This window comes from Halictus rubicundus, chromosome 9, assembly GCF_050948215.1.
Source record: "Halictus rubicundus isolate RS-2024b chromosome 9, iyHalRubi1_principal, whole genome shotgun sequence".
Lineage (NCBI taxonomy): Eukaryota > Metazoa > Arthropoda > Insecta > Hymenoptera > Halictidae > Halictus > Halictus rubicundus.
The window spans coordinates 17,924,194-18,150,797 of record NC_135157.1 but is presented as its reverse complement, the minus strand read 5'-3'; the positions used below and the strand labels follow the sequence as shown (position 1 = coordinate 18,150,797).

Here is a 226,604-nt window from a genome sequence, read left to right as displayed (position 1 = left end):
TATCGTGCGGCACCGGGAAGTTGAATCTTTTCGGGAAAATAAGAAGTGTTGCGGCAGCGTTGACCGAGTTCGGTGCTGCCGCATTGGCCGCATGGGAGCCAGCAGAAGGTAGGCGACAGGGCTGCAACAGCAACGTCAATTGGCAATGGCAATGGCAATGGCAATGTCAATGTCAACAACAACATCAAGCGACAAGAAGCGGTAGTCGACTACATTATTTGATCACTGATCGAAGACGAGGACAAAACCGAACACAAAGGCAAAGGCGAAGACGAAGACGAAGACGAAGACGAAGACGAAGACGAAGACGAAGACACACGCTTGCGTGGAGGAGCTGAGCCACGAGCTGCGAACTGCGAGTCGCGAGCCGCGCCGGTCGTCGGTTGACCGTGTCGCCACCTGGTGGCCAGCGTTCGTACCAGTATAAGGCAAGATGGCCGAGTGGTGGTGACGGGTCGTGGAATGTACGGCTGGAGAATTGGTGATCTCGGCGCACCGCGGATGGCCTAGCCATGGCCGAGTTCAACATCGACGTCGGCAAGCTCCCGGAGGACGTGCGGGAGAAGCTTGCTGAGCTGGATCTCGAATTGTCCGAAGGTGAGTGAAGGAAACACAAAGGTTTTCGCGATACGGTCGCCTATACGCGAACCCGTACCCTTTCTGACTCACCCCGTAACTGCGCTCGTCAGAGAAAGAATCCCCTAGCCCCCGTAGTTGATAAAATCGATAATACCGTCGCCGTTTCGCTACCCAGGTAAACCGACCAGAGCTTCACGCTCCGCGATACGCGATATCCACCGACCTCCGAAAAAGACCCGAGATCGTTCTCGCCCCTGTCAAACGTTCGTTATTACACGAACATTGGGAATTGTTCGGAAACTAGTTTGCTCGGTACGGGACACTCTCTCGAGTGTTTCTATCGACCGCGCCTCGCTCTGTACGCATCTCTCGTTGGCTGTCCCCATTGGACCACCACCAATCACGACCGATTCGTCGTTTGATTTTTTCACACTCTATTTCGAATCCGTCAACTATCGTTGCGTTTGCGTTCGATCCTCCCGTCTGCTCGCGTCTCCTCCCGATTCTGACGATCCTGCGACGGCGACGGCGACAACGACGACGACGACGACGACGACAACGACGACGACGACGACGACGACGACGACGATTCCTGAAACGAATCTCGCGAAACCTGTTCGTACACAACGTCCTTTGCAAACCGGTGTCCAGCTTATCGGATCGAATTACTCGATAAAACGAGATCTCCGTGTCATTGTCCGGACGGTCCCTTTGCTTACGATGATACATATATTGTTTAAGCGTCGGAACGAAATGGTTGTGTTTGTTCGTCACCGAGGAAATTCGAGGAACTTTTTGGTATGACGTACGTCCCGGTGACAAATCGAGCGTGTAGATGGTCTCGGAATGTCCTTGCGAGTTTACGGTTTCGTCCGATCGATGAGAAAAGCTTCGACATACATATTTCCGAATCGATTGGAAAATACAGGATACACGAACGATTGAGACGCTACTCGTCGGAGAGACGGTTAACCCTTCGTGTCCTCGAGGTATACATACATACGAAGGTACATAATTGCGAATTTGATTTTCTGGAAAATATTGTCTCGAACCAAATATTTGGCTTGACTCGACAGTAATCGTCGAATGCGGCTTAAAGCGTCGTTGTATGTATTTATGATTCAACGATTGCAAACGATCGATTAAACATTCGGTATGTGCGTCGATTGAGTAGAACGAAGGAGATCTAGATACGAGATGTCGGCAAAAGATAAGAATGACATAATTGGGAACGCGAACGGTTATTCCGTTGACGGACGATAAGCCAACGACTCGGCTTGTATTATCCGTGTTATGCGAATCCAGTCGAAATGTCACATAAAGTGCTCTGTCCCAACCTGTAACATCTTAATATTTAATATTTAATAATCCGCGTTCAAAAGAATTCTGAAACGCGAAATAATGCTGGTTTTGCTAAGCGCGCGTCGCGTCGCGTCGCGTCGCGTCGCGTTACGTAAAAAGCAAATAGCCTACTGTGAAAGTTGACATCCTGCCGCATATGAAACTACGTTGGTCGCGAGGGTGCGCGTATCCGAGGGTCCGCCGTTGATCAAACGAAATATTTCGAGGAAACGCACGGTAACGTATGCCAAGTTGCCATAGTAATGTACGGTAAAGTCGCGCATCTTTCGATCGATCGATCGCTCACCTCGTAGTAACCGAATGATTCTTTGATCTATCGGAATCGCGGAAACACCGGTCAACGATACCGCGAAACAAACGAGCCAAGTCTATCGGGGCACGAGTTTTATGGAGACGTTCCAACAACGTTTTAGTCGAGATTGGTATCACAGTTTGAAACGTTCGCTGTTTAGATAATGAAAAAAGTCGATAAACACCCGGTAGACGAACGCGAGCGATACCATTGAAATCGGGTGGATGGCCCTTGTTCGGTGATTACGGACGATCACCGGTTATCTCTCTGAGCAAGTATTTCTATTTCTATTTCTATTTCTATTTGTATTTTCTAGTCCCATCTTTCGTAACAAGCTACCCTATCGACCGACTTCTCGCGTGTCATTCCCGAATGCTTGGCACAGTTTGGTCTGTGAAAAACGCTGAAAACGCCGAAGAATATCTCGTCCTCCACCGCCCTCCGTCCTTCGCCCTCGTCCCAGTGATTCGCGATTCACCGGTCCATTCTATCCACGGGTCTAGCTTTCGACCGGAAACTGTAAACTGTCGTCGAGGGCCCGTGTTAGCGATCCCTGTCGACACCGGCTCCGCGTATATGTAGAAATTAACGACGTCGCGATGCGACGTGTTCGTGGCACTCGCATACCGGTTGTCTTTCTCTCTGTACGGACGGCTACGTATCGGTATGCATAATATTGTACAATAAGCATAGAAACGCGTACATGTCGTTACTGTTCGGGAATTGTTCGCAATGCTGAAAAGATACATAGGTACTCCATTTGGAAAAGAGGTTGGACGAATTTGGAGGATGTTAAACAATCTCCCGATATATTATCAACTATTGCAGGGCGACGAGTTGACAGAATATTTTCAAACGTAAAAGCTGCTCTTGGAAATATCATGCCTGTTTCCAGACGAGCTGGTGCCGTTTCAGCAAGAATCGAGTCTCGCGGTGTCTCGTGACAGAATCTCGTTGTTACAGGTGCAAAGTTTCGAGTCGACTTTCCCGCGCGACCTCTGTATCCTCGTTCCACGGAGGATCCGCTTATTCGCGTTCGCAGTTAGAAATATCGCATAGTCGAATAGAGTCGAGTCGGAACCGAGGCCGGAGCTGGTTCCGAGGCCGAGCCCGAACACCACGAGTAGAGGCAGTAGAGCTCGACCGGTTTTCTCGACCGCTGTCGCAGCCGCATGCTTGGAACGGTTTGTCGTCCGCTCGCGATTTAAAGGGATCCTAGTTTTCACGGCCGTTCACTTTCCGCACGGTTGACCGTGTTCCATCTGGAAAAATACAGAATTAGCGTGGTTTAACGGGTTCGACGGGTGTCGACCGGCGCGCGATTCGCCTCTCGTCGCCGGTCCGTGCCCGTGAACAAACTTTTCGAGCTCGACAAAAAATTAATTAGCCTCTAATCTGGGGACGATAACGTGGCCAATAAATTTGGACCGAGGCCTGACCTGGAGCCGCGCGAGATTAAGCGACCATAGCTAAATATAGCTAACGGGTGATCGATGCGTTTTCAATGAGCCGGAGCATCGTGTGCCGTAACCCCCTCTTTCCGTCCCCTTCCGAAAATTCGGCAGAGTCACCAAGGTTCGATTCCAACGTCCCCTTTGTATTCGCCTTCGCTATCGACTTTGTCGTCGTCTTCTTCTTCTTTTTCTTCTTCTTCTTCTTCTTCTTCTTCTTCTTTTTCTTCGCTTTCGCACGATATCCTCTACTGACGTCAACCGGACGGGTCATCTTCTCCGAGGAGCCTTATTTGCATGTGAGGTAATTGCGCAGATTACACGCTCGCGTGTACTTCAATTGAGACGAACACGATCTCGCGCGCGTCTTCTTTGGAGCAATTCTGGACAGTCTCGTATACGACGAAACGGTCTAGAAATCGCGACGGAAGGATGCGAATACGATTGCTGCTCGAAATAGAAAATGCAACGTTTGGTTTATATAAGAATGAAAGGGTTTCGTTGACAGGTACCGATGGAAACGAGCATAGATCTTTCCCTCTTTTTTCTCTTCTTTGCTTCGATTCGAAAACGGGATCGCTCCGAATCTTTTTCTTTTCTTCTTTTTTTTTAAATAAAATAAACTCGCAACGCAGCACTTGGCCGCTACAGTGCATAATGCCTTGGGTAATACGTTTCGAAACACGTGACGGACATTTTCCTGTATTTGGTCTGGTCAACGTTACCGTCACTTTTTTATGAGCATTCGAACATCTGCTTTCACTCGGATCGTTCCGTGCGACTTTCCCGTAGCAGCGAATAGCAACGGGCAAGGGCACATTCAACGAATTCAATATAAAACTGGTTGAAGACGCGGGAGAACAGCCTCGTTGTTCTATTTCGGTTCTCGTCTATCGATCGCACTTTACTTTCTTCCATTTGAGCCTGTATCGATAAGAGAACAAACCCCGAGTATCGTGAGTACAGTGCGAGAACGGGATACGATATACATAATATGTAGTACATATTACATAGTCGATGATTAACTTGACAAGGCGCTTTGGCTACACCACGCCGCACAGTGGGGTATTTGGCCCGAAAAGCCGGAAAAAATTATTTAAGCGTTATATATAGGCTCAATGCCATAATGTAGTAGGTCGTTGAATTCGTCTGAACATCAGCTATAACATTATGAAATCAAAAATATATCTTAACAGTTAAAAAATTAAATTGATCCTCACTTTTTATAAAAAAAAAAATTTTTTCCGAAATTTTATGTATTGAAATTTGTAGACATCCGAATACTGTTAATCTTTTGTTCGAACCTTTTTTTCCTGAGATTATCGGAAACCCTTGAAAAATCGTGGCGATTGTGGAGTACGTACACCGAAAAGCTGGAAAAAGTATTTTTACACGTATGATAAATTATGTTAAAACGATGTAAATTATTATTTTAATACAAAATATGTAGATCATGAAATGTTTTAATAAGTAGATATATGTATTTTAAGAATATTTTGAAATTATTACCATTAATTTGCGTACGTAAAACACTTCTAAACGCTAATACTAAATTAGCTATAAAACGTCAATCTGGACAAATCTCGAACCAAACTTTATTAGCTTGGAATCACAAATCTCTACCGAATATAATGAGACCAAAGAGACCATCGGGACTCGCTCAGAACCATGATAAAATCGTTAATGAAGTCTTATAATTGTAAAAATAATTTCTGAATTATTGATCATATACAAATATTAATAACTTTATAAATAAGTATAATAAAAAAATGAAAACAGTCTGAGAGTGTAGTCCATACTTACCTAAAAGATATCCATAATGCAAACAATTACACAGCTTTTTTAAAGCATGTAAAAATCACTCATAAATGTACGATACGTTATAGCATGATTGGAAAGGCAATACAAGTCATAGAATCTCTTGACTTTCGATTAAGTTTAGAGATTCATAAATTTACAAATGAATAAAAAAAATTTAGTACATTGTTCTCCACACATTCAACAACTTTGAGCAATAAAAAAATTACAGTTTATGTTAATTTTTGGAAATTGACTTTTTTCCGGCTTTTCGGGCCAAATACCCCACTGTGCGCCGGTACGCCGCGCCGCGCCGATACGCGTGTCCGGCATTGGGTAGCAAGTCGAGCGGAGAGGGAAAAAGAATACATAGAAGCCGATTCGAACCGACGCGCGACGCGCGACGGTTGTGCAATCACCGTGTCATTGGTCGAGCGTGGTTAAAAACAAGGTGGACCTTTACCCGCGCACAATTTCCACGCTGGCACCACGGATCGTTGCGTTCGCGGTTGCTCGACGTGTCGTTGGTTAAGGGCTTCCTTCTGCTGGTTGAAACCGCGAAATGTTCTCGACGACGGTCGAGTCTGGAAAACACTGGGACGGGAAAGCAGGAAACCCATAGAAACCTATACTTGTACTTATTCCTATAAAAAGGTCTGTTTTCCGAATCGAGAGAAAATTTCATGTTGTTCGTGCGATTGCTCTCGCAAACCATCGTGTCGCGGGGCGGCGCGGCGCGGCGCGGCGCGGCGTGGCACGGTGCAGTCAAGAAAAGAAAACTCGTGGCCCGTTGACGCTCGAGAACAGAGATTATTCACCGACTCGTGATTCATCGTTTCGGTGCCCCAGCACCGACCAGTTTGGTCGTCCTATTTCACTCCAGAATTGAATTTTATTTCGAGCTCTGAGCGACCTCGAGGTTCGCCAAGCCCGTTCCTCGACCCCTGTGGAAACGATGTGGAAACGACGTGGAAACGATGATGTGGAAACGATCCAGAGTTCTTCTTCGAGCCTGATCCTGTTTTATCACCGCGATTTCGGCAGTTTTCGGTAGCGACGATCCAACGATTGTGCTCGACGGCACAACTCTACCGCTGTACGGTTCTCAAGAGTGGCGAGGCGTACATATTCCTTTCTTTCTGTATTTTAAGAAATTATAGTTCAAAGCGGCCGATCAAAACGATTACTTTATTCGATCTAAAAGCAACTTTGGCAAAACGAAAGAACTACGAAACGGACTTGAGAATGGCAGAATCGAAAAGACATTCTGACCTGGCACAGACTCTACGTCTACATGGTACAGTAAATGTAGTGGTACGCGTAGCTGGCCGCGACCTTTCGCGCGGACCGATCTAATATGTATAATGGGACGCGCTCTGGTCTCTTTGTAAATACATACACCATGTGTGCGTGTATCTTTGAATCTTCTCTCGGGCATCGTTGGCCGGGGTCCGATGAAGCGCAGTGGGGCGCGGCAGGCACGGTATCCACTCGACGAGATACGATCCGATCCGATCCGATCCGATTCGTTTTCACTTTTCTCGCGTTATCTGGTCGCGTTGCATAGACGATTCGAAAATTTTTCTCTGCAAACGGCACTGTTAAGAAGTACGTAGTCGAAAGTAGCTGCATCGCCGAATTTCCTTTCCTTTCCAAACCGTTCGAATAGCAAGAAAACTTAAATAAAACACGGCGGGTCCAGGGTTTGTTTGACCTTGGTTGCCCTTGAACTCAAGTTTCTCGACCCGTTCGTGGGTGGAGATAGGCACCAGACGTAGGTGTTCGAAACGGCGCGTGCATCGAACACAGGGCTTCGTCTTGAAATGTCTAAAGAATCGTCCTAGTCGTATCGTAATATTTTTCGTTCTGTATAATCTTGGAACCTTTCTATCGCGGGAAACATTAGTTTTAAGAGAATTTTTCTTTGTCCGATCGAACGGGATCCCGCATCGATTTCGACGCCGGAGAAACCGAGAAACGATCGTTTGCTCGGACATCGGGCGCCAAGCAACGTAACCTTCGTGCGGCTTTTATGCGGGATTGGTCGCGGCAGCGATTGCGATCGCTCGGATCTCGATTACAACTGGTCGACGCGAACCTTATCGAGTTATCGAGTACGGCGAGAATTCAGTGAAGCGACTCTGCGCTTGGAAATCGGCAGGCCGGGACTCGGCGATCCTTTCGTTGACGTCGCTTCTCGATTACGCAGTGGTTACGGCCGATTTACGTTGCCGAGTTCGAGTCGCGTTCGAGCCGAGTTCGCGCGTCGCCGCGATTTCCTCCTCGCCTGTTGTTCAGCCCACTGTGATTCGAAAACGATTTTCGGCCGATATACATTGATTCGCGCCGAAGACGGTCGAAAGGTTTCGGAAGGGTGAAAGAGCTTGTCGACGGGAAACCACAAGGGGATGGGAGCGGGGCCAGAGACGGTAATGCACGCATCCGATGAAAAAGGTTTTCGATAGATGAGTCGAGTGCGTGCGTACCGGTGTGATTGCATTAGGTCGGAACGAATCCATCGAGGCGAAGTCGACGTCGACGTCGGCGTCGGCGTCGGCGTCGGCGTCGGCGGTTGGTGCAGCTGCAGTCGCGACTCGCTCGTGAACCGTTTGTAAGATCAAGGTCGCTGGTTTCGTGGGTAAACGTCCTCGAGTCGCCTTGAGTTGCACGTTGCAACGACGCGCGCGCGCGTTGCGTGCACGCGTCGGCGAAGCTTATCGGCTATTATGTTCCTCCTCCGCACCTTCTGACTGTATCTACCGATGCACGATAGAAACCTTCGCGTTCGAACCGCGTCGCCTTTTATCGATCGATAACTCGGCTGGTAGGCCGGTTATCGATTCCATGCGACATTTTTCGAGTTTCGCGGCACCTCGAGGCTCGAGCTTCAAACCGAGCTTTCAAAAATTATCGATCTTGGATGAAACGAACCAGCGGGAGACACGACGATACGTATCTCTATTGCTCCCAGTTGGAATTTCTAACGCCAATTCCGATTTTTCCCACCAGTCGAAAAGTTATGGAAGCAGAGGCGAGCTGCGAGCATAGCGCTCGGTACTTTCGCTGAACCGTGTTCCGTGGTTCGGTGTATCGGAAATAATTGTAGGTTGCGTTGGCGTAGGCACGCGACGCTAATGGAAAGCGAATCGTTTGCCGCTGTTCGGTCAAGTGCTCGGACGAAAGAGCATCCGCGAGGAGGATTCGTTGCATCCCATTTCGAAGGCGACCCGAATCCAAGGTCGGGGATTTTTGGCGCGAATTCGATTTCCCTCGAACGGCGCGGTGCAAAGCGGCAACAGACGATTGCTCACCGATCTCCACGATAGCCGGTTTCCAACGAGCGTCGATTTCTTGGCTAGATTCGTGCTACCTTGCGCGAGGTCGATCGCGATCGAGCGTAGGCGTTTCAAGTTGTATTCGTGGAAAATGTTGCATAGGAGGGAGTGGCAAGTCGGAGAGCACCGAGCAATCGACCCTTCGATTTCACTCTTTTTTCTACATCGTAAAATGAAAATCGTTACGCGCGACCCTGCCCATGTCGCGTTACGGTCGTCGATCGCGGTCCGTGACGACCACTTTTCGACTGGAATTCGAAAAGGTATCGCGTCGTGGTGCGTAGAGTATCGCCACGGAGAATCTGCCTTCGACTCGCGTTTCCGTTCGACGACTTTGCGTTATCGGGTGATTCTTTTATGGTGCGAATATGGTATACGGTGCACGCATTATCACCGCGAACCTTTCCACAAGTCAAATTTCGGAGTTTGCATTGATTTGTTCGCAATGTCGATACGCGACGTATGTGGTACATACCACGTGTATATCTTACCGGAAATGCAATTTTGCGAATGGTTCGATCCTTATTTCCGCGGAGGTTGTGGTTCTCGTAAGGGGTTCCACGCAGCAGTAGAGTTTACGATGTCGATCGTGGCATCCCGGTATGCACCTCGTTGGAACGGCGCGGCGTGGCATCTTCTTATTTTTTTACGGCCTCCGTGAGGAGGAAGAAGTCGGCATGGCGCAGCGCGGAGCAGCGCGGAGCAGCGCGGCGCGGCGCGGCCCGGCCCAGCGTTGCGATCGCCTATATATGTATGTACCTACTGTACATGTACATATATCGAACGTTTACTCGGCAGCCGTGTTTGCTCGCATCAAACTAATAATAATAAGCAACTCTCGGTCGGTCCATCGAACGTCCTGATTACGCGGTAAAACGTTTTGCCGCGTTGCAGCTTGCGGCCGTAAAAACACGGCTTAAAGTCAAGTTCAATGAGAATTCAGTTGTCGCGCTAAGCGAGGTTAGTCGCGTCGGACGTAATACTGGTAAAAGGGTGGTGATAAAACCAAAAATTCGAAATGTACTCGGTTCACCGAATTGCTTTACAATTGGAATTTCCCACAAACCTTTACAGAACCATTATCGTTGGTTTCTGGGAGTCTACGAGTGTTTGCGAGTGCACGCGAGGGCATCACACCCATCGCTGGACGATTCCCCGTCCGATTCACGGATCTTCGAGAAAAGGCAAGCCGAGCCAAGGCAAGGCAAAGCGTGGCGAGTCGCGGCGCGGCGAGGCGAGGCGAGGCGAGGCGAGGCGAGCGCATGGGTGGAGGCAGCGTGGCACGGTGGTCCCGCGATCGACCACGACGGAGATGGTGCCATAGAATCGTGGTTCGAGAGCGAGAGATAGAACGAGAACGAGAGAAAAAGAGATGACCCGAGAGGAGTCTGTTCGGCTCGTGGACAATCCGAACAAACCTAACCCGAAACCGACAGAACGAGCGAGTGAGACAAGCGAATGGAAGAGTAAGGGGCAGCGGGAAACGAGAAGAAGAATCGGTGGAGGCGGTCGAACAGCGCGGTAGGAGGGAGAAACATGGTGATGCGAGGAGAGCGAGAGAGACTCGATGCCTCGTGGCAGTCGTGGCAAAGGTAGAAGAGAACGAGAGAAAGGCTAGAGAACGTTCGAAAGAAGGGAGCGCGGAGCTGAAAGGAACGGCGAGGAGAGGAGAGGAGAGCAAGAGAGGATAAGTCAAGGGGAAAGGGGGAAGGAGCGAAGGAGAATGGGATGCTGCGAGAGAAGCGGAGTACGTCTGAGATCGTTGTGTGCGCAGGCGAGAGTGGACGGACGACATACCACCATCACCACCACCACCACCACCACCACCACCACCACCACCACCACCAACCGCCACCACCACCACCATCAGCACTCTCCGCCCTCTCTCCTCGAACCGCGATTCGTTCCGTCCTCGTCTCGTGGCGTGACTTTTATTCGCGGGGGCCCGCTTCCCAGGCCTTTGCCGCGTCTCCTCTCTCTCTTTCTATTTCTCTCTCTCTCTCTCTCTCTCTCTCTCTCTCGCTCCCTCTCTCTCTCGCTCTCTCTCGCTCCCTCTCTTCGATGCTCGGCTCGGTCGGCGTGTTTGGTCGGAGTCCGTGGTGGTTCTCGTCTCGTGAGTCAGGGAGAGGTGCAGCGTCGAGAGCTCGCGAAATGCCAGTGATTCGACGCGACTTCAGCTACGCGCACTACGAGAGTTTTTCTCTTCGAGAGGGACGAGGGGATCGCCCGGCTGGCTGCTCGTTGCCGCTCGTTGCTGCTGGCAGACCACGAGCTTCTTGCCAGCCGTCTACCGTCTATCGCCTCGACCCTCCAGCCCGGTCCGAAAGGGTGGACCCGCGACGATCCGGACCTCGAGTACGCGCCGCGCCGACGACGCGACCCACCGCCATAGCCTCCACCACCGTCACCGACTTTCGCCTTATCTCGGAAGGATAGCTTCCTCTGTTTGCCCTGTTTCCCCCCTCGCCTATCCCCTCTAACCTTCGAGAAGACGCTGGGGTCCAGTTTTCCACCGAATCTTTCGATGTTGCAAAGACTGCAACCGTTCGTGGTGTTTCTCGATTTTTGTGTTCAACGCTGTTACGATTCGACTCGCTGTGGCCGATCCTGATGCTCGTGGCTGAGATACGAATTGGTGGATCGAACGATCGCTGCGATCTTCATAGAACTCGAGGACCTCGGAGTCGCGAGCACGCGTTCGAAGCTGCTCGAGCGAAAGAGGAGACCCTGTTTGTTGCAACCGGTGCGACTCTCTCGACCGGGAATCACGCGAGATAGAGGGGTTACCGTGGAACGCGGCAGGTAGCTGGAGAACCCAGCGAGGTTGGACCCGTGTTTCGATGCGATTTAGAACCCAGTGTTTCGCGAACTTTCATTCGAATCGTTTCGATCGGTTAAATCGCAAAAGTTTTGCGTTCGCATCGAGGATACGATTACACGGAATATACGATCGAGTAAAAAGTGTACCTTTGCTGTCGGTATCGCGCGTACTCGAACGTCGATACCGATCGTTTGTATCGTGCTCTGCTCGTTTAAATGCTGCAATTTTATCGTTCCTCTACAGAAACGTTGTACCAACAAGCACAACATTGGCTGCCAATTGTCTTTCGTAAATTGATTACGAGAACGAGAACAACGGTGCGCGTCGTTGGTCCAACGATGCAGAATTCTCTGACCATGTTACACGGCAAATGTCGCTGCAGTCAACGTGACGCGGTGCTACACACGACCTACGTCTCTGCCACCGTGAACAAAACGGAGAACGAAACAAACGCGAGGTAGAAGCAAGCCGGTCGACAAAAACGTTTCGTTTGTCCTACGTCGCGTCGATACATTTTCCGCGATTCCGAAGGGTCCGGACCCAAATCTAGTACACTCGTTTAGTCGGCATGTCTGGCTCAGGCGAGCACGAGTACGAGCATGAGCACGAGCGCCACGAATCGGACCCACACCGGAGGAACTGGTACTATCGTCGCAGGGCATAAATTTTCAAGGCGGTTCGATTATTCAATTTTGCTCGAGCGTCTGCGCGGAATTGTTTTGGGTTTTCAATTGCGACGTCGTCGATATCGTTTAGAGTCTAGGCCACAGACCGCATTCTACCTGATAATCCCTTGCGATTCCTCGACAAAAATCATCCGTGAAACGACTGTTGTTGGTACCTCGTGAACGCGGTCGTATATTTCTGCTAAATTCTGCTAAATTCAAAAATGGGATAGCGTCGGAATGGGAGGGGTCGCTCGACTTACGCCTCTCGCGAGAGAGAAAGAAAAGCAGCATAGGGTAACGATAACGGTGCGCGAACTAGGTATAACACTCGTTCGCGGTCGGTGGAAGAATAAAACTGGAAAATCCGACGTGCTCTTTCCCAAAAGTGGCGGTGCGTCGCGCTTCCTCTTCCCGCTACTCCTCCTCCCCGTGGCATCTTGACGCGACGCGTGGTTTTTCGTGTTTCCAGTGAAACCCTAGTGTCTTAGGAATACAGCGTACGGTCGGAGATTAGAGTGCCAGGAAATATCGCCGCGGTAGCGAGTCGTGTGAAAAATGAAAAGGTGCAACCGCTCGTAGCGCGATTCGGCGTTGCGTTCCGATGGTTTTGCGGTGGTGCAACCAGTGGAAACGCGCATCGTGCAGTTTCACGGCAAATTTTCGATTGGCTGGTTCCGGTGTGTCGTGTCCGATAAGAAGAATACGTGGCCGGCAGCGTCGAGTTTCCCGCAATTTCGCGCCGGCGCAAAATAATAAGCGCGCGGCGGTGTCTTCGGTGGGACGAGGAGAGGGTGAAATCGGTGTCGTAATCGTTCGAGGGCGGAGAAAGTATCGTCCAAGATCTTCTCAGCGATTCGAGATAGTTTCGTAGGAGGCGCGTGCACGGAGAACGGTATCGCGTTGCTCTTCGAGAAAGTTAACTACAACCGGTCGTTGGAACTACCGGAACGGACCTTCTTCGATTCTTCTGGCTTTGGAACACCTGCAATTTGCAAAATCACGAACCTAATCCAGACCCAACACCCCACGGAACCAAGAAGATAACTATCCTGGAGTTGAATCGGGAACGACACGGTCTCTGCGCGAATCCTATCGCTTTAAACGTGGAAAACGTGGAACAAGGAAGATATTCTACGGTGAAGCGGTTCAAACGGCTTCGCGGATTAAGCTTGGTCACGGCTTAATATTATTTTCCATGCGGCAGCAGCAACAGCAACAGCAGCAACGTCGGCGTACGAGCGCCGAATCGGTTTTTGCCGAAGAAGGATCTTGGTCGGTCGCAGTCTCAGGACAGAGAAAAGGGAGAAGAAGGGCGATGGGGAGAAAGGAGGAGGGACGACGACGCGGCCACGGCACGTCGAAAAAGGAAAGCCACGCTGATTCGCGACTCGAAGGTCTCGGTGTTGCACCTTAAGATCTCAGAAACGCGCAAGCGTGCTCGCTCGCCGAGATCGAGAGCCCCCGAGGAGAGGAAGGAGCGTCGATACCGATGTACAGGAGAGAGACGGTCCTCGGAGAACCAGTGCGAGGACCGGGCTAGCTGTATCTTGTTTCTTTCTCCCTTTCTCTCTCTCTCTCTCTCTCTCTCTCTCTCTCTCTCTCACTCTCACTCTCTCTCTCCTTGGAAGGTCTCCTCGATCGTGGAGAACGCGTGGCTCGCTCGAAGGACCCTCGAATCGACCCTTGATTCTCGAGGTATTCTCGAAGAATTCTCTGGTAAGGTACGCGTTCGGTAGCTCTCGAAAGCCGTCGAGTCGAGTCGAGTCAAAAAAACGAAGGGCGTTTTCGGTAAAGGAGGCTGGCACACATGAGGCTCCTCTACTCGAAGAAAAAATCTCGGACACGCGTGGAAGGACGAAGGGTGCCCGCGAGGATGCGGGAGAAACTCGTTTGGTGAACGCAGGGCCGAATCCATGAGGCCACTGTCCTTCGAGAACTTGAGGAGGCTCGTTGGCCGCAAGAAGGACCGTAACGAGCCGTCCTTCAAGCGCAGCGAGTCCTTCAAGCGAATATCGATCAGGAAGAGCTACCTGGATCGGGGCAAGCGACGCAACAAGCTTCAGAAGAGCGCCGAGCCGACGATTCCGCTCGGCGTCGACCCGAACTCGAACGAGAAATTTTTGGGAAAGGACACGATCGTCAAGGAGAAGATCGTCGAGAAGGAGACGGCGAGCATCGCGATCAAGGAGCAGAAATCGAACAAGTTACAGGGGGGCGACACGCTGAGTCGCGAGTCGATCAGCTACGACGAGTGGTTGCAGGGTGTCAGCTCGTCCTCGAGGGAGAAACTGGCGGAGGATCTGCAGCCGAGCAAGCAACAGCCACAGCCGCAGCCGCAGCCGCAGCATCAAGCTCACGGGAAGAACAAGATCGGCGGGAAGGTTCGAAAGCCGAGCGTGGCGACCGATCGCGTGACCGAGGACCTGAAGGTGCTCGAATTGGAGGCCTCGCCCGTGCTGTCCTCGAAACCGCTCCGCCGGAGCAGCCCGCTCCGAGGATCCATCGAGAAAATCGACGAGAGGAGCAACCACGCCGAGCAGGAGATTCTGCAAGCGCAAGAACACGTCTCCGTCGAGGGACCGCCCAGCGTCAGCATCAGTCTGGGCAGAATCTGGAGGGACGCGGTGCCGATCTCGATCGCGGTCCCCTATCCTCCCTCGGGTCTGTCGGTCCACCATTCGCTCGACAGCGCTCTCAAGGAGAGGAAACCTCAGCCCACGGTCGCCAGGACCGTTTCCGCTCCGGAAAAGACTTCGACCACCGACAAGGATGCCTCGTCCGGCTTTGGTTTTTCCCTCAGGATTGCCAAGTTGGCGGACTTTCGCGCAGCCAGGTTACTATCCGTCAATTTTTCAGGATTTTTCGGATTGCTCGTCGACGATGAAATTGATTCTATGGGCCGCCGAATCGAGTCGCGGTCTGCATCAACGGAGAGTGTTTTCCAAGTAAAAGGATTCGGATAGTTTGCGATCGAATGAGAAATGTAGTAGCGTATGGGTGCACGAGTGCGTGTGCGTGTGCGTCTGCGTCTGCATGTTTTCGAGTGCGTCTATGTGTATATGTGAGCAATTGCGCGCCAGGATATGCGGATGAATTTCTGTTGAAGAGTGCGAGAGACATTGAATTTTCAACGCGATCAAATTCTCTGTTTCACAATCGTTGAAAGTACCGTGGCCCAGAGTTGTCAATTTCATCGATCGGCTGGTTTCGCGAAGAAGCAAATACGAATGTGTCGCGTGCCAACAGGGGCACGAGAAACGGGTTGTTCAACCGTCGAGCGCAGAAGCCGGCGCCGAGCGTCAGCCCGGACGGTTACTTCAAACGGACGAATGCCTCCAGGCGTTCCAGTACTCGCCGGCGAGGTAAGAGAGCCTCGCAGAGATCCAAGAAGAAAACGCATCAACAGCAACAGCAGCAGCAGCAGCGACAACACCACCACCACCACCAACAACAACAACAACAACAACAGAAGCAGCAGCAGCAACAACAACAACAGCACCAATCACCGCGATCGAATAGCCCGGTATGGTTTGTACCACCGGAAAGGCGACGCTCGCGACGTCAGCGTCGAGTTTGGCGGGAGATTAGGTACCTTCCGGATGCGGAGGATTCGGCGATCGAGAGAATCGACGACTGGTCGTCGAATCTCTCCGACGATCAGTTCGACGACCTGAAGCTCTTGTTATCGGGGGATTTCAACGACAGGCGAGACGATGGAGCGCTAAACTCTCTGATCTCGTCGTCGCTCGGTTCGTTCTCGGTGACTTCCTCGTCGTCGTCGACGACGGTGACGGGTACGAGCACGGGAACGAGCACGAGCACGAGCAGGGCGTGTCCCGCGCCACCCAAGATCAGCGACTTCAACGAGGACAAGCTGTTTTCGGCGGAGCTGCGCACCAGCGGTCTGCTGGCCCGTAGAACCACTTGGCAGCCAGCAACCTCCAACTACTTTGCCAGCAACCAGTTTCTCAGCTTTGTGTCCAAAGGACAGAAGAATCTCATCGGCAAAGAGAACTCGAGGGCGGAGGCGACCAGCTACTACAGGTGTCTCTCGTCCACCGATACCGATACCAATACCAATACCAACACCGATACCGATAACGATAACGATAACGATATCGATACCGATGCCGACACCGATACCGAAACGGAGGACGAACCTGGTTGTCGCGTCGGCCTGGAACGGCGGAAGAGCTCGCATCCGGCTCAGAGGCAGCATCAGTTGAAGAGACAGAGATCCGGACTCAGACGGAGGCCGCTCCGCAGAAAGTCCCAGCTGAGGAAGACTTCCGGCCAGCCCGTTTTCCTCGTGCGGAAGTGCTCGTCTCTGAGGAAGAGACCTAGTAAGGGTCGACGCAGAAACAAATACAATATCGATTCGAGAAACGCTATCTAGCTGGCCAGCGCAACCGTGCGAACATCTTGCGTAGCTACCCTGCGTAAGAGCACAGGTTCCGAGTAAAAAGTTCAGAAAAGTCGAAAAACGCTAATGGTTTGCTGGCCAATTAGTTGCGCAACCTCTCTTCGCCTCTCGAGCTACTCGGAGCAATTGCGTCGCGATCGCCGCTACGTTCGCGGACGTTTCCAGATTAAAGGTCCACCTTCCTGAAGGTTTTAGCGTTCCAGCGAGCCAGCGTAACCGTCTTCTTCGTATCGGTTTGCGAACAACAAAATTTCCCGAGAAACTTTATTGTCAATCGCGAGGCTGTCTCTGTCTTCGTTTCGTTCCGAGATCTCTGTTGATCGTTCGTTGTAAGGGTGACCCGTGATCGACGTTGATTACGTAACGTGCCGATTTGCCCGATTTGGCTCGATCGGGGTTTTTGCTCGCGGTGAACTCGATTCGACGCCACGCGCGCGTTCCTTCTACTCGCATTATACTAATCGGCAACGTTCTTCGACTTCTTTCGTCTTGTCTCCCGTTGAAGCTCCATACCGTTCGCATACTACTCGCATAGTACGCGCATACTGTTCCCGCGCGACAGCGATCTCCTTCGACTCTGGAATTTCGAAGGTTGTCGGGCGTTTCGTCCGTTAGCTTGGCTTCGTTTTCGCGAGTCTGCTATCTTGTCTTGGAACGATTGAACCATTGCTAATTGTTCGATGACCGGATGGATGTTGCGATAACGCTTCACTAACATTCCCGACCTCTCGAGGTTCGATGTTATCGATCGCTGCTTTTATTTAGCAATTTTTCTAGATATATTCCGAAACTTCTTTCTCGAAATATCAGCAGATATAGCGACCGACACGGACCGAGATTTCGTCTTTACTCGATTCTTGATTCAATGTTAAGTTTTCCGCCACGCCACGTCACGCGACTCGACACGGTGGAAACGCTTGGTTTAACACTTTGGCAGTGGCAAATAACATTACGATGTATATCATGCAAATATTCGAATTGCAGGAAAAGGAACGTAAGAAGAATTAAAAATCAATTGGACCGTGCAAGACGGGATCTATTCTTCCGTCAGGAATTTGATTAGCCGGCTTCAAGTTGGTTCTGCGCTTTGCGAATCGCTGAGAAGCGCGCGATTCGTTTAAACGAATCGAGCGATAATACCTTGTGGCCCAGTTCCGGTCCATGCCGGTGCTCGCACCTGGAAAAATCGTGTCTCGGCCGTTAGCCGATCGATCCTGGGCATTTTCTCGAGTTACGAGGCGTGACGCCGCGTCGGCATGCCGACTCGACTGGTTTCGCGGCAACCAAGACACGTGGGCAAGCTCGTTGCTCGTTGCTCGTAGCTGGTTGCCGGTTGCCGGTTGCCGGTTGCCCGTTGCTGGTGGCTGATTGCTCCGCAGTCTAGTCCAGAGAGCCCACATCTAACCCAGAGAGCTCAGCCGAGTAGCAGAAAATTTACAATACCTACGAACTCGATAGAATTTCACGAACGAGAAACCCGTTTGTTTCTTTCGTGCGAAATTAGTCGTCGTTCCTCGAATCGCGGCGCGATTGCTCGCAGCTGTGTAGCGCGAGCGAAAATTCCTCGTCGTAAACGGATTGCAAATCTTTATAAACGATGCGTGTTTTTTTTTTCTTTTCTTTTCTTTTAACGGCCGCTCCGCGGTAATGTGATGCATCAATTTCGAATGTTTGAAAGTTAATTGGTAACCAGCTGCTCCAACACCGGAGCAGGGTGCGGTTTGGTCTCGAATCCGTGAAACCAGCTATCGGTCGAATCGTTGAAAGCGAGTCGGTTCGGACGATACTAATCGTTGCAGGTCCATTAGAGAACGCGTCGATCGATACGGTAAGCGAATCCATGATTGTTCGCGCGTTTCCGCAGCCAACGGCATCGAGAAACGATTCCGCTTCCATGGCGAAACAATATCGGTAGAACGTTACGAAAGAACGAGAACGTAATCTCGATTCGTCGGTCCACCGGCAAATCGATTCGCTTTATTTTCGTTATTAGGATATGTACCTGTATTTTGAACGCGAGATCAACGCGATTGGAACGGTTCGGTCAGAGAGCCCGTTTCCCGTGACTTTCGTTGATCCCGATCGACCGGCGCGACGACCGGTCTACGGTTATCTCCTTTTTCGAGCCGTGCCCGCGAATCATGGAAACCGGCAACAACTTCCAGCTCGCAGATGGTGTCGCGTTCACCGATCGTCCTCGAGATTCTTTGGTTCGTGCCGACAAATTACCTGCACGGAGCCATCGAGTTCTCGAGGGGAAGCGAGAGAAAGAAAGAGAGAGAGAGAGAGAGAGGGGGGAGGGGGGGACGCGCGTCCTTTTTCGGTACCGATGGAAATCAACACGGTGGTTGAGAAATTTCCAAGTGTACTTAACCGGCGGGTCGAGGGCGAGATAATTCAGTTCGCGGCGGTCCTCTCGCGTTTTCGCGTCGATCCTACATAAAAGCGATCGTGCTCGTGGATCTATTATGGAGCGCGGTTCGTTCGTTTCGTACGTACCGTCGATCAATGGTTGGTAGTTGACCCACGATCGATGGGTTCTCAAACTTTCGAATCCTTTTCCATGGAACGTCGCGCTTCGAGGAGAATTCGTTGACTCGATAGCTATCGGGATCCGATAAATTTTCGAATAAATCTTAGGTGGTTGGCGAACGATCGGCGGAAAGAGAAATTCACGGTGACTAACTCGATTCTCTGATTTCAGGGGACATAACGCAAAAGGGCTACGAAAAGAAAAGGACACGTCTACTTCAGCAATATGCCTCGAAGCAACTGGGTGAGTAAAAGCATTCCATAGATCGAGCAGCGTAGCCTAACCTATTTCAATCGTCGTAATTCATCCTCGTCGCGTTCGAAGAAAAGCTGCGCGAGTACGCGCGCATGGACGAGGGATGGTCGACTAAAAAAAAAATCGTTCCACGTTGATCGAACGTTCCCGTGGTTCAAATTTCACGGTACAATGCTAATATTGAATTTCGTTTTCTATTCGAACAGCTCCGCGAGAGTCTCGTCCTCGTCCTCGTCCTCGTCCTGGCGCGCGTCCTCGCGCGTGTCTATTGCGCCACGTCGAAACGCAACAACCAGTCTTTCTCGACGTCGTTGCCAGTAATATTAATCGCGTTCCGATTCTCAAGAGACACGGTCTCGCTTTCCGCGGCACACAATACCGGCAGATGCAATCGTAATGGGAACAAGCAAAGGAACGAGCGGACACGGCCGCGTAATCCTTCGCTTGGAAGCGCCAAGCCGCGCCCCGCGCCATTTTCCATCCGTCGCTCGCTTGCTTGCTCACTCGCTCGGTCGCTCGCTCGCTCGCCAGCGCCGGTTTTTCTCCGTGTTGTGTTTTGTTGCACAACCGGCGAGGCTTATCGCGCAGCCGTGTCGAGGCCCTCTCTGTTTTCTTGTCGCCAGCCGTCCTTTCAAAGATTTTTCCGTCGACTCGACTACGGTAGTCGAGCGACGCATCCTCTATCCTATTTGACCGTACTCTATTCTACTTCCGTTGTGCAATTCGGAAGCGATCGTTTCGATCTCGACCACGGTACTGCCACCTTGGCGGACAGAATTCTATTCGAAGAAGCACCCGTTCGTGTGCTAGATCTGGATTAGACCGTAGACGAATTAGGCTACGTCGGTGAAACTCCCGAATTACCAGCCATTCGAAAGCCTCGTCGAAGTACACGCGTCTTCTCTTTCCCCGCGGTAATGACCGTACTTTCGTACCAGACAATTTCACCGAGGATTTCCAATGCGCTATCTGTACGATGTCTTTCGCTACTTTGCTCCATCATCGATAACCGCGAAGTTTGTTGTCGACCGAATTGCGTCGCGCTTGCCTCCTGTTTACGCAGGGATAAGCAAGGCGTTGTTCAACATGCCGTTTTCTCGGAAATCTGCGCTAGTTGGTACAGGATCGAAGAAGAAAGCCTCGTCGTCTCGTCGTTAAATTTAAACGGTACGAAATACTACGGCCTTTTTTTTTTTAATTTTAATTCCAACTTGTTTTCAAAATTTGTTCGAGTTTCCGTTGAACGATCGATCGCATCGATCGCTTCGAATCTTCGGAATGACTCGTAAGAGCGGCTGTTAGCCACGTTATCGGTTGCAGTTGGCGCATCGTTTAACCTGTACCTGCACGCGGAAGAGCCACTTCCGCGTTATCTGCTCGTTATGTTATTGTTATAGGTACGAGGCGCGACACAGCGCAACGTACCTACATGCGTATACGTATCTGGCATTGTCGTGTACGCTGCACGACACCAAACGGAACGGTGCTCCCTTTTTCCAGGGGTCTGGTTACGTTTCGAAAATTTTTCACGAATCTTGGATACATAGTTGGCTTCTTTCGTCGATATCTTTGCGTTGTGCACAGACTATCGCAAACTCTGCGAAGCACACCGGTGCTTCGGACCCTCTTTTCGTCCCGTTTCGCGTTTCTTTTATCGCGATTCTTCGAACCGTATCGATTCCATCGTAGCAACGGTGCTCCCCCGATCGTTGCAGCTCGCTGGCTAGTCTTATTCGACTATCATGCATTGTTCGCAACGATTCGAGAACCAATTCGATTATCGTTTTTAAAGGTCGCGAGCCGCGACGAGCCACGAGCGGATCGAGCCGGCCAATACCTCCGATTCCGATACCGATACCGATACCGATACCAATACCAATATCCTCGACACCGCACACCATCAACCAACTCGAATAAGTGTCTCTTCTACGCGCCTTGGTTCCTTCCTAACGTCGTGAAAGAATGAATTTTTCAAATATCGCTACGAGCGTCAACGTTTTCCAGCTACTTTTGACGCGTGACAAGATGATTTGTTGTTTCGAGTTGCGATCGACGACGTTGCGCTGACGCGATGTCGCGTAAGAAGAAGTCGCGGTCGGAGATCACTACTTACATATAGAACAAGAAACACCGTACAAACGACGCCAACGGCGTTACTAAAACTAAACTTGCGTATTCAACGGTAAATTAAACGGCACAGAAAAAAAAAGTATAACCTCGCGTCGAAGATAACACCGAAGATGGCACGGGCTAAGGCAGATATAACTTGTGAAAAGTGCGTCGGATAACGAGTACGAAATTTCTCAACGATCTAGAATCTAGGCGGGTTGATCTATAGGTGAACACCATTCGTATACGGTATACGGTATATGGTATACGGTATACGGCATAACACAAGAGAAAAGAAAAGAAAAGAAAATAAAGGAGCTGGCTGCTTGCCCCTGCTGGTTCCTGCTAACGGTGTAAAACATTAGGCGTACATTTGTATAGCAAGCAACAGGATTCGCGTTGTTAGCCGAGGAGTAGTCGTCACGCGTGCTTCTCGCGAAATAGGAGTATATCGAGAAGCGATTTTTTTCCGAAAAACTGAACAGCTGCGAGATGCGACCTTCCCGTCCTGTTACACACAGTCGACAATCTTCCCTATCGAGCTCCCGGAATTACTATTCGATGACCCGTGATGTTCGTACACGTTCGAGCTAACCGTTGCGGTTCGCGGTCTACGGTCCACGGTCCACGCAGGGCAATTTCCGCGTTATTCCGTTTCGGTAGAACAACATCTATCCTTTCGAATTAACCAACGATATATTATTTATTTCGATTAGGCGATATTTCGAGTCAAGCGATAACGCCGCTTTTCATTCGTACTTGTTTTGCGCCATCTCTTCTCCGTAGCCATAGGAATTCTCGTTCGATTCGCGACCGTTCCAAGACGACCACGTAATCGCGAACAAAAGGTGGTTTCCACCTGACGACGCATCGCGTTTCGTCCGGTCTCGTCTCGTTCAACCGATGATTATACTGCCGCGTCATTGTGCTCGGTCGATCGGTTACCGCAGCCGGAACTTTTTCAATGGGTTCCGTGAAACGGGCCGGTTCAAAAGTTCACGGATTCCCGCGCGTTTTACGAATCACGCAACCGAATCGCGTTCCTCTTCTCTCGATCTCGGTGCCAGGCGGTTGCGTAAAAAGGAAAAGGTTGGAATCGTTTCTTCCGTGTGCACGCCAACAAAAACAATAAGACAAACGGAGAGGATAGGAGAGAAAAGAAAAGAAAAGAAAAAAAGAGGAGAGAAGAGATGCGAACGAACGGGTCGGGAAACGCTCGATAACTTGTTATCGCGCTTTCGCGATCGATGGAGCGTGCGTACAGTGCCGCTAAAAAGTATGTCGACGCTTCGTTGCGACAACCGAGCTTGTGTAAATCTAGTAAACACCTGCGAACTCGTTGATTGATTTCGATAAATTTTCTATACTCTGTGGTTCGCGTAGCAGACGATATGTCCTAAAAATTGCAAAGGTGTGAACAGTTTTGAACAGAAACGAATGTGCGCGATCAAATGGACCGAGTTCGATTTGCATCGGTGGTCACGATATTGTCACGATCCGACCGCAACCGACTCGAACGTTATTAAATTCCGTAGAGCGTGACTTACGCGTGAACATTAGCCTATTCTAATAGCGTTGAATCAGATTCGAGCGGACCGTGACCGCAACCGTGTTACGGGTACGGGTACGGGTGCGGGTACGGGTACTACGGGGGTACCGGCACGGGCACGGGCACGGGCACAGGCACGGACATTCCACGATACGTTATTCTACATATACCGGCGACCGACAACGGTCTGAAAAACGCCGAAGCACCTCTAAAATATCGTTTTCCAATATTACTTCCCCTTTCGCTTCTAATTACATCGGATAATCTCTTGTCGACTCGTTGCTCGCCGAGAGTAGGCTTCCCGTGTAAACCAAACTCCCCGTATTCCTCTATCCTTGCGAATCGATATTTTTTCCCCGTGAGTCTTTACACCGCGTAATTAGTCTCTTCGGCTACTCGCGAAATCCCTAGATTCGATCGGTACAGAAAAATCCTATCGCGATATCGTCGGATTGTCTCGATATTCAACGTTAAAATTTGCATCTGTCGGCGACTCTGATCTTTCTCTTGGAGACACGGTTATACCGAAGCGTCGCAAACGCGGCAATTAGCCGAACACTTTTCCACGATTAATTATTAAACCTCTAAATATGTATAATCGGTGGCTGGCAAAGACGAAGGCGAAAGCGAAGGCGAAGGAGAAGGCGCGGCGGGTGGAAAGCGACGCGTTTCCCCTTTTGCTCGAGAATCGGAACGGGAATACATACTTGGAGGGTGAAAGGCCGAGCACACGATGGAGAAAGACAGGGTCGGAGCGAGAATAAGTGTACGTGCGCGAGAGTACGAGGGAGAGAAGAAGAGAGTCTGGAGAGGGTGGCTTTTGCATATGCACACGTGTGTGGCGCACAGGGGCTGGAAACGATGGAGGAGGTGTCGGCGTCCTCGGTATCGAAAGGGTCGAGAGAACCGGGTATGGAAGCGGTGGCGGTAGCGGTGGCGGTGGTGGTGTCGGTGTCGGTGGTGTCGGTGGTGTCGGTGTCGGCGCCGGTGTCGGCGTCGGCGTCGGTGTTGGCGTCGGTGGACGACCACAGCCACGTGCACGCCGCACGCAACGCCGTGTCACGCACAACGAGAAGCGCTATCATTCAGGTAGCGCACTGACGACGCATTGCACGAATCACCGTGTAGTTTCTACTTTTTCTTTCGTTTCTCTCCATTTTCTGTTTTCTCGTACATTTTATCATTGTTCTTCTTTGTTTTATCGTTGCCTCGTAACAGTCGTAACCACACCTAGAGAGTTAGAGCGTTTATTAGAATCGAAGCCGAGACTCGCAAGGGGGAAACATCCATCGTCTACATCGCCGAACATCGTCTATCATTCCAGACACGATATCACCGCTGTACAGTGCGTTTTCCGTTTTCAGTTTTCTGTTTTCTGCTTTCAGTTTTCTATATTCCGTTAACTCTGTTTGTTGGTTCTTTGTTAACGCGAGTCCTTTACTCTGCCCCGTAGCTTACGCTAGAACGTGTGTCGTTTTTTTCCCCGTTTAGGGATGCGTTCCACCCACGTTCACCGACCAGTGTGCATTTTTGACTGTGCGAACTCATCGTCCATGTAGATGTCTGTTTCTCCGTTTTTCCACCTTTTTCGTTTCTGTTGTACGAACGGTGATCGACCAGCGGATTTTCTTGGTTCTGCTCCCTCTCCCTTCCTACATTTTAGGAATTTTGTTCGTCCCGGGCCGCGGGACTCCTTTCACTCTGTCGATCGCGAAAGATTCGTTCGCAGAGGATCGCGGAATCACGGGATCGGGACGATCCTAGCTCGACCCACCATCGTCACGCGTTTCACGATTCATCCCTGTAATTAATCTCGGTAATCCATAATCCGTACGTCATTTTCATCCGTAGCGCACGCTCGATTCAACCTCTTCGCGTCTTGTGACGATATGGAATTGGGGGGAGAGAGAGAGAGAGAGAGAGAGAGAGAGAGAGAGAGAGAGAAAGAAAGAAAGAAAGAAAGAGAGCGAGCATGGAATTTCGGTGCGGCACAGAATTCGAAGAGGTTGACGCGTGCTTATCGATCGTAGTTCGCTTGCTTGCTATCCTCGACTCGGCGCGTACCGGCTCGAGAGCGGAGACGCTTTTATACCTCGAATGTCCTCGAATACTCTTATAATTGGACTTTGTCGGGACCGATTGTTCCACCTTCGGCTGACTCGAAATAGCAGCCGACATTTCGCGGCCATTCACGATTCGATCCTCCGGTCTAATCCACGTGACTCGAGAGCGAAGACTCCAGCCAAGACTCCCTCCCTCGCGGCTCGATCGTCGATCGAGATCGAGGTATTGTAGATACCGACCGGTGTGACGTCGGCGACGTCGGACGACCATCTCGAGATTCGCGATATCGTTCCGAGGATGGCTTACATCTTATCCGTCCAACGCCTTTCTTTCATTTATTATTTTTGTTTTTTTTTTTTCTCGTTTGTTCGACAACGATTTTATCGAGCGGTCTTAAAAATGCACAGGACACGAATTATTCGTCGATATTCCTTGAACCGGTATAGAATCCTCCGAACGAAATAGCAAAAGGCTACGCGAAAATCGGAGATATTTAAACAAAATAGGACATTTAAAAATTGGCCGTTGATCGCGATACAACGTAAAAGACTTGGTCGCCGACCACGCGCGAACACGAAATTTTTCTAATAAAATTAGTTTACCGGTTCACACGAAAACGACCGAAGATAACTGGAAAGCGACGAGCAAACTGATCGTAGAAATGTTCAACTCTGAAATTTGTACGAATTCCTAGCTTGAAAAAGATGAAAGAATAGAATAGAAAGGAAAAAGAAATAAAGTAGCTGGTCGGTGAGGGGAAGATAGAATCGCGAATCGCTTCTCACGGATCCACCTCCTCGTCCAATCTCTGTCCGTGCCGCAGAGAACGGGACTGCGAGCAATCGATAAAACTGAAATCGTGATAGTCGTCGCAGCTTCCGAAGGTGGAACGACCGATCGCCGTTTTGCGTCGTTTGCTATGACGTTCGAACCGCGCCTAAAGAAACGATCCTACTGAAATTCGTTGCGGCCAGCCGGGCTAGGGTGCGATTCGTTAGACTGCGCACCGTTGCATCGCGATCGTCTGTCTATACTCCGTCGATTCGGCGAATCGACCAACACACCCTTCGAAACGATTCGAGACAAGTGGACCAACGGTGAGAAGAAAAGTATAGGCGTGAACGGAGGTGAAGGGAGTGTGTTTGCGTGTGTGTTTGCGCGAGCGAGTGTCTGTCTCTCTTCTAATCTGTTGTCTAGCAAGTTTTGCGTCTTTCTGTTAGTTTCTTCGATCCGGAAGAGAGAATCGGTTTCCGATCGAGCGTGGCTGAATCTTCTCGGTTGTACAGCTGCATAGATCGAAAGCCCGTCGTAGTCCCGAAATATCGTTTCTCAAGGCCCGGCTCGTTAGTAGGATAAAAGCGTCGACGGTATAAAGTACAGAGGATACAACGACTGTAGAAAGTATTCGTGTATAGAGTATAGAAAACAGAAAATAGAAAATAGAAAATAGAAAATAGAAAATAGAAAATAGAAAATAGAATATAGAATATAGAATATAGCATATAGAATATAGAATATAGAATATGCATAGAATAAAGAGTATAGAGTATAAAGAGGACCGAGACCGAGTAACCTGCCGATCCTCGTAGAGCTCCTTTCTCTGTCTATGTGGCGTTGTTGTTGTTGTTGTGTTGCATGCAGGAGGCCGGCTAGTACCTGGCGGGATCGCTAGTCCCCCGGGATCTGGCGGCTCGACCGGAAACACCGGGAACTCGAACTCGGCGGCTGCGAGACGCGGCAATCGCAGACTCACGCGCAATGAGAGCCGCTATCATTCCGGTGAGTACATCACAGCTGGACGATCAAACGGTCCGAGAGCGAGAGCGAGTGCGAGAGCGAGAGCGCGAACGCGAGCCCGAGTGCGACCGCGACCGCGCGACGATAAATAAGCTACGGAAAAGAAAACAGAAAGAACCGTTTAACGGGTCCTTAACCCTCGGACGACGCCGGCTATGCACGTATGCACGCTTTTAACGTCTACTTATTCAAACTATAGAGAGCCTCGACGTTTACCCGTTACCATGCAGCGCATCGCAGGGCCGGCTTCGTCCTGCGAACTGCCAAAGTAGTTTTCCTTCTTTCCCTTTCTTTCGTTTCCACCGGTCGTCGCGTCGACGGACTCGTTTTTGTCGGACGCAATTACCCCCGATCACGCGTTCGTCCATACGGTCACCGAGTTTCTTTTTGTTTCGTGTCATTGTCCGTACGGTGGCGCCCTTGCGAATCGTCGTCCTTTTTTCGCAGTAACGACAACGATGTTCGATTATGTACGATTCCAATCAGAACGTGTCTTAATTTTTTAAATCGATTATTTCGAATATCGCTTCGGCTCGCAAAAACCCGTCGTTTGATGTACAAATTTTAGAGCATTCGCTCGATTCTACTTCGGTGTGGATCATTTTAAAAGATGTGCCTCGTCTCGCCTCGCCTTGCCTCGCCCACCCTCGCCTCGCCTCGCCTCGCCTCGCCTATACCTCTGCTTTCCTATCCTCTTTTCGTCTTGCTGGAGCGAGGACGCTTCAAGATATTCAAATTTCATGGAAGAATCGATAAAGAGGCCGTTGGTATTGAAGAGTTAACTCGGCAACCCTGAATCCAGACGCGACGGATTCTCGATCGATGAAACACAACGCTGTCATTTTCTATGATCTTGTAACGCAGCTTCTCTAGACAGTGAGAGGAGAAACGATTAAAAGCGCGCGTTGGCTCGTCGCTATGATCGGGAAATAATTCGAATATTTTGAGAATCGGAAAACGAACAAGATTTTCATTTCTCGGGAAAAAGACAAAGAAATATTGAATAGATGTGTCTGAATTCGCCCGATAGCTACTGCGGTATTCTAATCAATCGACTCGATCGAGAGTCCGTCGTCGGTTAATTAAATCATATTTTAAGGAGTACCTTGACCAGAGCGATCGGCAAAAATGAATGTCAAATCGTGATCGGTTCGCTCGGACTCGCTCGGACTTGCTCGGAAATGACGACTCGCGGTCGGAGTAGTCGGCATTGAGCTCGATTAGCTCGCCCCGCGGAAATATGGTCCGCGAGTGCAGAGAACGCGCTTTCGGCGCGCGAGTGCTTTCTGCTCTGATAAAACGTTTCCTTCTCTGCGCGACATTTGCGCTCCTCGATTCCACGATTCCACGATTCCACGACTCCTCACCGACTCCTCGACTTTTCGAGTCTCGAAAGCAGCTGGTCGCGCAGCGATTGCCGCGGGACAAACAAGCAAACGAACGAACCAGCCGCTTTTCCCGGGAATAATGCATCGATCACCGTAAGAAATCGTAAATTCGGAATGCTGCCTGTAATTGCACGATCACCCCACCTTCCACCTGCCGGCTCAACTTCCCGAACCATTTGTAAACACTTGCAGCACAAAATTTATTTCCATCCGTGTTGTACCCCTCGATAGCTCGATCGGTGTTCCAATGTTTCTCCCGCGGAACGTTTTCCAAACAATTGTTCCCACGGAATCGATGTAAAATTTTCGTGGAAAGTTAAAAAACTGGCTGCTTCCTCAATCCTTTTTTCCTCGTTGTTTTTCTCCGATACTCTTACATGTTTTTATTTGTATTTTTATTTTTACTTTTTTCGTTCATGTTAACGTCGAGTCAACGATTCTTAAGATACGATTGATTCAACGATGAAATCCCGATCGGGAAGCGGTCTCTTGCAACACTTTGATCGTCAAAGTGAACTTCCGTTTTTTCGCTTTCGAAAGCTTACGGAACGTCGGCGTCAGCATTGGCGTCGACGTCGGAAACCTCGGTAACAAATGAAATTCGGCGTCGACGGTGGAACTCTTGCTCGATTCGAACCCGGTACATATCTACTCTCGCGCTCTCGGTGCTCGCCAGAACGGAACGAAAACCGAACGGTTCTCCGTTCGGCGCGTAAAAATCCGCGCGTGGAAACTTGGTGTATTTAGAGTCCCGAGTCTAAACTTCTAGAGGCCTGGTACACCGTTACCGGTCGAAGAGGACGACGGTTGCTCGCGAAATACGAGTCGTCGTCCGCTCAGGAAACATCCTTGCGCGCGCCATTACGTTCGCGAGTCCTATTTTCAAGTAACCGGGATGGATACATATTATAGCCACAGGGAGCAAATCAATGTTTTATCGCAAACATATGATTGGAAAGATTGTACGTTCTCGCGTCCAATATCTTGGATCGTGTATTCTTGCACCCTGCTGAAATTCCTCGAGCAACATATGTATATGTATTCGAATACCATTCTCGGGAGTCTAAAACGAAAATGACCAAAGTAGCGATTGTACGTTTCGTCTCGCTTCGTTTCGTTTCGTTTCGTTTCGTTTCGTTTCGTTTCGCGTTATAACCACAAACTCACCGTTTCCGCGGAGATTTTCACAGTTCGGGAAATAAAATGAAAGTATTTCGGTCCGATGGTACGCTGCATACCGTATGCGGTACGCTGTACACTGTACTTACGTCATACGTCTCAGCGTGGCGTGGCGTGGCGTGGCGTGGCGTGGCGTGGCGAGGCGCGGCGCGGCAGGGTCGACGGGGCAATAGTTGCCAGTTCGGATGATCAATCGTGTCCATAGTCAGCCCCGTTCCTCGCTTGCTCCGATAGTTTACATCTGTACGAGGATAATTTAAGAAAGTGATGTCGCGCAACGTCCACGCCTATACAGACGGCGTAAACTGTACGAAATCGCTGCTTGCTTCTTATTCGAGGTATCGCTACGTATAGCGTGCGCTACAAATTCAATTATCTTTTTACCTTGAATTTCCGAACGAATCGAGAATAGCTAAAAAGAAAAGAAAATAGGCAAGACCCGTACACGTGTAACGATTCGAAACAGAGAAGAAAGCCACGTCGATAGAAAATATACAAAGTTAAACGCGATAAGAGCCGTGCGTTGGGTTCGGTCAGCGAATCGCGGCATTTCCGGTCGCCACCGCGCTTTTTCGTATCGTTGTTACGACATCGGGCAAGATCGAGACGCGCCGCAGTTTCTGGCGGGAGGCACTCGCGCGATCACGCATGGTCCGTGCTGCGCAGCCGCGTGCAGCCACGGGGATAAGATAATTCGACGCGCCGCTTTCCTGAAAAATTCCAGAATAAATTGTTCCTGGATGCGCGCGGCGAGCCTCGATTTACGGGACCGTTGAGCATCCGAACGCGTCCGCTGCTGCGTCGCCGTCCAGATCCGAACATCTTACCGAACGTTAATTTCCGTTCCCCGGGGGAGCGTCGATCGCGTCCACGGTTTCATCTTTATTCGTTTCATTCTCTGACGACCAGCAAAGTTCCACTAAGAACTTTTAGAAAAATCAGCAATTCCTTTTAGCCGATCGTTTAAGAGACTCTCTCGACCTCTCTTACCTTACGACCTCTGGTTGAAATCACGCTCGCCAAATTTACCTTATCGTACGATCGTACGAAAATCGTCGCGTTGCTCGACACATTGTACGATGACGGCAGCAATTGTCGGAGCAGCAAACGCGTTCGAGATTCCTCGGCCAGCAAGCTACTATGTACATACTTGAAAAATTCTGAAATCGAATGAACCAACGGTGCGGACCGAGTAGTCGAGTAGTCGAGTAGTCGAGTAGCCGAGTAGCCAGGGTTTGCTTCGAGTAGGGAACGTAACTGGCGTGCTCTGGACTCGATGTCCAAGGTGCGATCCGAGCGTATACCAGGGAATACGATTTCGCGTGGGATGCGTGGTTTGTGCGGGGTCGCTCTGACGCTCGAAAGCTCGGAAAGCTCGGAAAGCTCGGAAAGCTCGGAAAGCTGAAAAGCACTAGAGGCGCGTTCTCGACGTTGCGATTTGCTGACGGTTGGGCATTGATTGCACAGAGGTGCGGCAGGAGGCGGTACAACAGGCTTTGGCAGCGATGCAGGGTCGACCGAAGCCGTCGCTGCCGATGCCGTCGAAGAGGACCTCCGTGATGGCCAGGAGCCCGGATAGGGAGCGTCGCGACAGCGGCGAGTCCAGCAGCGACGAGGACAGCGTGGTCACCGAGGAGAGCCCCGGCGCCGGTGGTCCGACGGGTATAACTTTCGAATCTCATTCTATCCGTGCTTACCTTGATCCGCGACCGCTTGTCCGTCGTAAATTCAGAACGCGACGCTACGTGCCTGGTCGCGCCTTTGACCGCGTCCCCGCGACCGTTCCATCCAATCGGAGTTCCGCTCCGCGCCGCGCCACTCCAATCGTTTTCGGTTTATCGCCTGTCGTTAATGCGGATTTACTGTTGAGATACAGCGGCCGGAACGGACGAACAATCGCCGGAGACGTTCGCCGCTGTCAAAGATTTTTCTTTGGCTACCGCTTTGGCTTCCGGGTAGCGCGCGGATCGCGACTATGCCGTTATTCTTTAAATTCGCAGTCGGAGCCGGATTCGTAGACGCGTATCCGTTTTTTCGCAGCTTACCCTCGGACGCTTTGCAGAGCGTTGTCGCTGGTGTTATCGGTGAACGGTATATACGATACACGGTAGACGGTAGACGGTAGACGGTAGACGGTAGACGGTAGACGGTAGACGGTACACGGTACACGATATCCGGTATACACGTACCGTGTACGGTAAATGGCAAACTGCAAACGGATGTACGTCTCCTCGATCGAAACGCAGAGACGACGGAGCCGGTCCCGATTGGTTTCGGAGGCGCAGCTCGTCGCTGATCGATCCTCGGTCCAAAGCTCGAGCATGGGTGTTTCAGGCACAGGATTGTCGGACACGAGCAGCACCGGTTCGGCGCGGGATACGCCTCCGCCTCCGAGACCACCGGCCAGGAGACCTCCTGGCGCGGACATCACGGACATCGCGGAGTACACGCCCCATGCCTACTGCAACATCCAACCACCGGATGTGACGCACACGAGCAACACGCCGGCCGCGCAACAGTCGACTAGGCGGCCGGGCGCCGACCGCGTGAATCGGTATCACGGGGTCGAGGATCAAAACAACACCGGGACCACCGGCCGATGGAAAGTGTCCGCAAAGATCCAGCAGCTGCTCAACACACTGAAACGGCCGAAGCGCCGGCCACTGCCCGAGTTCTACGAGGACGACGACATCGAGCTGGAAATCGCAGCCAATCCGAAGGACCCGAACGCCCCGAAGCCCGAGGGCGGATCCATGACCTCCGCGGTCGGCGAGACAACCTCGGTGGCTGCCGGACTTCCAAGGTCGCTCGAGGCCGCTATTCAAAGGTGAGAGCTACCTGCTGCCTACCTATCCGCGTCTTTGCTCGCACGTTCTTCGTTCGAGCGTCTACGGAAGAAACGAAATCGCGTTTGTTCGGTTGAAAACCGGCGATCGAACTGTTCGACTCGGCAACACGATACGATATACGATTGTTTGCGTTCAGGTACGGCTCGTCGACGTGCAAAGCGCCGGTCGCCACGGTTCTCGATCCAAACGGCAAGTTTTGCGTGACGCTCACTTACGGGAAGCTGTTGAGTCGCTCCCACAAGATAGCTTACACGTTGCTGAACAAGGCTCTGAGTCGCGGAGGCGATTGCTGTCTGAAGCCCGGCGACAGGATCGCCCTGGTTTATCCGAACAACGATCCTATCAGTTTCATGTGCGCCTTTTACGGTTGCCTTCAAGCCGGAATCGTACCTGTGCCGATAGAGGTACCCCTGACGCGCCGAGACGCGGGCTCGCAACAGATCGGTTTCCTTCTGGGAAGCTGCGGCATTCAGGTGAGACGATCGTTCCTTCGAAGCGCATCCGCGTTTCTCCTGATCTCGCTTTTCACTAAATACGTATTCGAACACGTTCGACACCGACCGCGACCTCCAGGTAGCGTTGACCAGCGAAGCCTGTCTGAAAGGCCTGCCAAAGACCGCAGCCGGCGAAGTGGTGGCGTTCAAAGGCTGGCCGAAACTTCACTGGTTCGTCACCGGACACTTGGGCAAGACACCGAAAGATTGGCTACCTCCGGCGCGGTTGACCGACGACACCCCGGCGTACATCGAGTACACCACCGACAAGGATGGTTCGGTGATGGGAGTGACGGTAACCAGGTATCCGTTCGCTCTACTTTTTACGTCGATTCGTTTCACCGGATGAGCATTATCGCTGAATATTTTCCTCTATTCGTAAGCGCACAGAGCCGTTTCCTGTCGCGCGCGCGCGCGCGCGCGCTAACCGCATCGGCCGGATCGTCGAATCAACTAACTCGACCCGTCGTCGTATCGTCGATTTCAGGTCGGCGATGTTGACGCATTGTCGGGCCTTGACGCAGGCCTGCGGCTACACGGAAGGCGAGAACGCGGTTTGCGTTTTGGACTTTAAGCGGGAGGTCGGTCTCTGGCACAGCACCCTGACCAGCGTTCTAAACGGGATGCACGTCATCTTCATCCCGTACGCTCTGATGAAAGTGAATCCCGCCAGTTGGATGCAGATGATCACGAAACATCGGGCCAGCGTGGCCGTGGTCAAGTCGCGAGATCTTCACTGGGGTCTCCTCGCCACGAAGGACCACAAGGACATCTCGTTGTCGTCGCTGAGGTTACTGCTGGTAGCCGACGGGGCGAATCCGTGGTCTCTGTCCTCGTGCGACCAGTTCCTCTCGGTATTCCAGTCGAAAGGATTGCGACCGGACGCCGTGTGCCCGTGCGCGTCCTCCAGCGAGGCCCTAACCGTGTCCGTCAGGAGACCGGGCCGGGCCGGCGTGAACGCCACCGGTCGAGGCGTGCTGTCCATGTCCGGGCTGAGCTACGGGGTCGTCAGAGTCGATCAAGAAAATTCGCTGACGTCGCTAACGCTTCAGGACTGCGGTCAAGTCATGCCAGGAAGTAAGTTTGCCTCCGTTTCGCTGTGTTATCTCGTTCCGTCGCTCTACGACACCGTGTGCATGCATTTTCTCGCAAAGGTATCGTTGTCGTGATCAAAATGGAAGGACAACCGTTCATCTGCAAGACCGACGAAGTGGGCGAGATTTGCGTGCACAGTTCGGCCACCGGGAACCAGTACTGGGGACTGCAAGGGCTAACCAACAACACGTTCAAGGTGTCTCCGTTGCAAGCCGACGGCACTCCGCTCGGCGACGCGGAGTACACGCGATCCGGTTTGCTGGGTTTTCTCGGTCCCGGCGGCTTGGTGTTTGTCTGCGGCTCGCGCGACGGACTCATGACCGTCACCGGCAGAAAGCACAACGCCGACGATATCATCGCTACGGTTCTGGCCGTCGAGCCCATGAAGTTTATTTACCGCGGTAGAATCGCGGTATTTAGCGTACGAGTTCTCAGAGACGAGAGAATATGCGTGGTCGCGGAACAACGACCGGATTGCAGCGAAGAAGAGGTAAGCGTTTTCGCTAATCTAATCTTTTCGGTGCGGGGAGACACTTACAGGGACTCGTTCTACCGTTGCAGAGTTTCCAATGGATGTCGCGAGTTCTCCAAGCGGTGGATTCGATCCACGCCGTTGGGATCTACTGTCTGGCGCTGGTGCCACCCAACTATTTGCCAAAGACGCCGCTCGGTGGTATACACCTATCCGAAACGAAACGACGTTTTCTAGAGGGTACCCTACACCCGGCTAATGTTCTGCTTTGTCCGCACACTTGCGTTACCAATCTACCGAAACCACGCGAAGTCCATTCAGGTAAGCGGTCGCGCGTTCACCCGCGAGTACTATGCCCCCGAACCGAACACCGCACAGGTATACCGATCGATATTCACCGACCAATCGATCGTCAATGAATTTACATGAATGTCAGCAAGTACAAGGATTTATATACGCTTTCACGTTTGTTTCTTCTGTTTTCTTTTCTATTTTTTTTTTCTATTTTTTTTTTTCTATTTTTTTTCCTACGCAAGCCGACCGAAGCGGGGATCCAAGGAATCGGCGAAAGATGGCGGTCGTCGGTCGGTCGGTCGCGGGAACATTCCTCGAGAAAAATGGAACGGTAATCCTGCTCTTTCGCATCGGTTCCTTGGATCGCGTCGCTCGACCATTTTATTATGGGTATGATCAATGAGAGAATGAATGGAAGCGATCGTTCGAATTCGATTCGATTCGAATCGGGAGTCGCGACTCCCCGACTAACGCGAAGGAACGTAACACTGCGCTTCTCTACCGGAGTTATAGTCGTCGGTAGGCTTTTCTAGCAACTTGGCACAAATGTACAAAGTATATAACCGTCTCTTGCTACATATCATGTATCCCAGGTTAACCCACCATACTACTCTATCACCGAGTACATACTTCTCGACACTATAACGCTGCCGAGGTCCGGGTCCGGGACCGGGGCCGATTCGATTTGGCTCTCGTAACCCAAAACGAGCGCGGCGAGATCGATACGCGATTGAAACCACGAAATCGTCGTGGTCTGGTCCTCTGCGGCGTAAGGTCGACGCTTCGCATGTATTCTTTATTATCTATTATCTATTATTTTCTATTCGCCCTTCTTTCTTTTGGCTGAGCTCCGAACACCCCGTAGTGGTCCCAGTGGCTGTAGGTAGACGATACGAATAGAGCGTGTTCGGCGACGCGAGATCGTTCGATGATCGATCGGCGATACGTATCTCTCTCTCTCTCTCTCTCTCTCTCTCTCTCTCTCTCTGTCTCTCGTCAACGGTGCGACGGCGCTCTCTGCCCGTTCACGATCGCGAAACCGTTTCGGCGATCGATTTCGCGTCGCCTAACCGAGACGCATCCGAGCGTAACCAGTATGTAACCACCAGTAACCTCTCGAACAGCACAGAACAACACTATGTTTATTTTCTACCCCTTGTATCGGTTGTTGGTTATTATTCTTTGTATCGTTCTTTTGGTTGAATCTCGAGTACGTACGATCCACGGAATGCTCCGAGCACGCCTGTAACAAGGACGTGACTTGACCGCCATCCGACGATAACGACCAACCATCTCTCACGAACCTGTATAGCTTTGATATTCCGGCCTCAGTCAGGGGAGAGTGTGTGAGCTACTCATTATTGGGTTGAGTGTTTGTGTTGGTTTACTAACGGAAAGGTGCGGGGGCGTGTAGCGGGGGATTCTGTTGCAGACGTTGGTCCGGCCAGTGTGATGGTGGGCAACATTGTTCAGGGTAACAGACTGGCCTCCGCGCAAGGACGGGATATGGGTGTCTTGGACGAGGACAGCGACAACGCTAAAAAGGTTTGATTCGAAATCTTTGATACGTTTGATCTTTACTTTTTTGTTTCCTTTTTCTTTTTTAAGCGAAAAAGAGCTCGCGGTCGTAATCGATTCATCGAATTTCAGTATCAGTTCATCTCGGAGATTCTACGGTGGCGAGCTGTGAGCACTTCCGACCACGTGATATTCACGTCGTTGAACGCGAAGGGAGCGGTCGCGACATCCCTGTCCTGCTCGCAGCTGCACAAGAAGGCCGAACGAATCGGAAATCTGTTGTTGGACCGCGGACGAATCAATACCGGAGATCACGTGGCGTTGATATTTCCTCCTGGTACAGACTTGATATGCGCGTTCTACGGCTGCCTGTACGTTGGAGCTGTGCCAGTTACCATCAGGCCGCCGCATCCGCAAAATCTCCAGACCACTCTGCCAACCGTTCGCATGATCGTGGACGTTAGTAAGTCGGTGCTCGTGCTCACCAATCAGAATATCCTGAAACTCTTGAAAACGAAGGTACGTAGCGTCTCATTCTTTTTCTTTTCCTTTTCCTTTTCCTTTTCCTTTTCCTTTTCCTTTTCCTTTTCCTTTTCCTTGTCCTTCTCCTTCTCCTTCTCCTTCTCCTTCTTCCTATCGCCGTCGTCGTCGTTGTCATTGTTGTTGTTATCCTAATTATCGTTATTCGGTGGATACGCGGCAACGAATTTGTCTGATTCGTCAACCGAACGCAGGAGGCGAACAACGTGATCGAGGTAAAGAGCTGGCCGACGATTCTCGATATGGACGACATGCCAAAGAAGAAGCTACCTGTTATGTATCGAGCTCCGACAGCGGAAATGTTGGCTTACCTGGACTTTAGCGTCTCGACGACCGGCATGCTGGCGGGAATAAAGATGTCGCACGCGGCGGTGACGTCCCTGTGCCGTGCCATGAAACTTGCCTGCGAGCTGTACCCGTCCAGGCATATCGCCCTATGCTTAGACCCGTACTCCGGACTAGGATTCGCTCTGTGGTGTTTGAGCAGTATATACAGCGGGCATCATTCCATTCTGATTCCGCCATCCGAGGTCAGTTTCCTCTGGTTTCGTTACGATCGGTCATACGTACTCGTCGATATATTTCTCGACTACGACGAGATAGATGCGCGTAGATACGACCGATCCTCCGTGTTTCGCAGGTGGAAGCTAATCCGGCGCTCTGGCTGTCCGCCGTTAGCCAGTCCAGAGTGAGAGACACGTTTTGCTCGTACGGCGTGATGGAGCTGTGCACGAAGGGTCTCGGATCATCCGTTCACGCTCTGAAGGCGCGTGGCGTCAGTTTAGCCTGCGTGAGAACGTGCGTGGTCGTGGCCGAGGAGAGACCGCGAATCGCCCTGACAACGAGCTTCAGCAAGCTCTTCTCCGCTCTGGGTCTCAGTCCTCGCGCGGTGTCCACCTCGTTCGGTTGTAGAGTGAACACGGCCATCTGTTTACAGGTACGGAAACCAACGCGAAAACCGAGAATCAAATGTTTACCGCGACGTTGTTCCTCTTGTTCCGAAACAGGGTGCATCCAGTCCGGAACCGTCCACGGTGTACGTGGACCTCAGAGCGTTGCGAAACGATCGGGTCTCGTTGGTCGAACGGGGTAGCCCGCACTCCCTGTGCCTGATGGAATCGGGAAAGCTGCTACCCGGAGTAAAAGTGATCATCGCCAATCCAGAGACGAAAGGACAATGCGGAGATTCTCACTTGGGCGAGATCTGGGTGCAGTCGGCCCACAACGCCAGCGGTTACTTCACGATCTACGGCGACGAGAGCGATTACGCGGATCACTTCAACGCTCGCCTGGTCACGGGGAACACGAACGAGGTGTACGCGAGGACCGGTTATCTGGGTTTCTTGAGACGCACCGAGAGCGTTCAGCAATCGGTGATCAGCGACGTTCCCGGCGACACGTCTGCCGCGGAAGCGGAGCTTGTACCCGGCGACGCCGAGTTGCACGACGCCGTCTTCGTCGTCGGCGCTTTGGACGAGGCTATTCTGCTGAGGGGCATGCGGTACCATCCGATCGACATCGAGAACAGCGTGATGAGGTGTCACAAGAAAATCGCGGAATGGTGAGTAAGAGATCTCCGATAGATCGATCGATTCGACGCTGTTTCTACGAGGATCGATAAAGAGCTAACGACGCGTCCCCGTACCGTTTTACAGCGCCGTGTTCACGTGGACCAACCTGCTGGTGGTCGTGGTGGAGCTCGACGGTAGCGAGAGCGAGGCTCTGGACCTCGTGGCCCTGGTGACGAGCGCCGTTCTCGAGGAGCACCATCTGGTGGTGGGCGTGGTGGTGGTGGTGGATCCCGGTGTGGTCCCGATAAACTCGCGCGGCGAGAAGCAACGAATGCACCTGCGGGACGGTTTCCTGGCGGACCAACTCGATCCCATTTACGTCGCGTACAACATGTGAGCAGCGACAGGATGCCTGGCTGGTACCACCGTACAGTCCGGTCGCGTTATCTCCGCTTCCAGCAGCTACCTTCTTCGACCGAAGATCGCGAGTCGAACTCGCGACTCGAACCTCCACTGTTCCTCGAAGAGAACGGTTTCCCGTGGCAGGAGAAAAATCATCGGAAAGATATCGCGAGGGATCCGCTCCCGTATTTTTCGAAAGAATATCGTTCCCGAACGAACGTTTCGCTTCTCCTTCGAGATAGCTACGCGCGTACTCGGATTCTGATTCGAGAAGCGCGACCAGCGAGGAGGTCGTCCTCCCGACCAAGGCCGAAGGGCCTCGGGGCGCATCGAACGCCCGGAACGCGCAAACCGGTTACCGGACGTTTGTCGCAGCGTGTACTCCTATTTCGTGGTACACCTTCGACGACGACCAATAGGATTGCGAGAAGCAGTTATCGGCAGGCGGATAACTCGTCGATTCCGCGATGGCAGCTAGCAAAGAAGGGAGGGAGACCGAGGAAGGAAACGTTGTTTAACGATATACGCACAGTGCATCGTCGGACGATCGAAGAATCGAAGATACCAACTCGACTCGCTTCCATCTTGTCGTCGTAACGCTTCTCGCCAGTCGGCGGCGGAGAACACCTCTACAGCGCTCGAACTGCCACGACAAACACATCGCGCAGCTTGAACGATCGACCATGCTTTTTCACCTCGAATCAGCAGAATCGAGCAGAGTCGAGACGACGACAGGGGCTGATTAGACCATTGGTTGTTCTATCGACGATATCCGGAACGGTAGTGAGATTTTTTACCAGTAGGAGAAACAAACGGGAAACCGAACCAGAGTTATTTTAACGGGCAAAACGAGGCGTCGACGGCCGCCCGCTCGCCCTAATCGAACGGTCGTGGCCCGTGAATACTACACGTCTCTGGTGTCTATTAGAGAAAGAGTGAAAGAAACAGGAAGAGAGAGAGAGAGAGAGAGAGAGAGAGAGAGAGAGAGAGAGAGAGAAAGGGACGGACGAAAACGAGATGAAAGAATTTGATACACTTTTGTCGTAGACCCGTGTAGTTTAACGGATTTTTTACTACGTAAAGAGTAACGATTAGCCAACATAATCTATATTCTATCGTAACATGAAAAGTTTTAACTGTCGACAGTTTTTTCTAATGTATCGCCGCTGAACGACACACGAACACGCACTCGCGCGTACATACATTGCGATTCGTGACGCAGGACGCGCGGACACGCTCGACGGTGACGGCGAGCAGAGATCTGGATCGAACGGCAAAATTACCTGACATACCTTTGTTGAACTCGCCGAAAACATTTTTGCCGACAGTCCTCTTTGTCTCTTGGTCGGCAAATATTCCACGAGTTTCAACGACGAGGCGACAACCAAGATCAGCGCCTTTGGACCAAGATCATTTTGCTGCGTCGTTGCCTTCGAGAGTACGCGCACGGTTCGCTGTCGCTCCGATTGTATTCGATTTAATAGGATTTCGTTCCGAGGCAGTTTCTACGTTGTCGATATCGTAGAACGATTTTGACGCGAATCGGTTCGGAAACGAGACACCGTGTGTAGATCGAAGAAGAAACGACAGAAAGGAGGGTAGAATGGAAGGGCCTGCTGGCCCGAGGCGGTCAAAGGTCTTACGATATATGTAGCTGCGTCGCGCACAACACCGCACCGGTTTCTACCGTAGACTCGTATTTATTCTATTATTCGCATTGGCACGCAATCGAATCGACGCGATCGGCGTGTCTGTTTTACTCTACGATGAAGTCAACTTTCTTTCTTACACGAAACGTTTTGCTTGCTCGAGAGCTCGGCGAACGCCACGTAGCTCGCGATTTATTGCGTGCCGAGAGAAGAGGGTACACTTTTTAGGAAACCACCCGGAAACCCTATCGCGTTCTCGACACACTTTCTGGGAAGAAGACCAAGGATCGCGCGCGTATTTGCATCTCTCAGGGTTTTAGCTCGTTTCTAACGAACTGTGATACGCCGCGGAAGACTGTTTAGATCGCGCGATATCTTTTCGACGATATTTTAACGACAGATCAAACCTAAGAAAACGAATCGCAGTGTTTTTTCATTACGACTTTCTCGATTGATTGCGAAGCGGATTCGAGACCCCTACGAGAGAAAACGACTGCCAACGTACATTTACAACTTATCGCGAAGCGGGTCGTAACGAATGAAACTTTCGGTCGGAAAACTCGAGTCACATTGTACGAACAACGGAATCGGAAACGAAAGCTAAAATAGTCGAGATAGCTATGCTCGAAGCGTGGATGCGCCGCGTACGCGCGGTTTCCGGCACTGGAGTCGGTCTACGGGGAAAAGTTACCCTCGGTGGAAACGCGAGCATCGGTGACAGAGAAGCGTGCGCCAAAAATTCCCACGCCGACTTTCTCTTTCTCCTTTTCTTTGCTACTTTTCTAAGCACAAACGCGTTGGACAGGCTCCTTCGTCGACCAAAGCTCAAACCACGCGAATCGCACGGATCGGCGTCGTCGCGCAACCAACGTCGACTTTCGGCTGGGAACTGGAACGTCCGCTCGTCGATCCTCCCCGCTGCTAGACAAATCCGCGGAAAACTTTTCCACCTCTCCTCTTTCCTTTTTTGCCGCGAAACGGAAATCGTACGATCGAAGGTGTACCAGAGTTGTGTTCGTGTTGTTTCGAATTATCGATTCTTGCGAGAGTTTGAAAAGTTTTTTTCATCCTGCTGTGGAACGTTATGCGTTTGCAGCGCATAAAATACCAATTTCATTCGATTTCGAATCTTTCGAATCCTTCGAAAGGTGCGACAAGTGAAAAGTCCTTTGAATCCTGGTCGGTTCAATCTGTTCGCGACCGCGTAAACGCGCGTAAGCTTCAGCAGTCCATTTATTATTATTTAACGATACATTTTCTTGAACCGATACGCGTTGCGACTGCTCGATGGCTTTCGCGCCTAACAATTATCGGTACGTTGTATATTTTATGTTATCGATAAGCATTATTATTTTATTCGCTAACGAAGCTCGTTGCGCGGAGCGAGACTAGGCAACTTTTACGTTTATCGAAGTCGGTTCTCCCAGACGAGAGGAGTTGCTTGCGCGTGTAAAACGTTTTTTTTTTTTTTTCGTCGTTTCCGAGGGAAGGCTAGCAACAAGATTCGAACGCGAGGAGCGAGCAATAGTCTGTCTCGGATGTCGGACGAAAAGTCTCGAAAGCCGAGACGAAGAAAACGACCCAGACCCGAAAGTCGATCGCGTCTCTTCTCGTTACCTTGGAGTTTTATTGTTCCCGAGACTTTTTCTACGGATATGTACATTTGTTGATAGTTTTATAATTTTTATATTCTTATTTGAATAAAGTGACACACGAGTGTGCGGCGCGCTCGCAATACCGAGACACGCGACACGCGACGCGCGGAAGCTACGAGGACGAACAGATTTCGTCGATTCTCTTGTATTCGACGTCTTCGTTCGTTTAAACGTCCCAATTTCCTTCGTTCAGCCTATCGACGAACAACATGGTTCAAGACGAACGTATCTGTCAAAGATGACGAATTCGATACCGCGCGTGCCATACTTTGCAAACAACGCCGATAACACGGCTGTATAGCTTATTAGGATTAGACATAGAGTAAAGAAAATTTCATGAACATTTCTACCTTTTTCTTTGGTGAAGATCTTTAGAAATTGTAAGGCCGTACCGATTCACGGTTTATCGATAAGCGAGGCGATCAAATGTCGCGAGTTACCGGGCTGACGAAACGAATGTTTTTTCGCGAACGAAATTTCTGTGATTATAAAGAAAAACGACGCTTGTTGTCCCCCGCGAGGGATAAGGACAAATCGACTACGAAAGAACAAGTCGATTCGCTCTATAACCACAGATTTGTTCGCGCGATAACTGGAAAAAGCGAAAACCTCGGAGCGTAGAAAATTCCATTCCAGGTTCGTCGATTGTTCTCTGGCAAGATATATCGTCGGACTTTTCTTAAACGCGGCAAAACGTGGTCGACGAATAAAGGCCAAGCCCCGAAATTTCAGAACGCTACCGGGACAAGCCGAGCAGCCGACTTTGCTCGGCGCTTACGGTGGGTCTCTCGTGGTCGATCGAATATCAGCCACCGAGAACCGAGACCTTCGCAGACGGCTAAGAGTATTAGAAGGGAGGTGATGCGTGTTGCTCTCGTGCTCGTTGATCCGTGTTGCGTAATGTTCTTCCCGGTGACAGTGAACGCCCGCGCGTTTCAAAACCGGTTTCGTTATCAGTTTCGGAAACAAAGCTGTCGCCTTCTTCTTCTTCTTCTTTTGTTCGTTGACACGGAAAAGCGAACGACTCTTGCCTCGAAGAACAAGAAACGTTGAGAGTTTCGAAGAATCGCGGTATCGATCAACGTGCGTCGTTGCGTGGTTGCGTCTATTTCCGTTATTGCGTTGCGCGTCGCGCGTCGCGCGTCGCGCGTATTCTACCGATCGATGGTCCCAGACACCGGACGTCCGTTTACAGGCGTCTTGTAAATATACGTATATCGGTACCAAGCAGATTAGAATCCTTTTCACCGTTACTTCCTTACAGCTCCCAAAACCTTTTGCACTCGCCTCTTTGGGGCTACTGTTGTTCCGTAACTGGCGAATAGACCTCGATTGGCTCGCGAGCTACGGTCACGGTTACGAACCTGCTCCTGGTTAAAACGGAATCGAATTGTTCGAGATACATGGCTCCCGACTCCGATCGGTCGATGCTGTTCCTAATTAGACGCGCGCGCGCGCGCGCGATGGGTTTTGAACACGGCTTCGTCGAACCGTTCCCTCTCTCGGTTTCTAACCATTAAGGTCTCGTGCCATGCTACCTTGTGTCCTTTCGCGTAATCGCGCAGGAAGAAACGGCCGTGCTCGAAATAACTGACTATCTGCTGAAATCTGTACGCGAGACGAGCTAGGAATCGTTTCTTCTGGCGCGAAACCTTCAAAATCATTGCGCCCCGTGTACTCGATGCGCTCGGTGCACACCGATCACGATAGAAATGCGCGGCGTTATCGTGTACACGTGTTCTATGTATAAGCGACGAGCGTGCTTCTGTACAAGAATGAAACCCTGTTTCCCTGTTTCTTTGTTTCTGTTGAAAATAGACGCATATAAGATATTTTATCTTCCGTTTCGACGATCTTTACATAATCGAAATTGCATTTGAAAGCACGTCGAACGCCTTTGGTTTCTTTGTTACGAAATGTTTCTTTACCGCGTATACGCGGTCATTCTGTTTAATAGTTGTCCTGCATCGATACGTTTCATTGTAACGCGTAAAACTTTCGAAAGGGCATCGTGCTGATTTTTGGTCGTTCAACTTGTCCTCGGTTGCGCGTCGCTTGTTAACTGTCTATTTAAAATGATCGCGAGACCATTTCAGGTGGATAGGTGGGAGCGTGGATCAGGACGAACGGCGGAAACAACGAACACCATGGAAAGGGGAGAGTGCGAACATTGCGCAAACCTACTCGTACGCACAAACTGGATGCGCGCGCGCAAGGAACTTGGTTGTATTATGTATAAATGTTGATAAATAGTTGATAGAAATGTCGCGTTCGAGCCAGGACGAAGGCAAGACAGCCGATGGATCCATGGATCCACGTATATCTTTGAAAGGGTACCGAGCGTGATCCTGGACAATGGGAAATGATCTCGAGTCGTGTACATAATTGCTCTGCACCCATCTCCGGGTGTTAGAAATTGCTAAGGTATGATATAGTTTGTACGTGGATGTATACATGTACATATATTACATGTGTGTGTGTATATGTACATTGTATACGGACATATACATATACATATACGTATAAATATTACCACGGAGCAATATAAACGGTCACTGTCCTTTACCAAGCCGTAGCGTTTTGCCTGTAACAATCGGACGAGACTAACATGGTTGATACCTTTCGCGTGTCCGTTCCTAACCCTGAGACCGCGTCCTTTGTCGTTTCATGCGTCGTCCCAGGAGGACGACGAAGGTCACGCCGCGCCGCGCCGCGCCGCGCCGCGCCGATCCGAAACAGCGCGGAGGCGATAGGAACGCGACAGCAGCGTATCAATTTAGTACAGTCCGTAGCGGACTCTCTTCTGTTTTGGTTTATTTTTTTCTTTTTCTCGTTACAAGCAGAGGGAAATGGAGAAACGGTGAACGAAAGGAAGAGGAAACGCGTACGAGACCGGTGTTCCTTATGGACGCCTTGCGGTCGAACGCGGGCGCGAGCGCGAGCGCGAGCACACACGCCCTGATCGTACTACATACGGTACCGTGTGTTGCGACGCGACCTAACAATTGCACACACCACCCAGGATCCCTTTAAAACCGAGCGCCTCTTTGTAATCCATACGATATTTCACGAGGAGCTTCGCGAGCTGACATCAATAAACGTAATGTACATTTTTGCAACGAGCCGTTCGACTCTTTTTATGCACCTGCATCCATCCTCGCATCCCTGTTGGTTCGTTCGTTTGTCGCGTCGCATATATGTACCTTCTTTCCCGCAATAAGCACAGATTTTTTTGTTCGAGATAGACGACTGAACGATAGAAAGTGGTGCGTGTACCGTATACGCATCGAATACGAAGGAATCAACGGCTATAAGGCGGATGAAAATGTCTATTACACGTGTGTCATAGTTTCGATCGTTTGACCGTTTGACTATTCGAACGCTGTCGGTTGTATTTATATGTACAGGCCGCGTTCCACGGTTCGTTCGACCCGTATGTACATACTTGGTATTTGGACGCTCGGAGGATGACGAGTTCGCGAGACAGGAATCGCTCCGACCGAGACTACTTATGCGACCGTGCGAATCAAGAGATCAAAATCACGACGTCGTCTCGTCTCTCGCTACGCGCCAGAAGAAAGTTCGGCAAATATATGTATGTATTGCCCGGTAAATTGAATCGACGCGCGCGACCAGTTCGAAACGATTCGCGTACACTGTGCAACCGTCTTTGTTTATTTAGGTGCGTAAACAGCTAGACGATCGACCTAAAGTTTCGCGTTTCGTAAGAAAGCCAAAGGCGCGTCCCTCGTGTGTGGCTTCGGTGTTTAGCGACCGTTTCATAACACGCGCCACAACCGCTCGAAGAAACGAGATTCCCTTAACCTTAGAAAAAATCGAGCGGTTGTTGCAACGTTCCCACGAAATCGGCGAATCGATCGTTTGCAACGATAAGAGTTCTGTTTCGATTTGGGAACACTGACCTTTTGATCTTTTTAAAACACGCGGGACGACCAAAGCTCGTTGAGAATTGGAATCGGATCGAAGTACGGTAAGTCTCTACGGGAAGATCCGTCGTTACGAAATGTTTTCGATACCTTCCGCTGCAGGCTACGGTCCGTCGCGGCTCGAAGCTTGCGCACCGAAATTCGAAGAGCGCCGGTCGAAACGATTAAAACGAGTTCCCGGACACGAGGCGAGCGCTTTCAGAGTACGAAGCACGAAACACGGAACACGAAACAGGAAGCACAAAGCACGAAACACGCCGCAAGAGACACGAAACACGTTGGCGGCGCGTTGGTTCGGTGGTTTTCGCACGATAGACATCGGAACGCCGGGATTGGCTGACGCGGAAATTTCATTCTGTTCCGTACGTTCCTTTTCTCTTTCCCTTGGTTTGGTCTGTCGGGTCGCGTCGCGTCGCGTCGCGTCGCGCCGCCCCGTGCCACGCCGGTTGGCTTGCTCCCTCTCCCCTACCCGTCGATCTGCCACCGTCCGACCCGACACGACCGCGCCGCGCGTTCAAGAAAGAGATCGAGCAACGTGTATCCCCAGTCCCCCGGGAAGTCGTGCGGTAAACGGCATTCGAAGACGTTCGTGCCCGTGCCCGTGCCCGTGCCCATGCCCGCGTCCGCGCCGAACAGTACCTCGTGTCGGTGACAGTGCGTTCGCGAACACGGATATCTGCAAGGACAAAGATCCTGTGGCGCGTGTTTACCCGGCTCGGCCCGGTCCGAATCGGTTCTGTTGGTCGCGCTATCCGTTGGAAGAAGAAGGAGCGCGTTGTTGGTATTAGCGACACACGCGGATAGAACCGAGAACGCCGAGAACCAGTGTACGCATAGGAGAGCTCGCCCTCCTGGCAACGCGGTGTTGTCGCTCTCGGAACGATGATCGTGCGTTCGAGCGGTTAGACGCAATCGGAACGGAATACAACCAGCAAATCGTCGAAAACAGTTGCCTCCCGATCCCGATCGACCGAGACCGAGGTCCGGTTCGGACGGCCACGCTGCAAACAGGAACGGCTCGCCACGCATCGTTTATACGCGAGGGTACGTAAACCGTTTCGATTTTTCTTCCTCCCTCGATCGATCTGTCTCGACAACCACCACTAGAATCTTTACACTCGTCGACCAGGGCGCTTCTGCTCTGCTCTCCCATCGTCCCGTTCTCTCATTCCTCCATTCTCTTATTCTCTTTTTCTTTTATTCTCCCGTTTTTCCGAGCCATGTACATGCACAGGTATACATCTATAGTACTACTACTACTCTCTCTCTCTCCCTACCTTTCTCTTCCTCCATGCGACTATGTAATGTATCTCGAAGGTTCGACCGACGCTTCGATCTCTCCGTCGCGTTTTCAACGCGTGCGACTCGATGTCGCGTTCCACCGAATTCTTGTCTACGAACGGTACGACAAGGTTTCGCACGATTACATAGACGTCGCTGACTAATCGCGTGGCCATTTTAGTTGCTGTCAACGGTATACATACCGCTCGGCGTTGGTCCGTCCAGTAATTCCGATACGATACTATATCTTTCTGAGAAATTTCTTCCCTTACTTCGAAGAATTGTTGTTTCCGCGCGACCGTCTTTGCTTTTAATCGATTATCCGGTGACATAGTGCACCGCTTAAAGTCTAGAGTATTTATCGAACGAATTACCGAGGATCGGTCCGTTTCGGTTCCGGTTTCGGTTTCAGTTTCAGTTTCAGTTTCGATGTCTCGTGAGAGAGAGAGAGAGAGAGAGAGAGATAGGGTTGCGAAACGTATTTTTTTATGTCGAGAAACCGTCTACATTGTTGTTGCGTGACATGTGCCATTCGAACGAGATGCGATGCGAGTATTTACACGTAGGTTCCACATGAAAAGCGCGAAACGCGACCCGCTCGAACACGAGTGACAGAAATAATTTAGCACGGGTGTGGGTGAAAATGTGTCGCGTTTGTGCGGAAGAGAATATATAGGAAAACTCGGAAGATATTGGTGACGGAAGCGGTAGAATACGCCACCGCGCCGCGTCGATCTATTTTTGAATAGTCTCGCGAAAGGGCAACCGTCCGCGGGCGCGAGCGCGAGCGCGCGCGTGTTCTTACAGGTCTACGTAGGGTATTTGACGATTCCGTCGCGTCGATTCGCAAACGGGTACGTTTCGCCTTATCATCCGTCTCGAATATCGTTTGTTATTTCGGAGACCGCTCGTGGGGATGTCGCTCGCCACGATGGATTACCGTTTACGACACGATTGCGTCGAACGAGATGCGCTTATAGATACGAGTAACGATGAAACGGCAACGAAACGAAAAGAAAGTTGCGCTTTTAGCTCTCTGAAACTCGCTTCTGCCATCTACCCACTTACCTTGTCACGGTGCGATCGTTTGAATTCGTTCGCGTTTCCGAGAGAAAGTAAAAGTAAAAAGTTGTCTCGCGACGTTTCACATTTCGTTAGCGTCTTGCTGTACCGCCATATCGTTCTACCAGTGTTTGATCGTCAACTTGAAATTCGCTCGAATCGATCGAAGAAAGACTCGATTCTAAAAACGGTTTCATCGAACGGAAGTATAATACGTTCTAAAAACGTTTTAATTACGCGAAAAGGTTTCGACTCGAATCCGTTAACGCGTAGCCGCGAGCGTGACGTTAAATCGATAGTCCTTGCTCATCGGATAATCTAATATCTATCCTCGTTCGGTTGTTCGGAGGTCTCGGCCGAGTGTTGTTTGACGATTGCTCGTTGAGAGCCCGGGACGAACGAGTTCCCGCTACAACTTTCCCAATAAAAATGGCCACACGAATGAAAAACCCGCCAGTTGGAATTTACTAGAGGTTTCCCTGAACGCGACTCGACGTATGTACATAAATACGTATCGCGATAAACCTTTTATCGTGAAAGTACGCGCGCGCAGAACTATTCTTTTTGACCGACCGAACGGGCTCTCTGTTAGGGGCGTTTCGGGAACGTTTGGCAGTTGGCCTTATCCGAGTTGCCGAGCAACCATCGGTTATCGTTGAACGTTCTTCCAGTCGCCAGCCGTAATAACTATCAAACGTGTTCCGCGTCCTGCGGTTATTCTTAATTGCTTTTCGCTCCGGCCGAGCCGTTAACCCGTTAACACTTTGATACTTTAATGCGTTCGCGTACTCGTCTTTCCGTTCGCTGTTGCAGCGTTGCGCGTATCTACATATTTGCACCGTTGTATCGCTGCAACGTAATCTTCCGCCAGAAAGTTTTGCTCAAGAAAGTTCGAGTTTTATTTTTCTATTGTAGTTTTGTCCTTCCGATAGAATAATCTTATTCGAGTGTTTCAAGATAATACGTAAATTCGTCTATGGTCTATTATTAGCCGGTATCGTTTGAAGCTTTTTAAGGGAAATCGAGGATCGATGGCATGTCGCCACCTGGCTTTCGAAGGATTCACTACAGGCTCTTGGCCTGTAGACGATCTCAAAAGAGGGCGAACGAGGCTAACAATGGCAAGACTGTAGCCGGGCCGTGGCCGGGTTGAATGGATGCATTCGTTCGTTTATCATATAATGTACCTAATATAATCTATATAATGTACCTATATGTATACACATATATTATATATATATATATATAATATTTTAATCGGATGAACAGTCCGGTAGTGTTGTTGGACATACGCGAATGTAAATTGCCAATTACATACGTGTAGGACGACAAGGAGGTTTTGGAAGTATCCGACGCTACAAAGCGAGGATGCCAAGGAATCCTGCTGGTAAGAGGACCGACGCTTGTGCCGCTTACCCTCGAGCTACGAAAAAACCTGTAAAGAAACTGCGTCGGTAATAAGCCACCGACCATTCGATCACGTACAAAAACATTATGAAATGTATTAGACGCGCGTTGCTTTTATAAAAAGAAAAATCGATAAAAGATGAAACATTTGTAGGATTCGTTGGTGATTCGCAGAGCGGTGTGGCGCGTAGTGCCCGCGTAGTCCGCGTGTCAGATTGATTGCGACAAATCATTCGGTATTCCTGGAACGCGCGTCAAGGCAGATTTAGATCGCCGGTGAAATTGGCCACGTAGCGGCTCTCTCGACAGCCTTGGCGAAAAATTCGGAGTCAAAGAACGACGCTTTCGAAAAAATCAGCGCGCGTCTCAGCCCGTAACCGTAACCGTAACCGATGGAGTCGAACCGAGCGATCCGTTTCTTTTATCCAGCGACGAAATACTAGAAACAGACGTTTCCATGGTCCCCGAGTATAAACAGAAATTGACAAGCGGTGTCGGTCAAAAGCGACCAGTCGGACCGCGCTACAAGAGTTGTCGCTGTCTTGCAACGTGGAACCCGGGACCCGGGACCCGCGACACGGCACAAGGGCAACGGGAGCGAAGCTCGGTGTTACGCGATGCGATATACTTGAAGTAGTAGTGGTAATCTTGCGCCTGATCAATCGGACAGTTTCTTTCCGAATTATTTTCGCATTCCTTCCGGTTACCACCTTTTCAGACAGCGACGATACATATGGCGTGGTACATATCGCCTATTGTTCGGATTCGTTAATGTTTCTATCGGTAATCTAAGAACGAATGCCTGTCTGTTGTCTCTTGCAATCCTAATGTATCGTCGTAAGTAAGTTTTCCATTTAAATTTTGTTGTTCCGAAGCGAAAGACTCGGTTGGCATTTCGACGAACGAATTCTCATTAGGTCAATATGGACCGGTGTATTACAGTTTCGAGTAAGATTCGTCGAGAGGTACCATCTATCTCCCGGTGCGTCGTTTTATTTTCGTAGCGCGAATTGTTGATGTTTTTCGAAGACGCGCACCTCGCACGAACAAGCGCGCGCGTCATTCTCTCCTTGTATTATTCTTTTAGCCAAGCACTCCGGTCGTGTTTGACACGCATCTGCTCGTTTGTTCCTTTGAATCGCTAGAGCACGAGCATGAGCATGAGCATGAGCGAGTGCGAGAGCGAGAGCGAAAGCGAGAGTAATAGAAACCATCTGAAAGTTTTGTGCCGGTTATGTAAACGTCCACGGAGGAATCTGATCGCTGTTGCGTCGGTTCTCGCGAGAGTTCGATCGAATCGCTCGAGTAGAAAAACATTTTCAGCGAAAAAGTTAAGAATCGACGGTAATATCCAACTGGAAAACGGCGCAGCGTCGCTTATCTTACCTCGCGTAGAACATTTCGAACAATTCTTTAACTTCCCGTTTGGAAAAAATGATTCGTCGAAAGAGCATCGAAACGATGTTGTTGTTTGAGACCAAGGCTTCATTTTTCTATGGCCGAGTCAATAATAGAAGAGACAAGAAAATTGGTCTCTGCGAATGCTCGATTAGCATATTTAATGACTCTTCGCGGCTAATTACCGCGTTTATCGCTAAAACAATAATTACCGCTAGACCACGGATGCTTACGTAAATTCACCTTTTCATCGACTCGCGTTCTGGAAACGGTTGACGATACGAGGACAATAATACCTGTGCGTACATGTGTGCGTTTATGGTACGCTGCTATTTCCTCGCGTTTCGACCAGTTGCATCCGTACCGATAAATACGTAAAGAGTAAATGTTTATAGATTTTGAGCAAAAGACTATCGTTTGGCCGCTAATCCGATAGCTGTGCCCACGCGACGTTAAAAGCATAAATGGCCCATAATCTTGTCTCGTCGTGCTTGTAATCCTGCGCGCCACGGTCGTGTATACACCTTTCGTATCTTGATCGTATACGTTTATACGATACATACGCGAATCGTGAATTGCGAAAACGTTAATTACAATTGTTTGGTGGTGGTGGTGGTGGTGGTGGTGGTCGTGGTCGAAGCAATGGTAAAAGCTTTGTTTGTCCACGTTTATTTATCTCGGTGCGCTCGATGGAACGATTTATCGAGGCACGAACCGAGTGTCGACGCGCGCGATATAGAAACCATTATCGGTTAATTCGTTTGATTCGCGTTTTATATGTTTGCTCGGCCGGTCGGCCGGTCGGCCCGCGCACCAATCACCAGTCACCAGTCACGAGTTACGAGTTACGATCTCGTTTTCAATGAGCTTAATCGAGTCGACCGCAGCACGCGACACGTCCTACACAATTACAACGGCCCCAACTACATATCGCGAAGCTCGTCGCATCGCATTTTCCACGGTTCCCTAAATTTCCGTTCCTCGCGAATTTCCGGTAATCTTGTTTCGCGAGATTTATGCGCACGCCAACGACTATCGTTTTGGTCGTACCCCCTTGCACCGATACGTACCGCGTAAAATCTGTTTTTACCGTAGCTACGTTTCTCCCGCCTCTGGTTTTACGGTTGCGCGCTCGCAACATGTACAGATTCCGATCGTTCGATGTTGCATTACCGGTTTTCATTTTCGTCGTGCGAAAGGAGATTTCAAAGTTTCGTCGACGAGTCTCGAACGTTCGAGTCCGGCGTCTCTGTTGAAATTTTGATATCGCGCTCCTTTCCGACTTGTACCGTGTACGAACAACGCAACGAACTATCGAAGGCGGTCCAAAATTTGATAACGACCGAGCAAGGCAAGAGTATCTACGCGTCGAAGGTGCTGTCGTCGCGACTCGTCGCGCGTCGCGCGTCGGCCTGATTCGAGTCGAGGGCAACTTTACGATTGCCGAGAAGTAAAAGTCGGCTCGGCTCAGCTCGGGGGCCTGTTCGGCCACGGTTCTTCGAAAAGTTCCATCGAGACGGTTGCCTTCAAGGCCTAAGAAAGGTAAACGTCTGAATTACGAGCGATCCTCAGCGTCTTTGACATCGTTTGTCGTAGCCTTCGCGACGAACCGATATCAACGAGGACGCCAGAAGAGCCTTCCTTGTTTCGTCATTCTCAAGGATCGTCGTTACATCGAATCGGATAATCGGTAAGTATTGGTATCGTACGAGCGTAATTAGAAAATACGCGATCAACGGGCATGCACAGTTTTCGAAGGTTTGGTTGGTATGTACTGGGAACGGTAGACTCGGCAATTACGAGAGCAAACAGGTAGAATCGAAAAATTTGAAAGTCCGTTCACAGGACCGATCGCAAGAATCGTAGAATAGGCAATCGTTGATGTCGGGACTGTAATCGTTGCTCTTATATCACCCGTAAGCACCGAGTTTATGACAGTGCTGCCTGTTGAAATCCTCGACTGTCGTCGTACCTCGACGGAACTAATTCCTGATGGATCTACGTTGGCCCGTTCACCGGTTTCCCCGTTTCCCCGTTTCTCAAGCAAATATTCAATTACGATTTTCATTCGACAAACATTCAACCGCAGCTTTATTTCAAGAAAATCAGATAATGTACTCGAGCCGAGAGTACCTATTGTGCTGGACATTGCAAATGTTTCCCAAAATATTCGATGTAAATACGTGCTATGCGCCGATCAATCGAGAACGTCGCATTCGAGTCGAATCTCTGCTCGACTTCTGGTTACCTGAAACACGTTTCCGAGGGCAGGAGCCGGCTCTCGATCCACCGCACGAAACGGAAATAATAGGTACACGAACGTGTACTCGATTATGTAACATCGAAATCCGTTTGCAAATTTTCGCGAGCCTCGATCGAAGAAAACGACGCGGCGCGGTCGTTCGATTCGCAATGGAGGGCTCGAATCTCTCGTCGAGCCTCTACCATTCTACGAAATCGCGTGACGTAATAGGAAAGTTACCTGCGATGAAATTGTTGCGGTTCCGAATGCCGAATATCGAACACCGAACTTTCCTCCCCACGCGGCTGTCGCTCGCGAACTTTGGTATTTAACTCTTGCTAATGCGAATGCGAATAATAATCTGTTTGAAAATTATACGTGCCGAGCACAACCGATCTTCCTCTATAATCGGGTCCCTTTCGAATAACGAAAACGACAGGTATGTACATATTTCGAACTGAAAGAAGTTTAGAGTGCGTCCGTTTACCAGTCGTGTCTTCGAGCCGGTTTGTTTACTTCTTTCTTTATTCAATTTCTATAATTTCGCAACGACGTTGGATCTAACTTACTCGTGAAAAAATATGTAGTGCCGACACGGATGGACGAAAATCGAAACACGTAAAACCGTAGCGAGAAGCTCGGGTCGATAGAACTGGACGACGCGACAGGACAACAGGAGTCTCCACGATCCAACTGCACACGAGTCGCGTAAGACGGAATCTACGACGGCTACGATCCGATCGTGCGTTCGCGCGATACAGCTCGATACCGACCGTGCGACTCGGCCCCGTTTAATAACTTTTCAACAGCCATGTATTCGAATTTTCTTCGTGCTCGTTTGCCGCAGTACATAGTGTTTCGAAAGTATAGCATGTATGCCGAAATCGAGTATTCGTACAGCTCGACTTTCAGCTTACGAATAACGTTATCGAGCAACTTTAAGAATCACCAAATTCAGCACAGGAGGGTGTAGAAAAAAGTTGCTCTATTTCGTATCGCCGAAATAGAGTTTATTTATAATTTTTCGTTTTAGCGTTCTCTATCTCGACGGTGGAATATTTTTAGTAGAATCGGTAGCACGGCGATCAATATATGTATATGTATATGTATATGTAGTCGGCGCGTGCATGGAGCAGCGCGTGGGGAGTTCGTTCGCGAAATGTCTGAAAAAGGCCAGGCGCTCGGACGTTTTCCGGTCGCACGCGAAACAGAAAAAGAGAAGCGGAAAGCGAGCTCAGCGTTCGTTTGTTGTCACGGTAACTTTTCAGGCAGACACGTATGATTTATTAGATGACCCGAGGTCGTCGGACTCTCTCCCGCTTTGGCACTCGTGTCCTATCCGAGTCCCGTACACGGGACAAGTGCAAATATATTTCGCTTATGCAATCCCGTCGATCCCGTCTGGTAAACGACTTCCAACGAACCGTTATTAAGAATCGAGATTTATTGCTCGGATGGTGTTTCGATTCGTCGATCGTTCGTCCAACGATGTATTTGTTGCCGTTCAATGCTGTACCGAGAGCGAGCGAGAGACAGACAGAGACAGAGAGAGAGAGAGAGAGAGAGAGAGAGAGAGAGAGAGAGAGAGAGAGAGAGAGAATGGATGGATGAATGAACGAGAGTGTATTTTAGATTTGTTTACTGACGATTGAGCATCGCGACCAAATCCGGTGGGATTATTCGACACGAAATCCGAACAGCGCGATGGCGCTGCGTGGCGCTAAAACGGTGAAGATGGAACGCCTTGTTTATCGCTACCGCAAATAGCGCGTAATAAATTGTTCGTAGAAGTCGTCCGATCTCATACGATTCCATACGTTTCTACACGATTTCGAAAAATCCAAGTCCGCATCTTTATTTAAATGCGCGAACCATCGAAGCGTTGCAGAAGGGAAAGACCCCGGTTTGTTCTATGCGCTCGTTCAAGTCCGATTCGATTACGGTAACCAGAATATAGAATTGTCGATCGATCCCGAATTTTCGATGCTCGAGCGGTTATCGTGTTCGAGCTCGGCTGCTTTCGTGGCTCGTGGTTCGCTGTATCCGTTCCAGTGTATTTTTACCAAATATACGTTTGCTTTTTTCATAGATGCTCTTTTCTCTGGTATCAGTTTCTTCATTTGTCTTCCTCCTGCTACCGTTACGACACGACGATACGATTCTCGGCCAAATGTCGTTGTTCTTCGATCGAGTGTCCGTATCGCTGTCAACGTTTATTACTATGGAAACGTTGACTATAGAACGTACGAAGATTCGCAAGATCGTTGTTTCTCGTTGACTTTTTCCTTAGAGTTAACGGGAGATGATCGGGTCCTAAAGTTCGTGACCAGCGAAAAAAATTAATGAAAATTATCTGAACTATAGGCGTTCGGTTTTGTTCGCTTCGGCACGGCTCGGCACGGCTCGGCTCGGCTCGGCTCGGTGGCGAACGCGTCGATGTTCGAGCAGCGACAGGTGGAAATAAAGGTGTTTGCACATCGCGCGATCGATGATAGCCTTAGCATTGTCCGGTCGGTGGCATGCACGATCAACCGATTAACCGTGACCTAGACGGCTCGATGTTATATTTACATTTACCCCGGCGCTACGAACCCTTCGCAAGTTTAACTCGTCTCGTGCCGTATCCCGTGTCCTGCATCCTGTTAATTCTTGCGGTAAATATAATTTCCTTTTAAAGAAAATGGGACTTGTGGTCGATGAAGCCAACTTGGGTCGGCGCAGTAGTTTCGGCGACGAAGTAATTTGGCCTCGCAGGCCCGATAATGAAACTTTAGAGTCGTTTTCGGAACAAAAGTGGCGAGTCAGTGCGTCGCGTCGCGTCGGGTCGCGTCGCGTCGGCGGACTGACGAAGAACGAAGAGCAGAGGACGATAAGGCGCGTGGGAGTTTGTCGCTCGAACGAGCGTGAAATCGTTCGGCGCCACGCTACGCCACGGCAATAACGCGGTAAACGAGCCGCGAGAACTAGAATGCGTCGCGTTTAACCACGGAATATGGGTCGCGATCGCTTCGCCAGCCGCGGGGAGAGAATACGATTCGAGATCACGGAGAAAAAGTGAGCGTAAGGTTGGACACTTGCGTGCACGCGACAAGTACGAGCCTCCATCCACGATATTTTTATCCCAAGATGCATTTAGGCTAACTGGGAGCCTCGCGGAAAAGTTGACGATCGCTGAAAAATGTTCGGATGCACTCGTCTTTTGCATTGAACAAGACCCGACCAAACGTCTGTATTTTTTCGACCAAAAAATAGGCGATAAAACTTTAAACCTTGAAATCCTTAAATTGTTTGTTAACCTTACGATATCTTGCGCGGTGGTGCAGGTGTGAGCATAGATGCAAGTACGAGCACGGGATCGGGAACGGACGCGGGAAGCGGGAAGCGGGAAGCGGGAACGGGAACGAGCCGACGCGACGCGACGCGACGATACTTGCGCGCGCGAGGCCGTTTCTTTGAATTAAAAAGGAAGGCCAAGGCTAAGGAAGGCAAGATCGCGAAGCCTGTTACTCTCTGACCCGTGTTTCGAAAGATCGTTTGCGGGTTTGTTAACCGTTTGTTCGTCGGCATGCCGTCTGCCTCGAAATTGCGAATGCTTCCGATTTTCTGACTTGATCGTTCCAGTAATCGTAGAACGTAAGAAAATGTCGGGATTTTGTTCGTAGCGCCGCGTAACGATCACGAGTGAACGGAAGCGGAGGAAATAGACGGAGAGAAAAAGGTCAAGTACCCTAACGTCGACTGGTTTCTTCGAAGAGGAATCGTTTTCTACCGTTTTTTGCTTTACGAGTGCAACGACGCGGCCACGCCATCAACCGCGTAAATCGGTTTAATAGAAGTGTAGATCCATCCGCCGCGCAACGATTCAATTATAGATCGTGGACTACGCGGAAATTGTTCACTTTCCGACGATCGTAACCTCGATACGGGCGATAACGCGGCACATCGGTGAAGAGTGCGCACGACCGTTCGATTCGATTCGATCCGTGGCTCTGGCGATCGATCGAAATCGTAACTTTAGCGTATCCGTTGCTACGTCGAGTTACGGAATCGAAGTCGCAGACTAGTTTTCGCGTATGATCGACCGAAATTGTTAACGATTGCAAGTTGCGCCGTTCAGAAACGAAAGAAACGAGGTTCGACGAGCGGAGAAGAATCGTCCGAAATTCGATCCTCGAAAATTACTTGTTAACCACAGAGTCGGCTGCGGGAGCGCTAAATAATACCGTGACGCGTCTAATTGAAGCGTTTCGAGCGTCCGAGAAACGATCAACGATCGTTTACGAGCGAGCGTCACGTGGAACCGTTCAAACCGTTCAGACGCGGCATGGCGCAGGCAGCAGAAGCGACAGAAACGAACCCAACTGTTTTCAATGCGAGCCGCGTGTTTGCTCTCGGTGTCATCGTTTGCCGTCATGTGACATAATTAAACGGGATCGGTAACGAAGTTAAGAGCCGCGCTCGGTCGCGACGATCAAGGGTGGAAAGCGCGAAAGACGCGATCAAACGAAACGAGATACGCGGTGCTTAATAATCCTCTTGATCGCACCCGAGATGCTGGTTTAATTCTTCCAATTAAACTCTGTCGATTCGTCGCTCGAGCTGATTGCGTTCTTTGTTTTGTAATTGTGCAATTTTCTCCGACACGTTCGTACGATTCGTTTCAATCAGAAATGCGTGAATAAATCGTCGAAACGAAGTCATCCGAGAACGACCCTAACCCTGTCTGTCTCGTTCCCGGTCCCGGTCCGGAGAGAAAGGCGCGGGAGCGCGGCGTTGGTTCTTCTCTCTCTCTCTCTCTCTCTCTCTCTCTCTCTCTCTCTCTCTCTCTCTCTCTCGCTCTCTCAATGCCTTTTCTGGCACAAGGTTATGCAAGCAGGGGGGGCCCGAGGTTTTCGACCTGATTTTAGAAATCTTCCACACTGCGTCTTCTCGTAAACTTCGGCTGAAATTTTTCGTTTTCCGTTCATAATTTCGATCCGTCGAGTCCAGGGTTAGAATCTACGAGGATTTCGGAACCTTCGAATGCATTTTTTCTTGAAATACTTACGGATGACGCGGTACGATTCGCTTGGTCCGCGTCGCGTCGCTTGGTGGCTCGGCGCGGCGCGGCGCGGCGGCGTTTGAATATTTCAAACCTGAGGTAGACCATAAAAAGTTGACGTAACAGGGTACACGGAACGAACGTACGCCTGTCACTACGTAATACGGATTTACTTATTCATCGGCTCTTACCGGGTCATATTCGTCTGCGTACTATATTATACATGTCGTGAAACATTTACGAATATGTATTATGTTTCTGTGTGGCCGTACAGATTGTTAGCTATACGCGTATGCACTTGTACTTACGTGTATAACGCGTATCTCGCCGTCGATATCTGCTTGTTCTCCGTTTAAATGGAAATCGAGTTCCTCGATACGCGTCCACTGTTTCCACCGCTTCTGACCTCGCTACCCCTATCGCACCTATCGCACCCATCGCATCGCTTCAAAACTTCCAACGGATCTTTACTTCGATTCGTCTATCGTTCTTCGAGATCTTGGAATCACCGAGAGAAGGACAAAAGTACCGTCGCATCTAGATCGTCTATCTTCCTTTTGACGACGAGTAATCGTAAATCGATCGATCAAACATGACAATTGAGAATTTTAATGTCTATCCGCGAAGCGACCGAGAATCGTTTTAAAAATTTTGCGATGGAACGCGCAACGATTACTCGAATAGTCTCTCCAACAAAAGAATCCATCTGCGTCGGTAGCTCTCGTTTCTCGCATCGCGTCGCGTCGATTCGACGCGTGTTCTCGTGTTCTGGTATCTATTCAAATGCAAAATTTGCTTTATGCATGCACGCACGATCGATAACGCGCGATATCGGTTACTATGAAGTACCTAACCGGAGTTATTGGCATTTAAAGTTCACAGCTGAACGTCTCGGAGCATATTGGTAAGACTTTTTTCCACTTATTTTTACACCTATCGCCTAACGGTTGAATTACTCGCGATAGTTTGGTTATTCGTGTTGCAAGAACACTAGGAAAAGGTAGTTTTTCTCCTGGTTACGCCTTCGTTTTAATAAAAAAAAAAGATGTATATATATATATATATTTTTATCCATTGTTCGACAACTGTTTGAAAACGTAACAAATTGTGTCTTTGCTTCCCGCATTTTCATAGATTAATATTCGAGAAAGAGATTCATCAACGACTGCGACCGCGTTGATCGGTTTGTACGGGACCTGTACGTTCGTTGTTCATTTAGGGTCTCGGGTATGGAACCTCGTGCCAATACGGGGTGTATATGGGAGGGGGGGGGCGGGCGGGGCTGGTTTCGTACAGGGAGAAGATTTCGTGCGACACGTAAACAAGGTTGAGTTATGTCACTGTTGTTGTACCGGCGAGAGTGTCTTATTGCTAGTCGGTTCGCGAACCTGGCGGCGAACGATGCGCAAGTGTAAATCTTATTCGATTCTTGCGAACCTGGTTGCTCTTCGTAGCGCGCGTTCCATTCGTCGACTTTCTTTTTTTTCATTGCTTGCACCAACGAATCGAACAGTCTATTTGGCGGCTACACCTACACCTACATCCTCGTTCGTTTCCGTTTATCGAAACGCGATGCAAGGACACGCCGCCTTGGCGACAAAGAAAGAAGAGACAGAAGAACGAATACGTAGCTGGTGAAAAACAGAATTTGACGTAACACACATCGGCGGACAGATGGCGCGGGAACAAAAGAAGGTTCCAGTTGCTTCAGACTTTATGCGGGCACAAAAGGCCGGTTGTCTCTCGCGAGATCTTTTCATCGGGACGGCTGGTGAAACCTTGTTCGTTCGTCTTGGTTCGCCTTGGTTCGCCTTCGTTCGCCTGCGTCGAGCTCTCGTCCCAGCATCGGAATCGGAATCGGAATCAGAATCGGACCAGTCCGCGAACGAGTCTCCGCGCGAACGCCGCAAACACGAATGCGTCTGCCGTGGCACAATTTCCGGTAATTACGATCGTTCGTTTGAAACGATGCGAAACTCGACAAAGTATCGAAAGTGGGTGAATCGAGTGTTTGCGTCTCGTTGAAAAAAATCGAGAGAGTGATTGGTTAGATGGTCGGTACGTTACACGCCGAAAACCAACGAAAATCGAATCCACGAGTTTCACAGAATTCTTCTCTCGATTCGCGTCGAGTATACAGTTTTTAAATCGATGCTGACAAGTCGTTGGGTACGCCGTGTTTATGTTTGGATCGCGAAAAGTAAGCAAGTAAACGGAGAATCGAACGTGCAGCAAACAAGCGAAAAATGGGATCGATTATAGGAAACAAACGTAATAACAACGATTGTCGATACTACGATGCCACGTATCGAATTCGGATCGCGTAGAAAATGTTGAAAATGTCGAACAACGTACCAACGGCGACCTCTTGCAAATAGCTTTTTAGTAGAGCAAAATACAACACGATAAAACAAGCGAGCAAGATGGGTCTTGTTCTCCATATTGTTTCGTTTACCCGTAACAAGAACAAGGCGCGTACGTATTTAATATATTAATAACGAATAACAACTGGTCGTCGTTGTCGTTATTCGTCGATGCGTTATTCGATCCCTACCGTAGAGCTTGGTATTTCGGTTTGGAATGAAAGTCGTGCTCGCAGCGAACGTTACACGCGAGATTCTACCTTATTCGAAGATATTCCGTCGATGATTCACAGGGCCGATTCCGTTGGTAATCGGTCGCCGAGTGCCAACAGAATACACTGGCGAATCGCGAACGTAATCGACTGTTTATTTTGCGTTCGTAACGTTACGGCGCGGCGTTTTTGTTTGTTCAAAGAAATCGCGCGAGGCCATTGCGAAACGTTTCAGAAATGATCTGCGGATTTTCGATTTCCTAAACAACACCGATTGACCGACGCGACGCGTGAAAACGTTTAGGAATCCTTTGAAATTCTTGGTCGTTTCTCCTCATCGTCTGTACAATACGTAGACATACTCGGAAGCTGTTGACCAAGTCGCGAGGAAGACCACCCGTTCCGTTCAGCAGTTTTCCAGCACGCGCCTCGTAGCGAGTAGTTGTACATACATATTGCCCCGTCGACCATTTATCCGTTCCCGAATAGCAGAGAATGTGTCGCAGAGGTAGCAACCACTTACCTACCACCGTGACCGTGAACAAGAATAATCGAATTGTCGCGTCGTTTCATCGAGGGGGGTCGTAAATCAGGCGATGCCACGCCGCGCGGTAAACCAAGTAGCGACCAATAAAATGCGTTAAGAGATAAAGAGCCCGCCACTGACGGTTTAACCGTTTCTCCCTCTCTTTATTCTCTTGTCGCGTTTCGTTTCTTTTTCGACGACGAAGCACGATCTACAGATACGCGAAGAAATTGAAATCACGTAGACCGCGCTACCACCGCCAGCATGCGATTAAATTTCGGGCAATCGGATTCCCGTTCCGTGACAGTTCTCATCAGAGTTTCCGTCCGCGTTAGCCGCGTGTCGCGAGATGTCAATCGTACGGTGACGGTGAAAGGTCGCGCATCGTTAAATAGGAAGCTACGTAAGTTTTTTAAAGATCGTTTTTGCATAGAGATCGAACATTTATTCGACTCGTAAAAATTGAATGTTACATGTTGCTATGGTTATGCAGCTACGACTACGATACCGAATCGTAGCGTTACTATACGTCGCGTCGCGAGCGCCTAAAGTCTGTAATCTAATTATTAGTTGCTTCGAGAAACTCGAAGAATCGCCGGTGTGTCGCGTCGACGCGATAAAAGGGCTAATTAAAAAGGGGTCGTGCGTCACGGTGACAAATGGTACGAGAGTATGAGAATAGCGCTTCGTTCTATTTTAGCTCCCGGACAAGTTAATAGACTCGGCGTTAATTTTCTTTTTCAATTACTCGCTCGCGGACCTCGTCGACCGAAGACGGTTTTCGAAGAGGGTTGCGGCGTTTGCCTTTGAAAGAACGCCTTTCGGACACGCGACCGACCGCGCGTGCACGATACATCGAATCGAACAATTTCCTGTAGTCCGGGTAGAAAATATTCAAAAATAATCATCTTCCGTTTCGATGCGATTCGATTCGATTCGATTCGATTCGACGCGGTGAATGAATGGATACCGATACGGACGGTTGACTTTTCCTGCCGAGGCGAGGCGAGGCGAGGCGAGGCGAGGCGAGGCGAGGCGAGGCGAGGCGAGGCGGGACTGTCAGCATCTGCGTACCATCAGACCGCATCGGGACAAACAAAGCCGGAATCGCTTTCCCTCGACACAGTCTCTTTCCTTCTTTCTTCGGGGCGCGAACGGCGCGCGGTTCGACGACATGAGACGACACGAACACGAACGCGAACACGAACACGACCACGACGCGACGCGACGCGACGCGTCGCGCGCCGGCCAGGCATTTCGTTGCGTCACGCCACGCCGATCGGATCCCAACATGTAATTAGAGATGAGTGAGAAGACCAACGATGCTAAGCCTCGTGTTTCAACGCCGCGCGATCCAACCAAAGTATGTATTGGGTTCGAGTATACGGAATTGCCGTTTCACGGGCGATGCCCCGATCGGAAATATTCCCTGCCTCCTGCCGTTGTTCTTTCGAGATCATTTTCATCGGAGTAACAATTCGGAATTCATATATTTGAGTAACTCGTGCAACGTGGTCGACTACTGTCTCTATTCGCCTGGAAACGTGCAGGAATCTAACCCATCGACAAATACCGTATACTCGACCCGGTATTTGCTTGCTGGTCGATCGCTTTCGAGATTGTTTGAACCTTTTCGAGACGGCGTAGACGAGTCGATTCGTTCGTCACTCGAGTTGATCGGCGATGCGACTACAGCGATGTAACGCGATAGGTAAACGCATCGAATACAAGGTACGATGCCTTAGGGCTTAGGGCATACGAAAAATTGTTCGTCTGCTTCGAAGCGACCGTCGCGCGGTCGACGAAGCAAGGACTGTAATGTATCGCGAAATTGTTTCGTTGGCTCAAGTAGCCAGAGTGATTGGCAATAACTTGTACCGAGTTGCGAGTTACGCGCGAATCGCGGAAGTCGTTGAAAATGTTCATTTTTCTTGTCGTAAGTACTCGCGGTAATTGAAAATGAGGAAATATCGAACGAAACGAAGGACAGATATACGCGTATACAAATGATGTTCGGCCGAGGCGACGCGACGCGACGCGACGCGACGCTTGCAGGAGCAAAAAACGAACCGAAGCTGTTATCTCACGAATCGCGAGCTTGCAAAATTCTAGGGTCGAGAAACTTGGAAGGTACGCGAAATAATCATCATCCGGAATGCTCCGAAAGAAGATATCCGATAAAACGGAGCGTCGTTTTATATTACGCGACAAGAGTACGCAGCACGCGTATCGAACTACCGATCGAGATACGTACCTAGGGAGTCGAAAGTTTCGAATCGCGACGCGGGACCGATGGATTCGACAAAATCTCTTGGGGCGCGTACAAATCCGTTTTCAAATAATTTTTGACTCCGTGGTCCGAGCCGGACGATGTATTTTCCGAGAAACGTCGGAGAAGGTTGTATCGCTTTTGTTACGCTGCTTGTACTTGGTACGTATACCGCGAACGTTACGCCATTGCACGAGCGCGTTAAAGGCGCGCCGCTCGTCGCCGGGCCGGGCCGGGCCGGGCCGCGCCGCGCCGCGCCGCGCCGCGCCGCGCCGCGCCGCGCCGACACGGTATTCGTCGAGTTCCAGTGGAAACGGTCCCTCTGGATGGACGCGTGCCGCTTTGCCGTTACTACTTACTACTTGCTACTGGCAAGTCAGTCGGTCGGTTACTGTCGCGTAGTTCTAGCGTCGCCTCTCCATATCGTCGCGATCATATTGTTAGCGGCGACCCGGAGACCCCCTCGATCTTTTGGAAATCTCGAAAACGACGGAAATTAACGTTTTGAACGATCGTCGCGTTGATTGTTGCAGCTAGCAGAACGGAGCTGCCATCTCAGCGACTCCTCCACATGTGGACATCGCCGTCCCGTCTCAGGATCGGCCGAGCACCCAGGAAAAAGACGACACCCTAAAGCCGATAGCTGCCCCAGCAGCTACCGCGTTCGGTGAACGATGGAGAACACCAGAAGGAAGCTATCGTTCCTCGGGTTTGGTAAAAGGGTATCGGTGAGTCTTCCTCTTCGAATCTCTTTCTCGCGTTGTGTCTCGTCGCCGCTTTTTCAGCTCGATGGAAAATCATTGGAATCGATGCATAGTTAATGCGACGATTCAAAGGGATTTTGCAACGAATTTGTTGGCTGCAACGAGGTGCTCGTACAATGCTAATCGTGGATCGCGCTGGTATACGCTATGCCTTAAGCGTCTCGAGCACAAGTCTTGAGCGGCAATAGCGCTCCGGCTTGTCATGGAAGGGGAGGAGCTCGGCACGCGCGCTTCGCACACCCTCCGCTAGCTGCTCGAACAGTTTGCACGCGTTGCGATCTCTATCGTACCTGGACAACGACAATAATAAATTACGAATTACGAATTACGAATTACAAATTACAAATATATGTGTTCCAAGGAACAAGCTCGGTTGCCCATCTACGTACCACGTTTTCGCGTCTCGCGTTAACTGGTTATTGACCTACGACCGTCGGCAATCGGGCCAATCAGCCGGCACGAGCTCGTCCCGCTTTTCGAATTCATGCCGCGTTTAGCGTTTAGCTTTCAGTGTTTCGTGTAAACGCGGTGTAACTTTGATTCGTGCACGCGGCTCACTCGAATCGCGTGCTCGCTTCAGCTATCGTGTTCTTCTGTTCTTCCATTTTGCTCCATACTGTTTCGGACCCAGGTTAAAACCACAATCAAGATTTCGATGCGTCAACGGAAATTGACCAGTCTGATACGAGTACGCGTCTAATAACAACAAGAACAACGCACCGGTATAAAGCCATTTACAGAGTCCTATAGTATTCTTACCAGTTGTGTCCGCGACGCCGAGCGCCGCGCGCCCCGCCGCGCCGCCGAACCCGATTGGAATTCGTTCGGGACGACAAAGCGAGCGATATTTGTTGAGCGCGGTTGCATAAGTTCGCGGTATTGAATCGAAACGCGTGTCGATTATATTCCGAACGATTAAATATAAGGTCGCACGGTTGCGGGGTTGGCGGTTTAATAACGTCGTTGCGCGGCGTTCACGCGTACATACGTATCGTAATACACGCGTCACCCTCTTTTGTACCGCACGTACGCGAGATAGCACCGTCCCGATATCCGATATCGAATCGAAACGTCTTTGATCCTTTCGATGAAACCATGTCACCGTCGAGATTCGAATTTCTGTCAGAATTCCATCCTCGATACGGGATCGATATTCGCAAGCGGTTTGCGCGTCGTGTTTGGTGTCTCGTGTCCGGCGTCTGCACGCCTCGACGATGCTCGACGAAACATTTCGGGTAAGATTCTTCCGAGATTACTTGTTTCTCGACTCCGTTCCGAATCGAGCCCTTTCCGTTTCCGTTTCCGTTTCTGTTTTCCGACGAAAAAATTGGATTTACAGGCGTCCGTTTCCTATCGAACTCGCTTGCGATCGAAAGCAGATAGAACGGCCAATTGGATTATCGTTCTGGAACAACGCTCGCGCTTCTCCTCTTTTTTTAGGACGAATCGCCGAAATCGCCACTCGTAATAACGTCGCTTCCGATCAAAATCAAAATTGAATCCGCTAGCCTGAGCGAGCTTTCGCGTTGTTTAGCCATCTCGTATTCTCGTGCGCGCATAGATTGCCCCGAGAAGCACCGTCTTTCTATCGCGGTGTCCGAACGGATTTGCTCGGGTTTCGGCAAGTTTGGGAACGTTCGCGCGAGTCCAGGCGAGCCTTGTCAGGGTTCGAATAGCTGGCCCCCGACGTCCTCGACGCAAAGCGTCGCAAGCCGTGGTTGAGCACTTACGCAAGGCCGGAAGCCGTAAATTCGATTACAAGACGACCGGTGTCAATCGCGGCCGCAGTATCATAAAGGTTGATTGCGCGCGGCGACGTTCAACGTAAAGCTGCTGGTCTAGCTTTTATGGGAGAATGCTGCTGCGCGTTGGTCTGCCGGAGGAAGATCCGTTCCATGGTGACGTCCGAACCCGTCAAGGTGATTATTCTTTCCATTGCCGGTTGCCCACAGTTTCTCCTGTCCTGTCCGTGTTCCGTTCTTCGTTCACAGTTGTTTCGGGATCCACGTCCCTTTCACCCCGCACTAGCATTAAACGATTCGTCGAGCTTCTTCGGAGCTTATCGCGCGCTTGAAACGTTTTTTCAAACGTATATCCCGCAACGATTTTAGATCGTTGGTTCTCGTACCGTACCTACCCTACTCCGCTCTAGACAGCTCTAGATAGCTCGAGCTTTAAACCATCGAAAGGGCAGAAGCGTAGCTGAAGAAGGTCGCGGCTCGATAATGGGAGCACGGATCATCGGAGAGAGTTTATTTTTATCACTCGGCCGAACAAGCACAATCCCTTTCCCCTTTCTCTTTCTCTTTTGTCTTTGTATCCGTTAATCGGTTACCACTGGCAATATCGTTGTCGCGGAGAGCTGGGAACAGTGTCTCGAAGGGAATAACGCTGCCTTTCGCGCCTTCAAATTGATTTCTGTATCTCCCAGAATCTACGGAATCTCTCCCTTTCCCTTTATCGTTTTTTTTTCTCTCTCTCTCTCTCTCGTTTTGACACGCACAGGAACAATGGCAGACGTTAAGTAATGGTTTCCAACGTTCCATTAATGTCGTCGATGATCGATTGATCGTCGCAGAGAACGCGTCAACGGTGCTGACCTATCAGCGCGCGGTAATGGCGTTCTATCGAGTCTCACCATATTTCGATGCAAGGTGAGAGAGAGAGAGAGAGAGAGAGAGAGAGAGAGAGAGAGATTTGATTCGCGTTGATCGAACTATGATTATCAGAGTCGATTAAGCCTCTCCTCGGCCAAACATAATAGCGCGTCGATAATTACCGGCTCGAACGCAACGTTGGATTCGCGTACATCGTTTTCGTGCGTCTCGTCTCGTCGCGTCGCGTCGCGTCGGATGACTCTGCAAGTAATAGTTTTCGAACGAGTCTCGCTTTTTCTTTCTTTTAGAATATCAATCGAATCTCCGACATCGTGTTTCGAAGATCGCAACACAATGTCGCGAATCGAGGACAACGTTCGTTGGAAAATTGCCAAGGGAGCAATCGATTACCAAACCGGATAACCTTCCGTGTTCTCCTTTGAGGATCTTTAGGAACCCTGTTCGTCCAAAAATCACGTTGCTTTTAACTTTAGCGAAACGTTAGGAGAACATTTGGCTCGAATATTCAAGTAGGCGGTGGGAAATAGGAAAGAAGAAATAAAAAATAAGAGAATACCGAGAATACGGAAAAGGTCGAGACACGAGCGAACGCACGCCTTTAGTCCGGACCGGAAAGAAAACGCGAATGGAAGAACCACGGAATGACAAACGGCACATCGATTTTCATCCACCTTTTCATCCAGTGGCGGAAAGGTCGAGAGAGGAGGGACGTCGAGAGCAGAGAGGCTGTGTGGTTCAGGTTCAAGGTCGCTGCAGCAGGAAGCAGGGTGTGCCTATGTGTGCGCGCGAACCTATACATACACGTTGCAGCTTGCAGCTTGCCGCGCGAGTCGACGTTGCGCGCCCGCGCCCGCGCCCGCGCCCGATCGATTCGGAAAGAGCTATCATCTCTTCTCTCTCCGCCTCTCTTGCTCCTGATTCTGGTGCATCGTTTCTCGATCTTGTTGCTTTTGCGGTGACCGTGCTTGGCGCACTTCCGTTAGGTGACGTGATCGACGCGAAAAGATGGGTCCAAAATAAACTTTCATTTTTCATCCATTTTCGATCAACTCCGCGTTAGAAGTTTTATTCCCAACTAATTATTTATTTACTTATTTACTTATTTATTTATTATACATATATATATATATAACCGGCAGATAGTTCCGGAAGGTCGTATCGCCGTGTTTCGCGGCCACGACCGATGCATTATGCAACGCGAATAGAAATTCGTGTACGAAACCGCTTCCGATTCACGGTTTGCGACGGAAGTCGAGTCCGTGTCACTTAAATTTCGTGGCATCGCGACATCGACTCGTTCCGAAAATAAAGTTCACCTTTGCCTGGCGGTCTATGGGAACAGTTATTCCTCCGATCGGACAGAATTCGTATCGCGATGTCGATCAACTTCATAATTCACCAGCCCACCGCAGCTGCGCGCTCGATGCGGTCGATTAATAATGCATTCGCAGAGTTTTGATTAACCGTCGCTAGGACTCTCGCGTTTATTCGTTTCCGGTGGTCGACAGCGACGCGCTTCGAAGACGCGACGCGTCGAACCGATTCGATCGAACACGGACCAACTCGGATTTTGCGAACCTCGAACCCTTTTCAACGGATCGGCGGGTATACCCGTAAACGCGTCGAAACTTCTGGAACAATCGAAACTGGCGACCGATCTATAGAATTCTGGCCTATTCCTATTTTCGGATCGCTAAGAGTTCTCTCTGTACGATGCGTGCTCGCGTGCAGTGAAACGCGTCGTCGGTTAAGATCGTGCAGAATCTACTAGGTACACATTTATCTACCTATTTTAGTAGTAGTCGATAAACGATCGAGTACCCTAGCGATTGATTAGAAATTGGAGAGAATTCGACGATTCGCTACCGATAAGGTCTCGAAAGTGACGAGGTCGTGCGATTACTCGTCGCTATCGGTCGATAAACCAGTATCGCGAGCTAGGCCTAGGTCGGCTCGAGGCTCGAGCCTCGAACCTGGAACTGGTCCGGCCCAGGTCGGTCGGAGCTATCAGCCGAGAGCTTTCTCTACCCTAGCTCTCCCTCCCTTTCCCTTTCCCTTTCCCCTTCCCCTCCCCTTTTCCTTCCTCTTCCCCTTCCTCTTTCGCGTTCTCGGCGGTTCTTTCTCCGTTTCGCCTGGTTTTCTCCTTCCTGTGGACATTGAGCGACGCGCGGAGAGACCCTCCGGGGCCAGATTTCACGGCCGACCGACACTTGTTGCGTCCCTCGACGTCGACCAATGGCCAGCCGTCTTTCGATACACCCGCTTCCGAACCGAGCGACAGCTCTTTTTCACGAAATTGCTATTTTTGGCGGATGCAAACGGTCGCGACCGGCCGGGCCGCACCTCTTCCGAATCGAACGATGCTCGTCGCCGCACCGGTTCTTCGGCTTCGACCTCGAGCCACCTGTCCCACCTGCTGTGCCCTCTCGTCCAGATCAGAATCGCGTTCAAGTTAAGATTCGGAAAATTTTCAACTGTTTCGCGAGCTCGATAGCGCGGAAAAGGGTTCGCGGATGTTTCGGACAGTCACTTCTACGTTGGTCGTTCGATCGAGCGATTTTCGTCGGTACGCCGAGCATGAATTCTCAAACGGAAGAACATTTGGAAATTCGAAGCAGCTTCGGGGGTAAAATCAATTTCGAGTGAACCAAGTCGGATTGCATCGTATTCGACGTGTCCGAGAAGGAATTCTGAACTCGGGGGAAACAATGCACGCGCCGTTTGAGACTTTGCTTCTGGAAAAAGGTCAAGAGGAGCGAGAAATCGCGAGATTCGACAAGTACAGTGTCAGGGGTCCTGACAAAGTTTCATTACCCTGTTTTTGTATCTAGCCTACTGCTACTAGTACCTACTACTACTTCTACTACTACTACTACTACTACTACTACTACTACTACTACTACTACTACTACCACTACCACCACCACTACTACTACTATTACTACGGGATGGTCGGCCACTCGAAGTATAGAACTTGCCCGACTCGATTTTGGCGCGAAGGGATCTTCCAAAAGAAAAACCTGTTGTTCGTGTCGTCCCATTCCCCGTGCCCGTATCATATCCGCTAGGACGATTCGACGGTTTCGACGGTGTCGGCGATGCGCCAGGTCCGAGTTAGGTGGTATTTCTCGCGCGCAGGCGAGAATCACCAGTTTCAGTTCCAATTGCAGTTGCAGTTGCAGTTGCGATTCCGGTTTTCGGAAGAAGGTTGATCGTTGGCGTGTAACTGAGAAAAGGGGTAAGCTTTCGGTGGTGCGTCGACGAGGCCACGGCAACGCTAACATTAAGGCTAGCGGTAGTAGCGGTTGCGTTAGCGCGTATGGGGTTGGTATCGACCGAGGGTAGCCGGGAGGTCTGCATCCCCCTCGCTTCGCTCCCTCCCTGGCTCATCCCCATCGGTGGTGTCGGTGGTATTGGAGGGGACTCGGAGGGTCTCTGTCTGTCGGCCGGTGGCGGCGCTATCCTCTCCGTTAGTTGGAGTTCCCTGGCAGCGAGCACGGGCACGGGAACAGGCACGGGAACAGGAACGGGAACGGGAACGGGAACAGGCACGAGCGCAGGAACAGGCACACGCACGAGCACGAGCAGGAGCAGGAGCACGAACACCAGCCGACCGGCGCAGCGCGGCGGCCGGGCACTGGTTCGGCCCGGGATGACATGCTCGAGGCTGCCGTGAACTCCTCCGGGTAGTCGTTGTTGCAGCGAGCGTCGCGAAAGGTTCTCCGCTGGCTGCGCCGCTCTTCGCGGACGAGCCCCCAGGTGACGTCGAGCACCATCTCTCCCGATCTCTTAATCTCTTGTCCGTCTCGCGATCCCGTCGCGTCTCTACGCCTCTACGCCTCTCGCATACAGTTCCCGGAAATGTTCTCCAACGTTTAGCCAACGACCGCCAGCTCCTTCCGCCGTTTCCGTTTCGTCGGCATCTCCCGCTCGGCGGACGCTAGCCGATCGACGAGAGCGAGGACGACGGGACGAGCCTCTCCGGTCCGAAGAGATTTTCTCATCGAGCTGTTTTACCGGCGCAAACAGTGAAAGTGTCGGAGAAAATCGGTTCAAAATACGGTGGTGTTTGATCGGTGGTGGAGCTCCCCGAAACTTGATCGAACACGGAGAAATGCGTTTGCACGTTGCCTCGTCGTTCCGGAACCGTCGTCCAAGTTCGCGTGGCCCAGATGCCGTGTCGGCGAGGTGAACGTCGAGGCGGTTGGGGGTGGACTCTGTGCCGTTGGATACCAGGAACCATCGTTCGAGACCTTCCTCGACAACCCCCCGACTCGGCGTTCGGAATTCGCGTTTCGCCAAAAGATCGTTCGTCGACAACCGGTGAAAACGCGCCAGTTCGATACGGTGACCCACCCACCCGTTTCGCCAAGTTCGCACGAATCGTGTTCGCGCGCTTTCGATTGCTCTTCCGGAACCCAGTCACCTCGGCCTTGCTCGCGTTCGGAAAACAACCTCGATAGCATTCGCCGTGAATTCTCGCCCTCGCTGACCCGTTGTTTCGATATTCTTTTAATCTCCGATCTTTGTCGTCTTCGTTGTTCAAACCGAATCGTGACTCGAAGAAGGAATAGCAAAGAAATGGACAGGTTGAACGTCTTCTAGAGCAAAAGGTCTTAAAGATATCGAATCCCGCGACTCGAGGTTTTACCGCATGACGTTGTGGACGTTCGACTCATCCACGCGACCATCGAAAGAGAAACGAAAAATAAGAATCGAAATGTCTCTCGACGATTGACCCGAGAATGCCAAAGAGATACCGCTACAATTTGATTCGCCGCGTCGACAACCTTCGTATCTCTCGTATCGTTTCGAATTAGACGACGTCCATAAAATACCTCGAGCTTTCGGCTATGTCGTCCGCTAGGAAAAAACTAGGACACCGAGAACTCCATCAGAGGTGGACGAACAGGAAAAGCTGCAGTCGCCTTCCTGTCGACTTGTTTGGTTTTCTTTCGACCAGAGATCGCCTAGAGCGCCTAGAGATCGTTTTCGACTAAATTGTCGGAAACTGTCGAGGCAAAGCTGTCGGCTCTCTGATAGTTTTGAATAAATTTTTGTTTGTTCGCGTATCGAATCGAGCCGAGGGACGATTCGCTGTTCCCGCTCGTTACCGTGACGTAATTCGCGGCGCACCGCGACTGGTCGAACAGAGATGCGGCCCGAACTCGGGAATTTACGCGGTGAGCGGAAAACGGAAAGACAAAAGCGGAAACGCATGCCTCCAACCCGACTGTACGACGAGACGAGACGAGACGAGACGAGACGCGACGCGAGGGTTGTTCGTCGCTCGCTGATCGACGTCCCGGGGGTTGTTAACGATACGAGAGACCCTTCCCTACCGATTTCTTCTCGAAATTTGTCGGCGTTTCCCGTACGATCGAGGGACCGACCGATCGTTGCCGACGAATCTTCCAGCCGCGCAAACGACGCCGCTCTCTTCGAGCAATCCTAAACGTAGCTGACTACGTGCTAGCGGAGCCAGCGGTTCTCTAGATTTCTCTTAGAAATTGTTTTAGAAGCGATTCTTTCATCGGCTATCGACGGAGGAAGATCGCGGACGTACATTTACCGAAGGAACCAGTCAGCGAAGTAGAATATTATAATAGAAATGTTAACCCCGATAGCGTTGAATTATTCGTTTATTAAAAAAAGATATTCCTTTGGTTAGCGGTGCACCGGCAACGTGGATTGTACAAAGTCGGTTGACAAAGTGGACTCGTCCTCCCTGTATAACGGACCGAATACATATGTGTACCACGAACACGCGAAATTTTCAAGCAGGTCAAGCAACCACCAGACTCGATCACCACTTGAACGATTCGAACGTTTGCATGCGATAGGTCGACGGTCATGGCACGGAAACGGGACCGGAACTCGACGAGGAGATGGAGAAGGTTTTCGCGATGGACGCCGGAGAGAAGTTCGACGTAGCTCGGCTCGGATCGCTCTCCGAATCTGCTGGATCCGATCGAGATCGAGACCGAGATCGAGATCGCGACCGAGGACCACCACCGCGATATAGCGACCGCGACTTCAATCGTATGTACTCGGATAAGTTGTTATTTAAAAAAAATCGATTCGAAGGTAAAATTACGATTGCGCGAGTCGATTTTGCTTGCGCTTCGACGTCGAAGCGATTCCAGTTGGTTCGATTCCGCAGGGCTTTCCCATAATATCTGGATCCCGTTCTTTGAATCCGATTTGGTCGAATGCGGAATCGCGCCCGCTGCACGCTGGACGCTGACGCGAGTCGATCGTTAATCTTTGGCGTGTTTTCTTTCTAGAACATCGAAAAAGAAGTTACCCTCATCCGTACATACCCCTGAAAAGCCTCCATTCGAGATCCATGCGACGGCATCTGTCACCGTAAGTGGTTAAAGGCAATGAACGCAAGTCGTAGTACGAAAAGCGTCGATCCGGCGTACGAGGGAGCAACGAAAGACTTTATCGAGCTCGTCGATCGGTATTTTCTCGATACGAGAGACGGCCGTTGCTTCCTCGTGTGACCGATAGGTGGTCGTTAAAAAATAAGGGAAACAGAAACAGAAACAGAAACAGAAAGAGAGAGCAGCGGGAGAGAGAGAGAGAGATAGAATAGGAATGGACGTGTTTTACAGCGAAGGATCCACAGCGGAAGTCGGCCAAGAAGAGGAGAACGGTCAGCAGCAGGTACAGGGTGGCAATGGCAGCGGTCGGGAAGGGGACGCGATGGACAACGGGCTGTCGTCGAGCAGCGTGCCCGACGTCGACGAGGAGACCGCCGAGGAGACCGCCGAAGAGACGGAGAACGTGCTCAGCAGCGAGAGCGAGGCACCGATCTCCGAGAGGGCCGCTTCCGGTTTCAGCGACAGCAGCCCTCCCGTCGGTAGTCCGCGGGTACAGTTTCAGAATATCAAGGAGGAGGATGTGCCCTCCCACCCGTCGAAGCGGGACGAGCCACCCGGTTCGCCGGAAACAGCACCCGTGCCCGCCGCCGGGGCTCACGACGAAGACCGGAAGTGTCGGAGGCACCAGAAACACGAGCACAAGTAAGTATGTAGAACGCGTGTAGCGTCGCGGCTCACCGCGCTCTTCGGTCGCTATCTCGAGAGCGCGATCTTGATATAGGTGCCCCTCCTGCAATCGCGTACCCGGGAAACCGAGTTGTTAGACTGGTGTCCAATTACCCGGATAACCATCGGGCAGTTTAAACCCTGCTATCGCCGGATTAGCAGCTGTTCCGAATCGAGAATTTACGCCCCCACCAAAAACGGAAATGCGAGAAGACCGGCTCGAAGAAGAATGCGAGAAATTGGGGAAAATCGTAAATCGTTGCGGAGCAGAAAGTCGTTTCCGTTCGAAAAGAAAACCGAGACAGGGATCGCTATCGTTGCGCTCGAAAAGGGATGCGCGCACGCGCCAGATCTGGGTTTAGGTATTTTCGTGCGATTAAATCGTACCTGTGGTGTAAGCAACCTCCGTTCCTCTCCCGAGGCGCGATATGCCAAGCGACCGTCACCCACTATAATGGTCGGGATGCCAACAACGTGAACGCGAACGCGGTACTTGCCTATATCGAAACAATGGTGTTGTTACGCTCGGTTACGCCGTCTTAAAGGTTCGTCGTTTGTAACGACGAATTACGAATAGTCGCCCAACCGAGCTCGGAAAAACATAGAGCTCGTTTATAAATAGTATCGCAGCCTTGCGTCACGGTTATTAGAACTGCGGTAACAATGTCTGGTGACGAACAAACGTTGAGATTCGCGAGTACGACCCCGCTTTCGTTGCCGTTTCTCGAGACGAAGCAGCGCATGCAGTTGCGGTTCTTCGTATCGGAAAATCAAAATAGTTTCGTGTGGTTTGTTCGATGAAAATCCATGGTTAAAACCTACAATCGTAAAGCGTGAGGCGTTCGTTTCGAAATAACTTTGAGTCGAATTTGTCGTAGACGCGAACTGTAGACGAATAGCTGACATATCGGGCCCGATTGACATTGAACCGACAATGATTACGCGATCGAATGGAAGAATGATTGCTCGATCGGTTAATGGTAGCGGTATTCGGAAATCGAAACGGCTTTCGAACGTTGTCCAATTTCCCCGTTGCTTCGTTAAAGAGAGTTCGCGTCGACCAGTCGTTACGACCTTGCCCGTAATAAACGATCGAAGCATCGTCGACTAATTTCTGTGCAGCGTGGATCGAGGTTTGCGGTGTAACGCCGCGCGCGCCGCCACCTTATACACGTGGTATGTACGCATCGCGAGAGCATCGATCGGTGGCAAATCACGATATCGGCCCGATCAATCCGGTAGCGTGACTTAACCGCGGTGATTTCAATATCGGTCGCAAACCCCGGATCGAAACAAATCGAGGCCCGTTTGATTATCGCTTCCGGTACGTCGCGTCGGGGGGTTTGTTCGCGTTTCCGCGTTTCCGCGTTTCGCGAAGAAATCTCGCTTCCCGCGGTGGCGAAGCAACGAGAGACCCTTTCCTCCGCTTTCGCAATCGAATTTCACGCAAAACTGTTTTTTCTACGTAGGTACTGTCGCTGTTACATCCGGTAACGATAAATTACCTAGCTACTACGTATCCGGGTTTCTCGAGTTGTTTGCACGGAGTCCCGCCCGAGTAGGCTTAGTTTCGTTGGTTTCGACGCGAGCCGAGTTAGAACAGCGCCCAGGGGACCGATTCGTGGGCTCGCGTGCTCCGCGGTGTCCCTTCCTTTACCGATCGTGTCGATGTTAGGTCTACGAGATATCGATCGAACGAACGTATAAAACTTGTTGAGCAGAGAGATCGCAGCGCGCGCAAGCTAGAGTAACAACCACAGCACCGCACCGGTAACTATCGGCACCGATAAAAGCGTCGAAAGAGGTGGGTACCGTCCCGAAAATGCTCCGGGCAGTTTCACTTCACGCGCGTAACACCGGTATTAGATAATTGCACGATGTTTAGCGGGAGGGCCGCGAAACAGTTCGCAATTGCTGTCTAATGTCATGGCCTTCGGCCAGAGATTCGCCTTGTCTCTGCGAGCGTACCAGGCAGTCTGATGGACGAGGCCACTGGCTCCGTATTCTTCTAATTAGTCTCGACGCGGCTCGGTCTCCCGCGGGTTGTTTCGACTCTCGCGAACGAATGAGATTGTCGTCGCTCTCTCTCTCTCTCTCTCTCTCTCTCTCTCTCTCTCTCTCTCTCTCTCGTAACCCTCGACAACCATGTTCCCGCATTACGATGGCCGGCCCGACCGCTACACCATGGACATCGGTCGCATCAGGCTGCTGAAAAAGTATCTCTTTCCATTTACGCCATCCGGTAAACCACCGCTCGGACCGAACAGAAATTCGGACCATCCACGGCCCGACGACGCTCCTCGCTTCCTTCCGGCTACTCGCTTCCGTCTACTCGAACCCGTCCAACGGCGTGAGTCGCGTGCCCTTTTCGAAGAAACGTCGCAACTTTGCGCAAATCGTTCGATCGTCGAAGAAGCTTTCGATGCCTCCGCGCGAACCTTGGATTCGAACGTTTTCTTCCGTAAGCGTACAGCTTACGATCGCGAATACCCGACGTCCGCGAACGACACGATTCAGAGTCGATTTGATCTCGTGCCGTGACCCGTGAGCCGTGACCCGTGACAGATTCGTTCCGAGTTTGGGAATTTCACGGCATGAACAGGGGACAAAAAGTCGTCGAACGTTATCGTTTCACCGATCGGGCGAAGAGCGAAAGATTTCCGAACGGGACTATCGGTGGTTGGACTATCCGTCGCGTCGCATCGCGTCACGTGCCGTCCCGTCGTTTCGACTCGGTCAGGCAAAGACCTGTGCGACGACGATCCGTCCGATCTTCGTCGATGGCAAGATCACAGCCGGCGCGGCCGCGACTGTCAGGGTCATGCGCAAAAACAGTTCTGGCACTCGGTCCGGCGTGCCTCGTGTCAACGGGTATGCTATTGTTTATAGCTTTTCGCTGCGCCGCTGGCAAACGAACCCGCATTGCATCCTCGTGCATCGTGCATTCGTGTGCGGCGGTTCCCCACGAATCTTTTTTTAACTCTCGATAAGAAACTAAGATTCCGCTTTGCGAACGATATCGGACCCAAGTTCGGTTCGTTCTTAACGTTTCAAGTTCAAAGATCAAAGTTAGCTGTCTATCGGATAGGATAGGATAGGATAGGATAGGATAGGATAGGATAGGATAATAGGATGGTGGTTTCACGATTGGTACGTTCGATTGCAGGAGACACCATCACAAGTCGCGAAAGTATTCGCTGCAAGAGGACCCACAATGGAGAAAGAGATCGGGAGCGGGTCTCCCGGACGGGTCGAGCGTGCTCGCACGGCGGGTCAGCGTGCAACCGGAGGAGGCGAGCACGCTGCAGGAGCTGGACATCGACGATTTGGAGTCACACAGGAGCGACGATCCGCGGGGAATGAGGCGTCACAAAGCAGCCTACTCGACGGTGCAGATCGGCCGGAAGAAAGAGGGTGGCATACCGCACGACACCTTCAAGAAGATGTACGACCACTCGCCGCACGAGGTGTTTGTCCAGCTCGACGAGTTGCACGGTGTCGGTGAGGAAAGGGAATGGCGAGAGACGGCCAGGTGGATCAAATACGAGGAGGATGTCGAGGAGGGCGCGGACCGATGGGGCAGGCCCCACGTCGCCTCTTTGAGCTTCCACTCGCTGCTGAACCTCCGCAGATGCCTCGAAACCGGCGTGGTCCTGCTCGACCTGGAGGGCAAGGACCTCCCGGGTCTGGCTCATCGAGTGGTCGAGCAGATGGTGATCGAGGAGCTGATCCTTCCCGAGGACGAGGCCGTGGTCAAGAGGGCTCTGCTTCTCAGGCACAAACACGTGCACGATCACGATCGCGGCTTCCGATTCGGCGGAAAGAGAACCTACTCCAGCTACAACAGCCTCCAGGTAGCTATCCTCTTTCGACGTCGGCCGCTCGGGTATCCCGGTCTACGCTGCCCTACTTTACCAACGAGACCTTCTATTCGTCTGTTTTTTGTCTTTTTGTCTTTTCGTCTCTTCGTCTTTTTGCCAGTTTCGCGCGTATTCTTTCCGAAACAGTTTTCTTGTCGAACGTTATAAATTTCTTGGACAGAGTTCGATCCAGTTGTTCGGTAAAACGAGTTGGACGTCGGCGGTATCCGATGATCGCGTCGAACGTAACCGAGTACGAGAGAGTCCGATCCGAGTCCGCGTAACACGAGTAACCCAGTGATTAACGTTTGTTCCGCGCCTCGATAGATAACGCCCGTCCAACACCGTTGCCGCGCATAAGGCGTACACACGGTACACGGCGTAGCATGTTCGACCACGTTCTACCACGTTCTACCACGTTCTACCACGTTCGGCCACGTGAAATAATCGATAGAAATCCGTAGAAGAGACGGGAGAGGCCTGACTGACTGACGGTGTGTCCTAATGTTATTTTCGCAGTCCGTCGGTCTGGAGGAAGAAGACGCTGCGCGGGAACCCTCTGAGAACCATGTAACCGAACATGTAAATCTCTCTCGTTTCCCGAATCTCGATCGCAGTATTTTCAACCTTATTTCGCTAGAGCGTAGCCTCGCCCCATCGCCAGATCACCACACCGAACGCACATTTAACGTCTTACCGCATGAACTTACAGGGCAACCGTTTTCCTCGTTCTTTCGACCGACAAATTCTTCGTCGCGTATCCTCGCTTTCCCGTCTGTGCAAGATTCGCCCCTAACCGGGGAACGAACGAACCGACCGATCGTAACATCTCCGCGAAACACCTCTATCCTCTACGCGTACTCGACTGCCAACTGTTCGCAAACGTTTTTGCGAGAACTACAAGGACTTGTTTCGTTCAACGTCGCAACCCAAATCGAGAGCTCTGAAAATACAAAAAAAAAAAAGAAGAAAGAAAGTCCGATTAAAAAAGAAGGGTTGGCGAACGGTTCTTGCTTCGAGACGTTCGCAATCTCCGTCAAAGAGACGCGCCAAGCAAACGAGAGGCATCGTGCGTAGAGCAATCGAGTAGCTCTTGGAAAAATAGTCTTTCTAGGATTCGCTTGTCGAACGCGACACCTGTAAGTCCATGTCACTCCTGGATCTGTATGTCGCTCCTGTATATGGCTTGCGAATCGTTTTACACTCTTTCTCTCTCTCTCTCTCTCTCTCTCTCTCTCTCTCTCTCTTACTGTTCTATTCTATTCCATTATTTACGTTCTGTTATGTTCCGTTTCGTTCCGTTCCCGTTCTCTTCAGTTCTGTTTTGCGCTTACTTTTTCGTTGATCACGATCTTCCATGTACGAATGTTGTCTTCACCGTTGTGTCGCATACCGTTCGTTGGTTCGGCGATCAATTCCGACTGCACTATTCCATTCGTCGAACCCTCGTTTTTTAGTTTTTCTCAGCGATATCAACGATATACCATTTTCTTCAATTTTCTCTTTAGTTGGTAGTAAACCGCTTGCGAGTTTCATTTTCTGTGGGGTTGACAGGTATATATTGCCATTCGCCTCTGCGCGTATAAAATCGCGGACGTCTCTGATAACGTTGTTGGTTCGCGAACGAGAAAATTTCTGTTTCGAACATTTTTTCGTTCGTTCGCCGAAGCCGAAGCCGAAGCCGAAGCCAAAGCCGAAGCCGAAGCCAAAGCCGAAGCCAAAGTGAAAATTATCCTATCCGGCTGATCAATTGTCCGCCCCTACCGGCGAGCGAAATTTCTCTTTCTCTCTGTTCGCGTGTCTATTTCTCCATCTGTCTGTCTTGCCCCGAATTCGAGAATCATTGTGCATCGCGCAACCGTTCGCATACCATTGACGAACCATCGCGAATACCGCGAGACGCTCGTTTTAAAAAGAGTTTGATTTGTTCGTTTCTCGACCGTAGAATCTAAACGACTCGAAACCGAAGATCGTCTCGTCGAAGCTGATTTCGGACGGCAATCACACCGTGGTGGACATAAAGGAAGAGATGACCTACACCAGCAGCAACGAGGACCTGAAGAGGGGTGGTCAGAACGAGTACATCTTGAAGAGAATCCCGGCGGGCGCCGAGGCGACGGTCGTGCTAGTCGGCGCGGTCGACTTTCTCGACCAGCCGACGATAGCGTTCGTCAGGCTGGCAAAGGGCGTGATCATGTCCTCGATCACGGAGGTGAACATACCGGTGAGATTTATGTTCACGTTGCTGGGACCGAGAAACGGCGACCTCGACTACCACGAGATCGGTAGGTCGATCGCCACGCTGATGGCCAACACGTCCTTCCACAAAATCGCGTACAAAGCGAACGAGAGACGCGAGCTTTTGTCAGCCATCAACGAGTTTCTCGACGATTCGATCGTGTTGCCGCCCGGCGATTGGGAGAGGCAGGCCCTGTTGCCGTTCAGCGAGCTGAAAGCCAAGAGCGAGGCCATCAGAAATCGCAAGGCCAAGGCCCTCGAGGAGAAGAGCAAGCCGGTGCAGAGCGAGGCTGCGGTTAAAAAGGGTGCGTAGCCTACACAGACCACGAGAGTAGATGCCAGAGCGGCGTAACCTGCGCTCGTCGCGCACCTATGTATACGCGCATACACCTATGTAGATATATGTACATACACCTTGTACCCCTACACCTGTACCACAACCTACGGGCGTACGTACAGTATATGTTGAATTATTTCTTCGATTTTAGCTCTTCTCGCTGGCGAGGAAGAAAAGAAACCGCCCGGCGACGACGATCCCCTTCGCAGAACGAAACGTCCGTTCGGCGGTCTGATCAACGACATCAAGAGACGCTATCCCTTCTATTTGTCCGACTTTACGGACGGTCTGAGTTCCTCCTGTCTGGCAGCCGCGATCTTCATGTACTTTGCGGCTCTGTGCACCGCGATCACGTTCGGAGGGCTGATGAGCGACAAGACGAACGACGTGATCGGCATATCGGAAACGTTGGTCTCCGGCTCGTGGACCGGGATCGTGATGGCTCTGTTCTCCACCCAGCCTCTGGTAATCATTGGCACGACCGGACCCCTGCTGCTCTTCGACGAGAGTCTCTACAACTTTTGCCGGGCGAACGACCTCGAGTTTCTCACGGTCAGAGTGTACGTGGGCGCGTGGATGGGAATCATCGCGCTGGCCATCGCCAGCGTTGAGGGATCCGTGCTGGTCAGACTATTCACCCGTTTCACCGAGGAGATCTTCACGGGTCTGATCTCGCTGTTGTACATCGTCGAGACGTTCATCAAGCTGTACAATTATTTCGCGAAGAATCCGCTGCTGGACGAGTACAGCTTCGTCCCGGAGACCAACCAGACCTTGGGCTTTGTCACGGAGGTGAACGTCACCGAGATGAAGGTCGTCTCGCCGATAACCGGCGATATCGAGACCTTGTCGATGGAACAGCCACGAGTCTTGATACCTGGTCGCAACCTTACCGGTTTGCTGATCAATCAACCCAACACCGCTCTGATGTGCACAATCCTGTGTCTCGGCACTTTCCTAGGCGCCTACTACCTACGTATTTTCCGTAACAGTCATTACCTCGGCCGAAGCGCCAGGAGAGCCTTCGGCGATTTCGGTGTGCCGATCAGCATCATCGTGTTCGCGTTGATGGATTACCTGGCCAAGGTCAAGACCGAGAAGCTGCTGGTCCCCGAAGGCTTGTCCCCGACGATAGCCGACAGGAGCTGGATCGTCTCGCCGGGCGGACTAAAAAAGCCGATTCCCCTCTGGATGGCCATGGCGTGCATCGTACCCGCGTTGCTCGTCTACATTCTCGTCTTCATGGAAACTCAAATCTCCGAGTAAGCTTTTCTCGATCTTTTTTGAACGTTCGGTCGTTGATGTAGTCGTGTAGCTTCGCGTACGAAGAACGAGAGGTGTTCGCGAAAAACCCGTGTACGAGAACTGATCGGATCAATCGATTTTTAGTTGTTTCTTATTCCTACCGCGTTCGAGCCACGCGCGATACTTACCTACCCCGTCAGTTATAAAAAAAAAAAAAGAAAAAAGAAACCTCGTACCTGCCCGCCGTGAGATCGTCCACGCGCGCAGTCGATAGGCAGCAACACACACACACACACGCGCGCGCGCGCGCGGTTAGACCTCGTCACTGCCTACGTAACGAAATTTTATTTATAAAATACTTTGTACGCGACAACGTTCGCTCGCGTCATAACGATATATCCTCGAGACGAAACGTCGATGATTCTTTTATCGCTGAACGCGTCCGCGATGTTATTTTAATCGAAAAACCGATGACGATTCCGTTAGGAAATTTAACGCATGCGAATGGACGTGTCGCGCGCCGCTCCGTATCGAATCGAATGTATTCAGCAATATGAAATTTCGTTGATAGCGCGAACCACACGGTTCGTCGTAAAGCTTGACTTGAAGTAGAATCGACCGGATGTATCGTCGACGCGACAAAAAATTGTCTGCCGAAAAACGTTACCTAGGAGAAAAGGCCGACCTAGAGAGCCGATTGGTTCTGTTTCAACTATTTCAATGGAAACGCGAACGCGTACTCGCGACTCGAACAGAGGATGAATCGAGCATACTCGAATGGAAAAACGAGTGGCAACTACTGTAATGAGTGTGCATATAGTAAAAGGAAGAGTAAGGTGAACAAGCGAAGGAAGGTAATAACGGCCGTTTCACGTTGGATTGTTCCAGGCTAATCATCGACAAGAAGGAGCGGAAGCTGCGCAAGGGTAACGGTTATCACATGGACATAGTTGTGGTGTGCCTGATGAACGTCGGTTGTGGGCTGATGGGCGCGCCGTGGTGCTGCGCGGCGTCGGTCCGATCGCTGACGCACGTGTCCGCGGTGACGGTGATGTCGCGGACCCACGCGCCCGGCGACAAACCGCACATCGTCGAGGTCAAGGAGCAGAGGGTCAGCGCTCTGCTGGTCGCCATATTGATCGGCGTGAGCGTGCTGATGGCGCCGCTGCTGCGGCGCGTACCAATGTCCGTCTTACTCGGTGTGTTCCTCTACATGGGCATATCGTCGACGAACGGCGTCCAGCTGTTCGACCGCGTCAAGCTGTTCTTCATGCCGGTGAAGCACCACGGTACCGCCAACTATGTTCGCCGTGTGCAGACCTACAAGATGCACATCTTCACCCTGATACAAATTCTGTGCCTGACCGTGCTGTGGATCGTGAAGAGCACCAGAGCGGCACTGGCTCTCCCGTTCTTCCTGATTCTGATGATACCGCTCAGGGCTCAGATGAGCCACTTTTTCACCGCCGCCGAGCTTAGGGCACTCGACAGCAAAGGCTCCGATCACGAGAGTTTCGAGGAAGAGCCAGACTTTTACGAGGAAGCTCCGTTACCTGGTTAGATAGTGCCTTATTCGACTTGCTCCAAACATACCTCTGTACCAACCCACGTCTTTCTCGTCCCCTTTTTCCACTTTGCTCCCTTTTTGCTCCCATTGCTCCCATTTCTTCCCTTTGAATTTTCTTCGCGCGATGGCCCGTTTCGCTTAAATTCTTAGATTATTCCGTAATCGTTGTATCCTTTCGAAATTTCCGCATTGCCCGTCGAAGGAGCGCCAGTTCGTCGAGTAGACAGAGTCTATTTTCGTGGGAGACCCATCAATCGAAAACGAGAGCGTAGATAACGGGGTAGGTAAACAGGGATTGTTCCGTTGATGCCTCGCAAACAGCTGTTGGTTAAATTCGTAAATAACTCGTTAAATTCGTAAAGATTATTTTGTACTGTGAAACTTGTACATAATCGATACACCGTGTAAAGGTGAAACAACGGAGTCTCTTTTTACGTGTATCTTGGATGTGTATGGGTACTCGGGACAGAAGTTGCCGGACACTTTGTCGAGTTGTATCGTCCGAATCTAAAACACGGTATCAAAACGTTGTCTACGCAATATATATATATATCCAGGACGAGGAGGAAGGTGCATTAGACTATAATAAATTCATTATTTTTGCTAGAATATTTGAAATTACGTATGTATGTATATCGTATACAGGTATAATATATTCTGTAAACACTTCACATTTTTCCAGTATCGAGCGCAAAAATTACGACGTCGGATAATAATCATCGAATAACGAGGGAAAACGGTGGTATACATGAAACTGACAGATTTATGCTCCTGTTTACAGAGATTGCAATGAAACGCGAATTCGTTTCTAGATCCCATATGTAAAAACGCGTAAAATGTAGTTGGATTCGAAAGAATCGTACCTACGATATCCGCTACGTCCGTGGCGACAAAAGAAATGATTGTTCGGTTCGGTTCGGTTCGGTTCGGTTCTCGTTGGCATTGACGCGGCGCGGCATCGGCGTTGTAATTTTCTTGGCTCGGAAGAGCGTGCAACTCCAAGCATGCGGAGGAGTACCTATACGCTATCTAATATATCGTTAATCGAAGTTTGCGATCCGTTTCACCGTTGTTGTGAAAGGGAGGAGGGTGCCTCGTGCCTCTATAAAGCGCGGTGACGAACGACGCGTTGCTCAGGAAAATTGGTCTGCGCGAACGGCACGGGATTAGGAGGAGAGTGCCAAATCGCAAGATCGCGGATGATTAAATAATGGTGCTGGTCCGTCCGCGTAGTCCTCGCGTGGTCGAATGCTAACGAATCTTTTTACAGAGAGATGTCCGGGTAGCGATTTCTCGTTAGTTGTTCCCATGTCGATCGATCTTGGGAATATTTCGAGTTTCTTTGGGACCGTGGCACACTCGTTAGCACCGCGTGCAAACGATTACAATCATTTAGCAATACATCCGTTGAATACGCTCTAAAGACGTCATCGTTACTTTTCCTAGATAGAAATCGGTCATTTTCCAAACGATTTCAAACTTAATACACTCATTTACTTAACCGTTGCGTTAATCGATGAATCGCGTGCGTCCGAAAGAGAAAGAATTTTTGGTACAAACTGATACAAGTCGTACTCTCGTAAGCGTATAGCCACTTAGTCACCGAGAACGCGATTCGCTTTCGTTTTTATCGACGTTACATTGCATGAATCACAAATTACAAATTACAAATTACAAATTACAAATTAGAATACAGTCGGATCGGATTATCGTATTATCGTATCGGATACGTATGCATACGGTACGCGCTGCGGCAAACAAAAATCTATTCAGAGACGTATCTGACGATATATCATTATGCCCGGAGTAACGAATTGCCTCCGAGCAGCCGAGTTTCCGCGTCGACTTTCGAGTTCGCGCTCGAACTGATGCTCGAAGGACGTCCGACACGAATCGATCGTGTACTTATTTAATTAAAAACAAGGTAGAATATAAGCAAACTTAGATAGAGAAGACCGAATAACCGCGCGACTACATACATCTATTCAAATCCTAGACATCTCCCCTGTGTATTTTAATTTCAGCGTAAGAAATGATCAGTATTGGTAGACGCATCGCCTCGGTAACTATTAATTTTATGGTAGACGTTAGTTTTTTCGAGTGTATAGTTTCGACACTTTTTAAAGAGACCAAGCTGTAATATTAATATTAAATAATAGATATGTATATATGTGTGCGCGTGTGTGCGCGCGTGTGTGTGTGTGCGTGCGTGCGTGCGTGCGTGCGTGCGTGCATATACACGCATGTACAAACTATACGCATATATCGAGATACGTGCAACAAAGAAAGAGCTACTAAAAGTAAAAAGATGAATATTTTGAGCGTGAAATAGTTTCAAAGAGAAAAGACATTCTATTTTAATTCGAGTTGAAGATATTTTACTAATACTTGTCGAGCTAAAAGTACCTTGTCGAACGATAAACGAATTCTAATCTTACCTGTTGTATTCCCGTGAAAATTGATCTATCGTCCCATTAATTACTACTATTCATTTAAATACGCGAAAACATCAATTTCGAATCGAAGAACACTGTGCTATGTAATTGTGATAGAGATCCAGAGTCACTTTAAGAAATACTGGCGGTACTTACGAGCATACATACGTAGTATTAGCGTCCACTGTTTAACACGGAATTTCATTAGATGCGATTATGTCTAGTACATTAACATGTTATTATATGCATACTATAGATATTATCTATATTGAGAGATTATTGAAATAAGTATCGATTGTTATGAGTTCGTTTAAAAGAAAACGTGTAAATAATCTAGTTATCGTGCAGTATTACAGAGTAATAATTAGTAATAGTCTCCTGGTACATGGTGCATGCCTTGTATTAGAACACAGAGAAATAAAACATTTCAATGGTCCCCCTCTATACCTTAAGGTTTTTCAGCGTCGCACCGTCTCAAAAGTTGTTTTTGTTTACCTTTATCCTATCGTTTACATTACACATGTTTGACCGTGACGTTACCGATCAAAGAGAAACCGGTCGTACGTAACGTTGTTGTACCGACAAAATGGCCTCGCCTCAAAGACTAGCCAGAAAGTTGTGCAGCGTATCGCCACGTGCACTGAAAACTGTGGAAAGAAGGTAATGTTGTGCACGTTCAAACCGCGATTTCGATCGTGTAAAACCGCTTGACCCGTATCGTTATAGACAATTCCCAAGTCCAAAAACGCCAGTTAAAACTTGCCAACGAATCGTCGAAAATAGCAATCGATTGTCTCCTTTTAATCTTGACACCCCCAACAGAAGAAGGATACTGGAAGATGGTCTTCCGAGAACACATGCTACGGTGCTTGGCTGCGGAGCGTTCGGCACTGTATACAAAGCTTCCTACAAAGGTAAAATATACGGACGGACGGACGGACGGACGATTCGAATTAAAGGGTCACCGAAATTCGTGGATGAAAAATCCTCGATATACACTACGATTTCAAAGATTTTTCGAGATCCTTTGACAATGATCGTTTGCGTATATGTATACAACTGTTCGTGAAAAAACCCCCGTTACTCGTACACCAAATGTTCGATAGGTGATCAGGTAGCAGCTAAAGTAATGCAAACTGGAAGGTGTACAGATGCATTGAATTCCGAGAAGCACGCTATCTTTCTAAAACATTCAAACATAGTGAAAGTCCTGATGATAGAGCAAGGTGCTTCTCTATCTTTGATAACGATGGAGCTGTGTGGTACTACTTTGCAAGATCGTTTGGACAAGGACAGGTTGACCAAAAATAAAAGAGTCTCGATACTAAAGGATGTCACGTGTGCGCTGCAATTTTGTCACAACGCCGGTATCGTGCACGCGGACGTAAAACCCAAGAATATTCTAATGTCTAGAGATGATCAGCCGAAACTCACCGATTTCGGCAGCTCCGTATCGATAAGGGACTCGAACAACGAATCCTTTGAATTTCACGTACGTTTACCGAGCTCAACTTGATCAACTTGATCACTTCCACCCTTTTCTTGCTTTTCTTTGTTGTTTTATTCAAAACGATCTTTCCACAGGGCACTCCGGGTTACACAGCACCGGAGGTGTTGAATGGGTGTAGGCCAACGCCTGCTGCGGACATCTACTCTCTTGGTATCGTGGCGTGGCAAATGTTATCCAGGAAAGTACCATTCGCAGGCTTGCATAGCCACACGACCATTTACTTATCCGCTAAAGGAAATCGTCCAAACGACATCCGTATCGACGACGAATTTAAAGGCGCTTATAACCATTTATACGTAAAGATGTGGTCGCAACGTGTCGAGGACAGGCCCACCACCGCCAGAGTCATCGAAGAAATCGATGCGATGATGTAGTGCATTCGATATAATATTGATTGTTTTATATAGAAGATATCTTAAATCTTTTATTGTACATACGGTCAACTTAATGTTTATATTTTTATCATACAAAATATAAAGACAGAATATTGGTTCACGTATCAGGCATTTCTCCCCCAGGTACAAGCTAGAACAAAAATGCGAGGTGCAAATGTACGGATCTTAATAGTAATTTCATCGAAAAGTCTTTAGCACAAATTGGCAAAATAGCATGAAACGTACGAAGAAATCCTGTAAATACACTTATTGACTACTTACCATCGTGATATGGCTACCGTTGAGCAAAATCTGATCGAGCTTCGTCACTCTCCGTCCTTCGGGGGTTGCTTCGCTTTCCGTCACGTCTTCGAGCAGCATATTTACAAAATCGTCGAAACCCAACAAAGTGCCAACGATTTCCTTGTCATTTTTCATAATAATATGTATCCGAGAACCGATGCACTTGTCAACCAACTCTACGAATTAACAGAACAGGTCAGGGTAACGTAGAATTCGAACAAAGTCAGGTTAGAAACTTGTCGGCAGAATGTAATCGCTTACCTAAAGGCAATAAAGTCGACGGATTTGTACTGACAGAACTCGTCATAGTCGCAAAATAGTACCAAGCTGCGGAATAACTTAAAAGAAAAATTACAAACCAATGAAACTTTGTTTCGCCGCTATCATCGAGAAAAGGCGGGAATGTCACCGGCTTGAAGATTCTATGTATGTAAATAATGTTCGTGCCGGTCAGCGTCATGTACGATTGCGATGCAACTGCCAACTGCAACGGCAGCACCATTCGTTGAAACTTGGAGCATGGAGTGGAGCACGATGTATGTATTCTACTTACACTGTGATCTGTGATTTTTACCAAAGAGGAATCGAGAGCGTTTCACGCCCGGGGTTTCGGTGCCACTGGTATAGTCGGATACAAGTTGGGTATAGTGCTGCACCTCAGCGAACCAGAATCCGACTGATTTCTGATTTCTACGAATTCTACGAGCTGTAGCTATATATACATAGCTGCTTATTGATAGATTCAACATTTGCTTGATTCTATCTGATTCTATCGGAGAGGATATGTGATGAGAGCGCTCACGCCCGGGGTTTCGGTGTTCTATAGGGAGTTTAACGCTAGTGTCGGCATTCCCCTAGGCCGCGCCTAGAGAGAGCACAGACGGGGAGTTGGCAGTTCTCCTCCCTGTCTGTGTACAATATCCATGTTTGAAACTTGAAACAGGAAACAGTTGCTGCTATATCAGAGAGGAAATGAGAGTGCTCACGCTCGGGGTCCCCACTTTTCTGCATCATCTTTTAGGCTGGATCAGAGCCTACATAGGAGTAGCATCCACTCTGGCATTATTTGGAATCCGCTGCTAATGATGCAGGTTCTGGTCCAGGCTAAAAAGATGATGCAGGTTCTGGTCCAGGCTAAAAATTAGAGTAGGGGGCAGCACTATACCAGGGACACTAAAATCCCGGGCGTGAGAACTCTCGTTTCCTCTCTGGCTATATACACTGATGTACGCACAGTTCAGCACAGTTGTAAGCACGTGTATTAAGATTGCACGTAGGATAGTAAACAAACCGTGAAAATGGATGCTTATGAACTTTTTCAAAAACTTTCTACTGGTGTAAAGTTTGATAAAAAACGTTTTCTCGCTGATGCACAAAGATTTCAGGTATTTATCAGAAATGATTTATAAGCATAAGTAGTCGTTCGAACTATACTATGAATCAATTTTATGCATGTTTTGTTTTCGACAGCTTGTCAAGAAAAAATCCGAAAGTCTAACTAAACCCGAAGAAACGCGTATCGAAGTACCTAATGGCAGTAATGATTTATCGGCATCAACAAAAAGGAAGCGTGACATTGCTGACGAAGAAATAGAGAACACTAATCAGTTGACATTACTCGATGGGATTACTGTCTGTGAAAATGGGAATAAAATAAGATCTAAAAAATACAAAGAAGCTTTGTCCATGGAAAAACAATTAAAGCTAGAGCAGGAGAAGGTTTGAAACGTTCTGTTATTATTTCTAACTTAGTTCTTTTTTTTTTTTTTTTTTTTTTGTTATATAAGTACGCTCGGTGAAGTTATTTTACTTTGTGTAGGTTAATCAATTTCGAAATCAACATCGTATAAGAGTTACAGGAAGTCGTGTACCTAAACCCATCTCGACGTTTATGAACTTGTCCAATGATTATGGTATAGCCGAGCATTTGATAAATAATGTTGTGAAGTGTGGTTATACCCATCCTACGCCGATTCAGATGCAAGCTTTGCCCATTATGTTGCAAGTAAAGTAAATGTAATGTAGATGTCGATTAACATGATTCTAATGGTAAACAGAATATTTCTCACCTTCTGTAATCCTATTGTAAACAGGGCAGGCAAATATTAGCTTGTGCGCCAACAGGATCTGGTAAAACAGCCGCATTTTTATTGCCTGTAATCCATTGTTTAGGTGGACCACAAAAAAAGGGGTTCAGAGCAATCATTTTAAGTCCTACAAGAGAATTAGCTAAACAGACATACAGGGAATGTTTACGTCTCGGCGAAGGTTACAACTTTAAAGTACACATTATAAGTAAAGTTAGTCAAGCATTAAACAAATATGGACCCAAAAGTTCACAGAAATTTGGTTAGTACAAAGTATAGAAAGCATTAATTCTAGCAAACGTTGTTTGTCAACTAAATACCATGGTAATGTCATCTTACAGATATATTAATTACTACCCCGAAAAGAGTAATATTTCTCTTAAATCAGGATCCACCAGCCATTTCCTTAAACAAGTAAGCGATAGAAATACAATTTGTGTGCATTATAAATTTTAGATTCATTTAAATGTTATTCTCGTGAACTATATTAAACAATGAAATTAAATTTGGATATAGCGTCGAATGGCTAATAGTGGACGAAGCGGACAAACTTTTCGAAGACGGAACACGGTGCTTCAGAGATCAATTAGAAGAAATATCAAAAGCATGTACGAATAAAAATTTACGTACCGCGATGTTTAGCGCGACCAATACTCCGGTCGTGACAAAATGGTGTCGGCATAATTTGAAAGGTTTTGTAACGGTTACTGTTGGTCACAGGTCTGTAATAACTTTGTTTGTATTCATTATTATCATCGGTTCTAACATGTAATCGATTTATCAATGTCTTTTATACGGTACAGAAACGCCGCTACCGATTTAGTGGAACAGGAACTTTTGTTCGTTGGAACGGAAAGAGGAAAACTTGTAGCACTTCGAAATATCATTCAAAAGGTAATGTTGCATAGGCTGATTTTACGTTTTTCTTAAATCATTGTTTTCTATATACATATGTTCGAAAGAAATATATTGTTTCCATTCTGTGAAGGGAGTACTACCACCTGTACTAGTATTTGTACAGAGTAAAGAGAGAGCACAAGAATTATTTAACGAACTTATATACGATGGCATTAATGTAGATGTTATACATGCTGACAGAACGCAAACACAGGTATTTATTTTCCACGTTTTATTGTACGACTTCTGAACAAGATCGCATTTTTTCGTAGTCTGTAATCTGTACCTTTCTTGTTCCTATTCTTGTTGTCGGTTTAGAGGGATAACGTTGTTCGTTGTTTTCGAGAAGGGAAAATCTGGATATTAATATGTACCGAGTTAATGGCAAGAGGTATTGATTTTAAAGGTGTAAATCTAGTCGTTAACTATGATTTTCCACCATCTGTTATTTCTTACGTTCATAGGATTGGTATGTACTGCAAAATAGAATATAAACTCATATATCTAAAATGTTAATCTAGATTAGCTTTGATTAACACATCTATTGAAATATGTTAATAACAGGTCGTACTGGTAGAGCCGGCCATAGGGGGAAGGCGGTTACGTTTTTCACTGAACAGGATACTCCGAATTTAAGAAGGTAAACAACACGCATCTGCCTAATTAATGGAATCCTTGCCAACCGAGTCGCATTGATATTGCAGTATAGCCGCTGTAATGAGAGAGTCGGGCTGCAATGTTCCCGACTATATGTTAGCTATGAAAAAGCATACTAAGAAAGAAAGACGAAAACTTGAACGAGAAGCTCCGACCAGAGAGAAAATATCTACCCTACCAAGATTCAAACGTAAGCATAACAATAGAACGTTGAGGTAAGTACAGTGCTTTCGCGTTTAAATTCCAATGCGTGTGAATACATTTGACTAAAATACGATAGAATTAAATTTTCTCTTTTTGATTACAGAAAATCTGTTACAAATAATTGTGAAGAGAAAGATGACGGTATGAAATAGTGTTTGAAGAAAGACGAATAAAAGAAGAAAAACAAGAATAATGAACAGAAAACTATTATTTGTGGTAAGAATAAAATGAATACTAAAATTAAATTTTTACAAATGTTAACGTTATTTATTATAAATATTAACCATACTAGTTACAACAGTTGAAATACGTTTCTAAAATGACAATTTAAAGGACAAATTACTACGTATGATTTATATACTATATACAAATCGTGAATCATCGTAACCGCGTTTTACGCTCTTACATGTACATTTCGAAATTGAAAGGAAGCATTAGTAAGAAGAAAGTCTAACCGAGAAAATGAATTATAGCACTACTCGAATTCTTGAAATAAACTATCAATTTATTTAGATTATGAAGTAACAATTTATATTAAAAGCAAACAGCCATTTTCTCTAAGAAAATAGTGATTTGATCACATCTTTATTATACATATGAACAATGTAGGCACTAAATTTATCCGATGCGCATTGTCGTCGTGTATTCGAGTAATAGATAAAAAGACTGTGGTTCAGCCCAGTTTAATGAACGAACGATCAAAATGTATAAAAAGCGATCGCGACATCCTACATATTTAAATGTATATGACGAATTGATGAGCTTATACATATAAAGTAGAAAAACTATTTGTGTAATATACATATAACTGTTTTCCTATTAATTTGAACCTTGTGGACTTCTCGATTGCGTTTTACAAGAATTGTAAATTTACGCCGATTGATCTAGTTTTTTCTTCGGATGTAAAATTGTCTAGCCGAGCCTAGTTTAATCTAAGTGTCGTTATAAAGATTTCCCAAACGAATTCGATGAAATGAATCTTCTAAACCTACTCGATTGACACGTGATAACGTGGAGTTTCACCGAAATCTATCGGAAGACTAAATGAAAGCGAAAATGATAAATGACAGGAACTCAAGTTTCGCATAGCCAGTCACAAGGTAATTTCGGCATTTTGTTTGCTGGCCATGGAAGATAACCTGCTGTTTTAAAAACCCAATAATCGTACGATACTTTCGCAATCAGACTTATTAAGAGAACAACCTCTGTAGCGATAATATAGTAAATGTAATCTGTCCAATCGCCTGGGTACACACACATTTTTGAAGGTTCTAAGTCAACAACCTTTTCTTTAACGTTTTCGCACAATACTTCATCCGAATCCAATATACGAGTCTGCAACCATACCTGAAAAGAAAATTAATTAATTTTTCGAAGTTTTAAAAATCTGTTCGTTTTCACATATTCGTATAATGTCCTACCTTTACATTTTTTGCTGTATTACAATCGCAGTGTAGCTCGTTTCCTCCGAGTTTCACCAAACGCGAACTGGTGAAACTTTTATCATAAGTATTAGGACTTAAAATGTATGTTGGAAGCTAAATATTTAAATTTGCGTCAGTATAATCACAAAACATTCTTGCTTGTACTTCGCCGCATTATTCCATCACAATTTTGACTTACCGATTTGATTTTATTATACCGCAGACTGAGCAAAGCATAGTTGTCTAAAAACTTGGAACCCTCCAATTTATTTATAGACGATATATTATTATAGTCTGCATAAAAATCTCTTATATCTTCGTAACATGGATTGGTGCTGAGATCGTCTAATGCTGTGATCTATAGTAGCGAAGAAAACTCTCTTAAATGCGTTCTATGTCGTACGCTGAGCAATAATATAATTTAATATGTTTAAATAGTCGGTGAAATTCACATACGTTGTTGTACGATACGTTCAAGGCTATAGTATTGCGTGGCAATTTTTCAGGTAATTCGGTAATTTGAATACCGCTGCAATCCACGTTTACCGCTAAAGTAGGTGGTTTACCTTCGACAATATCTAATCTCCGGAAATTGCATTGGCACTGCCAAGTATCCCCTTTCGGGCATTCCGTTTGTAACTGTGAAATAATAAAGCGGCGTTGAAATGTTCAATATCATTATCGATTAATCGATCTAACTGAGTATCTCCAAGTGCATCCAGTTTAAAAATATTACCAAACTAAGATATCGAACTTGTTTCAGAGGAACTTGCTCGGTGGTATTGAACCAATGCCATGTTTTGCTAGCCGAACACACAGTTTCGTTTTCACGATTAAAATTGATCTGTTTTTCTCCGGTTTTATTAATGTATTGGTAGATGTCGTGACACCAAAGCGTATTTGTTCCTAAGTAAAATTATTCATATTAGTTGCACAAGGTATATATCAAGTATAGTAGAAATTCACCTCCGTGTGCACCCGTTTATTTACCTGAAATATCTAGCCAGAATTCACGGCCATTCATTGTATTTAATGCCGGTAAGTGTGTAAGATTGTTGTAAGACAAATCCAAAGTGGTAAGTTGAACTAGGCGAGTAAGCGAATTATTTTCCACTTCTATAAGGCCATTGTTGGATAAATTTAAACATAGCGTTGGCGTCATCATTCGAAATTGGCCTTTCACGCGATTTATTTTTCCGTCTGTTAGAGCAAGCGATTTCAATCTCCTCCATCTAATTTCACTCACATTGAATACATCTAACGTTGCGTTTCTTATATGTATGTGGGATACGTTCGATGGAAATCCTGTAACATTCAAAGTTGAGATAATAATTAGCAAACCGAGATACACATTTAATTTCTCATAAATTCTATGTTTGTTGCATCCACTATACGTAGCCAATGCTAATAGAAATACAGAAATAGAGCAACACCGATGAGGCTTGTCTAAAACTACCATTAGGATCAACTACTTTAAATTGCTTACATCTAAGCGTAAGTGAAACATTTCTATGGAGTATTCCATTGACGGTAAATTTTCTGCCAATGATCCTTGATGGATCCTTTGGTTGGATCCTTGATGACGATTAACGTATCGATTAATAAAGTAGTCAAATAATCTTTTAATAACCTGCACAAGATAGCTCAGACTCGAAATTTTTAATGTCCAAGTTACAACAAAACACGGCAGTGCCTTCGGGGTTATTATGCGCAAGAACAACTTTTGTACAAGAACATCCAGTCGATTCAACATTGGGACATTCGCTAGCTTGACGGTAAAAGCATTGTTCTAAAGCTCCTCCAGACATCCCTGTTATCGTGCTTGACGAGGATGTTTGTTGGTCTTCCTCTGTCCGTGCGCTTGCTGCTCCTGCATACAAGCAGATCATTACAGCGAACCACTGCATCTGTAAAGTTATCCAATGTTAACAACTATAAACTGATACTAATTAACTTAACAAAAAGAGTAATCGCTAAAACTGTTTGTCCAATAAATAATTAACAATCAGCAATTTAATAGTTTTGATATTCAATATAACATTGGAAATGTGGTAAAAGAGAATATGTTCAAACATGATTAGAATAACATTGTTCAATGTTTCTTTTTCAATCCTTACTTTTATGTACTTAGTCTTGCAACAGCATTTAAATTGCACAAACAAATTAGAAACTCATCGCTAAGCAACTTATTAGTTTTGAAAAGTTAATGTCTACATCCTTTCAATGTCTATATTTCGTTATCTATGAAAAACATCGTGATCGGGGGTTTCACGAAATAATTAACGTAAATAAAAAACCAAGCAATCTATTACAGCAATATTATAATTATGTACATCGATAGTTTCTAACATAGCACGGACCGTATATTTCATCATTAAAGACATTAGCCTTTATGCATATATATTAAATCCGACTTATATTCAATGTACATTTTTTGTGTATACTTGTTCAAAAATGTAATGTTTACTATCGAAAACATTAATTTTTACTATCGAATACAAGTATTCGTGTTGATAAAATAAAACGACATAATCGAAGAAACAACCTTTTATTATGTAGATGTTTCTATTCGCTGCGAAAAGCTCATAATCATAATCATTTTTAAAGAGAAAACATACATTGAATTTTGCCGATACTATCGATCAATAATATTCATATGTACCTTCGTCTCGCGAAACTTTTTAACGAGCAAAACGATCAAGATCTACATTTCAAGATAATTCTTTAACAAAATTTTGTCGTCGATTTACAATGACACATCGACACAACGTACAACTGATACGAGATACAGTAGTTTTCACAAATAGAAGCAGTCACCCTTGACAATAATAAGAATTTTGTTTTTGTAGCGAAAGACACATATTGCGCATTCGAACTAAGAACTAAGAACGTGAGTAAATTAATTCGTTTAGCTGACTCCGACACTTTGGGTCATACGGGTCGACCTATTAATGAATCAAAATTGGTTAGCTGCTGGCGGAATGCGTCACTTTATTACACTCGTTAGCCTCACATTTACAATAAATCACTACACAGTCGGAGTTGAGCTTGCACAATTTCGTTACTGTTTATTTTTCCATTTTACTTATTTTCTCTTCGTTATTACCTGAAGGAAATTTCCAAAACGAAAGATTCTCTGAAACAATACTGAACATTATAGAAAGAAATTCAAATAAAAAATGATTGATAAAATTTGTTTCTTAGAGAGTACTAAATTTTATACATTAGTGTTACTATTGGCCACAACAAAAGTAAAATCTATCGGTTATGTATATATATGTATATATACCACTCCGCATTTTTTGTGCATATATTATGTGCATAAAATGAACATTACGTATGGCTTTTAGTATTAAATATTTGAAAAAAGATTCATTTCCCAACCCAGAATTACGATCAATTTGATATTTAATAGATGATTTGGTTATTTCATTGAAAAGTTTCGACGAATAAATGTATATGGTATATAGGAAATGATACAATTTTTGATGACTTTGTCGTCATCTTCGTCATTCGAATTTACGAATAAATCGAATACCTCATCATTATCATTTTACGAGTTCGAGATTGTGTAGACAGAGAGGAAATGAGAGTGCTCACGCCCGGGATTTTAGTGCCCCCGGTATAGTGCTGGCCCCTAGTCTAATTGTTAGCCTGGACCAGAACCTGCATCATCTTTTTAGCCTGGACCAGAACCTGCATCATCTTACCTGTATCATTAGCAGCGGATTCCTAATAATGCCAGAGTGAATGCTACTTCTATGTTAAAAGAAGCTCTTCTATGTAGGCTCTGATCCAGCCTAAAAGTTGATGCAGGTTCTGTTCCAGGCTAAAAAGGTGACGCAGGTTCTGTTCCAGGCTAAAAAGATGATGCAGATTCTGATCCAGGCTGAAAATTAGACTACATAGGCAGCACTATACCGGGGCACTAAAATCCCGGGCGTGACCACTCTCATTTCCTCTCTGGTATAGACACTGTGCTTTTGAAAATATTTTGTGTCATCGAATACCATGATATAAGAGGGAATTTCAGTTTGTAATGAACGATGTGGAATGGTGAAGGAACGATCGTTACGTTTTTTTAGCCACTGTATGCATATTTTAAACATATGAACGGTCTTGGCTTCGGTAAAATCTAAAGTTACGAAAGCTGTTGCGTACCTGTATGTGCGTTATATCGTTATATGCAAGTTCAATGGTACACGGCGTGACATATTTTTTGAACGAGTTAACCTGTCTATGTCAAATGATTTTCTATATATATAAGATATATATATATACATATGTATATATATGCATATAGTACGTTACTGTTTGTCAGTGTTTTAAAATGGCGGACTTGAACGAGAAGTTATTAGCAGAACTCCTCAAAAAACCAGAAAATAATGTGTGTGCGGACTGTGGGGCAAAGAGTGAGTGGGTTTTCCGAGAAGATTTATAAATATGTTTGTGTATTGCGATAAAAAAATATCGGAAAGGATTTCTTTAGCATCGTATAAACTATCTAACGATTACATTTGAAGCCTTGTTTTCGCAATTTCGTTTACTTTTGAGTATATAAGGAAATCTGATTATATTACAAACATTGTGAAATTACAACTAAAAATGTTGATAGATTTAACTACAATTCTCTGTAGCAAGTAACGTTTCAAAATAGTGTTGTAGTAATCTAAAAATTTCTCTATTTATTCTATAATATGCGATATAGTGATAGATTATCATGGGACTTATTGAAATAGATAAATTTTCATTGAATTTCACACATCTTAATTATTATACGTACAATGCATTCTACAACATAGAAAAAATATAAAAACATGTGCACCATACAAACAGACAGTTTAAGTTACATTTGTATCTAATAATAAAGAAATTACATTTACGTATTTTTTTTGTTTGTTACGTTTATTCACCTTTCTTACTACAAAACACATTCTTCTAAGATCGTTTGCTTCGTTGCATGATTACCTTATCTCTATAAACACTTGTTTCGATGAAAATTCCAATGAAAAAAGCATTTTCTAGTTTTATCATATTACTTAGAAATGTTAAAAGTTGAAGGGAAATATTTATATTCAGATGGTTGGAATTCAATTCCAGATCCAGAATGGGCTTCTTATAACATAGGAATATTTGTATGCACAAGATGCGCCGGCATACATAGATCGATGGGAGCGCATATTTCTAAAGTGAAACACTTGAAATTAGACAGGTGGGAAGATTCTCAGGTGAATAGAGTTAGAGAAGTTGGTAATGTTGCTGCTAGACTTCATTACGAAGAACGTGTGCCACCCTGTTATCGTAGACCAGGTCCAGATGCGCCGCAGTAGGTTGCCAAAATACATCCATTTCAATGATAGAAAGCCAAATTTCTTTTGGAAATAATATTTTCTAATTGTCAGAGTATTGGTGGAACAATGGATAAGAGCAAAATATGAGAGAGAAGAGTTTTGTCACCCAGAAAGACAGAACCATTATGTATCAGGTTTCATGGAAGGGTTTTTAATGAAACGCGGTAAAGAAGATTCACGGTATCATCCTCGAAAGTTTGTGCTTTGCGAAGCTGAAGATACCTTAAAATATCATGTTAAAGAAAATAAGGTACGTAGACATGTCTTCGATGTAGGCCTTTTGGTGTTATCCACGCAAACGTTTTTTAACAATCTTTTTTATCATAAGGAGCCCAAAGCTGTTCTAAGAATATCAGAGTTAAATGTAGCTTTTGCTCCACCTAAAACCGGTAATCAAAATAGTTTACAAATATCGTTTATGAAGGATGGTACAACAAGACATATCTATGTATACCACGAGGATCCAGAAGTAATTACAAATTGGTACTTAGCTATACGGTGTGCAAAATTACATCGTTTGAAGGTAGCATATCCTGGAGCGACAGAAGCCGAATTACTTTCACAGCTCACCAGAGATTTTCTCCGTGAAGGATTTTTGTGGAAAACTGGGCCTAGGCATACGGATGCCTACAAAAAGAGGTGGTTTACATTGGATGGACGAAAACTTATGTACCATGACGATCCTATGGTGTGTACGCAAGTACAAATGTACAAAAAGCATTATAGAAAAGTTGCTTAATGTATTTATTTTGTTCTATTCTATTCTATTCTATTTTATTCTATTCGTAGGATGCACATCCTAAAGGGGAAATTTTTTTGGGTCACACTTCGGATGGTTTCGCCGTGAAAACTGGAGTACCTCCGGGTGCAAGAGATCAAGGATTTTCATTTACTCTTGAAACACCGGACAGAACGTATCTCCTTTCTACTCTAAGCGACGATGATAGAACGCAGTGGATAAACGTGATACAGAAGGTCATAGAGAAGCCACTTACGCCGCAAGATGCGACGGGTAAGCTAAGTTTTTATGGAAGATGAATTGGATAAATCAGATATTAAAATACTGACGCTACAGTCCGTAGTAACATTGGTTTTGATTAAATATTTACAGTGGCAGCGCGTCTTATAAGAAAACGCACAGCAAGTGGAACAATGAATATATTTTCTTCTACAAGGTAGGGCTGGATCCCTCTTAGGTGCCTTTCCTAATTGTTAAAAATGAAAATTACCTAGATAAATGAATTGGGCTGTTGTATCGAGAGATTATCAAGTAATAAATAGATTACTCGACATGCATGATGAATGGGTAACGTTTTGTAATCGCATAACACCGACATGTCGTGTGCGCGTAGACGCGTGTACGCTATCTACCTACGTGTATTAATACGTACATATTTATTCCTAACTATTAGACTGCGGATGTTTACGCAAATTTACAATTTTCCAGACCAATCTATGAAAAGGAAAATTCTACAAAACTTTATTTTGTACATTGATAGCTTCATTATGTTAATTGTTAAATGAAAAATGTATTAAACTACATATAGATTGTCAATTTACTGTATTTTGCAAAGGAATGCATGCTACAAATGTATACGAATCCGCAGTTTAGTAATCATGCACGTTATATCGTACATCTTATGCATATATGTATAAAGCATTATAAAAATATCTTTAAAATTAAATTGAATTTTCAAAATTAATTCAAACGGTTTACATATAGATATTGTTATTACGCTATATTCCGAAACTTTACATTAAGTTAAAACATAAACTTTTTTGTGAATTTATACCGAAACATCAGATTTTTCCTATTGTGTCACGAAATATTTAACATATGTGTGTATGCATAAGACCAAAGAGAATGAACTGTAAAAGTACTATGATACGCTCTTCAACGATACTTTTCGCTTGTTGTCGAATCAAGCTGTCAGTATTATGACACTGTATCGTAAACATTTTTACATAATAATATTGTCTCCATGATATTTATTAGCTAGTAGTTGTCAACTTACAGTTTTATAGAACGTTTAATAATTCTGTTTTTGGACTTTCGAGAAAACATTATATATATAGTATGATGTGTAAAATAAACTGACGAAATTGAATTAAAATACTGATTTGCAGTATTTATTTTTCATCCATCAAGTTTACTTGATTTAGATTTACAGAATACATGGAAAATTACAAATATTAATAATTTGTGGTATAAAAATAATAAATTTCTAAGGCCTAGTAATTGATTTCAACTATGAGACAGCAAGGGAAATAGGAGTTCCGTTGAATCCAAGTCGAATAGATATGCGTATTGCGTATACCATGTATTTTATCCGTTCGAATTGTTTTTTACAATATTCATTGCTTATATGTAGTATATATCGATTTTTTTATTTTCCCGAATAAACGCTACATTTCTTATAAAAGTAATGTAAATGTATAATAACGATAATGATATTAATAATAATGATAATAATATGATAATGATAGTGATGATGGGATAATGATGATTACAAGAATGATAATAATAATAATTCAATTATTCTGCAATATGAAACATCCAAAAGACTGCATTGAATGAAGAGACTAATACACCCTATATATATACGTACACATATACATACATATATGTTATATATGTGTACAACAACTAAAAATATCTTAACTGTTTCAAAGATGAAAGTCAATATTTTCAATAAGAACCATTATTCATCTACAATGTATTTGAAATAGAATAATAGCAAATTCTTTTATTCTTTGCTAAGAACCTTTTTTTACCTTAATTATCGACATATACATAAAATGTGTGGAAAATAAATATGTACTATTACTATTTTTTTACAATTTAAAAGGGCATGATTAAGAGACAATTCATTACGAGAGATACTGTAACGATTACATACTCTGTTGCACTGATATACTACATCGTACATATAGTTTTGTACGAAATTTATTATTTATAGTAAAAGCCGGAATGTTGTTCAGAATTTGCTTTATTGTGCAGTATGTATTTCATCCTAGGTTGTAAGGTGCAAGAACATTATAGCAGTATCATAAACTACAAGATTGTGAATTTTGTTGTTCTCTTACAAGTTGTATCAAATACGACACGTTTCGATTAAAATCGTTCGCTTACAATGAGACTAACTATAACGATAATATATATATATATATACGTAATATGATGATATGTTAATTGTTGTACTTAATTTTCGTTTGCAAATCACGAGGTCGAGTTTTTCGTTCTGGACCACTAGGTCTATTCAGATAAAGGCACTCTTTTTACGTAACAAAGAATATTGACCCAACAGAAGGCTGCAACACTGACGAAAGATACTCGCAGCGGCGGTGGTATTAGCAAAAAGTTGAAGAATTGTACTGGCAACCAGTACATGCAAGAAGTCTAAGAAAAAGTTATGAATTCGTGAGACGTATGTTAAACAATGAGATACGCGAATACGAATTTCGTTGTACCTTGAACGTTTGTAGAAATTTGGCTTTACATTCGCTGAGAATGTCTGCTTTCTGCTCCATAAAGCTCATACCTGAAATATTCGCAGATATTGAGAGATTACTGTAAAACAAGCGAGAGAGCTACGCGATACGGTGAATGCAGATAAAATACACACTGATAAAAAACACCGTAATCAATGGCGGTGTAAGTATGAACTGATCGGCAAAAAGTTTCAGAAGAACGATCTTCATTGTCTTGCCTTTGTAAAACGCATCCAACCATTTATACCTGATGCAAAAATCGTTTCGATCGTGAAAAAATCTGTAAATTTGATCTGCTAGAAGAAAAATGGAAACGTCTCGGTCCGACCGATCGTGTAAATTCGTGCGAGTAAAAACACGCCGATCATTTTCTTGTTTTATCGCATTATCAGTGGTTGCAACACGATCCATCGAAAACCGGTAATGATTTATAAAGAAATTTTGAAGCGTAACAAATGACAAAAGCTGTATGTATACATGTTTACAATGCGATGCAATATAGGGCGAGAAACCTGACGGTTTCTTTGCCCACTCGGTCAATGCAATTTCCATTTCTCATGCAATCATTTTCTGGGGTATAAATAAATAGGTGCATACATATATATAAATATATATATAGATACTCGCCATCCTGGTTTATCCAACATTGGTATCTATAATAGAATGAAAGAAGCGTTAATTGAATAATGATCTAATTATTATAGGAAAAGTTGATTCGATCCATATAAATTCTGAACGGTATTTAACAATCGGCGTTCCCGTAAGGGCATCGCATCCTCATCTTTGTCTTCGTGTTCGATCTCGAATTCGTCAAACTTGGTCGAAGCCCCCTATGTTTAGCATTATTCGATGAATTGAAATCAAATGAAAATTAGTTGATAATATTTATGTGCGCATGCAGTTCATAAATACATGTAGAGAAGGGTACGAACGATGACGCAAATATGTGAAAGCGGAGCGTAATTAACGAAGCGATATCATAAATTAGAGTAACATACAAACGCATGCATGTATGTAGGTATGATTTTGTGTGTGTGTGTGTGTGTGTGGGGGGGGGGGGTGGGTGTGTGGGGGTGGGTGCGTGCGTGCGTGCGTGCGTGCGTGTTCACGTAGAATAGAATGAGATCGACTTGGCGAAGATACCATCCATGGAGCACCGGTCCTGCTATAAAGCAACCGTAGATAGCGTATCGTTCAAGTTGTGCCCAATTGTAATTGTCATTGTAATCGCTCGACCGCGTCCTACTATCCTCGTCCGATAAAATTAATGGTTCGTTGAACGTTCTTGACCGAGGAAAAGATTGTGTTTGGGCATCGATCGTGTTTGATTCTTCGATTCCTTGCGGCACCGAGGACGCTACCGGAAACTACAATCACGAGAATTCTTCGATTAAAACAATAGAAACCTACTCTTCTCGTTTTATTCGAAATAAAATAGAGTATGGCAATTCGTTATTATAATAGATACGTATTTATATTGAAAAATTTAATTTTTCACGCTAAATGCTAAACGCATACAATTCATGCTTCAAAAAGCTTCGAATTTTATAGATTGACCATAATCCATAATCTGTGATAAAATCACCTTGAACACTTTGTTGTAAGTTTGTTGTGCGAATTCGGCACCGGTATAAAAAGATCCGTATATTATCGAGTTGACGAGCAGTGGTCTCTTCTGCGCACAACTCTTCAACTCTCTTAGTATTCTTGATGTGGCCATGGTCGTCTAGAATTTTTACGCGACGGCAGCTTTTTCCGGTTTATTTAGTTTCTTGTGTTCACTGAAAATTAATGATGCGTCACCCGAATCAAACATACAGCGTTATCGCGGCGTACGAACGACAAACATCTTCCACAAAATAGTTTCTTTTATCATCAGTTGCCGCGTACATTGCGGCAGCAAGGAACATTTGGAACGACCAAATAAACATATAGAAGAATAGGTACTTAGATGAATTCTAATCGCATCGTGTACCAGTTTGGTACACATGAGACGAATGCACAAAAGCATTTGTATTTAACTGGACATTCGTAATTGAAAGTAAGCGATAATCGGTATGCCAAATACACAGAGAAAACAAGGGAGAATTAACAAGGGAGTACCGCAATGCGGCAGAGCCAGACGCGCGTGTACACCACACGTCAAATTCTTTTACAATTTAGACAGAGCCGAAAAATATCGAATCCATCTGAAGCTTACACGTATACATCTCATGTTGAACAATTAATAAAGAATACAGAACTTTTGAAAACCACAACAAAGATGTGTCCACATACATACCGCATTCGCTTCAAATTTATTTTCTTATGTCGAATCGTGACACAACCGCTCAGAACACGTATCTTCTCAACGAAGAGTCTCGAAATTGTTTCACTCGGTTCATTATAATATCGTGTACGATCGCATATTGCGAACAATTAACAAACGAACTTTTATAATTTCTTAAAATTGCAGTATCCTCGTCACTTAAAAGAAGAGAAATTTTTCTACCGCCGAAAAAGTTGTTTTATCACACCATCACAAATAACGATGAAATCGCAACACGTGTCGTCGATTTATTATGAAACGCAGTTTTAGATTATACGATGTCACTTGTATCACATTGTTACGTATTTACTCTACTTTTTAAAAAATTATGTAATCTTTTGTTTTTACTTTTAAATTTGCATAAATAAGTCTTGGCTTAATTAATAAACCGAAAAGTATCGGTACGTTCGAAATACCACTCCGAGGAAGATGTGTACGCGATGTAACACGTGTAGCCGACCATGGACACTTAAGATCTAATCAAAACCAATCACGTCCCCGTTATAGCAATTGATATCTATTCCCATATAGAGACTGTTTGCTATCGCAAAATAACGCGTGTCCTATCTTCGCGGCAAATCAAAAGTTTCGTCATGGGCAATATTTTTTGTTGTTCATAATACAAAAAATATACGAGGAAATCGAAAGCATGTTCCTCTTTGTACCGAGTCTATTAAAAAATACATAACATTATAAACAATGGAATTATGTATCTTTGTAAACGTCATAATTCATCGTCATAATTTCAGAATACAACCATTCTCTCCATTCCTGATGTACGACTTTTTCGAGGGTGCATTCCTGGAACACCTTGTTTTTCTCCATCTAGGAATAAATTAAAATTATTGTTATCGTGAAATAATATTTTCTACCGAGGACAGTGCTGGTTTGACACATTACCTCCTGAAATTGTAATTTCGTGAACATCTTTATACTGTTCTCATTGTCAAATTTAATCTTTGCTCTGTATCTGGTAACGTGTAGTTTGTCGATCCCTGTGGTCGAAGAAAATTCCATTACGCGCGACTACAGAAAAAATAAATTGAAGTAAAATACATACCATAGAGTAGCATTAATATCATTGCTTCCCACCCCCTTTTCTTATTTCTATAAGCGGCGTTCGCTATCATAATTTCAACTTCCGCGGTATTCGCCTGATCCTGATCGTTAAAAAATAGATTTGTGTCACCGATCATAGCTTCTGAAATTGATATACATATGTGTAGACATATACTTAGATATCGTTACACGATCGAAACTCAGAGACACAAAAATCGAATGATTTTGAGTTGAAGCGTTTCGCATACCTATTTCGTCGCAGGTGTTGAGAAGGATACTTTTCTCTAAAATAATAAAAGTGCATTCTGTAACAAAAAAAATTATTCGGTACGAATGTTATGTTTCCGCAAGTAAACATCGGTTACACTCACTGTCTTGATCTTGACACCATCGTTGTTGCATCAAATATTCTTCCTCCAACGTTAAAGCCTCCGAACCGGTAAAATATTGTAATTCTGGTGACTTCATCCATTCGTGGTACCTGGAAAAATGACAATTATTCGGTAATCCATAATGAAAACAAGCGATCCGCAAGTTTGAAATATTTTTGCCACACGTAAGTGTGGCAGACGATTTAAAAATGGCAGATATCGTTTTAGCGTAAGTAGGTAAAACATTGCCAATAATCGATCGGAGGGTCAACGGATACCAGCCTTTTAACATGTTTTTTCTTGTAAGGTACTAAAATTACGTTCATGCCGATTATTTTAAGAAATTCGTTGTCTTTCATAATCGAGAGTCAATTGGCATCGAAGCAATCGAGGAAATGAATCGACTGCGAGATTCGAAGTTAAAGAGGTTACGTTCGTCGTTCTGCCATATTGGATGCAAAGTTTGCACTGGTGATATGATCTAGGATTCTTAACAAGTAAATTCATTTCTCTTATTTTCTTGCCATTCGTAATTGTAACTCGAGGCGTAGTTGCCGACGGGTTAAACAATTCTGGAAAGATGGCGTATAATTTTCCGGGTGTACCAACGGCCGCTATGCCACCAATGGGTATGTTCAGAATTCCTAACCGTACGCATTCATTACGCTCTATACCGTTTACCAATCTAAAACTATAATTCGGTAGATCGTTGAATATGTTACGATCGCCTCGTCGAAGGTAAATGCTCAATTTCATTTAAGGAAGTCGCTTGTTTCCAGGTATGGGACCGATGGGGCCCTTGGCCCCGATCGCAGGACCACAAAGTTTCATGGAATTAGCTAGTCAAGGATTTCCTCCGTTACCTCCGCCGATACCACTGCCTGGGATGAACGATTCTCCTTTAGAGTTTAGCACGAATAAGAATCAACCGCCTCTAGCTAGAGAATCTTCGGAAGACAATAACGATAAGAGAACCGAAAAGAATGATATTAGACGAGAACGGGAGAACAGGGAGGGTAGGGATAATCGTGATAACAGAAGGTATCGCTTTTCCTTCTTCCTTATTCGAATACGATATTCTTACGACACATATTCATACGATAATATTACAATGGTCTTTCGTTTGTCTTTGTACGCTCGACGATCATAGATCTAGGAGCGAACGAAGCGACAGAAGAGAGAGAGATCGGGAAAGAAGAGAAGAGAGGAACGACAGAGATAGAAGAGAGGAACGACGACCGGAGGAAAGAAGCGGTATAAACTCGTCGACGGGTAACAATAGCAGTCATAATAATAATAATTCAAACGGTAATGAACTTCCTCCGACGTCGAATACCAGTGGAACCGCGAATCTAGGAGCTCAAATGGAACAAGCTACAGGCGTTTGGGGAATGGGTGTAGGATATCCCGTGATGGGCATGGGCCCTATGGGGCCGATGGGACCAATGATGAGCGAAATGACGCTCGGTCCTCACATGGGACACACGCATAGTTACGGTCCTATGAGCATGGGAATGATGTCGCACGACGGTAGTATGATCGGAGCGCAGATATTAGGACCGGAACAAATAATGAGCGACGCTGCTCAAATAATGAGCGGTGCTCTACCCCCACAGCCATCGTCAACGCAAGGTACCAAAGAAATCATACATTGTAAAAGTTGTACTTTGTTCCCACCGAATCCAAACGCACCACCCCCAACGACCAGAGAAAGGCCACCAGGGTGCAGAACAATATTTGTAGGAGGTACCTGTTCGTCGATATCTTTCTACATTTTACGTTGTATTGGAGTTTGAATTATATCCGAATGTTTCGAAATGTTTGAATTGTTGTTGTAGGTTTGCCAGAAAATATCACAGAAACGATAATTCAAGAAATATTCGAGAGGTGCGGAGAGATAACAACGTTGCGTCTTTCGAAAAAGAATTTCTGTCACATACGTTTTGTACTCGAGAGCAGCGTCGACGCGGCTATCTATTTGTCTGGATACAGAGTTAGAATAGGATCTAGCGGCGATTCTGTGAACACGGGCAGGCTTCACGTAGACTTTGCTCAGGTTTGTAATTCTTTTCTGTGTACCTTTCCGATCGTTCGTTCGTACTCGTATGTAATATAATATTGTACTTTCGATGATGATGGAAATGTAGGCCAGAGACGATCAGTACGAATGGGAATGCAGACAACGTCAATTACAAAGAGAACAACGACACAGAGAAAGAGTCGAGCAGGAAAGGCAACGAGCACCGTCCAGTCCACCGCCGGTTGTGCATTACACGGATCACGAGGCGTCGAATATTTGCGAAAAGATCAAACAAGATGACACGTTTATGAAAGCGGTACAAGTGAGTAACAGTGGAGGACGTTATCATTGAAATTCGACGGTAAAAAAGAACTAGTTAAACTAACTAGTTCGTACCACGTACAATTTCTGTTGATTTGATCTCAGGTTGTGGTGACGTGGCTCGAACGCGGGGATTGTACTAAACGCAACGCCAATACGTTTTACTCGATGATTCAATCGACGAATTCTCATGTCCGACGACTACTCACGGAAAAGGTCGCGTACGAAGAGGAACTTCAGAAGGCGAAGGAATTAATGAAGGGCAGGATGCAGGGACTTCTGATACAATGTACGTTTATACGATTTATGTTTTTTTTTTTTGTTACATCACAGCTCTGTACCATTGTACATCTTTTGTGTACACAAGAGCAAATCCACATACATATTGCTTTGTCTGGTAAGTTTTTTTTTTGGCATACCGTAAGGACAAGTCCTGCGACAAGCAGGAAAATGCAATTACGGCAGAATATCGCGCGTCTTGTCTTGTGTTAACAAAATCGAGTACTCTTCTTCTCTTCTTCTTCTTCTGCTTCTTCTTCTTCTTCTACTTCTTCTTCTTCTTCTGCCATCGTTGGTAAATTCCGAGAGAGAGAGAGAGAGAGAGAGAGAGAGAGAGAGAGAGAGAGAGAGAGAGAGAGAGAGAGAGAGAGAACGTACTATAACAACTGCAGTATTTCGTGTTATAGTAGATACGGAAAGGTACGTTGTTTCTGATATTAAAGCTCTTGACATTTAAAGAAGATTCGATCGCTAGAAGATAATATCGGATATGAAATATAACATTATTGTATCTCCTATAGCGAACGAGCTTGTTCGATAGAAAAATCGGATCGATAATCGAGACGAGTCTTTTAAAAAATTGTCTATTTCGCCCTTGAGTTGAGTTCGTTGATCAACTGTTCGTATCAGGTGTATCGTATCGTATAGTATCTTATCGTATTGTATTGTATTGTATTGTATCGTATCGTAAGAAATTGATTACGTGACGAGAATGGTCAATCACGGTGAATGCACAATCAGGACATCTCGGTAGAAGGATCGAACCAAAGACAGTAGGAGAAAATCTAAGGTGGGTGAAGATATCCTGTCTACTACTGTCGGTTACTATACGAGTACGTCTAGGCGCTAACGGTGAACGAAGCGTCGAACGAAAAAGACAGCGGAAGCACAAATCTATCACGAAAATTCATTTTCTAGAGATTTAGTGTATCTAAGAGTTGCATGCTTGCAATGCTAAGGATTAAGGGTGATGGGCTAAACATTTGTTGCAGAGACGATATCGTGCTACGATTCCCGCTTAGGCGCTCCAAGCGCTATAGGCGCGTTACTTTTTCGAACTTTCTGCAGACCGTTTCGAATACCGCGCTGGATCTAACTCGTGTTCGGCTCCATCGATCGTCCTCGCAGGAATCGTAGCTCGAAGATCGTCCTAACGTTTACGTTGGAAGGCTCTACATGTTGTAAGTTGTTAGGCGTATAAACATAGCGCGTATTTTCCCCAAGGGAAATAGCCAGCGATCGTGACACGTTGAAAAGATTGGCTGATCTCGGCTGCCGAATCGGAACACCTCGAAAAGGATACTCGGTACACGAACAAAACCGGTTCGAAACCTACTAGATATTCCATGTTCCTCGTAACATACAACTGCAAGTAGTTTACATAATGAGAACAGTTTATAGAGTTGATTGTGTACAGCACGATTTTTAGTAGAATTCACACGGATACCGCTCGGATACCGCTCGGATACCACTCGGATATCGACGATATCGGCGATACGATAGCGATAGAGGTTCCAGGCTAATGTCGAGATCGATTCGTTGCGGGATGCAAACGATACGAACGTGTCGTGGACAATAGTATAGAGGGGGAGGATAGAGATGACAATCTCAGAGAGTTCTATTTAACAAAGTCAAGAGTAGATCGCTATAACGAGTATAACATATTAGACGAAAACGAACGTAGAGTTGTTCAAGCAGGGTATACAACAGAAGATTTGTTGTGTTTTTGTATGCAACATGCGACCATGTCATCAACAGTCAGTCAGATTGAACGCGTGTTTACTGCGGCCAGCCACAAGAAGGTCTGGGATCACTTCACAAAGGCTCAACGGAAGAACATCGAAATGTGGAAGAAACAATCCTCGGTATGTATTTGCATTTTCACGCCAGCAGCGTGGCCAGCTCACGTTACTTTCTTTACAATTAGACGACAACCAGATCGGTAATCGATCACGGGCAAAGTCTTGCGCGACTCTGAACCAGTTGCAAAGCGAGACAAAGCTTTTTTCTCTGCATTCGCGCGATCAGCCCGAACAGCGCGATCGCGCGTTTTGCAAATTCATTTATTTTTCCGAGAAAAAGGTAAGTGAGTTTGAGCGAACGTGTTGACAACGGCTTTTCAAATCTGGTCAGACACACACGCTTTCTCTGTATGATCGGTCTTGTAAACATTTTCGGATTATCGGAATGTAAAAAGGTAACGGACGGGTAGAGTTTCCTTCCACTAGTCCCGTTTCTGTCGAACGGGTACAATTGTCCGGAGCGAACAGGTAACCGAACCAACCAATTACTGATCGAAATACTTGTAAGATCGAGCAACGATTCGGATCACGGACGTCGGATGTTTGCTGCGAGACCGCGGGACGAACGCAGAGCACGTCGTACCCTGCTCTGTTCCTGTTCCTGTTCCTATCCGCATCCGCATCGGATGACATTCTCTGGATACCATTGTTCTCGAGGCAACGCCAGAAATTTTTTCTTTTTCACACACTTTCGTTCTTTCTTTCTTTCTTTCTTACTTTTTTTTTCCTTCTTTCCTTCTTTCTTTCGCCCTTTCACTTTCTTTCTTTCTTTTTTTTTTGTTCAATAAAATATATTTCTCATAGCGTTTGAGGAGAACAGTGAGCTCACAGCTTTTCGGAACGTAGAGTCGCATACGTATGCTCCCCACACGTTACTTAAACTATCTCCAAAACATCGCATCGGTCGAAAGAATCGCATCACAGTCTCAATATAGGATAACAATGCTCCTCTGTGCGAGATTTAAGTTCTATCTGTACGACATGGTGGTTCAGACAGGTAAGCGCGCGTCCTTTTTTTTTAACGAGTCTGGGCTCCTCTACCCGACTACTCGACTACTCGACTACTCGACTATCAGACTATCCGACTATCCGACTACCCGATTACCGGCACCTTGACCGCGAATTCTTCACGCTGGAAACCTGTATCGGGATCCACCCCCTTATCGTGTTTCGAAATTCTCGACCAACTCGTGCAACCAACTCGATTTCAAGAATCAGAGATTCAGAGATTCAGCGAGACGAATCGATACCGCAAAAAACACATAAATATATATGTATATAGTATATATGTATTCATGTATACATATATACATATATATGTATTTATTTATTTATTTATATTTATTTATTTGTGTTATCATTTTCAAAAATGTTGGTATTGAAACTAATTCGATGACCGATCGTTACGATGGCAGGAAATCAAAGCAGTGCAACTGGAAGAAAGTTTGATGGAGGGCGAAGGAGAAATGGAAGTATCCGACTCGGAGGAAGAGCCGCAACGCAAGAAATCTAGGAATCAGTCGGACGTTCACGACGATTCTGAAAGACTGCAAGTGCTCAAGGAAGAAAACGATAGTCTTCGATGCCAATTGGAAGCGTACAAAAACGAGGTGAATATACGAGACTCGTTTGTCCAGTGGATGTGTTTTACGAATAACCGAATGATTAATGATTTACGTTTTGTAGGTCGATTTGCTGAAATCCGAGACGAAAAGTGACATCGACGCCAAGGAGAAACAAATGAAAATGTTACAGCAAACTTTGAAAGGAATGCAGGAACAATTGATGCAATCGAGAAAACAGCAAGCGCAGGACGATCAAAAGATCAAAGATCTGACCGTGAAACTGAATGCTACCAAAAAAGAAGAACCCAGAGAAAGCGAGATCATTACGTTGGACAAAGACGATGACATAAACGAGGAGCCTCGAACTCCGAAACAATTAGCTTTGACATCCAGTTCCGTTCAAATTACTCAAAAGGATGCCAAACTAATAGGTACTTTTCAAACATTTTCATTCTGTGGTTCGCTCTCGAACTCTTTACTTCGCAATTCTGTAAGACCGTGTAAGATCGTCTCCTGTTGCGGGTTTCAGGATTGATAGCGACGTTTTTACATATTCATCCGTTCGGTGCGAGCGTAGATTATTTATGGTCCTATTTACAAAAAATGGAGCCCGGCATCAAACCGAACGAAGTGGAAGCGCTGATGCAACGATTTCCTCAAGTCTTTAAGCAGGATTTGTTTGGAATTGGAGCAAATATGGAAAGGCGTTGGCAATTTTCAGGTTTCAACGTTTATCGTGGTCATTGAAACCGGTAAACCGATTCGATTAGGAATTTTCGAATATTTTGTGATCGTGTAACGACTTCTCTTTCTCTACAGATTTTTGTCTTGTGATACTGTGTTTTAGCAGAAATCTTTTATTTTCAAACGCAATCGACGTACCATGTCCATCGCTTGTTAATTTGTAAATTCAGTTGTTGCTCGAATTTTTGGAAACTAGTCAAACAACTTAGGGAAACATCTCTTGGTCTCATATGGAAGACCATTGGTTCGACTTCTTTACAATGTTTGCTCTTTTCTTTTCTTTTCTTTTCTTTTCTTTTCTTTTCAAAATATGTTCAGCCAGGACGAAACGTTATAAATTATTTGGCAAATATTATTTTCGCGTTATCGATGTGCACACACGTGTCCAATACTAGAAACTGTTAGCTGCGTATAAATGAAAACCAGCAGCACTCACACTTATCGTACGCGAAATTCAGCATTTGTTACATAGATCCGATCGTTCAGCGTATCGGCGACGCATCGTTCTTTTTATATCAATAATTGTATACGTTTCATGGCTAAACGTGTTCGTGTGCTTCAGCTAGATTATTTCCAATGAAAAATGTTTGATGTAAATTTGTTATCGACGCAAAGTAAATGTACAAAATAGTAGTCGCGCGTGTCTTTGTATCGACGTGTATCGTTCGTTCACGAGAAGGTGGCACACAGAAACTTGTGGGATTGTATCTGATACCCCCACTTTGCGTTTACAAATACATACTTACTCACCGGACGAAGAAAATGAACGAACCCAACGTTCTACTACGCTCTACGCTCTATCTTCTCGTGGACGTACAATACGTGTACATTCTATTTTATCGTATCGTACTGTATTCTATTTTCGAACAGAAACTTATCACTCTGTTCCAATGATACACTTGGTATCGTAATCGAATCGAATATTCAGTATTTCATTGCTATATTTTGCAATTTTATTTGCAACTTTTTTCTTATCGTTGATTCGAATTTCAAAGTTAATCGATTAGGAAACATCGAAGACGATCGATTCGTATTCGAATCTTTTCGATTACATTTACCAGACTCACCGACAGAGGGCTAGAAATCAGAACAGTAGTTTAGTACAGTATACGTTTACATTTACAGTATAGTCAGTTTGTCAGTTATCGAAAGCTTGACACTAACTGTAACTGTAATAGAACGTAAATTCGTTCATTTCAATCGTGTTCAGCTAGGTGTAAATTCCTTGCCGACACCGATACCGATACCGATATCGATACGAATACGAATACGAATACAAATACCAATCGGAAAGAAGAATATTATCAGTCTTTTCTATTTTGAAACACATCGTACTGTTAAGCACTTGGCGCTCTCTAACCTCGCATGCACGAGTGTGCACATATGTTAAAGATCTCAGGTACTATATATGTACATACATATGTACGACACAATGCAAGACTAACGTCGTGATGCGTATAATCATTGTTAGGTTAGTCCAGTGTCTCCCCCGATTATGTACATCAAGTAAACGCGGAGGTACTCCGTAATTACGATTTGTTTGATCTAAGGAAAGAGAACATGTACGACGCGAATTCGATAGATTATTACGATATACTTGGCTGTACGAAGGAGTCAAGCACCGAAGACATGAAACGTGCATATCATGCATTAGCTTTAAAATTTCATCCCGACAAAAATCTATTGGAACCTGACAGAATAAAGTTCCAACGTATTTCGGAAGCTTGGAACGTGTTACGTGATCCAACGTCGAGGAAAGAATACGATGCTGTGCGAAAGCAAATGGAACTAGATTCGGACAATGCTCCGGTACACGCAAGAATATCGGTTAACGAACTGGAAACGATAGATAATAAGGAAGACACGTCTGTTTATCGATGTAGATGCGGTGGTCTCTACGCTGTTCAGAAGGAGTATATACAAGAAGAGAATCAGTTTGTATACGTTCCGTGTTCAGAGTGTACTTTTGTTATTGTTGTCGAAACATGATTTTTCTGTGTAAAATTCAAAATTACTAATACCACTTAACACCGTTTCGAGCTGTCGGAACGGTTTAAAAAAAGAGAGAGAGAGAGAGAAAAGAAACGGCAAATAACAAAATTTAAAATGCAGCAACATTTTCTATTTCTTATAAAAAATGATACAACAGATAACACATCATTACAAATATAAACTATTGAGCAATATACAAATAAAACACGATTCTTTGAATATCCTAGGTTCAGTAATAAAAATTGCATTTACACGAACCATATTTCCAATTACAGACAGTACAGATATGTACATTTGATTTCTTTATCATCAAACAATGTAGGATTTTCGATTTTCGTAATTAAAAGGTATATGAAACATTTTATGCTCAGTCCTACGATACGTCGAAGAATTTCAGTATTTGTACTCGTTCTTGTAATAACAACAGATTATACCTTGCCCGATGATTCGTGCGTATTGCACAGGAAAGTCTGCAATTCTTATTATTGTCCCGTAGCAAAATCAGACTCGTTACTAATGTCCAAATTAATATAGTTTATTTAAATATTAACGCCTTGATAATCCAATTAAATTACTATCACGGATTAATTCTGATTATCATCCAATCGACTGCCGAATAATTTTTTAACGCTGTACGTGGCGAAAATAATTAAACGTCTCGGAAGTATTTGCGACAAACGGAAAATACTATTATTACACATTGTACTACAATCTTTTCATTATCTTTTCGTAAACAGCGTCAAAACAATATCTACATGTATAGAGAGGAAAAATTAATAAATTGCACTCATTCCCGCTCTCTCGGGAAAATGCTTGCATTGTGAAAACGAAAATATGTCAAAAATTTCACATAAGGCCAGAAATAAACGTGAAATTTCAAAATATTCGAAAAAATTTTCATATGTTGTAAGCAAACAACCATAACGTAATCGTAGAGAGAGAGAGAGAGAATTACAATTTTGATACATGTGGATACGTGTCGGTTGATAACCAAATGATCGTGGTACAATTTGCAAATTTGACATAGTTGGATAACGTCGGATTTTGTTCCGTACATGAAATTATAACGCAAATTCATTGCACGTGATGCGTTTGATCAGTAAAATAAGAAAATGTTACAAGTTCGAACGCAAGATGAAACTAATACGAATGAAATATTAGAAATCGCAGTGATTTTCAAAAATGGATCTACAAATCGAAAAATTAGGTACATGTTACGACTTTATGTGATTTCGTATGTGTAGATTTTTTTTATGGACACTGAACGATAAAGATCGACGATCTGACGTTTACGAAACGAAAAGAAATAGATTAAATGGAAAACGGTATACGATTCATTAGAAAATGACTAAAAAAGTAACGTGTACGTTATCGAATAAATCGTGTACAATCCCCACGGAAATCGAAATGTAAATGAAAAATTTCCACGACGCTAACGACGCGCAAAACAGATTCAAAAAACTTGTAATGTAAACAGAAATATGTCCATCAACTTATTCATTTTATTTCACTACTATTATCGTTCTTTCAAATTCATAATTTCATTCGAATTTTTTACTTTTTTCTTCCGACTGTTCTGTTTTCTTTTCTTTTTTTTTTGTTCCATTTTATATTTCATTTGAACTTTCCGTTTAGTTTTGAAAATTTGAGATTCTTTAAGCAATATTCTCTTGATCTATATAAGCTTGACAAATATGGTAAGAAATCTTTCTTTCTGTAGTTTAAAAATACTTTCCTAAACGCCCGTACAAATCGTTATGTAATCATAATGTTTAACGTGGGCTGATTTCGTTTCAATTGCTAGCGATTTCCTTTAGATTTCATAACAGCAATAATACAATAGTACACTGATAAGCTCCTCGTTCTTCATAATTTGTTAAGTCTTTGAAATTTCATATTTCATATTTGTACACCATGATTTTAATACACTCCATAATTAATATAATTAATGCCATCGGTTTGAACGGTCTACCACTTTGGAGATCATTTACAGCAACTATAGAATCACGCCTGACTTTTTCTGATCTCCCTCCAGGTTATCGACATACATTCTTATCACAATCACGCCACGTAATACATGAATCATTGTACAAGAGATTGTTTGCGCTACCTAATTAGAGTATGTACAGAAGTCATAGAGGAGGGCAGTTTCGTCTGCAAAAAAGTGCACTATTTTACCTCTACGTCAAAGTCGAGTACAAGAAGTTTGGTCTCCTCTGTGCCGTTACGGCTACCCACTGCACACACCAGTTTTGTATCACTTGCACGTATTCTCCACACAACACCACCACTTCCGCCGCTCTCCAGCGCTACCAAATTTCTTATAAAATCACCTGAAAATACGATGTCAATTTTAAAGAGTATTCCTAAATACGGTGAAGGAGGACGGTACTATTTTTGAAGAAAGCCGAAATTAATGAACGAACCAGTTTTAACGTCCCACAGTTTAACCGTGCCATCGTCGGACGAAGTAATTACAAAGTGACTGTTAAATTGGAGACAAGTGACCGCAGACTGATGTTTGTTCGGACCGGAAAGAGTTTGAAGACAATGTCCGCTAACGATATCCCAAACTTTCACTGTCGAGTCGGCGTTTCCAGACACCAATATATTATTACGTAATTCCATTCCCGACGTGAGCGATTGATGTCCCATTAATGTATGCCTGCATGCACCGGTTTCAACTTCCCATACTCTTATACTTGTATCCAGGGAACCGCTAACAACGTGTACACCGTCGAACTGGTACAAAAGAAATGGACGCAGATGTAGAATGGATACAATACCAAAGGATGATCGATCTTAAAACGTTGTCTCCGTAAGCCCCGCTGAAACGTCTATTATCGATTGTTCGTCGTTGCGCGTACGATAATGCTTACTTGGAGGGAATAAACACGATTCGTATGTCCTTGTAGAGTATGAAGGCACTCCTCGCGTTCCGGATTCCAAACCTTAACCACATAATCGTAAGCTCCGCTGACTACCAATTTTCCATCGTATTGCACGCATCTAACAGCTGCCAAATGGCCCACGAGCACGTGTAAACATTCGCCGGTATCCACTTGCCATACCCTTAACGTAGCATCTCTGCTACCGCTGACTACTTTGTTGCCGTGCAAATGCATACATCTCACTGTCGACGTATGACCATATAAAGTGTGAATGCATTGGCCAGTTTCAGCATTCCATACTTTTAACGTACGATCCGTACTACCGCTGATCACGGTAGTACCGGACATTTGAGAGGACCATACACCACCGGTATGTCCTACCAATGTCCTCAGGCACTACAACGAAACGAATACAGAATGAGCACGACAGTACGAGAGAAGCAAGAAACAACGAGAAAATCTATGCCAAGAAAAGACACGAATTGCTGTACCTTGCCTGTAACAGCGGACCACACTTTAAGAGTATTGTCATCCGAGCCACTCACTATGCGATTACCCGAGAATTGGAGACACGTGATCACATGGTCGTCGTGTCCTTTTAGAACTTTCGGCGTACGAATTGGTTTTGTTCTCCAATTCATTTTAATATTATGCTGTCTCATGTACGCCTGCTTCCATGGTGACGACGTATTACCCGAGTTTCGACAATTCTTTCGTTTCATAGGCGGTAAGTCTTTCAGATTTTCTATACCAGCTGCTCTGCATTTTTCTTTCCACAGTAAATTATCGTCAGCAAGAAATCGCCAATTACGACACGTCTGCGCTGCGCGCAAAAGATCTCTTGGCTCTAGGAAAGCTAATACCGACAAGGCCAACTCCTTTGGCAGTAACGATATGAAATCTCTCTGGAATTGAGGTTCTATCACTTGCATCATGTGCCGTACTTGCGTCGGTTCGCACCTTTCAATTAATTCGTCTATAGCTAACATTCTTTCCGCGTTCGACCACCTCTGCAATTCAAATTGATATTAATATTTCTACGCTTTATCCTATTTTAGAAACAATTTTCTTGTACCTGAAATTGAAGAAGCCAATCGCTCATTTCAGGCGGTGGATTATCTTTTGTTGGAATAACGCACCTCGTATGCTTACTTTTGTCATCTAATTTTTTAATAATCCTGAAAACACGAAACGTTATGCGCTATCTATTTAACAAAAAGATTAAAGGCGTTATTGAAAAAAACTGCTCTGACGGTACTTACATCGAATGTGACTTATCTTCCGGATTAAGTTTTTTACAAGGTAAACTCGGTTCGGTTTCGCTTCTACGTTTTCTTTGAGGTTGAACGACATCCAGTGGTACACAGGTATGTAAAATAGGACTCTGTACCCTTTGTGCAAGAGACTGTGTTTGCGACACGGACAACGAACAATTGGTACTTTCGATGTCAGGTTCGCATTCCGTGTCACAGAATATCCCAGTGTCACTGATCTAATATCGTTATACACAGATATTAATTCGACGTAGAATTAATTAACGCAGAATCGTCTTGGTGGTATAACACAGGCAACTCTAAAATGGAACTTACTTCGCTATCTTTTTCACTGGTATCGTCTTCTTCCTCCTCGCCGTCTTCACCATAATCTTCGGACTCTCCATCTTGTAGTAAAACAGAATGCATAGGTTTTAAGGAACTAGGCCCTGGCACACCTTCGATACCCTCTGCAGGAATTGGACTAATACCACCTGATTTACTGTCAGTTATTTTATTAGACGACGAAGAAGGGACAGACATTACTGGCTTATGTCCGATATATTATATTACCTAGATGCACGAAACAATAATTTTTCTTTAAATTTAAGGAAAAATTTATTTTTCTTATTTTTTGTACACACTGTACGCGGCATGTAGAAAACGTAGAAAAGAAGAAAAATATCGCTATCCGTTCAATGAAATTCTTTTAGAAAATTAGGCTATGCTTATGATATTAAAGACTATAGAGACATAATCGTAAGAATTTCAGAATCGTTCGTTCGTAGGGCTACTACGAACGATTGAAAATAAAATTACATAAACTGAAAAAAAAATACAAGAGGGCTGAAACCATTATTTCAAGTACCTACGTAACATTCTATAGCATGGATTTTTTCAGACTTAAAATCGAAGATATTACTAAAAACATGTTGTCACTAACTGCATCCAAAGGATGAAAAATAATCCTTTGGACTGCATACGAATCCTAACCTTAGACGAATCATAGAACTAAATTGGTCTTGGAACATAGCCTAGAATAATAAAAGAACGAACCGGTCAGCCACACCCCTATATTTATGCAAGATTATCATAAATACCAAAAGAGCAAGATAAAAAAGTTAAATATGAATAGGCAAATCATACTTAGGTTAAATGTTTCTCTTCGGTGGCACCCTTATTGTAAAACTATTGTACGACGATAATCCAAGTTTCTTAGTTTCGGCTAATGTTTCTATCATATGGTTGCGGCAAGCATTTTTTTGTATTTATCAAAATTTCGCCAGATTCTAGTGCGACAAAATGAACTTTTTGATCGAAGTTTTAGGCCAACTCGACTGTTGAAATAAAAATAAGAAACAGGTACAAACACGGAGAAAGATCCATCGGTAGCTCTAAGTAGCCCCGAGGTTTTTATCTCTTCGGATTCGGTATTCGGTGCTTCGTAGACAGGTAGCTGTTGCTGCACATGCGTTCACATTCGTAAGCCGCATATTCACCATTTATTATCTCGTCGCTTTTCGTATGTTGCGAATACACACCACATTTTTACATAATTCTCAACTTGAAAAATTACCAAATTAAACGCATCACAGTAAAATAGATACGTACCTAAAAAAATTTTCCGAAGAAGTAAATATGTAACCGATTTTATATTCGATGCTTGTTATTCGGACAAATTTTCAAAATTGGAAATGAATCTTTCGAAATTGCGAGTTTCAATATATATATAGAAGCTCAATATTTATTCCCCTTGATTTGTTACGTATTATCTGCTTACACGCAGACATAGACCAACGCGTACAAATATTGTATATTTGTTTAAATATACTTTTCAACGAACCAACAACTTCTTTAATCTAATTCAAATAATTTCACGTATATATATATATATATTTCACGTATTAACCAGAATCAGAACATGTGGGTTTTGTTATATATATATATATATATATATATATATATATATATATATATATATATATATATATATAACAAAACCCACATGTTCTGATTCTGGTTAAAAATATGAAAGTGGTTTTGTTCCATGTAAAAAGTAGACATGGTTCTGTTCCATGCTGAAAAGTAGATATGGTTCTGTTCCATGCTAAAAATCAGAGTAGGGGGTAGAAATCCCGGGCGTGAGCGTAAGCACTCTCATATCCTGTCTGACCATCTCTGACTGTCTCTGACTAAATCTATATCCGGTGAGGGCGCTGGAGGGCGCCGAGAGTGCCTCGGGTAAAATCCCCTAGGACATCTCGTCGCCTAATTGCTGTCTGTTGGCAGCGGTGCCAACTGCGCCATCTGCGTGAGTGTTCGGGAATTACACTCTGCTCTCTACACAAGGAAGGACGCTGCATCACAGATGCAGTGTATTCAAAACTCTTCGAAGCTGTTTAGTGACGAATATGATATGTCAAGCGGTGACGCGGTGACGTTGGACAACTGAATTTTGAAGGTTATCAAACGATAGAGAAATTGAAATTCTCACATCGAAAAGAATCAATCACGAAATAGCATAGTCCATCAATGTGGTAGATCGCCGTCTCGATCGCCGTCTTCTCCTTATTTTATCGAGACGTTGCGACGTATCGTGACGATAAATAGATAAATAGATAGACGACTCTGTAAATATTCAGTTTTTAGAACAAGGCAAAGGTTAGGTACAATTTTTAAAGTAATACAATGGCTCTAGGCGCGATATTGCAGGTGAACTGTCAAATTTCGTTACTTTCATTTTTGTATTTAACCAAGTATTAAACCGACGATTGTAACTATCGTTGTTTCTGTTTTTTTTTCTCTTTGTATTTTGTAGAAAGCTATAGATCTCGTTACCAAAGCGACGGAAGAAGATCGCAACAAAAACTATGAAGAAGCGCTTAGGTTGTACGAACACGCAGTTGAATATTTTCTACACTCTATTAAATGTAGGAGTATCGTTTAATTCCTTTGGTATGGGTTTCCATTACAAAGTAATATTCATTCAAGTTTCTGCGATTCTTTTCAGATGAAATGCAAGGAGATAGAGCAAAAGAAAGTATCAGAGCGAAATGTACGCAATATTTGGAAAGAGCTGAAAAGTTAAAGGCCTACCTAAAGAAAAATAAGAAGAAACCTGTGAAAGCGGGCGAAGATAATTCTAAAGCCGAGGACAAAAAGAGCGATAGCGGTGACAGCGATACAGACAGTGATCCAGAAAAGAAAAAGCTTCAAAGTAAATTGGAGGGAGCGATAATTATTGAAAAACCAGATGTGAAATGGAGCGACGTTGCTGGACTAGATGCAGCGAAAGAAGCTTTAAAAGAGGCTGTTATATTGCCAATACGTTTCCCACACCTCTTCACTGGAAAACGGATCCCTTGGAAGGGTATCTTGCTGTTTGGGGTAACTTTTTATGCAAAAAAAGATTAATAACCTCACATAAATATTTTTCAAATAATTTTGAGATATTTCCAGCCACCAGGTACCGGTAAATCGTACTTGGCGAAAGCGGTGGCCACAGAAGCCAATAATTCGACATTCTTCTCTGTATCATCGTCCGATTTGGTGAGCAAGTGGCTCGGCGAGTCCGAGAAGCTTGTCAAAAATTTGTTCGAATTAGCTCGACAACACAAGCCTAGCATTATATTTATCGATGAAGTCGATTCGCTTTGTTCGTCACGTTCCGATAATGAATCAGAATCTGCGAGGAGAATAAAAACCGAATTTTTAGTTCAAATGCAAGGTAACGAGAGATTTGGTTTCCTAACGTAGGAATGTAATTTGTTCAATGTTCAAATGAAATTGATTCGTCAGGCGTTGGTTCGGACAATGACGGCATACTGGTACTGGGGGCTACCAATATACCATGGGTATTGGATTCTGCGATTAGAAGAAGATTCGAGAAAAGAATTTATATTGCCCTACCCGATGAACAAGCCAGGGTTATAATGTTTAAGATTCATTTAGGAAGTACTTCGCATAATTTGACGGAAGAAGATTTTAAGAAGTTGGCAGCAGCTACTGATGGATATTCAGGAGCCGATATAAGTGTCATTATTCGAGAAGCGCTAATGGAACCTGTTCGACAAGTCCAAATGGCGACACATTTTAAACGCGTAAGAGGTCCATCGCCGAAAGATCCTACGGTGATCGTAGACGATTTACTTACACCTTGTTCGCCTGGGGACCCAGCTGCTATCGAAATGAGTTGGATGGAAGTCGAAGGAGACAAATTGTATGAGCCACCTGTAACTATGGTAAGCGAAGACACAAACTACGTTTACGTGAAGAATTGTTTGAACCGTAATTCATTGTAATGTGTAAACTTCTATATTCAGAAAGATATGTTGAAATCATTGATGACTACTCGACCTACAGTGAACGAAGAGGATATGACCAAACTAGAGAAATTCAAGCAAGACTTTGGTCAGGAAGGTTGATCCTTGGACTTTGATAAAGATGTAAATCAATGTACACTTCCAAAAGTATGTTTCAGTTACACGCGCTTGCCTTACATCTTGTTTTATTACCGCTACTACGACTACACAGTATTTATATGTAAAACCACGAGAACTCGACAAGTTCTTGTGTATCCGTTTCTCTTTATCATTTTTCTTTGTTTTTCTTTCCTCTTTTAATATCAAAAACGCAATAACAATATCATTGTCAGAGCTTAATGCTTATTCATGAATACTATTTGTCAATGTATAAATATCACCGAATGAACTATACACGAGATGAACCTATGAACTATATATTTTAAAATGAAGAACTGTTAGATTTCGATCAGTGAACACAGACGATATTGTTTTCTATTTCTATGTATTGATTAGTAGAATACGCGACGAGGAAATTGAAATATGCGTGTTTTCACATTATCTTGTAATCAACGCTATGATTGTACCTAACAAATTAACTGTATAATATGTAGGCTTAAAACACATTTCGAAATGATATTTAAGATTATAGTTCAGCAATTTCTTTGTATATTTTATAATTCTCAATCCTGCTTAGACTTTCTCGCATAGACGAATTGTCTACGATATTATATGTCGCATTTGTTCGAAACACAAAAATGATAAACAATCGGTTTAAATAACTTACCGGGTTATATGAGCGCGATTATATACAACACGTAGTATGTATATGTATGTATATATATATGTGTGTGTGTGTGTGTGCGCGTGTGTGTATATGTATATATACATATACGTGTTACAATGAAACAGGACACTGTATCCATGTAAAATGTTTTTATTGTTAACTAAATAAATAACAAGATGTACACGATGATAGTTCGATGGTCTCCAATTACGTTCGAAAACGAGTTAGAATTAGTTGGAAAATATTGTACAAAAATAATAAGAGATTTTCACGTATTTAAGGAGGACAGTGTCTTAAAAATTCAGAATCCATATAAACAACAGTTACCGTGATATCATCGCGAAATATTCGAACTACCGGACTAGATAACGTCAATAATCGTGACAATTTCCCGTGATCTATACCATAGTCGGTCCCACCGAGCGCGTGTCTCAGTAGGTGTGTTGCCGCGTTACTATCGAGAGGTTTCTTTTTCAAACCCTCTTTACGCTGCAACAGCATCTTATTTATATCGGACAGCTTCATGTTTCTGCAGGGCAACCGCAGTGAACTTAACGTCACTTTTCCGCTCATATGTTCGCCCACTAAGCGTACACCTTCCAAAGGTGATATTAAATCCCATAGACCGTCGCTTGCTATTATAAGGAATTTGTCTCTAGGTGTCAGCCTGTGGTATTTAACTTCTGGTTTGGCTGTTAAGTATGGTGGAGTATGACAATTTGGTGGTATTATGGCTTCGCCTATATATGGCACTACTTCTCGTAAAGTTTGTCTGTCCCACTTGTAATGAAAATCACCCAGCGAACGAAGAGGCGCTAATTGACCAAGAAGTCGTTCCATTTTAATTATAGTCGACTTCTCGTTCGGTGGATGTTCAGATAAGATTCTGTCAACTTCTGCGCGATTATCAGTATTATGTTCCACGGTCATTAACTTTGCAGACCAGCCGTCGTCTTCTGCAGTTTAACCATACAGTAAACAAATCAATTACGTCTGTTCAATAGATACGTTACGTTTGACTAAAAGAAACTCATACCGGAAAGCGTCCCGAGTACCGCTTGGCAGTCGCCTACTCCGGCAACGTGCAAATGAGGACCATCTATGTGCGCGACAACAGCTACAGCACCACTCGTTGCGACCTCGAGGAACTCTTCCGAATCTTTTTTACCTAAATTTAGTAATGCTTCGTTCGACAAATCGTTGTCTAATCTCATAAATGCGTTTTCCAAAGCTGTTTCCATTTGAAATTCCGACGTATATTCTGCTTCTATGAGGTCTTTCACAAAGCGTAAGAAGCTTTCCTGATATAGATCTTTATTTCTAGAACCAAATTTGGTCTTATTGTTAAACGTTTGCAAAAGTTCTAACTTATTATCCGAGTTGACCGTGCTTAAGTATTGTTCGAGTAATTTTCTAGGTAATAAACAAGCCGATATATAATGGAAAAGTCTTTTAGATGTCACTTGTGCGCAAGAGTTACCTCCATGACCATCGAATACACCTAATAAAATTCCTGAAATCAATATGTATTTGCATTGCACTTGGAACTAGATCGAGAAATGTGTCTGTTGGAATGTTTAATGTAGCTTTTATACCTTTAGTGAGTAAACATTGGGCTTCCGATCGAGCATCCTCCATAGGATTATTAGATGCTAATTGATTAGAGTCGTAATATTTTATAGAACTTTGCCCATTAAATTCCTTGGTATACTCGTTTGCTTGTAGAACGGTGGTAACCTAAACGAACTTATAAATATATTTTTCTATTTTCAAAGAAATGTTTTCTGTGAAATTGCTAATGCCACATTACCTCTTGCGGAGTAAGACGCGGCAATGCCATGTACAATCTTCGCACACATTTGTTGCCATGCCTCTGTTTCTGACTAATGTACGCATTGCTGACAGTTTTAATCAGATTGTTGCTAACGTTGTGCAAGACCATTCTTTTCTGTGATTTTGCAGTATAATTATGCTAACACGCTCTCGTGGTTTTGTTCATACAGTTCATTTTGATTTCCTTGCAGGTTACGTTAAGTACCCACTACTCAAAGAACACATTTTTTAAAAGATAATTTCGTGTACGTACCTCTTTATTACAGTAATGTTATATTGTTATAGATATTACGAATGCGCTTGCAATTTCGAGCAATTATATTGACATGATTTAAAATTAATGGTTATAATTATATCCTACATACATAAATATACGCATGATATGTACTTTATATACATACATATGTAGATGCAAATGCAATGATAGATATCAATGCTCGCTACAAATTATATACATATGTACAAACGCACTGAAGTACAACATAAAACGATGATCATCTACAATAATTATAATATATTTAATTATTATATATGTACATATATTTAATTATATTATTATTATTATTATTATTATATATGTAGGGTCTATATGATTTTGAAAAATGATTCCTTCGCAAGAAGTATTGTTATAATATATGCAGAAATAGACACTACATCTGCATAATGTGTTGAAATTATAGGAAAATTTATGCGGAGGGAAACTTCTTGTATGTATGTAAGTTACCCTAAATCGTTTGAACTTTGTAATTTACAGTTTACAGTTTACAGTGATTCGAAAAACATGATTTTGACATGAATAAGTATACCATTCGATTCTACCGAATAACATAATTTCCAATAAATAAAATATTAATATATAACATTTCTAAAAGTAAGAAGTTTCTTTCATTTAAATCATTTTATAATGATTATATATCGAATAGTTGGCGCTTTTTTTTACATTAGCCAAACATACATATCGTATCGTTAGTGGCAGGAAGTCACATGGGACTGTGGGACGGAAGAGGTGCGAGGAGACTTTGTCTGTTGCACAAAACGATTCGTTGACATTGTCGCTTGGTGCAATAATAAAAATATGTTATTGGCATCGATTCTGGTGTAATACGGGTGATCGAAAGGAGATGGACAAACAAGTGCAAGCCAGGAGACTTCTGGTGAGGCACACACTGGCACGCAGAGTACATATATAGATACTTGACTTTCACTGTTGGTATCGATGTTCTTCAGATTGGCAAAACTGCTTTCAAAGAGACAGTCGCAGTACACACACGCCAATTTGAATTTCAAAACTTGTCTTGCCGTCAACGGTTACCGGTGAGCGTTTGAATGTGAATTCGTGAAGCTCGCTATAAAATGCTTAACAAGAAACACTTGGCGAAAGCATTTTCGCCGAATAAACTTAAGAAAGGTACAAAAAGGCCACTACCGACAAACGGAACGAAACCGGGTACGAGTGGACCGGGTACGAGTACAGCATTAAACATACAAACCCAACCTGGATCGCAAACAAGTATTAAGGTAATTGTAAGAGTTCGACCGCAGAATGAACGTGAACTGCAAGCTAATTGTAAAAGCGTCGTTAAAGTTTTCGACGATAAAATGCTAATTTTTGATCCGAAAGAAGAAGAGAATCCATTCTTTTACCATGGGGTTGCACAAAAGGGCCGAGATTTACTTAGAAAACAAAACAAAGAATTGCAGTTTATTTTCGATAAAATTTTCAACATGCATTCTACCAATAGCGACGTATTCGAAGGAAGTACCAAAGATTTAATCGCTAGCCTATTGGATGGCTACAATTGTTCTGTATTTGCTTATGGAGCCACGGGTGCTGGTAAAACTCATACGATGCTTGGTAGCAACGAAGATCCTGGCATCACCTATCGAACGGTAGCAGAATTGTTTTCTCAAATAGAAAAACAAGGTGAACACCGTGAATTTAATTTAGGTGTGACATATTTAGAAGTGTATAACGAGAATGTACAAGACCTGTTACATAAATCAGGACCTTTACATTTGCGTGATGACGGCAGATACGGCATTATAGTTGCTGGTCTCAAGATAATTGGTATTCAAAGTACCGAAGAGTTATTATCTCTTTTAGCAAAAGGTAACAAAAATCGTACTCAGCATCCTACCGATGCAAATAAAGAGAGCAGCAGAAGTCACGCCGTGTTTCAAGTTTACATTAACATTAGCAACAAACTGGATGGCCAAGTAAGGCAAGTGAAATTATCTATGATCGATTTGGCTGGATCCGAAAGAGCCTCTGCCACAGGATGTAAAGGAGCAAGGCTCAAAGAAGGCGCAAACATTAATAAATCGTTACTGGCTCTTGGAAATTGTATCAACAATTTGGCAGATGGCGCAAAACATATAACTTACAGAGATTCTAAACTGACACGATTATTGAAGGATTCACTAGGCGGGAATTGTCAAACGATTATGATAGCTAATGTCGCACCCTCCAGTTGGAGTTACGAAGATACTTATAATACTTTACGGTACGCGGACAGAGCAAAGAAAATAAAAACGCACATAAAGGACAATATTATATCCTGCGAGATGCACGTAACAACGTACATCAAGATGGTGGAGGAACAAAAAAAAGAAATAAATTATTTGAAACAAAAACTACTAGCTTTGGAAAGCGGATCGGTGGATGTAGCAACGACGTCTAAAAACACAAAGATAGATACGGAGATGGAGAACAAACTGATCCAGTTACTTAGCAAAAAGAAAGCTTTGAACGAAAAGATCTTGTCGTTGGAAAGCGCCGATAAAATATTATGTTGTAGAATTCAATATAAAAAAGCAGCGGATGAGAGATTACATAATCTTATAGCAACTATCGATGACAACACGAGTTCAGAAGAACATAACGTTAGCGGTAAGTTGCGGGTAAATAAATCTGCGCAGTACTTTGAACGACAAAGAGATTCTCTAAAAATACAAATGGAATCAACATGGAAGGAATTGTGCTGTTGCGAAACAGAACTACAGAAATTGGAAACAGAAATCAAATCGCAAAAAGTTGAAAAATTGGAAAATATAATTGCTTTAAGAACTTGTGAAATAGAGAAGGCTAGATTGCAACAACAATACGAGCACATGAAAAGAATCAATAATCTCCAGCAATGCGAGATGCAGTCCAATTATTCAATGACTAAAACACTGAGTACAACATTGCAAAATTATTACAATATAATGAAGAACAACGGGGCAATAACAGATGCGATGACGGACGAGTTTAATCAAGTAATGAAGTCGTTGGAAGGTGTGAAAAACATCAAATGGTCAGACATGGAAACGGACGATCACGAAGAACAGTTCCATGGCATAACTTCTTGCCTTCTTAGTACATCCGACTTGGTAGATCCTCTCAAGTGTAAAGCACCGACATATACGACGTGTTCGTTGGACGATCAAAATCTAGATAGCTGCCCCAAAGATACCTTAAATGCAACTTTTGACGCATCCAGTGCCAATGCAGATAATGTCTCTAATAGTCATAATGTAACTATTACTTTGCCAGACGATACAAATACCACTTTTAACAAAAGTATAACGAAAACAGGTGGAAATGCAAAAAGAGAAACTAGTAGGGATAATAGCATTCTGAAAAAGGCGGGAAAGCGAGTTCTTGTTGATAAAAATCATGGAGATGGAATGAAAACACCGACAAAGCAACAAAAAAAGATATTCCAGAAAGACAAAAGTACAATAGCTACAATAGGGATCAAAGGTAAAGAAAATAAACATGAACAAAAAACACACCCATCAATGAGTGCAAAAAGCATCGCTACGTTAAATAAATTGAAAGCGGAAAAACTTAACAAGGATAGCTTTGATATGGATTCAAATTCAGCAGCCTTCAAAGTGATGAGGGGAAAGGAAAGACGCGGATTAATGACGACTCATCCGTACCAGAAGCCGAATGGAAAACAAAAGTAAGTATGAAAACTGATTGGAAGTACAGAAACAAACTGCGATAAAAACGAATTTTTGCAAAGATTTAAAACTTATAAGAAATTAACGTGCATACTAAATAATTGTCAAGGATAGCACATCTGAGACCTTGCAATAGCAAACAATGTATTCGTTGTTAGTGTACATAGAAAAGTAATAATGGAAAGTTCTATATCGTTACAGAACCGTTCCAGGACCAACTCCAGCTCAAGTACGATGGTTGTAATGGTTCATAGTATAGCGTAAAGTGTATATAATTATTTATATTTATGCCAGTAATAAGCTATGCAGAGAACTGGCTAAAGAGTTTTTATGTGTACCACGATATAAGTGCAAAGGTTATTAGCGTAGAATTGCCTTATAGTATTTCTACAGCTTGTAAGACTGTTTAGCAACGTTGTCTTGACAAATGTAATTGTATTTTGCAATGTGCCTTTTTTACGATACAAGAGACTTCATAATTTACGCAGCGCGTCCCAGCTGGGAGAATTTTAATGAATCGCTTGAAAGACCAAGCATGAAATGGGCAGAGATAATAAACGAATTTACGAATTTGAATTTACTTCAAACGGTATTGACTTTCTTCGATGTTGTGTGTTGTCAAGTAGAATAAACAAGAAACTTGCAATAAGATGTGTCATCGATTAACACACAATAAAAAAGAGTGAATAAAATTATTATATTTATGTTGAATTTTTCATATAACTGTCACTTTTGTAATAACAAAACTGAAAACTACACTGGAAACTTGTAATATATTTATTAATATACTTATTCTGCATCCTCTTCATAATTGAGATTTAACACATTTTTAACAGCTTTTTTGTACTTTTTAATTGTAAAATGATCTTCTCCATTGTTGATTAGTTCCGAAACTGCGATCTTGTATTCCATTGAATGCGGTATCTCTTCGTAATTAGAGTCCGTTGGTGGGTTCGGCCAACAAAATATGGTCACTAAAGTATTTCGGCTCTTACCGTTATCCCAGTCATAATACTCCATATCTGCGTCAGCTTTTTCACTTTCCCATGGTTCGACTCGCTGGAACAATGAGTGGTATTGTCGACGAAATTTTCAAAAAAGTTCTTTACGCATCGAATGTTTTACAATGGCAGCCTATGACTTACCCAGGATATATGGTATAACGCTGTTAGGAGATAGTTGACGTAATCCAAATTTTGCTTCTTAGTTGGACACCTGTCAGCGGTTATCGTTAATATATCTGTTTCAGGATTGTATCTGTCTCCTACCAATCTAAGCATTTTATCTTTAGCGTGAGAATCTAAATGCAGAGAGGATAGCTTTACTCTCAAATTCACTATTCTCGCAAGAGGTTCTCTTATCGTAGGAGAGGAGTAGCAATAGTCAGAGGCGATTATTTCAACGGGGAAATGTTTCTCGCAATCCTCGTCCGTTTCTAAACCCTTTGGCCACTCTGTACAAAATTGTTTTAGTTCTTCGCAGTGTGCGTTCACCGCGGGTGGAGTAAGATGTAAGAAATTTGGAATTTTCATGAGTTCCGCGTTCGCGTACTTATCTGGATGTGGATTTTTATTATGTTTATATCCTTGTCGTATAGGAAGTGGTACGGTTGCAGGATGAAATGTACGAGCAGCAGGCCAAAGCGCTTGCCAATTTTGATCTACAGGCATTGTTTCCTCTCTCGGTTGACTCTTTGGTAGTCCATCCGACAATACATTCCTTTTCAAATGTGTTTTCTTCTTTGGTAGTAATTCTAATACTCGAAATTCTATGGAAGATAAATAATAGTAATAATAATATCGTAAAAGTTCGATAACATACAAAATCTAATAATAACAAAATCTAGTATGTCATAAAAAAATTGATCTATTCAGGTTAAAATTCGAATGAAAATGTGACAGTACCTTTGACGGTGTTTGTAGTTTTTGTCGCTGTGCAAAACAGTGATGTTAATTTTATGATATTTGTGCCTCTTTGAACGATGTTACTCTCAAAGTTTCCCATTAACGATATCATTTTGTCGGTGAATTGATTTCTCACTTAACCTCAAATCCGTACGTTGCACTCCATAAACAGCCAATTCTGCTAACTGCTAACCGCTCGTGCGCACTTGCACTTACACAGTGCACTGCGCATTCTACAATTCTACACTGTTCTACACGCATAAGCAGCTTTGGTATTGTGCTGTAGATGGCATTGTAGGCGTTTTAGTTAACGTTTCTTCCCTCTCGCACATCAGAAAACTCAATCACTCAATGCTCAAAAGACCCAACGAGCCAACGAGTAACGAGAGGTTAAAGAAGGAAGGAGAAAATTTGTCTTCGCTTTGATTGGCTGACAACTCGTTACAAGAGATGTATAATACTATACAATAGGTATGTATGTAATATACATATATGTATACTTACACAATTAACACAATGCATACTTGGTGGTCACGTGTATCTAGGCAGTGATGCGGTGAACTGTGCAAATAAACAATACTACACAAGATATGGCGCTCCCATTCATGGGTGTGACTCTCGGTGATTCGGGTGGGGTTTGCAACTCTATATACATAGATGCTTTTGACTGCTTTTGATCGTGGACCGTGGACGTACCTACCAGTATCTACTACATATATACTTACTGATACTTACGTGGATCGTAGGATTGTGGATCACCGTGGATCGTGGATGTATACTCGAGCCTGGAGCTCAACAGTCAAGGCAGTGGGTCAAAAGTTGGTATTTCGAGAGATGACGTTCGAGTAACCTGCGGTTGATCGTTCAAGTTTCGTTATGGCTTCACCACGTCCTAAATCACCGCGACCCCCGATTTCTGCAAAGAAGGATGAGAAGGAAGAGAGTTTCTGGGATAAAATTGGAACGTTGGGTCGAAAGAAACGCATGAAGGAAGGTACGAAAGTATCGAGAAAGTTTCCTCTAATATCGTCGAGTACGTAACCTCGTTCGCTATTCTGTGTTCGTTGCGCGTCGAGCGAACCTCCTTATATGGCACGAATCGTTTACGTTTACAATATGATTTACGCGTATCTTGCAGTATGTACTATGAAACATTATCGATAAGCGAACCTTTAACTAGAAATTGTCGAATATACACACAGTAGATAAATTATGTTTGATATTTTGTCTGTCGTGTTTGACGGCGTGTTTGTGGATACACCGTCGAGCCTGCGACGAATTTATTTTGAATATCTCATCCGGTAATCTGTGTCGCTACATATAGGTAGGTAAGTACGTTATACACTTTAGCTTATCGGTGAACATTGATCTACCGGTATGTATTCCATGTGAATAATATAACAATAATAACATAAAGATAAAACAAAGTAATAAGTAGTAGCCGATGGAAATTGTCCATAGTAGTTTATATAAAAAAAATCTCATAGAAAATTCCGAAAAAAACTTGTTTGACAATTGTTTTAGTACAAGAAGTCCAAGAAGAAGGAAAATATGCCATCGATTCGCCAGGGTATGCGGCTAATCCCGAGATGCCGCCAGAAGAGTACGCGCTCGACGAAAACGAGGAACGTTCCATGATAGTACCTAGGTCTATGGAGGATTCGAAGCTCAAAGAGTTGATATTCGTGTTGATCGAATGGATCAACGACGAGTTGGCCGATCAACGGATTATCGTAAAAGACATCGCGGAAGATCTTTACGATGGACAGGTATTACAGAAGCTTTTAGGTACGCTGATGTTTCGAGACACAACCACGAAACGATCGTTTCGATCGTGTTCGAATATGTTGGATAGGGAGAAAGTGATTGATTGGTCGAATTGAATTTTCAGAGAAACTGACGGGGGAGAAATTGGACGTTCCCGAGGTGACTCAGTCGGAAGAAGGGCAAAAACAGAAATTGGCGGTTGTTTTATCGAGCGCGAACCGCGTACTCGGTCGTTACCCGCCTTACAAATGGAGCGTGGAGTCGGTGCACTCGAAAAACATTGTCGCTATTCTGCATCTACTGGTGGGCTTGGCGAGGCAATTTCGTGCCCCGGTTCGATTACCGGAAAGAGTGGCCGCGCAGGTTGTCGTCGTGCGGAAAAAAGATGGCCAGCTAACTCATAGAACGGTCAGGGAGGAAATAACGTCGACGTACGATGACTTGGGAATGCGTTGCGAGCTGGATGCTTTCGACGCGCTCTTCGACCATGCGCCCGACAAATTAGCCGTCGTAAAAAAAGTATGTTCACGCTTCGTTCACGATCCGTTGACGCTTTAGGGTCGGGCTATTCCAGTCGGTCCGGATCCTAAACGCTAAATACAAAAACAGGGTTACCGACAGTAATTCTGTCGACAAAATATGTTCGACCCGAGTAGTATAACCCGACCCTTACGGATCTCTCGTTCAACCGTATTCCAACGTTGTTTCGCCTTCCAGTCGCTGATCAATTTTGCTAATAAACATTTGAGCAAAGTACACTTGGAAGTTACGGATTTGGATACGCAATTTCACGACGGAGTTTTTCTGACTCTGTTGCTCGGACTTCTGGAAGGATTTTTCGTGCCTCTGGGTAGCTTTCATTTGACTCCGAAAACTCACGACCAAAAAGTGCACAATGTCTCGTTCGCTTTCGACATTATGCAAGATATCGGGCTGCCGAAGCCAAAGGCCCGACCCGAAGGTACGTATTTACTTTTCCTCACGGGGATACGCAGCGTATATTAAACTGTTACTCTTTCTTCACAGATATCGTAAATTTGGATTTGAAATCAACGTTACGAGTTCTGTATAATTTGTTTAGCAAGTACAAAGGCATGAACTGAACCGAACCGAACAGAATAAGAGAATCGCAGCGACAAAAGGAATAAACGACTAACACCGCGATTGCAAAGTTTACTAATATACTAACCAAAGAGTATATTCGAGACACGGATAAACCGTGTTGTTGACACTTGAAATTTGTATACTTGCATATATGTATAGGGAATCGGACTCAACAAAGAAATGTATCTTTTAACGTTATCTCTTTTTCGAAATATTTTATGAAGATTGTGCGACCATAATAGTTGTTATAACTGGCGTTTTCAACGATTCCCATTCAATCTGGCAAACGTTTTGCGTAGAAATAAGAAATCGATGATCCCGAAAGCACCGAATTTGGTCGAGAAGATCAATTCGAGGGTTGAACAAATGTTAAATTTCGTTTGCCTTTAGCGACGCGTTATGTCGCGTTCGTTGCATCGGCGAATATGCATATTACGGAATGCAACGATACGAATAAATGACATATGACACGAACGAGGCAGCTAACATAACGTAGCGTAACGTAATATAACGACTTTGGAAGACCGAGCTACCGTGTTCGTTGGATGAATCTAGGCTGACCGCGAACAGATGGTTGATCGTGATTTCGTCGAAGATGTGACCGGAGCACGCGACGTTGCGACTACCGTAAGATTGAAAGTAGAACTCTAGTTTCGGTCGTTTTAGGCGGCTCGGAAAGGGAAGAGGGAAGAAGGTAGCAGGAAGCAGGAAGCAGGAAACTCGCAGTCTCCGGTGTTCGTACGAGCGCAACGGTACGCACACTTTATACTGTATACGTAGCGGTTCCAAGAGATTCGATTCGCAGCGTTCCGTGTAAAGCGAGTCGATATCTTGGCAACGTCTCGCGTAATTATTCAGAATTTCGAACGCGAATCTCAAACAATGTCGGAAATTCAAAGAGAATCGAAAAGTGGAGTTCTCGGCCGGGACGGGGGTAAATTCAGCGAGTACGCTAACACTTTGCGCATCGTTTTTAAAAGGTGGACGTCGATCCGCGGACAACTTCGCGTCGAAAAATTATACGAGGAAGCGGAGGAATTGATTTTGCCGAGTAACGAAGATTGGCGACAGCGCGTTTATTACGGTCTGGTCGAGTTGCAAAGAGCATGCGACAAGGAGATCGCGATCAACAGGTAATTTGAATTTTCTTTCGGTAACCGGTAATATTCGCATACTCGCGTATACCGCGGAGTTTCGACGCGTCGCGGCGGTGATCGTCTGAAGTACTCGTTTCGACTGGTCGTTGATAGCCAGAATCCGTGTTATCTTTGTCGACACGACGTCAAAGCTAGCGATGAAACTCTACCTTCTACCGCCGTTTACCAGATTTCGTTCCATTTCTTTTGGTTCGAATCGGTGCATTCTCTCGCGTCGCCTCACAGTCGGGATGATTCGTATCGATCCGCGTCAAGGCTGTGAACAATGAGGGAGTAAGCAATGGATCGCGGTCAATTAAACGGTATCGTGAAAATTAACAAAGTTGGTGATACCACGAAAAAGGGTTGGCGAAGTCGAGCCGACACCGGAAGCAGAGAAGACCAAAGAGGAACAGGAGGAGGCGGTAGAAGAAGCACAAGATGACGAGGGAAAGCGGAAACCGGTGGAAAAGTCACGTTATTGGGAATGGGAGCCGCGAATTCACGAATCCTCGTTCTGCAAAGCGGAAGGAGAAAATTGCAAGGCTGTGGAGACGAGGGGATCGGCGAGCTCGGCGAGGATGGAATCGGAAACAGGATCGGGAACAAGATGGAGAATGAGCGTCGATAGGATCGCTGGCTCGATGACGGAAGCCCGCGCGACCAAGCCGGGTTGGCGAGTCACCGATATCGTTTTGGCTGCGGAGGTGCTGCGGAAAGAATCGACGTCTCTCGTCTATTCGGACGAAGCCGAGATGCGTCGAGTATTTGGACTCGTTTACGACGTGCTTAGGTGTAAGTTGCCGCCGACCGTTCGAAAGTATCGAAAATATCGATAAATTCAAGTTTCACCATTTAAAGATACGTTTTCTTTCGCGTTTCGTCTTTCCATGGCGCACCGTCGGGTATCCTCGCAGACAAGAAGATCTTTGGTCGGGCTTTGGAGGAGGTGGGGTTTTGGCGACGCAACGGCACGCTAAAACCTCGACGAAAGATCGTCTGGTTGTTGCTGTACGATATGCAAGGAAGGAAATTTTCGAGACGCGGCGAAATTGACGCTGTCGAAGAACGCGAAAAGATTTTTCAGGTAAAGGTAAAACTCGACGGGAACGGCTTTCCCGCCGAGATCGACCTTGTTCTACCTTGTCTTCGGTCGTTTGTTTTTCGATCCAGGCTGCCGGTTTGATGGACATCGAAGAGGCTTTGCTGGATGCGAAAACCCATCTTGCCGCGAGTATCTCGCGGTTGCGTATTCGCGGTTCGGCTCTCAGTCTCGGTGAATAGCATAGATAGCATAGATTGTTTTGGGTGGTTCTTTGGGAATTTATACGAATAAGAAAAGGAAATGTCGCTCCTTGTCGGTTTTTGTCGCGTCGCGATACGGGTATAGAGAGGCGTGTGTGCATGCTCTAGACTATCCTATACGATGATCCGTACCGTGACGTGATAATTTGTACCGTGGTGTTGGCGTGGTGTACGCTGGGAAACGCGACGCGAAGACAAACTGCTGCCGGCGCGTTTGCGGAGCATCGAAGGCGTCGCTTGGGGTGAACAGGCCGAGGCTGCCGCGCTCGCCTCCGGATGGGTCAACTCGAACAAGTTTGCCAGCAAAAAACAGTTTCTCCAAGAGATGTCCATGCTGAATTTATTCCTCTGCGAGAACACGTCGGAGATGACGGACAACCGGTACGCGTTCGATCCGATTTGTCCGAAAATGATTGAACTGCCCGAGGGAGCGCGCGAAACCTTGGCTCGCTCCAGTCTCGTGCGCGACCATCGTTTCGTTTTTCTGGTGAGTACCGGAGCTAATCGGGCGGACCACGATCTTTCTCGATACGAGGCAAAAATACGCGTTCTATTCTATCTGTATATCGAATAGGAGAGATCGTTGTGCCTGGGAGCGGCCGCTCTGGCGCGAGCGATGCGCGTCTGTCGGTTTTGCGGGCCGGTAGTACTGACGCACGCCCTAGCGCCTCGACACACCGGCTATTTGGCCGAATTGTTGCAAGACATCCAAGACGCCGGTCGGCTGTTGGCTTTCGGAACTGGCGAACATCGTGCCGAGTACGAGACGTACTTGAACAAGCTCGGCGTTACGTCGCAGAGATGTCGCGTGTTTTCCGAAAAGTATATTCTCTCTCTCTCTCTCTCTCTCTCTCTTTTTTTTTATTGTCTGTGTACTGTACTTTTAGTTTCGCGTATTTTCTGTTTCGTTCGCTTCGGCTAGATACGTGTCGCCCCCGGCAACGGCCGAGTTGGACAGGGCTACCGTGGTTCTGGCGATCCCGCCGTGCAGTTACACCGGCGTTAAAGATATCGTCGATCTAGCCGTGGCTCGCGGCGGAGACGCGGATCTTCTCGAATCGCTGACGGACGCTTGCGTCGCGGACGACGACGATCCCAACGACGACGTTGCTCGAGAGATCGGGCAATCGCCGCGCGCTCATTTGGCCGATCAAATGTCGACTTTGAAGTACGCGTTGACCAGGCCGAACGTTCAGTTCGTTATCTACGAAGCGCACACGGTTTTACCTTCGGAGACGACGGAAATGGTTCGGCGAGTGGTCGACTACGCGAATCGAATGGCCGTGGCAAGACACGTCCGCGATCAGCCGGTAAGCACGATCCTCTTCCTTCACCTCCCCTCCTTCACAGGATTCGCTTTTCGATGGTTCTACGCCGCGTTTCCTTTCAGTCGAAGAAAAAGTCTTCGAAAGAAGAAGGGGAATCCCGCGGCGAGTCAAACAAACAAGTCGACAAACCGGAGCAGCTGGACGACGATGGGACTTTCGCGGCATTCGCCAACGTTGTCGTAAGCCTTTCCAAAGAAACTAATGTTTATAAAATTGTAGCCAATCGCGATCGGGACCATTGCTCGATCGGTTCAAACGTTTCCGTCGAATTCGAAGGTTCCGGACAGCGATCTCTTCGAGGTTGGCATCATCGACGACATTTACGGGAAGAACGTTAGCGGCGCGTTAGATCCGGGATGCTTCCTCGCGGTGATCAAAAGGAAAGAGATGATGCAATTCGACTCGTTGTTTATGATCAAAGTGGCCGAATCGAAGGGTTTGTTCGGTGATCCGAACGAACGCGAACCTCGAGAAAAAAAACGCGAACCGGTCGCATCTGAGCGCGATCGCGATCGCGACGGCCCGATCGGATCCACACTGGTCAATCCTCGTAAACGAACCAAACGACGATTCGACAAGGTATTCCTGCGTAGAAAGCAACGCAGCCGTTGTTGCGTTTCGAAAGACTTTTGCTTTTTTACAGAACATTTTGAGGCTACTCGAACCCTTTATTCTTTGGTTCCGATAGATCGAGCTGGAACGATTGATAGCGCACACGCACTGCTCGTTGACGAGAACCTTGAACGAAAATCCAGTCTGTCCTCGGCAGGAGCGACTACGAGCTGCGTACGAGAAAAACAACCCGCGGGTACGCGAAACACAGGGACGCGGCCATTGTCGTCGGAGGAGGAAAAACGCAGCTACGCTCGTAAACGTTTCCCTCGACGACATTTAGTTGGCCAAACGATCGGAATCGATCGTGATTATCGCGATCGTCTCGAATCTCGCTTTGTTTCGTTTGATCGCGTCGCGTCGCGTCGCTCCGACTCCGACTCCGAATCCGAGAGAAAATGCTCGATTCAAAAACTGCCGATAAACTAACGCGAAAACTGTCGTTGCGCCTACAATGCGATGCTTGACTCCCGTCGACGTTTCGCGTGCATTGCCAGGTGGAGCCGTTGAGAAGATTGTCAGGAGGCGAGAAGGCGACAATTTCGCGTGATCGCTGCTGTCGTGACGCAAAGATCGTGAACGCGTCCGCGTCCATTCGCAGCGAACCGTCTTTTTTAAAGAAAAAGGCAGGTAATCGTATAAAACGAAACGAAACGATCACGATTCACGCGATCACGCTTTTGCGAATTACGTTTCAGCAACAATTGCGAGCAATTTATTCGTTGTATTCGGCGTGCACGGAAGTCGATGCACTCCAACAGCGAGCAACGTCCAACTCTGAAGAAACTCGGAGTTCAACTGAAAAATCGCCCAAGTGTTCGAGACCGAGTACCATTCGTTCGCCGACACGGTAACATCGATCATCGTGTACAATTCTCTTCCTACCGGTCTCCCTACGATCGAGTTTCGTCCTCGAGTCGACCAACGCCGACGGAATCTCGAGCCGTCTCGATATTAAATACTTTTTTCTGGTGTAGAAGCGATCGGGAACGAGCCGTTTCGTTGAAAACTGTACTGAGACCGCGGATTCTGGCCCGAGCGCTGCGACCTATACCATTGGGGAGCGACGCGGAGGATCCTGAGGAAAAAACTGTTCGAGATCGACGCCGGTCGTTCAAGAAACCGACCAATTCGGCTCGACGGTCTCTCGTTCGAGTTTCTCCTCGTCGGTCTCCGAAATCCGATACCTGATACGCGTTGCCTGACTCCGCCTGTTACTGACTTCTTTCGAATAAAAAATACAGTTACGAACCTGTGCGTGTAACTTGTTTTTAAAAGGTCTTACCGTTCCCATAATATCAAAGGAACGTCGAATTATCTATGACTGAATGCAACCAGCCTCGCGTGCGATCGCCCAATATTCGTGTCTTTACCGACTTTATCGTCTGTGCGTGTTACGATAACTCAACATCGCTAACACAGGCGTTCGTAGGTTAATAAAGATTTGCAATGGTAGCGTTCCTCCGGATTTTGGAACGCGCGCACACGCACGCACGCACGCACACGCACACACACACACACACAGAGAGAGAGAGAGAGAGAGAGAGAGAGAGAGAGAGAGAGAGAGAGAGAGAGAGAGAGTGCGCATGGCACAGAATATATAATCAGAATCGAGTATTGAAGCTAGATTCGCGTAACACGGAGCGAAAGAATGTTTCGCCTCGACCAAGACAACGAGAGGCGTAATATTCTTTTCTAGATTTCACTTGAAAGAAAGACGGGTAGGGTTGAATCGCGAGATGTAGAATCGGCGAACGAGCACGCCATCGACGAGTACATGGCACGCGGCCGATTTGCGTCGAAAAGTTGGTTATCTAGAGGAGCCTCGAACGAAAAATGCATTGTTCGCGACTGTTGCGAGGTTACGCGAACCTCCAGCGTTTCCCCTTTGTCCTCTCCCGGGGAATGGAAAAGCATATTACGGCCGAAACGGTAACGTCTCTATAGTTGTAAAAGCTGTAAGAGAGAATACGATTCGAATAGTTTCCACTTTGTTCAGAAATATGAGCTGTATCGGCTGGATAGCGGACCGTCGTCCAAGGCGACGATGACCGAACAGGAAGCCGTTTACGCGCTGAAAACGATGAACTATATCAGACGGATGGAAAATAAAGCCGCGGAGTTGTATAGAACACGTCTGATCAACGGTTTTCTCCATTTGTATTCGGGCCAGGTAAATGGTAAATGGTAAATGGTAGATGACCGTTGACGCGATCAACGTCCGGGGGAGTAAATCGAGTCTAATCGAGTCGACTCGGATCGAGCCAAGCCAAACGAAGCGAAACGATTCAACATGGTAAAACGGATTTGGTCTGGATTTTGCAGGAGGCGGTGGCCGTAGGGATGAAGATGTCGATGAACGAAGCCGATAGTCTGATAACAGCTTACAGGTGTCACGCATTCGCGGTATTGTTCGGAGTGTCGGCGCGACAAGTTCTGGCGGAGCTGATGGGTCGACGAACCGGAGTTTCCGCGGGAAAAGGCGGTTCGATGCACATGTACGCGACGCGATTCTACGGTGGCGACGGGATCGTCGGCGGCCAGGTGCCGATCGGCGCCGGATTGGCCTTTGCTCACAAGTACAATGGCACCGGAGGAGTCTCGTGGACGCTCTACGGCGACGGAGCCGCGTCCCAGGGTCAGCTCTACGAAACGTACAACATGTCGAAACTTTGGAATCTGCCGATGGTCTACGTCTGCGAAAATAATCGTTATGGAATGGGTACGGCGGTGCATCGGCACTCTGCCAACACGGCGTTCTACGCGAGGGGAGATTTGATTCCAGGCGTCAAGGTGAATCGAGAGACGAATCTTCCATAATCGTTCCTGTAGTCGCGCTCGCAGCCCTGTTTCACCGTTTTCTATTCAGGTGAACGGGATGAGTGTAGTGGACGTACGCGAGGCGGTAAAATTCGCGAGGGACCACGCTCTCCGAAACGGTCCCATCATTTTGGAAATGGACACGTATCGATACTACGGGCACAGCATGAGCGATCCAGGGACCTCTTACCGCACCAGAGAGGAAATCAAGCAAATACAGGCAGAGCTGGATCCCATCACGTTGCTCGGCAAGCTTGTCGTGCAAAATGGTTTGAAAACCGAAGATGAAGTCGAAGCGAGTATTCTCCGTTTCCGTTTGTTTTTCTCGAATATTCCCGGTTATCTTGTACCGCGCATCAATTCGTTTCCCTTTCGAAGCAGGAAATACGAAAAAGCACGTGGAAGGAGGTGGACGAAGAATTGGAAGTGGCCAAAGCGGATCCACCTCCGGAGGTGACGGAAATCGCGACGAACGTATACGTAAATACATTGGAGAAGGCGCGAGGCAAAGTTCCTTGGCAAACCCATTGATGCTCGACGACGCATCGTCGGGGCTGAATTACTCGGCCAATAAATCTTTTCTCGACTGTAACCGTGGGTTCGTTCGCTTGCTCGCTCGCTTGTTTTAAAAGGTCTTCGAAGAGCGAAAGGAACAACAGGCGATGGAATGCAAACTGGCTGTTTGTTTCTCGGCGACGGGCTCTGGCGTCGTCAATTGGAATGATCAATTAAAACGTCGTTTCGTGTAGTGTTCGTGCTCGCGCTCGCGCTCACGACCGCGCCTTCGACGGAAAGAGAGAAAAGATCGCCGCGGAGAGAAATACGGCCGAACAGGGTGAGTCAGCCGCCGCGTCTAACCGCGTCGTACCGCTCCGGTTGAGGCAATGGAGCAACAGGAAAGACGGTGAGGCGACAAATTTCGAGGAGGAGCGACAACGACGACGACAGTCTTTGCGGGAGTCGGTCGAGCGGACTCGACTCTACTCGACTCGTATCGCATCGCATCGCATCGCATCGCCTTCCGCTGCTCCCACGTGCCGCGTTGCTAGTTGAATTTTAACAAGACAACATCGAAGCGTTAGCGCGAGTTGTCTCCCTTTGATATTTCTCCCAAGGAGATCGGAGATCGTGAAAAAACCTAGTGTACAAACGGTGAACGAGATTCGGAAGTCAACGGAACGAGCCTTCGAAGTTGTTACGATGCGTTCGTGGCTCGATTCGACGACGTCGACGTCGCACCCTAAGACGACAAGTTTTTCTCGGTTCGGCGAGTAACCGAAGCTACCGCGATCGCTACCGGTCGAACCGGTAATATCTGGAGCGCGCGTTAACAATTTCCGAAACTAAAAGTGCTGCGCTAGCGATTCGTCGAGTAATCGCATCGCTCGTTCGATGCGTCTTTTCCGGGACGCTTTATGGAATGTTCTGCTATCAGCCGCGTATCTGTCACCGCATCCTGCCACGCGATTCTACCACTCTGAACGAACGATCGTAGCTTCGTAACACGGACTTTTCTATAGAAAAAACGATTTCATTTTGTTTGGTTAATTCTCGCTCGATTTCGACTTTCGGCGCGTACGGTCCTGGCCTACGTTCTTACCTTGCGGGCAACGATCATGCGGACCGTTCGATCGAAAAACGTAACCATGGATCTCGACCGTGAGCTTACCGGAATATTTCGAGGTAAGTGTTGTCTCGGTCTCCGATCGATACATTTCATTACTCGGGTCAAATCTGTGATCTGCGTCACGTTCGTTCCACGAGCTATCTTGTTTTCCTATCGGATAATTATCGCCCGCGTAATTACGGTGGAAACACCAATGATCGGCGGCGATGATCGATGAAATCGAGGCTGCTGCTACTCGCGGAACGAGCGCGAGCGATCGCGCGTACGTTTCGAAAGCGACCCTTGCGTTTTCTTCGAAAAGAAACCAGTCGAAACAAGGATATGGAAACAAAAAAATGAAATGGGGGAACGGCCCTGTTCGCAGAAGTGGTGCAATTTTTGGAGTGCCTGCGAGAGATCAAGCTTCCGGTCACGTTGGAAAATCTTCGAAACCATCTGCTGATACGTTCGAAGCAGACTCTGACGACGTTCATGGTCGAGAGATTCGGGACTCGGACCTCTCCCGAGCCGTACTTGGACATGAATCCGGCCGCGGTCCGGCCGAAAGGTTTGATACCAACCATTGAAAAGGGAGGCGAACTCGAGGAATACGTGGGAGCGGAGGAGCCACAGAAGCAGAGGCAGCAACAAGATTATTACGAGAGTTTTCAAACGGTTGAAGCGAATCATGCGGCCGCGGCGGCGGCGGCGACTTTAGTCCCGTACGCGTCTTCCTCGGCCTCCTCCGCTTCCACCTCCGCCTCCGCCTCCGCCTCCGCCTCCGCCTCCGGCATGATCGCGAGTAAGGCTACTCAAATCGCGAGCCAACAACCACAGGCCAAAGACGAGAAGATCGAGAACACGCTGATAGAGATCTATGCGAGCTTTCCGGCGGCCGAGGTCAAAAGTAAATGTCAAAAGTGCGGTCCGCTTTACAGAAAAGAGGGAAAAAAGCTGTTCGTTTTCGAACAGTACCGAACGTGCTGGGTCGGTAAGTTGCCAAATCGAAAACGTGAACGATGACGGAAACTGAATTGTAATACGCGACTCCCGTGTGCCATAGGTTTGGTCGGATCGCATCTACTCATCTACGGAAACGACCGAGACAGTCGACCGCACATGGTTCTACCGATTCGCGGTTACATGGCTCGTGCAGCGCCCAACACCAATCCCCGTGACCAACGAAAAAGCGAATCCACTTTCGAAATCTTTTGTCCCGGCAGCAAGACCTTCCAGGTGAACCAACTTTCAGCTTCGAACCGATCAACCCGATGAATACCGATAAACAGAGTCAATACAGCAAGGTTGGTTTCTTCTGACGTCGATCGCGGTTTTTTTCAGTTTGTCGCGAGAACACCGAAGGACATGGACCAGTGGGTGGTGAAAATCTGTGAATCGAGCACCGCCGGAAGAAACGAAACCATAGAGTCGCAAAAAGTTTCGATCGCCGCGTCGTCGGAAACCAACGCTCGCTCGAGCCTTGTTCTCGATCTCGATCTCGATCCTGCTCGCAAAGAGGAACAATACCAAGACGTAGGGTGTTTCGGCGTCGACAAGCCAGAGTCGGAAGTAGCTGGACAATTTGTCGGTACCGTTGTCGACGAACACACGGCCGACTCAACGACTAAGAACGCGCAAGTGGATCTCGCGAATCTCAATTCTTGTTCGGTGCCCGCTATCCCCGTTTCTTTTCCTGGCCCTCCGTTGCCCGCACGAATCCCACGCAGATTACCGTCCCTACCCGTTCGCGGCTCTTCCACCGTGACATCCTATGTGCCGCAGGACGAAGAAGAAGACGACATTTATCATAAAATCGAAGATTTCAGAAACGAGACGGCGGCGCGAACACACTGCTACGGCAACGTAGCTACAAGATGCGCGAAAGATTCGAGTACGTCGAGAAGATCGAAAAAGAATTCGGAAAGCAACGCGGGACGATCGATCGGTTCGCGAACCGAAGCGATATACGGCAACGAGAACGAGAATGAAACGGAGAAGGCGAACGAGAACGATACTGATATCGGTAACGCAGCGTTAACCGACGAAAGTCGTACCGACGAACGAGACGAGTCTTACGACGACGTCGAGGTAATTATGTTTCCTGGTTTGATTCGTAAACGATTTCGATAAATTATTCATTTAATATCCGTGTGCGCAGAGTCTGCTTTCTAGATCGGGGCCAAAACCGAGCAACGAACGATCGACGATAGCGAACAAAGCGGGGGAATCGACAAAGTCGCCGCAAAAGAAATCCTTCTTGGGCCGCGTACGAAGTTTAACGGAATCCCCACGAAAAATCGAAAAGAAAACAAAAGGGAAAGCTATTACCCCACCATCCGTGGACACCCAACGGTTATCCACCTACGACGATGTATCCGGTTTGATCAACGTTCAGCAGACTAAACGAAGCGTCTGCTCGGAGGAAAAGAAAAAGAGAGAAGAGAAAGAAGAAGATGAAGATGAAGAAAAAGAAGGAGAAGAATCAGAGTACACTTGCCCGCCTCCACCTAGACCGATTTATGCAAACCCTCCTGCCGTTGCAGACGCGACCGCGACCGCAACCGCAAACGCAACCACGACAGCGATAGCGACCGCAACGGCGACCGGTGAAGAAGAACTTTACGATGACGTCAGTTCCTGTCGAAGAAATTACAAAGAGCAAGATGCGCGGCAACTGGACCGTGTCGTGGTGAGAACGTTGCATTGTTTATTACTTTCCACTATCAACGCGTAACCGTTTCCTTTTTTATTCCTTCCTTCTCCATGAATTTTCAGGAAACCCCAACGAAATTAAATCACATTCGGGAATCTGCTCGACGGAAACTCGACAAATCCGTGCCAGGCGACGACAACGATCGACCAAAATCCCAAACGTCGTTCGAAGAATCCGAACACTACCAAACACCGCGTCCAAACTCGAACTCGAACTATCGCGAGCACCCTGTCGCTCAAGAGGAGGAACTTTACGACGATATCGCTATACTCGCGGAGTTTACGGCACGACAAAAAGAATTTCGGAACAGCAGAGACAGTGAAGAGGCTAGAGAGATTAGAGCGCAAAGCAGTCCAGAGAAAAGATCCTGGAATCGATTCGTCGGTGGGAAAAGGTCGAAAGCGATTGATTCCGCTAGAAATCAAGAAACGTATACGCCTCGAAACTCGAATGGAACCGAGTGCGTGGACGATCTAGCCGCGACTCGAATGAACACTTTCCAAAAACTGATCAACAAAATGGAGAACTCTCTCGGCAAGGGATCCGTTAAAGCAACACCATCGATGTTATCCAACAGGACGCACGTGATTGACAACGCGTAACGATGGCACAAGTAGGAAGGCGGAATTATCCCGAATTTTCTCTTTTTACGAGGATCGTAACAAAGATTCGCAAGAACCAAAGATTCAAGACTAATGCATGTAATTATTTCGATAAAAATGAACCTCTGGTGCACGAGGGCGTTTCGTATTTGTAATCGTTTTTAATTTTTCATAATAAATAACGGAATCCTTGATTCACATAATAATAATGGTGATAATAATAATAATAATAATAATAATAATAATAATAATAATAATAATAATAATGACGATGTTGGTAATATTAATAACGATACCACGGACTATAAGATAAAAATTTGCATACCGGTCTTTTCATTTGTTCTGCCCGAGGCGAACGACGCGACATTATAGCTCGATGTTTGATCGACGTTCTGTAGAAGTCTATTTACTCGGAAAATCACCAACATCTTCTCTAAACCTGCTTTCATAGACATGGTACAAATCTTTGTAAATGCCTTTGGTCCAGATGGTTGCGGTCCGTACAGAGGAGTGAAACGTATCGATGCTCTGTTTTTGGAACGCTTTCAAAGGTATACCCGTGTTCTCTTCTATGTAGTTGAAGAGCGCAACACATCGCTCCGAGTACATTGGCAGAACCACGGTCAATGGTATGCCGATAATGAAACATAGAAGGAAAAGTCGTACGATCGTGGATTTGCCTGAAAAATATTACGGTTTCGTTTGAACTATCACGACGATAACGATAGAGGCAGAAGAACCGGATTGATCGGCAATATATTTACCTTTCCTTGCACGTTTTTTGTCAACGTACGAGTCGTTTTCTTCCATCGTCGGTGATTCAATTTGACTCGTCTCTATTTGCGACTCGTCGCTCGAAGACCGATGTCTACCTTTATCCGAGTTTTCTGTGCTATCCTTCCCTGCCAGTTTCTTCTTTTTCTTTTTGCCAACTTTTTTCGGCGATGAGCTATCGTTCTCTGCACCTATCGGCGATAAAACATTAGCGATATTTACAATACTCTGTTGGATGGTCTAAAAATTTCTGTTCACGTTTCAAGGTATTACTTAGAACGGCATTCAATCTTCGCAATTTCTCTTCTTCGATACTGAGTTTCACGCGCGACAGATACATGACGACGTTGCGAGCGCAAGCTTGACATTCGCTTAAATTACTGCAAGGACCCGCTACGCTTGCTACCGCCGGAGTCAAGGGATTTTCCTTTAAGTCCAGCCATCTTAAATTCTTCAATTCGCTTAAGCTAAGCGGTAGTCTGCTTATCTGTAAAATAATGCTTCTTAGTATACGTAATCTGCTAGATCGTTATACTGTGTTGACTTTACCTGATTCGCATAGAGATCTAAATGGCGCAGTTGTTTCAACTCTCCAAAATTCTCAGGAATCTCTGTCAACATGTTTCTGCTGAGATCTAATTTGGTTATTTGTTTAAGGCTGACAAAGGTACTCTGAAACAAATGATCGTCGATCGGAACTATCATTTCGCTAGAAAAGAATCTCTAGATACAGGCATCAACACTTACGGGCAAGGAAACCAATAAATTGTTTGATAAATCTAAATGCGTTGCTTTCTTGATAGTTGCCTGCAAAATGAGAGTTCAGTGATTATTCTATGATTTGCTGTACTATTTTCTACTATTTGTGGGATGGACCCGCATCTGTATGTATTCAATGAATTTACTTACGATTTCTCGAACAGGCACTTCTTTCAGATCGCATAAACTAAGATCCAACGTTTCATCCTTTAGTCTGTCTTTAACGTTTCTTAAATTCATTTTGACTTTGACGGTGCAGGAATTTGCTCGATTAAACGAATAAGGCGACAACGTATGGAAGACTTTTTCTATTTCGTGGTTTTTCGTGGCTTCACCTTTCGACAAACAGCATAAGAAAACGATAAGATAGTTTGTTATCGCATCTCGCCCGAACAACAAACAATTTCATACTCCAATAAGGTGAAGAGGATCTTAACAATGATGTTATGATCCACGTGGCCCATAGGCAGACACCAATCTACAATGCACACGACTGTCAAATTCAAAATCTGACCAACGATCGAACAACTTTGCAAATTGTACGAGTATTGGCAGTACTTGCACGTTTATCATAGAGTATATAGTATACAGAGTATACAGCATTTTCACAGCAGTCACTGCTCTATAGATCAGTGAGGTGCTGAAATACTTACTATGGCACACTCTGTAGTATTCTGTGATGGTATCACGCGTTATGCGACTCATGCGGTACACAGTACACACACCAACACCAGATGGTACATGCCGGACGCCAGTTGTAGGGATTTATACTCCCGGGGGATTTACGAAGCTTCGGGGAAGGTGGGGGAAGGTACCAAAGGATGTAGCCTACTCTACATTTTTATGGAATTACGTGTCAGGATGTTAAGGCTAGAGATGCGTCTGATCTAACAGCATCTAACAGTAAAGCAAAGAATACACGACGAGGTACACCTCGTGTCGCAGTACGACTGGAAGAGTGTAACGACGAAGAATAATTGACAAGGAACGCCTCGTATGACTGAGCGACTCAGAAAGCTTTGGGCTGAGAGCAACTCTGCCGATGTACGTTTCGTGTAACGGTCAACTGCTGGCGTAAACCAGTAAACTGCAGTATACTGCGAGCGAACATTGGGAGCAGAAAAGATATGAGAGTGCTCACGCCCGGGGTTTCGGCGTTCCCACTTTTATGTTATCGCCTTTTTAGCATGGAACAGAACCATGTCTACTTTTTTCATGGAACAGAACCACATCATCTTTTTAACCAGGATTAGGGGGCAGCACTGTATCGGGAACGCCGAAACCCTAGCCGTGAACACTCTCATATCCTCTCTGTTGGGAGTAGGACTGCCAACTCCCTGTCTGTGCTCTCCCTAGGCGCGATCTAGGGGAATGCCGACACTAGCGCCATACTGCCTACACAGTGACGAATAGCGACGGGATTGAACGTCTATACGCTATTGCGGTAACCGTGTCCGTTGAGATACTCGAGTACTCGAGTCCTGAAGTAAGAAAATTGACAAGTGGCGAAAAGAATTCCAACGATATTTATACCGTTTTCTTAACGATTCAACTAAGAACGGTTTAATTTCTATTAAACATGTCCACACGGTATATGAAAAAAGTGTACGGAGGTGATGCATTACCAGAGAAAGATAGCGAAAGCGAGAACGAACCGGAGAATCTAATGATTCATGACGTAAAATCCAAGACATTTAATTTATTTGATGTGGTAAGTTTGTTATTTTTAAATCAGAGAAGTTTTCAACAGCTTTTTCTTTGCACGCTTTTTGACCCTGCAGCTTCTTGGCTATCCAACTGTTTTCAAGTACTAAATTTCATCGACTCTGTCGTGTATTCGACGTATCGTTTTCCCTTTTACAGTTAAATCAAAATTCTGAAACTGCCGAAAAAGAAAATGAAGAACAACAAGATGTGGTAGAGGATACCAAGGATGAGGTAAAACGTAAAAAAAGGAAGAAACGACGGAGGAAGGTGGACGGTGTAAAAGCTCAGCAAACAATGGACCCAACAGAGGTAGAAGCCACCGACGAAATTGAAAGGAGCATAAGAGAAGTATTTGGAGACCCGCTTCCAGGTTGTAGTTCTCAAGACACGAATAATTTACAATGGATGGAACAAAGATCCAAAGAGGATGTCTTGCTGGTGCAACACAAACATTTAAATCCCTACAACGAACTTAAAAGGATATTTGGTAGTAAAACCGTGCAAGCAGAACAGAAGTATGAATAACAATGCTTACTCGTGTTTAATCATAAACCTATGGACTAACTAAATGCAATCGAATTACAATGTTAACAGCAACAGACGAAATAGGCCTCGTTCGGGTCATTTGAAGAAAACTTGGTTGGTTTCGGCCAGAGATAATTGGCCACCGATCAATAAGTCAGGTCTCTCTATGTCGTTGGACCAAACCATGATAGCTATCGGCGGTAACATCCAATACTTTGTGTATGAGCATGATCCTTCGTATAGACAGGTGCAATTAAAATTTTTGGAAGCCGTCGAAAGCTTAAATCCTGAAAATATCGTTGTAAGTAATACTGTTTTCTTTAGAAATTTTGTAAAAAGACATTCGCGTGTTAACACGAATTTGATGTGTTTCAGAACATAATAAATGCGCATTCCTATCACGTAGATGCGCTGCTACAATTAGCAGAGCTTTGCGAACTCAATGAAGATTTAGCAATGGCCGCAGAGTTCACGGAACGAGCGTTATATTGCTTAGAATGTGCTTTCCATCCGTTGTTTAACGTTACAACCGGTCTCTGTAGGCTAGACTATAAGAAACAACAAAATCGTGCTCTTTTCATTACTCTGTTCAAGCACTTGAACTTTGTCGGCGGGCGTGCATGTTATAGGTAAAACAACGAGATGCATATGATGCATGTTTTATCTTCACATTTACACTTCCGTATGAAATTTTATATTTCAGAACAAGTTTGGAATTCTGTAAGTTACTTTTATCGCTTGATCCAGAAGGTGATCCGTTAGCTGCGGTCCTTACTATCGACTACTACGCTCTAAGAGCAAAAGAATACGAATGGTTTATAGAATTTTGCGACTTGTGGGATAGTACAACGCATTTAACGCAACTGCCAAATATAGCGTACAGCTTAGCGTTAGCTCATTTTCACTTGGGCAACGAAACGTGGGCCAGTGGACTTTTACGGGACGCAGTGTTAATGTTCCCGGAAGTGCTAATGCTTTTGCTCGACAAATGCAGTATACAGACGGACGAGAAGGTATCTTTGTAACACGTTTGCAACATTATTTTTCCAAATAATAAAAATGTAATTGTAGTTACAGTTTTAAAACGAATAGTTACTGTAACTTTATATGTAGGTACGGAGTCACGAATATTTTAAGAATAAGACTTCGACCATACCAGCCCTGGAAAAATTAGAGCAGCTGTACGTGGCGCGCAGTTTCCGTTTATGGAAAGAAGCCGATCTTTTGCCATGGTTACGTGAAAATGTGCATGCTGTATTGAATCGAGTCGACAGTAAAGATGTTTATATAAAATATTGTGAACGAAAACGAATCGAACGTTATCAAGGAAAATTGCCGAAGAATATTTTGAGGCATATTATATTGTCCGACATAAAAGATGTTACTATAAATCTTCAAGAGGTATAAGAAACTCTGTACAACTGTCTCATACGACGTACAATGTACAATATGTAATTTGATCACATTTTTTCGTATGTATCGTATAGGTACAAAACGATGGGTCGGTGCTTTCACACGATCCACTGCCGCCTACCGATAGTATCGATATTTATAAAAGACCTACATCAACCACAAGATCAACGCGATCAAGTTCCAATGTCTTGTCTCTTTTTATCTCATCCTTAGTATCAAACATTAACGAGGAATCTGTAGTCGTCGCCCTCGATGGTCTAAATTTCTTGTGAGTATCTACATATACATCTGTCGCGTTGAAATGTTTCAATTTGAAGATATAATTGCGTCTAGTAGTTACCGTAACAAATGACATTTTCTATTTTTAGTTACGATGATGACGAGCAAACGTAAAGTGCCGTCTACCGATGTAGAGCAATAGAGAAGAGAAATTTCACTTTGAAATCGAGAATGAAAAATAATATATATGTATACATATTTTTCACGCAATAACTACTTTTACGAAGATAATATACATTTCATATCAGGTAATATATCTACTGTTAATAGCGAACACTGTAAAATTCTTAACGTTTTTTTCTAAGTATATACGTACTTGTAACTTGATACACTCCGATTATGTTCAATATACGTGTGTATGTATATTATCTTTACGAGGTTGTACATTGATTGTTCGTACGATCTTGTGTGTATTACGATAATTTTTATGGAATTCCGTAAACGATCATGGTATTTTCTTTTTGAAAAAGTGTAAATACGTATAAAAGATGTATGTACAATAACAAATAAATAAAACTGAATTGTTGCAAAAATTGTTTTTAAATGTTACTTCTTAGTTGGTTGAAGAGAAACTAATATTGAAAACGGGACAATATAAATCATTTAATGAACGTGATTCATTAAAAAACAATTATTATTTTTCAATAGACTTATTTTATGTACAGGTCTATACAATTATAATAATTTCCAGTATAATTACCTTTATTAGTTTTAATCGTTACTTGTAATGGAACGTTACCACTACGGTTGTAATTAATCTTTTCTTCGTATTTATTAAATGCAAATATGTCTTCTTACACGATAACGTATGCGGTAACGAATGAGCATGAAAATATTTTCGTGTGCGTTTGCTAGTGTAAGTTTTGGCGTTCTATGACATAAAGGCCCGATATATCTCATGAAATATATGTAGTCGTAAACGAAAAACTTAAAATCGGAATAATTTGTTCACAATCTCATCGATGATGTTCAATTTCGACCGTTGGTTTGCATGTAATGTTGTTTCGTTCGAATTAAGTGTATTTTTATTCATTTTACACCATACTGTGAAATACAGGATTGTAACGGCATATTCCAGGACCGTATTCTAGATAAGTTTTTTTGGTGTGGCAAACCCTATAAAATTCAGGATCGCTCGCTAATAACGCGCCGCCATACCATACAGCACAACGTTGTTTATGATGCGATATCACGTGAACGTCTATCGGCTTCGGCTGAAACATATTCAGGCATTGAATGCACGCTTCCTATCTCGACAGGATTGTGTTGCTATTGCTATTGCTGTTCCGAAATCGTTCGATCAAATAAAATCTACAGCTTACCGTAATATGAGTTCCGCTTATGGTCTCGCTAATTTTAAGACGCGCGTCAACGATACGCTTTATATCGCGTTGCAATCGCCTGCCAAAGTCTTTAAACATCGTAGAGCCACCCGATAGAACAATATTACTATACAATGGCCTTCTCACGTCTATGGGACAATTTTGTATGACATCGTCCACAATTTCGCTCAACGGCGTTGTAAAGTCTGGATTGGAAAACTAAAAAGATACAATAAAATTTGTGTAAAGAATCGACAGGACGCTCAACAGTTTTATTCGTATCGAAAATTTCGAAAGTTTAGAATTTTGACATACTTCGGGATGAAAAAATATCTCTGGTCCGAGAAACCTCTCGTAGCCAACGTCGACAACGAAAGGCTGTTTAGTAATACTGTTGATACCTTCATATTTTTTTATTTTAGTCGGATCGCTATCGTATTTAGCAAACTCCTTCGAAATATCGGGACATATATAACAATGTTTTTCTTTAATCGCTTTAGCTGTTTCTAACGATTGTTCAGGTGGTATTCCGATTTCGCGTTCCCTCAATAAACTTTGTATAAAGTACGTTATATCTCGTCCAGCAATGGGAATATGTTTTATACAGCTTCCGATAACAAAGCCTTCTGCCTAGAAAACAACGAACATTATAAAACGATACCCTAATATCGTACAAATTTAATCTCTCTATGCCGTTATACTTACAACTGGAATTACGTGCGTTACACCATCTCCACTGTCAACCACAACTCCTGTTAACGTTCTGTCTTCTATGCTCTTAGCTGTCCAAGAGGCAGCTATTGCTAATACCGCTTGTACTGCAATATAAAGGCCTGGTACATTAAACGATTCAAACATTATCTCTGCAGTGTATTCTCTGTTCTCAGGAGTGTTTAACGGCGGTTCTGTAAGCAAAAAGTAATGATCCTCGGGTTCTGCTCTGAGATATTTGAAAATGCATTGCTGCAGGAATTTTTCCATCAAATCCCAATCTTCTACCAGTCCATGTCTAACTGGATACTAAACAAAAAATAGTTAATCGGTGACATCTTATACGCGTGATTCGGGCATGTTCGACTGGACAAACCTTGTAAAATAACATTCTGTTTCTTGTTAATTTTATAAACAATGTCAGCAGATTAAACATAATGTAAAACTCCATATAACTTCGCAAAGATTCATTGTTTCAAATACATGGAGCTGCATCCTAATCTATATCGACAGATACATTTATTTACAAATGCTGAAACATATCTGCACAGGTATTGTAACCAGTCGAGCATGCCATTCACGCATAATTACTGATGCGTACTTTTACAGAATATCCGGTGGCTTCGAAAGCTTCATCGCCGATGTAGGCATCCAAATCTTCGACACCTTTGGTAATCCTTCTGGTATTAGTATCTCCAACTTTTGCAGTTTCTTTTATCGCAATTGCCGATGGTATCATGAGTTGAGGTTCTTTGTTGCCAGCGAAGCCTAGCTTCGTGTAGCTATTCAAATACAAATAATTATTATTATTCTATTTTAAAATCACCACCTAACTTTCAACAGGATAACACACGCGTGCATATAAATCGAAAATTTTAAATAAGGCGCACTGTGATAAGCGTGTGAATATATTTATTTTGTATGTATAATTTGTACTTTTCGTTGAATACAATATCGAAATATATTATACTTATACTTATACTAGAATAAATTGAATGAACTGTATATAATTAATAGCATTGGATACATATATAATCTAAACCACTACCTCAGGATCATTTGTCAGACGTAGAAAATGTCATGTGTCATGAGTTAGTCACATCCTAGCCTATTTATTTTCGCCGGGGTTAAACAATTTGAAAACTATAAAATTGACTTACCCTGTGCCTACATCGATTACACACGCGGGAAGACGGCCGAGCATCTTGTTCGTCTGCCTTTAATCGATATCAATTTTGTTTTAAACTTGTTCTGTCTGGATCTCCGACAATCGGTACTCGGTAATCGGTTTCAATAAACCACACCTCGTTTATGGAGATAAAGCACAGAGGCATGAGGCACAGAGCAGCACAGAGCACAGGCATGGATTAAGCCGTGCGCTCAATGCACGAAACGGTTGCATTCCCTCCACAGCGTCGCACTATTCAAGATACATAGCGCGACGTTGAAGAGGGAAGTGAAATTTCCTGTTACGGGTGCAAAGAACCGATAAGCGAATGATAAAAGTTAACTTTAGTTAAACAATTGCTTCCGTTGTATACTGTATCAGTTGGTCACAGGAAAAGGATGGGAATCTTGGCTAAGCTGTTCTTGTAATGCAAACATAAGAAAATGAAAACCTTTTTTCAATGAACATATAAAATGTATTGTAGGGAAATATAGTTTTTCCTCTGTCGCTTATATTCTTATATTCTTACATTCTAGTGGTTTACGTAGCAGTGAAGTATGCGTCATGGAACAGAAAATATAACTGTTTAGTTTGATTAAAAGGACTAGTATCGTATCTTTTGTTATTCTATTGCAGCTCCGTATAGGATGACGAGTACACGATTCTCATGGCACTTATAGTTCTTCTCGTTTTTTTGACTGACTTGTTTTTTCATCCAGAAGTACGATCGTGGAGTCTTCCGTATCGCTGATATACCCTTGATCGCCGGTATAATGAGTAGGATATATTAACAAAGGATTTGCGGAGAGTATTATCAAATCTCGTTTTGGATAGTGTGCTTTCCACTCTTCCCTGTCGCGTATAGAACAAAATTATTATATCGATGAATAGAAGAAGATTTTAATTGGAAAATTCCTCTCCTTTATTTCTCATACCTAGGATGCGTGTTGGCCAATATAGGAAGATATTCATCGACGGGCACCAACTTTTTTAGCGGTTCCGCTTCTACCAGTTTTTTTGCTCCGTTTCTCGATAAAATGTATCCTAATGTCCAGTAACTGTAAGCGGCGCGTACCAAGTACTTCGAACCATCGATCGAAGATTCGGCACTCCCCACTAATCTTTTCCTTCCTAAATAGCTGTAACAGGATATCGAATCGGTATCGTCGTACTCGTACATACTCGTACTGTTTCAAACGTTAACAAGTACTTACATCAAATCCCACATGGGGCGAAGATTATCGAGCTCTGTTAATATAGACTTCACCATTTCCCGAAAAAACGGTTCGAAGTAAATGTCATCTTCCAAGATTATAACGGTTTCAAAGTCACTTTCTATCACCTAATAATTTAGCACGAGCTTAATACGAGTTGCGAGCAATGGAAAACAATTCGATTAAAGCAATCCGTTTCTTCGGTTTTCAAATTACCTCGCTCCAAATCATGTAATGACTTAGGAAACAACCAACTTCCCCCATAGTCATGGGTCTAAAAATCGGTATATTATTATCAGTGGCGGAAATACTTTTCATCTTTCGCTATAACTGTATAGCAAAATTACCTATTGTGATAAGGATCAGAGTATTCCGGCATTATTTCCACTCCAACATCGTTCAAGATGGATTGATTTAAACTCCTGATATACATGAACAAACGAATACATATTAAGCATCTGGGTGACTTCTTACGTTAGTATAGATTCCCAGTATTTCCGCAATATTTCGAACTTACCTACCGTCAAAGGCGTCAACAGTTTGCACGCGAATACCAAGTTCTTTGAAAAGTCGATGCATTCTAGTTCTTCGTTCTGGCCTTCTTAAAAGATTGATCATATAAATTTGATCGACTCCTAGCGTATCCTCCACAGGATATTGAACGTATCGTTCGAGATCCTTTGACAACGGAAGATCATCATTGGCTAGCAACAAGCAGAAAATACATCTCATTACGAAACGTGACGTGAATGTTTGTAACGTTCGTTATCTCGCTAAATTCGAAATACTGATTTCACCGGACCGTCCAACATACTTAATATCTCCATTTTAATATAGGTTAAAAGCTTCAAATCATCCACGACTGTTTGTCCTTTCTCCAATGGCAACATGACAAACCCATAATGGTCGTCGTTGCAGATGAACAATGGTATACCTGTGAATGCGAATGGTAAACGATCACGAGAATATAATGAGTTACGCAATTGAATCAAGATTGTTTGAAATGATGAGTCCAGATGATATACCAGACATGTTGGCTCCGACAGCGAAGCTTATAATGTCGTCTGTAGGGCCATCGTACCGATTCAAATAACGCGGGTCGTAAGACAAGAGGTCCGAAGCGCGTTTTCGCAAATTTATGAGAACCGCGCTATGAACCATCGGAACATCGAAACATCCTGTTTCCTCGCGAAACAATATCCGACCGTACCTGTCCGTTCTCAGATAATAATAATCGGTGTGCATTTCAGCCCAGAAATTACTGTACATGCCATCCGATTTCAATAACGGACTGATCACGATTTCTTCTTTTAAAACTAAATTATCGAGAGTATTCGGATTCGTTAGAAAAACGTCTGCATCCAGCATCTGTAATTACAAAAAGAAAAAGAAACAAAAAGATGTAATACGAAGATATGCACAGTATCCTTGTATATATATATATAAGTGTATGTCTATATAGTTACCAAAACAAAATCTGCCCAAAGTTGTCTTCCTGCGCTAAGGCCTCTTTCGCGGAGATTTATCACGTGCAAAAACCTTTGGCTTGACCAATCAGCGATTCCATCTTCGTCGTCAAAGCCGTTTGACTTTCCATCGAAACTTGTATCGATTCCATGATACTCGTTAGCTCTATTTTCTAGCCATGTAGACAGTATTTCGATCGAATTGTCAACGTTATTATCACTGTATATACTTAAAAAAATAATAATCGTTCAGTCGACTTTACCACGCATCATTAGAATATAACTTAATTCCCGGAAGTTGATAAAAACGGAATTCTTCAATATACATTTTAGTTTTCTAAATTTTCTAAAAGTTTTGAAAAATGGAACAATCGTTGCCATTAATGATAACACAAGTATGTATCGCATTCGTATATGCAATGCATGGATCTGTTGACATAAACTATGTACTAATGTATGATGGACATGTTCATATCTGTTGAATTTACAACTGGTGTGTCTGTTATAATGAAAACAATATTTTCGAATTATCAACAAATTTGAAGCTTCACAATATAGGTACATTTCAAATATTTGATCTGTACGGGTTGAACTACAGACGATTCGGCTGGTCCAATTTTAAGGAAAAAGTAAGGTTACAAAAATACACTTACCATAGATGTATCCGGTCTTTTGGATAATTTAGCCGTTCCAAAAATGTTAAAAAGTATGGCAACGTGTGTGCCTTATTGCGTACTAAAATCGATATTAGCACTGTCGGCTTTTTCAAGTCTTCGCAACAGGTTATTGAAAACATAATGATAAGAGTAAATGAAATAAACACATTATTTACTGATCTCATGTTCTCTGCGATGATCTGTTTGTTATTTCTTTTATTGTTGTAAATTTTTTACGAGAGAGAATACACGAAAAAGCACGAAGAATAAACACATGAACTCTGCACAGAGAGGATATGAGAGTGCTCACGCCCGGGGTTTCGGCTAGTTTCAGCTAGTTCCGACGTTCCCAATTTTGTGACATCGCCTTTTTAGCATGTAACAGAACCTGGGCAACTTTTAGCATGGAACAGAACCTGAGCAACTTTTAGCACGGACCAGAGCCTGGGCAACTGTTTAGCATGCAACAGTACGCACATCATCTTTTTAAACTGTACGTTCTGGCTCTGGCGTTCGCAGACGATGTGTGTTCTATTTCATGCTAAAAAGTTCCCCAGGTTCTGTTCCATGCTAAAAGTTGCCCGGGTTCTGTTCCATGCTAAAAATGAGTAGGGGGCAGTACTGTATCGGGAACGTCGAAACTCCGGGCATAAGCATAAGCAGTCTTACATCCTCTCTGCTCTGCATATGGTCTCTCGTTTATTGCTTTACCATTTCAGATCAAATTTGACCACCCTACGTCACGAGAGTATTACGTATACGGCATAGGGTATACCATCGTATGTACATATATACAGATGCTCGTATACGCGTATACGTCCAGCAATCTGTGAATCTGTGCCGGCGTTAAACGTGGGTGGTCGGTGAAGCGGTGTATTATGTACACGTATATCTTCGTTAACGATACGATCTCCACAATTTACTTGAATAATCTGAATTATGAAAACTCACACACATTCGTACGTATCATAAATACCTATTTATTTGCAAGTAAACGGTATTGTACAAAAATACGGTACAGTATTGTACTTCATCCTAGAATTAGTGTTCTGCACTGAGTTTTATTATAAAACAAATTTAACAAAATAACACTTATTCGATATCGATCGTATACATAGAATGTTTTTGATCATTTTGCACGTCGCTGGTCTTTCCCCCTGAGAACGTTTCTTTATCCAAACTGTTGTCCTTTTGTTTCAATTTTGGTGAATAACTGAGACCAGATTTTACAAATTCTAATGCCATGATTCCTAAATCACCGCTGTATCTATTCTTCGCCACCTAGGAGTACAAGTTTCTTTAATAATATAATGGATTTCGCAATGCATAGCAGATTAATAAACCGGCGACACATTTGTGTCACGCATAACGCGCCTACTTGTAAATACTTTTTCCCTCGGATACTGTTCAGTCGTTTATCTTGGATGATAAGAACGTTATCTGCTTCCTGACTGGCTTTAGCACTTCCAAAAATCGACGACGTTGTTAATTCTTCTTCGTTACGTTCTTTCCTTGGATGTATTATAGCAGTTACATGACAATTGTGTCTAGTAGCGAAATTTCGGAATCTTGAAATGATTTCGTCTTGTTTCCAGAATCTAAAAAATCGTAATATCATTTTACATTACGAGTCTTCTGTCGCATAAGCACATTTCAATACCTGTCCATGTGTTTAGAGTCATCTGATGTTCCCATCATAAATTGAACGTTGTCGATTATTAAATGAGCTATGTCATGAACATAAGTTGCGTGCTCGACTGCCTATGACAGAGACATCATTGCATTCAGCTTTGCTATGTGAAATTGAATAACAGCAAAATCCTACTGTGTACCTACGTCCATTACAACTTTTATACTTTGCTGACCATGAAATGTCATGAAGTAGATTGGTAATTTTTCGAAGACATCCGCGTAAGTATCAAAATTTTCAAGATGTTCGTCCAAAGGTACTCCTACCATTTGTTGTAACATGGTTCTTGCTAATCGTGCATTCCTTATTTCAAAACTACCCCATAAAGTGTTGACACCTTGCATCGCTAAATCTAAGGAATATTCACTCATAAACGTTGTCTTGCCACATCCTGAAAGAAAGAATCGATATTTCAAAATGTTCTATAACAAGTGCAAGTTGAAATCATTTAATAATGCTTTAACAAATCACCTGTTGGCCCTGTTAAAACAGTAAATTCTCCTCTCCTGTGGCCCTTTAATATCTTATTTAGAGTCGGGAATCTTTTCCATTTCACGCCTTGTACCTTGTCAACGTTCTGTATATCGCTCAATACTTCTTCTCTTAGTTGTTGAAACGTGGTTATACTTTTATGCCAAACTGACTGTGCATTTTGAAGAATGTTTTTCAAATTGTAACCCAATTTCTCTGCTAATCTTGGCTGAGGTTGCGAATCTGTCGGTCTCACGAAGTAACATCGTCCTTCGTTTAACTTCTTTGCAAATTGCCTAACAGTGTACCAACTCGTCTCGTCGTTCCCAAACCACAAAATTAATTTTTTGAAAGATTCCATAGATGGCAATAACTGTTGAGGTAGGTTTTGCAAATTATATGGAAGACAGATAATTATATTTGCTGATTTCTGCGACATCAGAGCCAATAAATCCTGTATTGTTCCTACAACCACAGCAGCATTATCAGTTCTACAATTTTGTTGTTTGTATTTAATAGTACCACTAACCCCAGAAACAGGAATTGTTTGTACTACTTCTGAACGTGTTGTAAGGGACTTGTATCCAACGACACAGTTGTTTAATCCTGTTAAGGGGAAGTGCAACATACAGGATGTTTTTTCATAAATACAATTCAACTGACTTAAATCTTCTTGGGAGACACGCTGAAAAAAGAGTTGCATTTAAAATTTCTGTGCATAATTAGAAAAGATTTAAGTTGCACTTTAGTTCTTTACTGGAAATGCAAAATCGTCGAGCAAAGCATTGTATTCTTCTATGGTCAAATCTGTAATACTTTGACAATTTTTTTTCATATTCTCCCAATCTTCGTTAAAATTTTGTTCTACTTGTAAATTTGTTCTAAATGCATTGAGTCCTTTTAGTTTCTTGTCTGATTTTTCTAATAATAAAAATTTTTCTAGTATGTCCCAAGAGCCATTGTGTTTGCATTTATCGCACATAAAAAAGCCTGAAATGAAAATGATTGAAAATGAAATTTAGGGGAAAATTATTCCTATGATACTTACATAAAACCGATACATACCTGTTCTCTTGTTTATATAAAGTTTTGAGCATTTTCTCGTATTGTTGCATATAGGACAGTCTAATATGATACAAGTGTGCCCATCTACTATGGGTAAAGATCTTTCTTTAAAGAACTGTTTCAAATTCGAGTAAGACATATTAAACGTGGATTTGCTATGGTCTCCATGAAAATTCTGTTTTCTAATCAAGCTTTTAGCTTGATGCTTCCCTTTTTGGATATAAACACGCACAAGTAATGTTAAAAACATTTCGAAACAAATAAACGGTTAACACCTCGGAATCACTTATTCAAATAATGGAGAAAAATTTACAATTTATGCAAACATTTTTAGGAACAAACGTTTCAGAACACATTATACATAAATAGTGTCTGTGCACACTATTTACTTTCTGTACACATGTGTAGATATATATCTTTGTATATGTATTTATGTAAGTTCTTGCGCAAAGATTAACCGGCTTTTACTTGTATTTTAGTTAGATATCGCAATTTTATTTAATAATACACACTCATATTCTTTGTTTAACGTTTTACGCGTATTATTGTCTACCTGCAGAAAGTAACAAAAACCGACGTAATTTTTTAATTACATACTTTCATTTGTTTTTAATTGCACGTGATTGCACGATAAGGTGCACAAAATAATTAAATACGCGTGCACGTGCACGTGGTCTGCTTATAAATATACAGAGACGTCTCGCGGAAGGTACATAAATCTCCTCTTACGATTTTAGTGTCACTCCCAGCGTTACCGATAATTCACGAATCGTGGTTTGTTAGTAAGAATCGACTATCCTATCGAATATTCTATTTATAATTCTATAATATTACGTAAGTATCTAAAGAACATATCTTGTGTACGTATAAGTACATATATGTATGTATACGTGTAAGCACACATACGCAGTGTCACAAGATCAAGCTTGTCTCCCACTCTACTTTACCCCTTCTACGCCATTCTGCGGCGTGACGCGTGACGCGTGACGCGGCGGCGAGCATCCCCAAACGAAATAGCGTTTGTAAATTATAATACTTCGGGAAAACAGGTTTGAATAGTCATTTATTAAAAATTAGTTCAAAAGCTCTTTACCATTTTACACATTTGTAACCAATATGTTACTTATGCATACTTTATTATTTCATGTTATAATGTGTATTACAGTACTGTCTTATTACAATAAAATAAATACGATTTTAATTTAAAACTTAGTGCTTATTTTCAACAAATAATTACACTTTCAGGAATTTATGCTCTATTTTGCTTTTTACATTCATTTTAGGATTCGTTGCTCTTATTCGGTGGATTGTAGAATGAAATTTTGACATCTTGCCTACAGACAGAATGAAACAGCAATGAAAGAACATTTCGATATTTGCGTTTTCATTTATATATGAATGTTTTAAATATTCCATGAAAAAATAAAGATTAACAAGTGACAATTATATGGAAGTCTTACATAAAAAAAAAGGTCTTTTTATATTACCTTTCTGTAACTTCGTCGCTTGTGTCGTTTGCATCTGTTAAAATACCGATTTCGTACACCACTGCTTTTATAACGTATCTATAACAAAAGAAAGTGATTTTTGTTAGTCGAATCAGTATCCGTTGTTTATATAAAATAAAACAATTACAAAGTATAATTATCTTTCTGCTTCAAAAGTGTTAAGATTATAAAGTCTTCTTACAAATTATCATCCAATGAAGCGTTTGTCGAGTTATGCATCGATGCTGTAGTTGTGCCATAATCTTCGCTGGATACAGGCAATGCTACACCAAATTGAATAGCCATATAGAAAAGTAATAATATCGAGTAAAATACTCGAGAGACTTTAACGTCGTATTTGATTTCACTGTTACACAACATTTTCAACAGTACTTCCTATTATTTCCATGTGGCTACTTTTATAGCGGGCTGGTGCTGTTTCATTAGCACCATTCCCCCTTTTTAACTTATAGGTGTAACGTGTGTTGTTACATACATTTTCATCTTGTTCATAAGTGAGAATGGAAAATTTGCAAGAGGCAAGTTCTAATAAACAATGTATGTATATAAAGAATATTTTTGGAATCTGTCAGAGAACGTGAACAAGGTGTCATTTATATTTTTGATAATCATAAGAAAATATGCTCTTCAAAAATATTAGAAATGAAATCGAAAATCTCAAAACTAACTGTTGTGTAATCGGAAAATATTAAACTTCAACAAATTTTACAAACAACTACAAAGAAATATTAAAATACGTTATTGCGTACTGAAACATTTAATTTAATAACAAGAACAATGTGTAAATAAATGGATCAAAATAATATACAGACGAAATATTTTGCTTGCAAGATAGAATATAATCTACAAGCTTCCGTACTTATTAAATTAACACATAGGTGAGAATGAACTTCTGCATAAGTCGCATATACACACGCATTTTAAACCTGAGATATGCGATTGCTTGGAATACTATTTTTAAGTTATTAAAAAGTACATATAAGTAAACATTAATTTGCTCTTTGTTCGTATTCAAATTACATGTATGTATATTGTTTTTGCAAGTAAATTTCTTTCTTCAACAGCAATTTATTTCCAGATCAATTTCCAGATAACTAATAAGTAGGGATAACTTTTGCTGGTTTTTACTGATCATTGTGATGCTGAATTTTTTTATTTGTGATATTGTACATTAACACTTGTTGGCTACATCGTTTTTAATTTATAGTTTAATTTTTTGCAATAAATATGGTCGAAGAAACATGTGTTGCCATCCGTGACAAAACGTTCAAGCTTCTAGTACTTGTCAACTCAAGATGGCGTCACCGTATCCTTTAGGTTCTGTTTGATGGTATACACAGGTTGTTACCAATTAATAGCGCTGCTGTTAAATTCTAGGAATTGACCAGCAGCGAAACCATGATTGTCGGTCATTGATTGGCAATCGGTAACGATTGATTTTCTTTTTATTTCAATCTGCTTTGCTCTGTCGGTAACGTTTGGCTACAAGTTTGAGCGTTTTGCCGCTGCATCAAATGGCGCTGTACAGACCCCTGACCGGAGCAAATGATTCTTGCCGGAATTTACATCGTGTCTTATGAGGAAAACGGCAAGAATCATTTGCGATCGCATAAAAATAATGTTAATAATATAAATAATTGAAACGGTGGTGAAAGACTAGGGTCGTCTTTTGAACAGTCACATTTATTGAACTACTAGCTCTGATTTACGCGTCACATTTTCTATACGACATTCTGGTTACAATTTTTGTTATGAAACAAAAAGGTACGACTATATTTTGTTCTTGCATGTCTTTCGGATGCGTCAGTAGCATAAGAATGACTCTGAGCTCTGGCTCCGAGGTCCAGCCAAGATTCTCGACTGAATTTCACGTTAGCCCATGAACTGTTTGAATGCGCTTTGTGTTTCCCGCCCGCGAGGCTGCACAAGTCTCGAACCCGGAATCCGTTCATCGATTGGTTTTTCGCGTCGGGCCGAGTTACGTGTCCCCGTGGCCTCACGTTATGCTCGAGTTTTCGCCTCGTTGACTGCTGTCATTCGCGGAACGCTGATCGCATCGTGACCCCCGGAATTTCTTCATTGGACAGTCTCGAACAACAAAACGTCGAACGACCGTGCAATTACTCATTTACGTAATTTACATATCGGGTTGAGACCTGGCCAGTGTTCGACGTATAGTGCCTTGAGAATCCATGATGGCGGACGTTAAAAGATCGCGCTAGTGCATGCCGACGTAAGAAACACCGCGTATCTGTGTTTTCGTTCTCGGCCCCATCGAAACCGCCGAGTTTCGCGTTCAGATTTCCGTCTGAGCATACGTTGCGGCATCGACACGCTAATTATCGGTCGAATTCTTCCTCTCCCTCCGTCTCTCGGGCTGTTATGTTTGGAGCATAATTTTTTTTATGGTGACCGTGATCATGCAAGCACAACAGCCGCAGCAGCAACAGCAGCAAAACCATCAACAGATTGCTGGTACCAGCGTCATCCTCAAGATGAACGACATACAGCAGCTCTCTACAGTTGGTACGTAGTCTCGCTCGATGATCTTTGCGAAGTTCTGCGCCGATGGAACCTTCGATATTTCATTGGCGAAGTTCAAGTCGATGGTTCGCCTGGCTCGAGGATATTTATTTCGCTCTCTGCGCGAGCTCTTACGCGCGAACGATCAACACAAATATAAAACAGTATTTCTATAGGTTTTGCAATTTCTGTTTCGTACTTGTACCCTTTGCCATGTGCACAATTTATCATAATTCGGTCGAGTCCATGATCCAACTACAGATGTACATAGGGTTCAATTTTTAGAAACCTTCGAAAGGACTGAACGTGGTATTCGAGACAGATGTCCTCGCGAATTTATAAATAAAAATCAGGTCACTGAATAGTGTCGATGAAGCAGAATTATATACGTATGGAAAGTGACCCGACGTTTCCAGCGATCCATGTATATTTATATTAATTACGTAATTATATTCGTTTTCTAAAGTCATCGAAATATCATTGATAGTAACAAGTCCAAAGTTGGGAAATCGTTAAACTTCTTGAACAAAGTGGAACGTTCCAATTGTCTTATATTTTACATTTTATTACTAGAAAGGTCCCTGTTTCGCTATAGCGTATTGTACTTTTCTTCGATGTTCGAACCTGCTTTCCCTGAAACATCGTCGTACCGTCGACATCTATAGAATTCGTCTTTGTTCGCCTATTTCGAACGGTGCTTCTATTATTGAAACAACTACATTCGAAAGGCAGTATTCAACAATAGGGTCCGAATAGACCCACGCAGCGATGGGCGAGGGTTAAGCCGCCTTCTTTAGCCTGTCGCTCCCCAATTCACCGACTCCCCTCTTCGTCAAAGTGACGGTGGAATATTCCACTCCGTACCTATTCCATCTGCTTTCCGCGCGAGAGAGTGGGGACAGCCGTCCCTTCGTACACCTCAGTGGTTCTCCATTATACTCGTTTTTACTTCTCCAATTGTACGAATCGAAGCTCTTGGTTCTATTCCAATTTTATGTTGTTTCATTTGGTTAGGGAAGAGATGTAAAACAAACGAGAAACTCACTTACGGTAAAACTACTAAATGGTCTTAACAAATTCTATACCATACCATTAACGCTTTACCCACAGATGAATATTTAATGGTTTTTTTTTTAACGAATAATTAAGAGTCACAGTTACAATCGTGACGCAACTAGTCATTCGCAATAACATGGTCTGATCGTCTGTTGTTTTTCCGTACCGCGCACGAAACTTGTTAACATCGCCCACGGTACATAAAATAAAAATAAACTAAACAGCTAAGGTTGCCAATGCGCGACACGATGTATAAATAAATTAGTGATATTTTTTCATATTATACCTCGACATTTTAATACTTCAATAATCGTTAAAAAGTAGGACTTCCAAACAGAAGTTGAGAACCACTAATTTGGTTTCTTTGTTGCGCACCCAGTCACGTACAACGAGTTACACGCACCCCGAGTAACTCTGAATTTTCTTGCATTTTTACAATAATTTCAAGTTATACACGAGGTATCTTGTCTAACCCTACCATCTTAATACAAATCATTATTTCATTACAATTTAAAGCGAAAATAACATAGATTACATTAGAAGATTTGTTACACGAATGTAAAATTTAACGCGGATTAACCATTTGCACTCGAATGGTGACTGAGGCGCCAGTAAAAATTGCCATACCATTGTTCAATACAGTTTTCATATTATTAATGTGCATTTCGTGTGCAGAATGTAAAAAAGATTACATACATAGAATGAAATTGTATTAGGTTGAACGGAACGTTTTGATTTTGCAATTGAAATTGCTTCGAGTGCAGAGGGTTAATTCTAACTTGAATTTATTAGACAGAGGACTGTACCGATTGGAAACGGGTGCGCGAATACTTTTACGTATGTTCTCATAAAAACCTTGAAACAAATATGCATAAATTCCTTTTGGAAAAATTGTACAACAAACGGTCTGCGTTAGTGTCCGTGCAAGGGCAAGGGCAAGGGCACGGACAAGGACAAGGGTGCCGGGTTTGATGTCGCCGCTCCTGAGCCGGGTGTCTTCTTCTGTTCCCTCTTCCGTCTTCACCGCAACGACGCAGGAGTCCGCCATAGTAGCGAAACGGACGAATCAGCGAGTCGCTCGCTGTGGCAGGGATAACCTGGCCGTAACGTAACTCGCATACTCGTAGAGGACCATGGCACGGCAGTGTATACAGTAACCAGAAGTAGCAAAGCGTCGGTGTCGAAAGAAACGTGACAGTGAAGACAAGTTGTGGAAAGGTGGCATTCGAATACATAAACAATTAAAAGTCCTGCCACGAGGTAGCCGTGTTCCGAAGGAACGATCGGGAATTTCGGCGAGTGGCGTCCGGAGGCTCTTGAGATTTGAACTCGAACTCGAACTCGAACTCTATTTGCAACCGCGTTTGAAATACATACGTGCGGCCGTGTGCACGCATGCCGAAGCTACCGGGAAGGTCAGAGCAACGAACCGAGAGGAACTCACGAGCAAAATGAGCCTCCGACTGGTGGAGAAGAAGGAGACCGTTCTGAGGAACACGAACGGGATCATCGGCAGCGTTGTGAACACCACGGACGAGATCACGAACGGGACCGGCGAGTGGCAGAACGGACAAAACCTTCTGGTCGTCACCCAGGACACGCAGGGCAAGGAGCTGATCGCGATCGCCGACAATCAGACCATAAACGTCGCCGTTGATTCTTACTGTTCGTATCTATTCACATATCTGGCCCCTCGTATAGCTCGAAAAGAAAGTACTCGTACACCGCTTGCTTCTATCGTAAAACACCGACACAGTTCGCCGTGTAGCTCTCGGAACTTTCTCCGAACGATTTACGTGCCGAGAAATTCCAGAGAAAACGATGTACGAATACTTTTTCCTTCCACTGTACCGTTTCCACCCCGTTCCGCGTTTTCCGTCGCCGGCAAACTTAACCCCCTCAGGCATGCGTGCTGCGGCCATAATATTTTCGTAACATGTTCGCTGTTTTCCTCCCGGACATTTCTTGTGGAATTTCAAGTAGAACAGATGGATAAGAAATAAGGAAATAAAGCTCGTCGAATATGCGGAAGGGTCGCAAAATGCGATCGATCCGTCATTGGCCGGGCAACAGTTAAATGGAAATCGATCGTTCGAGACGCGCTTACATGATTTTTCTAGGGATTTTTACCCGAGACTCTGTTAATTGGGAACACTGAGACGAAACGCAATTTCAGACACGCCACGCCGCACAGTGGGCAATTTGGACGAAATCGGATTCAAAATCAAAGAACTTTCGATAGAAATGAGGTAGAGCGATGAAATTTTTTAAAATTAAAGCTGAAACTTTGTAGAATATGGGAAAAATAGGGAGATTATTACCATCCAATCATTTCAACGAAAAAATGACTTCATTAGTTTTTGTCACAAAAATCTATTTTTTGCAAAATCCTGAGGTCGTAGACAAATTTTGAGACCAGATTTGAAATCAGCGTGAAAAAATCTATGGGAAATGATGTATAGCATGTTAAAAAAAAATTTCTTCCGCGTGTGGTATTGGGAAAACCACAATTTTCTTGAAATTGTGCAAGTTTAACGAATTTTCTCAAGGTTAAAAAGCGTTCGTACCATAATCTCTCTATCTTTCCCATATTCTACAAAGTTCTAGCTTTCATTTAAAAAAATTTCATCGCTCTACCTCATTCCTATCGAAAGTTCCTTGATTTTGAATCCGATTTTGTCCAAATTGCCCACTGTGCGCCGGTGTACAAATACTTTTTTCTCGCACTACGTTCGTAGCGATGTCTCAATATTTGGGAAAAATTAATCGCTTTTTTTGCGCGGGGGGGGGGGGGGATACCTCTTGAGGTGCCGATACAATAATTAATGCAAAAATCCAATGACGAATCTTACTTATTTTTAGTTATATTTTTATGAAACTTACCATCACACTTCTGTCATGTTTTTACTCAAAATTAGACCGAATGTGTCAGAATTTGAAGCATGCTTGCTTACATAATAGCAATCATCTATCGTCCTTCGTCGTCCTTCTCATAAATCATAGGAACTGTTAAACAAGTAAATATCGTCCAAATTATGTCGTATTTGGTGTCATTTTAATAAAAAAAGAAAAGAAAAAAAACCAGTAAAAAATATACTGGTAAAAGTTTCATAAAAAGTTCCATCACTGAGGTAGTATTGTTTCACCGGTGCGCCGGTGTTGATGTTTTTCTCAGTTGTTATTCTTTTCTACGTTTGACGCTAAAGGCAAGAGATCGAAGGCTACATACACCGCTCACGTTGATAAAAAGCTACCCACAGATTCGTTTAACTCGGAACCATCGAAAAGGTTTCAAACATTCTAGAGAAAACGACGATGCACGAGTACTTTTTCTTTCCGCTGTACTTTTCCCGTTCCGTTCCGAGTCTCAACGTCGGAAAACTTAACCCTCGGGCATGCGTGTTGGGGACGCTAATATTTTCGCAAGACGTACGCCACTTTGTTCGCCAAAATTGTGCAGAATTGGAATCGAGGCAGACGTACAAAGAATTGTAGGTTGTAGGACCCGTTATTGGCCGGGCAAGAGCTAAATGGGAATCGATCGTCGCAGACGCGCTTACATGATTTTTCTGGGGAATTTTTACCCGGAGGTTTGCTAATTGGGAACACTGAGGCGGAATATAATTCGACAAGGGAAGGACCCCAACCGCTCGACTTCGATTTTAACGAGCTCTGCACGTAGATTGGATGCTTAAGAATTTCCAGGGTGTAAAAATGGTTAAAACTCTATTTCCAGGGCTGCTGGAGCTCGCTCATAGGGAATATCAAGCAGGGGACTATGAAAACGCAGAAAGACACTGTATGCAGCTTTGGCGGCAGGAAACAAACAACACAGGGGTTCTTCTGTTACTGTCTTCGATTCATTTCCAATGCAGAAGGCTGGAAAAGTAAATATTTCGATGAGAATTTTACAAGACAAATTGTATCTCGAGGTTCGGTTCAGCTGCAATAAATTTCTTTTGAATTTTTCAGGTCAGCCCATTACAGTAGCTTGGCGATAAAGCAAAACCCATTACTGGCAGAGGCGTACAGCAACCTCGGCAACGTTTTCAAGGAGCGTGGCCAACTGCAGGAGGCGTTGGAAAACTATCGGCACGCGGTCCGATTGAAACCAGACTTTATCGACGGTTACATTAACCTGGCGGCCGCGTTGGTCGCTGCAGGAGACATGGAACAAGCTGTTCAAGCTTACGTGACCGCTCTACAATACAACCCTGTGAGCAATCCACGATAACGCTAGAATTAAATCCCTGGAGCGATCTGTTGTGAAACCGGGGTATAGCACGATGACGGGGTCGAAATAACGGGAGCGAGTACGGCGCTCGCTCAACGTGCTTCCAGAGCCTGCATATTTTTGAGCGCGCCAAAAAACTATAGCGCAATGCATACAAGCATTTCCTTTAATTCGCATCTATAAATTGAACCCGTTAAACGGCTGTATCCCATACTCTCAAACGATTCTCGAGGGATTCGCATCGCGGTGATCCTCGCGAGGCTAAGAAACGTATTCGTCCCTGTTGCAGGATCTCTATTGCGTGAGGAGCGATCTCGGTAATCTTTTGAAAGCATTAGCAAGACTTGACGAAGCGAAGGTAGGTTTGTTTCTCGATTGGCATTAGGTGTACATTAATTCGACGTGTGATGCGCATACTCGGATGCATCGGTGCCGGGCGCAGCTGAACGTTCATAGAGATTTTCGTCGACGTGTTGACCCTCGCTTCACCGACAACACCAGCGCACCGATGCATTCCGTACTATGCGCACGAGCGCTAGTAAGCAGCTCTGCTGAATGGCCAGGAATCGATCCGAGTATAAATCGTGCATCATTCTCGCGGAGAACCTTTCTTGTCGCGGTTGAGAAACAGCGCGCGGCGCGCGATGCTGCGCTATCGAGACGACGCGATATTTCGTCAGAGAAAGAAATGTTCGATAGCGCGCCAAGCATCGCGCGCGTTCATCTCCAATTCCGATCGATCGACGATGCCGCGTTTGAGTCGCCCGATCTGTCCTCTCGATCGTGGATCGGCGTGACGGGAACGGCGTCAAACGCGGCGCACGAGAGTTCTGATCGATAGTCGAAGCTGGAAACAGTTTGAAACCCCTCCTGGCACTGCGCAAAGCGTCTTGCAATAACACCCCGATGGAAAATCGACTGGAATCTAGCCATCGTGTTATTGCAAATCCTGACTAAAAACTGCCGGTCCTATTACAGCATGATGTGTATCGGTATCTTTTTCTCTCTCTCTCTCTCTCTCTCTCTCTCTCTCTCTCTCTCTTTCTTTCTCTCTCGCTCTCTTTCTCTCTGTAATCTCGAGTCAGATTATGGATGCATAATGCTTTTTTTTTTCGTTCGCGCACCTTTTTGTTGGAAACGAGGCAAGCTAGAATAGGGCCCGCAGCGCGCGACCGTAGCTGATAAGCTCATCTCTCATTTGATTCAGCTCATTCTGAATGTGTATCTGCCTCTAGGTATACTGATCCGTAACGTATACGTGGACACAAATGCGACCTTTTCTTTCCAATATCTCTTTCCAACTTCTGAGAGTATACCGAGTCTTTGTGTGTACGGTGATCTATATATACATATACATACATACATACATATATATATATATATATAATGATAAACTGCGCGAGATCACTTGACGAATTATATGTTTTTTCGCCCGCTTATCGCGATAACAGTAATAAAAATAAATTCGACGAGTGTTTTTGTCGTCTTTCCGGCTGGAAACTCACGGGATTCTCTCGTGTCCCAAGAGTTTCGCCGACGTTTTAGCTTGTTGTTACGAAAGAAAAGAATGATCTGGATGGAAGGATCTATCGGTAGTAAATCGATAAGAGTCAAGTGGTCTGCTTCCCACAGTGCAGCGCGGCGCGGCGACTGCCTACGAGCTTCCTGCTCGCAAACAACGCACTTTAACGCTCGTAATAAAGGCTGGTTTGCCTCGAAACGGTCTTTGAACTGTTCTCTGCCGCGGATTTGATCGCAAGCGCTGTCTAGCAGGGAAGCTCTTCGGCGAGTATCAAACGCAGACCGACGAGAAAGGCCTTCCGCAGAATTTCCTGCCAGTCTTGAGCGCTGTCTAGTCCGCTCGTTCGTTTCCTCGCTCAGCACGTTCCGCCACCAGTAATTCACATCCAAAACACAGAAATGGGCCAGTCCACCATTTAAATAAAACGTGCTATTCAAACCAGCCTGTAATTGTTTCTCTATGAAGACATTTCGAGATACAGACAGGAACAGGAAACAGTAAACTGTATTCACTTAACATTTTACTTACCAACAGTCTTCCTAAAATCAGACGGTTGAGAATTTCTCAGTAAATCATTTGACATTTTAGAATTAATATAGTGTGACTATTTCTGCCGAAATTATTGTTTAGAAGAAAATTATTGAGCTTCTTGTACATGCAGCCTATTAACAGTTTGAGCGCCGCGTCTCCCAGAAATGGAAGCCGAAGTTATTTGATCAAATTACAAAATGAATTTTTGCATTAATATATTCAGCATACTGAGTACATAGATCTGAATCTTCCAATTTTGATTTCATGAAATAAATTATTTTGATTTCATGGAATTTTTGAAATTGCTGGCTTGGCACTCAAACTATTAATAGGCTTTCGGTAGATAAAGTGTTAAGCAAATTGTACAAATTCAATAATTCAGTTTATTTAACGTCGATTCTTGAATTCGACTAGAGAAAATGAGTTCTCCTATGTATTCCGAATGGTTCACTTAATCCCTGAAGTGTTTTATTTAATGTTGCGCATCCGTGTAGCTAATTGTTTTGAAGCGATGTAAATGACAAATGAATCTAGTTTCAGTTCCAGTTATAAAATCGTTCATTTCCTCCGTTTACCTGGATTCGTACCTACATTTTTGTGTCAGACTGTAGCGGTACGGTCGCTTGATTAAATATGGGAATCTCGATCGCGTTCGATGCGTATTATTTAAATAAAACCAGTGCCCATCTCTGTGTAGAAAAAATAGTCGGGGATTTTGCGCGAATCGAGAATTGGGTGGTTTTTGAAAAGAATTGGCAGGCAGCACCGATCCAATGGGAACAAAAAGAAAATTAGCTTCACCGGTTTCGAGGAGAGTCGATTACGTCGATTTCGTATAGAGTAGTTTGTTCGATGCATGGTGGCTGACGATCTTAGCGAGGCGTGCCCCCATACAACACGGGGGCACGCTTAGGTACCTCTGTGAAAGTTGAAAAAATACATAAGAAATATACATAAGAGAAAAAAAAGACAAAAAATTGAGGCGAAGAGTATCAGTGAAGAGACATTAACGCAGCTGTCTTATTGTTGTGGATGGGATGATCAACTCTAGGAGGGGAAGTCGGAGCAATGTGATTGGTCTCGGTTACCATGGGTTCCTTCGTCAAACGGTGAATCTGAATGTGGTTATTCAGTAACACACTGTCTCTCGGTCTAAGTTTATTATGAGAGCTTGCGAGCCGTACCTACCGTCAACCTACCGAAGGGTACTCTGCAGGTAAAGTAATTCCCGAAGGCCGGTCTCTGAAGTATTCCGTCAGACGCATCGATGTTGTTCCGAATGTTTCCGTGAGAAACTTGAAAGTTGGGTCTCCCTTTGATCCGCCGGGGTTTCACAGTTTTTCTTTGCTTTTTCCAGCTTCGTTGGCTCCACTTTCGAGCTCGCCAGGGCTGACCAACCTCTTCCACATATATTATTCTCAAAATGCGACAAGCAACATCATCACGCTCTAACATCCAGAAGATCGTTGAACGCTCGGTGAAAGAAATATCGAAAGCAACTGAAAGCAACGATTGCCGAGGAAGCATTCTTTGAATGTATACGAAATGTAATCGACATAGTGCACGGTAACATGATCGAGTCATTTTTGGGACTATTGATTGAACAAATATTTTTAAGCTTCTTTTTGATCTAATACAGTCTATAAGCTGATTGTATGGATCGTAATTGAGGAAAGTTCGAATAACATTGCCGAGGTACAATAGCTTTTACAATAGCGCAAACGGAATCTGATGTTATAGATAGATTCAATTTTGGGGTGGGACAGCTCGTGTACACCCGGTTGGTCAGCCCTGTAACGCGGAATCAATGGAGAGGGTCCAGAGAAGCCATATTTCGGCTTGGAACTCTGAAACGGTGTCTAAAGCTCATCCAACTTCGTTTCCGTCCGGTTTTTCCTGGTTGTTCCTCGCTGCAAAATCGACCGAACCCCCTTGAACTCCAAACCTTCTAACCGTGTCCCTTAAGAGATCGGCCGACTGTAAATGCCCTTTTACTTATTGTTTAGGTACGGATTACTCTGTTTTACATGATGCAGCCCGCCTCTCGGCACGCGCGATGCACATCCCTGCTTGACCCTTAGGAGCGTCGTCACGTGTAAAACGGAAATTCGAAAAACGTGCTTCTATCATTTTTCTTCCAATTGCGCTCGAAAGAGACCGATTTCGATTTTTATTGTATCTTCTCTGTGCGTTAACCACGCATCTACGTATATGTAGATTTGTGTAGCTGATAACGGGGACACGGGTGATGACAATGATGACGATCACGCGATTCTTACAACGCGCATGTTTGTTCAAGCTCTCAACTAAGCAAGACGGGAGAATCCTCGACGGGGTGAATTGGCCGAGTGACAATGATGAGGCTGATGAGAACATGACGATGGCGAACGTCGTGTCGCGTGCCGTCGAGTCCACCGGACGCATTCCGGAGAATCGACGGACGCGACACGAGACGAGACGCACGAGTCGCTCACGTTACCACGATGACGTTTCTAGCGCGCACCTTCTTACCCTTCTTTCCTTATCTCGGACCAGATCCTCTTCCCCATTACACGACTCGCAGAATGGGATCTTCGTTTTCTCTGTCTTCGTTACGTACCAACACCCCCCTTCGCCCGATCGTCGATCTAATCACCGGAAATCAATCATTAGATCCAAAGGATACTTTTCAAATTCGACGCGTACCGGACTTCGTCTCGAGCCTGCTCTAATTAACTCCTTTCGTTGGACCTATCGGAAGATTTTCACTCTAGAACCTTGGTATATCGTGAAGAGATTGAACTATATATTCACTGTCATCAGCTAGATCCTCAAAGAGATACAACATAGACTGTTCAATAGACACGTTAAAGAGAATGTGTTACTTCGACAAGAGTTAAAAGGATCTTTTTAAGATTGACCTAAGAATATAAATTCTAAAAATCTCACACTGAAAAACAGTCTCTATCGAATGTTCTATCAAAGAAGTTCTTTCGAGTAGCAATTTCCACTGCACCTCGAGCAGCTCGAGCACCTCGAGCTGTGGCAGTGTAAATTTCATAAAAATAGCATGCCGCGGTTAATTGACGAAGGTGTTCAATTAGAGCGTGGCAGAGGATGACTTTGCGGAAACCGGTGCGCTAAGAACGGTTATTCAATCGGTCCGCACACCTGTTGATACGGCAAAATGGAATGCAGGGCAACGGGGGACGGTAGGTAGCAGCGACGGGAGACAGACAGGGCGAAGGTGAGAATAGATGTGTTTTGTGTTCTCTGAGGTTTTCGAGGATGGTGAAATGTGTGAAAGCTGCGGCGCGGCGAGAGGAGAGGTCGGGCAGTGCGCGCGGCGCGTCCCTGACAGTACGCGAGTCGGAGTCCTCTAATACGTGGTTTGTCTGTAGGCATGCTATCTAAAGGCGATCGAAACGCGTCCGGACTTCGCGGTTGCCTGGAGCAACCTTGGCTGCGTGTTCAACGCGCAGGGAGAGATCTGGTTGGCGATCCATCACTTCGAGAAGGCCGTCGCGCTGGACCCAAACTTCTTGGACGCGTACATCAACCTTGGCAACGTTCTCAAAGAGGCCAGAATCTTCGATAGGTAAGGGGGAAAGAATCTTCTTCCTCATCGTCTCAGCCTTCGACCTCTAGGGTGCTCGAATCGGTCGTTTGGCTCTGTTCCCGGTGTTTTCTGAACGTTTATGCGGCAATTACTCAACCATTACTCGCGCGATATAGCCTTTCCATTGTGCTTAAACTCTGGATAGAACTGGTCTTGAGATCCTTATTGTTTGAACACTGGAAAATGGTTCTGTGCAGTCTATCCATTATGTTTACACCGAGGATAAAGTTGGAAAAGGGATTCTCATTGTTTGAACGTTGTATATTAAATATCCGGGTTAGTTGATGCATCCTCAAGATGCTGGAAAATAACACTATACAATAGGTGATTTTTCTATGCAATAAGCAAAGCCTATGATCAAAGCATTAAATTATAAATGCAACGACCTAAACGAGCACTCGGGTCTTATGTAAAATGTAGAGCACAATTTCTCATTGCTATACGTTTTTTTTTTTTTAAGTTAATTGAATTAATTGGTGTACAGTAGTCGAAACTATTAGCTCAACGGATGAGGCGCGTGCTTATCAAGCGGAGGACCTCGGGTTCGATTCCCTGTTTCAGCATGCTTCTCATCGGTTCCCTTTTTCTGTCCTATTCAATTCTGATCTGAACGCACAGTTTGATCGATCGTCGTCTTTGACCTATATTGACGTCGGTTTTAAAGTCTGTGCTAGAGGAACTGACTTTATAGTTATTCCGTTAATGTTCTATTCAAACCTTAACGGTAGTAAGGAGTCGTACAAACTGTTTCCTAAATCTGTTCGTTATGAAATGATCACTTTTTGTAAGCCGATCGAATTATCTGACTGGAGCAAAAAATAGACTTGTACTAAATTTTCGAACAGGGATCGAAGTCGTATTTCGTCGAAAAGTATTTTACCTCCGGTGGAGGAAAATCACGAGAGGTCGCGCAGCAGGGTTTTACGCGTACCATCCCCGAATGCGTGTGGTAAAGAATCACGGTATCTGGTGCGCATGAGCCACCATGTAAACAGGGAATCGATATTCATGCAACGTCCTTTCAAGTTCATCGTCCCTTGTCTCTCTTCAGAGCGATGGCCGCGCGGAGCCTTCTTTCACTCAACACGACGCGTGTTCTCGAATGTTACCAAAAATACAAATTACATTTCCCCGATAACAAAACTAACATTTTCCATCGCAATCCACAGTGGTATATGTGCTTCTACAAGTCGTTCGAATCTTAAATGCTTTTGGCAATCCCTGTTTCTCTTGGTTGTCTGAAAAATATGATACAATGGCTTCTTTCAAAATCGTTACAGAAAAAGGAATGACACAAAATTCATAGAATTCAAACAAATTTTGTAATATCAAAAACAATATTTTGAATAATGGTAGAGCAATTTGTAGAGGCGCTTCAGGAGTAGCCGTTCGAGTGCAAAAAGTGGAAGAAAATCTATATAAAGTCGATGCAGTAATTTTGATAAGACAACGTAACCTGAGGTAGAGTGTAGCCAAAGTGATACATTAAAAAAGACTGTACGTCGTCGAATATCTGGAACGTTCCGAAAGCGGTCTAGACCCATTGCCACCCCCTCGTTGTCCTTGAGTCCACGCACTTGGTGTTGCAACGTCTTGGCAACGGGTAGACTCGGTTGCCTACGATACGGATTCCTTATTCGCGCGTAGTCCACGGTCCGAAGCTGTTTCTCGGCGGTTACGCACAACACAGCGGGAGAAACTCGGCGTGCTATCGATTCCAACACTCGCTGCGCCCCCACGAGGGAGAAGAACCCTTCATTACTCGTGGGAGGAGAGGGTGCACGGTCTTTAACGGGGGGGGGGGGGTTCGTGGATATTACCAAAAACCTAGTCTCTCCCGGCTTCGAGTTTTCTCGAGGAGACGTTTGCGTCGCGAAACGGTCCATCCTGTTTTTCCCCTTGGCTCCCGATCGTTAGAACCGTCGATTTCTCGGGACAACTCAAGCTTTCTTCGGAAGAAAAGCATCGAAATGGGGAAGGAATGGACTGCCAGTGCGTTGTCGTGTACACGGTGATCTCGCCCTCGACCACGATCGCACTTCCTTTACGCGCGCGATTAGAACGAGCCCTCTCAAGATCCTCGAGCCCCGGATGCATCTCTTGGCTTAGATACACTGTCAAAAGGTTAATCCCGACTTGTTGTCTCTCTCTCTCTCTCTCTCTCTCTCTCTCTCTCTCTCTCTCTCTCTCTCTCTCTCTCTCGTTACCGTCTCTCCCTCTTTCGCCGGCCGGTGTGCAGGTGTCACTGTCTATAGTCGCACAACCAGCACGTGCTCCATTCGCGTCGGGTGTGGTGTTCATCGCACTCTACACTGATCAAACATTTCCTCTTTTGCGTGTCCCTTTATTCGTCCCATTGATTTAGTCGTTATTGTGCAGCTTATCGCTCTTCTACCGAAACAAATCTTTTTAAAACGAAAAATTAACGATATAATACGGATATTTTGCTACGTATGCAACTAAATGATACGTTTGATACTTATGTCGACATGCGTTCTCGAAGGGTTGCGCAAAGAAATTGTTCTTTGAAAATCAGGAACTTCCTGTTCAGAAAGGCTTACAAAACAGTGTGAATTCATGCGAGCGACAGTATTAATGTTTTATTACAAACATCATTTAATGACTGTGTTGGCTTTCTTTTTTTTCAAACAGAGCTGTAGCTGCCTATTTGCGTGCACTGAATCTCAGTCCCAACAATGCGGTCGTTCACGGAAACTTGGCCTGCGTTTACTATGAACAAGGGTAAGGCTATCTTCTGTTGATACGTTAAGCTTCTACGCTGGAACGATGTTAATTAGTGCTTTCTATTTAACAGCCTCATCGATTTGGCGATCGACACGTATCGTCGCGCCATCGAATTGCAACCCAACTTCCCAGATGCGTATTGCAATCTGGCGAACGCGCTCAAAGAGAAAGGGCAGGTGGTCGAGGCCGAGGACTGCTACAACACAGCCCTTCGTTTGTGTCCTTCGCACGCCGATTCCCTTAATAATCTGGTAATTATCTGATGGACTTGCTCGAATAAAAGTTCCAATTACTTTGTTACAGTCATTGTAACAAGTCATTTTGACTTGTCTAATGATTCTAACGTTAACACTAGGTTCACGAAGTACTAAAAGACACACAGAATGTCTGTTCCTGTTATAGAAAAATGTTTCTTCGTGCACTTTGTAAATTCAACGGCCTCGGTTTGCGTGGCCGTATTAAAAAAAAATATAACCTGTTAAAATTCTTTGGATTTCTGTGGTCAATTGTAACAACTGACGTGTTCTCGTGGCAGGCCAACATAAAAAGGGAACAAGGATACATCGAGGAGGCGACACGACTATACTTGAAAGCGCTGGAGGTGTTCCCCGAGTTCGCGGCGGCTCACAGCAACCTCGCTTCCGTGTTACAACAGCAAGGAAAGTTAAACGAGGCGCTGATGCATTACAAGGAGGCCATTCGTATTCAGCCGACTTTCGCGGACGCTTACTCGAATATGGGCAATACCCTGAAGGAGATGCAAGATATCCAAGGGGCGCTTCAATGTTACACGAGGGCTATTCAAATCAATCCCGCTTTCGCCGACGCTCATTCCAATTTAGCCTCGATCCACAAAGACTCCGGGAACATTCCCGAGGCGATCCAATCGTACAGAACCGCGTTGAAGCTGAAGCCCGACTTCCCGGACGCGTACTGCAATCTGGCGCATTGTCTGCAGATCGTCTGCGATTGGACCGATTACGAGGCTCGAATGAAGAAGCTGGTCTCTATCGTGGCGGAACAATTGGACAAGAACAGGCTGCCCAGCGTGCACCCGCATCATTCCATGCTCTATCCTCTTTCGCACGAGTTCAGAAAAGCGATCGCGGCTAGGCACGCCAACCTCTGCATCGAGAAGGTTTCTATCTACCTCCGAAAAATATTTATAAAATCCGCAGAACAGCTGCAGAACCTGTAGATGTTGTAGCGATAGATATTTCAAACAACTTTTTCGGATACGGTGAACCCTCCTACAAATCTGTCTGTACCACTCTAATGAATAACGTGTATACTTGTGAGACCGCAGCTGTTCTGTAGATTTACCATAAAACGTTTTACACCGCGGGAAACAGTCTAAGGAATTTCTCTTGATCATTTCAGATCCACGTTTTGCATAAACAACCGTACAAATATCCACGGGAAGTTAGCACACGCCTGAGGATCGGCTACGTGTCGTCAGACTTTGGAAACCACCCTACCAGTCATCTGATGCAATCGATTCCGGGACTACACGAACGACAGAGCGTCGAGATATTTTGCTATGCTCTGAGCTCCGACGATGGAACCACTTTCAGAGCAAAGATCGCCAGAGAATCAGAACACTTTATCGATCTATCACAGATCCCGTGCAATGGGAAGGCCGCTGATCGCATTAACGCGGATGGAATACACATTCTAGTAAACATGAATGGCTACACGAAAGGCGCCAGAAACGAAATATTCGCACTCCGACCGGCACCGATTCAGGTGATGTGGCTAGGATATCCGGGCACGTCCGGAGCCAGTTTCATGGATTATTTAATCACGGACGAGGTCACCTCGCCGTTGGAACTCGCGAATCAGTACAGCGAGAAGCTCGCGTACATGCCGCACACGTACTTCATTGGAGATCACAAGTAAGTTGATAGATGACACGGCACACCTCACCAATTTGGATGACCAATGCTTAGAATTTGCTTGCCAAGGTTTATTGTTAATCGTTTAAATTGCCCTCTATTAGACAAATGTTCCCGCATCTCAAGGAACGGCTCATCCTAACGGACAAACTGAACATGAAGGGCAAGGTGGCGGACAACGTAGCAGTGATAAACGCTACCGACCTGTCCCCCATGATCGAGAACACCCTCGTCAAGGAGATCCGCGAAGTAATTGTACCTGATGCTAAAAACAAACCTGTTGAAATTTCGTTGAAAGTCGCGGAATTGCCAACCACCACCCCGATCGAGACCATGATCGCTTCCGGTCAATGTCAGATGTCCGTCAACGGCGTTGTTGTCCAAAACGGCATGACCACGACGCAGGTGAACAACAAGACGGCAACGGGTGAAGAAGTGCCTCAAAACATTGTGATCACGACGAGACAACAGTATGGTCTACCCGAGGACGCGGTTGTATATTGCAACTTCAATCAGCTGTACAAAATTGACCCGCTTACGCTTCACATGTGGGCACGAGTAAGTTTCTCATCATTGAACTGCGGATCTTTACGTAAACTAAACATTTCGTACGTCCGTTGCAAGAAACAAGAGTCACTTACGAATTTCTCTCTTTAACGATTTTAATAGCATCGAAATAATATCAGCTAAGCAATTTACTGTTAATTTTCAGATTCTGAAACAAGTGCCCAATTCGGTGCTATGGCTGTTACGTTTCCCAGCAGTCGGCGAGCCAAATCTGCAGGCCACAGCTCAACAATTAGGTTTGTCACCCGGTAGGATTCTGTTCAGCAATGTCGCAGCGAAGGAGGAGCACGTCAGGCGAGGACAATTGGCCGATGTCTGTCTAGACACGCCGCTCTGCAACGGTCACACGACTAGCATGGACGTTCTGTGGACTGGAACACCAGTGGTCACACTGCCAGGAGAGACGTTAGCGTCGCGTGTCGCTGCTAGTCAGTTGAATACCCTGGGATGCCCCGAATTAGTTGCACAGACGAGAATAGAGTACCAGGATATCGCGATTCGTTTGGGCACAGACAGGGAATAGTACGTAAACTATTTTATTTCGTTAATCAGGAACAATGTACGCAACTTTTTTGACCTTTGCAAGGGATCATCCGGAGCCTAATGAAACTTTGGGAGGATGTAGTTGTGCAAATATATTGTACACATTTGTTAAGCGAACATTCGTTGAACTATTAGAGCTAGAGGGGTGGTTCAAATGACAAAGTTGCGTACTTTTTAATAAGGAGTCCAGTCTGGCAAACCCAATTTTTACATTATCTTTATTTTTCAGTTTGAAAGCGATAAGAGCCAAGGTATGGAAGGCCAGGTCCGAGAGTCCCCTGTTCAACTGCAAACTGTACGCGTTGGGCATGGAGATGTTATACAGGAAGATGTGGGAGCGATACGCGCGAGGTGAAAAGCCCGATCACGTGGCGGCTGTAGATAAGAACGAAAGGGAGAAGCTAACGAACTCGTCTTAAGGCGACTTCTTACATTTTAATTTATATACACACACACACACACACACACACACACACACACACACAACCACACACAACCACACACAGCTTTAATTCCGTGAACATCTGTTTTTCTGGGGGGACTTAGCATTTAAAGACAGATGGTTATCGACAACTTATTTCACCCAAGATACGATTCTCATATGAAACTCCCAACTGCGCTGGTAATTACTGTTTTGTACGATAAAATCATCGAGCTTAGACTACTTACTATACGTAGAGAATATACAGATAGGTCGTGGGTGCGCGAAACTTCGAATCGGCACCTGAAAAACAAGTGATGGATTTATTCTTCGATTCGCCGTCACGAGTCACGAGAGAAAACAATTACGCTTGCTTCCTACGTTGTTTATCATCACCGTGCATCATTCACCCTGTTATTTATATATATTACAATTTTTCGTAAGACGTTCTCGACTTGACCTATAAGGAATCACACAGTCTCTCGTGGTCCCTGTCCTTTGGTGGTCAGCAACGGAGTTTGAGAGGACAGAGAGACCGCTCAAGTAATTAATTTTACGGAAAACGGTGCACAAGCATACGAGTATAGTGACGAGGTTCGTATCACTAATTTTATAACGGGCAGCTGACGTTGCGGTTTTCGATTCGAAAGTCTGTGTGGATTTCGATGATTCTTGACGCGTGTTCCCGTAGTCTGCCATTTTGCGGAACTACGAGGACGATGATTTTTCTTGTTGTTATTCACCGTTCGCTACGGATACGATTGACTCGTAAAGAAAGATATACGCGTTCGGGGGTGTGTAGACGGAGAGATGTTAAAGAAGTAGGTTCTACACGTCAAAGATGTTAACTAATTAGCAACTGATGAGAGCAAAGAACGCAAGTTGTATTATATACGAACGATTAATGATACACGTGTAAATATTTAAAAGAAGAAGAAAAAAAAAAGAAGGTAATCGTTAGTTATTACTCTAGTTTGATAGTGAAACTGCGTAAGCTAAGACCGAAATAAAAAAAAGTTGCGTGAGGTAGCGAGGTGTTGACTGTAGCGAAAACTCCTAATGTACGTCTATAGAATAAAAGGAAACAGTTTAAGAATCTAATTCGAAAGAATGTGGAGAAGATGTTGTGTTGCGAGGATGCTTCGGTGAATAGGTACGTAAAGTTCCTTTATTTCTTTCGTTTCGTTCCGCTTAGTTCTCGTCAGACTATTTTACTCGGCATTTCGATATTATACATCCGGCGTCTTCTCGACTTTGGATAGAGAGGAAAATATCTCTTAATTTCGATCGTCCGTTCCTGATTTTTATTCTCCGCGCTAACGTTTTAGACTAGTAGGAAGACGGCGTGATATCCTATTAAATTTTTCTGTATGTGTGACCTAATCCGCCCACTGTGTGTTATCAGCATTGCACGTTCTCGATAACGAGTAACTGTCCCATTACGCACAATTTGCGTCGCAGATGCAGATTTAAGAGTAGCTTTAAACAAAAATCCTCGTTCTGTTATTCTATTTGTAGGATAACGTTCTAACGAAGCGTACTACTTCAATTTCGAGCTCTAGACGCTGACTTTAAAAGTCGATAGTGACACACGGTTTTCTGAGCCGACGTTACTTTGAAACATGATTTCGATTCCGAATTAGCAATCAACGTCGAACGAAATTTGATCGACGATGAAATTCTTTGCGATTTGTGCTCAACGATACTTTAGAGATATAGGCGACGAGATATTTTTGGTAATGCGAAAAAGGAATCTATAAATTATCGTTTCGGAAAAGAAGAGATTGTTATCTTCAGTTCCATCGTGGTCGAGAATAAACAGTTTGTACCGTACGCTGTCCGTATCCGTTAACCACGCTCCCCCCGTTAAAAGTCTACGCCTATGAGTCACGGTGCCTCATTCGTTCCGTCATTGATCGTCGATCTTTTTGCTAGCAATCTTCTGATCATTGTCGTGACTCGGCCCTTTGACAAGAGACGTTTCTTTTGCAATGTTCACCGACCGATACGTCCCAAATAGACTGCGGATTTTGTGCATTTGTAAAAAACACTGCTAGATGAAATATAAGAGAGTACAAATATCAGGAGAACTTAAATGTACTATATTATTTCTGCGGTTTAACCGGAAAATATTTATTTCGGAATTTCTGCGAATACTTCATCGATATTTATTATTTCGAACCACCTTAGGAATCAATTGTTCCTCGGATAGATCAATTAACCCCCGCAGGGTCGGGTTGAGAACCCCTGACTCGGCTGCAACCGTTCCGTACCCTAATACGTTATACGCGAAAGCTTCTGCCAAACTTTCTTAGACTCTGAAAAAATGTCTCGTACTCGTAACAGAATATGGCATCTATGTAGGTGGGTATTTTTCTGTAGCGAAGCTTTGCAGGATAGAAGCTGCGGCGCGAGGCTCCATGGAAATTGGATTGTTTTCGCGAATGGAGATTCTAATGGGAACTAGGTCATCCACGAAAGCGATGCAGGCTAGGAAAAAGGACGATGGCAAACGCAAGGAGAATGGTCGCAGAAGAAGGAAAGTAACGTGATACGGCGGGGTTCTAATTGGTGGGGCTCTACGAGGTTCCGGGCAAGGCTAGAGCGAGGAGTTTCGCGGCGATAGAGCCCGACACGGCATCGTGGCCCTTAGCCGCAGTATCGATTGCTTGTGACGGTGCCACCGCCATGCGAGAGGGTGAAACTGGGTCGAAAGCATCCTCCACGGATTGGTTCCCTCGTCCCGTGTGTCCCGTTCTGCCAGCTCTGAAAAGAGCACCGCAGCTCCATCTTCAGTCGCTGCTTGTCACTAGGCGATGCCCATTATTTAAATGCCAGCTCGTAATCCAACGCAGCCGTCTCTCGATCATAACTCGCTGCCTCGAGCTGGTATTTCCTTTCGAAAGACGCTATCCTTACAGAAATCGTAGCCTCGTTGCGCCGATTCGCACAAATATGCATGGAAACTCTATCGCCTACTGTTCGAGAAAAGATATCGAACGGAAAACAATGTCGTACGATTCTTGATTTTTGCTGTAATCATTACCGTTCTCGGATAACTGATTTTCCAAACAGTTACAGAATAATTTCATACTTATTCTTACAGAATATCACACTCTTCGATTGTATCACTTTTATTTTAAAATCGATACAGTTGGCGAAACAGAAGAGGATGTTGGAGAGTGTTTGCAGGCTTCAGGATATAAAATAGTGTACACTACTTTTAAGTTTTAATTGTTTCAAGCATTTAGAGGATTTAGTAAAGCGTTTGGCACTCATTTATATTCTGTATAAATGTGTATGAATATTGATCTACACGAGCTATAAAAATATATTTTTAATTTACAGAACTGAGAGTAAACATTTATTTGTTTTGGATATTTACGTAATCCATAAAACTCTGGAACTTTGGAAGTAGCAGAAGGCAATTTCTTGTTCACACTATTGTACGGACTAGGGGGTGAACTCACCCATTATAGAATTTTCTTTCGGATGAAATATCTCCAGAACGTTGAGAGATACCTATAGAGAAAATAGTTTTCAAATTATCCCCACCGCCAGTCTCAAAAACCTTACTTTTCTGCTAGAAATGCTTTCTTTCGGAAAAGCTGCTACTCTAAACATTCTGGAGAAGATATTAGTCTATCTGGGTCAGTCACGAACGTCTGATAAGTAGCTAATCGATTTTTCTAGAAATGTCCATTTTATAAAAGGTAAGAGGCAGTTTCCTTCGCGATGGCAAAGCGGAAAGATCGACGGTATGCCAACAACGCTGATCAACGGTCAGCAACACGAACAACAGAGGAAAGTTATAGTCCACCGTGGGACAGAAAGTGTCAATAAACGGAAATACAGAAACCAGGTTAGGTTCGAGTTAAATTGGGTTTCTAGGGTTCGGCTCCAACAGCCGTACAAAGGATCGAAAGGTTCGGACGGGACAGAGTCTTGTTGAAAACTGCGACACGAAAATCCGAAAGCTCATTGCTGCCGGTTCTCGTTGGGGTGGCTCGCGTTTGAGTTCGCGTTTCGAGCTTCGAGGCAGGAGGGGATCCTTGACATAAATAATCAGCAGTGGAGCACCGCGGTACTGCCCCCGTAGTCATGGTAACACCATCGATCGAGGCCTACTACGAAGTCGAAACTAGCTACCCTCCTCGCGCCACACACTTCTTTCTCATCCCCATCCCCTTCCTTCCACCTTGTCTGTCTGTCTCTCTCTCTCTCTCTCTCTCTCTCTCTCTCTCTCTCTCTCTCTCTCTCTCTTTCGCTCTCTTGCTCTGTTTCGCTGGCACGTTTCTTTCGACTCCTTTTCCCTCGGTTTTCTCTCACCTCCACCCCCGGCTTTGTCGCTCTTTCCGCTTACACTGCGATTCTTTCTGCTTCTTTTTTTCTCCATTTGTTACCTTTCCTCCGAGTTGGATGCATTCCCTTCAATTTCCTTGTGCTCCACTTTCCCGGACTTCTTCCACGCCTAACCCCCTTTACGTTCGCTGGCTCACCTAACACCACTTGCGACGGAAGGAAGGGTTCTTCGGGTCGTTAAACATTCGCAAAACTGTTCAGAATTTATTATAAATTCAACTGAACAGTCTACCGTCTCTACTGGCCTGAAACGACTGACTACTGGAAGAATTATTCTACTCGTTTTTCTCGTCAATGCATACAATTCTCCGCTCTCCTCTAAAAAATCGAATCCTGTCTCCTGGAATCGTCCTGTCTCCTCCCTTACTGTCGATTTTGAATTTACCACGAAGGGACAATGCAAATATGAAATGCGCTCGAAACGCTTTGCGCTCGGCCTGTCGAAAAAGTTACGGGGAATATTGCCTCGCAAAATAGTGTGAAAAGGAAGCTTCGGGAGCCGAGAGCTCGTTCGCGGATTCGTCGACGAGCTTTTTATAAAGCAGAACGCAAATTCGGTGTAATTGAGATCCCCTGCAAATTAGAGGGAGCCTGGAAGAATCAACGAATGTTACGACTGCTCGAAAAATTACGATATAAATTGTGGTTCACGGATTTGGTTATCGGATTTACTTTAAACGAATATAAGCTGGTTCCGCGAACATTAACCCTTGGAAGGCGCTTTTGTCGATGTATGCACGATTCGCGCAGGGCGCATCTAAGCAATACAATCGCCGGGATCGTTAAGACGTTGGTTTTACGAGTCTGGGTCAATAGATGCCGAGGAAACTGGATTTTGTGGAGCAGTGGGGTAATTCAGACGTTATCGCCGCTAAAAAGTTTCCCATCGCGTGACAAACAACCCCCCGGTCGCCATTACGCTCCATTATGTTCCTGCCTATGTCGTAAAATCGTCCAACCTCCGCTCCTCCGATAATAAAATAAACGATACGGTCTGTAGGCAGCGAGGAACGATCGGTGCTCGATCTGTCGACCGTATTTCGTCTTCGGCTTCCGCTTTTTGTTTGCGACATCCTGTCCGGTAGCCGCGTCTAGGAGCGAAAATGATCCCTAGGGAAACCTGTCTCCTCGACCAGATATTTTCGAATCTAATCGAGATCCAAGGAAATGTTCGACACGTAAAATCGATCGTCTTTCTGCGGGGAATGAAACAGAGAAAATTGAATTTTTAGGAGAAAAAGAATAAGAGAAACAAGGGAGGGACATTCCGAACAGAAGGGATGTGATATCGGGATGCAAAGGAAGCTTTCCCAGAGCGTTTCGGAAGATTAGTATGAATCCGGAGATGAGCGGCTCATAGATGCCGAACAGGAACGAGAAGTCCTCCGCCTCGGGAGAAAACCTAACTATGTAATTGTAATAGAAAGCTTTAGAATACGACTCGATTTATCGTCAGTCGGTTTTCAAGCTCGCTGGAGGAAATTCCGTCTCCACTGTGGTTTTTCTCGGTTCGCATTCTCGATACATCCTCGTTAACACCTTTGCCGCGCGCTCACCTGTGTACAGCTACTCCTCCTTCCCTCCTGCGGTGCTCGTTAGTCCTCGAAACCTAGTCCGGGGTTGCGTAACGCAACGCGTGTGCTGTAACGCCGCGATTATAGCGCGCTCGCAGGATACTCTTCTCGATTAGGGGAGAGGGATAAGGAAGAGGAGAAGCCGGACTAACGAGCGGTATGTACAGGTGGTTGCAGCCTGCGGTTTTCTCGAACTATTTAGCCCGGATTGCTCGGGAAATTCACTTCCAGCGAGCTACGGCCTCGCTCCCGCTTCGAAATGCTTTTGGCGAATTAGGGGAACGGCTGGATGTGCGGAAAATGGTCCACGCTACCGTCTCTAGCCTTTTTCATTATTATATTGTACTCTCTTGCCTGTAGCCTTCCTCTTTGTGTTATTGAAACGGTGACAGAGATAACGTGAAAATTTCTTGTTTGTGGAAGCGTTTTGCAACCATCTGTGAGCTTGTAGGTAGACGCCGTTACGCTCGCGATTTCGATGCTGTTACGAAAGACACGAGGCTCTCAAATATGGGATGGGTGTTACTTTAAGGATATCGTTATTTTATTTTTCCGTTAAATTTATTCCACATCGTAGGAGCACGATCACTTTAGTTTCGCGTTTCAACAATTCTCAAGATATGTAAGAGATATTACGAGAGTCACCGTGATTTTATGTTTTACAATTCTTTAGACATTGAGGAGACGTTGAGGACTTTTTCCAAAAGTTCTTAAAAACAGAAACAATTTTGCTTCTTGAACCCTCGATTGCTGGTTCTTCAACCCTTCAGTCGATACACCAAATTTTCTACAGCAATTTTGCTATTTGTCAACATATTCGAAGCATGTAGGATTGGCTTCAGGCTTGCATAAAGATTCGCAGTCCACACGCAACAAATGAAATTATGCTATTTTAGCGAGGATGAGCGAAGAGCCTGTTCGGTGCACAGCGCGTTTCCACGGTGTTATACAACGTCTGTATGCTTTATGGTGATTGCAGCGAGCTCGCGGATGACGGGGGCTGACTCATCACGGGTTAGCAGGTTAAGAAGCGAACGGTCAGGTGTAACCTGTCGGTCGGAGGAGGAGCAGGAAAAGGTGAAGACGCGGAGGAAAGGGCAGAAGAACTCTCGTCGGAGGTGGAGCACACAGGTATTTCCGTTGTTGTACGGTCTTCTATCCGTTTAGCAGGTTTATCGGAGGGCATGCGCTCTGTGGTTCGCGCGACATGTGCCCACCTACCCACTCACCTACACCTATACCTATACCTGGATCCTAGAGTGGTTGGCCCCTGGTTGCCAGCTTCGGCCTGTTCTGCCTGCCAGCTTCGCCTGCCTGCCTGCCTGCCTGCCTACCGGTTTGCCTTGATCCCTTGAATAGCCAGGAGGTGGGTTGGTAGGTAGGTAGGTAGATAGGTAGGTAGGTAGGTAGGTAGGTAGGTAGGTAGGTAGGTAGGTAGGTAGGTAGGTAGGTAGGTAGGTATACGTCTTTCTTACGTAAGCGCCCCACTAGAGAGCGAGTTATCGCGGCAGGGTCGAGCGAACGAGCCGGATCAGAGGAAGAGGATGGGATTTCGAGGGATCCAACGAGTGGACTCTGCGGACAGAAATCCTTCCGAGTAGGAACTAACGCCAATGCGGCAGCCCCCGTTGATGCCGCGATCCTTTTCTCGAGAAACCTTCCTCTATTGTACTCTGCAAACTGATTCTATAATCGTTCTGATATGCTAGCTATCGCGCGACTTCTCTTCACCCTCTGTTCCACATTCTTCTCTATCCGATGTAGTCTTTTCGCGAATTCATCGTTAGCCCTTCAGGAACGACGCCTGATCGTCGAATTCTTTCCGTATGATTGAAATAGTACCATCCTACAGATATTTCTACAATCTGATCATGATTTAAACTATTTGACATTCTTCATAGCTATCTCCAAATTATAAAAAGTACACAACAATGCACGAAAGTATATCTATGCAATAAATGTACCCGACAATCTTGTCTCGTGTATTAGGCAATCTCGAAGGCTCGTTAGAGGCGGTACGGTGTCGCGATGTCGTCCCTGGAGGGTTACGTACAAGTTCTTCAAAATCTGCGATGGTTCAGCAGAAGCTTGCCAACGGGAACGCTGTCGATGGAAAAGGCATTGCCAATAAAATAATTGTCAGAGAAGTGGGGATGACCCAAAGGCCGGTTCGGTTCTAAAATAGAGATCGCAGGCGCCGGTTAGGTTGTTTATTGATCAACCTCCGTGCCGGAAAGTAGGATTCGCGGGATTTATCGCGTGTTTGCCAAGGCTGCGTGTCTCCTCGACTGATCTTGCTCGAGTTGCGAGGGGGTGGCAGGAAAGAGGGGCAGGGGCGGGGAGGGAGAAAGAAGGGAGGCTTTTGGAATTGATGGATGGTATTTCGGTGGTCTGCGGATCGCCGCGGGTTCGCAACCGGGCCAAGAACACCGCTGCGAATCGCGCTCGACGGAGCCGGGAGGCACTTTGCGCTTGTGCAGTGACACAGATATCAAACCCTCTCCCCAACCCCCTTTGCTCTCGTATCTGCTGCTTCTGCTGCCTCTGCTGCCTCTGCTGCTGCTGCAAACTGGGCCAGCGCATCTACCAAACGGACGCGCAAATTTACTGGATCAACTTTAGCGTTCAGCTCCGCGGGGTTGAATATTAGGGTCGCGTTTCTCGAGTGCTCGCCCGTAAATTGCTCTTTTCCCTTTCCTTTTTTCCATACCATCCCCCCTCTATTTTCCCTTTTCCAACCGCGCCGAGCCTCGTATTTCTTCGATGTTCTCTAATAAATCCCAATCCCCGCGGCTTGTGAAACGCCGGGTCAAGTCGCGAGGAATCGTTTCCAGCTGCGACCAAGCAGCGACGCTTCAATGCTTTGGAAAATTAGTCGAAATTCTACGTTCCTCCTCTTACTTTATACATTGGATATTCGTTTCGAGTTCTAAATCATCGAATATTGAATTGTGTTTCTGTAGAATCATCCCCTTGCTGACTCCGAACCAGATCGGAAACAGTTTGTCTAGACCAACGATGCACATGGGTTAACGAGAGACAAACAATCCGGGCTTGGGATGTTCCGAAAGACGGTTTTTGAAAGGACAACCCAGTTCGCAACAGTTTCGGGGAGGAATTCCGAGTCGAGCAAGTGTTGATTCGAGAAAGAGAGAGAGGGAGAGAGAGAGAGAGAGAGAGAGAGAGAGAGAGAGAGAGAGAGAGAGAGAGAGAGAAGCGGTGATTACGCGAGTCCTTTGGAAGGTAACGAACGCACGGGAAGCAATTACGTTCTTCTGCACGGTGTACTTGGGAAATTGTCGACGGGTCGGGGGCCTGGAGTGGCAGCCATGGCTCCCGGAGGGAACGCCATGCTAATTTCTCAAAGAATAGCTCGGGCTCGGGCTCGGGCTCGGGGAGGCTCGGCCCGAGTCAACCTCCTCTCGGGGAATGTATAATGAACACGGGAACCAATATGAATACTTTCCGCGCAAATAATGGTATTGCCTTTTGTTTCACAGTCGTGCTCGCCCTTTCCCTCTCCGATTTCCCCAGCGAGCCGATCGCGAGCCGAGAAAGAAAAATCGAAACTCGTGCCGCAGGCCCGTGCAATTTGTATTAAACAACCGGGGCTTTTTAATCTCGGCTTAGAACGATTTTTAAACTAGTGTGGTCATTGTGTGGAAGAGTTTACCACTACGTTGAGTTGAAAATTATTCGAGGAATATCCTTCGAGATCGTTAATTGGACATTGTTCATCTACGTTGTCACAGTGAATGTCTGTGCAAGTTGAATATAAATTGTCTCGTAATATTTCGGGAACGTTTATATTTTTCCAACGGAGCGAATAGCAACTGAACGAGATCAATTGAGTGTACAATATTTATGACGTTTGTTTACAGTTGTCGCTGTAGATGTTTGTGCAACCTGCGTTGAATAGTGTATATGTAGTACTGTGCTTTACTGTCTGGTAATATTTCGGGAACGTCCGAATTTTTCCGATGGAAAGTACAGCAACCGTACAAGCCTAATTGAAGATGCAAGCCCGATATAGGATCAATCGGACGCGAGCAATAAAAACTGCCCTCTCTTTCAGAGGCTGAAGAGCCCGCTGGTTTCGAAATAGTTTCCAGGTCAGTTATTCTGTAGGGTCTCGATTAAACGGCTTAATCGGAAGATGGACAGCCCGGATAAATCGAGAACTCGAGGAGAGAAAAAAAAGCCACGATGTTCGTATGTACATACATAATAGCTGTTTTATTTGGGGAGCGAAGCTGACCTGCTTGCTCCCCGTTCAAAAATTTATCGAACTGATCTAACAATACGGATACTGGGTCAAAAGGTAAGCGAGGGAGGGAATCGTTTCTAGGGAGTTCTTTAAAGTTGCATAAAGTGAATTTTTCACGCAAATGCTTACGTTCTTTTGGATAATAGAAAATTTTATTTTTAAGAGACACGCAGAAGCGCATTCCGACCGCTTCATTTTGTACGGAGCCTCGCTGCGTCGGATAACCGCATAACCCGCATAACCAAGACCACGGACGATCGAAGGGTTAATCGAGGTCCCACCGAGCGTGCAACATTTATAATCCCGAACTATAATACGTATAACTCACTGGCTTCTCGAGCAAAGTCACCGCGATTACTGGTTTAATCGTTTTAAAACCGTGTGCTCGATATGTTTCGCTAAAGGACTACAACGCATTGCAACGCACGATCAAACTGGGAAGTGGAAGTTAAAAATATAATCGCACATTTAAACAATCTCCAGCATCCAGATCTTTCTAGAGCGTGTCGTAAAAATGAAGGGATCGTTACAGAAAATTGTTGTACGAACGAGAGTCTAAAGACGGAGAGGTAAAATTCTGTTCGCCGAAGAGAATTCAAACGAAGCGGGATCAAGTCGCCATCCCGTTCAGTTCGAAGGGTTTCCGAAGATTCTGATACGCCATAACCGCGGAAGGATCCGCAGTCTAGCCGTGATCAGCACGCGGCTCACGGTGGTTGCGTTAAAGTATATTTCCTCGTAAAGATACAGTAAATAAAACCCGGGTGGAACAGTTTGCATAGGTGCACACCCCGACTGGCTAACCGAGATCGGTATCCTATTCACGATCGTGGTCGCGTATGGCAGCTATGTATGTACGTAGATACATACAGTGGCGGCGGCGCGCGTTTCCTCGCCATGGGGCGATAAGGGAAGGCGACCGATAAAATTCTGCGGTCGATCGGCGAAAAGGCGGAGAGCTCAGACGTGCCTCGCCTTGCCTCGCTTCACTTCGCCTCGCCTCGTCTCGCCGCGCCTCGCTGCGACTAGGCTTGCGCGGAACACGACGACGTAGAGCCGTGCCGAGCCGCTCGACCCAGTTCGTAAAATAACGCGAGCCGGTAGGCGTACTTACCGAAATGTGGGACAGCCGTATTCATGCGCAGGAAGCGACATAAGCAATTATGGATACACGAGGCCTACCAGCCGACGCAGGCGCGAGACCGATTTCGATTTGAATCGACGCACAGCGTTTCCCTCGATGGACGAAAATCGAAAATTCAGTGCCACACTTTGGAATTCTTATAGCGTCAAATTCGGGGAACGAAATGTAGTCTGGAATAGGGTCGATAATTTTTAGGCACTATGGGAATGTGAGGTTTCTCGAGACAATTTTGGGACGCATGATAAAGTTTTAAGGCCCTCGGAAAAATTGTGTTATCCAGGAAAAAAATTGTAGGGGCCAGGAAAAAGTAGTAGAGCTTACAAAAAAAATTGTAGGGCCTCCGAAAACATTGTGGAACCCTTAAAAAACTTGTGGGGACTTTGAAAAATATTGTAGGGCCTAAGAAAAGAAAGTAGTGACGAGGAATATCTTGCATTTAAAAAAAAACAGTTTAATAACACGTTGCACCAATAAAGACGGTTTCCCTGGTTGGTACAGTAGAGGGACTGAAAAGTGGGAGAACAGCTCGGACGAGTCTTCCTTCAAAAAACAGCCAGTAGAACCACGTAGTTGATGTTCTGGTGCAAGTCTTGCAAGTTGTTAGACCTGAATTTCAACTGGCACCCGGAAGCGAGAGTAGATACGCATCGTGGACCATTCCGGAGGAAGCGGGCTTTCGGGCTGGCTGTTCCGGATCGTAGCGGATCGTCGTTAATTTTTGAGGGCATGGGCTGCCTCTCTCTCTCTCTCTCTCTCTCTCTCTCTCTCTCTCTCTCTCTCTCTTCGTCTCTTTTAACGAGCGTCGATGAGAACGAATTACTCTGGCTGCCTACTCCCCGTAATTATTCCACTTTTCGGTTTTCCGTCGTCTAGCGCGAGCTCGCGATCCTCCTGAACGACATTAAATGCTCGCGGCTTCGTTACCTCCCCATTACCACGGCAATTCCCCGCTAAAAATGCTTACTCCTTCGAAAACGAACCTTCCTTTAAATGTCGTCCTCGTTCTACTCTCCCGGAAGTCGACCAGTAAAACTGCGGATATTCTTTCTCGGTTCGTGAAACCGTAAATCGAATCTGCATCAATCTGCATCTGCCTTTCCGCTTAACGTTTGACGGATTTTGGTTCTTCGACTGTGCCTTAAAACCCCTAATCGATTCAAGTAATTCTTTTTTCGCGATAATTCCTCCTATATCTACAAACGACGCCTTATCGGCCAACTTCTTTAAGTTTATCTTCAGCGGTATACGCAATTCTGAAGAGTCTAAAAATCTCTTCGTCTTCTATACTGTTTGCTCGATACTTCTCAAAGAACATAAGTCGGTAAGACATTTATTGCTACCGACTCGCTGACGATAAGTCAGCGTTAGTGTTCACGGTAGATACCCGAAGAATTACTAAAAAATAGTGGACATTGGTATCACTGATATAGAAAGCTGCCAGAGATAAGAAGCGTTAAATCGACGGTATCGAATCAAAAGAGACCTTTCTCCGAGATTTTCAAAGACCGAAGCGCCTGCAGAGGGTCGCAGCATCGGCCTCGCGACTTTGTCAGCCACCGTAACCCACTCCGAGAAAGAGTCTCGCTTGCCACTCGACGAACAGGTTCTCCGACAGCCAATTATTCATAGCGATCTAGCCGGGTATTTCAGTTTCTCGAGTACCGAGGACTATTGTCCGCCAACAGAGACAGTACGCTGTATCGTCCTAGGGAGGGGTCAATAGAACAGAAATGTTACTTTGTCGATGATCGTGGCCTCCGTTCCCCGAAACCGTCTACAAACAATGTATCTCGCTTAGCTGGCTGGTGGTCGTCGCGATCGCTACAGTCTCGCTAGGACAATTACCAACGCTTTTCACGTAGCCAACAACAACCTGGCAGCGACACGAACGGCTCGGACGTTGTACTGGACGCGTTCGCAGCTGTATGTTCCACGTGTCCGACGACTAGCCACGTGGGAACGCGGCGTAACGGTATGCGAGCATTGCGAGCCGACAAAGGAGCTGCCGGGGCCACGGTTTCCACCGAGAAAAAACCTCCGGCGATTTAGAGGAGAGCAGAGAGCGAAATTTCGTACGTGTTTGCGCCGTACTAGGCCTCCGAGAGCAATTTTTCGCGTGGACGTGACCGCTGCTCCGCGCTTCTACATTGCACGTGTACGGTTCGGGGCGAGCCAACCGATTCTTACGTAAGATAGATCGACTTAACGAGATTTCGCTGGTTCTTTTTCTACCCCGGACCCTAGCCGTGGTCCCTGCGCAGGTGAATAATCGGTATACAACGCGTCTGCCGTGGATCAGAGGCCAGACGCGTCGGATCATCGTTCCCCGATGTCGTCGAATTGAAAGTAATGATCGCGGCGCGTGCTAAACGAACGAGTGGCGCAATCGCTTCACAACACGTTCACCACCACCGTTTCTTTCGTTGCCTATTTTTATCACTCGAGTATTTTGTTGGATATGTACATCTCACAGTAGATTTCCTCTTATCGAATAATATAACTTGTCGACTTTAACATGAAACAATCAACAATAAAAAATTCTCAAAAAATTGCCTACATTTAAACTGTGAGAATTTCGTAAGAAAGTATCGCAAGATTAATTAGAAAATCAAAGGATTTCGAATTGGACGTTTCTCGGTCGTGGATTCGTATTCGTAGGCGATTTCGCAGAGTTGGGTGCAGCTAATTGGTATCGGAGGTGGCCGAAACCGCAGAGAGCGATCGGCGGACACGCGATAGGAAAAACTGCTTGACCACGGAAATTCCTCTGCTCGTTAAGCACCGTTTTCAGGAAGGCGTACTCTGCGAGCTCGTGGCTGCGCTCGCGTAGCGGTAAGCGTACCTGTAACGCAGCTGTTGCGAGTACGCGAGAGCACACGCGGATTACATTTGCCGATCTCTGCTCATAAATTAATACCACGATTCCAAGCAGGCGCAACACAGCCACGTGCATCGCGTGTTTCTACGCACGCACGCACGCACGCACGCACGCACGCTCGCTCGCGCGTGCACCGAGCCACAAGCGGTGCTCAACGTGTGTCGACGGCTACCTGTTACTTCTCCCCAGGAAATTTCGGGTAGAGACCTCTTTTTTCAAGACGTGAATCGTTGGAGTTGAGCAGTGGCCCAACTATGACACTATGCCATAACAAAGCAATCTATGCCCACGCCTAATTTAAAATGATCTACGCGAAGCTGAACCTCTTGAAATTATACCAAAACCCTTGACGAAGATTGTCTACTCTGCTCTCTTCCTGTACGAAGTACTCTTAATGGGCGTGGCCTTGTTGCTCCTTACTTCAACGAAATCAGACCAATGCTCCACAGAACAATCTACGCCCACATCTAATCTAGAATGATCTTCATAAAGCTGAAAATCTTGAAATTGTATCAAAATTTTTGAAGAAGATGATCGACTTTGCTTCCTTTCTGCAACGTTCGGAACGTTCTCAAAGTACACTTAATGGGCGTGGCCTGTTCGCTCTCTACTTCAATAGAGACAGACCCATGCTCTACAGAGCTAATTTTGCCTATGCCTAATTTAGAGTGATTCAGGAGCAGTTGGACCTCTAGGAATCGCATCAAAATTCATACAGTATATCTATCTTTTTCTCTTCCCGGATAAGGCGTCCCAAGTGGGCGTGGCTTTGTGGCTCCCGCTACGAACCGATTCAGAACAGCGTCCCACAAACTGGTCTGTACCGAGGTACACTGATCTAGAAGTGGTTGAATCTCTCAAAATTGCCACTAGGTTCCGGCAGAACTGAGAAGCGCAACAACTCGACCCGAATTGTGGACCGTGGAAGCGACTGCTCTCGGTCGTCTAGTTTCAAGTCCATATCGGGGGGTCAAAGATAACGGGCTCTCCGTTCCCGGCTAAGTTTGATCGTTGGATCTACGGCGGCGCGGAGCTTACGATTGAGCGTCACTGTTATAGAGCGATCATGCGCGCTCTTCCAGCTCTTCCCTGTCCCCGCGGCTTGCGTCGCCCACGTATCCTTCTGTTGGTTGCGTAACGCTGCAGAGTCATGCGATAGGATAGCTCCGGTGCGGCGTGGCACGGACCGAGCGACGAACACACACGAACGGGAACGAGAAAGAACGGTCCGGAGAGGAAACGCAACGAGACGAGAGAACGCGAGAGAGAACGATGGAAAGCGAGATGGAAGAGCGAACGATCGAGGAGATCGAACGAGGATAGCGAAGGACAAGGCGAAGATGAAGAAGAAGAAGAAGAAGGAGGAGGAGGAGGAGGAGGAGGAGGTGGAGGAGATGGCTCGATCGGTCGGAACAGGGCCGAAGATGTCGGGTGAAGACGAAGAGAGTGCAGAGAAGAGGCGGTGGTTCAGCCTTGAAACACGCCGCTCCGTCGGGTCGCGTCGCGTCGCGTCGCGTCGCGCCGGCTTTGTCACGAGTTCCGCGCACGAACGCACCGCGTATACGGCTCCGCGGATTACGTCGAATCGGTTTTCCCGATCTTTTTCCCACGTCGACGGCACGCCCCGGCTATCTCCGCTCGCGGATCCCGATACCGTTACCGTTCTCTCCGCCTCGATCGCGATTCTCCTGTTCCGTCGGTGTCGGGGTCGGGATCGACGGAGCCGCTCCACGCTTGGCCCCGAGGCCCTTCGGTTAGGCCTCCTGGTCGTTCGTTCGAACGGTCATCGATTTTTCAGGTCTCGTGCCGCGCGCTCTAGAGCATTCGAGGCGTCGCGACGACGACGTAGCTAGGCAACTACGTGGCCGTCGATCGGCGCCCCTTCTGCTCGAGTTCCGGCAATTCCAACGAAAAAGCGAAAAGAATGCTCCCCTCGTGCTGGCTGGTTCGCTCCCGGAAACCGTGGACACGATGCGCAACGAAAGTCGCACCGCAGTAAACTTTCTTGGACCTATCGTATCAGAAGCAAGACAGTTTCGATTACAGAGGTGAACTAACCATCTCCGCTATCTAACGTTTGGAAATACCAAGCAAATATTCATAAGAAATCGCGACCCTGATCGAGGAAAGCGTTCCCAGACAGCCAGCAGGCCACACCGATCCCATCGCTTTTATCTATTTTTATCTATCGCTGCGCTTCTCGGAATCCCGTACACGATATGCTGTACTAGGAACGTTGCTGCGACCGCGAATATCTTTTTCGCAGCTAACTGTTGCTAGAACGAGCAGTTCAACGTGGCTGAACTTTAGCGAAATCCTGAGTCGATACGTTCTCGTCGACACCGTGGACGATTGCACGCTGCGTGTTCATCCGATACGAGGGCTGCTCGATAAATTAACCGGCCGGGCTATCAATCGCCGATACCGTGGGGCAGATAAAACTGCCCGGAACAATAAATTAACGTTATTTCGGCCGCGTCGATTCCCTTGGTTTATCGCCGCCAGGAAACTCCTCGTGCTGCCACCGAGAGCAGCTGATTCAGGACGAATCGGAACCGCGATACTGCGGCGCATCCGATCCGCAACTTTGACTTCCGAGTACGCACGGCGTACTGTGAGAACGCCCTGTGCATTTCATCCTCTTCGTTTCTACGCTAAACAATGTTTTTCCATTTCAATTCACGCCTATTTTATCCGTTTCTATATTGTGTTATACATACATATACCGAGAACGGAAATCTTCGCTTTCGAAGATTGAAGACGGTGCGCAGGATAACGTGTCTCTACGATCGGTCTGTTTATCGCAGGTGTAGCACCTACCTAGAGCTGACTGGGGTCCGCTTCCAGCTCAGACCTCGGCAAATGAATAGAATCAATGATGATCGTAATTGCGGCGGCAATTAGACGCCAAAGTGCCGGAACAGATTCGTGGGAAAGCGTCCGGAAACAATGAAAAGCGATTGGATCTTCGGACGCGAACCTAGAATGGTGTTCGAACGGGCTGAAACGTTTCCCGGCAAAAACTTTTGTTGAACAACGGGGAACATTTGTCTCGCAAGAAATTCGTAACTGCAATTGTTTGTATCCTGGACACTATCGAGTAACCACGGCTGATATTTCGCACATACGTATCATGTGTGCCAGCGTCGTACAGTGGGACGTTTGACTTATTAAAATGATGAAAAAAGCAAATGCATTCAACCACTGTTCTTTCCAATTGACTTGGACAATTTGTATTTCGCATAACGATCCGCAGCCTGTTAACAATGAATTAGCAGAGACGTGAATTTTGCCTGGTTTTTTGCGATTCTGGTCCACTGTGCGTCGCTGCGATTGCACGGGGCTTTGAACAACGCCGCTCGCGTTATCGAAAACGGTGTTCCTGTCTGTGACAACGGAGCGCAGGATGTTACACAACCGCCGGTTATAATATATTCCGCATACATCGGAATACGCGAGAGAGCGCTCGTGTTTACTGGGACGAGCGCAACGAAGAGCCGGCAGGTCGACGAGTAATTAGGCCAGTGAAACGGGTCGATCGATCCCGCCCCGAAAAAGCTTCTCCCTGCTCCGAAAACCCATTTCAGAGAGCCCCGGTACAAAGACGGCGCTACCAACGCACACGTTTCTCCTTCCTCTCTCCCTTTGTTCCTCTACCATCTACATACTTACTCTTCTCCGCTGTTTCGTAGCGGTTCTTTCTATACAGGCCCTTGGTCTCGTTACACTTCCGTCAATGTGCCCAACAAGCCCTCAACTAGCCTCGACGAACGGGAATTCCTCGAGAAAAATGATCCCCGAACGAACTTACCGAGGACAATGCTATCAATCGTGACACATTCGATGGATGTAAAGACAGGCAAAAGATGTACTGGATGTTGTTCGATCGATGACGAAGACAGCTGCAATGCGGATGGCACGTACACAATAAAGAATTTGATTATAAAAGAATAATAAGATTTTTACTTGAAATTGGAGGTGGACCGGCTCATGGCCCTTTTGTCGGTTCAGGAAGACGAGCACGGGAACGCGAACGAATTAACGCGACCCTGACGAGCCGCGGCGTTACGCAATTTCCGGGAAGAAGCGATCGCTGCCTCTCGGCGGGTTCTCATTCTTCCTGAAGGAGAGTTGGAGTATCGGAGGCCGTCCTTGAGGCGCCCTTGGTTGCGACGAGCGAACAGGATCGGCTCTCTCTCCCACTCTCTCTCTCCCACACTCTCTCTCTCTCTCTCTCTCTCTCTCTCTCTCTCTCTCTCTCTCGGCGGAAAGCTCGGGTTTTGCCGAGGGTTGGGCGTGGTCTAGCACAGCAGCACAGCTCGCCCGGTGACCTCCTAGCCGGCAAGTCGGCCATCTTTGAGCGAGTCCGATTGTCCGGGCTCTGCGAGGGTGAAAGTTGGGGTGGATTTTCGGAGAGTCTCGAAGCACGACCACCAGTATTGCACTCTGTGCCGTGGAATCCTCCTGCCGAGCCTCCATTGTGAAAGGAGACGCCCTCGGTGCCCTCACCCACGCCTCGTAGTACACCTAACTCACGTTTCACCGCCCTTTCCGAGACTCTTCACTTTCGTTTTCCTAACCCTTTGGCCCTTTGCCCTGCTGCACCTTCTGCCTTCCATGGATTCCTTCCACCTTTTACAATTACACCCTCGAGGATAATCTTTGGGATTGCATTCTGGTCTCATTTATTTCGATTTTCTTACAAGAATATCAGAGAAATGACTAGCGTACCACAGAAGAAATTTTCTATTAACAATCGCGTCGGTTAACTACCAGAGTAGACAAATTGTAACAAATATTCTAAGCACCGTAGAATCGCTCCAATTCTCGAGTTCTATCTTACAGAAACATTGTATGTAGCTTGCCTGGAGAGCTCCATTGCGAACAGCCTCCGGAACGAGGAAGATGACAATGTAGATTCGTTACGCAACATTCCGATCGGCTCTCCCGATGACCTTCGACTTAATCTGTTCGGCATCGAAGACGACTTAGCTCGTCTTGCCGGTCGCTATGTTTACCGACGAGTTTTCACTTTCCTATGCATGAGTCACGCTGGGTACGATGCACATCACCGCACCGTGTGGTTACGTCGTCGTTTTAATTTGTTTGCAGCTTGCACGTGCGCGCGCGCGCGGACTGTTGCCTGAAAAAGTTGTCCGTTTAACATATTTGGTCGAGAGGGAAGAAATAATTGATTCGCGAGCGTAAAACTGCCATTCCCGTGGGCGTAGTCGAGAGGCTCTGTCGAGGCTGTGGGACGACGATAAAACCCGGGACCCGGGACCCGGGACCAGGTCTCCCGGAGGACGTTAGGAGACCGGCTTTATTTCTTCCGAGTTCGAGAAACGGCCAATGGACACGCATACGATCGCGAAAATATCAGGGACATTTGAAATTTAAATTTCGTTCCGCGGGTCCAGCGAGAACTGGCGCGAACTGCCGATCGATACGCGGCCACGTGCATGAATTTTGCGACCACGATGCCGCACGCTCGCGATTAGCATCTTTTTGCACCGGGTTACAAATGACACGGTCCGGAAAACGGAATGCAATTTCAGTTTTGCACCGTGCACTCGAATTCAACCCTCGAGCGGTACCATGTTTGTTCACACGAGATCAAAAATCAGTCTCGACACGAGGTTACTTCTACAATAACTTCATCGTCCGAATTCAATGAAAAGTTACTCGATTCAATGTTCGTTTCTCACATTACATTCCGATGTACCTGCACAAACTTCCGCAGACATAAGCAATTAACGATTACGTCGCTAATTGTACAACATGTTCGCTTTTTAAATCGTGTGAAACTAGTTGGGAGATTAATGACGATATGTAATATCTATCTTCTTTGATGCTTATATTTCCAGTGAGATGTAGCAACGCGTTTTATAATGATACCTATGCTGTTCGTTTGACAACAGTCATTCCTTTGTCTCGTTGCTTTTCCTGTATTAGCTTGCTAGGCTCCATCCGCGGATTCTTCTGACGCATTTCCGGGAAAAATGACGCGTGCGCTGAACAAATTAAAGACAACCTTCGTATCTTGATGGATATGAAGGTTATTAAAAAAGGAATTGCAGTGTAAGTGCTTACAACATCAATAATAATCCATTATACAACTGCAAATTTAACCTCGAGGAAAAACTAAGATGATGTAACGTTGGAAATAATTGATGAACTTAAAAACATTAGTATCTGTAAAAAGCTTCGTCTGCAAAGGGTTAAGTGGGATTTGGCATTCGACTGGAATCGATGCAGATTTTATGAAGCAGAAATTTTATATCTTGCAAATACCATAACTGCCAGCAATATTTTTGTGTCGTTTCGCTGAAAAGGGACGCTCCTCAAAGGGAACAATGTGTTCTCCGCTCATTGCGGAGAAACAAATGCTCTGCTAATAAATTACACGCATTGCATTTATACATACTTGCATCCAAAAAGAGATAATTCGGTGATGTCATTTTTTATCCAGTCTGAAGCGAAGGATGCATTATAATTTCTGTGACAAAGACCGAGTTCCAGCTCTTCTAAGGCGATCGGCGTCTACGCGTGACTGACATGGCAGTCAAAGTGTTAAACGATGGAGGCAGGAGATATGGAGGGATGCGAGGGATCGAGAATTCCTGGCCGGAGGAATCCCGGCCGATTTTACCGAAACATTATGAAGTGGCAGTAGAAACAGCATAGTCGAAACCCCGCCGCCTTTTCTTCTCTTTTGCTTCGTCAAGGCCTCGCTTCCACCCGACCCTCCCTGCCACTCGATTCTCGTACTTATATCTATCGCATCATGGTTCCATTCCGTCCGTTCCCCACCTTGAAGCAGCTTCGCGATTTTTCTGCGCCTAGACTTCGGCCGTTCTCTTCTCCTCGCCTTTCTTCCGTTCTCTCCTTCCTTCTCTCTCTCTCTCTCTCTCTCTCTCTCTCTCTCTCTCTCTCTCTCTCTCTCTCTCTCGATATCTATTAGGTCGCCCTGCTGGTTGTGCCGTTTCTCATTGCACCCACGTGCTCCTCGGCATTTCACGTAGGATTTCACCACATTTTTATGGAAATTTCTCTCCCGGAATATTTTTTTCTCCTCCGGAACTTCACTCTTTGAAAATACTCTTTGCTAGTCTAAACATTCGAAGCATTTAGGCCCACGAAAGATCAAATCTCGGCGAGAATGATTTTCGAACGAAAATGCAGTCGGCGTGCGTTGTATGAAAAAGATGCCATCTGCATGGAAATTTTCCTTGGTTGCGTGGAATCGTTAGCCATGAGTCACCTAATAATAAGTCTTAGCACACATTCGCCTGCAATCTCTTGCACGCAAGAACGTATTTAGAGTCGCGGACTCGACCGGAAAACAGGAAACGAGGAATTACCGAAGTTTCCAGGTCTGATCTTCCCCGACGATTTCATTGTTTGTTAATACGATACTCGGCTACGTCTGTCGTATGTTTCGTAGCGCCTCGAAACACGTTCAACCCATCGCTAGTTTCGCCTCGTCTCCTTCCCCTCGGCCCCCGCCGTCATTCTCCCCCTCCTGTTCGCGATGATCCACGATCTTTACGGATGCCCCTCGCGCCCCGCCGCCAGCCCCAGCCATTTCGCAATGATGTCATCCGCAACATTGGCGCAGACACCGGCGAATTTTTAAACTGCGATCGCGCGGAAAATTCGATTTCGGGGACGCCAGCACGGACTCTCGGCTTCCTCGGCCGCCATTTTGCGCGGAACCGGGCCGGAAGTCACTGGGATTGACAATCGAGTTGGTCTCTGCAAAATTAGACTTCCACTTTTCTGGTCAACTTTTCAGAATTCAACGGGCTCTTTAATGCAAAATGTTTTTGTTTTCGTACAGTGCTCTAAAAAAAATTGATTTATGAAACCCAAGTGCGAATGCTCGTTTTGCAGGATTTTTCGCATTGAAAGATCGTTGTTGGACGGATAAAAATTGTCCTAGGATCGAGAACGGGGCTCGCACCTTGCGGATTAAACGGAAACCCGAAGTGGACGGGTCACGCTTCGCGGGTATCGTCGTTTTAGATTATTCGATCCCTTTAAAAGGGGTTTAACCCCTTCTCGAAGTCGCTAATGCGATTAACGGAGACGAGGGTTCGGGCGTTACTCTTAACGAGTACGAAAGATTTCCGAGCTTCTTGCGTCGTCGCGTCCGCGACAAGCGAAACCAGCTAATTGAAACCGGCTACTCATTTTCGTTCCCATGGTGCATTGTTCTGCGGCTGAAAGAAAACGTTGAAAATAAACGTCCGAGGAACCGATCGAAAATGTATGCAATTAGGCTGTTCCCTAGTTACCAGCTAATTAGAGGAATTATTCGTTAGCGTTGATACGCGATAACTCGTTGATAACTCGTGATACGCGGCGGAACCTGATCCTACGCAAGAGAGAAAAAGAGATTGCTATGCGCGTTTAGCATTAATTCAATTACGCCTTTTCTCCGTCGTTCGCTTTCACAATGTGATTGGATTACTAATTCTGCGAAAGACGCGACCAGCTTTTCAGGAGACTCCCGTATAACAAAAAAATTGTTTAACGTAAGTAGACCGTGGACTTTATGCATTTATGGTAAAAAAGATCGGACAGAATTCGAGAATAGTGGATGGAGTTTCTTGCAATTGCCGCAGTAAACGTTTGCACAAAGGTCTGCCGCTCGGTAATCAGTTTATTAATTAAACAAGAAACACGAGCAACAGTATCAGATCGGATCAAGTGCTGTACGTGTGTCTACAAAATTGAGGCAATTGGAGTGATAAGTTGAAATTGGCGGTAAAATAATCCAGCATCGAGAGCGACTCGTCGCGTTAATTTCAATGAAAACCGGAGCAGAGTGAGTTCTAGCGAAGGCGCAAGATAATTGAACCGACGATGACGAAATTAGAAAGAGGTGGTTTTTGTGATTGTGCCGTTGATACAGGTGTCCCTGTTGCAATGGGATGGCGGGATTTTCGACCTCGGTCACGGAACAGCGGATTCGACTATTCGAAACGATAGTGATCGCGCGAGAGACTCTTTTTGGAGACAGGTACCAGCACGCGATGAGCCATGGCGAGCGGATTCGAGGCCAACGAGTAAAATTAGACAGCGCGTGGATGGAATCCGAGCCAATCGAGTTGCCCAAATGGAAATGGAAACGCTTCGGGTGCTGTGCAAGAAAGATGGCCGCAATGGGACACGCTGGCCTCCTGTAAAATGGCGGTTGTTGACCACCCGCTGCTCTCGGAGGCCTGCGTTTCCCGACCGCTTTTACCCGAATAATCCTTTTTCAGGCCTCGACTCCCTTTACGGTCCTCCGGACTCGCCATGGCTGTCCGCCATTTTGGTTCTACGACCCAGAAGGTCCGACCATGTTCCAGATCGATGATAAAAAATGCCTGCAATCCGTGGGTGGTTCGCCGTTTGCTGCCACTTCCCTAAAATGGCCACTATGCGGGCACCAAGACTTTATAAAATATTGGTAATCTTTTCCCCAAAGAACTAGATTATGTATAAAAGTGTTAAACAATAGGAATCTTTTATTACGTGCGTAATTAAATTATATGTTTGGAATTTCAGGAATTAAATCTGTCGCTCTGACATCGCCAGTATTTCCTTTCAAAGAATTAGTTGTATAGGAAAATTGCATCGCGTCGTATGAAAAGAGATTAATGTAACGATAAATGCTTAATACTTAACAACTCGGAAAATGCTTGTAATGCACCGTGAGTAGCACCGCGTGCGACAACGTTTATCGCGTTAGATATTCGAACAATGCGGTCAGAATGGTCGTAACCATTAGTAGAAAGAATTGAAGGAGATTGTATCGTCTATAAATTAATTCGCCTAACTCAGACCTTTTAAAACAGGACAATTACGATATACAAGAAATATCAATAAATTGTATATGTTTATCGGATTGTATTTTTCCGAGCGTGTACGGTATCTCGCGGGGCTCTAATGAGAATTTCTCGGAGTTGCTGGTAATAATGTAACACGTGGACGATAAATTAAGATATTCGCAGGCATACAGTGAAAGAAAACGATTTGAATAAGCTGTGCACACGGAACGAAACGGAACGGGTGCAATTACTCGTTTGAAATAATGTCTAGAACCGAGTTAACGGTGTGGTGGCGTGTGTGGGCCCGAAGTCGATGGAACTGGCGGGAAGAAAGAAAAAAAAGGAGAAGAAACGAATCTGGGAATATTACGAGACCGGTACAAACTATCGAGACTACAATCTCGATAGCGGTGCGTACGTACAAAGTGGCACAAGGCAAGCCAGTCCCACTTCCCTTTCCTCCTTGCGTGTGTATTATACGCGGGCACACACCGCTAGCCGCTGCCACACACAACAGTATGTATGTAGAACTCTACACACTGTACATATCTCGTTCCATCATTTTGTCTCTCCTACCATTCTTCCCAAGGAGTGGTAACTTTCCAAACTTCTCGCTTCTATTTCTCCTTTGCCGTTTGCTCTTCCGTCGATAGGACCCGAGGAATCCCGAACGATACAACCCTGGGCAAACATTTCTCCACCAAACGAATCTTAACCGAATCAAATCCACCACCGACAATTTATACAATTAATGTGGAAAATATTTTCACTAACGACAACGACAAATGTAATAGAACTTGCCATACATCAAGAAAATATTAATTTCATTTATTTGAGTTAGAGAGAGGATCTTGGAACGTCCTCTGAATTGTATGCATTCTTACTTTGTCTGTAGTTTTAATAATATATTTGTTAAGCTGTAATTGGCAATTTAGTAGCAATCTGGAAGGCACAAGCAGAAATAGATAATTTTAGGAATTTTTTACAATAAAAGAACTGGTCAGGTAAAAAATACACGGTTAATATTTGTCTATTATGTGTACAATACTATTATTCATTTTTAATATGTAGTTCTTTCAACAAGCATATCCATGCTTTTAGTGAAAAAACCTGCTGGGGTAGTAAATATCAACCCTTTGGTTTCTAATCACTTTTTAGCTTGATAAATAAAAGAACACAAAGAGAATTTTTCATTGTGTCAGGAAAGAAATCCTAACCGAATATTAATATTGCACCGTATTTTTACCACAAGGATTTCTTAAAATGTCAATTGCAATGTACATATCCCAACTGTAACATGTAAATATGTACACGCAGAAACAAACGAGTTATTTATTTCTTGTTATTTAAAAAATTAAATTATTTGTCCGCAACAGGGGTTGAATCCCTGAGCCCGGTGCCGAATCAATATGGCGACAAAGGATTAAGTTCAAAGCAATTGTAGCTTATGGAAGAACAAATTTTGTTCTTTACAATTGAACATACCCGATGCGGGCTAACCCCGGGAAACAATTTGTTAAATCGAGAGGCGACTCGTCTCTGCTTACCTTTTTCAAGTTGGCAATTCACACCTGTAACGCGCGGCGCGTTAAATTAGCAGTTGCGAAACAAACGGGTCGCTCGATTCCTCGACACGGTTTTCTCCTGGTCGACAGCAGAGTACAAGTTACACAGCGAAAACAAACACGTTCTTCTATTTACAGAAACGACTGACACGCGGTCTTTTAAAGCGAAACCTGACAACGTCTTTGAAAACCCCTGTCTTGTTTCCGATCTTCACGATCCGGATCCGGATCCGGATCCGGATCCGAATCACGGTTCGAATTGACACAGATAAGTATCAGCGCACGCCATTTTGCTTCAACATTCAAACTATCTACTGCACCGGTCAAAGGAGTCTATTTAATAAATACATTTCCTATTTTACGACTACAAAAATCGTAAGCTACCATTACCAAAAATAACTAAACGAATTAGTTTATTCGACTGAATATTATAACAAAAGACACGATATCTGTAAAACAAATTCAGTAATTTCATTAAGTATAATAAATTAGTCGTTTGAATTCGGTATCTTTCTACTTCGAGTGAGGAGGGTTTGACGTAACGACAGAGCTGGTTGGATTCTTTATTTACGAGTAGGTACTGTATTAATTACGTTAATTCATGGAAAAACAGTTCTAGCCAATTTTACGAGATATCGTAAAGCAGTTGTTTTAACTCGCGGTAGTTTTAATTGTTGAAAAGTCGACGGACTCGTAGAACGAATTAATTGTGCTATACTGTCGTGTAGGTAGTGTATCAGTGAAGTTAATTCATGCAAGATATTATCGTTCTGATAAAATTACCCGAACGACAGCGCGTTTTAGAGGCATTCTTCATGCTCGCGCGGTTCTCATCTTGGAACCCGAGTCGTAGAATGAGGTTATGCCGCCTTTCGAAAGATGATTCACGGTATTTGCTTGGCATACGTGAGACCGCGGTGACGTGGAAAGTCGATTCGCGAGAATCGATTCGGAGAAAACTCGATTCTACAAACAGGGTTGTCTTATCCAACAGGTAAGTTGGGCACAGGAGCCTGCGACAAAGTGTTCTCGTCGAAATACTGAAAAATCTACGAAAGCGGTAAAAGGTGCGTCGTGGCAAATCGAAAATACAGAAAAACGCCATAATACAGCCCCGTTCTACGGCACTAGAGAAGCAAACTCGTAGAGACAAGCATGACTAACTTATTACAAACTTGACATGGGCATAGGCATAGGTTATGCGCCAAGTGACGTCTATTGACTCATGCGACCAGATTGCAAATTCCTAGTACGGAATGGCAGCGAGTGCAACGTTGGTAAGTTCTATAAAAATAAGCTACCGTGCATGTAGAATTCCAATTACTTCGTGCAGCGTTCTCTTCATAAAGAAATGTGCCCACGATCGGAATCGATAAAGACGAAATCGTAACATCGGTTACATGGAAAACGACCGCGGGTCGTTATACTGAAAGGTTACGATTTTTTAAGCGTCCCGATGAAAAGTATTATCTACAATTTATAGCTAATTCTCTGAAATCCAATTTTTCTAGGTAGGACAAAAAGTTTACTGTCCTGGAAGGAGTCAAAAATTATAAATTAGAAAAAGGTGGTTAAACTCCACCGAAAAAACAAAATCGAACTGGAAAAAAAATAGCAAATAATAATTGTGTACCTTTAAAGTTACACTGAAAGTAGAGTAAATCACGCGGGGACTTTTTCCGCGATGTTCATAGAAAATCGGGCTACTTTTTCGCCTTTCACGGTGTCCTAACCCCTTGAGTAGTCGGGGGAATAAAAATCGAGGCCCGTAATCGCGGCAACGATCCGGTACACGGCACGAGGCGGACGGTATTTGCCAAGTTACGAAAGTAAGCGGCTTTAGAAAGTATAGAAGGCTCTCGAGGTGAACGGCGCTCTAACGGCGGGGATTCTTGCACGGCAATTACAAAGTTGCTTTGCAACGACGACCGTGCTGCTCGCCGCGTTACACGTAGCAAAGCCGAAGCGAGCGAGCTGGCCTGCTGTTCGATGTAGCAGGTGCACAACTTCCGATTTACGACATACAACGCGGGCCCGGCTACTAAAAACAGGCGACATAACGGTCGATATGCCACGGGTCTTGTCGCGAGAGCGAGACTTTTGAGAGAGAGAGAGAGAGAGAGAGAGAGAGAGAGAAAAAGAAAAATATTAAACTCCCTCTCTCGAGCAGGAGAGAATCAGCGGCGCGAATTGACTCGATAACGATTCACTCTTGGAACGAGCGGAAAAGCAATTTACGTGTTGCGAGGAACGACCTCGTTTGCGCGACTGAAAAACGAGAGGGAACGACAATGAAGGATGACGATGCTCGATGAACGGTCAGTACTCGCGCAGTGTTCTCCGTGATCCCAGAGCCTTTTCAAGATATTGTGTTACAGCTGGGGGAACACGGTCTTCACTGCTGAGCCCGTGCTCTCCTACGTGTATACGAAATACCAAACGTAGAGTACAGTTTTTTCTCTCCAAGTCTTCTTGTTGGTCGATGAGGGAGAAACGTAATCGTCGTAGATTCTTCTGGAACGTGTAGACAGAGACAGAGAGAGATAGAGAGCCACACGATACGTCAAAGGATATGCCGCGAGGCCGATAGGAGAGAGAAAAAGACTGACTATTTGTGCACACAGCCAAGCCAGTTTCTCACCCCCACTGACCCAGCGACCGAGAAAGATCCACGGGGCGTGTGGCGCGCATCGGTGGACCGGATTCGTGGCAGCTCCCCGATAACGACCCGATGCGTTGAATAGGCGAGAGACAGGAGAAAAATAGGAGAACTATTATTCTCTCTTCTTGCCCTTTCTGCACTCCAGCCGTTGTTGCGTATTCTCCACCAACTGCCGTAACAAACGTTAGATCACACACTGGCCCAGCGAGAGCGGAGCCACGGTTTGATCACGTGACGACCGGGTTGCGTCACAGTCGCCCCTCTCACCACTCAACCAACGAACCAACGAACGACCGGACCGCCATCTTTACCCACTGAGAGGCCAGAAGAGACACGAACACGAACATCGCGACGTACGAACGTTTTCGTTTTCTCCGTTCCTTTTTTTTCCCAGAAACTGCACGAATGACACGAAGCCGACGCTGCCCGTTGGGAGAACCGGTGCGCCTCGCGGAACTGACTAAAAACTGCAAACCCGCCGTTACCCGCCCGCGGATGTACCTTCGGTTATCTATAATTAGGAAAACCGTTCCCGGGTGCCGCGCTGGCACTTGCTATTGCTCGACAAGCTTCGAGAACCGAATGGAACAATTTGTTCAACAACGACCATTTACGACACGATTCGGAGCCGAGAAGTGATATCGGAAGTACAGAGCGGGGGGAAAAAAACGATAAAACCGTACTAGAATCGCGGTGACCTACTTCCATTTCCGGGGTCAAACGCTCGAAACTCGATGCAGCGGTGAGGTACAATCACTCTCGTTGACGAATAGACCCGAGATACACACAAGTGTTAAACGGCGAAGTCCAAACCGCGTGGTTCCACGGTCTATGGTTTCGAGATACTGGTTTCCGGTTGCGTTTGGTCTTGAAGCCACGCCACGACGGCACAAAACGAGGACTCGAGGGACCGTGGTTCGCGGCAGACACGAGTTTACGTACGCGATGATGTATCTTCTATGAGAGCAGTCGTTGGTTTCCCAGGAACGGACGATGTGTGGTACAAGTCGGCACAGAACGCGGCTGGATCGGAACTGAACCAAGTCGAGGCTCGGAGGAACCGTGTTGGCACGGTAGCACCGTGATGATGATGGCCGGTGTGTATCGAGCGAGTGAGAGAGAAAGAGGCAGAGAAAAAAGAAAGAGCGAACGAGAGAGAGAGAGAACAAGAGAGAATGCGAGATGGATAGAGAGAGAGACCGCAATCTAGCAAGTGAACTCTTCGGTGGGCTTTGGGTAACTGCCGGTGAGAGAAGAGAGAACTCGAGAGCGTGAAACACGACCGACTCCGAGGGCGAGCAGCGACGAACGAGGATGCGCTCGAGCGCGTAGCCTATGCCGCACTCTCAGTCCATCCCCACCACCGTCCGCGATCGTACATCCGGTGGCAACAGTGGCGCGCATTCGCGAGCACTCCGGCCCGTTGATTGGCGCGCGGCCGTTGCTACTTGGCCCGCGATTGGCCGGTTCTACACCACGGATTCCCGTGACGTTCACTATCCACCGGGCACGTACACGGGCACAGAAAACCGACACGTACGTATATATGGTACACATGCACGGAGCCAGCGCGCACACGAGACTACTCGAGGTCTCACACACACACGGAAACTATCTACGCGAGACGAGGACATCGCGCGTCGTCTGCACACACGTCAGTATATATGTATATGTGTACGTATAGACCGTGATGGTGGGGGGACACTGGGACCCGGAGAGAGAGGGAAGTATGCGCACACGTGTACACACGGTCTCGGTACTCGCGGGAGCTGTTGTCGTGTGTGAGGAACGCGCGCGCACGCGGACGCGGACGCGGATCTGTGTCTCTTTCGACGAGGGTCGTGGTGTACGTGTCTCTCTCTCTCTCTCTCTCTCTTTGTATGTGTACAAGTGTATGCTCGGTACTGGGAGATTCCACACGCCCGCGCCTCGCTACGGTCGTATGACGGTCGAACAGGAACTGGCCGCAACCCGCGCGGAAACGCGCTACTTATGCTGCCGGTGGGAAGAAAACCGACGAATCAAGGCAGCCTTTATACCCGCCGCCTTTGGACTCGATGCTCGACGGGTCCGAAGGGCCGGCGTGTAGTGGTGCACAGAGCTTCCCCGACACCAACCACGGGGATGGATGTCGGCCAACCCGCCCCTCTTGCCGCTATGCGCAAACTATGATCAATCAGATGTACCGACCGATTATTCTTGTCCACCGAATGACGCGATCACCTATGAACTTCGGGAATATGTTAAAAAGAATTACCGCGACCAACATACGCTCGCGTATGTTTTTATCGCGTCGTTTCTGACTACATTCTGCGGTACTCGATTTTGTAATAATCGATGTCTAATTGCGAATTTTCTTTGGAAGTCTTTCTAGGTGCTTTCTAAAGGAGATACAGTTAGTCACAAAAGGTTTGCAAATTACCCCCTGGTCAACCGGGTACCCATTTACTGTATTTCTTTTAACAATTTTCTATTTCTTAACTCTTCAGTGGCAGCTCAGCAGCCTCGACGAACTAAAAGTTAAAATATTGGATATTGAAAGTACACACTGCACTCGATACAATAACACCAAAATTCGTATATAAATTTCGACAAATAACACTGTCTCCCACTTTTGGTGGATGTGGCACTCAAAGTGTTAATAATACTTGCTGGCAACAATTTTCAAAAATTTTTTACGCAAGCTACACTAAGGCAGTGAAACATAAGAAATTTGTCTAGTGCCAAAGGTGGCCCATTTGTGAATTACTGTACAGCTATTGATAAAGCATTGTAAATGCGAGGATTGCTGACGAAACAAATAACAAGAATTGACCTGTGTAATATTTACTGTAGAATAGTAAAGGTAACCAGACTATCGTTGCCACTACTACTCACGCTGAGGCCGGCGTCGAACCTTTGACCCATTTTTCTATCGATCCTGCACGTTTCGCATATAGGGCGCCGCGGTAGCCCCCGGCCATCAAGATCCGCTATTCCGGACACTCGAGCTTCCTCGGTGACCTCGTGTTGGTTCAGCAAGTACTACCCCTGGCAAAAAAATATTTGCTAGCTCGAACTACATTGCAGACGTCACTGCAAAAATATTTCCATCGATAACAATCCGGAACATCGGAAAAGAAATACTACCACAAAAATGAATATTTTCTTCTATCTCCACCAATTGAGAGAATTTCTACATTTTTTAGTGTACGACTGAAGCAATGTTTACCGAATACAAATATCGTCAAATGCTAACAGCGATCCCGTTGACAATTTCGATCACTCTTCGCGAGGGGTAGTACAGAGTTCACCCTCCATTCTAGCGCTCGCTCCTCCTACTTCTCCGAGCCGAGCATAAAATCGTTGAAGACCGTAGACCGGATCCGTGGATCCATGCGTCGCGTCGCGTCGCGTCGCATCGCATCGGTTAGATGTTTTCTTAATAATCATCGTTACGTAACGGCGGCGGGGTGTTCGCTCGAAACCATCGGAACAATTTCCGCGGAACAGTTTCTTCTGGTAGAAGAAAGATTTAGCAATACATATTCAGAACCATGGACATCGATCTACCGGTATCACGAGAAGAATAAATAGATGGCGATGCAACGGCGAGATCGCGGCGAAGCTTCGAGGACGACTGACTCTCAAGCCGGATCGAGCCAGCGAAAGATCGAGAAAACTTCATGAATCCGAATGGATCTTCGCCGATTCAAGTATTAAACGCGAAAGAACGGTGCTGCGCGTATAGCGGTTAGTCGATTAACGAAGCTCGCGTACTGCTGCAGGGGGGTGGAGGGGAGAAAGAGGGGTAAAGGGGGCGAAATGCTCGGTTCGGCTCGGTTCGGCTCGAGGGGAACATCGCGAGCTCGACTCGACTCGACTCGACTCGACTCGACTCGACTCGACTCGATTCGACTTGACTCGACTCGACACGACTCGGTGTCGTCCTATTTCCACGCTCGGGAAGGTTCGTGCGGCAGAGCCGATCGCGCACGAACCAACGGGGTATAAGTAGGTCGTTCGGAGCCGCACGTGTCGTCCTTGACTCACATAGCGTGGCGCGCAGGCGCTCACCGTTGCCGCATTGCTGGTCGCTAGGGCTTTTTCTTTGTTCCCCTCTTTCTCGCGTGTGTGCGACACACTGTGTGCCCGCGCGAGCGCAAGCGCTCCTTACCAGCGCCGCCCTGCGCGCGCGTGTGTGCGTGAGCGTGACCGTCGTTACACGCGCCTCTCTGTGCTCCGTGCACTCTCCGAAATGAGACAACGGCTGCGTAATCCGTCTATCACGCCTCTAACGTCGCCTACGTACCCGACACGTTGAAAACTATTTCTGCGGTTTTCCGATTGAGACAAACTTCTGCGGTACACTCCCGACCCCCCAAACCAGACAAAAAATTAATTTACCCTTAACTGGGCGGACCTTAACGCGGTCGCTGGCTACCTTTGCTTCGGCTACAGGCTTCATAGTTATAATTAGACTGCGGATCTTTATACAAATTAACATTAAACCTACAATTTGTTTTTAGGAAGTTTGACTACTGGCTAGGGGCCGAAACAAGACACATTTAACCTAGTATTTTATCAAAGGATCCTAACTTGGTAGTCCCAAGACTTGTTGTTCTGGACGAGCAGCTTTTATGGATGAAGCGGAGTGCTGCAGCGGATAGAAATACTGCAGTGGGTGACACGTTGCCGGCCCCCTATATGGGTCACAATGATTTTACAAGTCGAGATGTACAAGTTGATAACAAAGTAGTTTTGGACTTTCTAAAAGTTTTCAAGCTGGTAATAAGCTGGTTTAGAATTTGAACCAGCGTGCACGTGTTGGTCTCGGTTGACCTCGTTAGTCAGCTCCTTGGTTTTTCATATTTTAATGAATCCTGTTCAGTTTTCCAGCGTAAACGCTTTCCTTGAGAACCCGTTTCTCGCATAATACCGGGTATGCTCGCAATCGGTGCGAAGTACTGAAAATATTCTATAGTCCCCGGAACAAGGTTGAATAGTACAAACGCCGTACGGGAACTATACTTCGTGGGCTGGCCCGTCCTTGGAGCTGTACCCACGTATTACGGCCCTCGCGTGTAATCGTCTAGGGTTTTCGAAGACCACGTTGCTAGTGTAGCATGCTAGAGGAACTGTGGCGGTATAGTTCATTCAACGAAGGGCGTCTAGCTTTAGGCAGCGGGGTAGACTTTGCTTATAGACAGCGAGTAAATTGCAAGTTTTATGTTGCCGTGGCATATTACGTTATGCAAATTACGTGAAATACGTTTCTGACGATTCCCAATGCGCCGCGAATAGCGACGAATGAATTTGCGTGGGACGTCCGAAAACGTTGAGTTCGCGGCTGGAATTGGGGTTCACGGTGGAATTGGGGTTCAAACGTATGACAAATTATTACTTGAAAATATTCCAACGGTGTTTTTATGAAGAACTGTCTGGAGTGAGCGATGATTAACCCAACAAGTATTCATAACAGTATAATCCACTCTTGAGCTATAGGAAAGATTTAAACGAGCGAATATCTTGAACTGATAAGTCAAAGCGTCCGCTGGATAGTTTTCGATAAGAGTGCTGGAAAAGTTTCAATTCCGTCTATCAGCTTTGCAACAAAGTTCAATTCTCAGTTATCAATTTTCTTCGCACATTTTTCAACCTATTTCTTCAAGATCATCCTCGATCCTCCTACTGTACTCTGAAACTTTGAATTTAAATGATGAGTCGCAAGTCTGGCTCAAACAGGATCTCTGTGTGAACATCCAACGCTTCGTCGACCGGAAGCCTGTTAATAGCCGATTAATTATATTAATTATATCGAAATACCAAACGAAATGATTAGATTACGTTATTGGGGTTCAGTTGTTGGTTGATCTAATAAAGAATCCTCAGGCATTAGACTTTGGAAAATTACAAAATAATCGCCGGTATATGTGAAAGCTTTCCCTAATAAAATTCAAACAGTCAGGAACGCTGTCTAGTTAAAATATTTGGGATTTTACGAGGAAATCGGAGGAAGCAGGGGGGCTGTAACAAAGTAACATGCGAGCACGGTGTAGTCGGGTTAAGGTCCCGGCAATCTGGCGTTTCGATCTTGCCCACGTCGAGGAGGAAAGATTTCGTGGATGAGCTGGATCCACGATCCACGATCCACGATCGAGAAGGTCGAGAAAACGGGAAGCCGTGTGGTTGTGCAACGTTCCACGGCGAGTGAGCGAGACAACGGCACAGCCACAGCCACAGCCACAGCCACAGCCACAGCACATCGTAGCATAGCACATCACAGAGAATACAGTACTTACGTACACAGCAAAGCACGCGTGTCGTGCGTTCCTGCGTGGCCCCGTGTGGACGTGGACGCATATGCGCACGCCCGATGATAATCGACAGAAAGAGAAAGGTCATTGGGGAGCGAGAGAGCAGCCCCATCCATCGCTTCCTCTTCCTTGTAGCGATTACGAGTAGGTAAGCGGGTATCCGAAATTGCGGAGAGTGACGCAACGCGCAGCTGTACGTACGGATTCTTGTACGTGAAACGCTCTTTTGTGTGCGCACGCAAACTCCCCATACAGGGTGTCCCGAAATCCCCCGCACGATCAAGCTGCCGGCATTGAAAAACCGTAGAGCCCCTTTCATAGGAACCGTTCACAAAAACACTGCTACTGGGGAGATTTCCCCTGAAACCTCTCGAAAAACGATTTTATACTTTATATATTAATAAAATTTCTAAAAGAGTCAGCTGTCTGGCGAATTTTCTTCGAATTATTATGGTCTTCTGAGAACTGTTCATATAAATGCTGAAACATCTTTCTAAAAGTTCTGTTATATTTCTTTGTGGAGGATTGGGTAGCTTTTTTAAATATTTTTGTGGTCAGTCGATTCGTTATTTTTGCACACCCTGTAGATTCGCATGCGTGTGGTACAGTATAGTGTTGAATTCGCCGGCGGAAGCACGGTGCTGCACGACAGCAGGCCGTGCTTTCTTGCAATGCAGCGCTCGTACGTTCGCATATAGTTGATCGATGCCTCGATTTTTTCTAATATTATATTCTTAGATCGTCTAACCCTCGTCCTGCCAATGCCGAGATAGCCTGGTTTTTACTATCATTCTATGTTTCAAGGGTGACCTAGAAAAGTGTGCGCTGTCTTATAAAAATCGCACGATGAATTTACATTTATATTTGGTACACCATGTGCTTGGATAAAGCGTATTCAGTAATTTCTCACGAAAACATCGTTGTCGTTTTAACGATTGTAAAATAAAAAATTCTGAATATGGAGGAGTATATCGCCGAATACGAAAGAGAACATTTGCTCGTGTATTCGAATACGTTTTTCCTCGAACGGTATCGCTTTCCCTCGATCAGCTTTTCAGCGGAAGCCGCAGAGCATTCGAGGAAACGTGTTGCCAGTTTCCAATGATTTCACACTTTTCACTTAAGCCAGTTATCGCGTTCAACCTCACGATGACCGGTGCTTGAAGACGATTCTAACAAGAAGAATAACATCGCATGCAAACTTGTTAATATTATAGTCGACTTGATAAAAATTTCCCCACCGCGTGGCTGTCACTGTTCACTGGCAACCGTGGGGAGGACAATTAAAATTATCTGGTTGCTTTCACCCTCATATTCTATGTAATATCCTTCAAAGACAGTGTACCTAAATAGCAATCCGAAGAAAGAGAAACTTCGAAAAGGAGAGGTTGTAAGCCAAAAAGCCCGTGACAAAATGCACTCGTATGAAAAGTCTGAGTTGAATCTAAATGAACGAAACATCAGTGTGACTATCTCGAAAGTTGGCTCGACTCGAAAGTCCTGTTGTTTCTGTTTCTGAACGCATGGCATTTCGTAGGATGCGCGCAGATCGTGTACCATGCGTTTTTCCGTGGAACTCGGTGTACAGCAATTCCCTGGAATCGCGTAGCACGGCGTCCAATGATGAACGCGATCCACGGGAGGCCGTGTTCGCGGCGAATTGCTATAATACTCAAGGACAGCGGCGAAGACCTCTGGCGAAGTCGAGCAGCGAGCCGAGAGTCGGTGTTGGCTTTGGCATCGTGAGTATTGATCGCAACTCGGCAACTCAAAGGGGAGGCCACCACGTTAGGCTATTCGAACCCCCAATTGGATCGACCTACCTCGTGGCTAGGGAACGGAAGGAAGAGGGGCCTGGGGAAAAACGGCCTATTTCTTCCCGTCTTCCATCGAGAGTTCGTCGATGAAACGGTTCTTACAAAAGATGCTAGAGACACTTTCACGGTCTAGATCTAGCCGAGACTATTCGCCCGATTCCGCAATAGCGAGTCCTTCCGGAAGTACGATGGACGTTCAAATATAACCGGGCAAGTTTTCTGCCAATTCTGTGGGTCAGCTATATCGGCCGGCCAATCAGTCGATCCTTCGGATAGATTGTACAGTGTATAGAATAAAACGCTAAAAATAGAAAATCGTGAAAACGTGTGATTTTCACCATTTTTAGTCGATTCTGGGTCTTGAGCATCTATAAACGCGCCTTTTAAAACGGATGGCCTTCTAGGCAATGGGAGAAGAATTTTTTTTCTCATTCCGATGGTAATTAGAGAACTAGATATTAGCATAAAGATTCAAAGTTGATTGGTGAGTCTAAGAGTCTAATAATTAACTCGGCCGTTGACTGATCTAAGACTACGCCTGTCTATTGCTCTTTGGAGGATTATGTTTCGGATTTATTAGCTACCCTCTCGATGATGTACTCCGAGTTTGGAAGGTGTTCGCCTCTTTGATATCTCACAATTAGGTCAATCGATTTCGGACGTCTGCTAATACCTAAGAGCCTCTAAACAATTCAAAGTAAACAATTGGAGACCCGTTTGACAATGAACAATCGGTGCAATAACCGGCTTCTCGTCAGGTTTTCAATTTTTCTTGGGATCACTATTGGCAATTTAAGTAAAATTGCCCTCCTCGTATTTTAGGCAATCCAGAATGTCGTTGTGGCTATCCGAATTCAAAATATTAACAGCATAGTTTTACAAGGTGAACAATATAATTCACAGCGTTTTATCTGAATTGAACAGCTTTAAAAACAAAATTATTTTTAAGATGAACCTAACGGAAGAAGGCTTAAACTAGAGTTAAAACGAGTTAAACCGAGCCCAGCGACCAAAGGTCAAGCATCAAAATGGCGTCTTTACGCAACAGCGTTCGAGGAGACTGCGCTCGACATCTGCATAAGAAAAGTCATGCCACCGGGGCTGGCACAGTGGCAGAGCCGCGTCGTCGCCTAACCTCGCAAAAAGCCAGATGACGCGCCGATGACCCAGCCTGATTTTTAATTCGTTCGCTATAGCGGGAAAACATCGGGCTGTCTCTGTCTGTCTGTCACTGTGCAACGCGCAAGATGCAACATGAAATATGCCTCGACGACGACGACGTATTTTTGGCAAGCGGGACGCGCGCGCGCGTACGCGGTCGGCTGCAGGAGGGAGGCCGACAAATTGAGAATTTCAGGGCAACGATTATTGCCAGTTACGAAGAAGACCTTGAAGTTAATTCCTTTCGGCGAGAGGAAACGGCTGACTGCAGCGCTGCCCCGAATTTTTGCGCGAGGCGAACGAACTTACATAATTCCGCGGGACCATGGGAGGCGTTAGGCCAACGAGGCGACCGGCAAATAGGCATTCCGGCCCGTTTACGCTTGTGACAACAAACAGGACCGATGCGACAACGCTTTGAGATTAAGATAATCTACGCGAACGGTAGGCTTGCACTTTTAGGCGCCGTCGTTTCATAATTTTATAGGCTTAAGATCGTTGTCTATTTACTTAGCTTCTGGTAAGGAATCCAAATCGGAAGCTGCTAAACACGCTCGCTACCACCGTCACACATACGTGACGTCCTCAATTAAAATACACTTAAACATAGTTAATTGATAAGACTGTAAGTGTAGACTAAAAGAATCGAGGAGCCTTCTCTCTGGAAATTGAACAGTATTCGAACAGCACGCGTTAATCATTAAAGTAAGAAGGAAACCCGCCGAAGTGGTGTCACCCAATTACCAGCGAACGTTGATCACCGCGTTAACATTTTGCCCGAGTACTCATTAACGCCCGGCAGAAGGTAAAGCGTAAAACTGTGGTCGTCGCGACGATGTCCCCTGTTTCTCGAGATTATTTGAACAGCGTATAGCTCCGACCAAGGACCATAACAGAGTCAACGTTGCGCGGTTCGCAGTCGTTGCATAACGCCCAGCGTGTTCCGAGCCGTCAACTGACGAGTCGTTGCTCATCGAGCGGGCAACAATAACGCGGAATGAAATAGCATTGGCGACGTAAATGCGAGGAGAGGCAAAAAAATTAGAGATTATCTGCGGCGGCCCGCGAGCGTGTGTTCGCGCACGATCGACAGAACTGCGTGTATATGCAGTTTACGGTGCACCTGTGTGCAACAACGCCGGATACGTAATCGCTGTTACGAGCGCGAGGTTCTTTTATTCCTCTCGGTACCGGCTCCCGATACTTATCGCAGGAAGGACAAATTTTTCCGCGAACACCGCGACTGTTCGTCGAGGTTGGCAAACACTTCGGGTTCATAGTTCACCGGCTTTGCAATTCCAAGCTGCTCCACAATCTCTCGGGTTAATCCTCGCCAACCTGCACTTTTTTTTCCCCCCTTTCATCGTTTCGTGTTCTGTTCTACGGTGTCGCGAATGAAAATTGACTGACAAGGCCACCAATTACGAGTTAAATTAAAACGTCTACGAGCCGGGCTGCATTGTAGGTGGCCAAGCAAAACGCTGCACACAGAATTGTCGTCTTCCGAGCTATAGTCATTCAGTCGCTAGAACTTCTTCTTTTTTTTCTTTTGAAGAATCTAGCTGAGCCTCGTTCTGCCTGCGCACATAACTGCTTCGTGCAAACACGTGGCAAGGTAGTGGTAATTACTGAGTCACATTTTTATCCTTGATAACTTCATTATTTCTAGACTGTGGATTCTATGCGTTTATACAGAACATTTCAACCTTGGGACTCTATGTCGTCAGTAGACTGCGTATTTTATGCATTCATGACAAAAACGACTTGGTGCCATTTAAAACAGTACAGACATTAAAAGAATATAAGAATTTCCCATTGCGGTACCATTCCAAACCGTATCATTCCATTTGAAAAAACATTACTGTTGAGATGACCTCCACCCACACAGACTTATGTCCCCATCCAAATACGATAACTGTCTCCCCAAACATTTCTTTGTATCTGCATAAATAATAGTTATTAGGCGTGACAGAGCCAAATGATACACCCTGTATATTTTTTAGTCTGTTAGAGCGCAAATGGGGAAAGGGTAGTAATATAGTTATTGTAAACTGCGCGAAAGAAATATTATGTAGTAGAATAAGAGAAAACGTAAGCCGGAAGTCATTCCTAGCGATAAGTCTGACCATTTGGCAACAAAATTGTTCTGAAGACAGTTTTCCCAGTAGAAGCGTGGGCAAAGGAATGATTTTGACAGCGATTCGTCGTGCAGAGCAGCCAGTAAATTTTGCAAAAACGTAGTTCCGCCATACCGATTCCGCTTGCGCGCTTTCGGTTCGTTCGAGGCGGCTTGCAAGCTATGGTTCTTCAGATAAGCACGTTCTTATCTGCGCTTGTACTTACGTAAGCAGCGATTCGCGCGAGCCTTTAGCCTCGACTCGCTCTCTTCCTCTTCCGTCCTCTCGCGCGAACCACGTTCCTCTCCTTTTTATTTTTTCGCCGACTCGCGCCTCTTCGCCGATTCACCGATCCGCCTACTCTTCTCTCTCTCTCTCTCTCTCTCTCTCTCTCTCTCTCTCGCTCTCCTCTCTCCAGAATCGCATTTCGTTTTACGCTAACAAGTCAGTCAGCCGGCTGCCAGAGCGATTCGTTTGATTCAGCTTTTTCCCCTTTCGACTCCTCTTTCGTGCCTCCGGTCCGCGTTTTCGCAATCCTCGCCAATCTTCCTCCTCGAACGAGTTAACTCGTCCTTTGTGCTCGAGGTTTCCCTCTATCGTTCAAAGTGCTTTCGCGGAGCCATCCGATTTGATATATTAGACCCCCGACGAAATCCGGGAGTTGCAGTAACGTTGCTGAGAAACTGGCGAAACACTGTCGATTCTAGCAGGAAGTATGTCGGTTAAACGTTGCCAATGGTGTGGTATCGATAAATCATTTTGCTCGCAGAATCAATTTCCATGCTTGCAGTAACGATACCGGAAGCGTGCGTATATTGGATTCGACCATAACTTCGTTTGGTTATCATAGAATTATCGAAGACTTCTTGCTTTCTCTCTGTGTAGCTTGCTCCGAGTGGGCGTGGCTTTGTGGCCCCTTGTTCAACCGAGCCACACCAGTGCTCTGGAGGGCAACCTGTGCACCAAACCTAATTTACCGACTCCACGAGGAAGTCGGACCTTTTGTCTCGGTGTACGTTGACATCGTCCACGGATAAGGGACCCTGGGACTGGTCTTTCGATAAGAGGATATCGCAAGGGCCCGGATATGGGGGCCAAGAGAACAATTTCAACCAGAACGAGGTGAAAACAGAAACACGGAGAGATAAGAGAGGCAAAAGGGCCTGTTCGGCAGTTTATCGAATGCAGCACGTGGCGTGGGACACGTGCCTAAAGGTCGTCGCCCGACTGTACCGGATTTTGTTTGATCTCCCTCTCCTATTCACGCTCTCTTCACTCCTACTCGGTCGGCTAATCATCGTACCCCTTATCCTAATTCCAGTCCGGCTCGACCAACTAATAGAAAACACACCAACTTCGCCTAGAAATTCATTAGAGAACTACTTGAATTCCTTTCTGTTCAATATTCGTTACTTCAAACATTTCAGGTTCCAACGATTAGACATTAGCATAGGGACTTCGGTACGTGTTCCAGAATTTGGTTAGATTTTTTTTTAAAGCTAGAACAGTCAAAGTAAAGGAGCATGAGAGACTTCGATTCAACTCCGACCACAGATGTCACGGTAGCATACGAATTTTATGGTGTCAGGGTCGCGTAAAAGGCAGAAAAGCGAGCATAAACGCGGGGACAGAAATTAGGATCAAGTACAGCCTGGTCGAACAATTTTTTCTCGCGCTCAAGACAGATGAAAAATGACAAGACCGATTGCAAAATCGGCTTAATCGATATTTAATCTGTGCGCCTCGCGAGCAGCTTTCACCTTTATTAATTCGCTGCCGGTGTCGCAATTTTTCTGCGTAACAGTATGTGCCTGCGTACATGCGTTTCCATGGGGGTTGGGATGGGAGGGGCGCACATAAACGCCGTTAAACCGCAAACTGGAAAGCATAGGCTGTTCGTGAAAAGTCGGTGGTCGGGCAATAAAAAGCAGGCATTTAGGGACCCGTTTTAGAATCTTGGCGTGGTTTAATGGGTCCTCCAGTCAATCCCACCGCCATAAATTATGGTTTCGAAACGGCTGCCGTGATCCGTCCTCCGGAAATACTAGCAGAAACTGAAAGTTAATGTCCGAACAAAGTATGATACAAGTTTGCCTTTGCCAATCGCCCGTACAACTCCGTAAATCATCGATCCTATGCCGCGTTTAATCCTACTGCACTTTTCGCGTAATTGCTGCGTGAATAGTCTCGGAATTAAGTTGTCTTTTCGGTTAAGAGTTTTCATTAAGATCGCGGAGGCCCGTCGAAGTAATCTTTGAAACGATTACGAAAAATTAAGAGCGCCGAGTCATGATCTCTCACAGTGTTTCCAGTGTTAAAATGTACGGGAGATAAAATTCAGTTTTCCAAAGGAGGTCAGTCTGTAATGTAACCATGTTGATTCTAGAGTGGCGCGTTATCGAAGGGAAAGGGTTATTCCGAGGGGAATGAAATATTGCGAGCGAAGGCGACGATCTAGCTAAAGGTCGGCGGTTTTTGGACATCCTCGTGATCGAGCCGGTGTCGTTACGCAAGTACTGCGGTAATTTACGATACGGACGGAGTAATTCTTGACGGAACGGTGAACCGGCTGGTGAGTTACGCCGAGGCTGGAACACTGCAATCCCCACGTGAACTAACCGCTATTAATAGGAACCAGCCGCACCTATTTATCTTGCATAGGAGAGTCAAGTGCAGCTGGCCGACCAGCAACTATAATACCGAGCCGACAACCAACCGAATCGATCGACGATTCAGAGTTGCAATCCAGCGACCACTGTTTTCCAACATTTTTCCAACAGCCTTCTACGCCTTGCTCTACGCGAGCTTTCATCGGCTTTGCTCCGCTCACATGGCGCCATAGTACTAGGACATAAATACATATTAAAACATAGCGTTAGAACTGAGCTGGTGAATTTGGATCAGTGCCTATCAGATATAATTTAGAACGGATAATTGAACTGTTCGTGTGCCAAATTGATTAACTCGTCATTCTCAATTTGGTCAATTTTCCTACTAATTTTCTGTGCTGGCCCAGATTCAAAGATTGTGAAATTTTTCCACGCCCATGAGAAATTCTGCCAGTCTGTCTAGAAAAAACTCTGTCTAGCTTCTGAAGGAAGCTGAAGTCGTTTGGTGCAGTTTGTGAGAGAAGTTACTTCCTTTTTCCATGGAAAATGCGGACGAGTGCGTGGCCCAGTTTCCGAAGCCGGTGCTCTTTGTCGAAAAAGATCGATATCGGATTCGGAAGCGATGAACGGGAAATTACACGGGCCGCGTAATTAGCGTGCGGCCGCTATCGCTCGTAGGAAGTCCGCGTCTCTCCTTCGTCTGGCTCTCGAGAGTCCACGATTGGAGCAGGAAACAATGAAACCGATAAGAACCCGCTCGTTTCGTTGACGCACGCGTAAAGCCTATCTCTCGCACGCTCGAATTTCTGTACCACCACTGACGCACGCTCACACGGTAACCCGTACACGTGTTCCGTCCGGATAAGATAAAAGGTGACACATTTTTTTCGAGAGCAAGAAACGATCCGTTTCATATGTTTTCTATGTGTCTATTAAAAAATCTACATATCGCGTCCGTGCGCGCGAGAGAGCGGGCCCACTGGAACAAGCGGCAACGTCGCACGTTTTGACCTGACAACGCTGCGGACTTTTATCGAAAAATTTGAATCATCGATTACGCTCAATAGGCGCTTTATTCGGTGTAGCGGCGAATTCTTTGCAATTCCGTAGTGAACATTTTCTTGAAAGAGCATTTAGAGAGGTGTGAAATGTAATTGATAACTCTAAATTAGAAGAATTCTATTTTAATCGTCGGACGGCAAGCACACGCAAGTCTGTACGATGATTAATAAATGGAATTTCCGGTTAGAAGCTTCCGGATACTATACTCGACAGGCGACGATCGATTTTATAGAAACGGCCCACTGCGCGACGACTTCCGCGTTCGAATTTGCTCGCGTGCGTGCG

General features: G+C 45.5%; 27 protein-coding genes and 3 long non-coding RNA genes across 65 annotated transcripts; 17 read left to right on the top strand and 13 right to left on the bottom strand.

The window, feature by feature from the left end:
* Window positions 1–14,030: 14,030 nt before the first annotated feature.
* Window positions 14,031–45,203, top strand: Dip2 (disco-interacting protein 2). Of its 6 annotated transcripts, none has more exons than XM_076793050.1 (18): window positions 14,032–15,138; window positions 15,552–16,648; window positions 19,433–19,504; window positions 24,024–24,263; window positions 26,880–27,017; window positions 31,070–31,264; window positions 31,937–32,429; window positions 32,588–32,924; window positions 33,025–33,248; window positions 33,433–34,022; window positions 34,100–34,530; window positions 34,602–34,833; window positions 36,239–36,351; window positions 36,457–36,843; window positions 37,059–37,394; window positions 37,505–37,801; window positions 37,872–38,425; window positions 38,520–45,203. In XM_076793050.1, the coding sequence occupies exons 1-18, from the start codon at window positions 14,219–14,221 to the stop codon at window positions 38,770–38,772; spliced, it is 6,909 nt and encodes a 2,302-aa protein (XP_076649165.1). In that variant the 5' UTR covers window positions 14,032–14,218; the 3' UTR covers window positions 38,773–45,203. The 6 variants fall into 6 exon arrangements, with proteins under 6 accessions (XP_076649170.1, XP_076649165.1, XP_076649166.1 ...); XM_076793049.1 differs by having other exon boundaries at window positions 14,037–15,138; window positions 36,221–36,351; XM_076793055.1 differs by lacking the exon at window positions 26,880–27,017 and having other exon boundaries at window positions 14,031–15,138.
* A 972-nt stretch (window positions 45,204–46,175) lies between these two features.
* On the top strand, window positions 46,176–86,269 carry Ae2 (anion exchange protein Ae2). Of its 11 annotated transcripts, none has more exons than XM_076793062.1 (10): window positions 46,176–47,072; window positions 64,363–64,557; window positions 73,055–73,253; window positions 73,499–73,580; window positions 73,832–74,242; window positions 77,433–78,120; window positions 78,646–78,696; window positions 80,072–80,669; window positions 80,853–81,963; window positions 82,835–86,269. In XM_076793062.1, the coding sequence occupies exons 2-10, from the start codon at window positions 64,504–64,506 to the stop codon at window positions 83,505–83,507; spliced, it is 3,867 nt and encodes a 1,288-aa protein (XP_076649177.1). In that variant the 5' UTR covers window positions 46,176–47,072; window positions 64,363–64,503; the 3' UTR covers window positions 83,508–86,269. The 11 variants fall into 11 exon arrangements, with proteins under 11 accessions (XP_076649177.1, XP_076649171.1, XP_076649178.1 ...); XM_076793056.1 differs by having other exon boundaries at window positions 78,646–78,708; XM_076793057.1 differs by lacking the exon at window positions 46,176–47,072 and adding an exon at window positions 49,682–49,821 and having other exon boundaries at window positions 78,646–78,708.
* Window positions 54,412–55,509, top strand: LOC143356962 (uncharacterized). Its single transcript, XR_013082749.1, has 2 exons — window positions 54,412–54,930; window positions 54,987–55,509. It is a non-coding gene; the product is annotated as an uncharacterized LOC143356962 (long non-coding RNA).
* A 135-nt stretch (window positions 86,270–86,404) lies between the features above and the next one.
* On the top strand, window positions 86,405–87,832 carry Mos (proto-oncogene serine/threonine-protein kinase mos). Its single transcript, XM_076793080.1, has 4 exons — window positions 86,405–86,608; window positions 86,675–86,862; window positions 87,055–87,440; window positions 87,533–87,832. Exons 1-4 carry the CDS (start codon window positions 86,535–86,537, stop codon window positions 87,830–87,832), a joined length of 948 nt encoding a protein of 315 aa, XP_076649195.1. The 5' UTR covers window positions 86,405–86,534.
* A 13-nt stretch (window positions 87,833–87,845) lies between these two features.
* Window positions 87,846–88,878, bottom strand: LOC143356971 (U6 snRNA-associated Sm-like protein LSm5). 2 transcript variants are annotated; one of them, XM_076793083.1, is made up of 4 exons: window positions 88,689–88,878; window positions 88,397–88,619; window positions 88,115–88,311; window positions 87,846–87,983 (listed from the first exon to the last, which is right to left on the bottom strand). In XM_076793083.1, exons 2-4 carry the CDS (start codon window positions 88,593–88,595, stop codon window positions 87,951–87,953), a joined length of 429 nt encoding a protein of 142 aa, XP_076649198.1. In that variant the 5' UTR covers window positions 88,596–88,619; window positions 88,689–88,878; the 3' UTR covers window positions 87,846–87,950. The 2 variants fall into 2 exon arrangements, with proteins under 2 accessions (XP_076649198.1, XP_076649197.1); XM_076793082.1 differs by having other exon boundaries at window positions 88,397–88,878.
* A 489-nt stretch (window positions 88,879–89,367) lies between these two features.
* Ais (DExD-box helicase 52) lies at window positions 89,368–92,146 on the top strand. Its single transcript, XM_076793071.1, has 12 exons — window positions 89,368–89,520; window positions 89,606–89,854; window positions 89,955–90,140; window positions 90,229–90,484; window positions 90,564–90,636; window positions 90,739–90,942; window positions 91,026–91,116; window positions 91,211–91,333; window positions 91,438–91,588; window positions 91,684–91,759; window positions 91,824–91,991; window positions 92,084–92,146. Exons 1-12 carry the CDS (start codon window positions 89,434–89,436, stop codon window positions 92,130–92,132), a joined length of 1,713 nt encoding a protein of 570 aa, XP_076649186.1. The 5' UTR covers window positions 89,368–89,433; the 3' UTR covers window positions 92,133–92,146.
* Window positions 92,147–92,464: 318 nt separating this feature from the next.
* On the bottom strand, window positions 92,465–97,018 carry Hfw (leucine-rich repeat domain-containing protein hfw). Of its 7 annotated transcripts, XM_076793075.1 has the most exons (9): window positions 96,067–96,494; window positions 95,950–95,976; window positions 95,035–95,311; window positions 94,395–94,709; window positions 94,141–94,310; window positions 93,861–94,043; window positions 93,604–93,762; window positions 93,402–93,518; window positions 92,465–93,327 (listed from the first exon to the last, which is right to left on the bottom strand). In XM_076793075.1, the coding sequence occupies exons 3-9, from the start codon at window positions 95,309–95,311 to the stop codon at window positions 93,055–93,057; spliced, it is 1,494 nt and encodes a 497-aa protein (XP_076649190.1). In that variant the 5' UTR covers window positions 95,950–95,976; window positions 96,067–96,494; the 3' UTR covers window positions 92,465–93,054. The 7 variants fall into 7 exon arrangements, with proteins under 7 accessions (XP_076649190.1, XP_076649194.1, XP_076649192.1 ...); XM_076793079.1 differs by lacking the exons at window positions 95,950–95,976; window positions 96,067–96,494 and adding an exon at window positions 96,943–97,018; XM_076793077.1 differs by lacking the exons at window positions 95,950–95,976; window positions 96,067–96,494 and adding an exon at window positions 96,511–96,641.
* A 681-nt stretch (window positions 97,019–97,699) lies between these two features.
* On the top strand, window positions 97,700–101,218 carry LOC143357141 (arf-GAP with dual PH domain-containing protein 1). Of its 2 annotated transcripts, XM_076793410.1 has the most exons (6): window positions 97,700–97,816; window positions 98,505–98,730; window positions 98,807–99,005; window positions 99,084–99,443; window positions 99,545–99,767; window positions 99,867–101,202. In XM_076793410.1, the coding sequence occupies exons 1-6, from the start codon at window positions 97,735–97,737 to the stop codon at window positions 99,932–99,934; spliced, it is 1,158 nt and encodes a 385-aa protein (XP_076649525.1). In that variant the 5' UTR covers window positions 97,700–97,734; the 3' UTR covers window positions 99,935–101,202. The 2 variants fall into 2 exon arrangements, with proteins under 2 accessions (XP_076649525.1, XP_076649524.1); XM_076793409.1 differs by having other exon boundaries at window positions 98,807–99,443; window positions 99,867–101,218.
* A 248-nt stretch (window positions 101,219–101,466) lies between these two features.
* On the bottom strand, window positions 101,467–105,379 carry LOC143357147 (PXMP2/4 family protein 4-like). 3 transcript variants are annotated; one of them, XR_013082775.1, is made up of 6 exons: window positions 103,833–104,476; window positions 103,391–103,614; window positions 102,382–102,494; window positions 102,227–102,297; window positions 101,958–102,155; window positions 101,467–101,769 (listed from the first exon to the last, which is right to left on the bottom strand). XR_013082775.1 is itself a non-coding variant. In XM_076793416.1 (6 exons), exons 2-6 carry the CDS (start codon window positions 103,965–103,967, stop codon window positions 102,012–102,014), a joined length of 687 nt encoding a protein of 228 aa, XP_076649531.1. In that variant the 5' UTR covers window positions 103,968–104,028; window positions 105,254–105,379; the 3' UTR covers window positions 101,467–102,011. The 3 variants fall into 3 exon arrangements, 2 of the variants coding, with proteins under 2 accessions (XP_076649531.1, XP_076649532.1); XM_076793416.1 differs by adding an exon at window positions 105,254–105,379 and having other exon boundaries at window positions 101,467–102,155; window positions 103,833–104,028; XM_076793417.1 differs by adding an exon at window positions 104,529–105,004 and having other exon boundaries at window positions 101,467–102,155; window positions 103,833–104,028.
* LOC143357148 (N-acetyltransferase 9-like protein) lies at window positions 105,197–106,407 on the bottom strand. 2 transcript variants are annotated; one of them, XM_076793418.1, is made up of 6 exons: window positions 106,268–106,407; window positions 105,986–106,095; window positions 105,863–105,919; window positions 105,616–105,756; window positions 105,456–105,550; window positions 105,197–105,380 (listed from the first exon to the last, which is right to left on the bottom strand). In XM_076793418.1, exons 1-6 carry the CDS (start codon window positions 106,342–106,344, stop codon window positions 105,261–105,263), a joined length of 600 nt encoding a protein of 199 aa, XP_076649533.1. In that variant the 5' UTR covers window positions 106,345–106,407; the 3' UTR covers window positions 105,197–105,260. The 2 variants fall into 2 exon arrangements, with proteins under 2 accessions (XP_076649533.1, XP_076649534.1); XM_076793419.1 differs by having other exon boundaries at window positions 105,863–105,898.
* Window positions 106,347–114,280, top strand: LOC143357131 (ecto-NOX disulfide-thiol exchanger 2). 2 transcript variants are annotated; one of them, XM_076793384.1, is made up of 10 exons: window positions 106,347–106,482; window positions 106,765–107,026; window positions 107,136–107,731; window positions 107,824–108,041; window positions 108,133–108,327; window positions 108,432–108,615; window positions 110,364–110,470; window positions 111,823–112,017; window positions 112,094–112,403; window positions 112,502–114,280. In XM_076793384.1, exons 2-10 carry the CDS (start codon window positions 106,767–106,769, stop codon window positions 112,717–112,719), a joined length of 2,283 nt encoding a protein of 760 aa, XP_076649499.1. In that variant the 5' UTR covers window positions 106,347–106,482; window positions 106,765–106,766; the 3' UTR covers window positions 112,720–114,280. The 2 variants fall into 2 exon arrangements, with proteins under 2 accessions (XP_076649499.1, XP_076649498.1); XM_076793383.1 differs by lacking the exon at window positions 106,347–106,482 and adding an exon at window positions 106,484–106,614.
* A 536-nt stretch (window positions 114,281–114,816) lies between these two features.
* Ago (F-box and WD-40 domain protein 7) lies at window positions 114,817–120,416 on the bottom strand. 4 transcript variants are annotated; one of them, XM_076793399.1, is made up of 9 exons: window positions 119,999–120,416; window positions 119,725–119,886; window positions 119,189–119,425; window positions 118,862–119,091; window positions 118,675–118,777; window positions 118,091–118,609; window positions 117,588–117,995; window positions 117,135–117,450; window positions 114,817–117,041 (listed from the first exon to the last, which is right to left on the bottom strand). In XM_076793399.1, the coding sequence occupies exons 3-9, from the start codon at window positions 119,393–119,395 to the stop codon at window positions 116,878–116,880; spliced, it is 1,947 nt and encodes a 648-aa protein (XP_076649514.1). In that variant the 5' UTR covers window positions 119,396–119,425; window positions 119,725–119,886; window positions 119,999–120,416; the 3' UTR covers window positions 114,817–116,877. The 4 variants fall into 4 exon arrangements, with proteins under 4 accessions (XP_076649514.1, XP_076649513.1, XP_076649516.1 ...); XM_076793398.1 differs by lacking the exon at window positions 119,725–119,886; XM_076793401.1 differs by lacking the exon at window positions 119,725–119,886 and having other exon boundaries at window positions 119,189–119,354.
* Window positions 120,417–121,204: 788 nt separating this feature from the next.
* Vps4 (vacuolar protein sorting 4) lies at window positions 121,205–124,126 on the top strand. Its single transcript, XM_076793407.1, has 6 exons — window positions 121,205–121,564; window positions 121,671–121,782; window positions 121,863–122,239; window positions 122,312–122,579; window positions 122,651–123,093; window positions 123,175–124,126. Exons 1-6 carry the CDS (start codon window positions 121,541–121,543, stop codon window positions 123,274–123,276), a joined length of 1,326 nt encoding a protein of 441 aa, XP_076649522.1. The 5' UTR covers window positions 121,205–121,540; the 3' UTR covers window positions 123,277–124,126.
* Pdp (pyruvate dehydrogenase [acetyl-transferring]-phosphatase 1-like protein, mitochondrial) lies at window positions 124,075–126,135 on the bottom strand. 2 transcript variants are annotated; one of them, XM_076793406.1, is made up of 4 exons: window positions 125,751–126,135; window positions 125,536–125,677; window positions 124,977–125,441; window positions 124,075–124,896 (listed from the first exon to the last, which is right to left on the bottom strand). In XM_076793406.1, exons 1-4 carry the CDS (start codon window positions 125,880–125,882, stop codon window positions 124,217–124,219), a joined length of 1,419 nt encoding a protein of 472 aa, XP_076649521.1. In that variant the 5' UTR covers window positions 125,883–126,135; the 3' UTR covers window positions 124,075–124,216. The 2 variants fall into 2 exon arrangements, with proteins under 2 accessions (XP_076649521.1, XP_076649520.1); XM_076793405.1 differs by having other exon boundaries at window positions 124,977–125,453; window positions 125,751–126,132.
* Window positions 126,136–126,689: 554 nt separating this feature from the next.
* On the top strand, window positions 126,690–130,178 carry LOC143357130 (kinesin-like protein KIF18A). Its single transcript, XM_076793382.1, has 2 exons — window positions 126,690–129,723; window positions 129,926–130,178. Exons 1-2 carry the CDS (start codon window positions 127,127–127,129, stop codon window positions 129,966–129,968), a joined length of 2,640 nt encoding a protein of 879 aa, XP_076649497.1. The 5' UTR covers window positions 126,690–127,126; the 3' UTR covers window positions 129,969–130,178.
* A 301-nt stretch (window positions 130,179–130,479) lies between these two features.
* On the bottom strand, window positions 130,480–132,256 carry Mrps35 (mitochondrial ribosomal protein S35). The gene is made up of 4 exons (XM_076793412.1): window positions 132,133–132,256; window positions 131,629–131,908; window positions 130,870–131,492; window positions 130,480–130,783 (listed from the first exon to the last, which is right to left on the bottom strand). The coding sequence occupies exons 2-4, from the start codon at window positions 131,738–131,740 to the stop codon at window positions 130,514–130,516; spliced, it is 1,005 nt and encodes a 334-aa protein (XP_076649527.1). The 5' UTR covers window positions 131,741–131,908; window positions 132,133–132,256; the 3' UTR covers window positions 130,480–130,513.
* A 109-nt stretch (window positions 132,257–132,365) lies between these two features.
* Parvin (beta-parvin) lies at window positions 132,366–134,738 on the top strand. Its single transcript, XM_076793411.1, has 5 exons — window positions 132,366–132,622; window positions 133,153–133,416; window positions 133,520–133,914; window positions 134,113–134,356; window positions 134,422–134,738. Exons 1-5 carry the CDS (start codon window positions 132,505–132,507, stop codon window positions 134,496–134,498), a joined length of 1,098 nt encoding a protein of 365 aa, XP_076649526.1. The 5' UTR covers window positions 132,366–132,504; the 3' UTR covers window positions 134,499–134,738.
* A 127-nt stretch (window positions 134,739–134,865) lies between these two features.
* LOC143357149 (uncharacterized) lies at window positions 134,866–139,266 on the top strand. The gene is made up of 10 exons (XM_076793420.1): window positions 134,866–135,632; window positions 136,000–136,430; window positions 136,553–136,722; window positions 136,809–136,911; window positions 137,135–137,427; window positions 137,515–137,762; window positions 137,863–138,250; window positions 138,331–138,447; window positions 138,545–138,847; window positions 138,957–139,266. Exons 1-10 carry the CDS (start codon window positions 135,382–135,384, stop codon window positions 139,161–139,163), a joined length of 2,511 nt encoding a protein of 836 aa, XP_076649535.1. The 5' UTR covers window positions 134,866–135,381; the 3' UTR covers window positions 139,164–139,266.
* An 888-nt stretch (window positions 139,267–140,154) lies between these two features.
* LOC143357146 (pyruvate dehydrogenase E1 component subunit alpha, somatic form, mitochondrial-like) lies at window positions 140,155–141,874 on the top strand. Its single transcript, XM_076793414.1, has 3 exons — window positions 140,155–140,812; window positions 140,880–141,053; window positions 141,206–141,874. The coding sequence occupies exons 1-3, from the start codon at window positions 140,717–140,719 to the stop codon at window positions 141,698–141,700; spliced, it is 765 nt and encodes a 254-aa protein (XP_076649529.1). The 5' UTR covers window positions 140,155–140,716; the 3' UTR covers window positions 141,701–141,874.
* LOC143357002 (uncharacterized) lies at window positions 141,759–142,231 on the top strand. The gene is made up of 2 exons (XM_076793119.1): window positions 141,759–141,995; window positions 142,082–142,231. Exons 1-2 carry the CDS (start codon window positions 141,759–141,761, stop codon window positions 142,229–142,231), a joined length of 387 nt encoding a protein of 128 aa, XP_076649234.1.
* Window positions 142,232–142,291: 60 nt separating this feature from the next.
* On the top strand, window positions 142,292–146,628 carry LOC143357129 (uncharacterized). Of its 2 annotated transcripts, none has more exons than XM_076793381.1 (6): window positions 142,292–143,383; window positions 143,692–144,297; window positions 144,370–144,542; window positions 144,648–145,394; window positions 145,465–145,992; window positions 146,082–146,628. In XM_076793381.1, the coding sequence occupies exons 1-6, from the start codon at window positions 143,317–143,319 to the stop codon at window positions 146,619–146,621; spliced, it is 2,661 nt and encodes an 886-aa protein (XP_076649496.1). In that variant the 5' UTR covers window positions 142,292–143,316; the 3' UTR covers window positions 146,622–146,628. The 2 variants fall into 2 exon arrangements, with proteins under 2 accessions (XP_076649496.1, XP_076649494.1); XM_076793379.1 differs by having other exon boundaries at window positions 142,293–143,383; window positions 145,465–145,995.
* A 204-nt stretch (window positions 146,629–146,832) lies between these two features.
* Window positions 146,833–149,204, bottom strand: LOC143357145 (leucine-rich repeat-containing protein 59). Its single transcript, XM_076793413.1, has 6 exons — window positions 148,305–149,204; window positions 148,143–148,202; window positions 147,945–148,067; window positions 147,669–147,882; window positions 147,386–147,586; window positions 146,833–147,301 (listed from the first exon to the last, which is right to left on the bottom strand). The coding sequence occupies exons 1-6, from the start codon at window positions 148,392–148,394 to the stop codon at window positions 147,024–147,026; spliced, it is 966 nt and encodes a 321-aa protein (XP_076649528.1). The 5' UTR covers window positions 148,395–149,204; the 3' UTR covers window positions 146,833–147,023.
* Window positions 149,205–149,522: 318 nt separating this feature from the next.
* Nulp1 (Nuclear localized protein 1) lies at window positions 149,523–152,612 on the top strand. Its single transcript, XM_076793402.1, has 8 exons — window positions 149,523–149,865; window positions 150,018–150,376; window positions 150,456–150,687; window positions 150,762–151,015; window positions 151,090–151,399; window positions 151,500–151,787; window positions 151,874–152,067; window positions 152,168–152,612. The coding sequence occupies exons 1-8, from the start codon at window positions 149,734–149,736 to the stop codon at window positions 152,190–152,192; spliced, it is 1,794 nt and encodes a 597-aa protein (XP_076649517.1). The 5' UTR covers window positions 149,523–149,733; the 3' UTR covers window positions 152,193–152,612.
* Window positions 152,168–155,453, bottom strand: Arp3 (Actin-related protein 3). Its single transcript, XM_076793408.1, has 6 exons — window positions 155,272–155,453; window positions 154,713–154,893; window positions 154,106–154,420; window positions 153,716–154,030; window positions 153,401–153,619; window positions 152,168–153,292 (listed from the first exon to the last, which is right to left on the bottom strand). The coding sequence occupies exons 1-6, from the start codon at window positions 155,313–155,315 to the stop codon at window positions 153,113–153,115; spliced, it is 1,254 nt and encodes a 417-aa protein (XP_076649523.1). The 5' UTR covers window positions 155,316–155,453; the 3' UTR covers window positions 152,168–153,112.
* A 262-nt stretch (window positions 155,454–155,715) lies between these two features.
* LOC143357137 (glycosyltransferase 25 family member) lies at window positions 155,716–158,944 on the bottom strand. The gene is made up of 10 exons (XM_076793403.1): window positions 158,613–158,944; window positions 157,960–158,188; window positions 157,519–157,861; window positions 157,308–157,427; window positions 157,011–157,197; window positions 156,841–156,915; window positions 156,710–156,767; window positions 156,494–156,621; window positions 156,215–156,418; window positions 155,716–156,131 (listed from the first exon to the last, which is right to left on the bottom strand). Exons 1-10 carry the CDS (start codon window positions 158,798–158,800, stop codon window positions 155,954–155,956), a joined length of 1,710 nt encoding a protein of 569 aa, XP_076649518.1. The 5' UTR covers window positions 158,801–158,944; the 3' UTR covers window positions 155,716–155,953.
* Window positions 158,945–159,580: 636 nt separating this feature from the next.
* Window positions 159,581–162,230, bottom strand: Mtdna-helicase (mitochondrial DNA helicase). Of its 3 annotated transcripts, none has more exons than XM_076793317.1 (7): window positions 161,842–162,230; window positions 161,534–161,766; window positions 160,777–161,461; window positions 160,452–160,696; window positions 160,276–160,376; window positions 159,994–160,213; window positions 159,581–159,896 (listed from the first exon to the last, which is right to left on the bottom strand). In XM_076793317.1, the coding sequence occupies exons 1-7, from the start codon at window positions 162,089–162,091 to the stop codon at window positions 159,708–159,710; spliced, it is 1,923 nt and encodes a 640-aa protein (XP_076649432.1). In that variant the 5' UTR covers window positions 162,092–162,230; the 3' UTR covers window positions 159,581–159,707. The 3 variants fall into 3 exon arrangements, with proteins under 3 accessions (XP_076649432.1, XP_076649434.1, XP_076649433.1); XM_076793318.1 differs by having other exon boundaries at window positions 159,732–159,896; window positions 160,004–160,213; XM_076793319.1 differs by lacking the exons at window positions 161,534–161,766; window positions 161,842–162,230 and having other exon boundaries at window positions 160,777–161,241; window positions 161,306–161,444.
* Window positions 162,231–162,886: 656 nt separating this feature from the next.
* Window positions 162,887–163,760, bottom strand: LOC143357502 (uncharacterized). Its single transcript, XM_076794034.1, has 3 exons — window positions 163,531–163,760; window positions 163,329–163,406; window positions 162,887–163,175 (listed from the first exon to the last, which is right to left on the bottom strand). Exons 1-3 carry the CDS (start codon window positions 163,707–163,709, stop codon window positions 163,121–163,123), a joined length of 312 nt encoding a protein of 103 aa, XP_076650149.1. The 5' UTR covers window positions 163,710–163,760; the 3' UTR covers window positions 162,887–163,120.
* Window positions 163,761–165,222: 1,462 nt separating this feature from the next.
* Sxc (O-linked N-acetylglucosamine (GlcNAc) transferase sxc) lies at window positions 165,223–184,085 on the top strand. Of its 2 annotated transcripts, none has more exons than XM_076793378.1 (12): window positions 165,223–165,875; window positions 170,665–170,815; window positions 170,901–171,144; window positions 171,452–171,520; window positions 176,596–176,792; window positions 179,466–179,555; window positions 179,629–179,809; window positions 180,094–180,696; window positions 180,939–181,453; window positions 181,558–182,011; window positions 182,166–182,542; window positions 182,793–184,085. In XM_076793378.1, the coding sequence occupies exons 1-12, from the start codon at window positions 165,755–165,757 to the stop codon at window positions 182,980–182,982; spliced, it is 3,192 nt and encodes a 1,063-aa protein (XP_076649493.1). In that variant the 5' UTR covers window positions 165,223–165,754; the 3' UTR covers window positions 182,983–184,085. The 2 variants fall into 2 exon arrangements, with proteins under 2 accessions (XP_076649493.1, XP_076649492.1); XM_076793377.1 differs by lacking the exon at window positions 165,223–165,875 and adding an exon at window positions 168,120–168,593.
* A 24,308-nt stretch (window positions 184,086–208,393) lies between these two features.
* LOC143357150 (uncharacterized) lies at window positions 208,394–214,955 on the bottom strand. Its single transcript, XR_013082776.1, has 3 exons — window positions 214,469–214,955; window positions 209,379–214,332; window positions 208,394–208,674 (listed from the first exon to the last, which is right to left on the bottom strand). It is a non-coding gene; the product is annotated as an uncharacterized LOC143357150 (long non-coding RNA).
* Window positions 208,667–210,713, top strand: LOC143357151 (uncharacterized). Its single transcript, XR_013082777.1, has 2 exons — window positions 208,667–209,256; window positions 209,293–210,713. It is a non-coding gene; the product is annotated as an uncharacterized LOC143357151 (long non-coding RNA).
* Window positions 214,956–226,604: the final 11,649 nt, after the last annotated feature.

Bases quoted from the DNA above. Each gene is read 5' to 3' on its own strand.
- Mtdna-helicase (XM_076793317.1), bottom strand. From the start codon at position 162,091: ATGTTTTTAACATTACTTGTGCGTGTTTATATCCAAAAAGGGAAGCAT. The intron at 160,377-160,451 runs GTAGGTACACAG...TCTCTGTCATAG, and splicing joins GTATAAAAGTTGTAATGGAC to GCAGTCGAGCACGCAACTTA. The intron at 159,897-159,993 runs GTAGGCGCGTTA...TTGTACTCCTAG, and splicing joins GAGGGAAAAAGTATTTACAA to GTGGCGAAGAATAGATACAG.
- Ae2 (XM_076793056.1), top strand. From the start codon at position 64,504: ATGGAGAACACCAGAAGGAAGCTATCGTTCCTCGGGTTTGGTAAAAGG. The intron at 73,254-73,498 runs GTATGTACTCGG...TTTTCTTTCTAG, and splicing joins TAGCGACCGCGACTTCAATC to AACATCGAAAAAGAAGTTAC. The intron at 81,964-82,834 runs GTAAGCTTTTCT...GGATTGTTCCAG, and splicing joins ATGGAAACTCAAATCTCCGA to GCTAATCATCGACAAGAAGG.
- Hfw (XM_076793079.1), bottom strand. From the start codon at position 95,311: ATGCAGTGGTTCGCTGTAATGATCTGCTTGTATGCAGGAGCAGCAAGC. The intron at 94,311-94,394 runs GTAAATAAACGG...AATTTTACTTAG, and splicing joins ATTCTGGCTAGATATTTCAG to GAACAAATACGCTTTGGTGT. The intron at 93,328-93,401 runs GTAGGACATTAT...TTTTCTTTTCAG, and splicing joins ATACAGCAAAAAATGTAAAG to GTATGGTTGCAGACTCGTAT.
- LOC143357129 (XM_076793379.1), top strand. From the start codon at position 143,317: ATGCGGACCGTTCGATCGAAAAACGTAACCATGGATCTCGACCGTGAG. The intron at 144,298-144,369 runs GTAAGTTGCCAA...CGTGTGCCATAG, and splicing joins GTACCGAACGTGCTGGGTCG to GTTTGGTCGGATCGCATCTA. The intron at 144,543-144,647 runs GTGAACCAACTT...GGTTTTTTTCAG, and splicing joins CCGGCAGCAAGACCTTCCAG to TTTGTCGCGAGAACACCGAA.
- LOC143357149 (XM_076793420.1), top strand. From the start codon at position 135,382: ATGTCGGAAATTCAAAGAGAATCGAAAAGTGGAGTTCTCGGCCGGGAC. The intron at 137,428-137,514 runs GTGAGTACCGGA...TATATCGAATAG, and splicing joins ACCATCGTTTCGTTTTTCTG to GAGAGATCGTTGTGCCTGGG. The intron at 138,848-138,956 runs GTATTCCTGCGT...TGGTTCCGATAG, and splicing joins CCAAACGACGATTCGACAAG to ATCGAGCTGGAACGATTGAT.
- Ago (XM_076793399.1), bottom strand. From the start codon at position 119,395: ATGTCTGTCCCTTCTTCGTCGTCTAATAAAATAACTGACAGTAAATCA. The intron at 118,610-118,674 runs GTACAAGAAAAT...TTTGAATTGCAG, and splicing joins ATTGGCTTCTTCAATTTCAG to AGGTGGTCGAACGCGGAAAG. The intron at 117,042-117,134 runs GTTCGTTCATTA...TCGTATTTTCAG, and splicing joins ACTGTGGGACGTTAAAACTG to GTGATTTTATAAGAAATTTG.
- Mrps35 (XM_076793412.1), bottom strand. From the start codon at position 131,740: ATGATATCGTTAATGGGAAACTTTGAGAGTAACATCGTTCAAAGAGGC. The intron at 131,493-131,628 runs GTACTGTCACAT...TATCTTCCATAG, and splicing joins AACTACAAACACCGTCAAAG to AATTTCGAGTATTAGAATTA. The intron at 130,784-130,869 runs GTAAGTCATAGG...TCATTGTTCCAG, and splicing joins CGTTATACCATATATCCTGG to CGAGTCGAACCATGGGAAAG.
- LOC143357145 (XM_076793413.1), bottom strand. From the start codon at position 148,394: ATGAATTTAAGAAACGTTAAAGACAGACTAAAGGATGAAACGTTGGAT. The intron at 148,203-148,304 runs GTAAGTAAATTC...CTCATTTTGCAG, and splicing joins AAGTGCCTGTTCGAGAAATC to GCAACTATCAAGAAAGCAAC. The intron at 147,302-147,385 runs GTAAATATATTG...AATATTTTTCAG, and splicing joins CAAAAAACGTGCAAGGAAAG to GCAAATCCACGATCGTACGA.
- LOC143356971 (XM_076793082.1), bottom strand. From the start codon at position 88,637: ATGGTGCTGCCGTTGCAGTTGGCAGTTGCATCGCAATCGTACATGACG. The intron at 88,312-88,396 runs GTAAGCGATTAC...GTTAATTCGTAG, and splicing joins GTCGACTTTATTGCCTTTAG to AGTTGGTTGACAAGTGCATC. The intron at 87,984-88,114 runs GTAAGTAGTCAA...TTTTTGTTCTAG, and splicing joins ACGGTAGCCATATCACGATG to CTTGTACCTGGGGGAGAAAT.
- LOC143357502 (XM_076794034.1), bottom strand. From the start codon at position 163,709: ATGTTGTGTAACAGTGAAATCAAATACGACGTTAAAGTCTCTCGAGTA. The intron at 163,407-163,530 runs GTAAGAAGACTT...CTTTTGTTATAG, and splicing joins GCTTCATTGGATGATAATTT to ATACGTTATAAAAGCAGTGG. The intron at 163,176-163,328 runs GTAATATAAAAA...TTCTGTCTGTAG, and splicing joins AGCGACGAAGTTACAGAAAG to GCAAGATGTCAAAATTTCAT.
- Nulp1 (XM_076793402.1), top strand. From the start codon at position 149,734: ATGTCCACACGGTATATGAAAAAAGTGTACGGAGGTGATGCATTACCA. The intron at 150,377-150,455 runs GTATGAATAACA...CAATGTTAACAG, and splicing joins ACCGTGCAAGCAGAACAGAA to CAACAGACGAAATAGGCCTC. The intron at 152,068-152,167 runs GTGAGTATCTAC...TTCTATTTTTAG, and splicing joins CTCGATGGTCTAAATTTCTT to TTACGATGATGACGAGCAAA.
- Vps4 (XM_076793407.1), top strand. From the start codon at position 121,541: ATGGCTCTAGGCGCGATATTGCAG. The intron at 121,565-121,670 runs GTGAACTGTCAA...TGTATTTTGTAG, and splicing joins CTCTAGGCGCGATATTGCAG to AAAGCTATAGATCTCGTTAC. The intron at 122,580-122,650 runs GTAACGAGAGAT...TTGATTCGTCAG, and splicing joins ATTTTTAGTTCAAATGCAAG to GCGTTGGTTCGGACAATGAC.
- LOC143357146 (XM_076793414.1), top strand. From the start codon at position 140,717: ATGCATTGTTCGCGACTGTTGCGAGGTTACGCGAACCTCCAGCGTTTC. The intron at 140,813-140,879 runs GTAACGTCTCTA...CACTTTGTTCAG, and splicing joins AGCATATTACGGCCGAAACG to AAATATGAGCTGTATCGGCT. The intron at 141,054-141,205 runs GTAAATGGTAAA...TGGATTTTGCAG, and splicing joins TCCATTTGTATTCGGGCCAG to GAGGCGGTGGCCGTAGGGAT.
- Mos (XM_076793080.1), top strand. From the start codon at position 86,535: ATGGCCTCGCCTCAAAGACTAGCCAGAAAGTTGTGCAGCGTATCGCCA. The intron at 86,609-86,674 runs GTAATGTTGTGC...GTATCGTTATAG, and splicing joins CTGAAAACTGTGGAAAGAAG to ACAATTCCCAAGTCCAAAAA. The intron at 86,863-87,054 runs GTAAAATATACG...AATGTTCGATAG, and splicing joins ATACAAAGCTTCCTACAAAG to GTGATCAGGTAGCAGCTAAA.
- LOC143357141 (XM_076793409.1), top strand. From the start codon at position 97,735: ATGGCGGACTTGAACGAGAAGTTATTAGCAGAACTCCTCAAAAAACCA. The intron at 98,731-98,806 runs GTAGGTTGCCAA...TCTAATTGTCAG, and splicing joins CCAGGTCCAGATGCGCCGCA to AGTATTGGTGGAACAATGGA. The intron at 99,768-99,866 runs GTAAGCTAAGTT...AAATATTTACAG, and splicing joins TACGCCGCAAGATGCGACGG to TGGCAGCGCGTCTTATAAGA.
- Parvin (XM_076793411.1), top strand. From the start codon at position 132,505: ATGGCTTCACCACGTCCTAAATCACCGCGACCCCCGATTTCTGCAAAG. The intron at 133,915-134,112 runs GTATGTTCACGC...TTCGCCTTCCAG, and splicing joins AATTAGCCGTCGTAAAAAAA to TCGCTGATCAATTTTGCTAA. The intron at 134,357-134,421 runs GTACGTATTTAC...CTTTCTTCACAG, and splicing joins GCCAAAGGCCCGACCCGAAG to ATATCGTAAATTTGGATTTG.
- Dip2 (XM_076793049.1), top strand. From the start codon at position 14,219: ATGAGGCCACTGTCCTTCGAGAACTTGAGGAGGCTCGTTGGCCGCAAG. The intron at 34,834-36,220 runs GTAAGCGGTCGC...GGGGGCGTGTAG, and splicing joins ACCACGCGAAGTCCATTCAG to CGGGGGATTCTGTTGCAGAC. The intron at 36,844-37,058 runs GTACGTAGCGTC...AACCGAACGCAG, and splicing joins TGAAACTCTTGAAAACGAAG to GAGGCGAACAACGTGATCGA.
- Sxc (XM_076793377.1), top strand. From the start codon at position 168,380: ATGAGCCTCCGACTGGTGGAGAAGAAGGAGACCGTTCTGAGGAACACG. The intron at 170,816-170,900 runs GTAAATATTTCG...TGAATTTTTCAG, and splicing joins CAATGCAGAAGGCTGGAAAA to GTCAGCCCATTACAGTAGCT. The intron at 182,543-182,792 runs GTACGTAAACTA...TTTATTTTTCAG, and splicing joins TTGGGCACAGACAGGGAATA to TTTGAAAGCGATAAGAGCCA.
- LOC143357148 (XM_076793418.1), bottom strand. From the start codon at position 106,344: ATGAAAGACAACGAATTTCTTAAAATAATCGGCATGAACGTAATTTTA. The intron at 106,096-106,267 runs GCTGGTATCCGT...TCATTTTTCCAG, and splicing joins AAGAAAAAACATGTTAAAAG to GTACCACGAATGGATGAAGT. The intron at 105,920-105,985 runs GTGAGTGTAACC...TTTTTGTTACAG, and splicing joins ATGGTGTCAAGATCAAGACA to AATGCACTTTTATTATTTTA.
- Ais (XM_076793071.1), top strand. From the start codon at position 89,434: ATGGATGCTTATGAACTTTTTCAAAAACTTTCTACTGGTGTAAAGTTT. The intron at 91,334-91,437 runs GTATTTATTTTC...TTGTCGGTTTAG, and splicing joins CTGACAGAACGCAAACACAG to AGGGATAACGTTGTTCGTTG. The intron at 91,760-91,823 runs GTAAACAACACG...TTGATATTGCAG, and splicing joins GATACTCCGAATTTAAGAAG to TATAGCCGCTGTAATGAGAG.
- LOC143357002 (XM_076793119.1), top strand. From the start codon at position 141,759: ATGAGTGTAGTGGACGTACGCGAGGCGGTAAAATTCGCGAGGGACCAC. The intron at 141,996-142,081 runs GCGAGTATTCTC...CTTTCGAAGCAG, and splicing joins AAACCGAAGATGAAGTCGAA to GAAATACGAAAAAGCACGTG.
- Pdp (XM_076793405.1), bottom strand. From the start codon at position 125,882: ATGGTCTTGCACAACGTTAGCAACAATCTGATTAAAACTGTCAGCAAT. The intron at 125,454-125,535 runs GTATAAAAGCTA...TATTGATTTCAG, and splicing joins CCAATGTTTACTCACTAAAG to GAATTTTATTAGGTGTATTC. The intron at 124,897-124,976 runs GTATGAGTTTCT...GTTAAACTGCAG, and splicing joins GGTACTCGGGACGCTTTCCG to AAGACGACGGCTGGTCTGCA.
- Arp3 (XM_076793408.1), bottom strand. From the start codon at position 155,315: ATGCTCGGCCGTCTTCCCGCGTGTGTAATCGATGTAGGCACAGG. The intron at 154,894-155,271 runs GTAAGTCAATTT...GTATTTGAATAG, and splicing joins GTAATCGATGTAGGCACAGG to CTACACGAAGCTAGGCTTCG. The intron at 153,293-153,400 runs GTAAGCTGTAGA...AATATGTTTCAG, and splicing joins TAAGCGGAACTCATATTACG to CCGAAGCCGATAGACGTTCA.
- LOC143357147 (XM_076793416.1), bottom strand. From the start codon at position 103,967: ATGGCCACATCAAGAATACTAAGAGAGTTGAAGAGTTGTGCGCAGAAG. The intron at 103,615-103,832 runs GTGATTTTATCA...TCGTGATTGTAG, and splicing joins CTTACAACAAAGTGTTCAAG to TTTCCGGTAGCGTCCTCGGT. The intron at 102,495-103,390 runs GTATCTTCGCCA...TTTTTGCATCAG, and splicing joins GGACCGGTGCTCCATGGATG to GTATAAATGGTTGGATGCGT.
- LOC143357130 (XM_076793382.1), top strand. From the start codon at position 127,127: ATGCTTAACAAGAAACACTTGGCGAAAGCATTTTCGCCGAATAAACTT. The intron at 129,724-129,925 runs GTAAGTATGAAA...ATATCGTTACAG, and splicing joins AAGCCGAATGGAAAACAAAA to AACCGTTCCAGGACCAACTC.
- LOC143357131 (XM_076793383.1), top strand. From the start codon at position 106,566: ATGGCGTATAATTTTCCGGGTGTACCAACGGCCGCTATGCCACCAATG. The intron at 107,027-107,135 runs GTATCGCTTTTC...CGACGATCATAG, and splicing joins GATAATCGTGATAACAGAAG to ATCTAGGAGCGAACGAAGCG. The intron at 112,018-112,093 runs GTGAATATACGA...TACGTTTTGTAG, and splicing joins TGGAAGCGTACAAAAACGAG to GTCGATTTGCTGAAATCCGA.
- LOC143357137 (XM_076793403.1), bottom strand. From the start codon at position 158,800: ATGAGATCAGTAAATAATGTGTTTATTTCATTTACTCTTATCATTATG. The intron at 158,189-158,612 runs GTAAGTGTATTT...TATTTTTTTAAG, and splicing joins AAAGACCGGATACATCTATG to TATATACAGTGATAATAACG. The intron at 156,622-156,709 runs GTAATTTGAAAA...CTAAATTATTAG, and splicing joins ATTACATGATTTGGAGCGAG to GTGATAGAAAGTGACTTTGA.